At 39.3% G+C, this 244,010-nt stretch overlaps 9 protein-coding genes across 13 annotated transcripts; 5 read left to right on the top strand and 4 right to left on the bottom strand.

Moving 5' to 3' along the window:
- Nucleotides 1–5,385: 5,385 nt before the first annotated feature.
- Nucleotides 5,386–11,768, bottom strand: rnf152 (ring finger protein 152). The gene is made up of 3 exons (XM_056256665.1): nucleotides 11,653–11,768; nucleotides 7,045–7,152; nucleotides 5,386–6,710 (listed from the first exon to the last, which is right to left on the bottom strand). Exon 3 carries the CDS (start codon nucleotides 6,584–6,586, stop codon nucleotides 5,975–5,977), a length of 612 nt encoding a protein of 203 aa, XP_056112640.1. The 5' UTR covers nucleotides 6,587–6,710; nucleotides 7,045–7,152; nucleotides 11,653–11,768; the 3' UTR covers nucleotides 5,386–5,974.
- Nucleotides 11,769–12,864: 1,096 nt separating this feature from the next.
- buc (bucky ball) lies at nucleotides 12,865–16,385 on the bottom strand. Its single transcript, XM_056256662.1, has 7 exons — nucleotides 16,299–16,385; nucleotides 16,118–16,175; nucleotides 15,590–15,745; nucleotides 13,971–15,482; nucleotides 13,774–13,875; nucleotides 13,549–13,650; nucleotides 12,865–13,466 (listed from the first exon to the last, which is right to left on the bottom strand). Exons 2-7 carry the CDS (start codon nucleotides 16,122–16,124, stop codon nucleotides 13,435–13,437), a joined length of 1,911 nt encoding a protein of 636 aa, XP_056112637.1. The 5' UTR covers nucleotides 16,125–16,175; nucleotides 16,299–16,385; the 3' UTR covers nucleotides 12,865–13,434.
- A 384-nt stretch (nucleotides 16,386–16,769) lies between these two features.
- On the top strand, nucleotides 16,770–31,806 carry LOC130089381 (E3 ubiquitin-protein ligase RNF31). The gene is made up of 23 exons (XM_056256677.1): nucleotides 16,770–16,861; nucleotides 17,546–17,745; nucleotides 19,482–19,628; nucleotides 19,715–19,870; nucleotides 19,957–20,013; nucleotides 20,550–20,753; nucleotides 20,804–20,970; nucleotides 21,062–21,207; nucleotides 21,385–21,527; nucleotides 21,949–22,182; nucleotides 22,271–22,585; nucleotides 24,856–25,041; nucleotides 25,286–25,492; nucleotides 26,143–26,316; nucleotides 26,460–26,558; nucleotides 26,713–26,802; nucleotides 27,228–27,342; nucleotides 28,502–28,614; nucleotides 28,830–28,940; nucleotides 29,098–29,146; nucleotides 29,547–29,643; nucleotides 30,925–31,087; nucleotides 31,172–31,806. Exons 2-23 carry the CDS (start codon nucleotides 17,548–17,550, stop codon nucleotides 31,220–31,222), a joined length of 3,222 nt encoding a protein of 1,073 aa, XP_056112652.1. The 5' UTR covers nucleotides 16,770–16,861; nucleotides 17,546–17,547; the 3' UTR covers nucleotides 31,223–31,806.
- Nucleotides 31,807–47,449: 15,643 nt separating this feature from the next.
- On the top strand, nucleotides 47,450–109,457 carry xkr4 (XK related 4). The gene is made up of 3 exons (XM_056256661.1): nucleotides 47,450–48,592; nucleotides 96,152–96,351; nucleotides 108,079–109,457. The coding sequence occupies exons 1-3, from the start codon at nucleotides 47,913–47,915 to the stop codon at nucleotides 109,029–109,031; spliced, it is 1,833 nt and encodes a 610-aa protein (XP_056112636.1). The 5' UTR covers nucleotides 47,450–47,912; the 3' UTR covers nucleotides 109,032–109,457.
- Nucleotides 109,458–114,743: 5,286 nt separating this feature from the next.
- tmem68 (transmembrane protein 68) lies at nucleotides 114,744–140,130 on the bottom strand. 2 transcript variants are annotated; one of them, XM_056256654.1, is made up of 8 exons: nucleotides 140,030–140,130; nucleotides 139,663–139,717; nucleotides 137,963–138,360; nucleotides 117,150–117,317; nucleotides 116,587–116,780; nucleotides 116,456–116,516; nucleotides 116,195–116,334; nucleotides 114,744–115,277 (listed from the first exon to the last, which is right to left on the bottom strand). In XM_056256654.1, the coding sequence occupies exons 3-8, from the start codon at nucleotides 138,288–138,290 to the stop codon at nucleotides 115,173–115,175; spliced, it is 996 nt and encodes a 331-aa protein (XP_056112629.1). In that variant the 5' UTR covers nucleotides 138,291–138,360; nucleotides 139,663–139,717; nucleotides 140,030–140,130; the 3' UTR covers nucleotides 114,744–115,172. The 2 variants fall into 2 exon arrangements, with proteins under 2 accessions (XP_056112629.1, XP_056112630.1); XM_056256655.1 differs by lacking the exon at nucleotides 139,663–139,717 and having other exon boundaries at nucleotides 140,030–140,122.
- Nucleotides 140,131–140,237: 107 nt separating this feature from the next.
- Nucleotides 140,238–166,255, top strand: tgs1 (trimethylguanosine synthase 1). 3 transcript variants are annotated; one of them, XM_056256646.1, is made up of 13 exons: nucleotides 140,238–140,591; nucleotides 141,287–141,345; nucleotides 141,986–142,155; nucleotides 143,472–144,090; nucleotides 146,065–146,200; nucleotides 146,651–146,737; nucleotides 146,829–147,006; nucleotides 151,013–151,361; nucleotides 151,503–151,667; nucleotides 158,348–158,491; nucleotides 164,381–164,599; nucleotides 164,792–164,868; nucleotides 165,916–166,255. In XM_056256646.1, the coding sequence occupies exons 1-13, from the start codon at nucleotides 140,482–140,484 to the stop codon at nucleotides 166,027–166,029; spliced, it is 2,427 nt and encodes an 808-aa protein (XP_056112621.1). In that variant the 5' UTR covers nucleotides 140,238–140,481; the 3' UTR covers nucleotides 166,030–166,255. The 3 variants fall into 3 exon arrangements, with proteins under 3 accessions (XP_056112621.1, XP_056112620.1, XP_056112619.1); XM_056256645.1 differs by having other exon boundaries at nucleotides 141,983–142,155; nucleotides 151,506–151,667; XM_056256644.1 differs by having other exon boundaries at nucleotides 141,983–142,155.
- A 1,726-nt stretch (nucleotides 166,256–167,981) lies between these two features.
- Nucleotides 167,982–178,595, top strand: lyn (LYN proto-oncogene, Src family tyrosine kinase). 2 transcript variants are annotated; one of them, XM_056256651.1, is made up of 13 exons: nucleotides 167,982–168,112; nucleotides 171,256–171,332; nucleotides 171,550–171,601; nucleotides 171,693–171,789; nucleotides 171,872–171,970; nucleotides 172,053–172,156; nucleotides 172,240–172,389; nucleotides 172,866–173,018; nucleotides 174,255–174,437; nucleotides 174,524–174,600; nucleotides 175,631–175,784; nucleotides 175,997–176,128; nucleotides 178,139–178,595. In XM_056256651.1, the coding sequence occupies exons 2-13, from the start codon at nucleotides 171,261–171,263 to the stop codon at nucleotides 178,339–178,341; spliced, it is 1,476 nt and encodes a 491-aa protein (XP_056112626.1). In that variant the 5' UTR covers nucleotides 167,982–168,112; nucleotides 171,256–171,260; the 3' UTR covers nucleotides 178,342–178,595. The 2 variants fall into 2 exon arrangements, with proteins under 2 accessions (XP_056112626.1, XP_056112625.1); XM_056256650.1 differs by having other exon boundaries at nucleotides 171,256–171,389.
- A 1,311-nt stretch (nucleotides 178,596–179,906) lies between these two features.
- Nucleotides 179,907–186,882, top strand: urod (uroporphyrinogen decarboxylase). Its single transcript, XM_056256660.1, has 10 exons — nucleotides 179,907–179,947; nucleotides 180,820–180,932; nucleotides 181,031–181,110; nucleotides 181,198–181,260; nucleotides 181,352–181,549; nucleotides 181,651–181,812; nucleotides 181,925–182,062; nucleotides 184,874–184,974; nucleotides 186,045–186,111; nucleotides 186,525–186,882. The coding sequence occupies exons 1-10, from the start codon at nucleotides 179,925–179,927 to the stop codon at nucleotides 186,687–186,689; spliced, it is 1,110 nt and encodes a 369-aa protein (XP_056112635.1). The 5' UTR covers nucleotides 179,907–179,924; the 3' UTR covers nucleotides 186,690–186,882.
- Nucleotides 186,883–192,335: 5,453 nt separating this feature from the next.
- On the bottom strand, nucleotides 192,336–243,731 carry zswim5 (zinc finger, SWIM-type containing 5). The gene is made up of 14 exons (XM_056256643.1): nucleotides 243,174–243,731; nucleotides 207,905–208,261; nucleotides 204,414–204,562; nucleotides 203,801–203,951; nucleotides 202,490–202,666; nucleotides 202,225–202,401; nucleotides 201,446–201,592; nucleotides 201,011–201,148; nucleotides 199,395–199,652; nucleotides 198,630–198,765; nucleotides 197,389–197,546; nucleotides 197,116–197,279; nucleotides 196,187–196,268; nucleotides 192,336–195,919 (listed from the first exon to the last, which is right to left on the bottom strand). Exons 1-14 carry the CDS (start codon nucleotides 243,670–243,672, stop codon nucleotides 195,057–195,059), a joined length of 3,456 nt encoding a protein of 1,151 aa, XP_056112618.1. The 5' UTR covers nucleotides 243,673–243,731; the 3' UTR covers nucleotides 192,336–195,056.
- Between the last annotated feature and the right edge of the window lie 279 nt (nucleotides 243,732–244,010).

Here is a 244,010-nt window from a genome sequence, read left to right as displayed (position 1 = left end):
AGCCTTTTCACATTTCTGGGTTTGAAAAGTGGAAGTGAACTATAGCAGAAATCTTCAATAGACATACGCATGAAAGCCCATTTCCACGAGATTAATAAATCATAATCAGTTTTGGGGGTAACACATAACAAGTAACTTGAGTTGTGTAATCAGATTATGTTTGTAAAGTAACTAAGTAACTTGTAAAGTAACGCATTACTTTTAAATATACAACAAAATATCCAAGTTACTTATGTTAAGAGAAATCGTGATGCGAGTAAGTGCAGTGACATTGTGTGCACTGTGAACAAAAAAAACAGATTCAGAGTTCTTCAAAATCAATTTAAAAAAGGCAAATGCAATCTCAAAATATTAGGCAAATGTGCAATAATTAAATATATTAAATTACACAAATATACTTCATGTATTTAATCTCACTTTATTAACCAATGTCTTTGCTGCTGACCTTCGATGATCCACTTCAACCATACTAATAAGCAAAAATGACTTTAAATAAACATCACATTTGTGTTTCATTTTTAAACATTTTTATTGCTAAAGTAAGTGTGTTGAACTTTCTTCTCCTGTAATGGGTTTGCTTAGCGTAAGTGAATACACACCCATGCTCAAGTTGACTAAAAAGTGGAATAAAAAATCATCTTTTGGAAATTGATCTTAATGCCTTAATTAAAAAAATGAGGAAAAATAGTCCCACATCATCACATACCCTTTACCAGGGGCGTAGAATTTAGTAGGGACGCTAGGGACGTGTCCCTACCAATATCCAGTGACACTGATATATCCCTAGCAATATTTTCGATCAAAACTTTAAATATATTAAATATTGGTGTCCCCGTCCCCACCAATTTCAAAATCAAACCTACGCCACTGCCCTTTACCATACCTAGAGATTGGCATGGTTTTATTTCAGTTAGCCTAATAGCTGGCTTAATTTGCATTGAGAGATGATCTTATGGAAAGTACCCCATGCCAATCTCTAGGAATGGTGAAGGGTATGTGATGATGTGGGGCTATTTTAATTCCAAAAGCCAAGGGAACTTTATCAGGATGCATAGTATCCTGGATCCATGAAATAACTGGCCTTTAAAAATATAAATCTGCCTGCCTCTATGGGAATTTAACATAGGGATGTCCTGTTCACACCGGGACGAATTTCGCGCGCGTTATTCGCCAACGTTTAACGCCTCGTGACTAAAGGGCGCCTATGCGAGTGTGCACACCGACGCGTAAAACGCCACGCGTAAAAGCGTCATTTTTTAAAAAAAACGCCTCGAGTTCGTTTTTTTGGTTTGACGCGCCGCGTCAAAAACTATCCGACCAATGAGATTGGCGCTTTTGCTCACGTGTCTGGAGCTTCTGAAGTTACAGTAGTAAAACACAACTTGGCAGCGCTCAAACACAAAACGGTCTTGCCGAGCACACATACGTAATGGCGAAGAAGATATACAGCGTCTACACTCTGCCGGGAAGAAATAAGACGAGGAAGATGCAAGGCTAGATGAATGTAGAGCTGCTGGTCTTGTTGGTGTCTTTATAAAGAGACACCAACGACAATAAAGAACTATATGACAAACGCGACAAACTTGCTCTCTTCTTCTGAGTGACAAGCGAGTGTCAGAAGCGTAGTTGCGCAGCGCCACTTTGTGGACCGGGGTATTTCTGTTTTACATTAAGCGCCATCTAACGTCAGGGAATGAATTTGCGTGTTCAGTCGGCTCATCGTCAGCGAAAATCGCTTGGGTGTGAACACAAAAAACGTGTTGAAAAATGCTGACGAATAACGCGAGCCGATATTCGTCCCGGTGTGTACAGGCCTTTATACCCCATGTATTTTAAGGAAGAACAATTATTTTTTTACGATACATTATTCATTCACAAAGAAAATTGGTGTCCTTAAAGGTTGTATTTTTCCTCATTTTTTTTTAATTAAGGCATTAAGATCAATTTCCAAAAGGTGATTTTTTTTATTCCTTTTTTTAGTCAACTTTAGCATGGGTGTATTCACTTATGCTAAACACTGTATGCAAGAGATCACATAGCAACAAAAAAAATTTCATTCTAATTTGCTCCAACAGTGATCAAGAAAAATCCACACTTGCATTTGCATGATTTTCTCAAAAAAAGGAAGAAAAAAAAGGAAATAAATATATAGAGAAAGAGAAGGCCAGAAGAGAGAAAGATGTTAAATTTACCTTCACTCCCTCAGCTGAATTTGAAGCCCTGTTGCTGCAGGGTAATAACCATAGAGGTAATAACACTCAAAGTACAGTGTTTGTTATGTGTACATAAAAAAAAGAAGAATAATTTAAAGACACAAACAATGTTAATTGCGGTGGAATTGCAATACAGTCATGCTCATACAGAATATGTTGTTGTTCTAATGTAAATGTTTGTGTAAGGAGATTGCATGACTATGTGCTTGATTTTATGGACCTGTGAGTAAAGGGTGTAGCTGAATCAGCCAAACCTGTTAATTACAATGTTGAGTACTGACGTATGCTTGTCATTATTAAGATTTTTGGGATCACTCAAATGTGCTGATGTTTTTACAGTTTTTCTCAATTGCTTAAACACATTTCTAAAACTATGCCTCGTATTCTCAAAACAGTAAACACAAATCCATAACGTCTCACCCAATTCCCAAAACATCCTATTTTCAGGTCAAAATGAAGCTCTACACTCAAAACCATTCACTCTTGCTGAAAAACCAAACTTTGCCCTCAGACAGGACACACAAGCCCTAAAAAATACACACACTACAACATAGTCTTATACACACTGGTGCTATAAATTCAAAACAACATTTCCAAAACTGGTAATTCATGTTACTTGTGGTCCCCCAACCACCCTTTTTTTTTTTTCTCTCCTACTCTTATGTAAGATGTGTGTGAGCATCATATGACAGTAAAAGAGCACACACAAACCTTATTCAAATATGGAATTGTATTGGAATGGTAAAGAGTGTTGGTACATGCCTCCACTCAAGGATACAATATGATGAACAAGTCTAAGAATGTTCCAAATATGGTTGAAATACCATCATTGGCCTAGAAAGATAACATTCTGTGAGTCAAGACTATAAAGGAGAAAGGATGCCCTCCCTTCACTGTCACACTCTGCAGCCACTCTGTGTGACTGTACGAATGCTGGCCTTTTCTTGCAAGAACATAAACCTCATCAAAGACAATTGGAAATGTTTGTCTCTTATTCAGTGATAGAAATTTGTTTGCCACCACACCTCCCTGAAGGTTCTGATGATGGAGGCGACGGTGAAGCGACTCAAATTTGGCTGTACTCGTTGCCCAACCTCCCTCATAGTCATACCATGGACAAGGACATGGCCAACTAAAGTGGCTTGAATTTCATCCGAGACAGCTCGTCTTCTTGCCCTTGCCCTTCCTCCTCCTCCTCCTTCTTCTCCTCCTCCTCCTCCTCTTCCTCTTCCTGTTCCTCTTCCTCCTCCTCCTCCTCCTCTTCCTCTCCCTCCTCGACATATTGCTTAATTTCTCTGTGGATCCATTGTTCCAAAACTCAGTAAACTGATTTTTATCTTTTATAAAATATTGTATAACCTTTTATCTATCTATTGAAGGATCTGACTGATGTGTGTTCAATTTTGACTCTTAGTGTTTTCACCTGGGTAATTGTGTGCTAACTGAGCTGAAGCTGTGCTGACTTGAGTGAACAATATTGAATGCTAGTGCTTTCTAAATGACCACGTGGTGTAGGCAATGAGAAATGAAGGGATTTGTGTGTAGAGTTTTGCTTTGACAGTTCAACAAATCTGACTGTGTCAAAACAGGGGAATAGTGTTCATAGTTCAGTGAAATGGGTGTGCTTTTTGATAAATGGCATTATGGTTTTAAAATTTTAGTTCAAAAGCCTGGTTATAGGCCTAGTGTTTAAGCAATTGAGAAGAACTAATATCAAATGATTTTTTCCATGCCTATTTATAATCACACTTAGCCTATAAGATTACAATTTAAAAGCATTCAAGTGATGGTAAAGGAATGCAAAATGTATACTATGACCTTGATGAACAACTGATCACTAATAATAATTTGTCTTGTATTATAATCATTTGATTTGTGTGATTTGTCACATAAACTGCAAAAGCATTCATCCACACATTACATCACAATGTAGAATGTTGTGCATGAAACTGAAATGCATGCTATTCCAGGAACAATAGATGATCTCTCCACCAAAACAGCAAAGACGCTGTCATCAATCAAGTGTGATGGGTAGTTGACAGCTTCTGATGCAAATGGTGAGCCGCACTGGGCCAGAGCTCATTACACATTTGGATATCAATGTACAAACGTTATATTCAGTAACTGTGTGAGAAAATTAAAAATTTGTTGAACATATTAAATCAAACATTAAATGTTTGAAATTTGCTTTTTAGTGCCTACTACAGTACAACTTAAATCATTAAAATGTGCAGGAGTTGGTCTACAGCAGACAGCAGTAACATAAACCATTTCTAATGAGAGAAATATAATTTTGATCAAACATCCAACAAGTTGCTGCTGATAACATCATTAATAATATCTGGGGAACAGGGGTGTGATAACGTCTCATTAATGGGATAGTTCAGCCTAAAATGAAAATTGTGTCATTATTTACTCACCCCCATGTTGTTCCAAACCTCTGCAGAACACAAAAAGGAAGATATTTAGAAGAATGAGGCTTTTGACCAAACTATTGACTTCTATTGTATGTAAGACATTTCTCAAAATATATTTTACATTGTCGGAAGAAAACAATCTCATTCAGGTTTGGAACTACATGAGGGTGAGTAAATAATGACAGAATTTTCATTTTTGGCTTAGTGTCTTAACACTTACAGCATTTTTGACAAACGCTGCCGTTCATAAGTTTGGGGTCAGGAAGATTTTTTTTGTTTTTGAAACTGAAAGAAGTCTCTCATACTCACCAAGGGTACATTTCATGATCAACATGATCAAAAATAAAGTAAAACCATAATATTGTGAAATATTCAAATTTATATTAAATACTTTATATTTGTATGTGTAATTTATTCCTGTGATGGCAAAGCTGACTTGTCAGCAGCCATTACTCCAGTCTTCAGTCTCACATGATCCTTCAGAAAATGTTCAGGATTCTTTGATGTAGGGGGGGGGGGGGGGGGGGGGGGGGGGGGGGGCACTGTATTTGTTTGAAACAAAAAAAAAATGTTGTTACACGTACTGTAAAAGTCTTCACTGTCGATTTTAAATGATTAAAAAAAAACATTACTGACCCCAAACTTGAACATTGTATTTGTGCAGCTTTTTAAGCAGCATGTAGTGTTAAATGGTTATCATATTAATTGCTTTTAAATGACATAGACAGCACACAAGATCTGTTATGATTAATAACCAAATCGATCAGAGACTGATTTTTTTTCACTTATTTAATCAAAAGCAAATTCAAAACCCACAAGTAAAAAAAGTAATACAGTTTGTTACATTTGAAAACACTTGATGTGGTATTTTAAAGAAACTGCTTCAAATGAAACACACCTTTAAACAAGGACTCACTTTGATACATATACAGCAATGCACATTATTCAAAGGCAGTGCAGCTACATTATTAACATATTATGCACGTCATTTCATTTCTACAATTTAGTGTTGCACAACCTCTACAAAATGCACAACCCCTACAGACTGTCAATAACGTACAACAACTCTAGTTTAGTATTAGAGATAAAGCTAATTTCCCTCAGTTACATACAAGACATGCAAATACATGGAGTCAACACTGCTAGATTCTTTAATGACATTTCTGCACATTAATTGAACAAATTCCCCAAGAATGAATGAATGAGAGCTTTCATAAACATGTGAAATACCATAGATTGCATAGACTTTGCCCTTGACCATCTACTGTATATAGTTACTTACAATCGTATTTGAAATCACATAAGAGATTTCAAGCCACATTGGTACGCCCATTTCAATCTGTCTCATCCACAGGAAATAATAGTGAAGCGTTTGGACACGCAGGACATGTTATGCAACACGATACCCAGCAGAAAAATCAAAATAAACGCCACAAGTAGCACAGCGCAAACCCCAGTCCATGCTGTGGTTTTTACCTCCTCCTCCATCCCCTCCTCACCCGTGTCATCTCCCAACATGAGGCTCCGCCCATCAGAGACGTTTAGTCCCTCAACGCTTTTAGGGCCAAACCGGCATGCCGGTTGTCCAGGCAGCAGTGCCCCGTCTGCGTCCATCGGGACGGGCAGTAGGTAGCAACCGTTGTTGGGTAAGTGTATAAAGATAGGGGTGTGTTCAGAGGTGTGAGAAAGACTGATAATGGAGAGTACTTCCGGGTCATCGGGAAGATGCGAGACCGAAAGGCCGCTGGGGATCTGTGTCACGCAACGACACCAAGGACAGCGGATCTCCCTTTGGCTGAGCCTCATCTGGCTCAGACATACGGAGCAGCATGTATGTTGGCAGTGCAGGAGTTTGGGAAGGCGCCGTTGGCTGAAGTAGTTGAAACAGATTTGGCACTCAAGCCTGGAGCTCTGGGACAAGGTCTCCATTGACCCTAAAACGTGGATATTAAACATAAAACAAATCTCCTTGGTTGCTACAATGACAGTATCCTTGGCGATTTGTAATGCCGGTGCACTTCTCCGTCGAACACTCGGTGTTGATCAGGCCGTCAACACTTTAATCCATGTCTGGCTCTGCCTGTGGAAGCGAGACAAGGACGTTGCGTCAAAACAGACTGTCAAGAATTTAATCCAAAGGAACACTTTTGGCACATACACAAGCAGGCAGAGGGGTTAATTTATTATGCGCTAGCTGTGAGCTGGATCTAAACTCTTGTCAGGCTTGACTTAGATGTAGATGTCCTGGATAAGTAAACAAATCAGCAGGGATTAGGACTGTCCACAGTCACCCTGCGCCTAGACACGGATCGTGAAGAGGCTAAATTGTGTATGTGAACTAAAAACAAAACAACTTAATTGGTTAATTATCTGTGATTACTTCTCTGATTATGTGAAATGACTTGATTGCTTACCATGGGTTTAGTGCAGATCCAACCAGGGGTTTAAATCAGTCAATGAGCACAGCTGGAAATGAAGGCAGTCCAAAGGAATATCCTTCCCCATCTAATGATGAAATAAATCTGTAAAATAAAGGAAAATACAGTTAAAAGTACAAAAAGAATAGTTATAGTGGTGCAGGGATGATGTATTTTTGTAGGATGTTTTGGTTAGCATCACCCTGGTTCCCTCAACAAAAACCCAATAGAATTTTTCCAGTGGCTTTTGGACTATTAACAAAAGCTTATGATTCTTAAGAGCATGATTATAAACACAACGAGGCTGTGAGTGTGACTAGTGAGTAAATGAGTTTATCTGTTCGGCTGATGATGTTTAATGTCCCTGACAACCTCTGTAGTTCCATTTAGCCACTTGCTAGCAACCGCCTTATACAAAACACGTTAAAACTTTACAACACTACAGAATCCGACAGACTGTGATTAGCTGTAGGCTGAAACCATAGACTGAATAAAACAGTCTGCATTTCATAAATAGCGTCAAATTTACTAACACAGACTATATTGGAAGTATTTGTTTTAATTTTTGACATGTCCTCAAATATATGAGTAGGAAATAGGCCTGTATAAAACCAGGCACCTCAGCTCCACCCACATCCCGCTCTTTGCCCATTTCCGGCCAGCTCCGCCCACTTTGGCCTTCAAAAATGCTCTTCAGAAACCTACGGGTGACGTCACAGACACTACGCCCATTGTTTTATACAGTCTATGGTTTTGGCCTAAAAAAAACTAAAAAAAAAACCCACCTCGTCCTTGCAGCACTCTATTTAGGGGTCGTACAATTCATCCATTCTTGAAGTTCTTGAAAATGAGTTAACTTTTGAAGATGTCCTCTAGACCAGGAGAAATTAGAGGTACATTTTAAATGGGAAGAAAGCATCTATAACATAACCACAGAATGTTTTCACAAAAAAGTTAATATATTTACATATATTTGTTTGGTTTTAGTTACTTATGTTTCCTGTTTAGTATTTTTGGCCATACATTTTCCATCTAAATACATTTATATTTCATATTATATATTTTTTTAAATTGCATTTCCATTTACCATTTTGTAATATATTTTGGCATTGGAAGGTTTAAATTAAATATATTTATTTATAAATTTTACTTTTATTTATTTTACTTTGAAAAATATATTTTCTGTAATATGCATGCACTGTTTACAACAGATTTAGTATATTTATTATTTGAAATACATATTGCTAGAAATGGATATACTGAATGGATATGGATGGATATTATTGCTGTATGATTTTTTTTAATACGTTTGGCATAAATTTCATTTTATCTGTCACTTTTCACATGTGCATCTCTCAATCAAAGGCAGCTGTGTAATATGAGTAATTTCTAAATGCATAATTAAAAACCCAGTAAGGGGGTTTCAGACCTCACCCACAGACTGACACATCTAGTACTCCTCCCTTGACTGCTAATCTGTGTCTTTTGTTATGCTTTTTTCCTATGCTTTATATCCCTCTTACACTGGTATATTCTTTTATTTAATGTTTTATATTTATGATAACATCATGGAATTTAAAATGTCTTTATGTTTGGAAGGACCCTGTATAAATAAAATGCAGTATTATTATGTGTTCTGTTATCAATATAACCCTGTAATCAGGGTTGTTTCATTGCCATACAATGTTGTTCAACCCAATGGGCAGCATAATCCACTTAGAGCAAGTGTGTATGTGCACACATAATGGGAGTCCAAATTTTCACTGGATGAAAAAATTCCCCTTACAAGCAACAGCAAAATGTGACCTAGTTTTGTTGAGCCCGCAGGCAAAATTTCTGAAACCTGCATGACACATGACTATTAGCATGCATGAAGCTGACCAGTGAATGAGAGTTCAAAACCCCTCCGGCACTCATGCTTCCTTCTGACCTTAAACAATTCAGAGCTTAAAAATATTTCCTAACCTCATCTAAAATTGATTTGAGGGCATTTGTTTCCTTCAGGTACTGTACAGCTAATATGCATTTTAATTGCTTGGCTCAATGCTTGTCACTAAGGGAGGATTATTCAAGGGAATATTCAAGTGTGCCGGTGCTACAAATGTCAATCACCTGAGAAATGAATGAACACTTATCAAGTGACTAAGTTAAAGTTAAATGAATTGTGTCCACATTCTCAGCACTTCACTCCAGACTTTCTTTTGTAACACTTACAGCAATAACATAATGATGTGACCATGGCATACAAAACAAATCAGTTATCGCAGTGTGCTCTTCTCTTTCAAGTTCAAAGGTTTACACCATGCAAGTAATTGCTCATATAAGTATAATTTCACTCCATCCCTTGAGGGGGAAAATAATTAATAATGCAATTAAGCCTGCTATTGTGGTATGAATGGACGGACGGCCCTGAGGGCTTATCCATTATTAGGTGCACATTATCTTGTGATGGAGAAGTGGAAATATTTCCTTTCTCTTTGGGATTTCCAGTCAAAAACACATTACAGCAATCTCATAGACGGCTTTAGGGACTTACACATACAAATACTTTTAATTTACCGGTACTAATAAATCTAAGGGGGTTAAAACTGTTTTTGCTAAATGAGACCAGTTTAACGTTTGAAGTCATGATTATTTCATACTCATCAAACTAGTATCATTACAAAAAATCAGAAAAAATGTGCATTGCAAATAAAACAAATGTGGACGCTACAAATCCATCTTGCTGTGATGGAGAATTCAAGTGCTCCATAGTAATTTAGTTACCATGAAAACCACTCCAGCTCAATTTCACATTGCATAATTTCCTTCAGCCTTTCTGGTGTGGCACGCAGGGGAGAAAATGTGCCAATCTATTAAACGTCCTGTGGGCAAATTTACCAAATCAAATGAAATACTTGTGAAGGTGTAACCTTGAGAACATTTCCTCAGAGTTCTCACTTTTGTACTCGCATTAATCTCTGATTGTATGCTGAGCAAGCTTGCTTTCACCTGACATATTTTCCTACCTAGACTGGAAATATTAGTGTTTTTATTTTTTACTTTTACTTTAAAACAATAGGAGGATCAAGTGCATTACGAAATACAATGGAATGTATACACTAGATGCACCTCAAGTGATATTATCAAATGTGAAACTGCTTTTCTGATTTCAGCTTTAAGAAACGTGAACCCCATGGTGGAAGCTTCGCTGAGTGTCTCTCGAAAACTAAGACAATGAAACAAGCAAATAACAAACTGTCAGCTGCATGCTACAAGCGAAGCATCAACCTGATGGATGCAGCTGAATCAGGGGATTTGTCAGAAAGGGGGCAAAGCAAAAAATGAAAAACGTCACTTAAAAACTGAGACCGTGTGGCATTCTCAAGGACAATGCGCTGACTTGAGCAGGCGGGGAGGGGAGCCATTCATGCATGCTCTTGGCCTTTACTTTTTGATGCCTTTTTTTGAGGCAACATAGGACATCTGTGGGATATTGGTGTTACAACTTTGCACCTCCAACATTAACCTGTGTAAACAATGCAGAAATGTGAAACATCCCAAGGCGATCTGTAATTTATGCAGCAAAGTCACACAGATTTTCATCTGTGTTTATTTTTGTACTGGACTTCAACTCATCAGGGTGTGTTATACAAGAATGAGATAAGCATTTAACTTTGCACTGAAATGCTGTCTGAATGGGTGTCAAATTAACAGAACGCTTACAGTGATTAAAGTACAACGCCGGTCATCTACACAAACACGTGTTAATAAGAAACCAAACGTATAGACAAAAGGCCATTCGAATAGCCTACTGAGTGGATCAAGCAGTGTCTGATAGCAATCCACAGAGATGAGATAATGTAAGATAATATCAGTGGAATTTACTAATCCAGTCCCAAGGACACAGTAAAGTCAACCAGCATCTGATATCAACATTTCTGTTAAAGTTAAATGACATAAAAACAGATTATATGAGCCAAAGGTTGGGTTTTTATAGGGATAGCCTAAATATTTTAACATGTTCAGGCATTATCAGGGCATGTCTGTTTTCAAAGACAGACATATTTAGACTAGTTGTCAATGGCTGTCTCTCAAAACCTATTAAGGTGCATACATAACATTTCTGGGCAGCATATATGCTTTTAATGTTCAACGCGCCAATGCTACCCAGAAAGGGTGCCTTGGTAGGAAGCTCACTTTGTTTTGACACGCAGCCATTGTTGCGTGCCTCTAAACAATCAAAACAAGACTTAAACCGGAACAGAGACAGAAAGCTGCCCGAGATAATTATGCTGCAATGTAAAAGAGAAAGTGGCTTACCTACCGTACTACACTACATAATACAACACAAATATAAATCTTGCACGTTGTACAGAAGATGAACTTGCAGACTTAAACGTGTGCTCTAAGTAACCTTGAGCGAAGTTTATAATACCGCAGATAAAAAAAAACGTAATGCAGCAAATATGCAACAATGCAAGTGAACAAAGACTGATGAAACATGTTTTGTAAACTCTGTTTAAGAGTTTAAAGAAATCTCAGCACTAAATTTGATGCGAATGCACACATCGGAAAGCCAAGTCGTTTTACGTGTATCTTTGAAAGGAGGGATGAAAAACTCACCTTCTATTTGGAGATCTTCTTTCATCTATTCTATGCAAACGGTGAACATCGCATGCAGAGCAGACAGTCTCATCTGTCATACTTCTCTCTTCCTTCTTCAAAGAGGCTGTACTGTAAACGCTCACTGCTACTCCCACAGCGCAGCCAATAGCGAGCGACATCTGCGAAGAGAACAGCCAATAAGGAAGCCCGCTAGTAAAATTGCCAGCGTTTGTCGGGTCTGAACATGTTAGTCGTTAAGGCGGATTATATTTGTTACAAAACAGATACGTAGCCTACTTGCCTTGCACGATAAGTAAAACAAATCTAAATCATATAATCCTCAATTTAAGTAAACACTAAAAAGAAATATTAACGATATAAAACATAGTTTCCGTGTTTTTTATGTCTTTATGAGCCTTTATGGATTTATTGGGATGTAGCCTATTATAACACTGATATAAATCTTGAAAGGAGTAAACTATTGTGAACCAGTGAAGATACTCAATGCTGTTAATGAAGTAAAAACATTTTGTGCATTGTTGGTTAGTAGGCTTATTGCATGACAAGTTGTTTATCCATTTCTATATCACTCCTCTGGGCAAAATAAGATTAAATTTAGAGGAAGCCATCAAAACAGACTATTCAAATGTCAAAGCTGTCATTCAAAGTGACATAACATATCACTTGCAACACTGAAATATAAAATCAAATGGAGAATGAGGAGTTTGTGACATTGGGCTAATGGGAGGCCCACTTCTGTTTTTTTGTAAATATAATAATTGGCGATGTCAAATACTTTTGTAAATAGAAATATGGTCAGTTATATTTAAGGCAGCCATCATATAGGCACACCTTTTTTGGGATATGATTTGACTAATTTTACCAGCCTTTTTAAGGTCCATTTTACTAATCAGTGTTCGATATCAATAAGGAAATTTGAAAAGTGAGGACATTCTGGATCTCACACAAGCCAACATGCACAAGCACAGACCAATATATATATAGTATTGGGGGGGGGGGGGGGGGGAGGCAGACCATGGCTAAACCTAGCACTATACTAGAGAGTTCTCATTTCAAAGTTCACCTGCAACTGAGATGCTGGAATCATGACAAGTTCACACTAAAGATCGGGCCCTCACAAATGAAAAACATGGACAACAGCGGCAAAAAAAATCTAGTGAAGGTTTTTTTTTATAAGGGGGGAAAAGATGAGAACCACTTACGAGACAGTTCAAGTGCAATGCCAAGACTTTAATGACACAATAACACTGTACAGACAAATGGAGTTTTCTGCATGTCAACATTACACTGATGTATAAAAATGTCACAGTAATAAAAACAATAAGACACATCTGGACTAAGAGTGGCTAAACTGCCAAATTGTCCACTTTATTTAATCTTTTTTCCCCTTGCATCACCCCTTAAACCAGCTGCATCTCCAGTGTCAACATTTTTTGAAAAGGTCCCAGTGGGCCAGTCCTTGACCATGCAAAAATTCAGAGCCCTTACAAACCAAACACAATCTACACCTCCCAGACTGAGGCACATGTGAAAGAGGCCTTGTAGGCATGGGTCAAGGCCTGGTCCAGTGAGAGCAGTCTCAACATAATATTAAGATGAATGCATTGCATCCAAAATAGAAAGTTAACTTGAGCAATGGAAATGCAGCAAGGTGTACATCACTGTCATACTTTTTAGTTACATACAGTCAAGAACAGTGTCCATGTGTACATTCATAGTGAAGTGCATTTTACACAAGTTTCAGGTAATACATTAAGTATTACAGCAGTGCATAATGGTTTAGTATCGTGTGCCTCTTTTCTTCATAGCACCTGATGGGACAAAGATGTTGCACAAATAAAATAAAAAGATTCAGAAGCAATTTTTTTAACTTGATTAAAACCCTAAACTCACCTCTGCCCCTCTGGCAGTAGGTAAATTCAGTCTCATCATATTCACTTCTTGGCCTTTGCTGATGGATTGTTTTACAAGTCGGCCTTCTCAATGGAGTTCTCCCTTTAGAAGTAAAAAAGAACAGTTTAAAAGACAAAGCATATTTGACACTTGCAGTGAATAACTTCAGAAGACTTTAGACATCTAGGTATGCATTGTGTCAACATTTAAAATAAAACATTATACCTTGATCTTGAGGTCCACTAACTTGCCTCCGAGACCTTGGTTTGGCACCACAACTTGCCCAATTCTCTTGGTCAGACACAACACCCTCTCTCCACTGTCGTTCTAAATTGTTTTTGCATGGGTTAACCACCTTGTGATAGCATTAGAATTAAAAAAAAAAAAAAAAAAAAAAAAAAAAAAAAAAAACTAACACTTACCAATACAAGGCCTGCACAAGGAACCCTTTTGAATTCTCTTATCGGCTTTAGACAGAGCACCATACTCCTCACAGCATTCTCCTTTGGGATGCACCCGAGCCTGCTCAAATAGATCACAGCTCTCTTGGCCTTCGCACAGCAGCTTCCGGTGTCTGTGTTTGGCACTGTGATGTCCACAAGAAGGTAACGCATGCCTAATGCAACACTTCCTCTTGGAAACTCTCGGAGACTCGCAGTTACTCCGCACCTCTCCTTCGATGTCACACTCGCAATCTTGATCAGACACCTCATTCCTCTCAGGATGGCTGTGTTCAGCCATCTTATACATTCCTACCTCATCCTGCAAGCTAGACCCGCAGCACGCACATGTTTTCTGGCAGACCAAGCAAGTTTTTTCCATACTCAAGAGCTCTTTTCGGGAACGAACGGGCACATCACTTTCAGCCAGCCTGCCACCACCCACATACACGTGCCCTGGAACAAGATCAAGATCCTCCACGTCAGTGGAGAACATTTCATCTCTGGAGGAGAGCTCATCTATGGATGGACTCAAGACACTCTGGCGCTCTTGGGTCACCTGAGGGTAGTAGCTGTAGGAATATGCGCTGCCAATTGAGGAGAGATAGTTTTGTGGAGGCAACAGAGCAGATGGAGAATCAAAATAAACAAGTGGGTCAACCTCTCGTTCAAGACTGAGGCCAGTTGTCATCTTATTGCAGGGCAGGCGAAGGATTTGATACGGCAGGTCAAAGTCTTCTGAGAACTTTATAAGAGGTTCCATTGCAGCAGCATCAGCAGCATCAGTTGACACTATATTCTGCAACTGCTCATCACCTGGTTCCTCGAAATCGTGGCTCTCTGTTGGATCTGCAGTGCTTTTGACACCACTACAAAACATATTGCCAGTGGCACTGGTCACAGACTTCCCATTTTGGCAGCATATTTCATCAGAAACACTATGCTGGTCATCTTCCTCATTGGCATCCTCTTCCTCATGGAGAGAGGAACTGTCAAGGGGCAACACATCTGATAACACACATTCATCCAGTACACCCTGGCTAGACTCTGCGTCATACGCAGAGTCGCTGTAGGTTGTGGGCCTTGTGACCTGACTGACCTGCTCTTCCTTGTCTTCCTGAGAGGCAAGCTCTAATTTAGAGTCCTCGTTTAAACAGGCCAGCTTCTCTCCCTGCACTACATCAGGGGTAGAGGAAACCACTGTGTTAAGCCCCTTGTCACCACCTTGTTCACAGGCCTTAAGACTCTCAATTTTGTCTATCAGTTTGTTGACTGAATCACTAGGATCTGTTTGGACCTCAGAACAGGCAGTCTCCCTATGCATCCCAGCGTGTTGAACGTGGTGGCGGACGCGCAAGTCATAGGATGCAACGGAGGGATAATGGGGGTTGATTCTTCTGTAATCAATTGGCTGCATGGGTGCATGTGGAACCACATACCCAGGATACTGCATAAACTGATAAGGGGCCATGTAGGGACGACCATAGTGCAAAGCTAGAACAAAAGAGAAGAGTGAGAGAGAAAAAAAACTAGAGGAAATCTACAACAAAAAGCAAAGCCTCAACCAGAAAAGACAAAAAAAAAAAAAAAAAACACCTTACCTGGTCCTGGAAAGCCATAGTGTCCATACGGATTCATGGGCCACTGATACATGAAATATGGCTGAGATGGTGGCTGAACATAGAAAAAAGGTCTGGTGTGGTTTACTGGATGGTGAGGTTGCCCAACTCCCATGGATTGTGAAGTGTTGCTTATGCCTAAAAAAGAAAGAAAGAAAACTCCACCAAAAATAACTTTCCAGATACATGTACATTACAGTGTTCCTATAGCTCACAGTAGAGTACAGAATCGAGTTAGCAATGCTCCAAGGTCATGACTCAAAGGTTGGAGTTCCAGGAATTGCATGAACTGATTCAACATACAATAATAATGATGACATAATCATCTGGTTTATAGGAGTTTAAAAAAAATCTGGTTCATCTGGTTTATAATCATCTCCCATCCTGACCAGCTTAAACGTGCACACAAAAGTCCCCAAAGGGTTTACCAGGACACCACACACACAGCTAAAAAAAGCAATACAAAAACTTAGTTATTTCTTTGGTAAGAGAGAAGTTTGAGAATGTTACCTTCCATTTCTTGTGTCGAGACGAAGAAAGACAGCACAGGATACAAAACACCGCAATACTGTAAAAGACGTGCAAGACTCAGAACCATCAGAAAAGAGCAAGGTTATCTTAAAATAGACAGGCATGTAGGCCTAATGTTCAAACGTAATGCTTTCATATTAGGACAACAAAAACGACTAACCTTAGATGTGACTGTGACAAAGTGGACTTAAATGTGTATACAGCGAGAGCGACTAACTCTGTCGTAAAAGCTTTGCACTTCAGATTTTATAGATTTGCCTGTTTTCAGAGATCCACATTAACGCAATCAAATGGCAGCCAGCAGGTGTACCCAATTTGTCATATTCAGCAAAGCACTCACGTCAGTTTTCATTATCATAAACAGATTAAGCTATCCCTCTACATATACCATATAAAGTAACTATGATATTATTATTACAATGTTGCTCAATTTATCACACGTGTCATTTGTTTGTTACAATTAAATTTCACTCTACTTTATATTCTGTTGACACTTCTTTTTACATTTCGGTACCTCTTCCTGTCAGTCATTCATCCCTCTTTTGTTATCTACTCATTTATCCATTTATAAGAATTGTTTTGTTGATGAAATGCAGTTTGTACGTGCTAACAGTCACAGCGTGGCCTGGATGCCACAGCGCCTCTATGCGGGTAAAGTTATGTGTGTTGTCTTTCAATTTTACAGATGAGTGAATGAGAGCGCTGCTGCTCTGTCAATACGCGGTGAGTATGTTAATATTTATCAACAGCTCATAAAATACTTCAGATGGTTGACTTGACTGCACAGTATTAACAGAAACACATCTAGACGTTTCTCTGTAATGTCGCTGTCTCCCTGACGAGTTTTTGGCGATATTTCCTAAGCGTTAGCCTGCTAGCGTACGACTATTCAGTGGTAGCAGACGCGTTAAACCAATGTATTTGTTTTGAGTAGCTATATAAACACGTCTGTCATTAAAGGTTATAAAAATAACAACTAAGACCGTAAAACATCAGTTTATCCAGAAATTTATATCTGATTTTGTAGAATGGTGTAGCAAACTAGCTTTGAGGGAGTTGTTATGGTTTCACTTTCCATTCACGAGACAGCTATAGCGTATTAGCTAACATGAAAGAGGTGTAAACATCTATACAGGTTATTTAAATTATGTGACAGTCATCCATATCTATGAATTATTAGCATTAACTGTAAATAAACGAGAACATTACTCCGTATGTTTTACAAGTGAATCGCCAGACGTGTTGTTGACTAACGTTATTGTTAAACCTTGTTTGATGCCACTATAATGCCACTAAACCCAACTATAATATAGTTACTTTGTTTCCTAATGCTTTGGCATGAAAAACGATGGCCACAAGTTATTCGGGCCTTGTGTGTTTTAAAGCTCTGTTGACTTTCACTTTCAGCTATGGCGTCTCTCAGTGATCAGCTGGAGGAGGTGAGGGTGAATGCGGAAGGCAGCTTATCCTCTCCAGGCTCTGCTCAGGAGATGAGGGCAGGGGTGGCAGCCATGGCCAATATCCCTCTTCCACCCTCCAGCAAATATCGCTACATAGCTGCTGAAAGCATGCTGACGGAGAACAATAGTGGAAATAACAGGAATGAGGTGAGAGCTGGTGTAATAATTAATTTTCCTCAGCAATCCAATAAGCGTATGATTACAGCAGGAAGCAAACGTTTGACTTTTTATGAACCGACCTCTTGCATGTAGTTAGTGATTGTAAACATGGCTGTAACCATGTCTTGATGGGGGGTGGGGTACTTTATTTATGCTTCATGTCTCATCACATTCATTTATGAATTACATGAATCACTTAAATTATGAAATTTGACCAAAAATTTGGTTGTGGATATTACCATTTCTATCATAAAACAGGCATCAAATATCAAGATATAGGTAAATATCTGAGTGTCGGTTGCATAAACCGCTAAGACTAGTCTTACAATTTAGACATAGGCCTACAATTTTTTTCTTTACTTTTCATTTCTGTTACCGTACTTAACGTAGATTAGCCTAATTTGATTTTTTTTTTTAAATAATGCAAGGCACACAAATAATTGGGGGGGTGGGTGGGGTGTTTATATTCATCTTCCTGTAAACCAATTTGCAGGCCTGTTTAATCTCCATAAAATTTAATTATGGAAAATATCCACAAAGAAAATCACTTTTACATACAGAGAAGTAAGGTTTTGTCTTCATTAGGGATGTGCAAGACTAGTCGATTAAACAATACTGCTGCTGCTGCTAGTCGACTTGAAAATACTATTTTTATTTACTTATTTTTTTGCGCATTTAATATTTTGCTTTATATTTTTACAAAGGTAGTGTTTAAATTACCGCTGTGCTAATGTTACATTTTAAAATGAATATATTATTTTGAAAAGTGTTTATCTGGAGCAGAAAACAATTTCATTTTACCTCAGATTCCGCATGCGTTCGTTTTCTCTGTGGCATTCACGGCGTGTTCAGAGAAATGTCCACTCATAAGAAGAGCAATGTGAGGGAGTTTTTTGACAGTCTATACAAAACTTTTCAGTTTTCTTCCATGTCTTGTCAATAACTATAATTGACTATTAAGCTTGCTTTTAGGCTTTTTATACTACCGGTTATAAGAAACAGCACAGTATGTAATGTGTTTGACTAGTCGGTTGCAAAATTTTTGTTTAGCCTAAACGTTAATAAAATTAATTGTTGCACATGCAACAGGTCATACGCTTCATACACTTACATTAAAGGATAAAGAATTTACCCAGAATCAACATTACATTAATGAAAAATTCAGCTTTTTTGTCATCCAACAACATTCTGAATGCAACATACTTTGTAGAAATACAGTAGTAGGCAGTGACTGAACCTTTGTTTCTCAAGTGTCATGTTTGGGTTCTGTGAACAGTGAAGCCTGCCTTCTTTTATTTGATTGGCCATCTCAGTTATTTTGACATTGATGAGCTATGTTAGACTGAGACATACCTACCTAAACATAGATCTTTTTAAACCTTTTGTCATTGCAGCAGATCTTTTTTTTGTTTTGTTTTTTGTAGGGACAATTTGGCCGTAAATGTCTATGGTGGTTACGGCCCTGACCGTATTTAGTAGGAATGTTTGGGGTTATTTTGGCAGTGTGAATGACTGACATAAAGCGCATAATAATAGCGCATAGCGCTGGGTAATCTGTCACCGTTTCCTCAGGTGTTTCAAAAGAATTGGTCCAGTTTCCACTCATTTGTATGCACATAACATTTCTTCCTAGTTCATTTTTACCCACTGTTGTTGTTTCTAGGTTGTAATGTATTCTTGTTCATACCTTTCTGTTGTACATTAATATCTCCTGATCCTTTTAGTCCCTCAGCCTCCTGCAGAAACTTTCCACCGCTCTTAACATCTTGGAGAAGTATGGCTCCAATCTTACCAACCCCAACAGGCCGAAGTACTGGCGTACAGTCAAGTACAACAACCCTGTCTTCAGGACGACAGTAGACTCTATTCAGGTGTGTGTGGTGGATGAGATTATAAGGCTTTTTGTGTGAACCATACAAAATATCTGCAGTTACTATTCTTTATCTTCCTCTTTTAGGGTGGCAGAGCAGTACTTAACCTGTACGGCTACACCAATCAGCAGCATGATGGCTTGAGCTTTCCTGATGATGTTGTCCAGCCAGATGTTGAGAAGGTGGCGTCAGTGACTCTTGAGATCATGTGTCTTCGTATGGAACTGGACATGCTAATCAAGGTCTAAGGCTGTGAAGTAAAAGCATATTATGAATTCATCACAAATGAATGTTAAGCTCACATATAGAGTTTGTTCCTTTTCTGTAGGGTACCCATTCTCATCCAGAGTTTTTTGAAAGACTTATTCCCTCCCTCACTGTGCAGGTAAAGGTTTTTTTTTCTTTAAGAAATGACAGTGACAGTAAAGACATTTTATAATGTTACAAAAAATATATTCAAAATCAAATAAATGTCGTTCTTTTGAACTTTCTATTCATAAAAGAATTGTGAAAAAAAGCATCACTGAATCCACAGAAATATTAAGTAGCACAACTCGTTTAAACATTGATTATAATAATAATAAATGTTTCTTGAGCACCAAATCAGCATATTATATTGATTTCTGAAGGATCATGTGACACTGAAGACTGGAGTAATGATGCTGAAATTCAGTTTTGCCATCGCAGAAATAAATTACATTTTAAAATACATTCAAATAGAAAACGGTCATTTTAAATTGTAAACTTTTTTACAATATTAATGTTTTACTGTATTTTTATCCGATAAATGCAGCCTTGGTGAGCTTAAGAGAACATCTTTCAAAAACATCTTACCACGCATTTAGAGAAAAGTGTTTCTTTTAGATTTCTTAGCTTTTTTGCAGGTCACTTAAATACAGTGTCCATATAATGTCTGTACAGGATGATGAGGGAATCAGCACAGATGCAGTTGCAATCTCTCCTAGTGAGAGACCATGGGAAAAACAAACTCCCTCATCTGTGTCTCCTTCCCAGCCTACATCTCTATTCAGTCCAGCTCTAGCTCTCTCTTCTCTAGTGCCATCTACAGGTAAAGACATCATGTTTACCAACCCTGGCTTTCCTTTTAATGAATATCTTTTATTGTGAGTGTCCACTTTTATCGTTTCCATTCTACTTCATTGATTTTCAATTGCTTTGCAGAAAACTGCACCATATGTGGCATCTTTCCAGTGTCTGCTCACTGCCCCACCTGCACTCAGCGGCTATGCACAGAATGTGACCGGCTGTATCACTCCCATTCAGGACGGTCCACACACATCAGGATGCCTGTGACTTCCTCAAAAGCCACAAAACGGCACAGGTTAGCACTGAGCAATTTAAGGTGTTGAGAGAACATGTTTGTGTAGAGGATTTTGTTAAACAAATCTGTATGTCTTTATTTCTTTCCTTAGCTCATCACTGTCAACATGGCAATGTAAATACTGCACTACAGTAAATGCGTTGCAGCAGGTTTTGTGTGAAACCTGTGATCGACCCCGTCTGTCCTCTTCTGCTCCATCTCTACAGGAGGAGCCATCACAGCCTTCTACAATATCTGGTTAGTCTGTACAGTCCAGTGTTTTTTTTTTTTTTTTTTTTTTCACATCTAAATGGCCATCAGTCCTGCTTGACCTTTTGAAATATCAAGGTGGTCATTCAAACTGACAAATAAACATCTGAATTTGAATATCATTGTGTTAATTCTGGTGTTTTGTGCATTACTTTTGTCAATTAGAGTGGCAGTGTAAAAGCTGCACAGTGGTTAATGCTGGCAGCAGCATTCTTTGCGAGGTGTGTGATCGCCCCCGTTTGGCCACCCGACCTCCTGTCGCGCCCTCACGTCCGACCACCTCTGCCACAGGACTAATGGACAGCCAGGTGCCACTATTCAGTACATTCCAAATTTGTTCATCATTTGCTCACCCTCAAGTTGTTCCAAACCTGTTTGAATTTCTTTCTTCTCCTGAACTCAAAAGAAGATGTTTTGAAGAATGTCGGTAACCAAACAGTTGATGGGCCTCAATGACTTTGTATTTTTGTTCCATACTATGCTTCCAACTGTTTGGTTACCAATATTCTTCAAAATATCTTCTTTTGTGTTCAGGAGAAGAAAGAAATTCGTACAGGTTTTGAACAAATTGAGGGTGAGTAAATGATGATAGAATTTTCATTTTTGGGTGAACTATCCCTTTAACCTATGTATATTCTGATTTGTCATTGCTAAAGAAATTAGCATAATGCTGAGTTTTATCCTGAATACGGGTTCCTGTTTTGACTCCTTTTTTTCTATCCCATTTAGTGGATTTGCCAGTTTTGTACATACGTCAACCACACACCATCAACTGTATGCGAAATGTGTTGCCTTTCAAAATCAGAACCTGCCCTATCACCCTCTAAGCCCCTCCCTCTCTCACCGGTCAAGGACGTAACGCCGCTTTCAGTCGCACCTAAAGTCATGCCCACTGAGGACCCTGATTTGAAAAGGCAAAGACTGATGAAGGAGGAAGGGCTTAAACTTATTCAGCTTATTCGTGTAAGTCTGATATTTTTAAATGTCGTTGTAGCCTGGGCATCATCCTCAGAATCTTACAAGCATTCTTATTGTCTCTGTCTTTTCTCAGGAGGGAGAGAAGAAAGGAGTGAGTCCAGAGGAGGTGTATACCAGCATGTATGTGTCGGGAAACAGTAACGTAATGCCAAATGACTGGCTGAAGGCAGAGCTACCGCATGTGCTTGATGAGATCTGTGTGATGGCTGCGTCCTGTCAGCAAGAACCCAATGCACAATCAAACTCTTCGGGGGGGAATGATGGCCAGGATGGAGAAAAGAGCAATGCTGTCCCCTTGTCCAGGGCAGAAGCCAAACAGGCCTGGCTGGCAGCAGGGGGCGATAATGAGAAAGCCGTCAGACAGGCTCTCAGAGACCGCAGAGTTAAAGTGAGTTCTTGACAATCCATCCTTTATATTGTAACGAATTACAGTTTTAAAATATATGTTTATATATATATATAATTAATTTGAAAGAATTATAATTAATTATAAATATTTAAATGTTTTAGAATTGACTGTAGCAGAATCAATAGTACAATTATTTAATCAGTTCATCCAATGAACAGGAAGCATAATCAATTATTAATTCTAGGAAATATAGTATCTTCTTGGCCAAGAAAGAATGACCTTTTCCAGCTAAAGTAAATCAAGTACTTGCAGGCTAATAGCATAGGTAGCTAGATCAAGATGTTAAAGTGACTTCGATATTTTTGTGAGTGGCAAACACTGAGACAATAACGTGTGAATATAATGGTTTAATAAACAAAACTACGGTAGGCTACACACACAACTAAACTAAGCAAAGATTGTTTACAGAATCAAGAAAGTAAAGTGAAGAGAGAGAAGAAAAGAGAATGGCAAGATTACAACCAGTTAGCCACAACCTACGAGAAACATCAGAGAATCAGGGTCACCTTAAAGGGGCACAATAACTTAGAAACGCATCTAAAAGCTGCAAACGGGTACTTGCATTGGTTTTGGTTGCTCAACAAGTTCAAATGCAGTAGATTCTTGATGATTTTTCCGGGAGTGCGCTGAAGTGTTCGTTTGGGTTCTTGGGGTGGTCCCCGTTGAATCCAAAAAAGTTAACTTGCAGATGAAATTGCTGGAAGAAGACAGGAAAATGTTGTCTCAAAGAGATTGAGCAAAGGATCTGACCTAATCGGATACTTTTAAGGGTCCTATCAGTTCACACCCATTTGGTGGGGTGACCAATCTAAGATGACCTGGAGAAAGTCTTTGTTCATCTTATCTCCATTTGCATGTTCATGGTGGCATGGAGAATTCGTGCAGTCTTTACACAAAGTATGGTAAAAAATATCCTGATGCAATTTATCATAACATATTGTACACCATTGATTATAAAATCAAAAGAGGATTGTTTTGATACCAAGAAAGAGGGGATTTGAAGACATTAAAGCAGTGATACATCATCTTTGGATATCAATATTAGAAGTTACTCTAACATAACTAAAGAATCATAACTAGTCATAACTAATAAAACATAGGGACATGCATAAAACAGGAGAAATACTATAAACATTTGAGAAAGTGTGTGGGTATGAATGAAGTAAGTGTCCTTGTGTATAGGATGTTTATCTCTATAGTCTTTGACCTAATGGCTAGTGCCATCTGGTCTCCTGTGCTGTCTTTGAGGGTTGCAGACACAGTCTCTTGGTGAGATCGTTCAGTGGAGCCGAGGTGATAACGGCCTTTGAAGAGAACTGGTTTTAGGGCCGATGACAACGGGAGAGGGGGAATGTTTTCTGAGGACTAGGGCATTTGATTAAGGCCATTCGTTACATATAATAACTTTTAACATTTACAACAGTATTAGAATATATAATGCTTATTAGTGAATGTACATTGAAATTGTTAGATTTATATATTTGTACTTATCTGACTGAAATCAGCTACAGGCCTGTTAAGCATTATATATTTATTTATGTAATATATTTGTTTTCTTATATTATTAGACACACACACACACACACACACACACACATATATATATACATACAGTTGTAATCAAAATTATTCAACCCCCATTGCAAATCAGGTTTATTGGCAAAATTTACAGACTTTCAGCTGTTTGCAATGTACAATTCAAACAAAAGTAATTGAAATGGCTCAACACAACGAATGTTTCAAGTGGTTTCCCCAAATTCAACTGAAAATGCAACTTTTAATTACTTCTGCAGTCAATTATTGAACCCCTTCTCGACAAGCATCTTTAGTACTTAGTAGAATACCCAGTTGCTGTTATGAGTTGCTGCAAACAAACGAGATGTATAACCAGACACCAGTTTCTGGCAGCGTTTCTGAGGAATCTTCCTCATGAACAATGGCTGGGTTTTGCTGCAACTGCCTTCAAATCCCACCAGAGATTTTCTATGGGATTCAAGCCTAGTTTATAGTGGGTTTTATTTTTTATTTTTTATTTAGACAAAGTAATGTAGAAATTTAATATAATTTAAACTTTCACATAATTAAATTATGTAATTATTTCTGAAATATTTTCATGTTATGGCCAATAACCTGGCAACATTATCAGCTTATCCTTATCGGCCAGAATCGCATAGTGTATTTCTAGTAAATATATCTAGTAGCAAATGTTGTATGCTAAATATGAAATTTTGTCTGTTTTTGTTTGTTAGGTAAAAGAGCTTGGCTCTCTGGGCTTTAATGATGTGACCCGCTGTGAAGAAGCCCTAAGGCAGAGCGGAGGGGATGTGAGGGGGGCTCTCGTCCTGCTGCAGCGCCCTTTACTGGAGCCATTCCATCAGCGCATGTGGAGCGACGAACCAGAGCCCCCCATTGACATCAACCATCCGGATAAACAGGTGACTGGCCTTTTACAATAATGCAGCTTCACTGAGAGACTGCATTGCTTTCTCACCACTAGATGTGCCAAACAGTTTTTGCAGCTTAGTCTGCATCATCTTTTGTGTGATAAATATATATATCTGTTTATCTTTAATTAATTGCATAGTGCTGGCTGCCGAATATATTCAAGGTGGTCATTAGTAAATTGAATGTTATGTTATCAAACATTACTAAAGTTACTTATCCTCTGTCTGTGTTAAGCATGTTTGCCGTAGGCTGCTAGCGGTGTTTGAGCTGCCCAGCTGGGGGCGATGTGAGCTGGTTTTGTCTTTGCTGCGGGACCCTACAGCTACATACACACTGGAGGACGTGGTTCAGGCCGTGCGTGAATCACCTGACCGGGACTTCATTCGCAGGGTGCTGAACAAGGAATGCCCTATCTGCCTGTCGGTTTTTCCCCACAGCAAGGTACTTTGCATCACCTCCTATGATAGGCTCAGAATCTTGTATTTTTTACACCAGAGTGTCCTTGTCTTATTTGTACTCATACTGTTAAAGGGATAGTCCCCCCCAAAAGAATGTTATATAAGAAAAAATATTTACATAATATAAAAAAAGATATTTTGAAGAACGTTGGTAACCAAATAGTTTTGGTTCCTATCGACTTCCATTGTCATTTTTGTCCATACTACTGAAGTCAGTGGGATCCGCAACAGTTTGGTTACCAACATTCTGCAAAAAATATTTTATGTTCCGCAGAAAAAAGAAAGTCCCACAGGTTTGGAACTACATGAAGGTTAGTAAATGATGATGATAATTTTCATTTTTGGGTGGGCTATTCCTTTAAAGGGATAGATCACCCAAAAATCATCAAGTGATCATTTACTCGCCATTGTGTTGTTCCAAACTTTTATTTCTTTAGTAGAATGCAAAAGAAAACATTTTGAAAAATGACTTCCTTCGGACAGTTTATATTGCATGCAGCCCAGTCTTAGTCTCAGTCTGGGTCCTTTTCATAAATGAGCTCTAAATTGAAATGCTGTTACATTTTTGGCAAATGTATGTATGAAAGCACCTTACGTTGAGTCAGGAGTCTATTTTTTTGGTGTACTTTTCAGATGCAGTCGCTGACATCCTGCCAGTGCTCTGTGTGCTGTGGATGTTTCAAGCAGCATTTCACCATAGCGGTGAGGGACAAGCACATCAGAGACATGGTGTGTCCTGTCTGCACAGAGCCTGACATCAATGACCCTGAGCACCTTAACAGCTACTTCTCCACTCTGGATATACAGGTACTGCAAAAGAGCAAAAAATAAAGATGGTCAGTTCAGTACTGGGACTTGAGTTGGAACACAGCAGCATATAACTGGGCTTCAAGCTACTCACTGTAATACCTGAAACGATCTTGTGTGTGTGTGTGTGCGTGACTGCCCAGCTCAGGGATTGCCTTGAACCAGACGTGTACGATCTCTTCCACAAGAAGCTGACTGAGCAGGCTCTCATCAAGGACCCGAAGTTCCTGTGGTGCAGCCATGTGAGTGACACTGCACTTCCTAACTGTCTCTGAGCACTTTCATACTCAAACAGCTGTAGTCTCATTCAAGAGACTACATTTTACAGTGATCTGAAAAGAGGTGCATGATGTTAGGATCTAGTGCATCTCTTTTACTCTTATCTCGTTCCCACAGTGCTCATATGGCTTCATCTATGACGGCGATCAACTCAAGGTCACCTGTATGCAGTGCAGGAAAAGCTTCTGCGCTCAATGCAAAAAACCGGTAAGTGTTCAGAAAGCAAGAAACAGATCTGCGGTGACCTTGCATGAATATAGGAAATGAGCGTCAGTGTTAGGGAGTAATTCAAAGTAGCGACACTATCAACTCACCTATGATTTTGTGTAATGACGTAAAGTCTGATCCAGTCTAGTGAATCACGAGAAAGTTTGTTTCAGATGAATATGTATGTGTAACAAAAGAAAGTTTTGTTGAACAGAACAAATCCATAAAAAAAGATTCTCTGACTTATGTCCCTATGCAGCATTTTAGTTATTTTTTGTGGTGGAATATTTAGTGTAATACTGCTGTTATTACAGTGTTTTTTTTAATATACATTAAGGTGTATTTTGTGTCACCTTAATTGATATTACTCATTAATTAAAAATGGTGATGGTAGTGAGTGTCTTATTCTCTATCGCTCTCTGCAGTGGGAGCCGCAGCACGTCGGGCTCTCGTGTGAGCAGTTCCAGCTGTGGAAGCGAGAGAATGACCCTGAGTACCAGAGGCAGGGTTTGGCCGGATACCTGCGTGACAATGGGATCAGTGAGTCACCTTTAGATCTTCTCTAGAAGCCTAATCCACACCTACCCACAGCTAATAATTCTGCCCCTGCCCCACTCTTGCGCTTTTCCATTACCAGTACCAGCTCGACTCGCCTTGGCTCGCCTCGACTCGCTTTTCGCTCCGTTTTCCATTGCAGAAAGTACCGCCACAAATAGTACCCGGTCGTCATAGCGACGCATTTCGTTCCTTGTTGCCCCATCAAGCTCTCGCTGGATCCTCTCTTCGGCAACCAAACAAAGGAATGTCTGCACCTCCTCGTTTGACCACGGCGTATTCTTCCGAGTTGCCATAATAATAGTAGTAAGTTTAGTAACTATCTCTGGCCAAACTATTTAAAAATGGCGGGGTTATTCTGGATACTCCATCTGGCGCGTGCAATGATGACGCAGATTCTCTGTGACCAATCAGCAGTCGGCATTGTTTTCACGTCACATTTTAGTATCGGCTTAGCTCGCCTCAGCTCGCTTAGAACCTCGCCGGAGGTGGTACGAAAAAAAGTACCCGAAAGCAGGTACAGGTACAACTTTTACACAGTGGAAAACCGAACAAAGGCGAGTCGAGTCGAGCCGAGCCGAGCCGAGGCGAGCTGGTACTGTGTAGTGGAAAAGCGCCATCTGACTACAAGAATTACCCTTAGAAAACCTGTTGTCTGCTCATACAGTCTGTTTGTTTTGTTGTGTTTGGTCAATTGGTGAAAGCCAGCGCCACACACACACAGCCAGCCACACACACACACACACACACACACACACACACACACACACACACACACACACACACACACACACACACACACACACACACATAAATAAATAAATACAAATCAGTGGTTTAATATAAGCATTATTATATTAAACCATATGTAACTATATACTGTGTATGTATGTATATATAATGTATGTATATATAATATATATATTATATACTTGTATATAATTGTTAATTTTCATCAAATTGACTACTGTAAAATATGAACAATCACGTCAATAGACAAACATAGACTGCTTGACTATGTAAATTATGTTTTTATCGAATGCAAAATGTTAACATCCACAGTATAGGGTGGAAAAACTGTCACACAGCCCATTCTTTCTTTTATACAATGGTTTTATCTACTGTTCTTATGTCTGTCTTGTAGCTTGTCCTAACTGTAGGTTCCAGTATGCTCTGGCCAGGGGCGGCTGTATGCACTTCAGTTGTTCCCAGTGCAGGTATCAGTTCTGCAGTGGATGTAACAACCCTTTCCACACAGTGAGTTCCTGTCTGGTCTTGTTGTCCTAGAATTATTTGTGCCTATTTGTATCTCTATGTGCATGTTATGCGGCTCTGTACGTGACTGTGATATTCAGTTTGAAGCCAGCTACAGTTGGGCTAAAAGTAGCAGCCTTCTCTGGAGCACGATTTCTTCTCTCCTTTTTATTCATCCTCTTTTTCTCTCACACTCTTGCTCACTCCTTCTCTGGCAGAAGTGTGCAGTGAACCAGTGTACTGTGACAGGTCTGCATGCCCATCACCCCAGAGACTGCCTCTTCTACCTCCGAGACTGGGAGCCTGCCAGGCTTCAGGCCTTACTGCAGGTACACACACACACTCACGCTTTAACACAGGCACGCACATTTCCTCCTACACATCCACACGCACAGCACTTGTGTGCCAGGGTTGGTTGAGAAATATCACTTCACATCTCTATCGTTTTGTTTTGAATACTTGTTTGAACGTCATTTTTTTTCTCAGAAAAAGGCGGTGAACTACAATACTGAAACTGCAACAGGAGCACAGACTGGTATGTCTTTTAGTATCAATGCTTTTTTACCTCCCCAGTACTTATGTAATCTGTTTATCTGTGTCTGTCTCTTCATCTAATTTGTCCGTCTCAGTCTTAAAGTCTAGTTTGCTTCCAATTTCAGTCTTTATCTCAACTGCCCAGTGGAACAAAATCGCTTTTACTGTAATGAAAGCATAAAAGCTGAACATCCTAAAGCAAAGTTTCCTACTAAAATTACCGCTTCTCAGACCAAGGCTATATTTGTACCATGAAATCGTTGTCAAACACACACATACACCTACTCCTTACAGCTTTATTTCACACTCTGTTCCACTTCTCTTTACTGAAAATATCTCCCTCGAAAACTGCCTTTCCCCCCAAATGCATCCCTGCTTTTTTTTTTTTTTTTTTGCGTCAGGTGTGTGTGGAGTGATCGAGCAGAAAGATGAAGGGCCTCGTCCGACTGATTCGCCGTGCGGGGCTCAGACTCAGCCGGGACAGGCAGGACTCTGCGAGTGAGTAACATCGTTGTTACCAAGTTGACTGCTCCCTGCACTCTCAAATCTCTCAAACTCCTCTCTTTTTTTGTCATTTGCGTTGTAGGGATTGTAGAGATTAGAAAAAGTACCCGAGTACTCAAATTACAACCCATTGATTTAACTCGATTGCTTGATTTAACTCTACTCAATTTAATCAGAATTTCAGTCCACATTCAAGAGTACTCATTTTGTTCTTTCTTTGGATTAACTGACAATTATTTTTATATATATATATATATATATATATATATATATATATATATATATATATATATATATATATATATATATATATATATATATATATATATAAATAATCTCTGTGAGCAAATTTAAAAAAATTTTTTTTACATGTTTTATTCATCAAGACCTTCACAAATAAAAACAACTTTTTGAAACAAATGCAATCGCCAGAAGTAAAAAGCTAAAGGTAGGCTATAAACGAACTACACTACAGTTTCATGACTATTATGTCACCAACACTAAGCATCTGACAACTCTTTTGATCTTTAAGCTCTACAAGTTTGAGTTAGAGTAGTTTGCAAGACTGCGAGTACAACAAGGCTGTAAAAGCAGACTAGTGAATAGATGAGTTGATGAGATGAGATCTGTTCAGCGTGATGATCATAATGTCTCCAACATTCTCTGTAGTGCCATTTAGCCACTTATACCAACTGCCTTTTTCAAAACACGTTAAACCTTATATATATAAGTAAATTATGAGTGGGGTATTGCTGGTGTATTTTATATTGTAGAATAACATTTGAAAATGTATTTAGCTTGATAACCACAGACTTTATTTCAGGCATTTAACCAGAAACCTGTTCAATATACCCATTGTCTTTGTGACAATAGAACCAGAAGGGCAAAAATGCAAATTCATTTCTTGGCTTTGGACTTATTCCTGCAGCACACTTTAAGAGACAAGCACCATCACATTTTTAAATACTTGGAAAGTGCAAAGGCAAATATGCATTACAGCAAAGATCAAAAGTACAAAATTAGGAAGATCAAATGTGAGCTGAATTTGTAATCATGTTTGAATTTTGACCACAATATGCTAATATCTCTAGTCTTAAGTGGGATGGTGAGACACTGGGGGAAAAAACAGATGCGATGCAATGGCCAAAGACATCTAATGCTGTAAATAGGGGAAAAAAAATGGTGAAGACAGAAGATGGTGTACTTGATGAGACAATATAACACACATGCCTCTCCCTACTTTTTAGAGGTACATAAAATTGTGTTGTGTTTCAGGAAGCATTATCGAGAGTACCTGGTCAGCCTCATTAATGGACATTCTATTGACCCCGCCCTCCTTTACGCTCTTGATGAGCTGATCGTGGCCTGCAGGAGATACCATGTGGACATCACACAGGGGGAAGGAGAAGATGAGAGAGCATACTTTGCCAGACTTAAGGTGGGCTGATGCTGTCCTTTCTTCAGTCTATAAACATGACCTCTTTTTGGTAGTTCTCAAACTTTCTTTACCTCACATCTGCAGAAACTCATGGATGACGTGCCTCTGGGTGACAAGGTCCTTCGCAAGAAGTGAAGATGTTTTTACTTTGTTCATTTAACCTGTGCTGACTATTTTACCCACTTGCGCCTGTAGCTCCGCTTTATGATCTGAGCTGAGAGGCTGACAGAATTTTAAACACAGTGCTTCCCTGTTCTCAATGTGATGTAGTTGCACACATTTGCACAATGCACACACTGGTTTTTTTCTTTTTCTTAAGGTTTTGTGATGGGAAATTCTTCATTTTAATCATGTTTTGATTTTAATCACCCTCTAATAGCATTATAGCTGTAGCCTGATGATAAAAAAAAACAGACTAAGACAAAACACTTTGACAGCTATTGTGAACCATTTATTGTTTCTGTGAATGCATATAAACAAGTTTTATATTTCATTAAGTACATTTTAAAGTTAAACAGACAAAAATCGTAAAACAACAGCATTTTAAATGATTTTATGAGTGAACTTTCTGTTGATTGTACCTCAGGCTGTTCATTATCAGTTTATTCAACCAAATTAAAACAAAAACAAAATCTCCACATTGATGGGTGTCAAAAGACGTACAATCATGGGTTTATATGTACATATATATGATTAAACATAATTTATAAAATGTTGAATCTAGTGAGTCTTTGTGTTTCAAAGAGAGCAAAATGATCAATAATCATTAATAGCAAAGCAGTAAAACCACCAGTCATGTTGATGTCATTCGATCAACATCTAAAAGACATGTTCTTCATTCCTATTCCATACAACCTTGTCACGGTTGTCTCTGAGATCAGAGCCCTTAAAACACATATTTGCTCATCAAGTCTTAAAGCCATTTACAGTGGGGTTGTAGTCAGGGAAACCACTGATCAAATTCTATTTTTATTCTGAGGACATTTTTGCAGCCAGATATTCCTGAATTTTTTAATATAAATTTTGAAATGCATGATCATGGAAAAGCACTGGCCATTTTAAGCAGAAATTAAAGGCTCACACAATGAGAAAGTCGATGATATTTTTAAGAGGTCATTATTCTTGGCAATGAAAATTACATGCACTGTAAAGTTTTATGATGCTGATTGGTCACGCATGCAGTGATTTTAATTCCCCCCCTAACTTTACAGTATTTTCTGCCTTAAATCTGCCATCACTTTAAAAATAACTTTACCTATATTATATATAATAGTCTGTTTTACTGAGGTTCACCAATGGCAGGTTCTTCACAAGCACACTTAACCTCTCAGCTGTAAAATATTGTATTTCCTATCAGGATATACAGTATCATACCAGCCACTTATCTCACCCGAATGAGGGTGAAGCACAAACCGCTTGCAGTTTGCTGCATGACAAGGTAAGATATAATTGATGGACACACACCTCTGTCTGACAACTATTCTTTTGAGTGTTCTTCTATAACCAAAACCTTGATAGCCATAATCTAAAATGAATCGTAGTCAGTGTGTTTTAGGCTTGTTTTGTCCTATTGCTTTGATTGGCTATGCAGAAAGCATTGACATAGGAAATGCATGATGGGATATGGTGACAGATGAAAATCCCATGAAGAGCTGAGGAAAGACTGACACATGGTTTGAGGTAATTGTCTGTGAGAGCACAGCAGTGAAAGAGGTGAATATTGATAGCAAAGCTTTTAGTATTTTCATTCAGAGACATTTTGGTAACACTTTAGAATAAGTTACGTTAGTTCATGTTTTTTTTAAATGTATTTACTATGGGTAGTTCATGTTAGCTCAGGTATTTAAAATATTAAAAGATAAAACATTGTTAGGTCATGTTAACCAATGGAACTTTATTTTTTATTTTTAAATGTGCAACATTTCTCATGTTTTGATCCTTTTAGCTTGGGTACAGAATCAGCCAAAGCAAATAAATGCAGAGGTTAAATGTTAAAATGCAAAGATAAATATAATCGGTTACAATGCATTACCATTACATCCATAGAGGCCATAGTTTAGCGTTTTATCCTGAATAAGAACACTCGTAGTGGCTTTTTCCTCCACTATTACGACAGTTGTGGCAAGCTGTGATGTGACGTCTAACTTGTTTTGACAGATGGCCTCTCTGGTGCGGGGACCTGTGTCTCTGGGGCTTTTGGGATAGATGAGGTTCTGGTCTTTAGCAGAGGAGGGAAAAGAAAGAAAGACAGAAATCTACCCCAGCCCAGCTGGGTCTGTAATTCTGCTGAAGTGTTTCCACATCTCTGACACCCAGAGCCGCCGCTCCTAGTGAAATGGAGCTAGTGTGTGCAGTCACAAGATATCTTTATAATGAGCTCTATTGCTTATTTTCATGTTGCCATTTCATTCTCATTGATTTGCATATTTCAATATTTATTCCTTATTGCTTGATTCATTGGTGCGTGTTGTTTCAAATATACTTTTGAGTCTGCTTTTCATGGTCCAGTGGATAAAATCAAGCCCTGCCCTATGCTGAATATCCTGTTTTTTCACTTGAAAATATGTCCAATAATGGAAGTAAACTGGATTGTGATTGCCTTCATGTTGACTAAGGATTCCTGCAAGCTTTTAGTGTAGCGGTGTAGATACTGTATGTGTACTGTATGTCCTCAGTAGACATATGGGACCAGGAAAGGGGCCCTAGGAAATGGGTTATATACATCACTAGAATCATTCTGATGTCTTAAGGCTGCCTTTCTTTTTTAGTTTTCAAATCTGGATTGAACCATTAAGAGTACATAATGTACACCAGTGGTGTGTGGTGATGTTTTATAATTTATAAGTCCTCTCATTATTTATACTGTGTATATATATATATATACCTCAAATGTAAAGTCCCTGATACACTTAATTATTAAATAAACATTACATTAAAAGAGAGATATAGTATATACTACGTCGTTGGAACGTTCTGTGTTTGATGGGAATGAGAAATATATATTTTTAAAGTCACGTCGAGTACTTGTGCACATCCCTAATAAAAACTTGTTTGTTTTTAACTCTCGCGGCGTAAGTCGCGGAGTAGCGCCTGGTAGGCCCGCCCACGCCGAAAACATGGACGAGGAAAGATTGTGGAAATTTAGAATTGGATATACTACAAAAGATCCCTCAAGTTCACACGGTATGTATATATATAAAAAGGCCAGCTGGTGAGGCATCATGAAGCAAGGTATGTTATTTCAACTCCGTTGCGAAACGGAGAGCGCGCGCAAACAGAGATAACTGTTGTGTTTGGCTGTTTGTGTTTGATGTTTTGGACAAATTGTGTCTTTTCGCTTGGTTCGGAACGATGTAAGCCCAGCCCTAGGTCACTAAAATAGGCTGTGTTCTTTGTAGTGTCTGTGCAGACTTCTGTCAACAAACAGAGTTTGTGAGTGGGGTCAGAACAGCAGGAGCTCTTTAACATGCACCGCACCTCTCATTTGACCTTCATTATCTTGCAAAACCAGATAGCAGCGCAAAGCAAATGTAGTGGTGGAATGCTGATCAACCAACTGTATCAAAATAAATTGGCACCAGCAGTCAAATTAAAATGACAACATTCAATGCTTCACAAAACTTAAGCACCATATTATGTGAACTACAAACAAAACACACCTGTGATGAAGCGTTTAAAATATTATAAAAATGTTTTTTTAATGAATGATTAAAGATCTGAGTAACATTCTGACTTGATTACATTTTATTACTGGAAAAAAATCCCTTCCATTTCAAGCATATCCTAAAGGGGGATATATATATTTTATCTGAATCCATTATATTGAAATGAGCAACTGGGGCTTCATGCTTGCTGACTTTTTGACTGGCATTATTTACACCGCTTTGACTTTCTAGGCTGCAACTATTATTAAGACACTCACGTCTGTTTTGGAGCTGTGCAGTATTCAAAAGTTGCTGATATCCCACAGGACAATCAAATGCTAGAGAGAGGCAGAGCAAGGAGAGGGAAAGGCAAGGGGTGAAAGGATACTGGGCATTTGGAAAGCTTTGATGAAAAACAGCTTGTCCCACTCAACTTGATTGTGGAAGCAAATTTATCACTCCCTAAAGTCAACATGAATTAAAATTTCTCCCTATCTGTTTTCTAAAAGCATTTTATAGATCCTATTGTGAACAATTCATCCGTGCGTGTTTCAGCTTTAATTCAGTTCATAATTCTTAATCAAAATGTTAGAACTCGATATTCTGGTGAAATGACATACTTCTCTTTAGTGACATATGCCGGATGTCTCAAATTAGTCCACTTAAACCCTGCCTCTTTCTTTCAATGGACTGCAAGCTTGCTCTAGATTTTTGTCTTTTTCGATAATGTTTCACTCGGATGTATGTCACAATACAGACTTTTTTTTTGTCGTTATTCGATTTCATCGCAACTTTAAGATCACTTGAAATCAAAGTTTATTCTGTTTTCTTTCGTAAGCCTGGTCTTAATGTGAATGATAATTGATGGATTTAGTCAACAGTTTGCTCATCTTTTGAAATTTTCTTTTGAAATGTACCGATAACCAAGTAGATAATAAGTAGCTATAATATGAGTTAACTTGCATTTGGTCTGGCTCCATTTAAAAAAAAATATTTTCACCTTCCAATCAAGCTGTGATGTATAAAATCTAGTCCCATGCACCCTATTTTTTCCACTGTAAATATGCATCCGATAGCAGAAGTAAAATAGGTTGAAAACAGCTATTCACATCTGAAGTGGAAGAAAAACACAAGCTCCTTTGAGCATGTACAGTGGTACCAAAAAATATTTGACTACTTAAACCACAATTAAAAATATTTTTTTATATGTATTTGGATTAAAATATCAAAACAAGTGCTATTTATTAAGAAATATGGTGCAAGCACAGTTTTCAATCAAAATATTTAAACAAAATGAAGTTTGCTACATTTCAAAATATGAAACAAATATATTGCTTAAAATTAAGTAAAAAAATCAACACTTTCTGGTTTGCAAACTTTTTTGAAGAATGTTTATTGTTAATACTAGGACTGAACTAACTTCACACTCCTGAAAAATGACACTAATTGGTTAAGACTAATTTAAAAGGTGGCTCAGAAGTTAATTCTGAGAAAAGCTACCATTATTTCTTTGCAGATGCCACTTGGTTTGATTTTTTTGTACACTACCATCAAAAGTTTGGCGTTAGTAAGATATATATATATATATATATTTGGAAGAAATAAGACTTTTATTCAGGTAAGGAATGCATTTCTATTTCAAATAAATTGTTCTTTTGAACTTTCTATTCATTAAAGAATACTGAAAAAAAAAAGATCATATATACGGTGGCCGAGAGAGCTCAACGCGCTGTAACTGAAGAAAACACATGCAAATAGAAAAAAACACATGCAAATAAAATAAAACGCATGCAAATAGAAAAAAACGCGTGCAAATAAAAAAAAAACACCCGCAAATTAAGAAAACATCTTCATCAGTTTCACAACACACGTGTGCTCCAAATACTCACAACACCACCAAATACAAACGCGCTGCAAATAACACAGATCACAACGGAAATGTTTCCAGAGGAACCAAATAAGTGACGAACCCGGCTGGGACGTGCTGGCATAGATATCCATAAATCTATGCGTGCTGGTGCTTACAGCTTAAAATTATACTTTATTTATTTATTTGTGCAAAACATACAGAGATTACATTTTTTTATGACGTACAACTTGTATACAATGTACAAAATGTATTAACAATATGTTCAATGTCATCAGAATACAAATGAGAAAAGAACAATGAGCTGGAAACTAAAATAAATAAATAAAAAAGATAAATAAGAAAAACATGAAGGAAATATATTTATCTAAACATCAGTTACACTGTACAAATTGTTTCATGTTATTACATTTTCATAAAGAAAAGTTTCGTAAGAAATGTTAGGTAATGTAGGGTCCAAAATTGTAAAGTTGAGACACACAGATATATAACGCATATTTTAAAAGCTTTTTTGTAAACTAAAAATAAAAATGTATTTGCATCCGTTATGTAAACACTAAACACAACAGCATTATATTTCTGTAGTAAGAACAGCTCTTCAGCTGATGGACGCAGTGCTGCGTTGTCATGGGAACATCCCAGGTGAAAATAATGAGGAAATTAATTTCAATTTCAATTTTATTAATGGATAGCCCCTTGAGATGCAACATCTCATTTTCAAGAGGGTCCATACATAGACATAAAACTATATGTATGGACGCATAGATTTATGGAAATCTATGCCAGCACGTCCCAGCCGGGTTCGTCACTTATTTGGTTCCCCTGGAAACATTTCCGTTGTGGTCTGTTATTTGCAGCGCGTTTCTGTATTTGTGTTGTGAGCTTTTGCAGCGCGTTTGTATTTGGTGGTGTTGTGAGTATTTGGAGCACACGTGTGTTGTGAAACTGATGAAGATGTTTTCTTAATTTGCGGGTGTTTTTTTTTATTTGCACGCGTTTTTTTCTATTTGCATGTGTTTTCGTCAGTTGCAGCCCGTTGAGCTCTCTCGGCCACCGTACATATATAATTATTAATCTTTAAACATTGCGATGCACTGGTATCCAATGAAACCTCGGTTGAAATCACATTCCAGGGGCAGTCAGAGTACCGGCAACTTGTGAGAAGTGATTCATATATAGAAGTGCCTGTACTGCGTGCGTACTACCGGCCCACTTTGAGCACAGCGTAGCAGGAGTGCATCAAGGATCTTGGTCAAAGAAACGGTTAAGTTTCAACTGATGCATGATTCTCTCCAGGCTTCCTGTTGCCCCACATGAACCCTGCACAAGCTCCCTGGGGCTCTGACCATACCAGGCATATCTGTCCATTTCCCTCACTCTCTCTATCTCTGTCGCTGCAGGGGACCTTGGCACGCAAAACCATTTCTCCAAAATGCATGTGCTCAAACCACTCCATTAATAATTGGGGCTGTGGGTGCCCATTTTAACGACTGGACGTCTCAGGGTTACCCAGCCTGGTTTCTCTCATGTGAGCGATGCGGCCGCTAGGGTCCTGTAACAATCTCAGAGTCACTGACTCTATAGAGTGCACTGTGGGGCTTCAGCTCTTTCTGTGCCTTCCAAACACAGATGTGCGGAATATGGACCTGACGATGTGACAATTTCTGTGATTATCTCAGACGCCTGATGTTATGCAGCATAATGACAAATCATTTTCCATCAAATTAAGCCGCTGAGTTTGAGTCAAATTCTCATTCTCATTACGGTGGCTGTTCACCCATGACAAGGTTTTAAATATAGTGTCTTAAATGGCCCCCTAACAAATGTCATTTGCACACATGCTGTACAAGACAATTCTGTTTCAATCATGTGGCTTCTTCTCCTCGCTTTCTGTATTTAGCTACAGATGACGATGTTTCATTTTGAAATGCCATGGCAATTAAGGCTGAGCTAATGAATTGTGCGGTCCCCTTTGCCCAGTTGTGGCTTGACATATTTCCTCCGGTGCACTGACCATGGGTCGCAGCACCATACATCAGCTTGACAGGCTCTCAACATGCACATGTATTTGTTAATATACAGCGGCCTCACAAAGTATTTGGACAACTAACTCATGCTTACAAATGCGTGTAATTGCAATTGAAACAATATATCAGTTGCATCTGCAAGCAAATGATATTGGACTTTTACTTTTAATTTATTTTTACATTTACTTTGAAGGTGATATTTAGTGGATATCAAGTAATTTTCTATCAAGTTCACATTATGTGCCCTAGAAACATTAAAATGTTTCTTAATTTTTATATACATTTTAAAATTAAAGTTTTAAATGAAAATTATATTGTGTGTACATATTATATGTAATATAATCTCATTTTTAATAAAATTAATTATTAATTTTTTATGTTTTGTAGGCTATATCATGTGAAACTTTTTACAAAAGTATTTTTTTTATTTTAAATTGATTTTGTGCAAATTTTTTTAAATGACATTTGGCTTGATATTTTGTTATGCAATACAAATACATTTATTTGTTTTTTGTCTTACATTTTGGGGCTACTGTACTAATATAAATATCTATCTACACTGAAGATATATAATCTTTATTTATTTATTTATTTTTTACATTTTAAAAAACTTTCTGCAATTGTTTAGCTGATTTTCAGCATCATTACTCCAGTCTTCAGTGTCACATGATCCATCAGAAATTATTCTAATATGCTGATTTGGTACTTAATTGTAAAAAGCATTTATTAAAACAGAACATTATAAATATAGTTATTGTCAATTTTGATGAATTTAATGCATCCTTGCTGAATAAAATTAATTTCTTTAAAAAAAAGTGACCCCCCCCCCCACGCACACACACACACTTTTGAACGGTATTGTGTATATTTAGTTTAGACAGACAAAACATGTGACAAATGACAGACAAATGATAATTCAAAAAGTAGCATTTGCATGTGGAAAGCGATCCTTATAGTTCTTTAGTTTTTTCCAAAGACATTTATGTCTTAGTGCTTTTATTTATGTGCACTTTTGTTATAATCCTTTGCTATTAACAACAAAGTGTACCAATGCAGTCGCAAACATTACAGTGACAAAGTGGTTGATACAAATTGCATAATGAGATGAGTCAAATATTTAAGTTGGACCACAAAGTCCCATTAAGAATGGTCACAGGCTATAGGGTTTGATAATGGCTTGTGGACAGTAGAGATCCAGGGTGTTGGCTGCATTATAAGATGGAAATAGTGTCTCTTGAATGTATTATGGCTGCTGTGGGATCCCAGTGCAGTGAGCTGAGCAGAGGCATAATGTGCAAGAATATGAATACGGCAGAAGGGTTTTTTTTTTTGGGACAGATGGAGAATGGGGTTAAGATTTAGAAAGTTCTTGAATGGACTGTTTGACAATGAGCTAAAGATGTATTAATAAAGCTATTTCATGTCTATCAGAATATATTGATAAAAGTATAGTCATATGAACCACTTTTATGATACTTTGATAGTGCTTTTTTGTGGTCATTTTGGCCCCAGACCTCATTCACATTCATTTTATGTAGTGGCTAGGATATTCTTCAAAATTGTGGGTGGAAATTAGAAAAGAAGAAAGGTAAATTTACCTCATTATTTTTTACTAGTATATAAATCCTACCTTTTAGTAATTTATGCTTTCGCAGCAACATACATAATGTTATTTCCACTGTAATGGTCATCTGACATTTATACTCCATCATTACTGCCCCTTTCTATATCTATGTTCCCTTGCCTTCTACACTAATACCATTTGCACTTACACCCTTTTTAAAAATAATTTATGCTTCTAGTTAAAAATAGCTAACATCATTTCACTATTTGTATTTGTACGCTGCATAATGATAAAGTTTAAAGGGGTCATATAATGCCATTTTTGTACAAGCTAGTATGATTCTTTAGGGTCTAAATTAAAAGTTTGTAATATACTTTAATTAAAAATTCTCATAAGTATTGTAAGAAAACACTTATTTTACTTGGTCAAAAACAGCTCTGTTTTCAGCACGCCATTTCAGTGCATATGACTTTAAATGATAATGAGCTTTGCTCACCCCGCCCCTCTGTTCTGTGTTTGTGTACACCGTTTGTAACCCAATAACACAATAACCATAACGCGTTGTTCAGTATAAACGTGGGATTATGAATTATATTGAGAACATCATACGAAAACATGCCGTAATGTACCCTGAGTGTAAACCTTAGACTCATTCATTGTGAAGCGTGCAGCTAGCGATTTGCAAAGATTAATATAAATATTAATATAAAGTTTAATAAAACGTTACACCCACTTCAGTTGTTCTAGAGGTTCAGCAGGAACACGAATAGCTGGTACCGATCCTTTTTTCATGAGCAGCTTCTTAGCAAAACCAGCTCATACTGACCCTCGTTTATAAAGCAGTCTGGTGAGAAATGATTCGCGCAAACATGAAAGCATTGACGTTGCTCGTGGGGAATATTCCCTTCGAAAACAAACTCAGCCACTGCGTCTTCAGCGGTTCGGATTTAGGAAAATTAAAATGACTGCTGTGTTCGTTATTACACCCAAGAACAGAACACCACAATCGCTTAGACGCCATTCTGCTCATAGACAGTGCTCCAGCACATCAACAATGACCGCGCCGGTCCGCGCAGACTATGATTGACAGCTCGCTCAGGGCGGGTCTGTGTTGAAACGATGCTGTCAATCAACAGTCGTGGGAGGGGCTTCCGAGCGTGTGACGTCACAAAATCGAGCGGCTCAATTTGAGGCAGGGGAAAACAAAGGAGATTAAAACAAAAACACTGGGTGGATTTTTATCATTTTATGATGGTTGTGTACAGGCACTGCCAACACACATTTCAGTACAATCAACTTGTAAAAGTGCATGTACCATTATATGACCCCTTTAATCTAATTTAATTTAAAAGGCAAATGTCCAAGGGTCATCTGTGGATTTAGTTTTCCATATTTTCTGTGCTGCATTTAGTTCAGTTAACATTGTGGAGGGACTTTCACAGCCATGGGCTGATATCTGGACAGAAGGATCATGGCAGAGAGAGCATCAGATATTTCTAGGGGGTGGATGCGCACAGTGGTGTTGCCTGACATGCAACATAAATGATAGTTCCTTCTCTGTGGTTCAAACAATAGATTTATGCATTCAACAGAGAATAATGACAGTATAATCAAAACACTAGTTCACCTTCATTTTTATAATGTATACACCAAAATGTTCGGGGAAAGTACTTTTTAAAAAGAAATTGTTACTTTTATTCAGCAAGGATGCATTAAATTGATTTTTTTTTTTAAAGTGACAGTAAAAAACATTTTATAATGTTACTAAAGATTTCTATTTTAAATAAATACTGTTCTTTTGAAATGTCAATTCATCAAAGAATCCTGAAACAAAATCACGGTTTCCACAAAAAAAAGCCGTAATGCTGTTTTCAATATTAAAAATTTTAAGAAATGTTTCTCGAGTACAAAATCAGCATATTAGAATGATTTCTGAAGGAAATGTGACTGAAGTGAAGACTGAAGTAATGATGCTGAAAAATCAGCTTTACCATGACCGTTTATTACAATTTTACTGCATTTTTAAAAAAAAATCTAATATATAAGCAGATTTGGTCAGAAATTAGTTGAATGACTTACCAAAAGTCTTACAACCCCAAACTTTCAAACAGTAGCGTATATAAATACATATTGGCAGAATATTTAGGTGAACTATCCCTTTAAATCCTTTTCATATTATGGGACTCATTAAACGTATGATACTGGTACAGCTCAATAGATTGGCCATGTGATTTGTATTTAGATGTGGTTCTTTTTCTAGTGACAGTGGGGCTGTTTAACTCAGTTGTGTAAATATTCTCATGGCAGGGCATATTTGGTTGGCTGAACAAGCCCTAATGTGTCATCCTGTGCTTTACAGTGACTGGGGGTATTTTAACTCGCCTGTCTATGAAGCATGTAGAGGCCAGTGGCCCAGTTTCTGCTTGACAACTCACTGTATAAGAATCTCTTCCACGGGTCTGTCACAATGGGTTGCTTGCTTCTCTTACTAGAAGCTCATGCACAAAACCTGAGAAATTATGGTGTGTTGCTGAGCAACTACAGCCTGTCATTCATGTCACAGTTGAAGCGTCTACAGAACGTTGCCATATTTGATTGAAATGCAGAATTTCAGTCTGTGTGAAACGCTAATGTGAATCTATAGGCTGCCAGCACGAAGGTTGCAGGTTAACCCACAATAGTCACTGAAACCGCAACTGTGCTTTCATGTTTGCCTACAGCAAATTATTCAATGCCTTTAACCCATTTAACCTTTAAATTTTTGCTGAACGGTGAATAACAATGAGATCCAAGTGATGTTATTTTCAGAAGAGAATCACATGCCTCAGAGGACCGCATGCAACAGCCTTTTATGTTTCCACATGGCTTGTTGCAATGATCTATCTTCTTTTTGTTATACATGTCATGATCGGAAAGATCATGAACCAGAGGTTTATATGTGCCGTGATGGTTTTGTATGTCTGTCAGAGTTCTGAAGGGGAGAGCGAGTGTGGATGGATGAAGTCTGTCTGATAATGCTGATGTATGGAGCCAAGTGCCACAATACATTCATAATAATTAATTATAATTAATAATAATTCATTACATTTATATAGCGCTTTTCTAGGCACTCAAAGCGCTTCACATGGAAGGGGGAATCTCCTCAACCACCACCAATATGCAGCATCCACTTGGATGATGCGACGGCAGCCATATTGCGCCAGAACGCTCACCACACACCAGCTTACTGGTGGAGAGGAGACAGAGTGATGAAGCCAATCAGTGTATATATATATGGGGATGATTAGGAGGCCATGATGGACAGAGGCCACTGGGCAAATTTGGCCAGGATGCCGGGGTTACACCCCTACTCTTTCGAAAGACATCCTGGGATTTTTAATGACCACAGAGAGTCAGGACCTCGGTTTAACGTCTCATCCGAAGGACGGTGCTCTTTGACAGTATAGTGTCCCCGTCACTATACTGGGGCGTTAGGACCCACACAGACCACAGGGTGAGCGCCCCCTGCTGGCCTCACTAACACCTCTTCCAGCAGCAACCTGGTTTTCTCAGAAGGTCTCCCATCCAGGTACTAACCAGGCTCAGCCCTGCTTAGCTTCAGTGGGCAACCAGTCTTGGGCGACAGGGTGATATGGCTGCTGGCTAAGGCTGAGCTTCTCTGGCATGATTTTCTAGTGCTGTGTAATAATGACAACCTGTGTAAGCATTGCTCGAAATGTCACACAGCTAACTTTCAATGCATACCTCATTAATAAAATAGTCCTCTATTGAGACCTCCATATATACACTGAACAAAATTATAAACGCAACACTTTTGTTTTTGCCCCCATTTTTCATGAGCTGAACTCAAAGATCTAAGACCTTTTCTATGTACACAAAAGGCCTATTTATCTCAAATATTGTTCTCAAATCTGTCTAAATCTGTGTTAGTGAGCACTTCTCCTTTGCCGAGATAATCCATCCACCTCACAGGTGTGGCATATCAAGATGCTGATTAGACAGCATGATTATTGCACAGGTGTGCCTTAGGCTGGCCACAATAAAAGGCCACTAAAATGTGCCGTTTTCCTGTATTGGGGGGAGGGTCCGGTGCTGCGTTCCAGTCCAAAATTGTCATGCCCTTCACTCGCTAACTTCCCTCAGTCTCGTTCACTCGGATGTACGTCATTGCTTACGTTGCATGAGTGCCCACTACTGGCGGAAACTGCAATGGGCTGAATTGGAACGTCCTAAGCCCTTGATCACTTGGAATCAGCTATGGAGTTGATTTTTTTTTTTTTTTCCAGGGGGGAATCTAAATGCACACACATTTAATTTATGGGCTGAAACAATATTTGAAAATGCTCGGGATTGTGTGATGGCTGTCTGATTTTCTGATTGCTGATGTCCTTAAGATTGAATCTTTAAACGGCTGGTTTGAGTATGAAGGGCTGTGGAGCTTGGTACAGTGTACAGTCTTCTCACAAAGAGACTGTTCAGATCAATAAGAGAAGACCGCTGGAATTGTATTGAGGTAGCAGGGAGGCCGGTCTCCACTGAGCAGAAAACGCTTCTTAATAGCTAACACAGACAGCCTCTGATATGCAGGACCAGCCTAAGCTTGAACCAGCTCAAACCCACAACTGACAGTGCTGGGTATAGATTACTTACAAATTGTAGTCGGTTACCGATTCCTCATTACATGACAAAATTTGTAGTTAGTAATGTAGATCACTCACTTTAGGTAATGAATTCTGACTACTTTTTGATTACTTTTGACCTAACTCGGTAATCACATTTACTTGAATAGGATAATCGTGTACCATATTGATATACATTTTCAAAGAGAAAGAAAATATTCAATTATTTGTTTTCAACAACATGAAGTGCATTAAATATTACATTATGTCAGGGTTTCCCAGACTGGGGTTCATGAAGGAACTGCAGGGATTTGTGAATTTAATGAAAAGCTATTAAGTCATACAAATTTAAAATAATAACAATCAAAATTATTTACAAAAAAAGATTAAAAATATATATTTTTAACTGCATGTCATATGACCATTAACCGACATCAGAGAACCTTGAACCATGCTATTTATTATTATTATTATTATTGTTATTTAATTTTATTTATGACCCAACTTATTAACTTCAAATCTCTAGGGTTACTTCAAGTAAATATATTAGAGCTGAGGTTTAGCTGACAAACAAGTTGGGGAATCCCTGCATTGCGTGTAAATATCAAATTATGTGAATTTGTACATTTTAATGTGTTTGAAAGAAAAAAAAACCTTCCAAAGACAGTAATACATGGTTAAATGATTCATTGCGTCCAAATAATAATTATTGTTCATCATGAGCTGATTAGATATGCAATGTTGAGAAAACGCTTAGTGAATGATTTCTGTAAATCCAGTGATCATGCTTTGTGGGTCTCAGTTTTCAGTGGCGGGTCTGTGTGTGCAATTTTACAAACCTGGAAGACCTTCTGAACATATAAGCAGTAGACTTTTTTTAGAAAGGAAATTTTAAAAGTTAACAAAGAAATAGAATCAATGAATTGGGAACAATATATTGCCATTGTGAGAAAAACATTTAATCATGTAATCAATAGAAAAGTAACTGTAGTCTGATTAATAGTATTTTAAAATGTAATAATCTAATTACAAGTACTTTATTTTTGGAATTTTACTAATTCAGATTACATCTCAATCATTACCCAGCACTGACAACATGTGATGGCAGTCTGTGTGTCAGTGGAGCCTGAAATGGACCTGCTAAAACACTGCCCACACAAGTCACCACAGGCTGCTTACCCCTGCCTGTCTGATGATGAGGGCATCATTTCTGAAGCTGAGGTACCACACAGGCAGAGTGGCTAAGCCATTGAAGGGCCTGACAGTATTTATGCTGAACTAAAAGCTGGTAAAAATTCGTAATATTCAAATGTATGTTTCCCTCGGTTTCAAAAGTTTCAGCAGTATTTAAATAATCCAGTAACCACAGAGCTTGTAAATTTGTCAAAATGTTCTATCTTGGCCTGAAGTACTAGCCCTAGTCTAAATACACAATATAATTATATATATATATATATATATATAATCTCTGTTGCATCTCTGATGCCAGTCTATTATTGAAGTCAATTCACGACAGTCCGCGTATGTTGACGGTTTGATGCCATCTGTTCCAGTGCCCAATCCCTATTAAAACCTGAGGCGTAGTAAGATCGTGGCAATCAGTGTTAGAACTGCTTACGTCAGAGCCTGGCTGATTTATCTTTTCTAACGTATTTTTGTGGGCGATGTGCCTCATTAATTCATGTGATCCTTACCTGGCAGCATATGCTGGCGTAATATGCTAATTTTCTCCCCGTTAAACTTGAATCAATACAATATCTTAGCATCATTCAGTGTGTGTGCCACTCATAGTGGCTGTTTTTCAAAGCAGTCACTCGCTTAAGTGTAACCGGCGAGCAGAGGGCGTGTCGACAATACAGCGCCGTACTCAAGGGTGCCAATAAATTCAGTAATGACGCCAGTTAGCCCACCCAGTACAATACGCCCAATGGCACTGGAGCGTCCTTAGTGATATATGGAGCTCAGACGCGACTCGTTGTTTATGGCGGACCTTCTGCATGGCCCACAATGAGACATAATAATGAACTGAGACTGGGAGCTTTCCGTGGTGCTGAACCGTTATTGTATGAGACGAGAAAGCGTTTGGAAGATCTTTTTTTTTTTTTACAGGTGTATTTTCTCTTAGCTGGTGGCAAAAATGCCCATTGTTATTGTTTAGATTTAAATGTGACAATACGACTTATATTTATTTACCGAAAACGCAACGGATTGAGTCTTTCTACTGTGAACGTTGAAGCTGCACGTCATAATAGAACGTTACTAAAACACGGATAAATCAGTTGTAGCCAGGTCTAATATAAGCTCGATGACTTTAGCTACTGTCTTCCAACTTTAAAGTAAATCCATTGCATTTGAATTCAAAATGTAATTATTATAAAAAAATAAATAATAATAATTATTGTTATTATTAATAATAATTATGTTAGCATTGATACAACTCAATACGACACAGGCCTACTTTCTGAAACAAATTGAAACGTCCCCATCTGGGTTTGAAAGGTCAAAAGTAATTTAAAAATGTAACGAATACAATTCACAGAATTTGTAACTAAAATAATTTTCTTTCAGACGGTTTAGGAATAATAGTGTCTGCAGATGTGCAGTGCGTGAAAAATAGAAAACCGCCACAACGGACGCTTCCTAGTATTTATTATAGGAGCGTTTTACTTTTTAACGCGCCGCTTGCCTCCGCTCTAGACAGGGTGTTCAATTTTGGGTGGAATTCGAATCGAAACTGCACGTTTACAAATGCCATAGCAACCATGCAGTCACATCTTTAATGTACCGCTGCCGTAGGGATTATTTTTTATGCACGAATGTGGAGTTAGCAAAAGGCTGTGCTGTGCTGTGCTGCAATAGCTGGATAGTGAACACCATGATGTGCGCCTGAAGAAGAGTTGCAAAGCAATGATGTCATAGTTTTAAGTAGGAGCCATGGGAGAGCATATGGTTCGTACCCGCTACCGAAAGGAAGTGTTGCTTTGTTATGAGCAGGCGGCGCTGTAGCTGGCGGAAGAGGAGGTCGCCCAGCCCAGTGTCTCTTCGCCTGGAATAGAGAAGCCTAGGAGAAGACGTGAAAACGGTGGGAAGACAAAGCTGCTATAATGGCCGCGAAATCCGACGGGGTGCTAAAGATGAAAAAGAGCGATGTAGCATTTACGCCTTTGCAGAATTCGGATCACTCGGGTTCGGTTCAAGGGCTCGCTCCGGGATCGCAGCCCGATTCTGGAACCGGAGAGGCGGACTTCGTTAACGGCGAGTCGCGGTGCTGTGGCTCAAATTCGACATGTCTCCGCCTCGGCAGGGAGCAGCAGAAATACACGGTCTGGGACTGCCTGTGGATCCTCGCCGCAGTGACGGTGTATTTCGCGGATGTGGGCACTGATGTTTGGCTTTCTGTCGACTATTACCTCCGCCGCGACTACTGGTGGTTCGGGCTTACGCTGTTTTTTGTGGTGCTCGGCTCGTTCTCAGTGCAGGTCTTCAGTTTCCGATGGTTCGTGCATGATTTCAGCACCGAGGAGAGCTCCGGCGGCGGCGCGGCAAGCTGCTCCCATATGGACGGGAAGCTGCTCAGCTGCTCCGCTTCGCACGGAGACGTTGGAGCCCACCCGTCTACGCCTCAAAGACAGGCGTCCACGGCGAGCAAGAGCAACACCACAAGCAACAGCATCAACAGCGCTACTGCAGCCCGGAATAGTAAGACACGCTCAGCATCCTGTTCCCTCTGTATCTGGCTGTTGCAGTCCGTCATTCACATCTTACAGCTCGGACAAATCTGGAGGTAAGCTATTATTTTCAATGGCACTTGTGATTTGAAGAGCTGAGGTCGCGTATTTATTGCTTGTCCTCTTTAAAATGCATCACGTATTTTGTTTAGAGCAGCGTGGCACAATGACACACTCCAAGCATGTTCTTGAGTTTGGACTGGTTGACACGTTAAGGCCACACACACATTGTGTAGGCTGGAGAGCTAATTTATCATCCTGTTTTCACTGTAAAACTCATGCTCATATTCATGGTGGATCTGGCATAAAATGCTCGGTATCTATCTTGCAACAGAACAAGGAAAGTAAGCACTTGTAGTGTTTTATTTTTAGGTGACCTGACTTGCACAATGAAAAAAAAAAAGATTTCTTCGAGCTCATATGACTGAAGAGTTCATGAGAAATAGTGTAGACGTTCATTGACTCGTTCCGTTCAAATCCATTATTAATGTAATTGAGAATAAACCTCATGGAGAACTAAATGCTATTAGTGGGTGATTGATCGCCTTGTATGAAAAGTAGTTGCAAATATTTCCCTGGTGGCATCTTACGGTGCATGAGGTTTTTGGCTCACCCATGAAGTTGCATTCTCTTTGCAGGTCAATACATTAATTTGCCCATAGTTGTACTCAATGCTTACATCAGTGACAGAGCTAATGAACGGGATCACATAAACCTGTTCAGTTCCACAGCGTCAGCTCATGAGGGTCTTCGGAAGGCTGAAGGAGTTCTGATCAGCATGTTTATAGAGTGATATTCCATTAACTCAAGTCTTTGACCCTGAGGGTTGTATGTGGATGCTGTCCAAACAGCAAAGGATGTGGAATTGCTAAATTGGAATGAGGCCATCAAAGCTATGGTCTAATATATGATATAATGATTGCAAAGACGAGGTACGTTGTGATCAGCCTAAAGACACCATTATGAAATCACGCGGTGCTGATTGTTACTTGCAGATGTGGCATTTTCAAAGTAGAATGGATACAATCTGCTGTCTTACAGCTGGTTTGGTGTGGGCTCCCATATATGTGTCCAGTCAGCTCTGAGTTTAAAGAATGTTGTTCAGCGGGAGTGGCTATTTGCTAATTGATTAAAAGCTAGTAGTGGGAAAGCTGAATGGAATGACTTAATAGCCCACTTCACAAAACTAGGCTACAACCACACCAATACAGACTAAATCCTGGTTATTTTCGTAAACCATAAGTATTGTTTTGTTTTCTGATTAGGCAGCTGATTTGGCGGAATATTTTTCTTTTTCTTTTTTGGTGTCATCCTGTTGGTGTCACATTGTTTAGGGTGATGGGAATGTGTTCTCTCAGAGGGGGAGGATTGTTGAGACATGCGCTGCACGTGGCACTGTGCAAAGGTTCACCAGTCTGGGGACATCTCACAAAGAAAAGCAATTTAAAAATAGCATGCTTCACTAATAAAGTTCTTGATATTCAACAAAGGAAATGTGTCAGGCTAAGTGATAGAATTGGAGATTGATTGTGCAAGGTGAAGGTCTACATTTAGTTGTCATATATTGATGTATATAATATATAATAATGTATTCCCATAGTGTGCAGGAAAAACCCTGTAGGAATGAGAAACCTCTAAACCTCTAACTGTTGTGTTGTGTTGTATAAAAGTAGTTTTTTTACAAGCACTTATGACTTTTAATTCAAAGGAATACACATGCATAAAGAGATTTTAGGTTGATTATAATAGATTTTTCAACCATTGTTGCTGAATCATGCCGCCCTGTAATCTGGGCTGTTTGACACAGTTAGGTTTTTTTTATTTTTTTTATTGTGGTGCTGCAAAATTAACATTTGAATGTATATTGTGAATTTTTGAGTCTCCACATAACTAAAGTATGGTTATCTGACCGTGCTGTGAAATCTCTACCTAATCATGCTCAAAATAATTCGGCACCAATGGTGGAAAAGCACTTTTAAAACAAAGTCGGACTATTTATTATGCAAAAAGTTATATGTTGTTGTTTTTTTTATGCTGAAAAGTACAAAACTAACGTAAAGTTTTTATTAACAATAGCTTTAATGTCAATTAAAATACTCTACATGTGAAATATTTTCATTTTTGAACAGCAGTTAGCAATTCTGTTACTTGGCCAGTATTAAAGACTCTGTGTGGTTAATGCACTTTTCTTTGAAAGTAGTTTTCATTTTTATTGTTTTGGGACTTTAATTTTGTAATTTGCATTTTTTTTTAAACCTAACCTGAAGGTTTTCATACATTCTAGACTCTAGAATTTCTTGTTAAGCTGCTAGACTTGTTTTTCCATGGACTAAAATCATGTCTTGAATCCTTGTCTTCCATACAGCGCTTAATTAAAGACTAAAATGATCTAAAGGAAGATGCTCAGGCATGAAGCATGGCAACGTGATACAGTATCTCTTTATAGGGTTATATATGTATCTCCATTAAAAATCCAGGGAACCAAAATTTAAAAGATCCAAAAAGGTCATAAAGGTGCCGTAAAATTAATCCATTTGAATTAAGCGGAATAAATCCTTAGTCTTATGAAGAGATATGTTAGCTTAATATGATGAACAGATTTAATTTAGGCTTTTATTCATATATAAACACACAAAGCGCATCACATATGGTAAACATGGAAGCTTGTGCATGTCTCATGAAAACATCATTGGTTGTCATGTGTGCACAATGCATTTGGAAGTTTCTGTGTTTACCATATGTATGTATGTGTGTTGATCATTATGTAAATAAAAAAATGTTGTTTCACTTGTAGTTAGATCCTATTGGTCCGGACAAAAGAAAAATAATTATCTTAATTAACATTATCCTGGTTCTCTTAGGTTTTCTTACTTAACATTATCCTGGTTGTCTCTTTCACACAAACAAAACAAGAACCGCTTTAATGATGTGTATTTTGCTACGGAACTTACCAAACATCAAAAACAATTCTGTGTGCTGGGCTAAATGCGCTTGTTGTGTACATATGATGGTATGAAGAGCTTGAAATGTGTAAAGAAGTCAAAGCATCACCAGGAATTCCTCTGTTACACACAAACGAAGATCTGCTGCAAGGAGAAAGTGTTTTTTGATGCCTGCCCTGTACCGAACTGTGATGGGCAACGTATCTCAAATGACGAGAAAAAACAAGTATGCTTGAGAATTCTTTCCTTTTTGGAGTCATATCTTGTGACATCACATTCTATTTTTGTTTCGTTTAGATGTCTTTGGTCCGTGTTGCGTTCATATTTCAGTCGAAACCGCACTAGAGTTTGTTTGGAAGCAGACCGAGACCCACCTTTTCAGGGCTCTCGGCCCACTTGGTGCACACCAGGGTTCAGATGGCAGCGTTCACACTCATTCAAATGAACCGCACTAACAGAGCAATCGCACCAGAGTTCAATTTAATCAAACCAAACCTGAGCACACCCTAAATCTGTTCATATAAAGCGATCGTATCTGTTCACCAGACTTGGATTAAACTGCTCGAATTCTCATCCGTGGAATGCACCACTTCGGGTATTTTGCCAGTGTTGTGCCGAATTCTGACCCCCTTCAAATTATTACCCACCTAGTATTGGTAGGTTTAGGATTAGTTGTGGGGGAGGGGTGGGGTTAGGATTAGGCAATCAGGTACTGACTTCAACGAGGGGGGGAATAATTTGGCAGGGAATCGAAATTCAGCACAACACCGGTATTGACGCGGCTAAATTGCAATCAAGGATTTTTTTAAATCCAGCACTCGAATTTAATCGAGAAATTGTGACATCCAGATCTTAATTCATATGGATATGTTTTATGGCACCTTTTATACAAATTTTTTTTTTTTTTTTTTTACTTTTATGTTTTGGTTACCTGCACTTTCAATGGAGGGACAGAAACCTCTCAGGTTTCATTAAAGATATCTTAATTTGTGTTTTGAAGATTAACAAAAGTCTTATGAGTTTGGAATGACATGAGGTTGAGTAAATGATGGTAACATTTTCATTTTTGGGTGAACTAACCCTTACGGTGCTTTCACACTTGGTTCGATTGCCTGGTACTCGAAACCCGAGTTCAATTGCTAACCCTGCCCCCACTGGACTGTGTGAAGTCATTATTATTTGAGTCCAAACCGCGGTGTGTTTGCGTCATTGAAGCAGCAGCTGTTTACCCCGTTGCTTGGTAACGACAGCGCAGGAGAAGGTGGAAAAATGCGTAGCGTTGCTCGCCTCCCTTTTTATATTTTTGTTTTTGAACCATTGGTTTTGTTTCCAAAGCTTCAGTACATAACTGCACTTGCGTCTATCTGCTGCGAATGTACGGCAAGTGCTCTGAAGAATACTGAAGGCCGACAGATGCCGACCAGCTGTGTAAATTGAAGTAGACATAAGATGCATTTCATATCTCCTGACTTTAGTTTAAGACCACTGCATATTTATGAAATTCATATCTACATATAAACCACTCTCTTATTCCTTTATATGTCTTACAAGCTGATTATTTTTAATTGCAGGTAATTAATTAAGCCCCTTATAATTTTGAAAGCCATTCTGTATGTTTCTGCATGTGAAGTCTTGCTGATTGTGGTCTACATGATTGCACTGCAAATGAGCATGCATCAAACCACTGTGTGCTTGCCACTTGTTGTTGACTACATGCTGTGTATATGTATGTATATGGGTCTGAATAAAGTATGAAGCATTTATAGTCACACACAGTAGGAGTCTACTTGGCACTGGGGTTATTATCCACGCCTGTATTTAACGCCCCATGCTTTTCCCCTCCATGATGACCATTTACTCATCTGGTAAAGAACATTGGTGCAGGCAGGTCACATAGACACTGCACTTCATTGCAGTCACTCAGCTAATATTTTATTGATGGTAGTATTGATGTAATACAGAAAGTAACCAAAGATGGATAATACCCAGCTAACAGGGAACATGCTCAGCTAACATTCTGGCAAGGTTCTCTTAAAGTTGGGAACAAACATTCTTCCAGTAACATTCAGAACATTTGTTAAATTTCTGGTCTTTAATAATTTTTTCAAAACAATATTTATGGAGTGTTTTTTTTTTTTCTGAGATGTTTTTGCTGGACGTTCATCTAACATTTCTTTTAAATGTTACTACTTGTTTCAGAAAGCATTCAGAAGTAACATTCCCATAATGTTTGGGGAATGATAAAACGGAATCAATGTTTCCTTCATTTTTGCATAACCAAGAAATAAAACACTTAAAACGTTTAAAATGCCCAGTTTTTAAAATGCTTTAGAGAACATTCAGAAATAATGTGATCATAACATAACAACATTAGCAAAACGTTCTTAGTTAGCTGGGTAACTGCTTGTGTTATGAAGCCCAGGTGTAAAATGGGGTCCTTATCTCACCTGTAAAGAGGCTCCTTTCGAAGCAACAGCTCTCCAGTGAACTCAGCCTAAATTACCATATTAAGTTAAGCATGGAGATTTATGCCAATGAGTGTGATTTTATGTATAGCAATGCAAACAATGGTACAGCTGAACCAGGCCATTGCTATTTACCTCTATCCATGTCACCCATCCTCCCACCCACACTGACTGCCACATCTCGGTGAGAGTAAAGGCAACATGTAGCCTATAATTTAGAAGCAAGGTGGCAGGCATCGGCATGGTGGAACGTGCATTCAAACAGTCCAGAATTTACACTTTAGGGTCGAATTAATGAGCCATCATGCTTATGCATGCAGAACACTGTGCCTAATTTCATAAGTTCTCATTTAATTCTCCTCTTATTTTAAGCCAAGATCCTCTGTGAAGTGCTTTCTCTGACAGATGTCAACACCAGTTAGGCGAGTATTAATAATTAGATGTTTTTAATCACATTGCACTTGTCATGAATTGCACTCAAAGAAACAGTGAATCAAAATGGAGGGGATATACACTCATGTCAAACTCAAAACAAAATGCAACAAAAGCAAACATGAAAGCACAACAGTCTAGTTTGTAGTAGTGGGAACCTACTACAAGGCAAAAATATACTTATCTTTATTGATTGAACCAAGCTTGAGATAAAAGCTTATCACTTGTAGTATCACAAAATAAAAATAAAATGGCAGTATCAAAGCTAAACCCTCTTTAAGAACAAAGATTACTCCAGGCTGTCTTGAAGCAGCCGAGCTTACTCATGAGAGGTAAGTGAGATCAGATCTGTGTAAGGTGCTTGCAGCTGGGCTATGAACCTCTAGTGAGAATCTAATTTTCATTGAACCGTAATACACGTCTAACAATACAAACATTTAACAAAGCTCCATTTTGGTGCCATTAACAGGAATTCCACTGAGAAATGGGATAATTGAGTATGTGAGGGGGTCATTTCATTCCATCAGCATCAGAGACACCAAACAGCTTGGTGGTCATATTTTAAGGTTTTAGAGGAGTATGTATAGACATTATCCAGCAGATAGGCTTTTTGCAGAAGCCTTCTTGTTGTGGGACAAGAAGATGAGACTAAACCAAATGTGGATAAATAAAGCACTTTTAATTTAATTGAATAGTTTAAGCACATTAGTATTTTATACATTAGTATCCCCCCCCCCCAAAAAAAAAACAAGGCCGTAGTGTGTCAGTAGGAAATAAGGAAATTCTCAAACATTCTTTTTTCCATTAATTGTAATAATCAATAATCAATATTTTAAAACGCTGTGCTGCCCAATATGAAAACCATGCTTTTTTTTTTCTTGCTTTTTTTTAATAGAATTTTTTGTTGATTAGAAAGTTTAAAAGAACAGCATTTATTTCAAATTTACGAGTATATCTTTGTAAAAATAAAATCCCTATAGTTTGAATTGGCTTGATGCTTCTGTGCAAGCCTGTTGGTTATGTCTCCCCATGTCACTATTGATAAATATTGATGAAATGCTACAGTTGTTGGTTGAGACATTTTAAAGTACTTTTTAGGCTCCTTTTGATATTTTTTCCCACTTTGTAGAGCTTTAAAGAGAGAATCTGTGTCATCTCTCAAGATACATTCTTGCTTTTAATAATCTGAGAAGTGATGAACATTGGAGGGCCCAAATGCTCAGGCTGATGCAAGTAGGGGACAGCATGTCTCAGGGTAGAATAAAATAACTGGTTTCTAATTTTTTGATAGTAAATCGTCCAAATGCATCTGCTCGGAGCGCTGGGCATAACAGCTCCCACGGGCAGCCATTGTTGGAGTGTGCTGGTGCTGATGACCTGTTTTCTCTGAGCTGGGTGTTTAGAGATGACATCAGGAGGCATCTCTCCAGATGCAGCCCTGCAGCCCAACCTCGACTGGCATGTCCTCTCTCACACCCACACCCCAACCGCATATTTATAATTAATGTTGAAAAATACAATTATAATTGTGAGCATGGCTCATTTAACTAACAAACAAGTTCAAAACGATTCCATCTGTAATGCTATATTTGCAGGACCTGAGTGGAAGCGTTTGTGGACTGATGTTCTCGCTTTCCTCACCTTTCTCTTATCTGAGAAATGGTGACTTGTTGCTGAGGGTGTTAGGCTATAATGATTTGTATTTTTATACATGTCATCCAACTCTATGAATAAGCTCAGACTTAATCGGGTTTTTTTTTTTCATCATCAGGAAGTCAGTTTATTGGCAGTTTTATTGTGGTAAGGTTGTGTCATTTGGATATGAAGTCTGATATTGCATATCTATCCCCCTTTTGTTTCCCATATGTTGTATAATCCAGATTAGATGATAATTGGTCCTGATTATGTGCCTGCAATTTAAACCATCTCTACATGCTTAGGCTTGTATGCCCTCCGTTGTGTTTTAATGCTTATTGACTTGTTTAATTTAGTATTGAATACACTGTTCGCCCCTGATTATGTATGTGGGTGGTAAAAAATTAGGCTATTGCTGATTGCTAGAGTTTAAAATAAAAAAAATGTTTTAATAAGCTGTGAAATTGCTACACATTCAGACAGAAATGGCAGAGAATGGCACTCTTGAACTGTACTTTTATGAAGTATGTACAAAAGATGACCTCTGTTGAACCCTAGAATGAAAAAAGCTGTTTGAGGCTCAACACCAGGATGTTAACAGCCTTTGCTTCACTCTAAGCTGAAAATAAGTGACAAGGTGGAAGCCCCATTCAGCAGCCAAAGTCAATAAAGAACAGCTCTGTGCCTTGCCATATCCAGATCCTCTGGGATTCGACTTCAGTATGGGTTTCTCTGAAAAATGAGCTTGTGGACGGTGATCAGATGAAGATCAAGATGCTGATATATATGCTGATATCTGATAGAAAGTTAAATATTACTCAGTTAACGAACTTGCTTCTTATCGCCTCATTTTTGTCAGGTTACCTGTTGACTCAGCAAAAAAGAAGAGAGGAACAGTAAACAGTGTGTGGGGTGCCGTGTTATGACCAAGACAGCACACTACACACTAAGGTTGCGTTTACACTGCAAGTCTTAATGTACAGATCCGATCTTTTGACCATATCAGATTTTTTGGGCCGCCTGTTTACATTCACTTTAGACAGGCATCTGTGTTTACTTTAAGTCCCACCCAAAATAATTGTCAGTGATCGCTTTACCATGCACGTGGTGTGGTAGACCCTCTGGTTTTGAATGGCCGGGCTATTAGAATTATTTATACTAGTGCAGTGCCCGTGCAAAATCTCTTTTTGTGTGTGTTTTTAGTAATTGTTGGTTTGGTGTGTTCATTGTTACAATTACACAGCAAAAGTTCAGTGACATTTTTATTTGTGCATGGTAGAAAGCAAATACTGATACTGACATAATGACATACAATAAATTGAACTACATGGTTGCATAACAATTTATAATGGGGTGACATGATGTATTTGGGTATCTGTGTACAGGTAGCAGAAGTTTAGATTACATAGCAATTTATTAACATAGCATATTCAACATCACATGCAGTAGTTACAGGCTAACTTCAGCGCACATGACACAGTAATAACTTAAGTTAGCATTGAGACCAGGCTATGCTTGAGCAAACAGTTTGTGAATTGGCTACTACAAATGATGGCCGTGAACTCATTGAATAGGATATGTTTAGTTGGTGAATAGCATAGGCTACTATTAAACAGCGATAACGTTAAGCGCACCAGAATGAAATATAATATTCAGAAGTAAACAGCGTATATAGCTGACTTACAGATTCAGTTAACATCCACGATTGACGATTCAAGGAGCAGGCTACACAGTGAACTCCGAAAAACGCTACACTTGAGCAAACAGTTTGTGAATGGGTTACTACAAATGATTAACCTGGCCCTAGCCAGATGAATTTCGCTCCGCCTAGCTTCACTCACATCCATCTGGAACCTCTTCCATTGAGAGTGATTTCTCCAACCAACTTTATGGTTTAGCCAATCAGGACGCAGGGCGGGAGTTTCATAGATGTGACGTAGTGGAGAAGCGACTGTGAGACTGTTCTGATTCAGACAACAATGGCGGCTCGCATCGAGGAAACAAGCGTTAACATTGATGCTGTTAACATTGATTTCATCCGTGTTGTCCAATCTACCTAATATTGTTTCATTAAAAGAACATCAGAGAACGGCTCTTAAGGCTTTTGTTGGTGGAAACGATGTTATATAGATCAGTGCCTTCTCCCGACCGGATTCTTCAGCGTCACAGGTTGGCTTCGGTGTGAGTGGTTGAAATAGCACGTCGATAAAGATGACAGACAAGTGGCTTATCCAATCATATGCAAGGATTTTTGATAAGGCCCAGCCTTCTGAAACGCCATTTCAATGGATCGGTTCCAGATGGATGTGAGTGAAGCTAGGCGGAGCGAAATTCATCTGGCAAGGGCCAGGTTAACAAATGATGGCCGTGAATAAAATATAATATTCAGAAGTAAACAGTGTAGCTAACTTAATTTTAGCTGACAAGAGTGTTTGTCAGAATGTTTATGTTTAAACCACAACCTTCTAAACATCATCTAAACATCTTCAATGTGTGCTTCTTTTACCGATATATTTAACAATATCTTTTGCATTTCTAATCCAAACAACGTCAAACTTGGCACTGCACTTACTCGTGCCCGTAGCAAGACACCTGTCAAGTTTGAAATCCACCGGACTAACGGTTCGAGAGATATGCGAATAACAGACAGACAGGTATTCCTGTAATTTATAGATAGATGATTCATGTCGAGTGGCCATAATTATTTCCAGCATGGACAAGATAACAGCTGTCATGGATGTTTTGCAGTGCAAAATCTGACCGAACGGATATATACAGGAAAATAACGCTATTTTTTTTTATCGACAGGTAGAATTCTGAAGTGAAATAAAGTAGTGCTGTAAGATTACATTTTTAATGAATTTGAATAAATTAATGAGAGAGAGAGAGAAAGAGAGCGAGTGAGTAGCCTAATAGTGAAGCTTGTTGGTTTAATTACAGCAACGTTATCACCTCATTGCTGAGAAAAATAATGTAGCTTTAAGTAGTTAAACTGTTTTATTTATAAAACTCATGGGTTAGAGGTTAAAAACCAGCTCCTGAATGTTTCTCTATGCACGCAATATCTTTCCTTTTAAAGTTCCCACCTCAATAAAAAAGCTGCAAGCGCATACAAGCACATCTGCTTCATAATATGGCAATAAAAAGCTATCTTTGTGGGCAAACGTGTCGCCCTCGCCTTGTGCTGGCTTGGAATTCAAGGGGGAATTGTATACGTCTTTAGACGTAGGTCGGATGTTCAAATATCGGATATGTATCTGATTAAAAAACACATTTGGAAGTGGCTCAGATCGGATGCGGAAAAATCGTATCTCGTGCGGATGTTTGTGCTCACACATGTGCAACAAATTCCAATCTGTCTCAGATACGAGTACAAAATGTTTTGTGCCAGTGTAAACGCAGCCTAACAGATTCCATTCACAAACAACCAGAGTCCCGACTGTGAACATGGGAAATGGCAAAATATCTCATGGTCAAGCGTGACTTTAGAGTAAACAAACGTGGCGGACAACGGCCAAGAATAAATTATGATAATAGTGTTTGGACTTTCTTTTTTCCCTGCAAATTTTCTGTAAAGCAATGTTTTGGATGAAGTCGTGTTATGCTTCCGTCTTCCATCAGCTCGCTTTCTGATTGGGTATTCTTTCATTCCATGTTGTGACAATCTACAGAGTGTTTGCACGTTTGTCCTCGGGGTTTCCCCCCACACAACAGGATTTCTGATCGTAAATTTTTAGCATGTTGGATATTTACGATTAAAGATCGGTGTGTCCCGACGTTCCTCCGAGTAGATTCATCCACTCTTAACACACCTCACACCACAGGGAAATCTGATAAGATGATCTGTAGAACCATTAAGATAATCGGGACTTTACCTAGGAATGTCGGAAGGGGAGAACTGGGTCCAAAGTCGGCCCAATTATCTTGTATTGTGGGTGCTTTTAGATGCTCTCTAGGTGCATGTTTGCATTATAACGCTTTGTTTTGTTTGCCTGAGAGCTGGTGACAAGGGAGCGATACTTCTAATGCCACAACTACGAGCAAGGCCCGGCGTGGGTTGCCCACCTTTTATGAATATTTAACATTGCGTGCTGTGAGAGACCTGACTGCCACCTCTTGCATTATTTACCACATTCCGGCTTGTCAGGCGGTGCGTGCTGTTCACCCTCACTGCTTACAGTGACCGAAAAACACTGACAATGAATTCAGCTTACTGTTTAACACCTATTCAACGCCAGTATGAGTAGATATCAGAGCAGCTGCTTTGCAAGTATGACCGGAGATTCACTTGTAGGAAAGGAAATTTATAAATGACCATCTGTGTCTTTAGGTTTTCAGATGTTTTTCCTGAGAAAAAGGCCCCGTAATCTTGCATGTTTCCTTGGAGTTTCAGAAGAGATTGCAACAGTGTGTCTCAGATTTGCCAAGATTCCAAAGTCTGCAATCAAAAGTCAGAAATTTCAATATAAACTCACAATTCTCTCATCAAATATATTTAAAGGCTAATTATCTGAGCAATGCTATATGCACATTAATCATTTTGTCACTATTATTGAACTGTATGCCAACAGTTGGCTAGTTTGTATCAATTGTTTTTTTTTCCAATATAAACAGATATGTTTGTTTATAGACAAATATAGACACGTCTGGGTTTTCTGTTTGAAATGAAATTTATTTCTGTGATGGCAAAGCCGATATTCCAATCTGCAATGTCACATGATTCCTCAGAAGTATTTCTGATATGCTGATTTCTTATCATAAATGTTGAAAACAGTTGTGCTTCTTAATATTTTTGTGGAAACCATGATACATTTCCCAGAATTCTTTGATTAATTGAAAGTTCGAAAGAACAACAATTTATTTGAAATATAAATTTAACTTTATTAATGTCTTTACTGTCACTTTTGATCAATTGAATGTGTCCTTGCTGAATAAAAGTATTAATTTCTTTGAAAAAAATTGTTCTGACCCCAAACTTTTGAACAGTAGAATAATCTACCATAGTTGTGTATTGGGTACATTAGCACGAAATATTATAAAATGATAAAGGGATACTCCACCCGAAAATGAAAATTCTGTCATCATTTACTCACCCTCAAGTTGTTGCAAACCTGTATGAGTTTCTTTCTTCTGCTGAACACAAAGGAAGATATTTTGAAGAACGATTGGAACCAAACAGTTGTTTGGCACCATTGACTTCCATACTATGGAAGTCAATGGTGCCCCACCACTGTTTGGTTCCAATCATTCTTCAAAATATCTTCCTTTGTGTTCAGCAGAAGAAAGAAACTCAGGTTTGCAACAACTTGAGGGTGAGTGAATTATGACAGAATTTTCATTTTTGGGTGGAGTATCCCTTTAAGAACTCCATTAAATCAAAATTAGTTTTGTGACTTTTAGTCCATGCCTGCTATTTGAGGTCATTTTCATGCCATTATATTGATAAAAAATTAACCTAAATTACACATTTATTTACATTAATTTAGAAAACCATGCTCGTCAAGCGATTTTAAATGAGTCTTTAAGTGAGCTGCTGATCTCAGGTGTGTCTGAGGAGACAGAAGTGGCAATAGTTTGTGTGATTCAGTCCATTGAGCATCTGCCCAGCTCTCCATGGCCCATCACTCCTTATGTGTTCTTTTGCTTGAAATCAAGTGAAAAATATCAGGACACTCACTCCATTAAGCGCTCTTCGCATCAAAGGTGTGAGGGTGTGTATGAGAGAGAGAGAGAAAGAGAGATATAGAGATATAAAGAGAGGGCAAAAGGAAGCAGAACTCTCAAGAGCAGGTACAGCTTTTTCACAGGACTGTCACAAGATATTAGCCTGGGAAAACCCAGACAACTTCCGGCAAATTTAGATTTGCTCTGAAAGTTAGTCTGGCAAAAAGCTCATTCAAGCCCATTTCCAATCCGTCGAAATCGCGGCACCAATCAGAAACGTTGGGGCGGGCTTTACACGATGACGACAGCGCTGGGATTTTGAAGCAGATTTTGTAGCCTACATTACAAAGATGGATGCCGCCGTCGAACATCACTCGTTCGAATCAGCTAGCGCGTCTGTTTTAAGCGATTTGAACGTTTCCTTTTAGTTAAAAACCGAGCAAAGAACAACACTCGGAGATGGTTTTCCGCCCTTCTGCATACGTCATCTCCTTCATCGCTCTTATTGGTTTTAGGTCTATCAGCGACGTCTGTTGGTGACGCACCTCTGGAAATGATTTGTCTATGACGCTTTGCCAGACCATAACTCAGTTACAACTGAGAATGGTCTGGTTTTAACCAGGCTAACAAGATATAATAGCAAGGATGCATCAACTTGATCAAAAGTGAAGTGACAGTAGACATTATGTTATAAAATATTTCTATTTCAAATAAATGCTGTTCTTTTTAACCTTTCCATTCCTCAAAGAATCCTGGAAAAAAAAGTATCAGAGTTTACAAAACTTAACCAGAAACTCTGATGATAATAATCAGAAATGTTACTTAAGCACAGAATCACCATATTAGAATGGTTTCTGAAGGATCATGTGACACTGAAGACTGGAGTAATGATGCTCACAATTCAGCTTTGCCATCACAGGAGTGAGTTACATTTTAAAATGTATTAAAATAGAAAATGGCTATTTTAAACTGTAATAATACTTAAAAGATTTTGATGTATTTGATGTCACCAAGGCTGCATATCTGATAAAACAAACAAACAATGTAAAATTTAAAATGTAAAGCATTTGACTGTGCACCAATAATGTATATTATACAGTGAGTACAGTAAACATCATGACAAAATATGCAAATGCATTAATATGCTACTATATGCATGTGTTTATAAGGCAGGCTTAACATGCATAGTTCAATTTTATACAATAAGTAACAGGAGGTCCCTGCCTCATCTCTCTCTCTACCAAGGGATTCTTCGCCTGAAAATAGTTCAGTACCCCGGGTCTAAAATGCTTTAACATGTTTTAGACTGCAGTACCAGCAAAATGTTTCTCAGAGTATGATATTTAAGCATTAAAGCACAGTTTGTGTATCACACAACAGATGTAAAGCAGCAGAAAATAAAGAATAAATGAAGGAATAATCTGAAGATGCAGAAAAAGAGACTTGGTGGACCTCAGACAATTACTCTGTTTCCATGGCAATAGACATTGACTTGATGACATGGCGCTTGTTCTCCATTACCTGCGTTAATCTGTTTTGCCAAAACAGGCTGTCTTGTTTATTGGCTTTGTCGAGAATATATGTATGTGTCTGTATAGTGCAGAATCAGTTCTGGGAGACTGGATTTTGATGGTGCAGCTTCTAGTGATATCATCAGCGTGATGTCGCAATCACATACTGACTAGTAGGTACTACATTCGGTTTGAAATTTACTTTGCAACCGTTAAATAAAGTATGTTATAAATAGTATGAATATGGGTAGGATGAATGAAATTCGGATGTATATATCCACCATGCCATCACTGTCATGTAGCTACTACGTAGTATGTCATCCGGGTACTTTTAACCTACTGTATGGCGGAAAATCAATGCCAATAATAACCGAGCGCACAACTGATGCTGGCGCGCACGGTAAATGACTCCCGCGAGAGGATAACAGATCTACACGAGAGGAAACAGGAACTCGCGAGCTCATTCAAAAACCGTATGATCATTCCCCACGCTCTCGCGCTCGATCTGCTCTCGCCTGCTGCTTTTGCTCACTCGCTCAAACTGTTTTATTTTTGGCAGTCGAGGGGCGGGACTTACTGTTTTAATAACTTCGAATGTCATTGGTTACTTCCCCTTTCCCGGAAGTCAGTTGTGATTGGACCAATGACCCGTAATTCACTTGACTTGAGACATGAGACATCACTTAATTTGTTTTATTTATTGTGGTTTATTAATGTGTAATGTGATTTAATGCATTGTTAATATAGAATAGATTCTTCCCAGATACTTTATTAACAGGAAGTCTTACTCGTGATTGCATTGTGTTGTTAAGAGATATTTACAGAATGTAATGACGCATATCCATAGTTATTAGCATTGCAAATGTACCCACATTTTTATATTTTTTACGCGGCACGACAGCATCAGTTGTGCGCTCGGTTATTATTGGCATTGATTTGTCGCCATACTACTGTTTCCAAAATACTATATGAATTTGGACATACTGCTTGGCTCACATACTGTTTTTCGCCTACTATTCGGACACAGTAAAACAGGATGCAGAAATGTTTAACTTTTCAAATGACTCAATCCAGAAATTAAGGAAAGAAGCAGTTTTGCATCTCTCAAATCACCCGTCCTTTAATGTGCAAGGAGAACATTTCATTTGAGTCTGTTGCTCTGAAATGGAGAGCTCTTAAATATATTTCCCACACCTCTTGAATCTGCTCCACTTAAAGGATGCCTGTTGTAGACTAGTTGCCACATAGTTTGACTGAGCGGAGTTTCTCCCTCAAGCAGTGAAAGCACGCAGGAGTTCATCACGGCACTGATTTAGCGGGTCAAAGCTCTGATTATTATGATTCCCAATTCACAGAAAATCACTTTGACCCTTCTGCATATCCTTAATTGCTCTCTAGGTTTTGATTATGCTTTTACCGTCTGATATGGGTCATTTGAGATGTTGTGTCATTGGGCTGCAGGATTCAAAGAGAGGCAGAAATGCGAGTTTGCTTGTGAAATGTGATTCGTTTGCAGTGTGCAATGTTCTGCGTGGGTGAACTGAAATGAGTTCAAGAAAGCGTCCAGGCCACTTTTATTCATTGAGTGTTCTGTCCCATGCATCTTTTCATACTCACTCATGAGAGGACAGACATTTCATGTAAATATTAGAAAATGTTCATTAGTGTGAGAGGAAATGTGTGGCAATAGGAAATAAAACTTTCATGCCGAAATAATGATTCATAAATAACTTAAATAAATAACTCATTTAAAACCAGCAAAATCCCTCCTGGTGGCCGTAAACATTAAATGTGTTAAACTAAACTGTTTATTATCATCATCATTATCATCATTTACAATAATAAGAATTCCAATCCAATCCACAGAAAATCCATAATTGTAATTCTAATCTAATAGTAGGATTAGTATTATACACCGAATATCTGTGACCATACTTATTTATATCAACAGAAATTATGTGTATTGTGCATATAATGGGCTTTTAATAAAACTAGATTATTATAAGGCTGTATATTCAGTAGAAACACACACAAAAATTAATTCAGTGATACATGACTTGAAAAAACAGCGAAAAAGTGCTTTGGAGTTTCTTTTTGCCAAAAACTTCAACACCCATAATGCATTTTTGATCTTTTGGCACCGCTCCTCTGTTGATCCGCAAAATGCAGAAGTTTGATCTGTAGTTTTAACAAAAGCCCTGAAGCTGTCACAAGTTCGCCAGATGACGCAAAATACAATGCCGCGTTACAGTATGTGCACGTACACACTACTACACACCTGTTACGATTTTGACAGAGCAGCTTTTTTTTCTAAAAAAAAGTATGCATCTTGCACAAATGATTAGTGAATGAGACCCAATATTTGTGTGGTCACAGAGGTGGACTACATGTGAATGCTGCTCTGCTTCCTGCTGTGGTTCAGTTATCTGTGAGAATTGTGCTCATGGGTCGAAACCGTCGTCAGTAAACAATGCAAAGCCTCAATCGAGGCTTTTCCCTCAGAGCTTTCCAAGGCTTAGAGAGGATGCAGCGTTTATTGGTGGCTGAGAAGGCAGGCCGCTACAAACTTGAGGGAGATGAATGCACACAGAGACGAGGATTAAGAAGTGTCTGGGAGGAATGACAAATCCCAGATTTCTCTTTTAATGCAGAAAGAAGCCGTTAACGCCACTCTTGATGAGGTGTAAATTGCAGAACGCATTCAGCGGCGCAAATCTAAGCGAGCCAGACCACATTGCAAGTTTGAGTGGCAATGCAAAGTATCTCGGTATGTATGAGATATTTTTATGTTTTTGTCGAAGTATGAAGATATAGGCTATTCCTGGTTATTCTTGAATTTTCTCATCTCTGGTATCAGTAATGCAGTGCTTCGCTCTCATTGATGTGACATGTCCACACGTTCTCATACTACCCTGTAAAAATAGGAATTAGGTTGTTTATGTGAATTCTTGCAGAAAATGTTTATTTATGACTGTTGGCATGGAATAGTCTAAGAGAAGGCTTTCACTTTGTCTTTCCTGAACATGCTGTATTTAAACCAGGGTTGTGTGTTTGAATTAAAAATACCTTTTAAATTCCAATTCATTTGAAATTCAGTATAAAACAGGATGCATAATTGCAATTCTGAATTTGAATGTAAGGAAGTAAAATTTAAAAAAGTAATGTTTGTTATAAATGTTGAATGTTTACTTGAAAGTTTGCTTTGATGGATGGATGAATGCATGGATGATGTTGAGATAAATGGATACTGTATCTAGAGATAGGCTAGATAGGTGGATATGTTGATGGATAGAATATAATATAGATAGATATTGATGCATAAGGATATACTGTAGATGTGGATAGATATGGGTAGATATAGATAGATGTGGATAGACATAGATAGATATAAATAGAGATGGATGCATATGGATAAATATGGATACATGGATGAAATGTTGCTTGTTCATTGTAAAGCGTCCTTGAGCCCTGGAAAGGCGCTATATAAATAAAACTTATTATTATTATTATTATTAAATGCCACCTATTGAACTTTGTGTTTAGTTTTTATATTCATATTTCTTACAGGCCTATTTGTATATTTATATTCATCATATTTAATTAACTTTTGTGGACCAGGATGGAAGAACATTTCATTTCCTAGAATACATCACCTGTTGAATTTCTTTGAATCACAATTCAATAAATGTGTCTTCCTCTCATTCCAATTAAAATTCCACTTGAACTTGGGATGTGTGCTGCATTGCAGTGCATTCACCTTTGAGAATGTGTGTGTGTGCAGTGAGCTAATTACGTCATTCTTGTCCAGCACAAATCACAACCTGGGCCGGTGCACGTGTGCAGCTGGAGCACAGCTGGGAAATACTGGCAGCACACTGTGTGTGTGTGTGTGTGTGTGTGTGTGTGTGTGTGTGTGTGTGTGTGTGTTTGTAGAGCTGTGAGCATGCCAAGCAGCCCAGGGCCGCCATCACATGATAGCGCGTTTTATGAATGCCCAAGTCAAGGGTGCTAAATGCTACACTTTGCAGAGTAAACTCACAAAAGTAAAGAAAAGTGTTTTACTGGAAGGATATGTGCATGAAAAAGATTGCTTCGTCCATCTAAAGGCCATCATGGTGATGTTCTCTTGCGATTTAATTTTCAAATACTCCATTGACAATGGAACTTAATTTCATGCCTCATTAGGTTTATTTGTAATGAAAAAGAAAGGGAAGTACTGATGATAACTGGGACGTGAACCTCAAGTCCCCTTTGAAGTGGATCTCTGAGTCACATTCATTTCGGTGTGGAGACTGACCAGCAGAGAAACCCACCTCGCACTAGGACAGACCAGCTGTGAAACCACTCCTGTTCTGAGCTACTACCCCTATTACAATGTACAGTATGTGACACTTGCCATGGACAGAATGCAGGATAGGGCCAGAAATTATTTTAAAAGTAAAATATTTTATTTGTAAGTAAATGGTGAAATGGAAAGTAAAAGAAGCTCATTTATTGACTATTTCGGGACAAACTAATTCTTACATTTTTTAATTTGAAGTTTAACATTTGTTTTTATCTTTTTATCAAAAATGTCTGAATGCAGTTTGAAACACTTATTTGTGATTTTTTGTTTTGCAAGAAAATAATCAAATAATCAAAAGAATTATATAGTATATTAATTAACAATTATATTAATAATGAATCAAATATTACATACCGTATTAAAAATATTAAATAAAAATATAAAAAAATTAAATGTTGGATATAGTCAAAGGGTCAGTACAAATGTGGGACAAAATATTATAGGGAATTTAATGTTTAAACCAACTTTTCATGGAATTTTAATTTTACATAAACACTTCTCACTACATAAAATCATGGGATTTGTGCTTCTAGTGCTTTAAAGAAAAGTGCCAAATTAATAGAAAGTGCAATTTCAAAATGGATATGATGATATGTCATTTCATTCAGTAAGTGTTGGTTCTCTATAAAGTTATCTTTTTGACTGTTATCTTCGAAATGATTCTGTTTGGACCCATCATCAGATGTGTTGATCTGAGCTGTCAGTCAGTGGTTGTTGAGTGGATCAGCGGAGCACTGGGAGACTATGGGAGCTCTGGTGGACAGGACAACATCATCAGTCCTGATCAATATCCCAGACAGCTCTTGGACAGTGTGGGGGATGGGGAGCTTTTAGTTAAAGTAGACGAAATAATTTTTCAGAATTAAAGGGTGTCTGCAGTTTTCAGAGGCAAGGATGGATGTTTGCATATTTATGTCAGAGATCTTTAAAAAGAAATGCTCCTCAACGGGGTAGTTTAGATGTAAGGGCAATTTGGAATTCAAAATGAGGGAAGTTTAAACGCCATGCTTCTGATTTCAGATTGTGTTTGTGTATAGCTATATCATTAAAAATTTAATATACATTTCAAAATAAATTAAATCGAAAACCGTTAATTGAAATTGTTATGCTATTTCAAAATATTTTACTGCATTTTTGATAAAATAAATGCAGCCTGCATGGTTGAGCATAAGTGTAATTTTTTGGGAATGTTTGGTTCAGGAAATGTGCTACCAGGATGGTGTGTCCATTAAAACACTGGGGTCCAGTACTCAGTCCATAATCATTATTGTAACAGATGAATCAGGCCATAGAGTAGAATGGGAATCAGATATAGAGTTGTATGGTTTCTATAAACAACAAACAGAATCTTAAATATAAACACCATAAAACTTCAACTAACAAATCATTAATCAGATAATCCAATCCTAAACAATTCAACATCATAATAGTAAGAAACATAATAATCATAATCACATAGAAAATTGATTTCAGAATTAGACAAACAGAATCTCAAGAATTAACAACATGAAACAAATCAAAAGGGCACAAACTTACATTGTCAGGAACACATCAACTCTACAAAAAGCTCTCATTAGGAGAGAACGAAAGGACAGTCTGTTTCCATTGCAACTGGCACACACCAACACACCAAACAATAGTAACTTATCACTCATTAAGTGCACCTGAGGAGACTTAGCTCCTCCCATGACTGGCTATGTCATGTGATCAATAAGAATTCTCAACAATAAGAGGCTTTTCAATAACATTACGAAATCTTACCAACCCCAAACGTGTGAATGGTAGTAAAATAGGTCTAAAACTGCTCTAGCAATTTACAGTTGTGACCAATTGTGCTACTGTTCACAACCTGAAGCGAACTTTAGAATTGCTCTAATTTGTGTTCAGCGCACCGCTAAGAAGGGTTCAGACAGTGGCGTGCACACTGCACAGACCTCCTCAGGGGCAGGGGCAGAAGGACCAGAAAGGGCACATAAAAAAGAAGAGTTCCTTGTTTTTTTTTGTTTTTTTATCCTTTCTTTCCTTGACATTCTATGAAAAGACGTTGATACAATTAGAATGCATAACACATCAAACGAAAAACGAAAATTATGATATTATTTACTTTACCAAACAAAACAGTGAGAAGAATCACAAAGGTAATTATGAGGATTTCTGTTTAGTTTTTATGTTGTACATTTTATGTGTATTATATGCATGAAAGTGTTAGCTATCATGAAATCAGCAACACTTACACTTTATAATAAGGTTTCATTAGTTAAATTTGTTAACATGAAATAATGAACTGCACTTCTACAGCATTTGTTAATCTTAGTTATTTCAACATAATACTACCACTTTATTAAAATCAAAAGTTGTATTTGTTAACATTTGCACTGACTGTGACATAACATGAACAAACAATTAACAGTTGTATTGTTATTAACTAAGATTAACAAATACAGTTAGCAATTGTAAATGTGTTGCTCATGGTTAGTTCATGTTAGTTAATAGATGAATAAACAAATGAACCTATTGTAAAGTGTTACTATGAAATCAAAGATCTAAATTCCTTACAATTTAGAGTTGGACGTGGACTTAAGATTTCATTTCACTATAGGCCTATGTATGTCCCCAAGCTAATAACACTTGCTATGGCCTTGGATAAAAACAGAATGTCAGACTCAGAAAAAATCGGCTAAAATCGAGTTATACTTTTATTATAGTTAAGCATAACTCGCATGTTGCAGCAACTTTTACAGTAGCATGGTAGGATAAATGTAACTTTTCTGTTTTAGCTTAACGTTACCTGCTGCTCGTGTAGTTTGAAGACTCACGGTGAACTGCTGCATACGTAGCGCTGCAAAGGAAACTCCGGCCTACCACTTCACCTCCGCCAAATGCTTCCGCCAAAAAACATTTTTATATAATATTTTTTTTGTATTAGCCTATTATTGTTAGTGGCAATGGTCTATCCGTTTATTGTTATTTATAATATTTATAATACTAATTATTAGGCTATTATTTAATTACAATTATCAGAGAGGGGCACAAAACATTTTGAGACAAAAGGGGCAGGGGCTTGCACATCCGCCCCCCGCCAACCCACCCACCCCTGTGTTCAAATATGGGTTGAATGATGAACGGCGGTATGAATAGGTATGGAATAGATGAATTCTGATTAGTGTTTTACTGTGACATTTTTTTTCCATGTACAGCATTCTTTGTCAGCAGAAATACAGATATGAGGAATAAATAGAGGCAAAAGGTTGATTTGTTATTCAGAGGCCTTGTTGCTCAGAGACGATCCAAACAGCGTGATTCATTCGTTCTCGTAAGTGGAGTATTCCTGCGAGTCCTCCTTGGTTTACTTAGAAGAACTTAGATTGGTTGTGCTGCTATTAAATGAAGGTTAATGAATGTACATTTCTATTTCATGGCTCATCTTTGCATTTTTACAGAGGGCTGTTACTGTTAATCTGCAAATTCGGCTCAGAACACCGTAGGTCTAACCCAAGTCAAACGGGCTGTGTAACGTCACTGGGCTTGAAAATATAGAGCAGATATCATGCTCTATTGCATAATGATACATAAGACAAGGGAAGCACAATACATAATCACACGATGGCAAGGGAAACACATGACAAACGGGAAACATGACTATGAGAATTTCAAAATAATATATGAAACATGAACATGAAACAAAACCCCAAACTAAATGTGACAATATTATTACAAATTAAAATAACTGTTTTCTGTGCCGGTGTCCATGTCTGTGCCATTGTCCATTCCGATCTCCGTGCCGGTGTCCGTGTCCTTGCCGGTGTCCGTGTCCTTGCCGGTGTCGGACTCTGTTCCGGTCTCCATGCAAGTGTCCGTTCCGGTGTCCGTGCTCGTTCCGGTGTCCGTTCCAGTTTTCGTGCCCGTGTCCGTGTCCGTGCAGGTGTCCTTTCCGGTGTCCGTTCCGGTCTCCGTGTCCTTGCCAGTGTCCGTGCAGGTGTCCTTTCCGGTGTCCGTCTCCTTGCTAGTGTCCGTGTCGGTGTCCGTGCAGGTGTCCTTTCCGGTGTCTGTGTCCGTGCCGGTATCCGTTCTGGTCTCCGTGTCCTTGCTAGTGTCCGTGTCGGTGTCCGTGCAGGTGTCCTTTCCGGTGTCTGTGTCCGTGCCGGTATCCGTTCCGGTCTCCGTGTCCTTGCCAATGTCCGTTTCCGTTCCGGTGTCCTTTCCGGTGTCTGTGCCAGTGCCAGTGTCCGTGCAGGTGTCCGTTTCGGTCTTGGTGTCCTTGCCGATGTCAGTGTCCGTTCCGGTGCCGGTGTCTGTGTCCGTTCCGGTCTCCGTGTCCTTGCCAGTGTCCGTGCAGGTGTCCTTTCCGGTGTCCGTCTCCTTGCTAGTGTCCGTGTCGGTGTCCGTGCAGGTGTCCTTTCCGGTGTCTGTGTCCGTGCCGGTATCCGTTCCGGTCTCCGTGTCCTTGCCAATGTCCGTTTCCGTTCCGGTGTCCTTTCCGGTGTCCTTTCCGGTGTCTGTGCCAGTGCCAGTGTCCGTGCAGGTGTCCGTTTCGGTCTTGGTGTCCTTGCCGATGTCAGTGTCCGTTCCGGTGTCTGTGTCCGTTCCGGTCTCCGTGTCCTTGCCGATGTCCGTTAAGATGTCCGTGCAAGTGTCCGTTCCGGTGTCCATGCTCGTTCCGGTGTCCGTTCCAGTGCTGGTCTCCGTTCCGATGTCCGTTCCAGTGTCGGTGTCTGTGTCCTTTCCGGTGTCCGTGCTCGTTCCGGTGACCGTTCCTGTGTCCGTTCCAGTGTCCGTGCCAGTGCCGGTGTCCGTTCCGGTCTTCGTGTCCTTGCCGTTGTCAGTGTCCGTGCAAGTGTCCGTTCCGGTGTCCGTTCTAGTGCCGGTGTCTGTTCCGATGTCCGTTTCAGTGTCGGTGCCGGTGTCTGTGTCCTTTCCGGTGTCCGTGCTCGTTCCGGTGTCCGTTCCTGTGTCCGTGCCAGTGTCCGTTCCGGTCTTCGTGTCCTTGCCGTTGTCAGTGTCCGTGCAAGTGTCCGTTCCGGTGTCCGTTCTAGTGCCGGTGTCTGTTCCGATGTCCGTTTCAGTGTCGGTGCCGGTGTCTGTGTCCTTTCCGGTGTCCGTGCTCGTTCCCGTGTCCGTTCCTGTGTCCGTGCCAGTGTCCGTTCCGGTCTTCGTGTCCTTGCCGTTGTCGGTGTCTGTGCAAGTGTCCGTTCCGGTGTCGGTGCCAGTGTCTGTGTACGTGCCGGTCTCCGTTCCGGTCTCTGTGTCCTTGCCGATGTCCGTGTCTGTTCCGGTGTCCGTGCAAGTGTTTGTTCCGGTGTCTGTTCCGGTGTCCTTTCCAGTGCCGGTGTCCGTTCCGGCCTCCGTGTCAGTGTCCGTGCCAGTGTCCGTTCCGTTCCGTTCGGAACGGAGACCGTGAATACGTGAATTTGACTTGGTTACATGAGACTTACCAATAGCGGTTACACAAACAAAACTAGACAAGATACAAACACTAATGACTAACAAGAAACAGCTGTGAAAAATCAAGATGATCAACCAATAAGAATATGCATGTATCCTGTATATTTCAGCTGGCATCGACACATCAATATTAATCATTTAGTTAATCGCCTGCTGTTGTTAAGGGCTGTTGAATCCGTTATTCATGGGGCTGTGGCCCAGTATCCTGTGTTTCCTGTGGGGCTGTTAGCTGAGAGTGTGGTGAAGGTGAATCAGGCAGGATGAGTGAGTCGAGGAGTGCTGTGAGGCCACTGGAACGTGCCTGGATGTTACCACAGGCTAAATGTAATTTTCTAAATCAATCATGTGTACATACACACACACTCACTGTCTTTGCATTCTCCCAGTGTTTCCCTCACACAGCCATTTCTCTTAATCAGAACAGGGAATATACACTGTTTGAGAGAAATCCATGATTGAGTGTGATGATGAAAAATATTTGAATTACTTAAAAAGGTAACAGCTGACTTGAAGTTGTTCTCTATGCCATGATAGAAAGTCTATCTGTTTACAGGTCTTAAAAAAAGACAGCACTGTATTGTTGTGTCTCAAATATGGGAATTATGGGCAAATTAATTCTTTGTTCTAAACCCGTTATCATATAGTATTCAGTCCAACATGAGTAAATCATGACAGAATTTATTTTTCATAAATCCCCAATTGATTTATATTAGCCATGTTGTTCACACATAAATCTCATTGCGGTGAAATTTACCTTTTTTTTACATCTACTATTCACACATGAAATTACTTTTATCCAGATGACCACTATACACACTTCAGCGTTTCACCTGCATTTTATTGCTGATGGCATTTGCTGGAAATGAACTTTGAAAAGATAGACAGTATGATAGTAACAAAATCGAACTGTTCAATTAATCCGTCAAGTAATTTTTTTATTGACACAGATGGGGAGTTGTCTGATTTGATGACATTTCTTTCCAAAAAGTAGATAATCAAGTTTTTCAACTCCCATGTCATGGTTACAACTAAACGCAGTGGAGCTTGTAAGCTCCTTTCAAACTTTGCAGTTGGCTGGAATTTATTGATATAGCCAACAGTGATGATGCCATTGTAGTATTTGAAAAGGATTGGTTGTATGTTGTATATGTTATGATGTTGAAAAATGATTGGTCTTGTATCGCAAGCATATATTTAACTATTTTTAGCCCTTTTTACTGCACAGTGACTGTGTGCTGATTCTTATGTTTAGCCGATTGAAGATAAGACACATGACGAGTGTCGTGACATTGTCAAGGCTGCTCTGATGCAGCATTTAAATTACATAGAACTTGTCTGAAAAACCTAAGCTTACCTAAAACATCAACATTATTCTTTTACTGCCTTCCATACACTGGTATTTCCTCCAGGAAATGTAAAAGTTTATTGTTTACAGGACAACATTTGTGTGCATCTATCAGTGAGTTTTATGTACAATCAGAGAGAGAAAGACCTCTATTTTGATAGTCTAAACATTTGAACATGTTAAGGAAGTCCTTTTTGAGAATTTGCAATAAACCTGTCCCTCACCAGTTTCTAAGTGTTGTTTAGCCTGAAGGCACTGGCTCTCTGTGCATTTGATGAGGGCTACATTTGCCAGGGAGGGAGCCTACCCAGCAGCCTCTGCACTGGGCTGTGTTTGGTCACCGCGTGCCAGTCATCTTTCTCTCCTTTGTTCTTGCTATCTCTCCTTCATTTGAGAACTGTGGTAACAACGCGCTGTAACACTTTTTCTAATGCCACAGCTGAGTCTTCCTTTGGCATGAGCGAATGACATGCTTCTGTGAATCCATGACTTGCTGACTGATCTAATTTAGACCAACTACGTATCAGACAACCAGAAACTCAGTTCACTCAGTTCATTCTCCACCCGCCCAATTAGCTTTTTTGTGAGATTTAAGCTTCTATTACACAGCATGAATAACTGTTATGTGCTATCATTATTAATCTCATAATTAAAGGGTATTATACAGTCATTTTTAAATGTGAGCTCTTGAAAACCAAATCGCATTTGATTGAATTATTTCTGGGGTGTGGGTGTGCTAATAAATTCAAAGAAACTGAATGTTTATTATGAATCTATTATGAGTTTAATAATTAAATTCCCGAATTACCACATTTGGCCTGTTGTGAATTCAACCGTACAATTGTTGCTGTTTTTTTTTTTTTTTTAGCTGGCCATGTTGCTGTCAGTCATGTACATTTTTCCACCACAATTTTTTTTTTTGCCGCTGCAGTTTCCCCTCACAAGCTTTTAACTTATGTCCCTGCAGTGACTGGTAAATGCAGGAAAGATGGGCCGTGTCAAGAATTTATTACACAGCAATATTCAGCGTCGGTGAGTATTTATGATGCGTCGTGTGCCAGTGACCTTCTTTTCGTCATAATGCAGCAAAAAGCCAGGCGTAATTGTTGAATAACAAGGTTCAATTGATTTGGAATGAGTCAGTCCCTCTTGGCAACTAGATAGCAGACATTTATCATTGGATGCGCTTTGGGCAGCTGTGCAAGTATATTGAATTCTGGCCTCCTGTCTGCAACGAGCCTCATGGGCCATGTGGATGTTTAGATTTGCAGTCCAAATTTATATCTGCTGCCATGCTGGAGTTTTACCTATGCCCTGAGACATTCTATTATACCTGTTTACAGTCAGTGCCAGAGAATTAGCTGAGGATCATGTGTTTTGGATTCTGGTCTCCAGGGTTTATGTTCAAGGTTTGTAAGTCCATCAGGTTCATCAACTAGCTTGCTAGTGAACAACATATTTTACTGGTCCAACAAGAACTAAAGTAGGACTAACCACCATAAGCTAGCCTTTTGGAGTAGTAAATTAAATATCATGTATATTTTCATTTAAATATCAAAAATGACAGTAAAAATACATTTATAATGTTAAATTTCAAATACATTTTCAACAGTTGAATAATAAGAAATGTTTTTGAGCACCAACATAGCCTAATTTCTGATGGATCATGTGACTGAAGACTGGAGTAAATGACATACATTAACATACATAAATTAAAATATAATAAAGTAAGTTCCCCTGTAGTCAATAATTTTATCCCTTAAAACTCATCTTTGATCACCAAAATTACATATTTAAAAGTTTTTTCCTTGAAAAAAAAAAAAACTTACTTAAAAATAGCCTGAATGTAACTCTACAGCCTTGCCTCATTTAGTATACACGGTTCTAATTAGCCCCACCTCCACTCCACTCACACCAGCTCAGAGATCCACTCGCTGACAATCACACGTGAACGTAATTGGTTACAAGGTAGTTTGTGACACCAGTGATTTCAAACTGTGCTTTTGAGACTGTCTTTAGATCACTGCAGTTTTAAAGAGAAAACACTCAGCAATGGCGTTGACTTATGAATTTGCACATGGTTTGTCTTAAAGCATATTAAAAACACCACGACATATAAACAACATTAAATGCTTGATTTTAATTTGTAATAATATTTCAGAATACTACTGTTTTTACTGTATTTTTGATCAAATAAATGCAGTCTTGGTGAGCATGATTGTGTGTTTAAAGAAATAGCCTTTTTAACTCTGTAGTATAGCTTGGCATGGTATGATGAATAAAATAGATTTTCAAACCGGTGTTTTCAGCAGGAAGGTCCTGTGAGTGCTGGGATTACTCATCTCATATTACATGGACAGAAAAGCAGCAAGGTCAAGATACAAAAAAATAAATAAAATACAACTTTGTTTTGTAGTACAAGACCATTGAAGGTCAGAGTTGCGTTGACTCGTGTGACTTTTGAATGAAGCCATGCAGTTTGAGAAGCACACAGTACATCACCACATGGCCTCATCCCATTCTGCTGATATGCGACCATTTCTTGTATGCCACCAGAACGTGGCATTAGTCCATCTGCCATTGTGTGACAGCATGCTGCCTTGATACTGATATTACTTTAGAGTGAGTCGGAGTAGAGCAGGCATCCTTCCAAGCATCGCCAGCATATTGCTGTGAGTGTAATCTTTCACTTCTGTGAGTGATGATGGCTGTTAAATCTTGGATTTATTTTTATTTTTTTAGTTCCAGCAGGTTGCTTTTAAAATACTAGTATACAGCATTGCCTGGCAATAAATCAATAAGCTAAGGTGTTTTGTCCCCCTGAAAGTAGCACTTTCTTTCCAGAGTTTTAGTGTGCATAAGTTGTGTGAATTGGGACTGGCATGGTGAAGGCATTCACAGCATTGTTTTTCATTCTACACTTAGGGGTAAAAAGAAGTTCGAAATACCATTGCAGCGATATAATGTTAGCAAACATCCTGACGCTGCCCACTCTGCTTGGAGCGGTGTTTAGATGAAAATGTGACTATGTGCTGAACACTTTCCTCTCCATAACAAAATTAACAAAAATGTGTTATATAAATACAATATAGGTAAGTCAAAATCCGGTTGATAACTTCAAATATCAATGTTATATATATCATTATATCATTTGGCCCTAAAACTTGTATACTTTTTGTCAGTGTTTATTTAAAAACATCAAATTTTGCTGAATATACAATGGTAAATATTTAATTGATGAGTTGTCAATACAATATATAACAATACAATATAGGGTGATTTTACACCAAAATTCAGCATATTGACACAAAATGATAACTGCAAATCCACCTTTCGCTGCCTGGAGTCCTTGTTTCTATGAATTGCAGCGATCCATTTGCTTATCTTTTCTGTAGCTTTCTGTAGTCTGTTAAAATACCTCAGATTTCTTGTGAAATCTATTTTTACAGTCAACCTCAAAGCTCTTTCCCGTTTTAGATGTGTTTTGTGTATGTTTTTCGATACATTCATTCTGAAAACCAATGCTGCCGCTCAGGCTTTTTGCCACTCCAGCCGACGGTGACGTCACGCGCGTACCCTCTATAGAGTGGTGCAGATATGACGTCACTTTAACATCACACTGGTTCCCTCGACAAAAACCCAATAGGATGTCGCTGAGATCTCTTCTAAAACGTTAAAGGAGGCTGTTGTAAGAGTGTTTTTGTCTCAGGAGACAAGTGTGGAAAGCAGGAGACTCAAGCAAAAGTCTCCATTAAAGTCTCAAGCAAAAGTCTCAATGTACCTTAACCTTATTTATGCCTTTCTAGTGGAAAATATGCTGCATATACAATGCTGGGCATTGAAGATAAATTTTAATCCTGTGCTCTTCATTTGGGTGCACCTTTTGTTATCTTCCCGGTCAAAAGTGACCGGACACCTAAAAATGAAACTTCCTCCATCCCAGTAAAACCAATGCAATTTATTTTTGTTCTATAATATTTTTTCTTTTTAATTTTGTATTTTTGAGAGAATTTGATGTTACTTATTAATATTTATGCAATATTTATGGTCCATTTTTGCCTTTTTTTTTTTTGCCTAATTATTTTCTAATTTCTTCAATTATTGCAGTATTTATATAGAGATTATTACAGTATTGCATAGGGGTGTAACAATATATCGTGCCACAATATATCGTAATACAAAAATGCAACAATACGTATTGTGGATAGTGACAATATGTATCGTGGATAGTTCCCCCAAAATAAAAATTACTGTGTGAGAAAAAAGTTTTCAGAGTTTTAGTCAGTACTACATTAAACTACTATGTTCAATATAATGTATAATAATGCAACAGGGGAATATTTGTGGGTATATTCGTTTAAAATAATTCTGTATTTTCAGCTTCAGAATCATGAATATTTTTATTCTGGTGTCACTATTGTCCTTGGGTTACAAGCACCAAGTCCAAACCTATTCATTTAAACCCACAATGTAATATCAAAGTTAGCATTTTATTCAACAGTACATTTTTTGTTAACCTTTTATCATATGTCTTGGAGTATCGCAATAATACCGTATCGTGAGTTCAGTATCGTGATATGTATCGAATCGTGACATGAGGGTATCGTCAGAGACAATTTATATAGAGACATGCCACTTCCTCAATCCTCAATACAACTATATAGGGAAAACCCGTAACGCCAAAGATGTCGGTTGTATGCACATGCCCCGCCCCTCCCGCTGGAAAGCCAATCGTCTGCTTTTAACAGTCAAGCCGGGAAACATGTAAGCCTATCGTCTGGTTCCACTGACGCATGCGCACAGTTTAGGTTTGCGGCAGCGGAGACGAGAACCCTTGCTCATGCGTAGTAAACGTATAACCTGTGGGGAAAAAGACATTTTAAAACCTTATTTTGGGGCAAAGTCATCAAACTTTTTCAGCGATTTTTATCATATTTTTACTTATTTTACTGCTGTTTCTATACAAGCAGTTTTTATGTCCCGGTGACCAGTGAAAGTGCAGTTCTGACACTCTGCCAATTCATTTAGATAGCAGCCTGGTCTTGTTAGTCCGAAATAGCTGCCCGGAGGCGTTGCCAAGATGGCGGCCGAGTGAAAAAAATGACAAAGAATAAACATTAATGCTTTATCAAAGCTTATTATTATTTATATTATTATTATTTTTAAACATTATATTAATTATTATTTTAATAATTTTAATAATAATTTAATATATATATATATTAATTATAATTATGAATTATGTTATGTTTTTCACTCTTGATGTTTTAGAGTTTCACCCCTTCATTGCTGAGCACTTTTTTTTCTGCAACGTGGCCGATTTGTAGAGATTTTTTGTGTTTTTGTCAATTTCCCATTCATTTGGTCATTTTTGACCGAAGAGCAAACGTGTGACAAATTTTTGTACGACCACTTAGCCTGCTCGAATAAATTTTAATACAAATATTTTTTTTTGTGTGTATTCATTCACATAATTTTTCGGTCAGAAATGACCGAAGAGCACCTGAGGGTACTAGTAACCCTTAATATTCTGAAATGTATAATAAATGCTAGTTTCCGTATTTACAATATAAGGAATATAATTTTTTTAAAATGTATCATGTTTCTCCTAAAATAAAATTGAAGACATCTGAAGACAAAGCTGATACCTAAATGAGACATAAGAGAATCACCACTTAGTATCCTGAGCTTAGAGAAATCTCCATCAGAGCCATAGCCTTGTGGGCAGCACATCAACACCGAGACACAACTGCACCTCAGACAGCACTAGTTGGAGTCCCAGCTAAATTCCTGCTCCTGTCCTGTTCTCCCATTGTTTCCTGTCTCTCCTCCTACTTTTCTGTGAAAAACCCCAATGTCATAAAAAAGAGCAACCTCTGCAAGACAATAAAGAGATGTTTCTCATAGCCCATTCTCAAGCACATTCTCATTTTGGACTCCTTTCTCTCAGAACTTTCTCATGTCTCAGTTGTGCCTACTTTTATTTCTCCAAAGGCATTTTTGGAGAAACATCTGAGACAGTTGTGATTCTTAAATATCTCTCATTTATTTAAGTATCAACAGTGAGTCTCCTGAGCTTAAAAAGAGCATGTCTGAGCAATACAATTCCCATAATGGAGTCTTGAAAGAGATTGCAGCAAGACAAGAGATGTTCTATGTTTCTTCTACCACATTCTCAGTTTTGACTCTTTGTCTCTCAAATATTTCTCATGTCTCATTTGTTTCTACTTTTATTTCTCCTAAGGATTTCTCAAGACATGTAACAGCTTAAAAAAATCACAAGTGGGGTTATACTGATGTATGTTATGTCAGAGAATAAAATGTGCAAATAATTTTGAGCTTGTGTTCACCACAAACCTTATTTCAGCCATTTAACCAAAAACTCATTAAAAAAAAAACATTGACTTCGGAACAAAGGCTAAAATGCTAACTCTTTTCTGCGGTTTGGCTTACAAAGTGATGTAATACCTGCACCTCTTTAATTACGTAATAGCCTTGGACTAATGGCAGCCTTGGACTAATACTTCAATATCACTTGAAGTATATAGGTGTCTTAATCCTCAATTTGGAGTTGGTGGACCCCTGGCGCTCAGCAACGAGATGAAGAGCAGGCGCGTTCCTTCGCATGGCCTAGACTGTCTGCAGCTGTCACTCATGCAGTCCCGCTCACCTTCCACTGTAAAAGCAAAGTCCTGTTCCTCACTCACTGCTCCTTCTGTTGCCATTAACAGGTCAAGTTCTTTCAGGCGTGAAAAGTCTGCCTGGAAATGCATGTCACTCAATAACCTCAGCGTATAAACCCAAATCCCCCGAAGTTATAGTACATATAACTTCAATGGATAGAAGAGCATGATTTCATACCATGACGGACCAGTGCATACTTGTTGATTGAATTTCTCTCCTCTGAATCTCAATGAGTGACGACCTTTGAGTGAGGTATATAGTGAGGCGAGAGCTGCGTTTGAAGAGGAAGAATGATTTGATCGTAACAGATACACTGTATAAACTAGACAGCGTACATAACACTTCACAGGTGTTTCCATCGGAGCATCCTGAACCTAATTTTTTGAGCGAGCATGACTTGCATTTCTGGCTCACTTGGTGGCCTAGATGTGCTAAAACATAACCAAAAAAATGAAATAACACTCTTTTCAACAACTTTGAGAGGTTTATCCTGCCCAAACAAGTGATTCTTTATATAATAATAATAATAATATAATAATATATAGTGCCACTGCCTAGAAACATCCTGTCTGTGTATAAACTTCTTTAATGTGCAGAGAGAGAATCTGGAACCTCAATGGAATTATGAATAAACAATGACCCAATACCCATTCATAATGTAAGTGTACTATAGAGGGTTCATTCCCTGGTCAGGAGGATGTGCGCTTGACCAGAAATACCCATCCGCTGCCTACAGATCCTGCCATTGCTTTTTTTTTTTTATGTGGTGCCTGTTTCTAGAATAGAGTGGCAGTCCCCTGATTCAGGATCCTGAAGTCTTGTAAACACATAGTGCTGCATAGTAATACCCACATGGTCTGTTCATTCCTATAGCAATTACATGCATATTTGATATATATATATATATATATATATATATATATATATATATATATATATATATTCAGGATTCTTTGATGAATAGAAAGTGGAAAAGCACAGCGTGTGTGTGTGTGTGTGTGTGTGTATTAGAGCTGCACGATTCTAGATACATTTTGAATCACATTTTGTTTTGTTTAAAATGGAAATCACGATTCTCCCATGATTCTAAATAGACAACTAAGCAAAATAACATGTCATTTACAAAGGATTCTGACAAAATGTTCATTTCTGCAGTCTATTTAAAAAATATTTAATTAATTTGAATGCATTTGAATGAATTACTTTTTAAAACAAATCGGTTTTAAAGGGACACTATGCAGCTTTTTTAGCTTAACTGAACAGCTTCAGAGTTATTGAAATGGTTATATAACTTCTTTCGGGTTGAATGGTGGGCGTCTCGACCGCCCCTGGTGCCTGTGAGCGAAAAAAATCTCACTTGCAACTTCGGTGCGGCGGGCCGCGTCAGGAAGTATCGCGTGATATCAGCTCTCGCGATGTAACATATTCCTTTACGGCAACTGCACACATACACACAGGAACAAGGTATAGATGGATGGAGTTTGTCACACTATCATCATGGCTGAGCCGGCATATGAGATGCAGAAAGCTAGGAAAGCATTGTCGGAGGAACAGAGAAAGAGGAAACGGCAGACTGACCGAGCGAGGAGTCGGACACGAGCATAGGCATAATTTGCGGGTGTGTTATGTCCCCATTGAAACTTCTCGCGGCACGGCTGTAACGTTACCATTACAAACAAATAAAACATCTCCAGGTAACTCTAGTAGAGCATTCATTTCGTTCGTTTGTTAAATAAGAGGCGATCTGAAATGTGTTATTTTTGAAATCAAGTGACCAAAGTGCTCGTTGCCTCTGCGATCAGTGGTGCAGATAAGTTACAGTGTTCTGTTGTGACGCGCGCCTGAATCCGTTGCGGGGACTGAGAGACTCTCTATATTTTGTTATGGTGAAATCACAAAATCTAATGCACAAAAAACATGTCCCTGCTTGAAATGCAACCACTAATAAACAATCGGTTTTGATGAGGAAAATAAACTATACTACTAGTACCGATTAGAACCCAGAACCTCTGACACACTTGGCAAAAGTTCTGCCTCTGGACCATCAAAATTGTCGGATCTAAGTATTTAATCACGTGAAAATTCTCACCACTAACAACATATATTATATCTCATTAAACGACAAATTAAACATAATGTACTATTGTATACTATGTAACAGGCCATGTCACGCTCTGAGTGAGTGGTATTTACGACAGTAACGTTAAATTCAAGTACTCCACAGTAACTCTAGGGGTCGCTGTTTGACAAAAACGGGATTTCTGCATAATGCCCCTTTAATGAATGATTCAATGACTCGTTAATTATGACTTCACTTGTTTCATATTGGATGATTCAGATGGAGTGTAAAAACATTTTTTATTTGTCATTGAATCATTTATTCAATTATTCAATTTAGCCGCCACCTATTGGTGTAATGTTGTAATCAATACAATCTTTATTAGAAGTGTCGTTACTTTCTAAAGTTGATTAGATTTATATTTTGATCGCTAGATTCGCTACCATAGACATCAGTGTTTATGTCCAAACTAAACTTTTATCCCAGTACTTCTTTGATAATATGAATTAGTGTAACAGACGGTTTGTGAAGCTGCTTCATTCCTATACAGTACATGACATCTGCTCTCTCTGGATCATCGGCAGTGCCAACTCAGATTTGAATGTTCTGCTGAGATTGTATTTGTCAAAAGTTTAGTAGACAACCAAATCGTTGTCATTTAGGAATCAGATTTGAATTGAGATTTGCGATCTTTTAATGATTTAATCGTGCAGCTATTTACAGGAATATTCCATTAAACAACAGTTGAATGGGTTGTCTAAGCTGTTTTTAATCGATAATGTGCCTTAAATTGTTGATTGTTAAATATTGAAGGTGAAGATCAAGAATGGAGCAAAAGCTGTTTCTAAGGTTGTGTTACGTGATTGGTGGAGTTTAAAAAACGTGTTGTTTTCTACTACCTGATTGGCAGGTTATAGGGAAACGCTGAGCTCCACGCTGTGCCAAGGGATGATGCGCTTGTGAGAGTTTGTGTATGTGATGGCCAGTAGTGGCAATGGTTGGGGAGTTTAAATGAGACAGTGATGAAGAGGAACCCTCTAGCCTGAAGTGAAAAAAGAGAAATGTCAGGATGAAGAGGAAGCATCTTGCACAGCTTCAGGCCTCAGATCAGCCTGACCAAACCAACAGCTTTAATGTTCAGCTAGAGACACACAGGCATGTGGTTTGTGTGATGTCATTCTCACTGGATTCCTCTAGGCAGGTGTGTGCGTTGTGTTAGTGTGTTTTTAGCTTTCCAATTATAGATCTTATAGAAGTCCCCTGACCTCCTTTTACACTTTACAATTTCATATAGACCTTTATAATTCAAAATATATGTTTAGAAGATTATCATTACTTAAAAATGTTCTGACTGTTCTGAATTAATTAATTTTGGGTTTTTTTGTTCAGTTTTTACATGTATTTTTGTGATTTATTTTTATTTATCGTTATTTATTTTTAAATAAATATTGTTGAGCTAGCAAACCAATCAACAATCTATTGACTCAGAAAAGTTGACTTTTTTTTTTACTTTAAGTACATTTAAATTGTGTAACTTTTAAAGGTGCGATATGTAACTTCTTCTAAAATTAATCCTTTTTTTATTGCCTGTGTGTGAAGGGGTTGTAATCACACATTACAATGATCCACTTGTCGGGTTTTGCTATTACCTCTGAAGGCCAGTATTCCTATTTCTATGAGAAGTCTCCTGGTTGGATTTTCTGCGAAATCCATCGGATGTGACGTGCATGCGCGCTCCAGAGCCTCTCTCCTTTTTATATAGTCTATCTATGCGACGGCACTGCAGCTAACAACATGGAGTCTGATAACACCCAAAAACGACCTGCCTCCAGCACAACACAGACTCCAACACAACTGTTACACTGAAATTGTTCAGACTAGTTCACTAACCGTTTTTGTTATCATATTATACATTCATCTATGTTGATATTGCTGCCTGATTGTGAAAGATACACGAATAGTTAGTGAAATGCCTTATGCTAGATAACACCACATGCCGGCTAAATGCAGTCAATGTAACGTTATCATGGTACGAGCATGGAGCATTAGTTCAACGTCAAGCTGATAAAAGTAGCCTATTATTGTAACGTTGCAGTGGGAGTTTACATGAGTTTCCAACATGTTGTGTGATGCTTTCTCCGGTGTGTTGAAAGTCTCAGTGTGGCCGGTACCATGAGTGCGCGCTCTTGTGTTCGAGCACGAGCAAGACCACGAGCGTTCTTGTAAAAATTGGTTGCAATCTGAAACATCACCGATAGAGGCCGCTAAAAAATACTAGGGCTGTAGTCAACCAAAGAAATCCTTAGTCGACCAAAGTCTTGTCCTGCGCAACGATTAGTCGACTAAAAAAAAAAGGAAAAAAAGACGCGATGCTTTGATTGAACATTTTTTTTAACAATTGTCATAGAGCATTTATAAAACAACAACGAAAAAACATCAAAAATACATAAAACTATAATAATAATAATACAATTCTTTGAAAATTAAATGATTTTTTTTAACTGCAAAAAGTGAGGAGCACTGTCCTAGGTCTATAGTAACAGTCATAATCGCGCACCTGACCACACCACACGCTACAAAAAATATAACTGCTATCTGCCACATAATGAAACATCCTAACAAAAGCTCTCGTTTATACAGGCTGTATATTCTTCTTTACTTTCAAAGCTATGGGTTAACTTTTGTCCAGCCGATCTAGGCGTTTTAAAACAAACACACAAAAAACCTAGAGAGCCTAAAAAACAATCCTAATAATAATAGGCTGTATTGTAGGACCGCATATAGGTTTATTTTCGTTTTGTTACATTATTTAGGCTATTTTCAAATACTTCAAGTGTACAAATAAAAACAAAAACACATCAAGAAAACACAATCTATTGAGTCAGCATGATAAAGCCGTTAAAGGGACTGCTCACGTCTTTTGCGCGCTCAAGTTCGATTTCAAATGTAGGCGCACGGTGTGCGCGCTCATGATGGAAGCAACGCGGTCGCGGTGCGACGCGCTCTTTTTTTTCCGAGTGCGTCCACGCCGCATCGAGATAAAAACATATAGTGTATAAAACCCGAAACAAGTAGCGTTCTAACTGAATGAATACAGCTAAACTACCTATATCCCTTAGTGAGCACGAAGCAGCAGCGCAGCCAGCCACCGAGTGTTCTATGTGTGTGTGCTAAACTGTGGCGCTGTTACAAAATAGCCTAAATTAAAGCATTTAAAGTTGGGGATAAACCATAGGCTAATTATATTTAGAATACAGTAATATATAACTGCTTATAAAGGAATACAAATCAATGAGTAAATCATTGAAAATTTCTTTCTATTGGTAAAAAAAAAAAAAAAAAAAAATCAAAACCGGTCGACCAATAAGAATGTCAGTCGACCAAAGACGGCATCGACCGATTAGTCGACTAAACGACTAAAGTTGACAGCCCTAAAAAATACATATAGCACCTTTACGTTTTTTTAGGCTAGATAGATACATTGATATTTTTTTTATAAACTATCTATACTTTACTTTTACATTCACCCAGTCCTTTTTTTATAGGCCTAATCCCCATAAATCAGAAGCAGTGTCTGAAAATACGCTGTTCCAGATTTCACAGATGTCACAGTAGGGGGAATCCCTGTCCATTACGGATGACGATCTGCCCGATTAGCATAGATCCCACCCTTAGTGAGACGCACATAGTCCGCCATGTTTATATCCTTGCTTTAGCACCTATATTGATATAATGTGTTTGCCACATAAACATTACAAATTTTCTGTTTTTGGATGTACCAATGAACATAAGAGTCTCCATAGACTCCCAGAATCTGAGACACAGATGAATTTCATTTATGAAGAAAATTTTCCAAAGAAATTAGGCAGTCCTATATGTTTGTGCAAATCATTTTATGCCAGACTGCTTTGCAAACGAAGGTCAGTTAAATGCTGGATTTGCCCAAAAGTTGATTCTGAATTGATACCAACTGTTCGTGCTCAAACTTCATATCCAGAACAAGTATCGGCCTTCATGTTTTGTGAATGTTTCCATATAGCGTTTCTGAATGTGCTTCTTAGCATGCTGTTTGGCCAATGTGGCCAAAGATGATTAATAAATTATAAACGTAATTAAACAAAATGATACCGGTCCTATCTCCATGCAGCGTATATTCTGTTATCTCTAGCTCTGTAGGCATCCTACTACAGTTACCACATGAGCACCTGTACAACAGTTTATAGATTATCATAACGGAACATGCTAATCGATAAGTTGAATAAAGTTAACTCCACAACAACTAAATAAATTCATCAACTAACCATTTAGAAACATCCTGTTGAATTCTTAAAGTTATTTCTTGAGTCTCTCCATCAGTGTCCGACTCCGGTTCGAACATATAAGGCTGAACATCGCTACTGACAATTTCTGACATTTTGGCTGCGTGAGATTCTGCAGTTTTCAGAGCATCCGAAACACGAGCTGTAAAGGCTCCGCCCTCTTTTGAAAAGGGGGCGGGACACACGGAAACAGCTTGTTTTTGCTCACACCCAAATAGGGGCAAATTGGACATTCTATAATAAATTATCTGTGGGGCATTTTGAGCTGAAACTTCACAGACACTTTCTGGGGACACCTGAGACTTACATTACATCTTGTGAAAAGGGGCATAATAGGTCCCCTTTGACCTAACTACTTTTTCTGTGCTTTTTAAACCTCTACACATGGCAATCTTTCACTGATGTGTGATCTGAATGTATGTATGAATCATGATTTCCTGAAGCAATTGCGCTATTTATGTTACCCGCCCCCACCCCGCTGATTGGCATAGTGCTGAGATGCAGGAATAATCCAATCAAGGCAAGAGGATGCACATCAACATCTGTCTAATCCCATTCTGAATGGGGATTAGGTAGATAGCACACTTTGAGCAGCATGCAGTAATATGATGCAGTGGACCTCTTGGACCTATGGTTTCAGGTAGACCGTATAAGAATGGGATACATATTGCAGTGATGGAAACAGAGACGATCAGTGGCTTATCTGAAATCCAAACAGCGGCCATATGAGAGGCCTCTCTTAGTTTGGCCTTTAGGGTGAGTGGTGGAAATGCCAGGAGTCTGCGTGTCTGTAAGCGCATTCCTCGTCTGCAGCCCACTTATCTGATAAAGAAGCTGGACAGACGCCCACTCTTAAGGTCAGCCGGAAGATCATACTGCGACCCTGCTGCTCTGCACTACTTTTGTCATGGTGGTTTTTCTTTGAATCGGTCACTACTGATATGGTTCCCATGATGACAGAGTCCGACAATATCATCTATAGACTTGATTTGCCATTATTACTTCATTTATATTTGAATAGTTTCTTTGGGTGAAATGTCCTTTATTTGAGAGCTTCATAAACACTTGTTTATGTTTATAGCTGAACACTGCATGCTATCTGTTGGGTTGCCTACGCAATGTAAAGGCAATGCAGTATCAAGAAAAGGGCCGCGGTTTAGATTTCCGTGAACATCCAACATGACAGATTTAGAACAGTGTTTTCTAACTGTCAATATACAGCCCCACAGCCACATCAGTAAGACACAGTATGCATTCATTGCAGCCAAACCATAAATGTGCTCCATACACTGATTAGTGAATACCATCCTGAATGATCATTAAAGTTATTACGATGGCCCTTATTACAATAATTCACTAGACACAAATCACTAAAATCAATACTGTGGGTGAATAACAGACAGCAGTTTGGAAAATAGTGTTGGGACATGGTATAATTTATTTATTCATTTATTTACATTTAGTATTACTTATTGTAAATTCTTTAAAATATAAATATATATGTTTTAACAGCCCTACATTATTATTTTTTTAAATAACTTCTGTTTTATAGATGTATATCTATTTCAGTCATGATCACATCATTGCTGATTGGCCTCTGTTGATCCTGCTACCAGTGAGATTGCTTGCTCCGCATTCAAATAGTCTGATTCAGTGTTTGCTTTTGGCTAGTCCAGTTGCGCAATATCATATTTACTCTGAAATCCTCCACCTCCCCCAGCTCCACCTGCATATATCTGATACGGTAGTATGTATGTCTATTCACGCAGCAGCAGCATGTCTGTGTATCTATTGGCAGCAGCAGTAGCGGCAATAATCAACAGCAGCATCTCCGTAGAAGATCTAGTCCGCCAAGACCAAATACATTAAAGGGGTCATATATTCGCTATATGAATGGTTGCTTCCTGGTTTGCAATAAGCAAGCTTGGGTATTTCTGGTGAACTGCCAGCTGTCAATATGTCAATCTTTACTCGCTGCCTCGAAGCGGCAGTGCGGAGTGCAGGTAAACTGATAATCTCTTCCTCTTTTCTACTAGTTATAGCAGGAAATAAACATGAAGATATGTTGAAAGATATAGACCAACTTACTGAAATGTATCATGTCTCGTTATTGCTCAATCATGTTAAAAAGGTTGAAATTTACTTCTGCGTCTGATGTTCAGCTGTAAGCTGCCTGTCAAGTTGGGCAAAAGAAAGCAATAAAGAAAGAACAGATAGGCATCGCATTTTATAAGTGAACCAACATCAAATAACAATACAGACGTATAAGACCAACATATCTTGTGTAGAAAGGGATTGATCCATTTTATTCATGATCCATTTTTTTTGTTGTTGGTCATCAGTGGGGAAAGTGTTTGCTGATGGTCGGATTGAATTTTGCTGAGGAGGAACACTGAAGGACGCAACAGTACTGCTCTCACAATGCTGAAATTTAAACGTGTTTTTCATATTTTTTTTACATTTAAACAGCTAAATTGATGCTAGGCCTGAATATTTAACTGACCATATTCTGATTATAAACTAAGTATTACACTATTGATGCTGTTAAAGCTACCTCAGAAAATTGAAGATACTGCCACCACTGCGCCACACCAACAAGTAACTTTTCCCCGGAAGTTTTCCAGTTGGCTTATATTATTGTGGAAGTTCATAAGGACATTCCATGCATATTGCTTGATTTTTTTGACATGCAAAAGGTCATTGTACTATTAAAACATCCTGTAAGTTTTAGAACTCAAAACTTCTTTGTTAGTCCAAAAACAGCTCTTATTGAAACCAAGCTCCGAAAATGACTAATTTCGGATTTTGTTACATTATGACGTAATAGTTAGTGCTACAAAAGTCTGCATCTGCAGAATCAGATCAACGACTACTTCTACATTATTGCATCTTTGGCCACGCCCACTGGCGTGTTATTGAGAAGAGTGACCCTGTATCTCTCTCAAAATAGTTGTCATGATTGAAATAGATTAATATTGTTTTTTTTGGTTTGTTTTTTTTTAAATTACTATTCATTATAAATTTTTGTTCTCATTTGACAGCCATAATATTTTTAAAGTCATAAATTCTGTTATAGAATTATCAAAGCAAAATCAAAAAACATTCCAAATACCTCCTTGGACCTGTTATGAATCCAGAGTAAGCATGCAGAAATAGACCAGAAGATGTTGATACAGTTCCTTTATATTCAAGGATGTGTTCCACAAACACGAATACCTAAAGGCAGTATTGCTGTATTATTCTGATACGAGGGAAGTGCTTCACGTTTACCTTAGTGAACAATGTTTTTGTGTCCATAAGTCAACTTATCCTTTATCTTTTACTTGTAAACTCATTGCCTCTAAATTGATTGAAGTTGGCAAGTAGTGTACTATAAAATCATGCTTTGCATACAAACGATCAAAGTGAACTGTAGCAGAGAGAATCTGGCAGACAGAGTGGGTGGCAGCCACTCTCAAAGAAATCAATGACAAAACATTGCAAACAATACTATATCTCCATAAGCATTTGTTCACATTGTGTTTTGTGTGTGTGTGTGTGTGTGTGTGTTTTGTGTGTGAATGTCTTCATATTCAATAAAAATTCTGTTGATTGCCAGTGGTTTTGTAGATTTGGGAAAACCCTCTTGGTAAGAAACAGCCAAGATGATGTAATGTTCTTAACATCCTGTCAATGGATCTCTGGGAAGAGAATAGGTGTGGGTGAATGGAAGTGTGTGTCTGTTCTTGGCTGTATGCCTATCAGGGTGGGAGGGTAAACTACAAGGCCTTTAGCACCACACTTAACCCACAGTAACTCACCATTCACCAACAATCCATTATTATTAGCAGGTGACAGCGTTTTTAAAAGACCTTTGTGTTGCTTGTACTGTTCTGTAACCAAGTACTCAGAGAGCTGGCATCAATACTGGAACAAAAGCGAACCACCACAAACAATCTCCCACAAACATCGGCAAGACAGGTCAACTTCACAAATTTCGTACCAGCTGTCCAATATCAAGAGCATAGTATAACACCTAAGGATGCAAGCATCCTGCAGTCAGCGCGGGATTGGAAATTGGAAGTGGATCTTGATAAGAAGCTTGTGTTTCCCCCAGAAATAGTGGCTACAACACTCCGGCCAGACATGGTCCTGTGGTCTCCATCAACAAAGCTGGTATATGTTGTGGAATTAACAGTACCATGGGAAGATGGGGTTGAAGAGGCTTATGAGAGAAAACAAAACAAATATTCCGACCTGGCAGCTGAAGCATCCCAGAACGGCTGGAAGACCAGTATCTTCCCAGTAGAGGTGGGATGCAGGGGATTTGTTGCCACATCTACCACCAGGTTGCTGAGAAAAATAGGGGTGAAGGGTCGCTCTCTCCAACAGGCCATCAAGTCCATGTCAGGTGCTGCCGAAAAAAGCAGTAACTGGCTTTGGATCAAGCGCAAGGACCCCAACTGGGCAGCAAGGTAGAGGCAGATGGTATGCGGTCAGGGTTAAGCCCAACTCAGGGAGAAGGACGCCCCTGCCATGCAGAGCCCATCAGGAATATGGAGGGTATGGCATGGAGGGGGGTGTACCTGGGACGCTGGGTACACCGTTGAGCCTTCTGGAGACGTTGTGGGCTTCAATCAACGAAACGTCGATGAAGCAGGGTGCCCACCTGATGACCCCAATGACATACCTTACCCTCCTTTTCACCACTCCACACCGACTGCTACTGTCAAGAGTTTCCTACTTAAGGGATTGAAACATCTAGTTCTATTAGCTTTACTGAGTGTGTTTGCTTGCGACAGACTGTCATGTTAAGGCTTTGCTTTCCCTGGAACTTTCTGGTGATTTGTTGCAAAGAGGCCTGTGTTGCCATAGCAATTCCTACAGATTTTCCACCTTTTTGCTTGCCAGACTTTTTGAAAGTGAATTTTTTAAAAATGTGTTACCTATTATCTTAAGTTTATAGGTACACGTGAACTCATGCAACAAATATAGCTGTAGCATTTAGGATACTACAGGTCCTTCTCAAAAAATTAGCATATTGTGATAAAGTTCATTATTTTCCATAATGTAATGATAAAAATTAAACTTTCATATATTTTAGATTCATTGCACACCAACTGAAATATTTCAGGTCTTTTATTGTTTTAATACTGATTATTTTGGCATACAGCTCATGAAAACCCAAAATTCCTGTCTCAAAAAATTAGCATATCATGAAAAGGGTCTCTAAACGAGCTATTAACCTAATCATCTGAATCAACTAATTAACTCTAAACACCTGCAAAAGATTCCTGAGGCTTTTAAAAACTCCCAGCCTGTTTCATTACTCAAAACCGCAATCATGGGTAAGACTGCCGACCTGACTGCTGTCCAGAAGGCCATCATTGACACTCTCAAGCAAGAGGGTAAGACAGAAAGAAATTTCTGAACAAATAGGCTGTTCCCAGAGTGCTGTATCAAGGCACCTCAGTGGGAAGTCTGTGGGAAGGAAAAAGTGTGGCAAAAAACGCTGCACAACGAGAAGAGGTGACCGGACCCTGAGGACGATTGTGGAGAAGGACCGATTCCAGACCTTGGGGGACCTGCGGAAGCAGTGGACTGAGTCTGGAGTAGAAACATCCAGAGCCACCGTGCACAGGCGTGTGCAGGAAATGGGCTACAGGTGCCGCATTCCCCAGGTCAAGCCACTTTTGAACCAGCAACAGCGGCAGAAGCGCCCTGACCTGGGCTACAGAGAAGCAGCACTGGACTGTTGCTCAGTTTTGCATGTCATTCGGAAATGAAGGTGCCAGAGTCTGAAGGAAGACTGGGGAGAAGGACTTGCCAAAATGCCTGAAGTCCAGTGTCAAGTACCCACAGTCAGTGATGGTCTGGGGTGCCATGTCAGCTGCTGGTGTTGGTCCACTGTGTTTTATCAAGGGCAGGGTCAATGCAGCTAGTTATCAGGAGATTTTGGAGCACTTCATGCTTCCATCGGCTGAAAAGCATTATTTATAGCTTCATTTTTCAGCACGACCTGGCACCTGCTCACAGTGCCAAAACCACTGGTAAATGGTTTACTGACCATGGTATTACTGTGCTCAATTGGCCTGCCAGCTCTCCTGACCTGAACCCCATAGAGAATCTGTGGGATATTGTGAAGAAAAAGTTGAGAGACGCAAGACCTAACACTCTGGATGAGCTTAAGGCCGCTATCGAAGCATCCTGGGCCTCCATAACACCTCACCAGTGCCACAGGCTGATTGCCTCCATGCCACGCCACATTGAAGCAGTCTTTTCTGCAAAAGGATTCCCGACCAAGTATTGACTATTGAGTGCATAACTGAACATAATTATTTGAAGGTTGACTCTTTTTTTTTGTATTAAAAACACTTCTTTTATTGGTCGGATGAAATATGCTAATTTTTTGAGACAGGAATTTTGGGTTTTCATGAGCTGTATGCCAAAATCATCAGTATTAAAACAATAAAAGACCTGAAATATTTCAGTTGGTGTGCAATGAATCTAAAATATAAGAAAGTTTAATTTTTATCATTACATTATGGAAAATAATGAACTTTATCACAATATGCATATTTTTTGAGAAGGACCTGTATATAATAGTGTTTAGTTTCTTTGTTAAATGGTAAATATCTACAGTATATATACACACTCACCTAAAGGATTATTAGGAACACCCGACCATACTAATACTGTGTTTGACCCCCTTTCGCCTTCAGAACTGCCTTAATTCTACGTGGCATTGATTCAACAAGGTACTAAAAGCATTCTTTAAAAATGTTGGCCCATAGTGATAGGATACTAGTATCTTGCAGTTGATGGAGATTTGTGGGATGCACATCCAGGGCACGAAGCTCCCGTTTCACCACATCCCAAAGATGCTCTATTGGGTTGAGATCTGGTGACTGTGGGGGCCATTTTAGTACAGTGAACTCATTGTCATGTTCAAGAAACCAATTTGAAATGATTCGAGCTTTGTGACATGGTGCATTATCCTGCTGGAAGTAGCCATCAGAGGGTGGGTACATGGTGGCCATAAAGGGATGGACATGGTCAGAAACAATCCTCAGGTAGGCCGTGGCATTTAAACGATGCCCAATTGGCACTAAGGGGCCTAAAGTGTGCCAAGAAAACTTCCCCCAAACCATTACACCACCACCAGCAGCCTGCACAGTGGTAACAAGGCATGATGGATCCATGTTCTCATTCTGTTTACGCCAAATTCTGACTCTACCATCTGAATGTCTCAACAGAAATCGAGACTCCTCAGACCAGGCAACATTTTTCCAGTCTTCAACTGTCCAATTTTGGTGAGCTCTTGCAAATTGTAGCCTCTTTTTCCTATTTGTAGTGGAGATGAGTGGTACCCGGTGGGGTCTTCTGCTGTTGTAGCCCATCCGCCTCAAGGTTGTGCGTGTTGTGGCTTCACAAATGCTTTGCTGCATACCTCGGTTGTAACGAGTGGTTATTTTAGTCAAAGTTGTTCTTCTATCAGCTTGAATCAGTCGGCCCATTCTCCTCTGACCTCTAGCATCAACAAGGCATTTTCGCCCACAGGACTGCCGCATACTGGATGTTTTTCCCTTTTCACACCATTCTTTGTAAACCCTAGAAATGGTTGTGCGTGAAAATCCCAGTAACTGAGCAGATTGTGAAATACTCAGACCGGCCCGTCTGGCACCAACAACCATGCCACGCTCAAAATTGCTTAAATCACCTTTCTTTCCCATTCTGACATTCAGTTTGGAGTTCAGGAGATTGTCTTGACCAGGACCAAACCTCCAAAATGCATTGAAGCAACTGCCATGTGATTGGTAGATTAGATAATTGCATTAATGAGAAATTGAACAGGTGTTCCTAATAATCCTTTAGGTGAGTGTATATACTATTTGAGGATATAAAGTAGAACTGTAAACCTCATCTGTATTCCTTGCCTTATCTCAAAGGTGCATATTAAAATGTTTAATTTACATTAGGAGGAAGATTAGAAAGGTAAATATAGATATGATAATTAATTTGAAATACCTCAGTTTTTGGACAGGAACATTTTTACTTTAATGCAAGCAAGCAAGCAAATGAAGAGCTGCCCTTACAAAAAAGAAGTATACTTCAAGTTAATTTTAAATAAAGTTCAAGTATATTTTAAGACGACGTTCACTTGCAGAGCGCAAGTTTCTGGATGCCACGTAAGTCTGAAGTAATGAGTTTAGGTAGGAGGGAGCAAAAGCCAGTGGTTGTTCTGTAGGCAAAAGTCAGTGACTTGAATTTGATACGAGCGGCAACTGGCAACCACAGGGCAAGCTGGAAGACCAGCCAGGAGAGCATTACAATAGTTACGAAGTATACACTAATACCACAGTTAAATAAACTTCTTTTTTGAAAGGGTGTGCATGCAAAAAGGTGGCAGTATGGCAGTATTTAACTCTAACAATCACATAACTTTACAATGACTGAGTGTTCTATTTTTTGGTTAAATCATAGAGATGTTGTGTTGAGTCATTAGCTTTGACATTAATGTATTTCGTCAGCAGTTCAAAATGGGTCCATCCGCTGCATATCTTGTTTACAAAACAAAGCAGGGACCAACATAGCTGGGAACAGTCTGTCTGGTTGTAAGGTCACGGAAAGAAAAGCAGACAAAACATTGAGATATTCTAGCCGAGTCGAGTGTCTGCAGCGGAAGCATATTCTGCTCTCTTATTGAGAGTTCAGTGAGAGTTCAAAGAGAAAGAGAGATTTTAAATGGGTTTTCTTTCTCTTTCTTTCTTTCTTTCTTTCTTTCTTGCACAGGTACTTCCACGCCATCTACCTGGGCATCAGGAGCAGACAGAGCGGAGAGAATGACCGTTGGAGGTTTTACTGGAGGATGGTGTACGAGTATGCAGACGTCAGCATGCTCCACCTACTGGCCACGTTCTTGGAGAGCGCCCCTCAGCTGGTGCTCCAGCTCTGTATCATCATACAGACTCACAAGCTCCAGGCTGTGCAAGGTAGCACAACACACACACACACACACACTTTTGTTTGTTTCACTATATATTAGTGAGGACTTCTTATAGACTTCCATTGTTTTTCTATCAGACCCACCCCCAACCTCTAAACATAACCCTCACAGAAACCCGAGCAAAACACTAGATTTAAATATAAACATGATTTGACTGATTTATAAACTCATTTAACTAGCGAGTTCCGGCTGTGTGTTCAACAGGTTTCATTATATTAGTGAGGACATTATTGAATAGTGAGAACATTTTGGACCCAAACTTTCCTTGCCTTTTAAAAACTCATCCTTTTTGGCTAGGCTGGGACACCATCTAACCACCTTTACCTGGTTTAAGCTCTCTTTTTCAACAGGGATCCCAGTATTTTATTATTCTTTTATTATTCGGATATATGTCTTTGTAAGGATGAGGGTAGGACAGTACTGAGGAGAGAGAACATCAGGTTTACTGTCATCCTTCACTTTACACATCTCGTCCTGTCTGTATAACAGTGATGGAGAGGAGTGGAGTCAACTGCCACTGAACCTTAAAGACTGCTGCAGAGGAGAGAAGTGGAGTGCTTTTTCAAGAGCATTGCCAAAGTGGGTTTTTATTAGGGAGAAAGCAAGCTTTCAAAGCAATGCTTTTTTGTTGGGCCCCTTTTTTGGGGAAAGCACCATTTTGGGGTATTGTGAAAATGAATTAACTATGGAATTCTGAGAGAATATTTATAACGTTGTTTAGCATTCAACAAAGCACCTTTTGTTCATTGATGTTATATATCCTGTAGTGTCAGCCACAGTCCATTTACTGACTGGCTGATCCAAGCAGGTCTATAATACCTGGAAAAATTCATCTATTAAATTTCGCATTCATTTCAATAACAGTTACTCCACTGACATATGACCCTCTGGAAGAATGTGATTTGAAATCTGCCATCTTGCTCATGGGCATGTGAGTTCCAGATAGTTTTTTTCCCCCATTATCACCAGGGTCTGATTTAAAAAAAAAAAAACCTTAAGGTAAGAAACCCTTTGAATTAAACATCACTAAGATTTTTTTTTACCCAAAGGGTTAGTTCACCCAAAAATGAAAATTAAGTCATTAATTACTCACCCTCATGTTGTTCCAACCCCGTAAGACCTTCGTTCATCTTCAGAACACAAATGAAGATATTTTTGATTAGATTTGAGAGCTGGATCTCTCCTCCATAGGCTTCCTAAGGGAGTGAAACTTGACGGCCCAGAAAGTCATTGAAGAAAATTTTTAAATAGTCCAAGTGACTACAGTGGCTCAACTATAAGTTTATCAAGCGACGAGAATACTTTTTGAGCGGAAAAAGAAAACAAAAATAATGACTTGATTCGACTATTCCTTTTCTTCCTTGTGGGCTTGATAAACTTATAGTTGAGCCACTGTAGTCACATGGAATATTTAAACATTTTCTTCAATGACATTCTGGGCCGTCAAGTTTCACTCCCTTAGGAAGCCTATGGAGGAGAGATCCAGCTCTCAAATTTAATCAAAAATATCTTCATTTGTGTTCCGAAGATGAACGAAGGTCTTACGGGGTTGGAACAACATGAGGGTGAGTAATTAATGACTTAAAGAAGTAGTTCACTTTTGAAAAAACTTTTGCTGATAATTTACTCACCCCCATGTCATCCAAGATGGCTATGTCTTTCTTTCCTCAGTCGAAAAGAAATTACGGTTTTTGATGAAAACATTCCAGGATTTTTCTCCATATAATGGACTTAAATGGGAACCATACGGTCCAAGGTCCAAAATACAGTTAATAACAGTTTCAGATGCAGCTTAAAATGTCTTTAAACGACACCAGACGATGAATAAGGGTCTTATCATGCGAAACGATCGCTCATTTAAAAAATAAATAACAACGTTTAAGTTTTATAAGCTCACATGCTCGCCTTTCTCTGTTCTGTGTAACTCTCCTGTTCGAACTCGTTCATCAAAATGAACTAATCTTTTTTCGAGTCATTTGATTCATTTAACGACCGAAATGAACGAATTGACTCGGAAAAAGATTTGTTCATTTTGATGAACGAGTTCAAACAGGAGAGTTACACAGAACAGAGAAAGGCGAGCATGTGAGCTTATAAAACTTAAACGTTGTTATTTATTTTTTAAATGAGCGATCGTTTCGCATGATAAGACCCTTATTCATCGTCTGGTGTCGTTTAAAGACATTTTAAGCTGCATCTGAAACTGTTATTAACTGTATTTTGGACCTTGGACCGTATGGTTCCCATTTAAGTCCATTATATGGAGAAAAATCCTGGAATGTTTTCATCAAAAACCGTAATTTCTTTTCGACTGAGGAAAGAAAGACATAGCCATCTTGGATGACATGGGGGTGAGTAAATTATCAGCAAAAGTTTTTTCAAAAGTGAACTACTCCTTTAATTTTCATTTTTGGGTGAACTATCCCTTTAAGGTTTTTTTTTTAACAACCACTGAGCTGTAAATGCCATGTGACCGCTCACTCTGGAGACGTAGGAAAGTGACGTCCTGACAAGACTAATTGGCTATAAACTGACCCTGCCAGCTATAGGTCAATCGCGCTTCAAAATTTTGATAGAAAAGTAATTACTAAAACGTTGGCTACTCGGCCAGCATTTGCGCTATATCATTTACCCTGACCAGACCATATTTATCCCGTATAAGATGTCTTGGAGTGGGGGGCAGGGAAGCTCTTATTAGTCTGTATGCGGACAATGTAATATTGTATTTGCGGAAGATCAGTTCCCATTCTCTTAGATTTAATTGTTTTTGGAGGCTATCTATTAATCTAGGTATACTATTAATCTATCGAAGAGTAAATGTATGCCTCTCTTTGATACTTGTAGTCCTGTTTTTTGGAGAATATTCCATTTAAGATATTTAGGGATCATAAACGTATCTCTGATTGACAATCCCAAAGATCCAAAATTAATATGTAAGTTGAATTTTGTGGAGTTTCTTTCAAAACTCAAACTATAGAAAATTGGAAAATTCTACCTTTGTCTATATTTGGATGTATAAATTAAATTAAATTAACTTAAATTAAATTGGTTTCTTTATGGCACTGGATTCTATAATCCTGTCTTATGTTTGAAACTTTTGAAAGACACACCGGATTCTGAAGATTCACCTCCAAAAAGTCTGTAGGGGGTTTAGGTATGCCAGTACTATTGGGCTGCCAATAATAGGGCTTTAATGTTCTGGCTGAAGGGGGCACCAGGTAATCTGACCCCTTGTGAGTACAAATAGTCTAACTTTGCTGTTGGCACCTCTTTAACGGCAATGCTGTTCTCTAAGTTGGATAAGCCCAAAGCATTGAGTAAACTATGCTTTGTGTTGAAAAATTCAGTCAAAGTCTTAAATCAGGTGAGAAGTTTTGTCCCTGCCTCTGTCCATACGGCAATCTGTTACGATCATTCTTTTTACCCATGTGGTCTGATAGAACTTACCACGTCTGGAGGGAGAAGGATTTAGGTTCCATTCAAGATCTTTATGTTGAGGGGCGGTTTGCATCCTTTAGTCAGTTAAAGGGATAGTTCACCCAAAATGTCTGTACTCTCCATTGACCGCTACACAACTACCACTTTGATGCTTCAAAAAGTTCATAAAGAGATCGTAAAACTAAACCATATGAATTTAGAGGTTTGGTCCAAATTTTCTGAAGAGACTTGATCGCTTTACCTGATGAACAGATTTAATTTAGGCTTTTATTATCATTTAAACATTGATCAGCGAACATAAACAGAAGCTCAACCGAACCTGCATGACGCTCGAGAACAAATCTCTTTTGTTCGTGCAGAAGCTCAAACGTAAGACACGAGAATGAACCTCATTGGTTCTCATTGGCTCCGTTTACCACAACTGATGTGTGAGTTGATGAATGTTTATATGTGAATATAAAAGCCTATATGAAATCTGTTCATCATATCGAGTCTCTTCAGAAAATTTGGACTAATCCACTCAATTCATATGGATTAGTTTTAAGATATCTTTATGAACTTCTTGAAGCGTCAAAAGTGGTAGTTGCGTAGCTGTCAACGGAGAGTATAGAAAGCTCTCAGAAATCATCAAAAAGATCTTCATTTGAAGATGAACGAGTCTTACGGGTTTGGAACGACATGAGGGTGATTGACTAAATTTGATTTGCCTCATGTAAAAAAAAATCTTTTTTTACAAATTAGACTTTATGTGAATTCTAAAATTTGTCATTTTGAACTGTTCCCGGAGAAGCATGTGTTTTTGACATCTTTTTGAATCCTCCTGACTCTAGGCACCTTCTTTGTAAATTTATTTGTTTGTTTATTTGAAGTCTTCATCGCAGCCCCCACTGTGAGATTTAAAGTGGCCTGGGAGGAAGACCTGTGAGCTGAGCTCTCTGAAGATAAGTGCTTGACCATGATGCAGGCCTGCTCAGTCAACAGCACCTGATCCAATTCAAAGTTGTTCACCGCTTACATTACACTAAAGCCAGGTTGCATAAACTTTTCCCCTCTGTTTCACCAATGTGTGACAGCTGTAAGGTGGTGGAGGATACGGCTTCCCATGCTTTCTGGTTTTGCCCTATTATTGTCAGGATTTTGGTTTAGCATATTTGACTGGTACTCCAAGGCTAACAATAGGCCTCTTCCACCGGATGCTGAACTTGCTATCTTTGGCCTTTTGCAGCACACCGGCTGTCGGCTGATTTCTTCAGTGTTTACTGTACAATCGTTAACAGGGACTTTGGCATTGTTTGAATTATTTGTAGTGTTTTATACCCGTTTATTATTGTGGTATCATTGATTACCTAAATGGCATTTTAAAACAAACTAAATTGGTCGCTTTACATATTGGTCTGTTCCTGTATAAGTGGGAGGTGCTTGGATAAGAATATGTGGTTTTGCAGAGCCTGACTTTTAGAAGTGAAGATTATCTGTTATCATGTTTCTCATTGCTACTTGTGTCACTAGAACACTAGGGTCGATTTATGGGACACTTTAAAACCTTCAGATTGACATTGTGGTGACCTTTCAGTCAGCCCACAATAACCAACAATAACCATAAAAAATGGTCATGTTACCGGAGTTGTTCATGGCTATTCTGTTGATTTGTGCTTCTGAGCTTTGTGGATTGCAGAACCCTGCCTAGCAGTTACATCTTCAGTGCCTTTATGTGCTGTCTTCTGTTCTTCATAATCTTCCTTAAACAAAAGTGCCCTGGGACTGGCAGAATTTTCACCCATCAAGGCTAAGAAATGATTTATGAAAGCAGAGGTCCTGAGCTCCTAATGCAACAGAGCTGTAAATATCCTTTTGTTTTGAGCGTGAGGATCTGAGCGTCTGCTCCGTGTGACAGTGGGAGCGGGTCTGGAGGCAGTTTTGCTCGTGGTGTTTGGTAGAGCAGAGCGGAGAGCCTTCTGATGCTCTGAACTCTTTCATCAGAGACTTTCCTTTGAGATTTGTCGCTCTTGCGCTTACAAGTCAAAAACAACATTGAGCAGTGTAAAAATTTAACCCAACAGAACCGTCATAATTCAAAAGCTCAATGTCTTCTAAATAGACTAAACAGCTTGGCTACCATTTGATGGCAGTCTGCAGAGGCGCAGTGGTGAAATGTAGGACGCATTTGATTTGTGTTTCTCTTACTCAGGCTGTCCCTTGTTCACTCTACAAATGCATCTTCCCTAACTTTACCAGTATCTGTCGCAGTAAAACACGCTGTCAGTCAGTAAGGCTGTATCTTTTCTCACTATTTTCCTTTACGTAGCTTGTCTTTGAACCCCTGCCAGAAATAAAATCTCTCTACCTGCTCACATAAATGGGCCACTCAGCCTAACCATTTCCTGCAACAGTTCAGCATAGGAAAAAGTCTTGCTCATAACATTTACCCAGTGGACTGTTTTGCTCAAAACTACAGGAAGCATCTCTTTCTTTTGAATTATTCTTCATATTTAATTTTTTCTTGTCTGAATGTCATAAACACAAATGTGTCCCCTGTCACACCATTACATTTATTTCCTGTACTAATTATGCATTGATTTTTTTTTTTAGTTAGCCTACTTAAGTTATCATTGAAGCATCATGAGAATCAACTGTACATTTTAAACAGGGGTTTTCAACAAGGGGTCCTTTACCTGCCTGCATAATGTAAAAATATTTATGACATCATTAATGATTATTTTAATGGCACCAAAGTGTACAAATCCCAATAAGTATGTAAATACATTGATATGGTACTGTATGCATGTTATTGTAGACCAGGCTCAAAATGCAAGTTTATACAATATGTAACAACTCCATCACCATCATATTTACACATACATACTGTTAATCTCAAAAGTATTCAGGTCTCATATTTAATGAACTTTGCCAGTGATTCTCTTTCTAATAAATATTTTTCACTGTAGATGAAATCATATTAGTGTACCATACAGTTTCCTCTAGTAGGCTATTCCATCACAGTTCGGAGCAAAAACACATTTTACAGGCAAGTTGTGGCCCAACCATTTGTTTTGATTATACGTCTATTTTAGGAAAGTCAGGTGCAATTGCAACATTTTTATCAAATCTACCTTCCATATGTTGCTATAATAAACATGTATATGTGCCAACAGAAAGTGTAATATGAATAGATTAGCAATAAGAAAGCCTAAATAATAATATTGAATTTAATATGAGTTGGAGTGTATACATTTTTGAAGAACCTTCACCTAGCTCTTTTCTATACAAACACATGCGTTTACGCTCCTAAAAGAGCACAACACCATAAAAGCAATGTGCGCTACATTTCAGGATACAACAACATCCAATAGCTTTGTGTGAGGAAGATTCCTTTAAAAAATTCTCCTTTTCCTGTGTACACAGATAAAATAACAACATGGAGAGTTTGGAGCGACATGAGGGTGAGCAAATGTTGAAAAATGTTGACAGAATTTTCATTTTTGTGGTTAAATATTCCTTGAATGTGAATGGATTAGAAAGGCCTGTAGAAGTAGATAAAGAAGATACTGCAGTGATGCTGTGGTTTGCATAACCCTGGTGCTACCACGCACCCTACAAACACACAACACACACTGTCTATGCCCTCCTCCCCTCTTCAAATTACTGCAGCCCTCATGAGCAGGAGCAGCAAGGAGCATTACGTCACCCCTGCCGCTCTCGCAGCCTCGCACGCTGGACTGTGGCAGGTTCCCGTGGCGACCGTCTCCTCAGGATGCGCTGCACGTGCGCAGGATACGAGGGAGGGAGGGAGGGAGGGATGGAGGGAAGGAAGAATACATGCACCCTCGCTGTCGTTAGAGAGCACCGGAGCCAAGCCGCAGGCCAGATAGCCCACGGAATAAGAATTATAGCCTGGCCTCTGTCAGTTAATTACCCCACTTTGCAAAGTAGTCATTACACCCCCTCAGCTCTCTCCAGCTACTAATGGGCCAGATTTAATCTAAGTGGGTTAAACATGTAAATAAGCTATTGAAAAACTCACACAGTATAAACAAACACTAGATGATAGATGTATAAACAAACACTAGATGATAGATGGAACGATAGATAGAACAATAGATAGATAGATAGATAGATAGATAGATAGATAGATAGATAGATAGATAGATAGATAGATAGATAGACAGACAGACAGACAGACAGACAGACAGACAGACAGACAGACAGACAGACAGACAGATGATTGCTATTCACAGATTATAGAAATATATTTATATTGCAGGGGTGATCTTACTCCCCTTCCAGGCTATGAGATGATGTGGTCTGTTGAATTGTTTCTTGCTTTTAGTGTAGGTTATGGGTTAAAATCTTGCTTGACTAACAATTTTTAAAAACTGTACACTAATGTTCAAAAGTTTGCGGTCTGTAAGATTTGTTATTGTTTTTGAAAGAAGTCTCTTATGCTCACCTGCATTTGTTTAATCAAAAATACAGCAAAAACATTACAATTGTGAAATATTAGCTGTTTTCTATTTGAATATATTTTTAAATGTAATTTATTTATGTGATGGCAAAGCTGAATTTTCAGCATCATTACTCCAGTCTTCAGTGTCACATGATCCTTCAGACATCATTCTAATATGCTGATTTTGTGCACAGGAAACATTTCGTCTAATTCATATAATTATTATTATTATTAGAGATGGAGCATGTGCCTGATCTAATCTGGATGTTTACAGCTGAGTTATAGTAAAAAATAAAGAATAGGAAATCTTTCCCTGAGATCCAGTAGAATCTTTAGGCCTGTAATCCAAAGAATATTGTAATGTTGATCACTGTAAATGAAATGGTAACTGAATAGTTTATCTTGTCTTGGTATGCTGTGTCAGATTCAGCTGTGTAAACATGGCTAATCTGTTCCATTCATAGGAATAATATAGTGATTTTAATTATCTTTAATTATGAGAAATTATTCACAATCTGGATGGATCCAAATCTTGGGTCCAGATCTGGACTACAGTCTGCTAATTGGTGACTTGTAAGGCGCTCCATAGAGGACGTGACCACCACTAGGCACTCGCTCTGGGAGTGTCGACATCACACATTTCTGTGCTTTCATTCGCTGTTTAGACTAGTGAAATAAATGCCCATGGGTGCACATTCTCTGTTATGAATGTGTGATCTTACGCTATCAAAAAATATCTTTACCATTGATCATCCACTTTGTTTGGTGAATTGGTGTAGAGTGCCCATAATGTACAGCTCATCTGACTACAGATGGCAGAGAACAGTGAACCTGCAGCCTCGGTGAAATGAAAATAAAACTCACCTTTATTTGGACACAAATTAACACATCTTTGCACATTCATCATTTCACATGAGGACTTATTCAATAATTCATGGCTGTGGACCGCGATGGTGTAATCTTAGCAACGTGGTATTCTGCATTTTTACTGATGCCGTTTGAAAGGGACTGATTGGCACTTTATCTCAACCTCTCCTCTGCTTGCACTGCAACATTAGGATGACTGAAGGATGATAAAAAGGACATTATTCTGAAGCCTGTGTCTTGTCTTGATATGATTTGGGGTGAATATCAACCTGAGAGGTAAAGACAAGAGAATATTTACACTTGGGTTTCATTTAGACTTAAGGGAACTAATAAATTCAAAGTCTGTCTTGGTATCTCAGGAACAGTTTAATTCAGTGAGAATGTCAGATTTATTTGTTTGTTTGTTTTTCTGACAAGAGAAATAAATGTTTCAGTATTAATATGTGGGAGCCATATGCTGCTATTATACGCAACTCAATATTTTAACTGCTAAACATTTGAATTAATCATAGAGAAACATTAAACAAAAATGATCAACTGCATAAAAGTATTTTTCTAAATGTATATTTGGTTTCCTTTAAAACAACGATTTTCTATATTAATATACTTTAAAATGTAAAACCGTTCTGCTGCGTAATAATTTTGTGGAAACGGTGATACATTTTTCCAGGGTTCCTTGGAGAATGGAAAGTTCAAAAGAACAGCGTTTCTTTGAAATATAATACATTATAAATGTCTTTACTGTCACCTTTGATCAATTCAGTACATCCTTGCTGATTAAAATGGACCTTTCTTAAAAAAAAAAAAAAAAATCTTACTGACCTCAAACTTCTGACCGTTAGTGTATTTATTTATTTTATCATTAAAATGTTGTTAAGGCAAAGTGCTTTGACCCCCAAAAGCATTTGAATATTTAAGCCGTATGGAATATATATGAATATCTTTGCATTATATAACAAAATTTGAAATTTATATAATTGCCATTTATTAAAATGTATTATATTTTTCAAGTAAAATATTTCACAAAAACAATTATGTTACAGAGACAGTCCACTTAAAAATGAAAATTGTCATAATTTACTCCTTATGGCTCCCTCATGACATACTCTCTCATGTGGAACAAAAGACAAGATTTTGAACGGCAATGGGGTCCAAAAATGTAATTGTGTGGACTGAAAAACTCCACAGAAGAAAGTCATACACGTTTAGACCGATATGGGGGTGAAGCAAATAATGACAGAAACTTTCATTTTGGGTAAACTGTCCCCTTGTGAATTGAGTTGTGAATTGAGTGACCAAACACACTTTTTGGGGCTGCTGAACTAGTCTAGATAGTGTTTCAATATTAAGCTTTTACGTCAGTATCAATTTTAAACTTGAATGTAACAGCTTTTACTATGCAATGAATGATTCATTCAGTGAGGAGAGACTGGACAGTGTGTGTAATCTTTGTATTCTGTCTCACTCACTCATACAAAAAAGTGATCACTCCATCAGCTCAAGCGCACAATAACCATGGCAGCCGACTCGACAGCGGTAAAGACGGGCGTCACACACCTCTACTCACTGCTGGCTGCTTTACTGTACTCCATCTGATGCAGATGTCTTGTAAAGCCTCCTCCATTAAGCACAACCGAGTATTTTGGACAACATGATGGATAACATCTCACTCACTGGGCCAGTGAGTCATAACTATGGAAAGATGCTGTTCAGCAGAATTCCAAAGAGGCTGTTTTCCCTGAAGAGGAAATAAAACACAAGTCTCATCAAAATGAACCATGTCTCTTGAGTCACCGTTTATCAGCTTTGATCAGGGCCGGAGCTTGTAAACCTTGGTGTGGTGCGACTCACCAGAGGGTCGAGATTTGTAATCGCAAACAGATTCATTACAGGAGGGCTGCATGTGACACGCACTGGAGCGCGAGCCATTGACGGACACTTCCATGTGCAAGCTACTCCATTAGCCCACTTCCGACTGTGGATATTATGTAGTAATGAGATAAATGCATTTACATGCCTTGGTGAACACTTCTTATTCTGCATTTGAAACCAGTGTCCTATTGTATCTGGTTAAGAAGTGCCTCACTCACATGTCAAGATACATTTATAGCTGGTTAGCACACTGTAAGGACTGTTTCTTCTGGACACTTTTTAAAGTAATGAACTCCCAGACAACACACTTTTCAAATTCACTAGTTTATGTTATTTGTCTACTAACCATATCCAACAGTATGATGCATAATAGATGTGAACGTTTAGTCATTTCTGTCCTCTTTTTATTTACTTAATTTTAAAAGTCATAAACAGTTTACCTTAATTTTCACACCACAGTTTTACAGCTAGCATTTTGTCTCCTAAATGTATACACCTGAATGATATTTTTGTACTTTTGACATAATTTGACAATTACATATTGATTCGAAATATTCTGCTCACAAGTGATATTTACAATTATATTTCTTTGTTTTATTCGCACACTATGTTTCACTTTCATCTCAAGCTGTTCAGTGTTTCTCTCTCTTGGGTAAACAAGTACACTAACTTTTGATAAAACTTTATTAGTGTAAAATGTGTTGGTTTGGGTGGAAATGACTTATTTTACACAAATATTGAAATGATTACTTCACTCCATTCTTAAGATGTTTATAGTATGTAATATTGTATTTTATAATGGATTTTCATAGGTTAAGACTGAAAATGTGGGCCAGGTAAAACAATAAAATCTATACAGAAAAATTGAAAAGAGAAAAGACATAACAAAAAATAATTCTGTTATCTGTTACTTTCAATAAAAATGAACACCTGGCATGTGTCTGTAAGAAAACTGAACAATGTCATATTTACTTACATACTCCACATACATTCTGTGTAGTTCTATATGTGCTCCTGTTTCCTGGGTGGATTGACATGAATACTTAGATTGTGACGTTCAGCCATAACCGATGCTTCTCTCCTTTATTTCAGGGATGACAGCGGCTGCTTCTCTGGTGTCACTAGCCTGGGCTCTGGCCTCCTACCAGAAGGCCTTGCGTGATTCCCGAGATGACAAGAAGCCCGTCAGCTACCTTGCCGTCATCATTCAATTCTGCTGGCACTTCTTTACCATCGCCGCTCGCGTGGTGACCTTCGCTCTCTTCGCCTCTGTGTTTCAGCTCTACTTCGGCATCTTCATTGTGCTGCACTGGTGCATTATGACCTTCTGGATCGTACACTGCGAGACCGAATTCTGCATCACCAAGTGGGAGGAGATTGTCTTTGACATGGTGGTGGGCATCATCTACATCTTCAGCTGGTTTAATGTGAAAGAGGGACGCACCCGCTTCCGCCTCTTCATCTACTACTTCATGATCCTGTGTGAGAACACGGCCCTGAGCGCGCTGTGGTACCTGTATCGCTCACCACCCAGCACGGACGCCTTCGCTGTGCCCGCCCTGTGCGTCATCTTCTCCAGCTTCTTCACCGGCATCGTCTTCATGCTCATGTACTACACTTTCTTTCATCCCAACGGGCCGCGTTTCGGCCGCTCGGCCAGCCTGGTCCAGCTCGAGGACCCCACTGCTACCTTTATGCTGCCCCCCGAGGGTGCCACTAACTCCCTGCGCTCCAACCGCGGAGGCACGCTGGCCAGGGACGCTGACCGCGAGGCCAAGTACAGCGAGCGGGACGGCTGCGTGCCAGTCTTTCAGGTGCGGCCCACCGCGCCCTCCACACCTTCCTCCCGAGCCCCGCGCCTTGAGGAGACGGTCATCAAAATAGACTTGTGCAGGAACCGCTATCCTGCCTGGGAGAGGCATGTGCTGGACAGGAGTATACGTAAAGCCATCCTGGCCATCGACTCGTCTCCGACCCCGCCGCGCCTCCAGTATAAAGACGACACGTTGGTTCAAGAGCGTCTGGAGTACGAGACCACCTTGTAGCCTGCGCTGTGGAAACACACGAACATGAACACATTACCGTCCACTTGAATAAACAGCAGGACTGTGGCAATAACGTTTCTAGCGTACATAGCATCTAGCCATGATGTTGATTGTCATGGACAAACCAATATAGGCACAACATATTTGTGGACGGATGGAATAATCGATCTTTTTTAAGCCGTTCTCTCATTGCATTTTATTTTTTATTACTTCTGTCTTGTCAGGGAATATCTGGGTTTCTAAAATTCATTGCACTGGCTGATATAGACCACTAACCCCTCTCTCCATTCCAAGAGTTGATCGTCCTCGGGCCAACGTCTATAAACTGCGAGAGGACATCCAGAACACTTGACAGGTTGTCTCTTACTGTAACTGCAAAACAAAGGCCTTTCCCTTTGAAACCAAGCATCCAGTGCAATGAAACGGCCTCAAAACCGGCCGCACTGAAGAAACAGTGGTCCAAATATCAAATTAATGGTACACGCATAAAAAAAAATGCTGATTAGACTCGAGACGTCCTTGTTTAGGGTGCTGTAACCTATAAGTAGTGTTTCATCAGCGGCTCTGTACAGTACCAGTGCCAAACGCTCCGCTCACACTGACTTCACGCTGAACTGTGGCTTGACCACAAACTGTATATATAAACAGGGCAGCATTTCAACCATCTACTTGAATCCTATACAAAGAAAAACGCTGAGAAAAGAAAGTTTGTGACCATCACAAGAGTCCAAGCCACTTGGGATGACAAAACAGGTAGAACACATGCTCGTTTTCTTCTTTGGGAGACGACAATAGGCCAAGAGAACACTTCCTGGCAGCTCCCTTTGGCGATCTGGCCTCATTCGCCTCACCGCTGTGGGCTGACAAGGATCCGTTTGGCTCACAGCAAAGTGGAGGGCACAGACCACCAAATTCACAGTGTCCGCCAACTGTATTCGACAGAACCAGGGTGCACTTCATCTTCTAGGTTAAAGATACAGTGTTCTTCTAGGCTGGGTCAGGTTTTGGTGCGTCTATGTTTTGTGTGCCGTGTCAATACAGAAAAGCGAGTTAAAGGTGCACGTATACACAATAAACGGGGTCAGTTTTCAGTACCTCAATTCATCCGGAAAGCCGCCGAAGTGTACTATTCCAAACTCTGCAAGGCAATCAAGACTTTCTCCATGGGGCTCTTCAATTGCCAACTCACGGTCTACAAATCGAAGTGTCAGGGAAAAGTAGTCTGTGACAGAGCACAGACTAGCTAATGTGCTCAGAATGACACTCCGGGCCCTACCGTTCAACACATCACATCTGCCTAAAAGAGCACTGTATCTTTAAATCTGCCAAAAGCATCCTTTATATATGAAAGTGTTGGAGTTTTCAACTTTCCGTTCAGTTGCAAGTGCTTCTCTGTGTCTTTATGTCGAATATCCAAAGGCATTTATGGAGACGTGGAGGTGAGGGCAGAAAAAGAAAACAAGCACAAAACTTGTCACAGGAAGGAGTCTCAGCACAATGAAGGATTTATTCGGTTGTTGTTACACTTACGTTGAGAGACAACTTGAAATTTTACTGCGACAGAAGCTAGATGTGCCTGTTGTGGATAGGTTGAGATTTTGAAAATGTGTGGGGAAAAAATGTTGTTTTATGTGTAACATTTTATATACTCCATTTTCTTTTGGTTTTCTTTTGTTTTTTGATGGATTTTAAAGGTGTCTAGCAAAATATTTGATTTTCAAGGTGCACATTATTTTGCTTAATGCCATTTAAGTGGGTGGAGATGACTGATATAGGACATTTAGATTAGTTTTGCTTCAGTTGGTCAAATCTGAACTGTAATTTGGGTTTTATTGTAACTTTGAAAAACACTCCTGAAGTGTTGTAACGTCCCACCATCGGTGGCAAATGAACTGAAAGCATAGTTGTTGTAGCCCGCAGCGATCTGCACGCTTGCAGATGAAGATCCTAATTGTGTTGCAAATAAAAAAAAGAAAATAGAACAGAAAAAAAAATTATTTAGATGAGATCGTATAAATCTATAGCCAGTACCACAGTGAAACGTAGACCTGTATATTTTAGCTATTTTGCAATTTTCCTAACACGTCCTTTTTTCTTTTCTTTTCTTTTCTTTTTTTCAAACGTGTCTTATACTTTTATTTCTCTGTGTGATGGATGATGATGATGATGCTTTGTCTCTTGGCATAAAAATTCAAAATAGCCCTGTCCCCTGTAGTCAGAGCACACAAAAAACTTGTTAGCACACTTATTTAGCAATTTTCACATTTAAATTGCTCCACCACCTACACAAGAAGGAAACAGAGTGTTACATTGCACACATCTGTGCTATTACGTATCAATGATTTTTCAAAATCATTCCACTTTTTTTTAGTTTTCCCATAATACCATGATATTTTTGTTTCAGTGATACCCCAAGCATGCTGCATACTGTGTTTTGGTTCATTTGATTAAGAGGAGCTTACTAACGGCAACACTGGCTGTTGTTGGTGGGTTTTGGTGACATTCATCTTTATCCAGCCATTTTACAGGTGTGAGGCCTCGATCATTTTTTAATGTTGAAACATTACATGAATTTAAAACAGTCAATGCAATGCAATACGTTCAGCATAAGCGGAATGAATCAAGGTCTTTACCTAAAAGGCTGTGTGTGGGACTGATGTTTGGAGATGCTGAATTTACCACACATGCTAGATTATTAGCAATGATAATGGAACGGAAGTAGCTGCTGATTTTTCTTCCGTATTGTGACTCAAATGTAATGGATTAGTAAAAACGAAAAAATGTAGGACAGGACTTGGTCCTATACATTGGTTGTTGACTGGATTTTGCACTCAAAATGGAAGCAAGATGAACATAAGCGTGCACAGACTGGATTAAGCAATGAGTGGAGAAGTCTAGCATACGTCACCAGAGAGAAGTCTGTTGTTTCAACTGGAAGATCCAGTAATGACATTTTGATGAAAACTTTTAGTCAAAATAAAAGTAATAAAAAAGAAACCTATAAATGGATGAATTGTTTACAATAATATCTATAACATGGATTTTTGAAAATTTCATTCCTACTTTAATAATAATCTGGCAGGGAGTGTGAATTTGGCCCAACATCAAGAAGCTATTCACGCAGTTTGCATTTTAAAGGGGTTCACTTCATACGTCCTAGTTTAACATGGACTACATGTTGTACATGACAACATTTAAGCTAATCATAATGTTACAGAAACTATGTATTTTTGTTTTGCACTTCCAGCTTTATGTGTTATCAGTAAATCTGATATCATAGCCCACCATTTCTTCGCTCTGGAAAGACTTTAATTCATACCTGTAACCTACCTCAAAGCGGTATTTTAAACAGACCACTCTCCAGCTCTGGTTGTTGATGTGGCTGATATGAAGGAATTTATTGCAATGGAGTCCCAGTGGATGAGCGGAGGAGTTGAAGGCTGTTCTGTTTATTGCCAGTACATCAGTAGAGCTCAGCTCAAATCTACAGGACTTATTTTACAATTATTCACAGCAGGAGAACATTGAATTCATGCAAGCTAGTTCAGTTTTATTTGCCTTAACCGACGCTCGCCTTTTTGTGGATCTTTTATTCATGACATTTTCTGTTTGTTTCTTTTGGTTTAGTTTTAGTCATGCATATGATGCTCCGGTTACTGTCGTGCTAGTATAATGACGTCGCATTATCGATTAGTGTACTTACTGTGCTTATACTGCAAGGAGACACAAAAAGAAAGCAGACTGCGACGAAATAGCATATGCAGACAAACAATCAAAACGTCGACCCAAATTGTCACGGGTCACAGGCCGTACTGTTACACGATTGTGAGCATTTTTAATTGTAATATCAGTTAGCGAAAACTGAATGACTCGAAGAGCTGAAATGAAGTGGCACTTGCATTTTTTGATTCATTGGAGAAGCTTTCTTTTGTTGAATAAACAAATTGATGATCCTCCCTCACCTGTAGACATAGATGCTTAGATAAACTAGAATACCATAGACGGAGGAAAAAAGACATTTACATTTAGATAAATGATAATCGGTGGTTATTTATAAAGCACGATATTAGTACAAGCACAGTAATTGAATGAACTCGGTGGTGTTCGGTTCAGCGTTCATGTATGATGTACAGACTTTACTGGTATCTCAGTTACAATGGAAGTTCCATAGTGACTTGCAAAAGGCTATTTAACTGTAAATAAATGTATGCAAATATACATGTGTAAAAGAACATTCCTTTCTGAGTCCTGATCGTGAAGGGTGTCTATTGACTAGAGATCGGCAGTTATATGACGTAATACAGATAAAATAGTGTGGTGTATGTGATGTATTAAATGACATAAAAAAGAGCAAAAAACAAACAAAAAAACTGCTTATTATTGGTCTCTTAAGTTGTATCATGTGATGAAAGTCTGAAGTGCGTAAAATGCATCAAATCTGTTATCTGATTTTCTTGTAAATTGAAGAGTAAAAAAAAACAAAAAGAACGTTACATTTTTTGTACATATTGGATTTTTGTAAATTTTTATTTGATTCTAATGCAACACAAAGTACCAAATTCATTTAATAAAGTACACTGTGGTCATTTTATTAGACTTCCTTGCAAACTTCTTTCGGATTTGCAGTTAATGTGTGAATAAGGTCCATTTGAATTTCCGCGACTATTTCAAGGTTGGAAGAAAAAGCAATGGTGATGACGAGCAATGCAGCTTTGTCTGTCACAACAAATGCTTGGTGATTAGTTTGTCTGAATATGTATTCTCACAACTCGTATGATTTAAGGTTTCACTCCTTAATTAGAAGAGACTCTTGGAGAGGCTGAAGGAAAATTAGGAGCATATATGATGCAATACAAAATTAAATCATGAAAAAGTAGTAAATTATTATTACTTTCCAAGAGTTTTTTGGGGGGGTTGGGGGGATTTACAATGGAAGCACAGATGCTGTAAGTCAATACCAAACCAGTTTTATAAATAGCAATGGGGCATTTGCATATCATGCACCAAACACCGGATGTGCAAAGAGATCATAAGACTGTGACGAAGACTGTGCTCATGCTGACATTTGATCTTTGTCACACACACACACACAATACATTTTCTCCCAGAGGAGCACAAAAGTGCATTAAAACGGTTTTACCAACACTGAATCCATAGGAATATGCAGTTTTATTGTGAATAATAAAATCTCTTATGAAATTATACATTTACAACCATTTATTTACACACTGATCAGATTTGATAACTGCTTGAAATAGCATTTATTGTAAGTCCATAAATTTCAGGAATGTTACAAAAAGCTTATTGAATTCTGAAAGCCCTCTATAAAATCATTAGCAGTTGCATACTTATTTTTATTATCAATGTTGTATTAAGCTCTGAGAGCAGGGCAAACCAGTATCAACTGATGCTTAAATAGACAGCAGTTCACCTCTGACAGTTAATACAGAGATATTAGACTAAAACGTGTTAAGTATTCAACAAATGTTCAAGCATGTATCTCTCATCACTATTAAGTGTGCTTGTAAAATTCCCCAAAAAATCACAGTATCCACAATTTTGAATTAATTCCTTCAGATAGGTAATTCACGAGTTAGCCTGCTCCTTCAGTCCTAAATGAATTTGGATTGCTGTCCTCGAACTCCCTATAACGTTTCTATGTGGGAGAATGAGAGAAATAGAGGAAACGCTCGTAATGATTATTGACAGGACTGAATGATCAGGCTCCTCCCGAACCTACATTTATTTATATTATCGATTTGGACAGAATGCGATTTTATTAAAAGGAGATAAAAATACTAACCAAAGGCTTTGTGGTCAAAGTTTTTGGCAGTGGTCCTTTGATTAAAACCAAAGTGTGCAAATTAAAAAATATATATATTAATAATAATAATAATATTCACACACACACAAAAAAAAAAACACACTTTAACATGCACAAGACTACATGTAACCAGATATTACAAAGACACGCACCATTATTTGATATGCAACATTGATATATATGCTGATCCGTCCACTATATCATCAGTAGTTACTAATCTCATGGTGTAACAATATCATATAATATCTCCAATATTCAGTTGAATTATGCTTGAACTTGAAGCATATTTATACGTTCAGTCTGAGAAGGCAAGTGTGCTAATCTTCTTTGTGTTCCCTTTGGAATCGCTCCAAAAGAGCTCGGAGGACGTTTCCAGGTATCTTCTGGTGCTTGTCGATTAGTGCTTGAACTGCCTGTTGCACCTGAACAGATGGGTTGGATTGAAGAGAATACACTGAATATGAGATCTTTACAAAGTCAATAGTTAAAACAAACCCCGACTCAACAGATGCATGAATTGAACATGTGACAATCTTCACTGTGAAACTAAAAGGTATTATAGGTTGACAAACGTTATAGGAAAATGACGGATTTAAAACTCAAAATAAAATCTCAGTGTGTCAGAGTTGAGTGTGTGCGTATCCATTCAAATATTTGGGGTCAGTATATTGTTGTTTTTTTACTTTCCATTCAACATGGATGAATTTAATTGATCAAAAGTGACACTAAAGACATTCACAAAGCAGACCGTGGCACAAAAGCCTCATCTGTATACATTTACATGCAAATTTAGTGACTACCGATCGAGTCCTAGAATGAGGTTATAGGAGCATCTCTAATAAAAAGGTATACAACTTTAAAACCCTACTTAGACATCTCCTACATCCATTCTGAAAACAAACATTTCATCAAGTTTTAGAGAAGGTTGTTATTACCTGATGATAGCATGTGATGAAATGAGGGGACAGACTCGGCTACTGTTCTTATGAAAGGATTTTTCTTAAACATTATACACCAAACTTTATTCACTCATAGATACCAATCTGAGGTATCCTTTATTATACAAGCATTCTCTCACTTTGCAGACTCAGTACACCTGCAAATGTGATGAATGGTGATCACCACTCTAGGGTGGAACGTGCCCTTAGGGGACGGTGTAAACGAATGGCACTAATGTATGTTGTGTACTCAACAATAGGTCAGGACTTGTCGGGACAGTCTAGAGGTTAGAACCTCTTGTAGATTTGCAAAACACCAGCTCAGCAAATACAACAAAAAGTCAGACCTTTACAGGACTAAAGAGTTACAAAAACAAACCTAGAGGTCTAAGGAGTCCTACCTTTTCAGCCAGCTCAGCTGCATTGAGTTTGGGGTCGTATGGAATGGGGTCACCCAAGTAGGTGCGAAATTTGACTGGAAATCCTCCATAGATCGGTGCTATCGGCAGACGAAACCTCTCATACACCCATCGGTAAAATCCTGAAGGAATTTGGAGATGAATTGAAGATTGACTCATTTAACTCTTTCATAATGGTATGTAATCTATTTAGAGTACTATTTATAACTGTGAGGAAAGTTCAATGTTTTCTGTAAGACTCACTTAATGTTCCAAGAGAGCGAAATCCCTCCCTCAAGTTTTGAGTAAACATTGGTATAACTGGCTGTAGGGACAAAACAGACTCTGTATAAAAGGAGTATAAAAGGAGAAGAATAAGAGGGACAGTCATTTACCACTTTAGAGTCAATGGCCACTTGTGCAAATCCTTTGCGTTTGCCCCAGATCAGAGGGTACGTCTCATCGCTGAACAGGGCCTCCCGTACTCCTCCAGGAGAGATGCCCAGAAGGTGGCCGTTCCGCAGAGCCTTCACACACTCCTCCTGCGGTCCGTGGATCACACTAAACACTTCCAAGAGGAGCTTAAACCCTGCCATGGCCATTACACAGATAATAGAAGCACAATTAATTCTAGTAAAATTGAAAATCTCACCAGAGTGTGTGTGACCTTGTTGACCATACTGAATGTAAAATATAGAAAGGACAGACTAACTTCTGTCAGGGCATTGTAGCAATATTTCTTGATACACATTTATATTTAGGTTTAAATGAAATTATTTGTGTTAAAGACAAAATGAAAATGTTGCTATTTTAAAAACTAATTGCAGATAAAGTTTTAGGACATGTTTTGTCCCAAAATTCAGTGAATCACAATGAAATTAGGTTCTGAGTAATGACTCTGTCATGAGCAAAATGAGGCTGACTGATCACTTCATTACAGTATGTAAGTTGTTTTTACCTGGGACCTTGAACAGAAAATGATCAGCCACCGAATGACAAGTTCTTCCCTTCTGAATGATAAGACTTGCCAAGAAATAATAGTAGTCTATAGGAATCGCCCCATGATAGTAGACTATGAGAGCAGGTCCTTCATCTGGAATCTTCTCTAAACCATGGATTTCATAACCTGTCACAAAATGTATACTTAATTCAACATTTGTTTGTGAAGTACAACACATTGCAACACTTGTGTGTCCAAAAGTGATTGTAAAGACATTTATAATGTATAAGATTTCTATTTCAATGATCATGGTTAAGCAGCTCAACGGTTTTCAACACTGTTGACAACGGAATGAAAATGTTTCTTGAGCACAAAATCAGCATATTAGAATGATTTCTGAAGGATCATGTGACACTGAAAACTGGAGTAATGATGCTGAAATTCAGCTTTGACATCACAGGTATACATTTGTAGCGTATCTGGGCCGCGTCAGGGTGAATCATCCATTCCAACACTGGGAACCATTCTAACCATTGACCGGTGTCTAATAATTCACCAGCTCAACGCCAGAGAGTAGAGTAGATTGCCTTTTTGACACTTTTCATGGGTCCTCATACCAATACCAGAACATCCCACACCTTCCCCCAAGCTCTGGGTCCCAAGTAGGGTTGAGTACCGAAACTCGGTGCCAATAGGGAACCGGTTCCGACGTAAACGGTAGTAACCAGACCGAATAAGAACGACAATTTCGGTGCCTGACTTAATTAGGCACACACACACACACACACACAAACACACGCACAGTCTCTTCTGTCTCGCAAGCGCGCTCTTGCTCGCAAGGTTTGGCTGCATTTCACGTGTAAAATTACGCGTCAGAACGCCCTCTGGGTGTGCCGATAGTCTGAATCCCATATAGAATCAAGCCAATTCATTGGCTAATGGGGCGGGCGCCACCTCGACGCACTTACGTCGTCATATTGTGTTGGCGCGCGCGCGCCATCTGCTCCTCAGATTTCTCTGCCGAAAAAGGAAGCTGGTCGCAGCGCGAGGAGCTTGGCAGCGTCTCGTTCCCTATTGAGAGAACATAGGTTACACCAGTAACCAGATATGTTATCTTTCATAGGTTCACTCAACGCTGCGTAGCTAAGAAGCAGTGGATTTGTAGGCTGCTGTATCACGTGCCGTTTGAACTGACGCGCTACAGCGATCTGTCACATTTCAAAGAGCCAAAAAGTTATTTATTGTGTGAATCTCGTAAAAATATTGACAGAATCTGACAGCTGTGGATTTGTTCCATATCAAAAGTAACCTTCTCTGTCTTGTCTGTCGGTGTCCTCTTTGTCTGCGATTTTTCTCTGCGTGAGAAAATGGATGTGTGGCGTGAGAGCGTGTGAAAAGGGTCAATTGCGTGAGTCTCACGGTCAATGCGTGAGAGTTGGCAGCTCTGCTAGTAATCTCTATTAATCTCCAGTATTATTACATTGTTTGATACAATATTGTTTTATTTGATATTATGTAAATGTGTAAAATGTAATGTAAATTTTTTTATTTTATATTGGTTTTATTATTACCATATGTTACTTGTATTTATATTGTTTAAAGGTTTAAGTTAATATTGTGTCCAGTTTGGCCCTGTAAATAAAAGGGTATTATTTTTTGATAAAGTGTGTTTTCTTAAGTACCGTTTCAAGAACCGTTTAAGCACTGGAATCGTTTAAAAAATACCGAGTAGGTAATGGTATCGATAAAACCAAACCGATACCCAACCCCAAGCTTCAAAGAGATCTTAATCGGCCCTCCTAGGAGGGTATGAGACCTCTGCATGTCACAGACACACACACACACACACACACACACACACGGACGGTCCTTAAACTTCATCCTATAAGACATTACTAAGGGCGTTTTCACACCTGAAAGTCCGCACCAAGGTCCGAACCAAAGTTCACGTTTTGATACATTTTATACTTTCAGAAAGTTTTGGTTTGGTTTCACACTGCAATTATGCGAGTGCACTAAAGAACTTTACGTGACATACTTACGTCCTGTCGTCATCATCTATGTGCTGCATCTTGACATTGATTGGTTTTGTAAATGGACGTGCGTCTGACGTCAGCGTGTTGTCAATTCAGCGGGTAACTTTGACAACATGAATGAACAGACACATATCGTTGCAACTATATTGTTATTTTTATGGCATAATTACCTGCAGCACCAACTATACACAAGGCTAGTTCAAATTCGCGAAATGAACGTCCTCGTCGTGCGAACATTTTATCGTCGCCGGCAGGAAAGGAGGAGAAGACTGCAAGTTGACTTCTTATTATGTCATCAGACCATACTTCAATTAAAAACCTCGTCTCCTCCTCTCCCCATGTGCTACCACGGCTCATTTTTCCTGCCACCTTCTGTTTTTTCAGCTATGCGGGAACCACCAGAACTTCCTGTAAAAGGTCTGAAAGTCCGAACCACACAGAAATGCTTTCACACTAGAAACGAACCAAACCTTTGTTCAGTTTGATCCGGACCGAGACTACCTCTTTTCGTCGGACCACATTTCATCTGTTTGGTCCGGACCGTGGTCCGGGGTAGGTTTCACACCTGTAATTTTGATTCGGACCAAACTGAAAAGTCCGAAAGTCCGTACCAAACAAGGTAGATGTGAAAGGGCCCTAAGATATATTCGATATGTTTTTAGGCTTGCCTGCGTGCCCAAGTCATAGTGGGGTATCTGTGATGTTATCGTAGTATTAAATGACTTATAAGTGCTTGTAATTATGCATTGAGATGTATCTTGGTATTCCTATTATTCGTATATGCCTTATTTGATACCATCTTGATTCTCTCTGCCTCACGGAGTTAGACACATACAGGAAATTACAGTAAAATGTATGATTCTATGTACAACAGCTTTCTGGTTAGAAATTGCATCTTTTAACAAGGCCATAAACTATGCAGATGAGCCGCTTTGACAGGACAAAGGAACATCTTCTCGCTCACAACTCTCGAAGGTGATTGGCCGTTCACCCCAAAGGAGGTGTGAACTCCATTGTCCTCAAAAGGATGGAACGCCAGTTCCTCCCTCTCTTCAACCTCTTCAACTCATCTCTTCGAGACCTTCTCTTCAGTCCATTAGTTTAGTTTTGTTTTCCCGTTTCGTATTCTACTTTGTTCATTTCCACAGACGAGTGAAATGAACTTAGCCTGAATTATTTTTCTTTCAGTAACTTCACCTTCAAGGGACCTTTAAATCTGCCGCGGCTCCGTACACTCCGGAAGGACCACGGAGAACACGTGACGCTCTGAAGGAACGACACCCACGCGCCTTCTTTATTCAGCCACACAAGAGAACCATACGTGCAAGTATTCGTTTTATCAAGCTTTTAATGCGTTTAAGATTTGTTTACCCAATTTAGGGTGATTTGATATCTTGTGGCTCGTTTCCACTGAGTGGTACGGTAGGCTACGGTACAGTTCGGTTCGGTACGCAATTATTTGCGTTTCCACTGTCAAAAGTTGTGAATGGTACCAAAAAGCCGAACCGTACCGTACCACTTTTTGGGTACCCTTCCGTTGGGGTACCTAGCACAGTGGTACGGTACTAAAGGGTGGAGCTAGACTCACTGCAGGACGGTGATTGGTTGACAGAGTATCGTCACTTGCGCGTGCTACAAGGGCATTAGAAGCATACAGTTGAAATATAATACTACTGTTATTGTGTCACGAAATGTAGTTTTAAGAGTTCCCTTTCGAACGGTCACTTCGTATTGCGTAGCTATACGCAGTGGGGAAACTCCTTTTCCTCGATTTACTGAAGCCTATATGTAAAACGCATTTGCAGCTGCATAGGCTCATAGGCTGTGCTGCAGCAACTGCACATCCAATGGCGCGGGCAAATCTGACGCACGACCAATAAGCTAGCCCAACGTCAGAGCCCGTCGAGGGGGCGTGGCCCAGCCTATATAGACCCCCGAATTCGCCATTATAGCAGATTTTACTCCTTCAGCGACAGTGCACATGTCCCTGAGCTTTTTACTGTAGTATTCGCCGTCGAACAAGCCTTTCAGCCTGAGCGAGCTTCTCTTCAGCAGACTTTGCCTGCACGTCGATTGTCTCCTGACGCCGTCTCACCTGTGGCTATCCGGCGACATCCTATATCCTTTGTACTATTATTTGTAAGATTTCTTTTCAGTATGCCTCGTTCATCCTGCGCCACGTGCGGAGGCCATCTGCACGAGGCAGACCAGCACACGAGCTGCATTTCCTGCCTGGATGTCGACCACGCAGAGAATGCTCTCTCTGCCGGCGGATGTGAGGCCTGCGACAGCATGCCTATCTCCGTGCTGCGCAATCGGCTAGTTCTCTCCCGGGACGGCGAGGCCGCTTCAACCACGCTTTCCATTCCGAGGAAGAAGAAGCGTCGCAGCCAACGGCAACCGGAGGGTATGGAGATTTGTGAACGCACGCCGGCCGCGTCCCCGCGTGTTTCACTTTCTCCGACTCAATCGCCATCACCGGTCCTGTTCGCAGGAGACCAGCCTATATAGTCAGTCAAACACTCAGTATGTGCACAAATCACATTATAAGGGTATCAGGTCCCCCTATGTTAGGCGGTCCCCCCCATTCAGTGTGTCACGCCCTAGCCACACGAGTGATGGCCTGGCAAGCCATCCCTGGTGTGTCGAGTTGGGTCATAAACACTATAAAGCGAGGCTACTCGCTCCAATTCGCTCGCAGACCCCCGAAATTCCAGGCGGTTATCGAGACATCGGTGAGAAGCGGCGTGAATCACGTGCTTCGCACCGAAGTTCAGGAATTATTAGCAAAAGGAGCGATAGAGTCAGTCCCCGCCGCGCTAATGTATTCGGGGTTTTACAGCCGCTATTTTCTAATTCCAAAGAAAGACGGCGGGCTCAGACCCATACTAGATCTGAGGCGTTTGAACAGGGCTCTCATGAGACGGCCTTTCAAAATGTTAACACTCAAACAAATTCTCGCGCAGGTTCGCCCGGGGGATTGGTTTGTTTCAATGGATCTGAAAGATGCATACTTTCATATTCAGATCGACCCTCGTCACAGGCCATTTTTGAGATTCGCCTTCAAGGGGAGGGCATATCAATACACCGTTCTGCCGTTCGGTCTGGCTCTGGCACCTCGTACATTCACGAAATGTATGGATGCAGCGCTCTCCCCGCTGAAAAGCCAGGGAGTGCGTGTGCTGAATTATCTCGACGACTGGCTGGTGCTAGCGCAGTCGAGAGACGAACTAATAGTTCACAGGGATTTGATTCTCAGCCATTTAAAATGCCTGGGTCTCACAATCAATGTTGCCAAAAGCGAACTGAATCCCAGCCAGACTGTGGTCTTTCTGGGCACGGTTTTAGACTCGGTGACAATGAAAGCGCGGCTCACTCAAGAGCGCGCGCTCTCTGTGCAGACACTGGTAGCCGCATTCAGGGCGCGCGAGCGCGCGCCTCTGAAGAGGTTTCAGAGACTGCTTAGTCTAATGGCAGCTGCATCATCAGTACTCCACATGGGATTACTGCACATGCGCCCGCTGCAGCACTGGCTGAAACGCCGTGTGCCAACCCATGCATGGCAGTCAGGCAGCCTGCGCATTATGGTGAATCAGGGGTGTTTGAGAACACTGATTCCCTGGCGGGCTCAGGACTGGTACCGCAAGGGGGTGACCATGGGGATAGTTTCCAGGAGGAAAGTGGTTTTTACAGATGCATCCAACATGGGTTGGGGAGCGCTGCACGAGGGCAAGCCTGCCTCTGGCCTCTGGTCGAGCACGGAGCAGAGCTTACATATCAACTGTCTGGAAATGAAAGCAGTTGGTTTGGCCCTGAAAGCTTTTCTGTCAAACCTCAGGGGTCACCACGTCTTGGTCCGTACAGACAACGTGTCTGTGGTGGCCTACATAAATCGCCAGGGTGGCATCAGGTCAGGCAACCTGTATGCTATGGCGAGGGACCTCCTCATGTGGGCACAAGCCAATCTGAGCTCTCTGAGAGCAGCGCATGTCCCGGGCGTCCAGAATGTGGGCGCGGATATGCTCTTGTAAGGCTGGTGCCGGTATGTCTGATCGACCCCTCAATGTGACAAAAGGCCCTCCTGGGAATTAACACTTGAACTATCCCTTGAATATGTAACTCCCTCTTGCATATGTAACAGGAACTTTGGAGACGCAGCACACAGTGCAGTTCACACTTCACCCACACTATCTCCCCCACATCCCCCTCCTCCTCACCTGAAATACACTGAAACCTTATGCAATGTTATGTGTGTACAAAAATGTAACTACTCATGTTTGGTGTCTTTTGATGTGTCACAATGCGCCTGGTGACATGGTCTCATTCTCCCAACTATGATGAAAAGATAAAAGAAGTTATGAAATGTGAGAAAAGTGATGTGTCCCATAATAGCCTCATTCAGACTACCTCCTGTATGTAAAATCAGGCAGACCTCACAGTGTGGGCCCCTGAATAAACAACCAAAATCTAATTATAATGACAGACATCACCATTTGGTAACAATTGAATTATCTGGGTATATAAGGGAAAAGAGCAGAAAAGTTCGGGGAGTCTGTAGGTTGACTGCCCGCACAATCGCTGTGTGTAACTCTATTGACAGGTAATATTTTCTACAAATTCTGTGATTTCGGAATCATTGTGATGAAATGTTTTAACTGACGATTTTATCCTTTTGAATTGGATTTTGAATTATTGCTTCATTACCTGATCAATAAATTGTAAACGTTTGATTTTATTCTGAGTGACTCTGAAAGACTGTTTATTCCCTATATTATTGGATTCGTATATTTCCACATCTTTCGCGTCAGTTTAGCGACGGCTAATATTCCGATACCATTTTACGTGTACTTGAACGAGGGGGCAAGCTATTTCCGACTAGAATCAGCAAACGCTGTTTTAATCAACCTAGGTTCGGGTGTGTCCATATCCACTGTTTTAAGTTAGTGATTACTTTGGATAAACGTGCGTGGTTTACAGACCACGGGCTTGACCTGAAGCCATCTTAAGAGAAGTTGAGTTGATGAACTGTTTCCTTTTATGGTGGTCAATCGTCCCTACTAAAGTAACACATTAATTTAATTTCTAGAGGAGGCGTTCAAGGGGACTTGTATATATATATCTTTGATTGTACGTGTGAATACGGCAGATCCTAGATATTTAGTCAAATTACCTCTGAATTGGTTATTGGAACTGACGGGAGTGTGTCGTGCGGCCTTTGGAGAAGGACTGCTGAGCGATATAGTTTCCTGATTGCGGATAAACTAAAATCAGTGTTGAAAAGAATAATCAAACATTCGCTAACGTTTAATGATGCACGGATATCATTAAAACCTATTCATTTTATGGAGTCAGATGAATTAACGAGTCAATACATTTGAGAAAATATATTGTATTTAATCTTGTTGTGTTGCGTGAAAGGAAAGGCAAGAAATACGCAGAGTAACCTTCTTCCGCTGATTGGATGCCGCATTTGGACCAATCGAGCCGGACTTTACACTCTCAAGGGGCAACACTCCCCTAGGCGAGTGGTCCCTGAACCCTCAGACGGTCAGACTAAAGCCTGTTTTATGCTTCTGCGTCGAATCGACGGCGTACCCCCGCAGACCTCTCTGCGTCGCCGCGAACCCCTCTCCGACCCCTCCGCCGTAGCTCGACGTGCACCTCCAAAAAATTGTAACTACGCGTCGAGGCGACGCAGACCACAAGGGCTGTGATTGGTCAGATACATCATTTCGGGAGTGAAGCTTTTCCAGTTTCCCCCTCCCGCTATACCGCCATTTTTAAAGTGACCACTGCACTGTTTGTTTTAACGATATCAAGTTGAGGAACATTTGATTCTTCTGCGATTTAACATTTGCAATAAAATCATTTGTTGTTCAACGTCGATTAGCTCCAGCTGCAACAACATTCTCTCTCTTTCGCTCGCCATTAGGCTCGTTTCCATTACAGATTTGCGCAAAACTTTTGCGATTTTTTTTCTTTATGTCGATAAAAAACTATTGCGAAATGACGGCGTTTCCATTAACCGATGTTATGCGACTTAAACGTCTTTTTTTCCTCTCGCCATGCCAAAAATCATGGTAACGGACGTTGGTAGGTTTAACGTTATAGCCTATATCAACTTTTATTCAAGACACAGAGGTCCAGAGACAACACAGTACAGATATAAATGTAAACAATTAAGAATGATGCGGATGAGGCATCATTTATAGAACATATAGCTACAGGCTTCGGGTCCAATGTTTCCAAAAGCAAGATGCTATACCTTGTGTCACTATAGCCACCGCAGACATTATTATTAATGGAAGGAGACGTGGTGTGTTATCCAAGCATTGATGGCAGGGAAAGGAGTTCTCCCTCATTTCTGCTCCGAGGTCTTGATTGTGGCCTTTCTTTGAGGTTTAGAGTCCAGTATGCTATTCCTGTAATTGTTTCTTTTATGAATTTAATAAAGAACTCTGTCTCGTATTAATTCCAAACGGTCAGTGTAGCAGCCTACTTTTGGGTCCATTCGTTTTCCCTTTTTTAACCCGTAATTGCAAAACGAAAAATGAACGGTTGTTGTATTTTTTTTTAAACGCAAAGTTAAACACAAACTTTTTAATTTGAACTGTACACCAAATGCTGCGCAAAAAAAAAAAAAAAAAAAAAAAAATAGACGAAATTTAAGATAGCCTATTTGTTTATGATTTTTTGCTCCTTTATTAAACATTTAAAATATTCACAAATTAATATGGAAAACATGTAGATTTTACTGGTTTTCTAAGGCCAAATTAGAACCTGGAAATTATATTTTTCCCGCAGTGCTGAATGAAAGACCATAACCACTACAGAAAGGTGATTTATAGGTTATAATAAATGTGTCTGAAAAAATAACGAGGCATTTTAATTGTTTATTAATAAACTATTGTTTTCTAAATCAATGTCGGCTAAAAACATCTCCATCTCCGGATGCACCTTTAGAGAGAAATGCACCTTTCATACGGATTACATAATCAGAAGCTTTCGATTCGAATTTGTTTGTTTTAAAGTGGACATTTCAAGCTTTAGCCTACATAGGCTATATTTTGTTTCAGTTCTCACGCTTCAGTTCACGGAGACCATGAAAGCGCGCCTGATTGTTTTGTTTTATTTTACAAAACCACAACGTTTTCTTGTTATTGTGAGTTTACGCAAATACAATTAGTTGCGAATAATGTAGGCTATTATTATTTTCTGTATGACCAGAAATGATAGAGTATTTTAAGTTGTTTCCACTGTTGATAGGGAAATGCAAGTGTTCGCACCAGCGCGCCTATCCCTGCCATCCAGTGCGCGCTCCGCTTAAACACTTGAATATGCGTCAAAATCTTGTGTTTATTTCTGATAATCTTAGCCCCGTATTATATTATTGTCCAACTCAACCTTTATTTTGAATGAGATGTGACGAATTGCTTTGTTCATTTTTTTGGATAAAAGCGTCTTCTACATAGGCTATGTAGCCTAATAAATGTTATAATAATGATGATAATTATTATTATTATTTGTGGACACGGACCCCAAACACACCGCGTCTTCTAAATCAGGTGACTGTAAATGCGCAAAACCTTCCATTGCAGTTTTGCTAAATATTCCTTTTTCGAATTGCCTGAAAAACCTCCTCATGCGAGCATAAAATCTTTTTTTGCGATAAACGGGAGTTTTTGCGAAATGGACGTGGTTCCATTGTGCGTATTTTCAATTCGCAATTTCAATTTACGCAATTTGAAGGGTAATGGAAACGAAAGCGGAACCGGCGCACGGAACCAAAACAAACTAGCAAAAAGATTCGCGAAGCACACACCCCCTAGCCTTCTGGCGGTGAAATACACCGCGATGCAACGCAACCTGACGCAGAACCATAAAACGGCCACGACGCCGTAGGAGTGACGGCGTAGCTACGCCGTGGAGTTGACGCAGAAGCATAATGAGGCCTTAATATGGGAGAGGTTCGGCGAGGCCGAAGTCGACCTTTTCGCCTCGAGAGCCAACACCCACTGGAGGGTGTTCTTCTCGAAAAACAGGGATGCGCTGGCTCATCTCTGGCCCAGCCGCCCCCTTTACGCGTTTCCCCCCGTCTCGATGATCCCACAGGTTATCGAGTGGGTCAGGGAGAGCGGATGCCCAGTCCTTCTGGTGGCTCCTCTCTGGAAATCCAGACCATGGTTTCCGGAACTGGTTCAGTTGTCAGACACGACCCCCTGGCCTGTTCCGATGAGGAAGGATCTCCTCACACAGGCCAACGGAACGATGTGGCATCCCCGACCCGATTTATGGGCCCTCCATGTGTGGCCCCTAAACGGGTATCCGGGGACCTTCCTGACAGGGTCTTAAGCACTATCTCTGAAGCAAGGGCCCCGTCTACTCGGCGCCTTTATGCTTTAAAGTGGTCGGGTTTTTCCAGCTGGTGCTCGAGAAATCGTATTGACCCAGAGTCATGTGAGGTTTCGGTGGTGCTCTCCTTCCTGCAGGAGCTACTGGACGCGGGCCGCGGGCCGCACCCCGTCCACGCTCAAAGTGTATGTGGCAGCCATCACAGCGCATCATGCTCTGGTGGCTGGCCAATCACTAGGAAGGAATGACCTGGTGGTAAAGTTTCTGAAGGGTGCTAGGAGGATTAACCCCTCCAGGCCCCCTTCGGTGCCGCCTTGGGACCTCTCCACGGTCCTTAGGGCCCTGAGGGGACCACCTTTTGAGCCGCTCCAGTCGGTTGATCTAAAACCACTTTCGCTAAAGACTGCTCTCCTGTTGGCATTGGCATCTATCAAGCGAGTGGGAGATCTGCAGGCCCTCTCTGTGAGTCCTGCATGTTTGGAGTTTGGATTGGATGACTCCAGAGTCATTCTCAAACCCAGGCATGGTTATGTGCCCAAGGTGCTCTCAACGCCGTTTAGAGCACAAGTTATTACGCTATTAGCCCTTCCCCCTTCTGCTGAGGATGGGGAGGTTAATCTTCTCTGCCCTGTCAGGGCGTTGAGAATCTATTTGGAGCGTTCTGCGTCTTTTAGACAATCAGAACAGCTGTTTGTCTGCTTTGGGGGCCGATCTAAGGGTGATCCAGTCACTAAGCAAAGACTGTCTAGATGGATAGTGGATGCCATCTCTTTGGCCTACACCGCAGTGGGTCAGGTTTGCCCCATAGGTGTCAAGGCCCATTCGACCAGAGGTATGGCCTCGTCGTGGGCTTGGTCATCTGGTTTTCCCATTCAAGATATTTGTGATGCGGCCGGCTGGTCCTCGCCTTTCACATTTATGAAGTTCTATAATATGGAGGTACCTTCCCTGCAGGCGAAGGTGCTTTCGGTATGATTGAGACCTGACAGTGGCTGATCTTATCTACAAAAATTACTGTGCATAATCACATACATATTTATATAAACCCGCTTCGGCCGGTAATAAGGTTATACCAATAATCCCGACGGTGTCTGGTTTTGTTAGTATATTCTGTTAGTTGTTACTGACTTATATATATATATTATTCAGACCTGACTGTGTCTGGTCTGTTATATATACATGTATATGCATATGTTATTGGGTTCTGGCTTGTTCTGTTAGCTCAGGGGTCCTGAGTGGCAGGGCAACCAGTTACTCATGGTGCGGAGTTTTGCATGGTGTCCCCACTGCGTATAGCTACGCAATACGAAGTGACCGTTCGAAAGGGAACTACTCGGTTACTATCGTAACCTCAGTTCCCTGAGATAGGGAACGAGTATTGCGTAGCCGGCCGCACTATGGTAACTAGTGAAGTTGTCGCTTCAGTCGTATAAACCTGCTATAATGGCGAATTCGGGGGTCTATATAGGCTGGGCCACGCCCCCTCGACGGGCTCTGACGTTGGGCAAGCTTATTGGTCGTGCGTCAGATTCGCCCGCGCCATTGGATGTGCAGTTGCTGCAGCACAGCCTATGAGCGGGTCTGACGCTCAGTGTGCTAGCTGTGCAGCTGCAAATGCGTTCTCTTTCAAGCATACGTTTCGGTGTCTCACTATGGGATACGCCCCTTCCGCGTATTCCTCAGAAGCCCTATTACATTACGCCCCAATTGGCTGGCAGACATGACGCTGTGTCTGGGAGTGGCTACCCCACCCCTCCGTATAAGAGGAGCAGCACAACGTCATTACGACATTCAAAAACCTCTTCTCGCTTCACACCAGAAGCCTAGAAGCCTTTGAAACTTTCTACGAACTTTTGGACGAATTACTGGCCACCACGCCGTTTTTCGTCTGACTCCTTCGATTTGCATTCCAGCCGATTGCAAGGACTGTTCGATACTATGATGGCTGCAGCAATGCAGACTATCCAGGCTAGTGAGGGAGATTCTGTGCGACTCTGTTCATGCGGGAACAAGATCTCATGCAAGGACTCACACCAGGTCTGCTCTGCATATCTCGGGCTGAAACATGCTCAACTGGCGATCGAGAATCCCGGCACGTGTGAACACTGCGCACGCTTCACCACGAAGAGCCTTCGTCGCAGGCTAGCACGCCAAGCTAGCCTGTCGGGCCAGGATCCCCTCATGACTCCTAGCCCTGCACCAGCTGCCACTCCGCAGGTATCCATTCCTGTAGAACTGCCCACCACGGCAGCTCTATCCTGGAGTGAACAGCTCGATGCGTGCATGCCTCTTTCCAGTCTGCTCAGCACGGATGAGGAAGAGGATGCGGTCGAATACGAGGAAGAGGGGCAATCGGACATTCTTCTCTCTGACGAAGAGGAAGACTTCGAAGATTCTCCATTCCTCCCTCGGCCTGCGCACCCGGCACAACTCCTCGTGGCGGCGGGATCCACGGAAGAGGCGGACAGGACACCATCCTCCCCGCTTCTCAGTGTTGACCTGCAGGACGTGTGCAAACACGCTGCGGGAAAACTTAATATTCCGTGGCCGACCGTGATAGCAGAGACTGCAAAGTCTCGCTATGAGGGTAAGAGACTGCCGAGTGCAAAACGGGCTGCACGACAGCTCCTTCCTGTTTTCCCGGAGCTCCTGGAGGAGGTAGCGGTTACGTGGAAGGACAAGCCGTTCACTAGCAAGATGCCCGTGCAGGGTGGCTCCGTTCTAGATGTAGAGGGGATGGAAAAGGAGGGCCTTCTCCGAATGCCCCCCATGGAGCCATTAGTTGCCGCGCACTTGCAACCGAAGCGCACGGCGGCTGCAAATCCGACGCTGCCATTTAAAGCTGACCGTTTCCAGTCAAGCATGACGGAACGCGCTTACAAAGCAGTCGCGCTCTCTGTAAGGGCTATGAACGCAATCTCTCTGCTGACCGCATACCAAGCGGAGCTGCAGGACGAAGTGACTACCATGCCAGGTCAGACACACTGGGAAGAGATCTGTGTTGTAACGGATCTCTCTCTGCGTCTTCAGAGATGCGCGGTTCAAGCCGCCGGGAAAGCCATGGCCACAATGGTTATCCAGGAGAGAGCTCGATGGCTTAATCTTGCTAATCTCTCTGACAGGGAAAAAGAAGCCATCCTAGACGCACCGGTAGTTGCAGATGGCATTTTCGGCTCAGCTTTGACACTGATGCAAAAGAGATGCGAAGAAAAAAAGAGGGATGATGAGGCCCTGCAGCTCTGTATGCCGAGAAAGACGCAGACTGCACCACCTCCGCCACCGCGACAGACCTTCGCACAGGCCACGGCCCGCCCACCCCCCAACTTTCACATTCCGAAACGGCAGAGACCTAACGTGAATGCAGCGGGTCAGAGCGGAGCACAGGAACAGAGAACTGCCTGGCCTAGGAAGAACTATCCGCCTGCAGCAGCTCAGACGGTCCAGTCAGCCCCTCAACCTCATCCTCATCCCCATCTTCAGGATGCGAGGAGGAAGAAGAAGACGGTTTGACAGGGTCTTCACCAGGGGAGGTAGTCAACAGCCCCCCAGTTCGCTAACTCCCGACCCTCACATGTTCAGCGTTCGTCAAATTCCGAGTTCCACTGTTCACAGATGTTCTGTGGGGAAAACAGCGCCCGGTTGGGCCAGGGGAAGCAGAGTGGTGAAAAAGAAAAGAAACGGTGCAGTGGTGCACACCAACCCACTAGTCACAAGCACTTTTCATGTACAAAATTCAATAAAGTTTTCACTGTACCCCCAGAGAATGTTGCAAAACACAATGCCCCAAAAAATGTTGCAAAACATGTTAACAGAACACATTATAACATCACCTCAGGGAGCTTTCGATCCCTCAGAGGTGATGAGCCACACAGACTCTGTCCAAGCGCTAAGTGCCCACGCATGCGCAGTACAGACCACGAACTCATTCATGACTCAGCCACACGATGGCACCAGAACGCTGCAAATAAACAACTGGCGAGAGTGCACACAGTCCCGCTGGGTATTAAAGACAATACAATTCGGGTACAGACTGCAGTTTGCCACTTCACCCCCGCACTTCAAAGGGATAATTCATTCTCATGTGCGGGAAGAATTAAAACATGTTCTTCAGGACGAAATTTATTCACTACTGAACAAAAGGGCGATAAGAGTGGTACCACCCGAGAAAAGCCACAGTGGGTTTTACTCGAGGTACTTTCTAGTCCCAAAGAAAGGGACTCGTGCCCTTCGTCCCATATTAGATCTACGTGCACTGAACAAATACTTAAGGAAGTACAAGTTCAGAATGCTCACTCATTCTACACTCCTGAAACTGGTGCGCCCAGGCGATTGGTTTACATCGATCGACCTGAAAGACGCATATTTTCACATAAAGATCTACCCACCCCACAGGAAATTCCTGAGGTTTGCTTTCCTCGGAGTGACATACGAATACCTGGTTCTCCCATTTGGCATGTCTCTGAGTCCAAGAGTATTTATAAAATGTACAGAAGCGGCCCTGACCCCGCTCAGGGAAAAAGGCATCCGTCTCGCTACTTACATAGACGACTGGCTGGTGACAGCTCAGTCAGAACAGGAAGTGAGATATCACACAACCATGCTTCTGGAACACATACAGAAACTCGGCTTAAAACTAAACACCGAAAAGAGTGTTCTGATTCCCGCACAGTCCATAACGTATCTGGGGCTGTCACTGGACTCGGTGACCTTCAGAGCGCGACTGTCACGGGACAGGGTGGTAAAATTCACCCGATGCCTGAACGAATTTCAGAGGGGGAAAAATGTCTCTTTCCGCACATGCCTCAGATTATTAGGACTGATGGCCTCAGCCCTAATAGTTATTCCCTTAGGCAGACTATTCATGAGAGAATTTCAGCGCTGGGTAGCGTCTCTGAGACTGGACCCATTAAAGCACTGCCGACGGAGAGTGAGAGTGACGTCAGAGGCAGTCTTTGCACTGCGTCAGTGGAGACACCCAACCTTTCTGGTTCAAGGGGTACCCATGGGCGTGGTTCAGGCCAGAAAAGTCATAACGACGGACGCGTCGCTGTACGGATGGGGGGGCATCTACGAGGGCAGGATAGTGAATGGAAGATGGGGTCATCATCTGATCAATCTTCACATAAACTATCTGGAAATGCTGGCCGTGTTTCTGACAGTGAAGCATTTTCTCCCTTTTCTGAAAGGGCATCATGTTCTCGTGAGAACGGACAACACTACAGTTGTGGCGTATATAAATCGACAGGGAGGCCTCAGATCACTTCCCTTACACATGCTGGCACGCAAACTGATTTTGTGGAGCAATGCCAATCTTTCATCCCTGAGAGCGACGCACGTACAGGGTGTCATGAACCGGGGTGCGGATCTGCTGTCCAGAGGCAATCCACTTTACGGGGAGTGGAAATTGAACAAGGAAGTGGTCGAACAAATCTGGGAAATATACGGTAGAGCGACAGTGGATCTGTTCGCGTCGCACGACAATGCTCAGTGTCCTCTGTTTTTCTCCCTGAAAGATCAGAGCGCGCCTCTGGGGATAGATGCACTGGCACACGATTGGCCTCGCACTCTCCTCTATGCGTTCCCACCGATAGCATTAATATCCCCAACACTCTACAGAGTGAGGGAGGAGGGACTAAAGCTCATATTAATAGCTCAGAGGTGGCCGGGGAAATACTGGCTGGCGGAGATCATACATATGCTGTACGAAGACCCCTGGTCTCTCCCGTTACGCAGAGATCTACTGTCACAAGCAGGGGGGGAGATCTTTCATCCCCACCCAGAACGATTGGCACTATGGGCCTGGCCAGTGAGTGGTTCAATTTGAATATGACCGGTCTATCTGACAATGTTATCAGAACCATACAGAATGCTAGAGCTTCATCGACTAGGTCACTCTACGAATGCAAATGGGGCGTGTTTGAGCGCTGGTGCGCGGCTAAGCACGAGATTCCCTTTCAGTGTTCAGTGGCAGTTGTTCTATCATTCTTACAGGATTTGATAGACCAAGGGAAAGCATTTAACCATAAAAGTGTATTTGGCCGCTATTTCTGCTTGTCACATAGGGTTTGATAATAAAACCGTTGGGCAGCATCCTTTAGTATGCATGTTCATGAAGGGCGCGCGTCGCGCTTTACCAGTTTCAAAACCGCTTTCCCCTTCATGGGATTTAGCACTGGTACTTGATGCTCTTTCAATGTCCCCATTTGAGCCAATGGACGAGATCGATTTGAAAATATTGTCGTTTAAGACGGCGCTGCTGTTAGCCTTGGCTTCGGCGAAGCGCGTAAGTGAGATTCACGCACTTTCGGTGCATTCAGCATGTACAGTTCATGCCCGGGGATGCAGGGGTGGTTTTGAAACCTAATCCTGCATTTATGCCCAAAATAGTTAATTCTATCACTCCTTTGGAGTTAAGAGCTTTCTATCCACCAGCTTTTGCTTCTTCAAAACAGCAAAAGCTAAATAAGTTGTGCCCAGTGCGTGCTTTACGCATTTACATCGAAAGAACCAAAGGGTTCCGGGAGTGTGATCAGCTGTTCGTATCTTGGGTGAAACCACGTATGGGGAAGCCAATTACTAAGCAGCGTTTGTCGCACTGGATAGTGGAGGCGATTTCACTGGCATATTCCAGTAAGGGTCATGAGCCCCCGGCTGGTTTACGCGCACACTCAACAAGGGGAATGTCAACTTCTTGGGCCCTTTTTAAAGGAGTCACGATACAGGATATTTGCGAAGCGGCGAGTTGGTCCTCGCCGCATACATTTGCTAGGTTTTATAAACTGGATGTTACAGCTCAGACTTTAGCACATGCGGTATTGAGCGTTGGAGTTGAGTCATGACTCAAGACTCGTCCAGCCTGGAGGTGGTGCTGTGGTTGGCAGAGGACTTCGAGGCAGGCTTTCTGGCAATACGGGAGTTAGGATATCCCATAGTGAGACACCGAAACATATGCTTGAAAGAGAACAATAGGTTACTTGCGTAACCCCGGTTCTCTGATAGCATTAAGTGAGGTGTCTCACCAGATCACCCTCCTTGCTGTGTGAAGCGAGGAAGAGGTGTGCTTGTTTTGAATGTCGTAATGACGTTGTGCTGCTCCTCTTATACGGAGGGGTGGGGTAGCCACTCCCAGACACAGCGTCATGTCTGCCAGCCAATTGGGGCTGGCGTAATGTAATAGGGCTTCTGAGGAATACGCGGAAGGGGCGTATCCCATAGTGAGACACCTCACTTAATGCTATCAGAGAACCGGGGTTACGCAAGTAACCTATTGTTTTACATATAGGCTTCAGAAAATCGAGGAAAAGGAGTTTCCCCACTGCGTATAGCTACGCAATACTCATTCCCTATCTCAGGGAACTGAGGTTACGATAGTAACCGAGTAGTTTTTCAGGCGAGAAAGTAGTTTTTTAAAGCTCAAATCTGTGGTTTATTTATAGATTTATGATAATTTGAAGATCCATTCCAAGCAATCACCGGACGCTCGGCGCTCGTGCACCCCCCTTGGAGCAGCCTTTCCCCGGCTAGTCATTCTGATGTTTGCCGCTGACTCTGACGTCTCTGTAGTGGTTAAACATGAGATATAATTCGTCTTGTACAGACCTAACAGGCGATCTTTGGTCTCGTGAACCTATAATTCGTTCCCCGGCCATTAAGGCTAAGTGAAGTTTCATATATTTGAGCGCTGAATTTGTATATTTGACTGAATTGTTTGCTTTGTTAAAAGCTTTACTGTAGGCTATATCTTTTTGTACCTTTTACTTTTATAATGGCTATTATTGATAAAACTGAAATTCAACAAAAATAGATAGTTTTGTCATTTTTTTATTTTATTACAAGATCATCTGTAATGTTGTTTATTGCAACATTTGTACCAATACAAAATGCAATACATTGCCTGGAATACGTTTAATATTTTTACATTTAAACGAAAAGAGGCAGGGTTGTGTTTTATATTTAGTTTTGTTATAAATATAACGTTACATACATGCAGTGAATATAATCAATAGGCTATGCGTTGCCTGAACCACATTTGTGTGCTTATAATGTTTAAAATGTATTTAAATTAAATCGAAAAGAAGCAGAGTGGTGTTTTATAACATATTTCGTTTTATTGTTGCCTAAAATGTACACAACCGGAGTAGCAGAGCGAGCTGAGTGGCGCTTTCAAGAACGCGCTGTTCCATTAGCAGAATTACTGGACTCGCGTCCTCGGGATCATTCTCCTGAGTCGGACTTTGCGTGGCTACTTGGTATTGAGAAACGCCTAATGCCGGCGCTTGTTTCTTGTGACAAACATGCCGAGAAGCAAGAACAAGATCTGCTGTCTGCCATCCATTGTTGTTTACTATGTCGCTTTCTTCGCGCGAATATGACGTCGATCGCTTCTTTCCAGCAAACACCACGCCTATCAAGTAAGGGTACTGTTGGCAGTGGAAACGCAAGCCGGATCATGCTGTACCGACCCGACCCGACCCGACCCGTACTGTACCGTACCGTACGCCTCAGTGGAAACGAGCCATTGGTGTCCCTCTCTCAAGGTTCCTTTGTCTGTGATTTTGCCATACTGTTGACCACTTTCTACCTCTTCTATCATTCTTCTTTCTCTCATTGTTTGTTGCTTCATTGTGTTGTATATACATTTTATTCCATGTAATTGTAGTAACCGGTATACGTAGTTTCCTTTATTAAATACATTATATTCATTTGATTGACTCTGTCTGTTGCTCATATTACGAAGTCCCTTAAATATTCGATCAAGCTACGAGCTTTACAAATTTGTCGATACTTAAAGGCACACTATGCAGGAATTCTGTTTTTGTCAAACAGCGACCCCTAGAGTCGCTGTGGAGTACTTGTATTTAACGTTACTGTCGTAAATACCACTCACGCAGAGTGTCTCTGCACTCACGGCCTGATACCCCTTCGAAGCTGTTATATTAAGGTACAAATCTTGCATAGTGTGCCTTTAAATAAGAGATGTGTTTTTGAACTCAAGCTGAGCGCTCGTGTCCGCTGCTATCAGTGTCATGGACTTCTGATAGCAGTCTTCACTCAGACGCGCTCTTCAATCTATTGCCGTTGCAGAGACTATTCATTCCGGTGAAATCACAAAATAAAATGCACACAAACTTAGAAAGATTTACTTACTAGTCCATCAACAAGATCGCCAGGTCAGCATCACTGTTACATCCAGTGGTGCTTTTTAGCTCGCGCCAACAAGTGAAAAGCCCGACCGAGTGGGACTCTTGTCTGGTTCCTCACGCGGTCAGATTCTCTTTTCCTTTTCCTAGTCTCTTCCGACCGCGTTTTCTTTGCCCTTTCCATCGTCGAGTATCACGTCTGAAATGCGCGCAAGTGTCTTCGTGCTTCATATGTTGTTGTTGATGTGTGTGACGTCGGTGCCGTAAAGAATGTCGTGATTCTCGCAAGATTTGTCGGGGGCGCTCCTCTCAAATTTGCATAGCTGTTTTTTCCAGCGGCGTCCCCCCCCCAAGCTTTACTACCAGGATGATTCGCCCTACTATGAGTTTGTTTACCACTGAAATGACTTTGAAGCTGTTATATTAAGGTACAATTCTTGCATAGTGTGCCTTTAAATAGTATTTTTATAGGACAGGACAGTTAATCCTCATGGCCAGAGGAATAGCTTCTCTCGAACTTCTATAATAACTTTCATGAGGTTTGATGAAGATCGGACGATCAGTTTTGCTGGACAAAGCAGATTATTCGATAATAAATTGACCCCATGAAAGGTTATCCTGACAATCGATCTAATTTTAGATCTATACATGCGATTACTGGACATATTCATGACCAGTTATTAAAATTATATTCCCTTTATTTGAGCTGAAAATCATTACACATTACATTTTCAAATATATTAAAATAGAAAAAGTTATTTTACATTGTAAAACTATTTCAAAAGACTTCATTCAAAAACATTTTTTTTTTTAAATTACCAAACATTTGAACATTTTTGTTCATTTGTAACCTTTATAAATATCATGCTCTTTGTGAAATGAAACAGAAGAGATTAAGTTAGTGAAATAAATCCGACAAAACCGTTATTTAGATGTTCCGCTTGATAAAGACTGAGCGGGTTACACAATTTCAAATTGCAATTTAATGCCAGGAACATCAGACCATCATTAATTGTGCTGTCAAAGGATAAAACTCTTTAAGGCTGAACCCCCCCCCCCCCCCCGCAATATCCTGAAAATTCACTTCTAGAATATGTCAGATCTTACATTACGTCTTCAGACATCACTTTTTAATTATGCTGTGACTATTCCCGTCTATCACTCAAAGATCAAATTAACAGCACAGTAGATGCAAAATATGACAACAATGAAAAATTCCAGACCACAGGGATTAATTTAATTTAAACAAGATAACAATCCACATCTCAATGAATGCAGATAACAAGCCAAATCCATTACATACCATGCCAAATAGCTCCATGTCCATCCCATAGGGTCGCCAGAGTTTTCCTCGCACCATCCCACAGGTTATTGGAATAAGCTTCCCTCAGCTGGTTCTTGCGTTTGTACACATGGAGGAAGAGTATGGATAGATAGAGGAAGATAACTATAAGAAAAGGCAGGATGAAGACCACTGCTAGAGGTGTGAAAACCCAGACCAAATACTCCAAGAAACTGAGGAAGTCCTCGAGCTTCCCGAGCCCTGCCCACTCCTCCCACACATGAACTAAGCAGGAGAGGAAGTTGATGGATCCATTCTCAAACAGGCAGGACTCATTCCCACTGGACATGCTGCTTCACTGTTAGCCTCTCCCAGTGGCAGATGGGCTGAGCAAGGCAACACTCTGCCAAAGGGCAGACCTGGACATGAAAGACACAAATTGTCTGACATTAAGATCATGGCATTAAAGCTGAAGTGTACATTTTTATGATATGAAAAAAATGTTTTTTTCAAATCCCAGTTTAATATGCAGTCCCTCTTAACATGTATAAGATCATATAAATATTATAACAAGTGTGTGAATTACAGGGGGTTGGGAGTCCCCTAAAGGGGGCTGTTGTGGCCTAATGATTAGAGACTTGTAACCTGAAGGCTGTGGGTTAGATTCTCAAAAACCGTCAGGAAACGACTCAGATGCTCTTGAGCAAGGCACCTAACCCCCATCGCCCACTACTCCTGGTGTGTGTGTCCACGATTTGATGTGTTCTCACTGCTCCTAATGTATGTGCACTAACTTGGATGGGTTAAATGCAGAGTACAAATTCCGAGTATGGGTTACCATACCTTCATGTCACTTCACTATTCACTAAAGGCAGCTTGATCCCCCTGAAGGGGGTCAAATAAAGTAGTCTACCAGTAATATGCAGCTCTAACTGTATGAAGATAGGCTACATTTCTAGCGCTGACTGGTTTCAAATCGTAATTTCGGCCAGCCCTGAAATGACCATTAACATTACCTGAACTGTTAAATTAAATAGCCAATACTCATTCAGGTGACGTGCATTTCTTGCATGGATGAAGAACATAATGGCCTGGTTTCACAGAAAGAGCTTAGAATAAGACAGGATTAGGCCTTAGTTTAATTAGGACATTTAAGTAGCTTTTATAAACGACTCGTTAAAAAACATTACTGGTGTTCATCTTAAAACAAAGCAAGGGCACTGACATATTTTAAGATATTTTAAAACAGCTCAAACATTGCTTTTGTTTTTCAAACATGCATTTTAGGCTGAGACTAGCTTAAGTCTTGTCTGTGAAACCGGGGGAATGCATTTAAAACCGTTCAGTTGAATAACATTGCTCTCTTTAATACTGTTAAACTGTATGTACGACGCAAACTGTTTGCTGAAAATATCCACAGCTTACAACACTGAAAATAGAGTTTATCTGTCAATCGCGCGAGAACGATGCCATCCTTATTTCCCAAGTCACGGGACTCGACCAATAGCATGAGCTTGGGGCGGGGTTATTTGTTTGTCCAACAAATGGCAAATGGGTGACTGACAACAATCATCATATTTTCAACAAAGTTTAGAGACAATAATAGCGTCTAGAATTTACACACTTCAGCTTTAACTCCCAAGTCAAATTATAGTCATTTGATAGATTTAAAAAAAAAAACCTGTATCGAAAGAAACTATATTTAAAAACAACTCACGAACCTTCTCCAGCAGAAATATGTTTCTTGCCCAAACATACCAACCTCACATCGGTGCCCTAAAATGAAATGACATTGATAGCCAAGTTATACCTGCTCATTCACACTCAGTCACAGGTGAGACTGCAGTACAAACGTCATTTAAAATGTAAATGAACACTGTCGAATGCATGAAAGATATCAAGGAAAGGCGTAACTCTATTTTACGTTACACTTGAACATTGGATAACGATCATAGATAAACAAACCTTACAACCCCAAATTTTGCGTTTTTAAAACTGTCGCCAATAAATGACACTTCTTCTAAATGCCACGAAAAGCGAATGTTTTAGAAAAACCTTTTAAAATAAGCATTTCTCAAATCTACTTACATGACGATACCTCGATTAAATAGATACTGTTGCCCTCAATAAATGTTTTCCTTCTCGACTGAACCGGCTCTCTTTACATGTGACACAAACAGGAAACCCATCTCGTCAACGTCCGTTACTGTCCATAAAACTTCATAATAAAAGTCTAAGCCCTCATAAAAGCCATTTTAATTGTAAATGTATTGAAAGTCTTTTAACTTGACGGGCAATTTCCAAAACACGAGGGGGGAAACTCGCACAGCGTGCGAGTCTTAAACGTTTGTATAAAATTAGATCGATTTTGTAATGATTTTAATCTTCCTCGTTTTAATCCATCAGTATATTTATATATAGCTTCTCGCTGTCGTTTTTATTTGTAATGTCTGTGTAAAAGAGTGATTATTATAAGGTTTGTAGCAAAGTCTCGGGTAGATTCTGTTGACAGGTGTCACTCATGGTTCTATCAGTCTATTATGATCAATTACGGCAAGCTGAATGTTGTTCCTCTAGCTGATATCATCTTCTATCAGGGTGAAGAAAGAGAGATGACAATACATTGCTTGTGCTCCAGAGCTTACGTCAAGTATGTAACTTATTTGTGTTGAACAAGATTGCGTTTTGATCAACTGATATGTGTATGTGTGTGCCTTAGTGCGAAAGTTAGAATTTAATGCATCGATGCGTACCTGCTGAAAATTACTTAGCTGGTCTTAACTGGTCTGAGCAGCAGAAAAGTGTCTAAAAATGAGACAACAGAACACAGGCTAGACTGGTAGACCAGTTAAAGGGATAGTTCACCCAAAAATGAAAATCCTGTCATCATTTACTCGCCATCAAGTTATCCCAAACCTGTATGAATTTCTTTCTTCTGATGAACTCAAAAGAAGATATTTTGAGATTTTAAGATTTGACTAAACAGTTGATGGGCCCCATTGAATTTTTTTTTTTTTTTTTTATGGAAGTCAATGGGGTCCATCAACTGTTTGGTTGAAGAAATTCATACAGGTTTGGAATAACTTGAGGGTGAGTAAATGACGATGGATGGAATTTTCATTTGTGGGTGAACTGTCCCTTTAAGATCACATACCATGTCAACCTAGTGGTCAGTGTGACACACCCTTGGGTTTTCAGTCACTATCTGTCTGTTTTACTTGGAGCAGATCCATTTTTTCAGTTGTTGTCCTAATATGCAGTCCTGCTAAAAAACAATCAAGCATAGGATGGTTTCTTGCCTGTTTACTGATATCAAAACACATTTTCTCTTATTTTCATCCACAGTGATCGAGAATTATATCGGTCAGATTTTAAAGCCATTCTGAGTCAGACTGACAATCAAGGTACAGTTGTCCTGTTAATTTCTGATTATGGAGAATTATGACCCTTTGCATATCAACTAGCTGACATTGAATTTTGCCCAATGGTTCTCAACAAAACTTAAGATATTTTAAAATTATTTCAAATGAGACAAAACAAGCATTCAAATAAGCTAAAACAATTTAAAAATCAAGATATTTCTTATTTTAATTCACCCGCTCAACAACTGTTCTTCTCTTTGAAATAGAGTGATAGATTATGAGATTCAAAAAGAATCTCATAATCTATCATTCCTATTCTTATATTGAGTCTCATCACCAGGTGGTTACCCTGTATCCTTGATAAATGTTAAATTAAATTTTGCAACCTACATATTTCTAGTTCTGCTAAGCTGAGCTCTAAAATATTTTATCAGGTAGGAATTGTGTGTTAAAAATATATATATTTAAACAAAAAATTATCCTCAATCCGTATCCATTAAATTACAAGCAACAGGAAAAGTCATGGTGCCTTTGAATATTGTTTTTGACAACGGGGGTCCTTGGAGTCAAAAAGGTTGAGAACCTTGACGGTTTTTCATGATTTTCATCTGCAACATGTTATGGTCAGTTTTTAGCTTATAATGCTCAAATATCTACACTTTGGGTTTTTTGTTTTCAGTAGATGTTGAAGCTAATGATGGGGAAGAGCTTTTGGAGAATCCTAATCGTTTTGTGGATGAGGAAGAGGAGGAGGAGGAGGAGGAAGAGGCCATTGTTGATGAAGAGACCATGCTTATGGCCAGTTTGGGGCTTCCTGTGGAGTTTGCCAGCTCATCAGAACAAAGGAGAACTGTATGTCTGTTGGATGCATGATGACCTTGATGTTATTGGGAACTATGGCTGTCCATTTATGTGGGAATATTTCCTATTATTATAATATTCATTTAAAAATCCTTGCCCCAAACCCCCCAGCTCCATGTTGTCCTCCATACATTGGGGTCATGATGGTGTACTGACTACTGGCTAGTAGACTACTGTGATGCCCACACTAGTGTCTGCATTGAGCGTGCCTGTCAGCCACATAGGGGGTGCTCTTGAGCACATTTTTGTACCATGATTGGGACATATACTGTCTTGTGGACTTTAGATATTTATATACACTACCAGTCAAATATTTGGAATAATTAAGATTTATCATAACAATAATATAAGTATTTTAATGTTCACCAAGACTGCATACAAAGACTGCATAAAAAATACAGTAAAAAGTAATATTATTAAATATTATTACAATTTAAAATAACTTATTTTTGAATATGTTTTAAAATGTAATTTATTCCTGTGATGGCAAAGCTGAATTTTGTCACATGATTCTTCAGAAATCATTCTAATATGCTGATTTGGTGCTCAACTATTATTGCTGCTCAATTATAAATAATGGTTCTTATTATTATCAATGTTGACCATTTTTTGCTACTTAATATTTTTGTGGATTTTTATTTTTTTTAGAATTCTTTGATGAATGGAAAGTTCAATGAACAGCATTTATTTTAAATATAAAACTTTTGTAACATTCTAAATGTCTTTACTGCTACTTTTGAATGTAACTTTTACCCCAACCTTTTGAATGATAGTGTCTCACGGTTTCCAGAAATGTTTCTGAAGAAGCATCAAATCAGCATATTAGAATGATTTCTGAAGGATCATGTGACACTGAAGACTGGCATAATGATGCTGAAAATTCAACTAATTATCTTTTATAATGTAACCATTATCTTTGTGAGGATTCTGATACACCTGGCATTAACGTGCATTTTGTATTCAAATACTGTGTAGACATTCTTGAACTGGATTGTGTTGGCAAATAATGAAAAAAAGCGTTAGCATTTACACATTCGTCACACGTAGGTCAGTGGTCTGATCATAATGTGTCTCGGATACAATGTGTCTCAGGTTTATTTACACCTGGCTTTTTATATATGCACGTGTAAATGCCCAGACGTGAACCTGTGAGATGATGAAATGCCCAGACTGTGAGTCTTTGGATTATCCTGTGCAATGAAGCTTTTTTTGTAAATTGTCATTAAAGAATGTTAAGTTTTACCCCGTTTACTTTAGGAAATGACTTGGCTGTGGCCCAAAACTAATGATTTTGTCTCATTTTTAAGGGCCTAGCGAGACTGAAGAACAAAAGAAGCATCAAGCACTTGGAAACCCCCCCAGATTATGCCGACACAGACGAGGACTCTGAGCAGAAACAGCAGTGTGCTGTGAGTGACATCGCTGAGACCCCCGCTGAACTGACGTGTCCCATGTCAGAGGTGGCCTGGCTGAGGTACTGGGAGCAGCACGGGGAGGGTCTGCTGTGGCAGAGCTGGCTGGAGAAACATCCCAAAAATTCCAGCAGTACAGCGCAGGAATGTTCCCGCTCGGAGGCAGACTGGGACGAGCACTGCCAACAAGCATACCAGTACTACTGGGAACAGTTTCACTACTGGGCCGCCCAAGGCTGGACGGTGGACGAGTCCTATAGCACAACCACTGCTTCTGAGGAAGATCAGGGCAGCCGAGGAGAAACAGAGGAACTCAAGAATCAGACGGAAGAAAGATTGAAGGCGAACGCAATCAGCGTTGCAGATCTCATAAGCAGCCTGAGCTTATTGACTGAGGAAGTTGACAGCGATGATGGCGACCAGCAGTCTTTGGTCTGTAACTGTGCTGATGAGCCCTGTGATGGTGGAAGCCGCAAAAGGTCATCTTCACGTAGAGGCTGCACTGACACTTCGGGTTGGTGCATGTATTTTCAAGACCTCTTTGTTTATTAGCTATGACTGTGGTGTTCCCGCAGTGATGCTAAACCCAAATATGTCAACGCCTTCCTGCTCCATGACCTACTTTCAGCGTATTGAATCTAGTGCAGATGTAATATAAGTTAAGATTTATTCTGTCAGTCACAGCATGGGCCCATTGTGTGCGTTATATTTTCTGCCTTTCAGAATTACATAATGACGTATTTTTAAACTCATTAGAAATAAACAACATAGAATAATTGAATGGTTATTAACCACCCCCTAGCATTGACATGCTTAAACTACCATCAAAATAAAGGGATAGTCCACCCAAAAATGAAGGTTCTGTCATTTACTCACCCTCATGACTTTATTTCTTCGGTGAAACAGAGAAGATATTTTGAACAATGTTGGTAAACAAACAGTTTTGGTGACCATTTACTTCTATTGAATGGACAAAAAACACTGAAACATTTCTTAAAATATCTTCTTTAATGTTCCACAGAAGAAAGAAAGTCATACAGGTTTGGAATTGCATGAACATAAATAAAATTACAGAATTAAAAAAAAACAGAATTGTCCCTTTAAGTAGGTGGGCTCCGATATGTACATTTTTGCTGATACCGATAACCGATAAATCTTTATATTTGAAAGCCGATAACTGATATATTGGCCGACAATTTTCAATCCAAATTTGTATATATTTTTTTAAAAGCCTGATTAAAAGATTGTCCCAAGCACACAATTATAATGTTCTCAATATAATTTTATGTAGCCTATGTGACAGAATTGCGCTGCACATATTGCACTTCACTGTATTTTCCTTTTTCAAGTGATTCCAATTATATTTCAAGCTATTCAAAACCATCATGGCAAACAGTGCGCATCTCAGCTGAAGGAAATAATCCATTATTTATCTGCTTTAATATATATTGGCCAAATTTTGTTATTAGGTTGATAACAATAACATTAAAAATAAACATATATGGGCCGATACCGAAATGGTGGCCGTTATATCGTACATCACTACCTTTAAGTATCTTTGTACCTTATGCATTTATTCACACATTTTTGCATATTTTAAAGAGCATATTTAGAGTATTGATTGTGTTGATGAGAGGAAGAAATAGCAAACCTGCATTTTGGTTTCTTGCTGTAATAATAAAATATAAAAATCCAAGTTGAAGAACACTTTTTATCAGCCCTGTAGAGGATCACAAAGTAAGAAAATTATCAGTTAGAGGTGGTTGTTTAGTTTTTTTGTTTTTTAAAGTCTTTTAACTTTTTGTAATCAGATGTATTTCAGATAAAACAAGAGGGCTGGTTGCATGGGTAAAAAAAAAAAAAAGTAACAGGGTTGCAAAAGTAAGAGGGAAAAAACAAGGCGTGTATTAGGCAAGTAAAAAAAGCAGACAATTAAGGTGTCATGTTGACTTTTTTGACTCCAACCTTTTTTTTTTTGGTGTTGGCCTGCTCAATATGCTCTGATGGAAACAGCTGTGATCATGATGTCATCATCGCACTGTTGGAATCATCAGGATATCAAGCCACAATTCTGTTCGCTCAATGACAAATGCTCAATGTGTAAAAGCAGATCGTTTTCCCCAGAGCTCTTTTTTTGCATCCTAAGCTTGGCTCTGCCTGAATGTTTAATGCATCACATCAAAAGATGTCAGATGTTGAATGAAAGGAGCATGTGACTTTGGCCTATGCATTTTTAATGTCTGTACATGTGAAGAGCGCAGGCTCCCGGGTGCACGAGTTGATCACAATCCACTCGCAATCGCTCTAAAAATGGCTCTTGTCATCCTGATTGGCGGGCCATGACTGATGCCATCTAAACAGCAGCCTTTTTTGTACCGCTGGAACGGCTCTTATGCCGTATACATCAGGCAGTTTAAGACTCAGACACGTTTTCTTATAATGATAACGTAGCTATTATTTATAGTAAACTGAAAGTGTGTGATTTCAGATGGCAACATGAAACAGACCTCTGCGCCGTTGAATAATCGGAGTGGACAACCCGTAAAGAACAGATCTAACAATGAGGATCAGAGCGATGATGATGATGAACCTCCAGGGAACAGACGAACTAAAGTGAAGAGAGCGTAAGCTGTCGATGTGTTATTCAGTACATTGTATTGTATCAGACTTGCATGCTTAATGTTTATGGTTTCATGGTATAGTTCTGCAAGAAAAAAACTTATTTTGTCATAATTGTTTCACTGATTTCATTCCAAATCTATTTGCTGTTATTTTTTTCCATGGAACAACAAAACTAAACATTTTAAAATAATAGTTTGTTACACAGCACTTGCCATACAATGACAGTTCATAGTGACCAGGGGCTGTCAAACTGTAAAAACTTTCCAAAAAACACAAAAATATTATGTAATAGTGGTCCATGCAACCCATTTGCTATATTCCAGGTCTTTTAAAGTCATGATTTAAATATACACTACAGCTCAAAAATTTGGGGGTCGGAAAAAAAAAAAATTCAGCATGGATGCATTAAATGATCGTAGTAACTTTAAAGACTTTTGCTGCTCTGTTCACAGTCATGAGCTGGATGCTGAGGAGCTTGCGGAGGTGCCGGTTGAGGAGGCGTGGGACGTTCTCGGCCTGAAACGTAGTGCCCAGCCTAAGTAAGAACCCAGACAGAGGCTAGACACTGTTTTACTGCTTTGAAAATAATCAGGGGCTCTGTTAACATCCAAATGCTTTTTGTCTTGGCAGGTTTGACAGCGTTGTGAAGCTGAAACCAGTCCAGGGTCCATACGCGGGCAGGAGGAGTGAGAACAGAAAGCCCCCTGAGGAAAGAAAAAAAGCAGCCTGCAAGATCAACAAGCACATCTTTTTTACTGATGATGGACCACAAACCACAAAGCCAAAGACCAGCAAAGCCCTTCAAAAAGTGAGTCGGTTAATTTTTAAAGACATAATTCACACAAATATTTAGTCAGGAGTTTTGAGGAATGTTCACACTGAGCAAAGGCATACAGGAACCTAGCAAGGACAAATCAAGCTCCAAATATGCCATCTGGTTGTTTTGTTTCACTGTTATCACAAAGTTCAAATGTGAAGGTAAAAAATTATAACAGAATTTTCATTTTTGGCTGAACTATTCCAATATGTTTTGTTTAATCATTCTTTAGTTTTGTCTTAATTTGCCCAAACAGCTGCATCAGGTCAGCCAAAGACAACTTTGGATTTTAGGGCTGCAGTGAAGTAGATTAGATTTAAAAGCTCTTGGGATGCAGTATTCTAATGAAAACTTTTTAATTATAAAAGTTGAAAAAAAAAAATGAAAACAATGGCATTTACCCATATACCCTATCAGTTATTTCTCACTGATAATGAACAAAGAAATAAATTAAGAGCAATGAATGCAAGGCCTATGCACAGAGCTGACATTAAAATAAAAAAAGTTCTTATAGTAAAGTACTTTTTTACATTAACAAAAGACAAATTGACTGTTTACCTCGCAGAAATGGTATTTTTATTCACATACACAGGCATATTACTTCAAGATACAATACTGTTCAAAAGTTTGGTGTCGTAAGGTTTTTGAAAAGTTTCTTATGCTCAACAAGGCTGCATTTATTTAATCAAAAGTAAAGTAAAAACTGTAATATTACATTTTAAAATAACTTAATAAATTCTGTCTCAGATGTCACATGATCCTTCAGAAATGGTTCTGCTGAATAATATTTTTGTGGAAACTGATACATTTTTCATGATTCTTTGGTAAATAGAAACATCAGAAGAACAGCGTTTATTTGAAAAGGAAATCTTTTCTAACATTATAAATGTCTTTATAGTCACTTATGATCAATTTAATGCATCCTTGCTAAATAAAAATAATATTTTTTTTGTTCAAAAAAATTCTGAACCCAAACCTTTTAACATATATTACCAGTACCAATGAATGGTATGTTTGTTTTTTGTTTTTTTAATACTGAAAATTTTGATATCTCTGTCAGATATGTTTTTAGAGACCTTCTGGTGGATAAAGTTGTCACTATTTTATTATGCAGTTTGTAGTCCTTCATGCTTAAGATCCTCTATACCTCTAGACAACCAAATGTATGGTCTAGATTTGATTGAATTACTTATAAAAAATAAAATAAATCGGAAATAAAAACCTCACAGATATCACAGGTGTTTATGTAGCCTAGCTAAATAACATACAGCTCAAAGAAAATAGGCCTAAATAATACAAAAAATAAACAAACATTAAACATACTTAACGAATGAATTAAATAATGAATCACTGGTTTATGAAGAGAATGTTACTGATCAACTGCGGTGAACTTCATTTATTGACTCTTTTCTTGCTGTATTTTCTGATCGCCCACTCCCACTCGCAGATAAGGTAAAACCGCCCTCTCCAGCGAGATTTGCGTCGGGTCCCGCGGTATCCCAATCCCAATGTAGTCCTCTAGTATGGTCCTCAACTGCAGTACTTCAACTGAACGATGAAATGCGTATGTTTGTGTTGTTCCCTGAGGTTTTATTGACACATGGATTTTGTGGGATTACATGTAAGATGTATCATTCTGGTCGCCTTACTATGGATCAGTGAAGCACAGTGTAAATTGTTCAGAGTTGTGTGTGTGTGTGTGTGTGTGTGTATGAGAATACAATGGGCAATGAGCCAGAAGCGGTGAGGCTGACACTTTATGCACTCTGCACAGAGCTGCTTCATCTACCCTCACCCCATCCCATCACAGCGCTGTCCTGCTTACTGCACGCTGTCAGCTCCCGTCAGACAGACAGACCGCTCTAACCTCCAGTCTCACCCCTGACACTAACACACACGTTCCCAGCTGTCAAACACACACAGGACAGGTTCAAACTTGGTTACTGGCATGTTGAATATTCAAGAAGAAAAGAAATGAATTGTTTTCTTCAACCAAGTGCATCTAGTCATCTTCTAAATGGACTTTTTCAAGGTGGATCCCCTTCACCCCACTGAATTTTAGCCAGTAAACAGACTAGACCAATTTACTGCAGTGCTCTAGAATCGATTTCTCTGTAGCACAAATTGATCTGGTGGAAGACGAAAACTTTACTGCAACAGACATTATCACCAGTATCTTTTCAGGCTGGATGCTTAAACAAGGCTTTGTTGGGGCTTCCTTTGAGCACATTGAGTCCTGCATTTCTACTGCCTGATCCCAGACTTTTTCATTCCAAGGATCCATCAGATTGAATTATGTAGTTTTTATTATAATGTAAGAATCGTATTTGTCTGCCTCTTTAAGCTACTTTGCTGGAAAAAGCCTTTGGTGGAGATAAATCAGTAAAATAAATATTTCAAGGACTTTGTGAGGGTTCCTGAAATGTACACTACCATACACTACCAAATGTTTTTTTAATACTAATACTTTATTAAAGATTTTTTTTTTTAGCAAGAACACATTAAACCAAATCAACATGGATGCATTAAATTGATTAAAAGTGACAGTAAATATTTTTACATTGTTAACTTTTACATTCTATTTCAAATAAATGTTGTTCTTTTGAACTATTGAATATCAAAGTTTCCTGGGGGGAAAAAACACTATCATGGGCCCCGAAAATATTAAGCAGCACAATAGTTTTTCAATATTGATAATCAGTGTTGGGGAAAGTTACTATGAAAAGTAGTGCATTCAAATATTGCGTTACTCCCTTAAAAAGTAACTAATATCGTTGCTTAGTTACTTTTTAAGAAAAGTAATACGTTACGTTATGTTGCTTTTGCGTTACTTTTTCTCACTTGGGCTGAGCTTGTTTTTTTTTATTACAAAAATCTATTTTTGGGGGGCAAATGTAAAAATGCCCTGTTACACCAAAATTGAACTAATAGGGCTGAAGGAAGTGCAAATTCACGAGTGTACAGTAGAGGGCGCAGCTCAAACAAATCTTTCATGTGTGCTGCCATTCTGGATAGCAAAGGCATAGGATGCAGGAGAAGAAAGTTCAACACTTACTTCAGTAATACTAAGTAATTTTTGCTTATGGTTTCACTGAATCATCGAAGGGCAGCACCAGCAAGTACATTGTTCAATAAAGTGAGATCAAATGCATACAAATATTTATTTTATTTTACGTGTTTAATTATTGGAGGTTTGCGGCGTAGTATTCTGATTTTGCATTTCACTGGTTTTATTCATTTTGAGGAATACTGAATCTTTTTTTTGTGCAACTGAGATTAGAAAAAGCATGCTCACATTTAGTCTAGAACTACAATCACACACAACGCCTCTGCACTTACTCACGATTTTTCTCAACATGGGGACAAGAGAGCTCTGTCAATAAATGGGAATTTTTTCATTGTTCTTATTTGAAAAAGTAACGCAGATATTTTGTTGTACATTTAAAAGTAATGCTTTACTTTGCTAGTTATTTCAAAAAAGTTATCTGATTACGTAACTCGAGTTACTTGTAATGCACCCCAACACTGTTGATAATAATAAGAAATGTTTCTTGAGCATCAAATCAGCATATACAAATGATTTCTGAAGGATCATGTGACACTGAAGACTGAAGTAATGATGCTGAAAGTTGAGGTTTGTCATCACAGCAATAAATTACATTTTAAAATATATCATAATAGATAAGTTATTTTAAATTGAAGTAATGTTTCACATAATTGTTCTTGATCTAATAAATGCAGCCTTAGTGAGCATAAGAGACTAATTTAAAAAAAGAAAACGAGTGTATATAAACTACTAAAAACAGTAGTGTATATTTTTCCCAATATTAAAATATAAGATAAACATTTCTGTCTGAATTAGCCCTTTTAATAATAAATATTGTTCAAAAGCCCATTACAGAAAATAGTGGCGTACAACTAGTGATTAGACTGTGGTGTGAAGTATTTGGGTTTGTTCCTTCCTATAAAAGCTGTACGTTCACTCATACCCTCACAGGTCCAGAGTTTCCTGCAGAAGGTTCAGACTGATGCTGTCTCTGAGGAGCTGACCCCGGCCTCTATGCCTGAAGCTCCGATCTGCCCATGTGAGAGAGCGGACGAGGGCAGTTTACCTACACGAAACGAGGAAGAAGCAAACAATAAGATAGATGAAAAAGAGCGTGAGAAGACTCCTGAGCTCAACAGAACATGTGAAAAAAGTGAGGAACATCAGCAGAACATTCAGTGTGTCTTCATGCCAGAGCCAGAAGAAATACAGGATGATGATTCCGATCCCAGAGGAGAGCTGCATTCCTTAGACGTCCCTGACTTCTTGCTCCCAGATGCTCCTGAGCACACCGAGGGAGGTCAGCCTCAATGTGCTCTGATACAAATGAGATAATCACTGGCTGTGCTCCTATAACATACAAGCCAATGATTAACACAGTTAGGCTTCTCATTTGGTGTTCACTGGCAATTTGATATGCTCACACTGTTTTCTTTCCCAGCAGAGAGTGTGCAGGCCTTTAAAAAGAACAAGAGAAAGAACAGGAAAAGGAGAAAAGATGTGGAGATGCCGCCTGAGATTGCAGCAGAACCTGAGCTGGCCAAGTACTGGGCCCAGCGCTACCGTCTGTTTTCCAGGTTCGATGAGGGCATCAAACTTGACCATGGTGAGTCAGCACAAAGCCACCATCTTTATTTTAGGAAAGTCATGAATTCATTTAATTTATTTACATTTACTTGTATTCGTTTAGCAGACTATTTTATCCAAAGCGACTCACAAATCATTGCTAACAGCATCAGGGACATTAAGTTATATATTGTGAAAATGTGTCTTTTGATGATGTTTTGTATGATGTTTTATTACCTTAGAAGTTAATATGAACTAAGAATGAACAATACTTCTATAGCACTTATTAAACTTAGTTAATGTTAATTTCAGCATTTACTAATACAATTATTAAAGTGTATTAGTAAGGATTTTTAAAGTGAGGGCAAGGATTTTTTTGGAATAACATGCACCAATGAATCCTTCACAGTAAGACCTGTGGATTTAAATAACAAATAGAGAGCACGCTGAGAACTGCGGGACGGAGCAGGATGAGATGTATTTGTGAGGTTGTACAGCTGTAGGTGTGGGCTGAGCTGGCTGTGTCTGCAGTGTGTGTGTGCTGACACGGAGCCCCTCGCCCATACCTTCTGCGTCAGACTACAGAAAAAGAGAGGGAGCAAGTGAGAGCAAGACGGCAGGCAGCTTTTAGGGCGCTCAGGAGAGCACTCTTTTTTTTCCCCATGCTACTCTTTGCTCAAATAGAGTGCTCAGCCTCAGAGGAGGACAACCTTTAGCTCTGGTGCTTTACCTGTGTTCTCTTCTCTACTGTTAAAGTGGGTCACTCCCTTAATAGATACAGTATATTAAACTAGGCATAAACCTGCTTGTTAAATGCTTTTCGCTTGTCTGAGTTTGTTTTATATAAAGAATTTATTTGTTCCTTTATACCAGTGTTTCCCAACCCTGTTCCTGGAGGCACACCAACACTACACATTTTCCAACTCTTCCTAATCGATCACACCTGAATCAACTCATCAGCTCGTTAGTAGAGACTCCAAGACCAGAAATATATGGGTCAGATAAGGGAGACATCCAAAATGTGCACTGTTGGTGTGCCTCCAGGAGCAGGGTTGGGAAACACTGCTTTATACTATAAAGAGATCTTATTTGCCATTTATTATTTGTATAGCTTGAGCATTTAATGTGGCAGGCAACAAAATTGCAGCGCATGCTTATAATATGTTATCGTGAGTTGGTGTGGACGCTAATATAGTTATTGTTAGTTCCTTTTTTATGTGAACGGGCCTTAATTCATTACACAGCGAAAAATGATATCTTATATGAAGTTATAAATATTCTTTGACAAAAATCCTTGAGAATTGATTTACTTGAGATTTACTTCTTATATGAAGTTATAAATATTCTTTGACAAAAATCCTTGAGAATTGATTTACTTGAGATTTACTTGAGAAGCAACACTACATAAGATATTAAGACTTGTTTTCATAGATTGTATCTTTAATATAAGTGTTATTTGTCTTACTGCACTGGCAAAAAAACTTTTGTTGTTGTTTTTACTTCAAATAAATATCTGCCAGTGCAGTAAGACAAAACATTCTTCTGAATTAATTAATTAATTAATCGTGTATTGTAATTGAAACATGTATTTTCTTAATGATGTATTATTTGAAGCTTTAATATCTTTGGCAGGGTTGCTTGATAATTTCATCTTGTTTTAAGGATTTTTTTATGAAATAATAATTGGAAATAAGATTTTTTTTGCATTTGCATTACAAATTTAGCATTTATAAATTAATTTTTTGTATTATTTAGCATTAGCAATGCCTTGGAACCACCTGCATCGTAGGATCATGGCGGCAACTTATGCTAAAGTACCACTAACATTTTGGTTAGAAAATGTAAAATGTACTTTTTAATGTTAAAAGATTTGCTCCCTGTCAAGTAAGTCAGTTTTGCTGTTAAATTTGATGGTGCAAAAACCATAGTTTTGGTGTAGGATTTAGTTTTTAATAGGGCTGATCTTGGGAAAGATGCCTTTTAACATCAGCACCAAAAGTCAAACGGTTTTCCTTCTTGTTCCATAAAAAGTCCCGTTATTTGGGATTTGAAAATCTTTCCTCACGGACGGCGGATTTCCCTTTTAATTCTTTTAATCCCTGACTAATGTGTTTTTATACGTCTCTCACTTTCGAATCATAACTCTTTCACTAAGCATCTGGAATTCTGTTTGAAAGTGAGATCAGAGCCTCGTATCTATTCCCTTATTCATGTCAACAGAGGCAGTAGCCCATAGACATAATGAGCCTCTTTTCCTTCAGCACTGCCTGATTAGAAAGAGGAGAGCGAGAACGAGAGGTAGATCAAGAGCGTGGGCTGAATTTTGTAACTCCTACACCTCCATCCAGGCATTGCAGATTCCAAGTCAACATGAACTGGCATACACAAACCATTTAACTTTCGCAATGTAAAAAATGTCCGTATGGAGCTATTCTGTGAGACTTAGGTGATGTCAGGCAAAAAGGAAAGTTGTTTCAGTGATGGAGAAAGGTACTACATTTTAATGAAATACTTTTTTAGTTCTGATGAATTGAGCACAATAGGACCAGGAATGTGTGTTCAATTCTGTTTTAATGTTAGGATTTTAAACATTCTATTCTCAGTTGTACTTTTGTCTGTTTAATATTTCATACTTTTAATTGTCCTTTTTTTCCCATTCAAATTAATGGCATGTCATTCTGTCACTTAGAAAAAAGTCAAACTGCAGTGGACACACTTGATATTGAAAACTATATTTTTTTTACAACACTTTAAATGTAGCTCATAACTTACAGTATATAATGTGCCATCACGGAAAAAAAATTATAATTGCAGTTATTTAACTTAAGTCCCTTAAAATATGACAATATTCAAAGATCAATGTAATCAAAAATAATATTTATTTAAAAAATCAATATAATAATTTACGTAGAAGCAATTCTCACATATTTAAATGTCATCGTGTTAACACAATGTAAAAAAAACAAAAAGCAAAACATTTTAAAGGGCTATTTTGAAATGTCAGTGGCCTATTTTTTTTATATTGATAATTGGTTTTGCATCTCTTCTGTCCTGATCACAAACTTAACCATAACATTTGTCAGTGATGTTACTGGATGAATAAAAAAAACATGTTTAATAAGGTTTTTTCTTATAACAAAAAGAACTGAGCATATAAAACAATACACAAAAAAAAAGTAATCAAATGCTTTAAACAGATTAAAGTGCTGAAGAATTATAAAGAACAATAGGTAACACTTTACAATAAGGTCTCATTAGTTAACATTAGTTAATGCATTAACTAACATTAACAATGAGCAATAGCTACATTTGTTACAGAAGTTATTATTCTTTGATAACATTGGTTAAAAAATATCATATGATCAACTGATCATTATTAGTTTAAGTTAGCTCAGGTTTTGATTTGAATAATATATTAAATGTTGAAACTAACATTAACTAAGATTAATAAATGCATTAGAAGTATTTTTATTGTTAGTTAATGTTAACTAATAAATGAATTAATGTTAACTAATGGAGTCTTATTGTATAGTGCTGTGACGAGCACCATTGCGAATATAAAAATATGATTGACTGTTTAAAACATATGAATACGCCATAGACAGTATAAGAAATGGACAGAGCCATCTCATTGGAACTCAGTTGAGACAGTTGAAGCCCATTTTTAGCGATTTCTGAGCACTTCCGTTCCTGACGCGCAGACTCAAACCGACTCAAACTAAGCTTGATGACGTGAGCAACCTGTCTGACAGACGTTAATCTTCTAGTAGCTGTGCGTGAAAATTTCCAACGTTAATCTTGCAGAGACGGGGAACTTGAGCAAAGAGTTCTTTGGCGTGAGTGAGCAGGAGTAAGTATTCCGTTGCTTTTATGGACTCATTATCTATGGGCTTCTCCCTTGACGGGACGTCCCCCGATTGCCTGCGAGCTTCTCCTCCTGTCTGTACGGTAATTTCTGTACAGCGCGACAGAGAGTCGAGTGGTTATGACGCAATCGTTAGCCTATTTTTACTAAATCTGTTTCTACGGGGCCATAATGTAACATAGAAGGTAATGGAGCCCTTTATACATTGTCGTGTTTCTTTAGAAATAAATAATGGACAAATGGAGTCTTTAAACGCCTCAGATGTAAAGTTATTCGCTGTCAAAGTGACGCCAAAATGAATGGGAGTCAATGGAAATGCTAACACAAGTGAAGTTCTGCTACAACATGGCGGCACCCGGCCGGCTTCAACTTCCGGTCGATGGATTACCCCCTTGGAATAGAGGGAATGCATTAACGTCACTTCCCCGCCGGAACACGCCCCCCTCAGCGGGACTGAGTGGCAGAAGAGCTGCTGCGTGACTGGAGTTAATAGGGGAAACTGCGTTAACGCGAGTAAAACGAACTATTATCAGTTTAAACTAAAAGTTGGACTCGATATAGTGTTCCTTACAACTTATCAAAGATCCAGTGATCCATGGATATTGACATGCAGCCAGGAATCGTGTTTCCTGACATTTATATGTGCCTGATTTCGACGCCGGGGAAATAAATGAAGACAATTTGCCTGAAAACGTTTTATATAAATACAATATAGATAGGTCTAAATCCGAGTGATCACTTACATTAATGTTATACTGTATATCATCATATCGTCCAGCCCTAAAACTTGTATAGTTTTTTGTCAGTTTATTTAAAAACATCCAATTATGCAGAATATAGTCTGTTCTGTAGCTTTTTGCAGTCTGTAAAAATATACAGTACCTCAGATTTCTGGTCAAATCTAGTTGTACAGTCAATCGCAAAGCTCTTTCCCGTTTTAGATGTGTTTTGTGTGATTTTCACGGCATTCACGCTGAAAACAAATGCTGCCGCTCAGTCTTTTTGCCACTTGTGGGCGTGACCGCATTCACTCCGGCCGACGGTGACGTCATGCGCATACCCTCTATACGCTGATTTCACGCAGCCGCCATTTTGAAATGGCTCCGGTGGGAAGATAACCGGAAGTGCCGCCTTTAATCACAAAAGAGTCGTGAATGCGATGGCGTATTGTTGTTTTAATGTAAAAATGAGTTATTCTAAAAATGTACATACATTTCTTTCATACTTTAGACTATATACAGTGAAAATCATTTATAATTTTTTTTTAATATATATATATAATTTAGAAATTAAAAAAAGAAGCAGGAACAAACTATATACATATCCTATATTTGATATTAACATCCAATAGTGTAAATCGCGGCAGCAGCTTCAGGTTGGTAGTCCAAGGCATTGTTGTTTATCTTTACTTCCGGGGTTCTTCCCACCAGAGCCTCTCTTTCGATTTCAAAATGGCGGCTGCGTAAAATCAGCGTATTGCACGTCAACACGGACAACGACCACAACGCAGAAGTATGAAAACCGACGCGTACAGCGGCGTAGGTCCGACACAGAAGTACGAATCAATCTGCCATTAGTGTTGTTTACATCAGAGCATGCCTCTTTGATGCAGCATTTAAGCATTATCGTACGTTTTATCCGGTTGATGGAAAAATATTCTTAAAATGCATTCTAAAAATCGGAATAATTTTAATAGATAATTATTCACGGTATTTTAAAGTACCCATGATAACAATGCAAGTTCATTGTCATGATATACTGTATTACCAATACCATATATCGGCACATGTCTAATTGTGACTTTACAGTATATCTATATATAATTGTATATCTACAGTATATATTTGAAAGAAGATACAATAATCAATATAGCATGGTATGTTTAATGTAGGATTGATCTTTTTCAGATGAAAATGTCACTGCTATTGTAAAATGGCACTAATGAAAGTATTAGTACTTTTTTATTTATTAGTAAAACACATAGTTTTGATTTTCTTCCTATTTGTAAGCTTGTAATAGAAAATTAAGGTCGCACTTGTGAGTTCTCTTTACTCGAGGGCACCTGTACAGCCGCCCGCTGTCCTCACACTGTAAACAGGAAGTGCTGAACGTGGTTTGCTCCAGACTAGTGATTGTTACTTTAGCAGGTGTTCTATTCTCAGTGGAGAGAAAAATACGAGAGGCGGAAAAACAGAGATGCGTTTGTAGAGGCTAAAAGCAGATGGTGTTGGTCTCCACAGAATCAGAAGAGGACATGCTCCGTTTAACTCCACTCTCTCTGAGCTCTCTGACTGCTTCTGCTTCAGCTCAAATGCAGCACCTTTAAATGATGAACATCCAGAGAACGAGATCCAGGAGTCTGATGCTAGTGTCACAGCTCTAGTTTGCAAGTATGATGAAATGTTTAGAGATACAGCAGGAGTCTTATCTTGAACATATTATATGGTTTTGTACTGCTTCTCTTAGAAATATATGGTTTTCTGGCATCCCATGATATAGGAGTGATTGCTGATATTTTAAATTTCATAGATATCAGCTAGATCATCCTTTTGTCAACAGAGGCTCCTCCTAAAATGGAAATAGCTATATATTTAGAGAGGGAGAGACAGTCTTTGACGTAAGCAGAGCCATGCTTCAGGTCTTCAACTAGAAAATGAAAGCTACAGACTCCCTCTGGTGGTAAACAATTCTACCACATTTGCAATAAAAAGGAGCATTTAGGTGCATTTAATTCTAATTGGAATAGTATTCTTAATAATCTTAATACAATGATGCAAAAAAGAATGCATGAACTGATAAAAGCCTTTTCATTTGAATTATGATGTGCATAACATGTGACTGTGTTCTGTCCACAGAGGGCTGGTTCTCAGTGACTCCTGAGAAGATAGCAGAGCACATTGCTTTGAGGGTGCAGGACAGCTTCAGCGCGGAGCTCATTATCGATGCCTTCTGTGGTGTGGGTGGCAATGCCATTCAGTTTGCCCTCACTGGGAAAAGAGGTACAGTTGCCTTTCATACTGCCACAGAACCATGTCAGCACAATCCTACCATGCTAACACCCATATGTTGGTTTCCATTGTCTTGAGAAACCATCTGAAAATCTTTTTTGAGATATGAGATTTATAACAGTTTTGACATCTAAAAATGTGTTTTAAAAACACATTTCCATAGTGCAGGGTCTATTAATTTATCCAAAAATACATTGAAAATGCAAAGCACACATGTGTATATATATATATATATATATATATATATATTACATTTCCAAATTAAAATTAATTTAGATAATTTAGGATCTTTCGTAATTCGTAATATTCAAAATTTATCAATATTCACAATATCTTAAAAAAACATGCTCACCAACATGCCATTTATTTGATCAAAAATACAATTAAAAACAGTAATAATGTGAAATATTATTATAATTGAAAAATAACCTCTATTTTAATATATTTTAAAATGTAATTTATTCCTGTGATGGCAAAGCTGAATTTTCAGCATCATTACTCCAGTCTTCAGTGTCACATGATCCTTCAGAAATCATTCTAAAATTCTGCTGATTTGGTGCTCTAGAACAGCCTTTCTCAAAGTGGGTGCCGCGGCACACTGGGGTGCCCCCTGACTTTGTCAGGGGTGCCGCCAAAAAATTACGTAGGCTAAAAATATATATATATATTTGAATTTACATAAATACATTCTTCTTCTTTTTAAACATATGAACGTATTAATAAAATTGTAAATTAATTTTAGATAAATATATATATATATAAAATTAACCATAAAAAACCAAAAAAACAAGACCGAAGCAAGACACACACACAACTTGACGCAAGTGACGCAACCCATAGCAACGCGTTATAGCAACAACACCGACCGCGCGTCACACAGCAACTGCAGGCTCTGACAAACACACATACAAACTATACTATACTTCTGCATAACGTGTCTCTTTTTACAACAAAAATGTGAATTCTGCCGGTATTCAGACAGTCCCATGCATACAGATACAGATCCGGCCTACAATCGCCTACGTAGGCGAAATTTGTTTGACATTTCTAATCGTAAACACAGCCATGTTGAAGCCTGCAGTAATGTTTTTCATTGATGTTATGGCAGTCCACTCTGCTTATTGTTTTTCGAGAATCTTGCACTCCTGTTTGTCATTGTGCACGAAACTTCATGCCAATAAATCATCAGAAATATTGCTGACTTGTGCGCGTCTCAAGCGCGTTCTTTACGCTCGTGCTAATGCCTGTTAGTTGTCCGTGGATTTGCCTATATTTGGCGCTGAAAATGGAAACGTCCTTAGACATGGAAAATCGATTTTACAATCGATTCAATGAACGTTTATGTCTCAAAAATCGATCAGGATTTTTTCACAAAAGTGATAGCCCTGTAAAGTTGTTATTATTATTGTTATTTACAGTTCGTATTATGCTCTGTTCATTACTGTTCTGTCTAAATAAACAGGACATTTGCATTTTCATTTGGGTTATTTTTTAATTTATATTTTACACTGGGGTGCCTTGAGATTTTATGCACTTTTGAAAGGTGCCCCGACTGAAAAAAGTTTGAGAAAGGCTGCTCTAGAAACATGTCTGATTATTATAAATGTTGAAAACATATTTCTTTCTTTTTTTGACGATTGTATACTCGCATGTATTCAAGGTGTTACTTTTTACTTGATGGTTACACCACATGACACTTTTAGAGTCATTAAATTGAACCCTTTTGCCTCCTTATGGACATTTTTGTCCTTTTCAGTTTTGTTTTTTTGATCACTTTGCCTATGTTAATGCTAACTGCATAAAATTTGGCACATGTGTGTATTTTTTTGGGGGGAATTTTACTATTTCACTGCCATTTTCTTTAAAAAATACATTTTGCACTAGGTACACAAAATACTCCCACACACGCCTTTTGGACAAAAATGTCCCCATTGAAACCCATTAAAAATGCACATTAAAAATGCACATTTAACTATATAATGATGCAATCTTTGTTAAGAGGCTTTCATTCTGTTGGCAAGGCTTCAAAATGTAAATTTTTACTATTTTTTACCAGATGGTGCCATTTTTCCAGGTTTGGCCTATAAAACAAATAATCGCTTTATTCCTGTTTTCTGCTTCGGCATAGCAATTGGAAAAATTGTGCAACAGTAATTGTATGGGTGTGTTTGTATGGATGTCAGAGTGTGGTTAGTATGTGTGTAATAAGAAAAAATGTGTGTGTTTGTGTGCTTGTAATTTTTGAGAGAGAAAAAACTCAACTGCAAATCTAAAATCCAATCACTGTGTGCCCCAGTGGAGTTTTCCTGGCACCCAATGGGGAAAATCTGTTACTGCGCCCAAACAAACTCTTACCGAAAGTTTTTTTGAGATATCATTCTCAAATTTTGAACACAACTTTAGATTTATGGCTTTGAATTTATATCAGTATTGGAGTTCAACATGTTTCATACAATATATATTTTATATAAAATAACGATCATAATGTTCATAAATAATTTTCATAAACTTAAACCTCTATGCAACATTTTGCAACTTAAGTCTTTGATCCCAAGCCTAAAATCTGTATGACAGTTTTTTGACATGGACATTTTGTCCATGTCCATTTTGTCCACTTTGGAGCTTTAAGGTTTTTTTTTGTGTGTTAATGCTAACTGCATGAATTTTGGCACAGGTGTGTATTTTTATTGTAATTTTACTATTTCACCGCCATTTCCTTTGAAAAATCTTTTTTGCACTAGGTACACAAAATACTCCCACTCAGCGCCTTTTGGACAAAAATGGCCCCATTGAAACCCATTAAAACTGCACTTTTTAATCCTAGGGCCATTTAACTATAAAAAGATGCAATCTTTGTTAAGAGGCTGTCATTCTGTTGGCAAGGCTTCAAAATTTTAATTTTTACTATTTTTTTACCAGATGGTGCCATTTTTTTTCAGGTTTAGCCTAAAGCAAATTGGCAATTGGATAAATTATGCAACGATATTTGTGTGGGTGTGTTGGTATGTGTGTTATAAAAAAAAATGTGTGTGCATGTGTGTGTTTGTAATATTGAGAGAGAAAAACGGAAAAACTCAACTGCAAATAACAAATCCAATCACTGTGTGCACCAGTGGAGTTTTGCTGGCACCCAATGGGGAAAATCTGTTACTGCGCCCAAACAAACTCTTACCAAAAGCTCATTTTTTGAGAGATCCTCAAATTTGGAACACAACATCTTTAGATTTATGGCTTTGATTTTCTAGCTGTTTTAGAGTTCAACTTGTTTCATAAAATATATATTTTATATAAAATAATGTTCATAAATCATTTTCATAAACTTAAACCTATATAACCTTTTTGGGGATTTACTTATTCATTTTTTTTATTTATGTTTTTTACTTCAGCAATAATCTGCCAAGGGTCTTCTTTAAAATGATATAAAACTTAAATCTGTGCTCCCAAGCTTCACATTTTTATGACAGTTTTTTGACACAGACATTTTTGTCCTCTATGTACCTATGTGTAACTTTTTTTAATTGAGGCACAAGGGTTAAACTTCTTGAAAATTGTATGTATTTTTTTCTCTATTGTGGTCACTTCTTGTTTCCTGAGAAATCGGTGCAAAATATCTGTGATAAAATAAAAGTTGCTGCAATTGGGGAAGCCACTGTGGCTCTTTTTTCCTCCATCATAAATGACTTACTTCTCTGAGCGCACAGACTAAATGCAATAAACGCAGTCATATTGCGTTCGGATTCCTGGTGTTTGGGAACCAATCGTGTGAGACACTTCTCGCAGGGCATTAAACCAAATCATTATGACTACAGACTTTGGCTCATGGATTTCAGAATGATCAAACCAACATTTGAGATTTTTTTTGTTGCGCATCAAGGAATTTTCCAGTAAATGTGTTTCCATCGTAGTTTGTGCATGTCTTCTGACACGTTAGTACATGTACATACTATAGTAAAAACAGTAAATTATGCATAATTACAATTATCTACCGTAACTCAATAGTGAGTACATTTATTTAATTAATATTACTCAGTACTTATTTGAGTAAGTACAATGTAACTTCACCACCTTAAAATAAAGTGTAACCAAAATGTATCTGCCTCAATTGAGTGCATACGTTTTTATGCACATTTTTAGAAGTTATGAGTTTCCATCCAGCGTTTTTTTTTTTTTATGCGATATCCCAAAATGCACATATATATATATATATATATATATATATATATATATATATATACAGGTCCTTCTCAAAAAATTAGCTATTGTGATAAAGTTCATTATTTTCCATAATGTAATGATAAAAATTTAACTTTCATATATTTTAGATTCATTGCACACCAACTGAAATATTTCAGGTCTTTTATTGTTTTAATACTGATGATTTTGGCATACAGCTCATGAAAACCCCAAATTCCTGTCTCAAAAAATTAGCATATCATGAAAAGGGTCTCTAAACGAGCTATTAACCTAATCATCTGAATCAACTAATTAATTCTAAACACCTGCAAAAGATTCCTGAGGCTTTTAAAAACTCCCAGCCTGATTCATTACTCAAAACCGCAATCATGGGTAAGACTGCCGACCTGACTGCTGTCCAGAAGGCCATCATTGACACCCTCAAGCAAGAGGGTAAGACAGAAAACAATTTCTGAACAAATAGGCTGTTCCCAGAATGCTGTATCAAGGCACCTCAGTGGGAAGTCTGTGGGAAGGAAAAAGTGTGGCAAAAAACGCTGCACAACGAGAAGAGGTGACCGGACCCTGAGGACGATTGTGGAGAAGGACCGATTCCAGACCTTGGGGGACCTGCGGAAGCAGTGGACTGAGTCTGGAGTAGAAACATCCAGAGCCACCGTGCACAGGCGTGTGCAGGAAATGGGCTACATGTGCCGCATTCCCCAGGTCAGAAGCGCCTGACCTGGGCTACAGAGAAGCAGCACTGGACTGTTGCTCAGTTTTGCATGTCATTCGGAAATCAAGGTGCCAGAGTCTGGAGGAAGACTGGGGAGAAGGACATGCCAAAATGCCTGAAGTCCAGTGTCAAGTACCCACAGTCAGTGATGGTCTGGGGTGCCATGTCAGCTGCTGGTGTTGGTCCACTGTGTTTTATCAAGGGCAGGGTCAATGCAGCTAGTTATCAGGAGATTTTGGAGCACTTCATGCTTCCATCTGCTGAAAAGCTTTATGGAAATGAAGATTTCATTTTTCAGCACGACCTGGCACCTGCTCACAGTGCCAAAACCACTGGTAAATGGTTTACTGACCATGGTATTACTGTGCTCAATTGGCCTGCCAGCTCTCCTGACCTGAACCCCATAGAGAATCTGTGGGATATTGTGAAGAGAAAGTTGAGAGATGCAAGACCTAACACTCTGGATGAGCTTAAGGCCGCTATCGAAGCATCCTGGGCCTCCATAACACCTCAGCAGTGCCACAGGCTGATTGCCTCCATGCCACGCCGCATTGAAGCAGTCATTTCTGCAAAAGGATTCCCGACCAAGTATTGACTATTGAGTGCATAACTGAACATAATTATTTGAAGGTTGACTTTTTTTTTGTATTAAAAACACTTCTTTTATTAGTCGGATGAAATATGCTAATTTTTTGAGATAGGAATTTGGGGTTTTCATGAGCTGTATGCCAAAATCATCAGTATTAAAACAATAAAAGACCTGAAATATTTCAGTTGGTGTGCAATGAATCTAAAATATATGAAAGTTTAATTTTCATCATTACATTATGGAAAATAATGAACTTTATCACAATATGCTAATTTTTTTAGAAGGACCTGTATAATAGGTGGATGGAAAACATAGAGCTACTGACTCTAATACTTTGGCATTTTTGTTAGTGAAATGTTGTTTTTCTCCCTCTGCCACCCAGTGATCGCCATTGACATCGACCCCATACGCCTGGCTCTGGCACAGAACAACGCAGAAGTGTATGGTGTGGCGCACCGGATAGAGTTCCTGCAGGGAGACTTCTTGCAGTTGGCTCCACGCCTGCGAGCAGACATGGTTTTCCTCAGTCCCCCGTGGGGAGGACCAGAGTACCTCAGTGCTGACGTCTTCAACATCAAGACCATGATGACTCCTGATGGATATCCTTTCAGTCTTACACTCTGTGCTTGTATTCTCTTTCCTTTCAAATGAGGTTTTCACTCAAAGTGGAAAGTTCAAGTTTGTCCTTTTTCCACAACACTCTGTGTGGTATTACGTACCGTAAATACTTTCTAACGGATGTAGTCAAGATGCTTCAAACCACCTGTTTCAACTTCCTTAACCATCTATACATTTGAAATTTTCAGGTTGTCAAAAATGATTTCAGACAATATTGTGTATTTTCTTCCTCGAAATGCGGACATGGAACAGGTAATGGTCATTTATTTACACAAATCAGTTTTAAAATGGTAACCTGAAAACCTCCCTTTGTATATTGATTCTAAAAGTTCTTTTGTTCACAGTAGCATGTGGATTAACTTAACTCTAATACACATCTTAAAATGGTCATCACATTGGCCACAGTGGTTAACAAATTGTTGCTGTTTTGTGGTTGTTCATCAGCATACCCACATTTGTGCTCTCACTGCTCTGTATCTGGTTTTATCTGTTTTGTGCTCCGCTTTTATACGTTTGTGACCAATACTCAGATTTCTTTTGTTCTTTTTTTAGCTTTATTAAACATAGAAGTTGCAAGCATGTTCTGTTAGCACAATACATCAGCCAGTGTTCTTAATTCCTATGTAGTCAAAATCATCTGTGGTTGGTCACTTGGTTCAACCCTTTTAGTATTTGTATCATTAGTACACATGGTTGCTGTGCTTATATTTAGTCTTTGACATATTTCTAGTTCCTGTTATCACTTTAGTGTCTCATATCTGTCCAGCAGTACAAAGTCAAAGTGCCAAAGTCCATCAATGACGACATATACTTATATAATAAGAAATTATTTAGAATTATTTTCACAGAATGTGTTTGTTGACTTTATACCTGGGTTAGTTTAGTGCATATGATGTCTGTCAATTGCAGCTGTATCATGGTTTTTGATTTCTCTGAAAGCTCTTGTTGTCTGATGCAGTGTGGTTGCACCTTTTGAAACCACACTGCTTTCCGGAATATTCTGTGTCAGACTGACTGACTGAAGCAAATTTCTACACTAATATCTAAATTAAATACATCATTACCATTTGCCCATCACTGCACCACTGCATTGTATGTATTAGTGTGACTTGTGATTAAATTCAAGAACAATTTTCCTTAAACCAAGATACTATGGTGGTATTATACTCATACTGATATGTTCATATTAGCAACTAGTGACCACGTTGCCTGTGATGGTAACTCACACCTGCTCTGCCTCATTTCTTCTTCCTCTTTCTCTTCATACCCCTCCCTCTTTCTGTCTTTCACTCTGTATAGATCGCGTCTCTCGCCGGCCCAGGTGGGAAAGTGGAAGTGGAGCAGAACTTTTTGAACAACAAACTGAAAACAATTACTGCATACTTTGGCAGCTTAATTAAGTCAAAAACCTAAAACATTTTATTTCCTTTTTTTACTTCTTTTAGTCATTTATGTTATCTGTACTTATTGCACTTGAATTGTACTCATACACATTATCTGCTGTTTACTGTTTTGTAAAGCCATTGACGATGAATTTTACATACTAATGTGTACTCATGATGCTGCTAGTTTAATGTTTATTTTAACAGTTTTGTTTTTCCAGCATTGATATTTACCTATTAAAATTAATTTGAAGGAACGATGCATGGAAGTCATAAAATTGCACAGCCTGAAACATCCCATGTTTAATTTTCTTTTAGAAAATATCTATCCATCTATCATCTATCTATCTGTCTGTCTGTCAAATAGAACTTACACAGTTCTTTGAGAGTATTAGATAATGTATTACCTTTATTGGTCACACTTTAAATTAGGTGTCTTTAACTACAATGTAGGCCTACTTACATAGAAATGTTAGGTACTTATTGTGTTCATGTTGTATTGAAAGACACGTTTGCTATTGAGGTGGGATTTGGGGAAGGTTATGGGCAGATTTGTTGTTACGGTTAGGTCTAACCCTTGTGCACTGTTCGAATTCTGTGTACACCCTTTATGGAGCGGGTCAAATTGACCCTAATTGGATTCAATACAATTCCTCAAAAATCACACTATGAAAAACAACAAAGATTTAGATACAAACTGTAAACTTTTAATATCAACATTTGTCAAACATTACAAAAACATTATATCTGAAAATATGATTTATAAAAAAAAATTTAAACCAATTTTTGACAAAATTGGAAAATAAACAGTATACCGACTTTTTTTTTTTTTTACATTTTATGCTTTGAACATCATAACTGAACAATAAAATTTTGTTGTATAATGAAATTTTTTTATTTTCCTAAGTTAACTTTCCCTAGTTTCCTAAGACCTAGTTTCCTAGTTTCATTATTCACTCACAGGGAAGTGAGAAACCAAACATAACAAAAACATACATCAAATAAATGTTTTTTTTTATTAATTTTTTGGCTCTGTGAAGCTGCCTTTGAAAATCCTACATAACAGTTTTGGTTAAAAGCAAGGTATTTTACATATCTTGAATATTGAAATGAGAGCTTATTTTACTATCTGTGTCTGACAAAGATTTTCATCTGTAATTTGCAAATAATTCTAAACACTGTGATTTTAGCTTTTTCAAGTGTGTTTGGTTAGGGTTAGATCACTTTTAGCTACACTTGCACGTTAGAACTGGAGTTGAAGTGCCCTTACATACAGAAAATAAATGTTTTTATTTTGTGTCTGTAGCCTACAGTTGCTTTTGAATGGCTGCCTATGAGGGTCAAATTGACCCGCGAACATCACGAACGTAATACTAATTTTGTTTGTATATGTCAAAACACATCAGCATGTTGAAACTTTGCATGCATGTTCATCATGATAAATGAGAAAAAGTGACAAAATATCAAGAAAAAAAACAAAGGTTAACCAGTATTTCCAACAACTAGAAAATCGAAACGGGTCAAATTGACCCGCAACATATGTACACAAGGGAGGGTGGGTTAACGGTACTTTTTATTATTACAGCTTTATAATTACATGTAGGTGTTTTTTAAATGTAAGTCGAATGTAAAAACGTATACCTTACAAGTGCATTGTAAAATGATTAATAAATCTGAGTAGGCTACGTAGCAGGTCTAGTTAAAGACAACTAAATCGTTCATACACATGCATTTATGATAATTCAACAGGGTTTAAAAAACGTCTATTCGAACTGTCACTACCAAATAATATAATGACCTGTAGGCTACATGTTCCTACCACATTCGCGAGTTTTGTTTCCAGCAGAATCTGCATTTGGCAAACGTAATGTCACTGCGGTTTTATGCAAACAAATAAAACAGAACACTGATCAACACGGTGAATACTGTAGCCTACACCAGGAAGTTGAAAGAGCAGTAAAAACAGCAGGCGTCCAGTCTCGGGTTCCTCATTCTGTGTTTGTGTGTGCGTGTGTCGCTTCAATGAGAGTCAGAGAGCGCGCACTCGACGGGCATTTCTCTCAGAAACTATTCCCGTTAAATGCGAGTTAACCTGCTTTTCTGACATTTGACAGGTAGGTGGACTCTTTTTTCTTATCTTCTCTACTCTTGTAAATAGTTTTTTTTTTTTACAATCTGTACTGCTGCTGTTACAGTGAATGTGTAATTTAACGGTTTAATCCATCATGTATCGGTGTTTGCCTTTCTTTCTACTGTAAAATATCAATTTAATCGGTCTTTCTTTTTGGGAGGTTTTTTTTAATGAGATCACAATTTAGTGATGTGTAAATGTGTTTGATGGAAATTCGGCTACAAAAATAGTAAAAAGCTGGTCAGCCTAATAATTTTCCTGGAGTAGGCTAATAAACTGGCTGTAAAATCTGGATAATTATTAACTCGTGGATTCATCTCTCAGAGAGAGTTTTAGAAAGATTATTTTGGCCAGTCATCACGCACAACATTATAAATCACTTTTACAAATCACATTTAATCCCATAGAAAAGAGAAATCACGAATTAATTCAAAGTCGTTTTGAGGTGTCATGCTTCTCATATAAAAACAAACATTCCAATCTCACGTTTCCTATACATTTTCAGACAAGATCTCAAAATGTGCTCAGATTTTTGGAGATATCAAGGCCTGCGGTCAAAAATTAGATTTGAAAATGAACTAAAACGTTTTACCATTAAATCCAAGTTATCTCTCATTTGAATCCATTTTTATTTCCCCTAAGGAATGTGAGGGAAAACATCAGAAAAATGTTGTCAGCATTAAAATTACAGTAGTAATAGGCTAACTCAAATATAATTACATGTTTTCCTCCAAATATTGATTTTATTTTCCATTTCACAGTTTGTGTTTTGCTTAAAAATAACATGTTATTCTGATGGCATGTTTCCTATGTTGGGCTATTTTTAGATAAAGTTTGTGAGTTTTTACACCATGACACTTGACCTGAGTTGTTGCAGCAGAGACACCCTTTTCAATATTTTTTTTTCTCAGAAATCAGGCCTACTGACTTACTGTCCTTCCCCCAGCCTCTCAAATGTCTGTGTCTGCAGGCTACAAAAACTAGAGTTCCTAAATAGCCTGTAAGTCAATCTCAAGGTGCGTATAGCGTTCAGACAGGCTGTAGACTGAAACTCAGAAGTAGTTGAGAGTTCTTTTGTGTGTCTCTGTCTTTCCTGTGTTACTGAACGCCCTATAGAAGCTGGTCAGATGAGGAAGTGTGCAGCCCCAGTGGCCTGCTTACTCACGCATTAATCTAGCATTATATCCTTGTTACTGGTTTCCTGCTGACATCTAAAAATACTGCCGCATCAGTGGAGTCCAGGACAGGCACAGTTTCATCCGAGTGTTGTGTAGCCGTTTAACCAAGTTTAACAACAAGTTTCACCTTCAGGACAATGGAGGGCACTTTGTCCCCGGTTTCTTCCTTATTACTTCTGACATCATCACATCGTTTGTAATATGTACAGAACAATGTCTGTTGCTTTGAGAGATATAGAAATATCTGTTTTGGACTTTGCTTTGCTACATTATAGGTGCTCAGACAGATTTGTTTGGCTACTTTGGGCACTGAATTGGTCAAAAGGAAACAGTGTTAAACATTTCCTGAAATACCAAAGGTTGGAAATAATTGCCAAAGAATCTTGTCAGAATTTCCCAGAGGGAGGGCAATGCTGCGGGATCTGATGAAATAAGGTTATTTTTTAAAATGACGCAGCCATTTGCCTCCTTTCCTAAGAGTTCAGTGTATATTTTTATTCGTTGTTTGAATTGTAGCCTGGTAAATAGAAAAGGAAATGAAGTTATTCAGCGTTTACTGCTTATTGACCTGAAGTGGATTGCCTAAGAGATTTACGGTAGATGCATTTCCTCTTGATAATCCTGTTGCCGTTGCTTTGGTGAAGCTGACACCCAATGTTTATGACATCCGCAACGACCCTGATTTTGATAGAGAATGTTTACCTCTCCCCCCAATATTCTAAGCTGTGAGAATAAGAAAAAGACATCTATTCTACGGGAAATACCTTGGTTTCTTCTCTATAATGTGTTCACCTGACCTTCTGTTGGGTTTTGTAAGCTGCAAGTGTTCTTTATAACATGTTGAAGAGGGCGTATCATTATTTAGAAGGCATGTTATTACTTGTTGTATGATACCTGGCAACCTTATACTGAGTGATTTGATACTTCTTATCATGACCTACGTGGATGAGCACACATCACTGTTTTAAATGCAAATAAAGGAGTTCTCCATGACTTCATTTTATTCATCATGCATACAGCATTTGAAACAAAATTCTAAAGTAAGTTTGGCTATATTCTACTTCCCACATGTATTATTCAGCCCCTTTAGTGAACACACCTAAATAACCATTCATTCTCAAGTAATAAATGTGTATCTTAACAATTAAACAAAGATAAAAACTAAGGTGCTGCGGTCATCTGGATTGGAAAACAACTACAATGTCATAAAGAACAACAACAATTATATTTAAATGTTGACATATTATAGATATGAAATTATATAATATTTAAAATACATTTAATAAATGTTCAAATATTAAATCAATATTATGTTTTCATTTAATAGTATAATGATTTCATTTTGTGTCAAATAGCATAAATAAATAAAAATAAAAAAATCCGTTCTACTTATCAATCATCTAATAATAATTAGATCATCTTCTGTATCATATCTGGCATTGAAAAATCAATATCATTGATACCTGTGTTGATTAATCGTGGTGTGGAATCTCCTCTCCGTCAGTTCTCAATATGAGGACCTATTCAAAGTCGATTCGAGTTTAATTATCTTTACTGAAACAATGACATCTATAGTAATACGAGTATTAAACGTGTTGATCTTCCCCCGGTTTCACGGACACGGCTTAAGCCTAGTCTCAGACTAAAATGAATGTTTGAGCTGTTTTAACTGAAAGTAACTTGCACTGAAATATCTTAAAATATGTTAGTGCCATTGTTTTGTCTCCAGATGCACACTAGTAATGTTTGTTTCTAAGGCACGTTTATAAAAGCTACTTGAATGCCCTAAATTGAACTAAGGCCTGTCTGTGAAACCGGGCCGTAATGTAATGCAGTCTTTTGATGTAAACTTGTCATAAAGCGTTTCATGAACTTCGTTTTGTTTTGATTTAATTCCAAATTCTGTTAATATTTTATGAAATGACAGTGGTTAATCTTTTCCTTGCAGGAAACATGGGTTGTAAAAAATCCAAGTTGGATGGTGACCAAAATGGAGGTGTGATTGAAGGGAACAAACACCAGCCAGTACGTACTGACCAAACTGTATATGTGAGAGATCCAACCTCCTATAAGCCTCATATAGTAAGTAGTGAGCTAGATGGGGGGAACACATTCAGGCTTGTCATGTTAAAATCAACTGTTTTGATGTTTTGACCTTCATAGATCCTGAAGAGAAGGGTTTCTGATACTTTGAAAACATTTCCATGATTATCTCATGAATGAGAAATGTTTTATTTCACAGAATAATCAGACTTCCGGCCTCCTGCCTGGTCAGGTGTTCGAAAAAATGGAAAGTAGGTCTGATGATCTTTGTTCCACATTCTGCATCCTCCTATAGCTTTGAACTGTTTTTGTAAAATTGCTTTTATTTAATTTTTTATACAGAAAAGGAAAAACTAGTCATCACTTTGTATCCATATGAAGCCATTCATGATGATGATTTGGGCTTTAAAAAAGGAGAAAAGTTAGAGATCCTTGAAGAGTGGGTGAATGCCATCATCATTCTTTCTCTACTATTGTTTTTCTTTGCCTGTTATCATGAAATGTGATTTTTTTTTTTTCAGGCACGGAGAGTGGTGGAAGGCAAAGTCTTTGACCACACGAAAGGAAGGATTCATTCCCTCAAACTATGTTGCTGAAGCAGACACAATGGAGACAGAAGAGTGAGTGCTACTTAATACAATGACTTACAAACAAAACAATGACCGTTTTTCTAACGAACATTTCTTTTGACGCACAATTTAGATGGTTCTTCAGAGAAATCACAAGGAAGGATGCAGAGAGACAGTTGTTGGCACCTGCTAACAAACCTGGATCTTACCTTATACGGGAGAGTGAAACCTCAAAAGGTGAGCACTGTTTAGTGTCTGCTCTGTTTTTTTTTTTGTGGAAATATAAAATTGTGGTGTAACATATTCATTGTTGTGAACAGGAAGTTATTCACTGTCAATCAGAGATGTGGATGTTCAAGGGCATGATGTTGTTAAGCATTATAAGATCAGATCTCTGGATAATGGCGGCTACTACATATCTCCAAAAATCACATTCAATGACATCACCAGCATGATAAAACATTACCACAGTAAGTTATACACAGAATCGGTTAAAGGTTTGGGGCCAGTACGATTTTTATTATTCAAATAAATGCTGTACTTTTGAACTAGTATCACAACATTAATACGAAATGTTTCTTGAGCAGCAAATCAGCATATTAGAATGATTTCTGATGGATCATGATACACTAAAGAAGACTGGAGTAATAATGCTGAAACATCAGCTTTGCCCTCACAGGATTACATTAGATAAATAAAATAGATAACAGTTTTTTTTTTTAAATTGTAATAATAATTCACAATATTGCTGTTTTTACTGTATTTTGATCAAATAAATGCAGCCTTGGTGAGCATGAGACTATTTAAAATCTTTTAAAAACAATTTAAAATAAATCTTACCATCCCCAGACTTTTGAACGGTGGTATAAATATATATATTAAATGAAGTACACTCGGTTTGGGTTGGTTTGCTGAAATAAGAAGAATGTACCTAATCTTGTCACAGAGCAATCAGACGGATTATGTCGAAAACTAGAGAGATCATGTGAGAAGCCCAAAGCACAGAAACCTTGGGACAAAGATGCCTGGGAAATCTCTAAAGAATCCATTAAGATGGTGAAGAAGCTCGGAGCCGGGCAGTTTGGAGAGGTGTGGATGGGTGAGTTAAGGAAAAGAATCCCTCCAGCTTGACAATGCTTTACGAAAATATCTGCAAGTCACAAACATACATTTAATCATGGAGTGTTGCTCTCTTTATGGTCTTGTTATTCAAATTCTCTCCGTTTCTAAGCTCCCCCAAGTGTGTGATAAAAAACCCACAGTTTAATGTGCTCTTCAGTGGGCTTAGAAGTGACATCCTTCTGTGTTTGTATCGATTAATCAACCTAAAAGATCTTCTTTGAACATGTGTAGGCTTATTGTTATTATCTAATTCTTTGAGGCATACAAGCTTTGACGACACGCATTCAAATGTCGAGTCTTCCTGCTGTGCCTTCTGGTGGGCATGAATGGCTCCCTTATAGCTCAGACTGATAGTACACAGAGACCCGGCACAGACGAGACTCTTATCAGTCAGATCTGAGGAGGAAACTGCTATGCAGTTGACGCAGGATTTGCATTTGGATTTCGTTATTATTCATGTGCCTCTTTCCCATCCCATGTAGCCGACATGATGAATTGCAGGAAGCGGTCTTAGCAAATATACAAATGGCTCTCGACTGCCAGTGGCCAAGATGTTTCCTTAGCCGCCCCGTGACCTTGTTGGCACAGTGTTGCCAGACCTTTGACACACTATAAGCCTGTATGATGACAGAAGCACTCAACGGAAAGACTTCCTACTGTTTGGTGTTCCCCTACTTTGTTATGTCTCAGCTAAATTTTAGGCAAACTATTGGATTTGAACTGCTCAAGTGCACATTAGTAGATATTAGTATGCAAACCACTTCAAAGTTGTCTGTATTGTTAAACGGGAAATGGCATTTAAGTGGAACAAGAATAACAATACAAGTTCACAGTTGTGCAACATATCTGAAGTCTTTTCACTTCTCTGTGGCCAGTAACCGTCCTTCACTCTGTGGCGCTGTGTCATCACTTCTGAGAAATGTAGTTTATGGATAGCTGTGTGGGTTACATAAGATTCTTGGTGAGAAAATGTGAGGATTTGGAGTCAGTTCCTAAAAAAGGGTTTTCAAGAATGACTAACAATTCCTACATCAACACTGATTAATTCTCTGCCGTGTGGTTGCATTTCTCATTAGGTTTCGTGTTAGAGTCAGCCTTTAGTTCACTGTTTTGTGGTTGGACTGCAACTGTGTCTGGCATTTGAACAGGAAGATCTTTATTAACCACAGAGGAATATCACGCATGTTTATTTGTGGTTTCATTTTGTTTGCAGCCTACTACAATAACAGCACAAAAGTGGCGGTGAAAACGCTGAAGCAGGGCACAATGTCAGCGGAGGCCTTCTTAGAGGAGGCCAACCTGATGAAAACCTTACAGCACGACAGACTCGTGCGCCTCTATGCTGTCGTCACCAAAATTGAGCCCATCTACATCATCACTGAGTTCATGGCGAACGGTACTGAAATACTCTTCTGATAATTAAAATGAGAGAATAGGCCTTTATATGAGAGTTATACCAAATGTTTGTTTCCTCTTCTTCAGGAAGTTTATTGGATTTCTTGAAAAGTCCAGCCGGCTGCAAAGTACAGTTACCAAAGCTAATCGATTTTTCTGCACAGGTAAACATATTTGTTCAAGACATAAATTAGCCTGCTCTTCTCTTAGCCCTCCATTTCCGTATTTCTGGAGAAACTTTTGGGGGTTTTGCGTCATGGGGCTGATAACACTTTTTCCATTAGTTGAAGAAAAAAGAGGAACTGATTCTCTTGTCTGTCAGTATTTAAAAACAAAGAATAATTATTCATTTTCTCAGATATGAAACATCTCATTAGATCCACAAATTCAAGTTTAAGTATACATTTCTTTTGTTATGAGGCAACAAGAATAATACTAAGGTAACTTTTAGCAATGAATTGGACGAATGAAAAAAAATATGACGGGTTAAAGCATCATAGAATTCATACAGTATTCACCATCATAACTACTGATTCAAAGAATGATCCATGTAATCTAAGAAGAAAATGTGTTTTCAGTACGAGTCTTTAGGACTTCAGGATTCATTTGAGTCTTACTTCTGGTAAAACAGCACCAAATGGCAAAAGTGCACATCCTGTTTCAGAGAGTGAAAGAGGATGCTGATGGAGAAGTGAGAACATCTTTTTCCCTGTGTTAAAGCAACTATTACTTAGTTAAATTAACTGAGAAATAACACTACATCCAATTCTAAAGCGGAAAACCCCAACAATTGCTCATTTACTGTTATACTCTAACATGCATACATGATTGTTCAAACGTTTGGGGTTGTAAAAGTCTAAATGTTTTTGAAAAAAGTTTCTTATGCTCACCATGCTGCATTTATTCATATCATAACAGTAATATTTTGAAATATAAATAACTGTGCTCTATGTTAATATATTTTAAAATGTTATTTATTCCTGTGATGGCAATGGTGAATTTTTAGTCTTCAGTGTCACGTGATACTTCAGAAATCATTCTAATATGTTGTCACTTTCGATCAAATTAATCCTTCACATCCTTGCTGAATAAAAGTATTCATTTCTCTTTTTTTTAAATCGGACTGACCATAAACTCCGGAAGATAGTATGTGTCTGTTTGTCAGTAATGCGCAGCTTGTGTGTGTCTCTGCAGATAGCTGAAGGTATGGCCTACATTGAGAAGAAGAATTATATCCACCGTGACCTGAGAGCAGCTAATGTGCTGGTTTCAGAAAGCCTTTTGTGCAAAATAGCTGATTTTGGCCTGGCCAGAGTAATTGAGGACGACCAATACACAGCCAGAGAAGGTGAGTGTGACACCTCTCAGAGGTTTAACAGCATACTGGATGGACTGGTCATTATCTACAGCATTACTATGTCAGACGCCGCTCCAGGCTGTGCTTGTTGAGGCTGTTTGGCATACTGATGTTGTGATGGTTTCCCTGCGCCAGTGGTGGAATCAGAGGAGCTGACTGATAAGTGTGATTTTGAGGATGTGTTCTGTCTCTCTTTAATTCAGGAGCAAAATTTCCTATCAAATGGACGGCACCTGAGGCCATCAACTACGGATCTTTTACCATCAAATCGGATATGTGGTCCTTTGGGGTTCTCCTGTATGAAATTATAACATATGGGAAAAATCCTTATCCAGGTAATATAATTTTGTTAATGGCACCCTGATTACATTTGAGCATAATTCCAGGAGAGAGCTGCAGTGGAGTAATGGTGACCAAACTAAATCTTTTGTTAGGACTTTGTCGCCATCTACTTGTCATATTGTGTTAGACACGTTTAAGTATTGCAGTTTTGGTCAATTTGATACATCTGAAAGGTGGATTGATTGCTTCTGTGCTGCTAATGTTACCAAATGTAACTGCAAAAATAATGACGGGTTTCCTAAACACTCATTGGTTAAACAAACTCACATCATTGTTGCTATGTTGGACTGGTCACGTATTAAACTTAATATTGTTTCGCTAAATTAAGGTAAGACACAACAGGCAAAACTGTTGTTGCTCATGCACTGGTCAATTTTAAGATTTTGAGCCATTCTGCTTCCATAATGTCTTCCTTCAGACTAGTGGAAAGAAAACCTCCAAAAATACACATTTAAGTGTTTATTTATTATACTTGATCTATTTGCATCTGTAGACTTGAATTACAATACATATCTTTAAAGGCACTTTTCTGAAAATGAGTGTTTTCTCATGCACTAAATTTCCCCTTTAGTGAAATTTTGACATGCAGTATTTTCTGATTTTATCCCCTATGTAAAAACCTTCAACTCTAATCTGTCATATTTAAACATAACAATTCAGAAAACTTGTAATACAAAACAATTGTCTTGTACTGTGATTAATCAACTAGGGAAGTAAAGTGTAACTGCCGATTTTCAACCCTTTGTATTGTTACAATGTTGCTATTATATGTAAATGAACAATGTTTACTCGTTCTCCACTCGTTGACTACAAACCGAACAGAACTCACTCCCGCTAGACATTTACTCTTTGAATTCCTGCACCTGGGAACGATACAAATCGACACCATAATGACTAACAGTTCGCTAAGAAGTATTTTCTACTATAGTAAGGTAGTACTTGACTCTGGTAAGAGTATCTTTAACAGACTGGTGGACAGAGTTGCCAGGTCTGCATAACAAAACCCGCCCCAAAAAATCTTGTTACGGTGTAGTGTCGAATTCTGTGACACTAGTAGGTGCTGTATTGCGCTAATTTGACCTACTCCTAATCCCAATCCTAATCCTAACCCTACTGTCAATACAGGGCCTACTGTCCAGATAGCATACATATCAGGGTGTAATGATTTCACTGCAGGCGAGCTTGATGAAACCCAAGTGCAGTATTTGAACAACTAGACTACACATGAAACTCACAGACAATGGTTACAGGGACAATACTAGACGAAGTAACAAGGCAGACATGAGGTCTTAAAAACACAAGGACTGATGACTAAACAAGACACACCTGTGAACAATCAAGACAGTGACCAACAACATAACACATGAGACTTGGGAAGCACATGACATGATCACATGATAACAAAGGGGAGCACAAAGTTTACATGGGCAACATCTGGGCCACACACAGCAAGCCATAACTCATCACACTAAAACCGGCTTGATGTGTGAGGCCCGGATATGCATGCTATTGCCAGTCACACTCAGGTTGTGTCATCGCCGCCATTCCATGCGATATGTGGGCCACAACTGAACCAGATGTAATTTGCTATCTGGGTAGGGTCACAGAATTCGGCACAACACCGGGGGGCTTCAACCCGCAGATTAGAAAAACAACCCGCAGCAACAGTGTACAAGTAATCAGTGGGAAAACTGCGGACTTGGCAACACTGCTGGTGGGAGTGGCCTTGGTGAGCAATATGACCAGTGCATTATGGGTGTTGAAGTTTTCTTATCTATTTGGCAAAAGGGAGGACAACAGCCTTTTTCTCTGTTTTTTCTTGTCAGGTACTGTAGCACAGATACAAAATAAAATAAAAAAAGATTCACCTTTCAACTGTATAGGCAGCCAAGTTTTATTGAAAGCCTGTTTTGCCAGCGGTGAAATCAGACTCTGTTTCAGTTTCTTTCTCTTCTTTATCTGTCCACTTACCCTTTCACTTCCTTCTTTTTTCTTTGCTTCAGGCATGAGTAACAGTGAAGTCATGAGCTCTGTCCAGAGAGGATACCGGATGCCCCGGTCTGAAAACTGTCCCGCTGAACTTTACGAGATCATGAACTCGTGCTGGAAGAGTAAACCAGATGACCGGCCCACGTTTGACTATATTCAGAGTGTACTAGATGACTTCTACACAGCCACTGAGGGCCAGTACCAACAGCAGCCATGAGGATGCAAAATCATCCATCGTATTTTTGTACTGTTTCAAGATGATCAAAAGATCTGTGATTTATCTATGAATCATTGTACTAATATGTAACTAATAATTGTATCTGCTTACTTATATGTAAGCAAGGTTAAGATTTTCTATCTCTGCTTCAAATTGAAGTTTTAACTGCCTATTTGCAACTTTTGCTCTTCACATTCACATTTCCATGGCTACATTTCAATTTATAAATAATTTTATATTTCAAAGTACCCTAAGTTTTATTGTTATTTTTACACACCATAACATCTCTTCTTTTAAAAACTAGGGGTTTGAAATCTGGAATCTGGGTCACTATGGGTTCTGCAAAAAAATTAAGAGAAAATAAAAGATTTTAACAGAAAATATATTTTTAGGAGCGTCCAAGACAGTTAGCCGTAAAGCTGTATTGGAAGGATATTTACTGTGAAAGGAGCTATACCAATACATTTTAATTGAATTAAAATTAACAGTACTGTAATGATATAAATGATCATAAAATTAAGTTGAAAAACACGTTTTTACATCTCACATGTGTTTGAAATTGGTATACATAATTTATGCATGAAATTATACAGCTACCTTTATGACTCTATTTTGGGAGCATTAATATTTGGAGGTCCTTACAATTATGATCAAATGAAATCCATGCACTGTAAACCACTGTAAAGGTAATAATGAACATTCTCTCTCTCTCTCTCTCTCTCTCTCTCTCTCTCTCTCTCTCTCTCTCTCTCTCTCTCTCTCTCTCTCTCTCTCTCTCTCTCTCTCTCTCTCTCTCTCTCTCTCTCTCTCTCTCTCTCTTTTTAACAGTTTTTAATAACAATATTGAAAATGTTACAATAATGAACAGTGGAAGAAGGCAATATTTTATCATAAATTTGTAATTAAACCTATACAATGCCCTGCCTTTGATTAGCTAAGAATTAAATGCTTTGTACATTTAAAATATTCACATTTGTACATTATCTAGAAACCTAATAAAGTGAATATTTCGTGATTAGTAATGCAGTTCTAGATCGTAAAGAATTCTGGGTCATAAAATACAATGCTGCTGAAACCTAAGGATATTACCTTGAAAAAAGTTTACTGTTACAGTATTACTGTTTAATACTGCTTCCCTTACAGTTTTTCTATTCTATTCTAATACTCTGATAGTCATCCTCTTTAAAGGGAAAGTTCGCCCAAAAATTTAAATTATATCATGATTTACTCACCCTTATGTTGTCCCAAAGCTGTATGAGTTTCTTTGTTCTGTTGAACACAAAATAAGATATTTTGAAGATTGTTGGTAACCAACATCCTTCCAAATTTTAGTTCAACAGAACAAAGAAACTCATACAGCTTTGAAACCGCATAGGGGTGAGTAAATCATGATTTTTGGGTAAACTATCCCTTTAAGTCGCATGCCCTCTAATAATTCCTGCCTACTTATGGTCACGTGACGATTTCAAGATGGCCGCGCCCTTCAGTTTGCAGGCGTGACGTTATTCATATTGTTACAACACTGTCAAACGGTAAACCAGCTTGTACAATTTCATTGAAGCTCTCCGTTGAAGCCGGTAATAATGGACAAGGACAGTCTGATTCTGTAAGTTAATGATGAATGAATGCTGATTATAGTTGTTGGATGATTACTAACTATGTATTGTTATAGGGCCAGAGCTCACTGACGTGATAAAATAACATTTAAGTTAAGAATTATTTACATCCGCCCTGTTACAAAAACTGAACTCTAATTTGTGTTTCGTTTTGAAAATATATGTTCTTGATATGTGATAAATTTGTACAGTTCAAAGTGTCATACATAAAGTAAAAATAACCAATAATAATGGCACTCCGAAATGTCGTTCTTTAATTAAATCACAATAGAGGGATAAGTCAATAATGTTCAAACAGCATTTTATGTCAACTTGAATATGAAATAATGAATAGTTATAGAGGGTATTATTATCAAATTATTAATATTTAATGAATTATTTGGAGCATTCACACTCTACTGTCATCTTTATGTAATTAGTTTATGAAGTTTTTATTATCATCACACTGTTACTTTCTATTGATCAAAGATAGAAAAACATTAAGCAGCAACTATGTAAAGGTATTTAATGTCACTTTTGACCAATTTAATGTGCCCTTGCTGAATTAAAGTATTAATTTCTTTAAAAAGATCTTACTGACCATTTTTTAAAGGTAGTCTATATCTGCATGACTCTGTAATGTGGATGACAGGGTGTGTTTTGTGACAAATGCTTATCAAGCTGTGATCATCTGTAAACCGTTAGGCCCCTGATCTCAGAAGCCCTTATCTACTCTGTTCACTTGCTGCTTAAAACATCTGTGAAACCTGATCATCAGGACCTGGGGGAGGGGAATCAAACGATACATGTATTCAGATTTGAAGAAAAGTAATGTTGCGAATTAAATATTGACATATTTTGTCTTTGCTGTTTTCCATCCCAGCCCCAAAGGCTTTCCAGAGCTGAAAAATGACACATTCCTAAGAGCTGCGCGAGGAGAGGAGATTGAGCACATTCCAGTGTGGTGTATGAGACAGGCCGGCCGCTATCTGCCAGGTATGTATCAGTCTTAGGTGCCGATGAGCACCTCCAGTGCTACATGCTGTCATTTCTCATGAAGTTATTCTTTTCATCCTTCATTATCTGTTTTACAGAGTTCAGGGAATTTAGGGGAGTGAAAGATTTCTTTGAGACATGCCGTTCCCCTGAAGCTTGCTGTGAGCTTACGTTACAGGTTAACACCGCTGAGCACCGTCTTACCTGCTTCCTCCTTATAAGTGTAGTATATTGAGTTTTAACACTCTCAATTATCTGTTTTCAGCCACTCCGACGATTCCCATTTGATGCTGCTATCATCTTCTCTGACATCTTGGTGGTCCCTCAGGTCATTGACACATAATTTGACCTCTAACTTACCGAATTAACATTGTACATCAGTGTGCATGTCTTTTCATATGTGAAATGTGTATGAGCAGGCCATGGGAATGGAGGTTCAGATGAGTCCAGGAAAAGGCCCCACATTCCCAGAACCACTGAAGGAGCCTGAAGATCTGCAGAGACTAAAGACTAAAGTGGACGTGTCGTCTGAACTCGACTACGTTTTTAAAGCCATCACGCTGACACGACACAAAATCGAGGGAAAAGTTCCTCTCATTGGCTTCACTGGAGCTCCGGTGAGAAAAGCAAGCAACGATCCTCACATAACTAGAGATACTGCTTTAAAAGGAACACAATGGCCTCAATCGTCATCTGTTCTGTCTTTTATGAATGCCAGTGGACTCTAATGTCCTACATGATTGAAGGAGGAGGCTCTGTGACACACTCGAAGGCTAAACGCTGGCTCTACAGGTACCCAGAGGCCAGCCACAAACTACTGAGCCAGATAACAGATGTCATCGTGGAGTATCTTCTTGGGCAGGTGAAAGCTGGAGCTCAGGTGAGAGAAAGAGTGAGATGATATGAAGGAGGGGAACCATTTCAAATTCAGTATTTTGTTTTTACAGACAGAACGTATTTTAAACAGTTGTCACTAAATGTCTTTCCTTTAGGCTCTGCAGGTTTTCGAGTCTCATGCTGGTTGTTTGGGCCCAGTGGAGTTTAAAGAGTTTTCTCTGCCATATCTGAGAGACATTGCTCACCGTGTTAAGGACAAGATCAAAGAATCTGGTTTAGACAATGTGCCTATGGTGAGTAGAGTTTATCTTTTGAGCTTGAGCACTGTATTTAGTTTTTTACTAAGATTTTATTTTTTATAACTTTTGTTAACTTTATTAACGTTAATTTTTATTAACTTCTTTCTCCACTCTTGCAAATATTTTTGTAGCACATTATAATAACTTTTAATTAGTAAGTAGCTGATGTCTTTCAAATATGGAATACAACAACATAATTCATCCCAAGAAGTTAGTACCACGAGAAGTGCTAATTGTTGCATATCATAACATTTTTGTTTTTGAAAGAAGTTTCCTAGGGTAGGTTCACACAGAATGTGTTTTTCCTGTTAAAAACGTGAGACGCAGTTCAGTGGAACAAAAAAAGGTCTTGAGATGCGTTTTTTTAAAAGTTGAACTTCTTTTAACTCGAGCGTCGCGTTTTTAGAATTCCGCATCATCATGCGTGATATGCTGCAAAAGACGCAAGACTCGAGCGCACGGCAAAGATTGAAAAAAAGAACGTAAATACTTGTGGGTCTCGACTGGACCATTAGTAGCACAGTCGAATGCGTTTTTTCCATTCCACTGTGGCATTTTCTCATTATTTTTAAATGTAAACATGCGCTAGACAGACTTCTTTTACCGTTGCGCTCGCGTCTTTTGCAGCATCTCGTGCATGACACTTAAAGGTGCATTGTGTAATATTTAGGAGGATCTATTGACAGAAATACAATATCATATATATAACTATGTTTTCAGTAGTGTATAAAGGCCTTACTTAATTAACTGTTATGTTTTTATTACCTAAGGGTATGTTTACACGACAACGATATACTTAAAACCGAGAAGTTTTTCCTTTGAGTTTTCCGCGTACAGACAACATCATTGTCAAAACGATCCCCATTCATACAGATCCGCGAAAACGACTAAAAAAACCTGTGTTCTGTTGCCAGGCCATTAGATGGCGATGAAACACTATAGACTGAACACGTTATACGCATGTGCATGATGTCATCGTCTTCAGAGATTCGCATTTTTGTGTTTACACGGAGACCATTTTCAAAAACTTGCACTATGAAACCTGTTTTTGAAAGTTTGTGTTTTCAGGCACCCAAAACGGCGTTGTCATGTAAACGAACAGCCAAAACGCATAAAAAGTTTGACCTTTTTAGTTGAAAGCGGTGTCGTGTAAACAGCCCCTTAAGAATGAGCCATTTCTATCTACATACACCGCGGGTCCCCTTACATTGAAATGCGCAGACATGTTTCTACAGTAGCGCTAAATGGACAAATGCGTTTCGTCACTATGTTGTTCTTTGTGCAAAGAAGCTAGCTAAAGTCAGCGAATAAAACACTGACACAATGATGAACAAGTAACAATAATATAACATATCGATTTACTGAATAATTAAGTAAACCTAATTTCTTAAAGCTCCAGTCCGTAACTTTTTTGGGTTAAAAATTATCCAAAATAATTTTTTGAGCAAGTACATAACCAGCCAGTGTTCAAAACTATCTGCTTGCCTTAGCTCGATTAAAAGCGGTAAGCTTGTAATAATGTTTTTAATTCCAGTGGCACTGGTGGATTTCCTTGGGAGATTTGAGCATGTCTTTGCGTCATTACGTCACATCTGTACACATAAAGGAGGAGTCTCGGCTAGTATAAGCTATATTACGTGTGAGGTGGAGATTTATAGCCTTTTCTCACAGCACTTGATATAATTAAACTTATTAATTTGATGGTGGATCCAGAAAGGTTCAAACGACAATCACCAGTGACAACAGATTCACCCGTTGTAAAATGCAAAAGACTTCGGAGTGAGAGTTTGGAAAAAGAGACTGCAACTGGGCCCATGTGAAAACAAGGATAAATATCTGAAGGGCTTTAAATGTAGTCACGCAATGCTGATGTTGTTAACATTAACAATTGGAGAACAAAGTATAAATTGCACGGTTTGACGTGATATGATAATCAATCGTTAGATTTAATCAGCACGATTTACTGCTATGCTTTTTATTTTCAGTTAGTTGGTCAGAAGAACAAAAGTGGATGTTACTTGTTCAGGTGACATTTCAGGGTAAATTCTTATGTTGGTCATATTTCCAAAAAGTATAATCTGTGATTCTGAATGACAGTATCCACACCGGCGCGGTGACAGACAGCTGCACATTCTCCTCAAAACATTGGATTCATCTGCGCTGTGCCATGTCGGGGGTGTCGAGGTACAACTCACGTGAAGTTGATAATTCCGCGAATGACTGCAATTGCAGATTTCGAACAGAGATGACGACAAAGAGGAAAAACTGCGGACTGCAGCTTTAATTTATCTTTGTGAAGAAGCGTCATTGCTTAACTGGCTACTCTCTGCTGTCTCAGACAACGACATCTTTTCCTGTCGGACACCGTAACTTCTCTTGGTTGCAATTCGCAATCTCACCACTAGATGCCGCTAAAAATTACACAGTGCACCTTTTAAGTAAAAATTGTGAAATATATTTACAATTTAAAATATATAAAATCATCTAATGTTTATATATTAGTATATTTTCATATATTCCTGTTTGAATGAATATTAAAGTGATGTGTTAAGTGTTATGTAATGTTTGTTTTTTACTTAAAGTTATTATATAGTGCTGACATTTTCTTTTTGAGCATGAGTTTGCAGAGACCAGCAATGTTCCACAACACACAGCACACTAATCGACACTTGTAATAACATAATTTGCCACTAGTTGTCAGTATCAGGTCAGGTTTTGTTGCAGGTCCCAAAGAGTCCCAAAGAGAGTTTCTTTCATGATCCATTGGGCCCTCTGTAACTTCTGTCTTTTCTGTTTCATTTGCAGATTGTTTTTGCTAAAGATGGTCATTATGGACTTGAGGACCTCTCTGAGTCTGGTTATGAAGTCGTGAGTCTCGACTGGACCATAGATCCGCGTTCAGCACGGTTAGTCACAGAGATGTGATGTTTTCTGATTTCTGATTTTGCCAGGAGTGTTCAGACTCTTAAGCAGTTCTCGCTTCAAGATCCTATACTGTCATTTTGTTCCTTGATGGTTTTATTTCAAAGCACTGAAACTCAAGTGTATATAGGTGTGAATGTTTTTTTTGGCCTCTTGTCAGACAGATTTGCTCCAGATTGATGGCAATTTATTTGGTGACAATCTTTCTTTTTTCCTTTTTTTTTTGTTCTAAAGAATAAAAAGGAAAATGTCTTATAATGGTCCATTATAAGACATTTTCCTTTTTGTTCTTTAGAACTTTAAAAAAAGATTGTCTTTCCCTATATGTATTCTCACCATCCATCCATTGTTTTAATAAGAATAAATAAGAATAAGATAAAGAGCTCTTTACTCTTTAATGTTTAGATTTTCTTGTCTTGTTTTATATATTAGTTGTTTAATGCTTCATATGTAGAGGTCAGTTGTAAGACAGTTGTGTCCTCATTACATTTTCATTAGTTTTTTTTATCTGTATAAACTGAAACGGAACAGTTCAGTTTCTAGACTTAGAAATAGAATCACAGCCAACCAGATGTCAATATAGGATTTATAAAATTAAAGGCTTTGGTAGAGTCTCTGAATACTTCTGCAAGACAAGCAACTTATTCTCTGTTATTGCTGTTTCAATACATTTTAAAATAATAGTAGAGTCGCTTACAAATGGAAGTATGGGAATTATGTAGACACTATCTTAAACAAATCAAAACTCAAAAGATTTCTGTTTCAAATAAATGCTGTTCTTTTGAATTTTCTATTGATCAAAGAATTCCCTTTCCACAAAAGTATTAAGCAGCACAACTGTTTTCAACTGATAATAAAATGAAATATTTCTTGAGCACCAAACCAGCATATTAGAATGATTTCTGAAAGATCATGTGACACTGAAGACTGGAGTAATGGCTACTAAAAATACATATTTGCCATCATAGTAATGAATTCTTTCAAAACCCCAAAAAGTATTTTCGACCCCAAACGTTTGAATGGTAGTGTATATAATCTTGTTTGTGTTTCTCAGTGTCAGGACTGGAGGAAAAGTTAGTTTGCAAGGCAACATGGATCCCTGCGCTCTATATTCCACAAAGGTGAGGACGGGAACATCGAAACAACACAAAACAAACCAATTCTCTGCATCACTTCAGTTTAGTCTAGGCTATATAGTAGTGTTTTGTGCTTGAAAAGCAATGCTTCAGTTCTGGTTAGAGAGGCCATTTTGTTTTTACAAATTTAGGCCCTGCTAGAAATATGAGCCTTAAGAACAGCTGTTTTCCACACAGAGCCGTCTCTGGCTTTCATTGCTCATTCATTACAAGCATGGCTTTCATAGCATTGTCTTGATGCCTCCCAATTATAAAAAAAAAATTCCCACCATCATTTCAGAAGTTATAGGGGTGTGACTGCCCAGCCTATTTGAAAAACATTAGCTCAAAGATTTTGACAGAGGATAAATTCTTATGTATGATATCCAACCTAAACACTTCTCTTTATGTGTGATCAGGAGCGCATATCAGAGATCGTGAGGAGGATGTTGGAGGGCTTTGGCACCAAGGGCTACATCGCTAATCTGGGTCATGGCCTGTACCCTGATATGGATCCAGAAAATGTGGGCGCGTTTGTGGAGGCCATACACACCCATTCTCGCCAGCTCCTCAACCGCAAATAAGACGTTACTCTCCTATCAGAACACCTCAAGCCAATGAGAAACAACAACTGTTGGAGTTAAGCGCTCGCTGTAGCATCAGATGTGTTCTAGGATGAATCTCACAAAACCTGTCAAAAAAATCCATTTGTATTTCACTCTAAAATCAAAAGAGAAAAAGAATACAGCAATACCATAGTGTGAATTTTTGTTATATATATATATATATATATATATATATATATATCTGTATTGCAGTAATACGAATCTTCAAGACAATATAAAATTTCAAGCATTACAGTTAAGAGAATTGAGGATAAAATATGCCTAGTTGTCATGAAAATGTCACAATGCAAAATATCTTAATTTTACTGAAATGTAGTCTTCGTTTTCTTTATGCAAAATCTTAATGCAATTTTTTTTGTAATGATTTTGTGGTGAAGTGTGACCCAGATATTTCTTGACAGGCTTTGAGAGATTGGCATAAAAGGCTGGGCCCGACTCATTTCAATTATTATGTAGGCCGTCTTTCTATTTTACCTACATTTTATAATAGCTCCACACCAATCCATCTCATCTTTAATATAATTTTTTAGCTAGATTAATGTGCTTTCATCAGAGCCGATGCACTACACTGGAGAACGTGGAATAGGTGGATGGAATCTGATTAAGTCTGAAGTGCTGTATAGGTTTGTTTTTAATGCAGTGCCATAGTAACATCTGGGCTGAGACGGTCTTCACTGGAATAGTGACTGACACTAATGAACCACTAAGAATGTGTGTACATTTCAATGGATGTTTTATAAGAAGCGAAATAAAGAGTAATCCTCCTTTTAAGACAAACATCCCTCAGGGGAATTTCTCTGAGTTGAATGTCACATACCTAAATCATATGATTTTCTATTCCCTTTGTTTTGCAGGAGTGTTTCGGTGAGGGGTTTACCCCCCTTGATCTATGATTACTGTCTCTCTTACTGCCTTTCGCATTTAGTAATAGAAATGTTAATCCCAGAGGATGTAATACCAAATGACGAATAAGCACAAATCCTTAAATCCAGTTGTTTTTGTTTTTGGGAAGGTGGGAGTGGGATTCCCCAGCAACACATCACATGACGTGACGTACGCAAGATGTTTTTGAAGAACCCTGAACTTCAAAACAAGGATTTATTGGAATTAAACATGTTTTCAATCATGTTAGTGCTCTCTGAACCCCATTTGTGTGTATGAAAATGCATCATTTTGATACAGGATTTCAAATCCGTTATTTGTTAGCATAGCATTCAATTTCAGTCAAAGTTGTTTACTGTCTGTTTTAAAAGCGACCACAGACTGTAAATTGAAACAACATGATGGATGTTGTCCCACACTCGCTTACGGTCATTTAGTTTGAAATGGTGGCAGCTGCACCGCTGGTGTGCGTTGTTGTCAATGCAGGATAAGTCTGGCCTTGATTGTGTGTTAGGTGCTGTAAGCCCTGCTGAAAGAAGAAACGTCCTGTAATCAATTTGCTGATTAGTGTGTTGTTGGATTTTTAAGCCCCTGCCGACTCGCCACTAGTTTGTTTCCGTGGAGCACAGCTGTGATTGGGGGGCTGGGCCCGTTTCCTAGTGAGGCACAAGAACATACACACACGTGCCCACACTTATTCTGTGATACCTCAAGGGGCTCCTGGCATTATTTTTAATTGCAACAATGAATCTATAAAAAAAAAAAAAGAGCTGAATTCCCCAAGGCCTCCTTTAAGATGCCACAAGGGGGATGAAAGTGGGGGTTTGGGCTCAATCTCTCAGCAAATCAGCCGGCCTGAAAATCCAATATGTTCCTGAAGACAGCAGGCTGTACATCATTTGTCAGGTCCTTGCTCTATCACTGCTTTATCAGATGAGAAGGTTTTGGGGGGTTTGGCTCAAGATTGATTTGAAATTTTGGGGAAGAGAGATAGAGGTCTTCAAGTTGGTGTCAGTTCGGTGGAGTCACATCTTGTAAAATTGATTGGTTATTTTCACCATTCAGCATGTATGGTCATTAATATTTAGTTTTATTCTTTTGGGTGAGATTTAGTGTTGCAGTGGGGTTGGTGGTGGGGCCGGGTTAGGCGATCGTCAGCTCCAGTCTCACTTGAGACTGCTGGCCTGGCACTGCTGTCAAATATGACTATAGAATAACATACTGAATTTGATACTTTTGATTGGACATTGCAGGATAATACTAGTACGCAAGTGTGAGCCCGCCCACACGCTTTTCTGATTGGTTGTGCTTTGTGATTGGTTTGGTCACGTTTTGTACTTTTTACAGTCTATGGTTTTGTAGCTAGAACACATCATGTCCAGGGGCCTGTACCACGATGGTAGTTGAACAAACTCAGGGTTACAGGATGAGTTTTGAGTTGACAAAACCAAACCAATCCAACCAGGCTTTGTTGGTACCATGATGCCTCGGGCTTTGATCCTGAGTTTGGGAATTTAGGTATGACATCAGTAGCGAACAGCCAATCACATGCAGAGAAAGAGTGAAACTGAGATTAATTTCTCACGGGAGAAGCAGCACGAGAATATCACGAATACAGAATATTACGAGATTGAAAAATATAAAGAATTAAAACAAATTTACACAGCAAGTAGAAAATAGCTGTCTATGAACGAGGACAACTAAAATACAAAGTCTTGCTATATCAGTGCAAGTAAAAGTTGTGAAGATAGCTTATACATTTGATAAAGGCTTTAACATTTAAGCTCACATGTAGGCTAGTCATTTTATAGCTTTATCTATTGATTCTAAAGCGTATTTATATTACCTCTATATATTTATTTAATTAAACTGGGCGAAATCATAATTGATAAACTAAAATTGTACATGTGTGATCGATTAAGGGTACAATAATTACATAAATAATATCTAAATCATACAAAAGTATTATTCTTAATGAGCATTACTAAAAGCCGGACGATTTTGTCTTTAAAAATCATTTGCGGTGTAGTGATCTTTAATTTGGAGTGGAAACAGGTGGAGTGACTATCGCATAAGACATGCGTCACTTTGCTCACAGCTGATTGGTCCAAGTTCGGTTTGCAACCTCTTATACCTGGAACATAACCTGCCCTGGACCAGGTTAGCCGTGGAGCGTAAGTTATGGTGATGAACACTGCTAAAAGACAAACCACTTCCATGGTGCCTAACCCAGGGTTGGCGCAAACTAAACTGAAACATATCGGTCTAGCCACCTAAACCGGCTTCATAGTATAGGCCCCAGTACGGACACAATATCCACAATAAGGTTGGGTTTGTAAACAGTTAATGCAATCGTAAGTAAAAGCACAAACTGATGCACTTCTCTGAGCCATGCATCGTAATGGCGCTTTGTTCCCCCGTGAATTGGTGATTTGAGCAAATTGCTTGAGTGAGTGAATGATCCAATGACTCGCTTAAAAAAAGATATGTTGCCCCCGACCGGCGTATCACAACCTATAAAATTGTAACTGAAAAATCCCACCACTATTAGCCTACACAGACTGACAGGCTGTATGTAATGTGCAAACAGAAAGAAGTGGAGTGATACAATCAGTGAAAAGTCAGACTATATAGCATTCAGCTAATCAAATTCGAGGAACGCACTATTGCATTTTGATCTTTAATTCTGTTCATCTCAAAATGTTCCTCCACAATCCACTCCAGCTTTCCATACCCGCTTAGCCCACACCACCTCCCACCTCAAAAAAGTCCCAAGCTGCCCCACCCCTCCCACCCAGTCTTCCGACACCCCAATTACAGAGGGATTCTGGGAAAATCAGAGCAGCAGAACAAAGCTCTGCAAATCAGCTCCCCGAAGAACACAATATGTGATTACGCTGACAGCAGAACCTGCCATGCAGGGTGCAAAGGACAAAGCTTCCTCTCACTGCACAAACCTGCCCAGAAGCACAACAGTTCTCAGAGTTGCCTGACAGGCTTGTGTGCTCCATGACTGCGTTTAGACGTCCTCTTTCTGATGACGGGTTGGGTTCTAATTAAAGAAAAGCCTCTGTAACATTGTTACACGTATAAACAATGCTTGTTTTCCCCCACCAATCCCAACACCTACTCCTCGCTCCAAATATGACAGCCTCAGCCTGCGCTGGAAGCTCAGAACAAGGTGGGAAAGCCAATTACTCGTCTCTTTTTCCTGGCGTGTCACTTCTGTTAAATCACTGAGCTAAGGAAATGCCTTCTTTTGCAGCGTGTCTAACAGAGCCAAACCCATCCATATTTCAGCCAGCAGCACAGCCATGCTTGACAAACACTTACTCAGTGGTCCTCACAGGAGCAGAGCGCTGCACTGGGTCCGAGACACAATGAAGAGCAGCAGCTGTGAGGGACCCTGATGGATGGTACAGTTTGTATAAGCAGGCCCAAAGAGCATTGTTCCTGTCGACTGCATCTCTAACACAGTCAATCACTCTGACACAAGGTTTTCCTAGAGTTTATTGTGGTTTTAGTCACAGAGTTTCTAAAGAGGAGACCGGAAGAGAGCTGGACATCATGTGTCGGGGCATCAAGAATTTGTTTACAACTGCAGTGATTTTTTTGTGTGCGTTTAAAGACCTCATGAGATGCGTGTATGTTAGCATACAGACTAACATACACACCTAACCTAAAAGGTTGACAGCATAAACAAAAGCTTTTGTAAGCATTTAGTCTTTCTCTACTGGATAAAAAAAAGAAAAGAAAAAAAAAAGTCCACTTCACACACTACCACTGAATGGTTTGAGGTCAGTAAGATTAAGAAATTATAAAGTCTCAAGCCTGCATTTAATTGATCAATAAAACAAATATTTATGAAATATTTAAAATGTTTTCTATTTTAATACAATTTAAAATTTAACTTATTCCCATGATGGCAAAGCTGAATTTTCAGCATCACATGATTCTTCAGAAATCATTCTAATATTCTTTTCAACTTCAAGATTCCTTGAAGTTGAAAAGAACAGTATTTATTTGAATTTTGCTGCAAGTTAAACGCCTTTACTGTAACTTTTAGTTTCTTCTCAAACCATCAGTTGAGCACAAATGCAGTGGCTTTGGTCATCTCTAGATAACAAATAGATCCTTTTCACATTTCCGGGTTTCTTAGAAGCAGAAACCGTCATAATTGGGTAAAATTCTATAATAGTGAACGGGAGACAACAGCAAACATAATTTTTGTATTCCCATTTGCTCCAATATCAAAATTAAAAATCCATGGTACCATTTCCCCAACTAACCAAAAGAGGGAATATAGAGTGATCACACAGATTTACTGCCAATGTAGAACACAAAACATAGCGTTATAATTAATTTTTTTTTTTTTTTTTAATGAAAATATGCAATGATTTGCGATGTTGATAACTGGAAATGCGTCACCACAGTCTATGAAAAAGGTCCATCACAATTTATTTTCAGCCCTGGTATCGGTAAATGCTACTATTGCAAGAGTTTCATAATAATAGATTAAGCATCTATACATGACATTGTGGCATTTCTGGACCGTGACAAACTAAAGGCTACTGACTTTTTTTACTCCACCAAAATAAAAATCTCTGCTATATTCCATATAACCGTTTAATATATATATATATATATATATATAAATAAAATTTGCACTTCATAAAGAGCCAAGTAGCTGTATATATCATGTTACATTGAAATAGGCAAAGACGTGTTTCACACTTTATTCATAGAAAAGCACTGAAATTCAACACAAATCATATAAAATGGTAGTAGCATTACATAAATAGTAATAAATTTTTGTTTATAGACATTAGCTCAAGAGGTTGCACAAACAAAAAGTGTTGATGAACTATACTTTTGTGGCAACAAATACTGGATACCTTTTTATAATTCAGTAGCACAAAGAGGCGACAAACACTTTCCCTTAAATTAAAACGAAACAAAATCAAACAGTAGATGAACTAGTGAACAATCTCTACCAGCGATAATTTTTTTCCTTCTAAACTCTAGGGACAGATCAAAACACTGGTACAGTTAACACATACAGGACACTTAAGAGTATGGAAGAGAGAAATCAAAAGCCAGAGGAGGTTATTCTCTTTTTGAGATGCCATTGGACCAACTAGTTAGCTACAGAAAATGCTCGTTTTTTTAACCTTTTTCTTTTCTTTCTTTTTTTTTTATATAGTTTTTCTTTTTTTAATCAAACAGGCAGCACTATTATCATTCTGCAAATGTGTTGAAAAAAAAAAAATCCTTATCTGTGAGCTTCCTCTCAGGTCCATCCACAGAGCTCCCTGACAGAGCAGAGGTTGAGGAGCAAAGGCTGCATAATGTGACTAACACCTTGTGGTTTGAGTATGCCACAGCTGAGGCAACTAGTATGAATTTTTAAACAAACTCTATGAACGAAAATAACCAAAAGTTGAAACCAGCAAACTACTTAAATGAAAGTGACCAACCTTAACCAACAACATTGAGAAATCTCCTCAAGATTTAGCCATTAATGGCGCATCTATCAAGGTCTCAATCAGGCAATAGTAAGACGCAACCTCAAACCAGGCCTTGTTGCCCTCAAAAAGCCCCCAATGCAAGATAATCACGACCCTAAAGTATGTTGAGCATGTCGAAGCGAAGGAGAGTAGAATGCCAGATGCCCTTCTTCCTTGTTTGGGACAGTTGAAGGTGTAGGTCCATTTTCTCTATGCTGTACTCCACTGACATTAGCAACACAGTGTCCTGAAACACGTGCAGTGCTTTCAGAAGACTATAAGGCTTCAAAGTAAAGAGTTGTATGTAGATCAAAGGCAAAATCCATCCAAACTTGAAGCTCGTGCAGATTACTTTACTTACAGATACAAACGGTTGAATTTCGGGAGAGCGCCCCCACCCCCGAGCCAAACGAGGAGAAAAGTCGGAGGAGGATCAGGGGGGGAAGAGGGCAAATCATCAAGTGGTTCTGCATAGTCTGTTCATAAATGTTTGTCCTCTCCTTTCCTCTTATTCTTTACATGCTTCTTCTTGCAAAAAGGTATTACAAAAACAAAATAGGATACAAATAAAACAGTAAATCAGAAATGTACACAGGAGCACCTGAGAAATGTTTCTGAAGTCTTTCCTCTTCCGGTCGTCACATTCCCAGCCCAACAAATTCAAGTATCCGAAAAGAAAAACATACAGTCATCATAAATAATTAGAACTTTACAATTTTTTGAATTGACACTTTCATATTTACAATATCTTAAATGCTTATGCTACTATTTTTTTCTGTTTTGTTTCTTTAAGTGATTCCCTGAGAACGGAGTTGAGCATATCTTTTCTTGTTTCCCCTCTTCTCGTTTTCCTTCAGATGGAAGCCGCAGAGTGCATTCTAAGTGTTCGGATCCACTGGGGCACTTGTGGAGGGCGGAGGTCATGGAATGTGGAAGATATTACAGTTTAAAGCCAGCTAATTTCTTATTCTGCCAATACAAGCATTTTTGTCAAATGCAGATCTATACAATTCACCTAATCTTTACACAGTAAGTAATTGCGTATCCGAATGCGTCGTGTAGGGGATGGAATTTAATGAAGTGCTAGTACATATATATTATTACTGTTACTCAATCTCACACAAGTCTTTTGTTTCTGCTTCTGTTTTCGTTTTTCCACTGAGGTACCAGAGAAACATATATGGCTGATATTGATGGGTAAATATCTTGGTTTTGTTCAAATTCAGTAAGACCAGGAAACAGCATGGAAGGATTGAGCACACAGATATTCTTTTAGGTCGTTGTCTTTCCTGCACTGAATTTTCGAACAGAGATTAAGATGAGCCGATAGTAACAAACACAGGAGAGAGGGGAGGGCTCATGTCTTGTGGCTCGCTTGAGTCGTGGTTGGGAGGTTCGACAGAGTTGCAGATTAAGTTTGAGGTGAGGTGATGTGATGTGCCTGTCTCACTCTTAAAATCAGGCCTTTTCCAGAGAGAGTTAAAGCTGATCCGTAAAATACGATCGAGGTATGCCGATAACACTGTATGCGAGTGTTTCAGGAATGACCGTTTTGATTTAAGTGTTCAAGCCCCTTTCCAAAACCAACCAAACGCCTCCCCACGCTCAATTTACCACATAATCATTTGGTTTCTCTTTATGTGCCACTTTTACATTTTTATCACAATATCTTGATTAAACAAAATCAAGAATGTGCCAAAACAAAAACATAAATGCTCATAATTACAGTTGTTCTTCTCCCCTCCACAGGTTCGACCTGGTAGAATAACTTGGTGAACAGGAATTGTTCACAAAAAAAAAAAAAAGACGAAACATATCAAAACAAATGGATAAAATTTAAAAATTGACCAAAGATGACCAAAAAAGGAAGAATAAAATAATGTCTTAAATAAATGAAGAATGAAAGAAGAAAAAGTTTCCCGCGGTCAGGCGAGGTTCAACCGAAACGTTCCCGTACCAACATCATGAGTTTCTTCTTGCCCTTATAGATTTGTTTGAGGTTGTCTATAAACTGGGCGAACTGAATGTGGCCATCTTGGGCCAATAGGAAGGTCTCGCGCGCCTTACTGAGAAACTCAATGAACTCTCCATAGTGGCGCGGGCTGATGTGCGTGAGGCGGGAGTGGGTGGTGTTGATGTAGGCGCTGATGGTGGCGTCCAGTAGCTGTCTCAAAGGGGCTTTGTCAGTGCTCATAAGCTTGCCCGAGTTACGTCTGCCAGGAATGCCGGCCAGGCCGGGGGCCGTCATGGTGCAGCGCCGCAGAATGTCCGAGAGCACCGTGGCGCAATGAACGCTTTTAACCACCAGGGGGATGATGGCGGCCAGCTCGTTCTTGCCCAGCGAGTGGCTGAGAGCACAAGCCCACAGCACGTCGTTGATGGCCGGATGCGTGTCTTGGTTGTAGGCCAGGTTCAAGTGGGTCATGGCGAGAGACGCCAGTTTGAAGGCTCGAAGGGGGTAGCCGCGGTGCTCCATGTAGCGGGCGATGGTGAAGAGCTGAGAGTAGGTCATGCCTGTGGAGGCAGCGTCGATGACTATCTGGTAAGCCGTCTCGAAAGCGATGTGGTCCTTCTCGCAAAGGGTGAGGGCGGACAGGGCACAGTTTTGGGGATCCTTCATGGCGCACTGCAGGGCCAGGGTGCGTGCACAACTGGCGAGTTCCTCCCGCTGCGGGTAGTCGAGGCTCAGGCGCAGGATGGTGTTGTGGGACATCACTGTGGCTGCCACAATGCTGGTTGCCTCAGTGGGGGTGAAGAGAGTGTACCAGCTTTGCAATATGCTGACCAATGCTCTTAACCCTGCAATGAGACAAAAGAACCAATCAGAACAGAGAAAACGTTTGCCTTGGTTCTACCTGCATTTAGAAACCACATAATAAACGTATCATCATTTTCAGTGAAACGATTAGCTGATTTTGCATAGTACTGCAGTTTAAATACATTGCAACAACCTAGGTCTGTTAGTTCGATTTAGCCAAAATGGGACGGATACGATTTCCGTCAGAATAAAGCATTTACATGACATTTTAAAAAGACAAAACTATTAAAGTGTTGCTTGATACAGACCAACTTCAGTAGCACATGTGACTAGCCAGCGAACCATCTCCCTCCGCCTCCAGTTGAGTGTGGAAAGGGTCATCCTCATGACCTTCAGAGAAATATCATATCGCATTAGACACACAAAAGATGCAGAACAGTGTACTGGAACAAATATACAATGAGTAAATTTACATGTACATCAAAACACAACTACCAGAAATAAAACCAGACTATAAAAGAAAACAGTCTTTACGCTACTGTTCAAAAGCTTCGGGTCAGTACTATAAAAAAAATAAAATAAAAAAAAATTATCACTTCAACAAGGTTACATTAAATTGATCAAAAGTGACAGTAAAGACATGTATATTACAAAAGATTTCTATTATTTCACATAAATGCTGTTCTTTTGACCTTTTTAACTTATCAAAGATTCCTGAATGTTTTTTTTTCTCATTTTCACACAAATAGCAGCACAGCTGTTTTCAACAGCAAATCATCATATTAGAATGGTTTCTGAAGGATCATATAACACTGAAACTAGGAATAAATTACATTTTAAAATATATAAAATAGAATTTATTATAGTTATTATTAATTGTAATACCATTTCACAATATTCTTTTTTAAACTATTCTTTTAACAAATAAATGCAGCTTTGGTGAGCATAAGAGAAATAACCAACCACCAATTTTTGGAATGACAGTGTACATAATATGCACATCTGTTTACACTGGACATCTCGTGTAAACATCAAAAAAGGGTCAAAAACGTTTTATATGCAGAGAGAAATTGAAGGTAATGGGGGAAAAAAACCCTATGTGGGCTCATTGGATGTCCAATAAAATAATGTTTTAGGATGACTTTACATGTTGGGATAGTTGGTCTAAGATCAAGAATGTAATCAGACTCATTGAACAGTCAAACCAGACATCACATAAGGATCCATTTAGATTTACCTGGAGGCCGAGCTCCAACGCTACATTGAGCAGCGTGATGTCAGGAGGGTTGTCTGCCGGAGTGGCGATCTTGAATGCATCCTGAGCCAATTTGAAGATGAGGGAAGAGGAGTGGATGTGCTTCTGAATGGCCTCCAAAACAGTCCGCAATCTCAACATGTCACCTAAGACACAAAACAGACTTCTCTTAGCTAAACATGGGCACAGCACATAAAAGTTTGTTTAAAGTGAACCTCACGTGACTCGTCGTGAGTGATCGTGTGTAGCACTCACCCTTAGCGGCAGTAAGCATGGTGGAGGCCAGTTCACACTGCTGAGACTCCAGGTGGCCCAACGTGAACCAGCGTGGGTATCTGCTGGGCACTATGGAGATGCCGTGGTGAGGGTGCCCTACGTCACCTGAGGGAGCCGTGGACTCCAGCACTGGAAGCCTGCAGTAAACATGTTTATACTGTAGTCACACATATAATACTCTAGTTATTCGCATAGCCTATAACAGGACCAATATATAAGCTCAACAACCTTTTTTCATCAATTTTCTGTTGCGATTCACTGATTTCTACAGCCTTTTACTCTGTATTCTGATAATCATGTCTGAGTAAACCGAGTGCTACTTCCACACATACCAGTACTCATGTTTCTGCTAGCTCTGTCTGAATTCAAGTAATTCGAAATAGCGCTCTATGCTCTGCTACTCCTACCTGAGTGAACACTACACTAAATCAGACTCACAGAAGGTGCGTAGAGGGAGCAGTGCTATTGATTGTGTATTAGGGAGGATTGTGATGAGCTAGACTCAGATAATGATGCCTCGGTGCAGATATACAGTAATAAGGTCCCATAAAGGCTTTATATGGCCGGAGCTAGAGTGTAAGTCACACACAATGTGGAGATTCAATCTAATTTAAGGTACTGTGCTCCATAATTAAAGGTGAAAACAATGCACACATTTAAAATGCACAGTAAAAACATGAGAAAAACATTATTTGGCAAGTTGCAGCATGATTGTGTCATTTACAAACACAAGTTTTCTTTTAGCTTTAATATATAGCACTGTTCAAATGTTAGGAGTCAGTAAGATTTTTTCTAAAAAAAAATTACTTTTATTCAGCAGGGATAAACACTACATTTCAAATGTGTAAAAAGTGAATTTTGTAAACATTTAGGATACTAGCATACATAGACCTTAAAGCTAATACACATGGACAGAGTGTTGTACAATATGGAATATGTGCATGGTATAGCTGTCTTTCTGTTCAACTCAAAGCTCACCTGGCTAGACTGAAATCTATTTGTTCTAAAATTGTTTTCAATGAAAAAAAGTTTTCATGAGTAGTACATGAAAAAAGTGGTGTTGTTTTTTTTATCAAGTGGTGTCTATTGTAGTGTCTTATTTGATGTGGATGTGTATTGATGTGAATTAATGTGAGACCGTAAACGCTGTGGGATGCGAGACAATTTTTGGAAGAAATTCCAACAGTAAAGTGAAACATTTAAGTGAACTGAATTCTTACCTCATTGCACGAAGGCCCAGTTTATACGCCAGGTCGGTGTCATGCGGCAAGAGAGCGGTGAATAGGTACTTGGCAAATGTGTGCATGGGTACGCTCTCCCTGTGGATGACCTCCCCCAGACCACTGAAGGGACCACCTGTACATACAGAGAAATAGAGGGAGAGAGAGAGAGAGAAGACCACATCAAAACTGAGCTCTCCATCTTATCAGATTGCAGGGTTGAGTCAGGGTTGATGGACAGGAGGCTGGTGAGTCAGTGAGGGCACGCACAGCAAGTGAGAGAGAAATCTGAGTCGAGCGTATCGCTGGGACGGCTGGGGAGGACGATGAGAAGGCAAACAGGCGGCAAGGCCTCATGGGCTTTGACAGAGTCTGTCCTCCCTAGTAGCAGCGCAGATGTCTGCTCTAAGGTTACACCGCATGTCAGTGGGAGGCTCAGATGCAGGGTGGCCTGTTTTGGGGAAGGGAGTTGGGGACACTGCAGAGGCCAGCCTGCAGATCTTTTTACAGGCATAGCACTCCCTCTCCTTCTCTCTCTCTCACACACACACACACACATATATATATTCAAGCTAGAGATGGGGAGGAGGAAGGAAAAGATAAAAGTAGACAGAGATCCACATGGGGGAAAAAGGTTGTGGGAAAAGCAAGAGAACAGTGAGGGGAGGAAACAGCTCCACACCGGGAGAATAGTGCCTATGGGGTGATGACAAGAGCAAAAGGTTGAAAAGTGGGCGTAATATTGAGAACAAAAAGAGTTTGTACCTTCTAAAAGGAGGATGGCTTGTTTGCGGAGTGTCTGCACCAATACGTCATCCAGCTCCATCTCCTGCAGCTTGGCCACAATCTGCTCCTCATTTCGGCACACCTTGTCCTGGGCGTACAGCCCCTCGGGCATCAGCCGCTGTTGCCCCATACCCATCAGCGCCACCTCTAGCGCCAGCGCCAGGTATGACTCTCCTCCATCAGGACATCCCCAGACTGGTACATGCTGGTACACTGGAGGCTTGGGCTCACCAGAATCTATTAGGAAACAAAGTAGTGTTTGTTAAATGTTTATATTTTAGCAAATATAAAAGATAAAAGATAAGGCAAGTATATATACACTACTATTCAAAAGTTTGGTGTCAATAAGACTTTTTAAATGTTTTTGAATGAAGTCTCTGCTCGCCAAGGCTGTATTTATTTGATCAATAATAGTGTAAACCATAATATTGTGATATATTATTACAAATGTAACAATATAAAAGTGTCACTTTTGAATCAATTTAATGCATCTTTGCTAAATAAAAGCATTTCTAAAAAAAAAAAAAAAAAGAATTCTTACTGACCACAAACTTATACATATAAAACACCACAAACTAAGGCATCTATATACATGTCCGATGACGTTTGCATGAAAGCTGAGAAAAAAAACACCATCTGTTTGGTAAGAATTTAGACCCTCAACACCAGCTCACTTAAATCCCCCTTGCAATTTATACTGTTGGTCAATCCTGTTTGTACAGTAGGCAGCGGACAGGGATCAATGGGTTCACCATCATCTGGCTACACTGTAAAAAAAACATCTCTATTGGCATTTCACAATCATAATAAAAAACCCATACAAAACAACTTAACCAAGCTATGGTGTCCTATCCTGATTTGGTTTTGGTTTACAGTAAATTGCCAAAGTAGTTAAGCAGCGAGATTAGAGAGAGCATTGTTTTGGCTTTCCACAATGCTGTGGCCGCCGCTGCAGCTGCTGTTGCTGGTCCTGCTAAGCTAAGATCCTGACCTTCGGACATTCTGATTGGTTAAAACCAAGAGTCCGCCCCCATCCCATCACATGCCAGATGTTTCCAACTGTGCAACAGAGTCAAACAAAGAGCTATGCTCTCTAACACATATACAAACATACAGTGTAATACACAACAGACGCAAACACACCCCAACACAACCGCTACAGTGCCATGGCCAAAAGGGGAGTGCTACAATGGGACAAGCGCACAGATATGAACAAACTCTTCCAAGTCACAGTACCATTTGCCAGTATTATTCAGGGACACAATGCCTCTCTGTGGGTTCCTCATTACAGGAATACAATGGTCGACACTTTCCATTGGCCTGAGCTGGGAGGGATGTATGGAATGCAAATGCTGATTGATTTTATACGTTTTACACCACTGAGTGGATAGAATGACCTTTCTGATACAATAGCACCCCTTAACACTACACAGAAAAGGAGGGCAATTGTAAAGAGCGAGGAGATGTGGCTCCAGCAGACTGAATGAAGCTCTCAAAGACAGAGGCCAGTTGCTGAGCGAGGAACTGAATAATGCCCAAGGCGTCTCAGAGAGTTGTAAAAGGACAGAAGCCCGATGACTAATATAATTGTGTACCTCCAGTATCCATGGTATTGTCATCCTCCACTCGACACGTCTCCGTGAGGGTGGCGAAAAGGCAGCCAATAGGGTCAAGGGGATGGCCCACCCAGCCCTCCAGATTGGTGGTGTTGGTCATTCCCCTCTGCAGCAGTTCTGAGGATGGAACCAGAAATATTTACTTGTATTGGGAACATGAATCAACATGTCAATGCTTAAATTACTATCAAAACAAGCACTTTTCAATTTTAACGGTGCACATGGCTGTTTCTATACTTACCCTGAGCAAAGTTCTGAAATAAACTGTACTAGTTTTCTTTTAAAGCATCTACAAATACGTTGAAATGGTTATTCTCGAAAAGATAAGGCTTGTGATTAAGCAGTAATAAATAAAAAATTGTGAGCACTTGGACTTAGGCCATACATTATGCAAACCAGAACAATGTGTGTTACCTTTCTTCTGATGCTTGTATATGTCTAATTGCCGTTGCTGTTGGAGCCGGAGGGTGTTGATTATTGCAACAGCCAGTCGCAAGGCTTCTCTGGGGTAACCATGGGAACGTAGAGCATCCACCCTGGCGCAGGCTGTAGGCACGTGATCTGGAACAAGTCACATGACATGGTATAAACATGGTGGGACTCCTCTCAGATGGGGCAGTTTCTCAGATTTCAAGTTACATGTTTCAGACCAAATCTGAATGGAAACTGCTTATTTTAGTTCCTGGATCATACAGAAGTGAAATCAGACAGAAAACAACACAAAGCATAAAGGGTCTTACTGAGAGCGAAGTTTCCTCTCAGACTATCCGTTTCTCACCAAGGACGAGAACTATAACACTGCCTATATTAGTGTCCAGACCAATGCACGATAACATTTGGTTTATAAGTACACGTTGAGATTTGAAGTCCGCTGCTTTAAATTCTCAAGCACGGGTGGATTCTGAACTGCTGTCAATGTTTTTATCATTCATCAGCTGGAAAAGTGATTCCAACGATATCGCTCTTCTGTGTAATTATCGTTATAGCTGTAATTCTCATAGAATTAGAGCAATTATTAAAATTTCATAGTTGTCCATAGTTGTCATTGGCCTTGGTGTGAACAGGCCTTTGTTCAAGTGTCTGATTTAGGAAAACCTCGCCAACTAAAAATCCCCGAACTGACTGGCTTCTCAGAATAGAATCAACACGGTCAAACATAGCTTGAAATGGCTGAGAACTATGTAAATACGTACCCAACCACAGTGGTAGGCCCTGGGGGTTGAAGAGCAGGCTCTCTCCCTCTCTCTGGTAGGCTGGGGACATGTAGAAATCACTACTGATGATTCTCTGCAAGTGACTATCCTGCCAGTGCAGGTCACAGGCCTCCATTGCTCTTGTGAACACCGTTCTTCTAGGCCGGGCCAGTGAGTCTACACAGAGTAAAATACAGTTATGTGAGCAACAGACATTGAGATAAGTGGACAATTTCAGGTTTGGATCAACTGAAGGGAAGCTTACCCTGAGCCAGGTTGCTCTGTGGCAGAGCGTTGGTGATGTTGGGCAGTTCGCTGCCGTAATTGCCATCCTCTAGAGGGCAGATGTCCATGTCTCCCCATTTTTTCAGCTGTCTCAGCCAGCCGTTCTTCTCTTCGCTCTTACAGTGCGGGTTCAGCACGATACACACCCACAGCGCACCTGCAAACCCACAGCGCACAGACATCTTTATAACTGAAGTGTGGCTTATAAAAGAGTGAGAAACTAAAAAGGTATTGAATTTTAGGTTGCCACTTTTTCCCATTTTTATGCACTATTTAAACCAGTTTAGTCTTTTGATTAGTTACTTAATGTGAAATGGAAAATCATTTAATGGAAAAGGTTCTAGTGCATCAATGTCAAATATTGGTACTGAGGAGTGTATGAAATTTGGCATGTGTAGGGTTGTCTGGTGCGCTCGTGTAACTGGTGGGGTTGTGCGATGCCTTTTTCTATCTAGGTAACTGATGGCTGGTCTGCATCTTTTTCCACTGCTGTCATGTTCACACAGCTCTTATTGGCCGAATTGCTGTGCTTCGGCCAATCAACACGGCTGTCAACTGAAGCACAGAACTGTCTTGGTCTTGGACATTAATTAGACGCTCATATTGTGCCTGCTCTTGAAAATCAGAATGCACAGTCATCTCGGCAGGTGCGTCTTGTTTACAGCTACAACCGTTTGGAGGAAGAGGAAGCCAGAGATGCAGCTCTCAAATGAGCCTCTTCAGGATGTGCTCTCATCAACCTCTTTAAATGGCCCAATCAATAGGAGGCAGCTTTAAAGCTCATTGATCCTGGCCCTTTCATGACATCCCGATAGAGGCGGGCGGCCAGTCCTGTGTATGCACCGCAGACTAAGTCAGTCATGCACTGATCCACTTGCCCTGACTGAACTTCTGCAGGTCAGACGGTGCACATGGACAAATGTGCTTAAGGCTAAGGATATTGAACCAAGGAGAAGAGGAGTAAGTAATAATGATTAAGATTCAATTCTGTAGAACTACAGAAGAGGGATGAGGATGTACGTTAGTGTTTAAATACAAAACTGGTCTTTTGTATACTGTGCCATGCTGCTCAGAAAAACGTGATTTAGCTTAGTAGGATACCTTCCTGAATACGTTGTTGATAAAGGAACCACATCCTTTTAAACGGCAATAAGCTAAACCTTGCAATTAACCCTAGCATTAAACATCCTAAAAATCAGTGGTAATTTTGACTGGTTGATAAGAATGTTCCCGGACAAGCAAGGATGATGATCGAGAAATGTGCCCAACGGGTTAAGCAGACAAAACTCACCCAGCTCGTCCCAGAGTTGTCGGCACTTGTCGGTCATTCCTGTGCCCTGTTGTCGCCATAGAGATAGACGCGGGTCAGCCATGAACTGCTCTGTGATGAGCGTGAGCATCCGTGCCCCGTTTGAGTCGCGCATCCTCAGCATTTCCCTCACCTGCACAACACAAAAGTCTTGGTTTACGTGCCTCATGCATCAAGTATAGGACTAATACGCACCTGTGTCTGACACAAATCAGCATCATATTTTGAAGAACAAAGCAAGTAATTTGTACATAAAGCATATTTTATATAAACAGCAAAAATGTTTTAGCTGAAAGGACTATGAGATCAGAACACTTATATTCAGAGCACTATATTCAGCATCAATATCAAAAGTTGAAGTGCAGTTCTTCAAATCTTCAGATAGCAGACAGGTAAAGCAATGAACTGCACTGGCTATTGAAAATAAGAGGCAGCTTGACATTTAATTAAAATACATTGATTTAAATGGGCCTCCTAGGATTTCATGGGCCCATAATTCACCATAATAGCACCTTTTGCACTGAGCATTTCTCTCTCTCTCTCTCACACACACACACACACATACACACACACACACACAGCAAGAGCGTCTCACCTTGGCAAACATGGAGTTGAGCTGCTTGCCTGAGCCATAGTATCCTCCCTGAGAGAGGAACTGCTTGACCTGTTCCCTCACTTGCTCCTCATCCAGGTGCCAGCAGTTCTCGTCATCAATACTGGCCCCTGCTGTAGGATCTGGGGCCCCTGGGAGAGAAATACATCCAGTAAATTTTGGATATTTTCAGCAATAACATCTTTTATTGGTAGAAAAGCAGAGTGGAGGCTTGGGTTACAAGCTTATGCAATTCAACAGTAGACAGAAAAATTTGCTTGTACAAAATACATTAACACATCGAAAAACAGCACTTCCTGAGCCTGTTTACTCTAAACCAAAACTGAAATCGATAATATCACTTTCTTTCGGCGGAATATCCATGTTTCTTTTTTTACCATTACAACATTACAAACTGATAATAACACTAAGGTGAGGTCAAATCATAGCTATCTAGGTTTGATTCTTAAAAGATTGCTTCCCATTGCCACTGTGAAAAAAGAAAAAGAAAAGAAAAATGCATTAGAGACAATCACTTTATCTGAGGAAGGTCTTACTGTATTTCCAATATGTCAATGCACTTTAGGTTTACAACACGCCACCCCCACCGTCCATTCCAGAACAAAACATTTCAGCACATTCAGCCCTATCGAATTCCACTTAAAGACACCATGAAGCTGCTTCATATACTGACTGCACAGAGAGTTGATCTGCCTATTGGCCCCCTTGGGGTGCCCCTGTATTAAACATATATAAATGCTATATATGGAAATGGAACGGTTGATTCTGCATCATTTGCACCTTTCCCTGTCCTTGGCATGCTTTACATGATAAGATCCATCTTGATTTAGAGATTAGCTCTTAAAAGGCTTGGGTGGACTTAGGGGAGCAATAACAACTTACAGTAGATTACCATCAGTGTGTGACATAAGCATTGGTGTTATATACTATGAGAGTATCTAAATGTACAGGATATCTATTGAGCCAGCTGTGCTGCATGTAAAGTGCTTTGAAATAAGAGAGCTTGTTTTAAAGCTTCAGATTGTGGTTGACTGTAACCATGTTCAGCAGCATATTAGTAAATTATTAGTGTACTTAATGACTTTATAACGGATGCAATGGGCTAGTGAGGTGCACTCTGATATAAACAGAAGGTCCTCTGTGTCCTTGTATAAGCAGGACTCCAGTGTAGGTGTCCTTTTGCACTTTTGATCCAACATCTTGGCAGGTTAACACATTCTGCACATTCCGGATTCAACGCGTAGCTGCTGATTAAACATTGATAAGGGGCTTCTGCCTGACCCCTTGATTCCTATTCAAAACAAGAGGGCAGGAGGATGGACTTCCTGGTTTCAGAGGTTCCTTGGACAAACAATCAGGAAGAGATGGAATTTATTTTTGCATAGTGTGTTGAGTAAAGATTTTAAAAGGGTATAAGAAGGGCTGGGCGATATGGCTAAATCAGTTGATATCGATCATTTTCACGATAAAATGTCAAATCTTTATTTCTTTCCAGTTTAAAGGCAGATTTTTTTCTCCCGAGTGAAAGTTGTTAAAACCAGGCAGTTAATTGTAGTTTTAAATTACTCTTTATTGTCATAACATGACAAAAACTTGCCAAACAGGTGAACATTTAAGTAAAATCTTTTTTTCAAAAGAAATATCTTAATAGAAAAATACATTTCTTTGATAACTCGTATCTTCTGCACATTTTGCAGTGCAGGCTGCAATATTAATAATATTGTGCATTTTTGTCTCATAGAAATGCACATTTGACAGTAGCAGTAGCTTTCATTGGGATGTTTGAGTCGCATACATATAGCACCTCACTACCATGGCAAACTTTAACTATATGGCTTCTATGGTAGCCTAAATCATTTTTTTTTATTATAATTACAAATGATATAGCTTAATAACAAAAGAATACTGCAAATATATTCCATCACTCCTCTAATACATGTCTACATTAAAGCTCCAGTCCGTAACTTTTTTGGGTTAAAAAATGATTCAAAATAAATTTGAGCAAGTACATAACCAGCCAGTGTTCAAAACTATCTGCTTGCCTTAGCTCGATTAAAAACGGTATAGCTTGTAATGTTTTTAATTCCAGTGGCACTGGTGGATTTCCGCGGGAAATTTGAGCATGTCTTTGCGTCATTACGTCACATCTGTACACATAAAGAAGGTGTCTCGGCTAGTATAAGCTATATTACGTGTGAGGTGGAGATTTATAGACTTTTCTCACAGCACTTGATATAATTAAACTTATTAATTTGATGGTGGATCCAGAAAGGTTCAAACGACAATCACCAGTGACAACAGATTCACCCGTTGTAAAATGCAAAAGACTTCGGAGTGAGAGTTTGGAAAAAGAGACTGCAACTGGGCCCATGTGAAAACAAGGATAAATATCTGAAGGGCTTTAAATGTAGTCACGCAATGCTGATGTTGTTAACATTAACAATTGGAGAACAACGTATAATTTGCACGGTTTTACATGATATGATAATCGATCGTTAGATTTAATCAGCGCGATTTACTGCTATGGTTTTTATTCCCCTTAGTTGGTCAGAAGAACAAAAGTGGATGTTACTTGTTCAGATGACATTTTATGGTGAAAATTATTATGTTGGTCATATTTCCAAAAAGTAGAATCTGTGATTCTTAATGACAGTATCCACACCACGCGGTGACAGACAGCTGCACATTCTCCTCAAAACATTGGATTCATCTGCGCTGTGCCATGTCGGGGGTGTCGAGGTACAACTCACGTAAAGTTGATAATTCCGCGAACAGAGATGGCGACAAAAAGGAAAAACTGCAGACTGCAGCTTTAATAATATAATAAAATGCAATATGAATACACAACATTTCTGACACAATACTGCAGTTTAGGGGTGGACTGGCCATCTAAAGCACCGGGATGTTTCCCGGTGGGCCGCTGACTGTACAATTTGGGTTGGCCAGTTAGTGTTACTACATTAAATCCATGGTAAATGATGGTGATTTGTAGATTGAAACGCTTTCAAACTGGATTGTTCATGGCACAATGTTTCTTATATTTGTCAGTGCTGTCGAGAATGTCAGCGTGGTTTCATCTGGTTAAAATGGAATCACATTCGTGTTCTTTGCTGAATTCAAGTGCTTCCCACTGGATCTCACAGCACTGTTTTGTGGTCACGCGATCAGCAAGTAAACGCCTCTGCTCTAGTAAGCTTGCGCTGCCGTTTGAGTCTAGTGGATAAATGGTCCGTGTGGTGCGGTTTAAAAGAGCAGAGCAGTTTCATTCCGATTTTTGCCCACAAACATAATATTAAACATTTATCGAACCATTTTTTAACTGTATCGAGGAAAATTATATCACAATAATTATTGTTATCGTTTTATCGCCCGGCCCATAAAATTATTTTTTCTTTAAATTCTATGGAACATTTGGCTGTGGAAAAGGAATTTTTGGCATGTGACCATAAAGACTCTTAATTTGTGCTGCTCACCATGTACTTGGTTGATCTCAGAGTTGGAGGACAGGATTTCATCTGCCAGTTTTTGGGCGGTGGGCAGCACTTCCGTGTGGTGGGCCGTGATAAGGTACTGCACCAGCTTTTGGAGCTGGTCTCTGTTCATCTGGAAGAGTGTCTCTGAGATGGGCAGCCGTAGTTTGACTTGCTCGGGTTTGCGGATGCGGTATAAAGACAGTGCCACCACGTGCGCACAATAGAAAATGTCACGGTTGCCGCAGCCGCATGTCACCGATGTGATCTTACAGCGGTCGAAGCTGATGGCCACCTTGTGTGTCGTCTCTGGCTCGGATTGCGTGGCTGGCTCTGTGACTGTGCCACTGAGGTGAAAACCTATATAGAAACAGGCAGAGAGAAAAACTTAAGTTAACAATGACATTTGACGCAATTCGAATAGCAGTGACTTTGTCTTTCATTAGTTCTAAACAAAATTCTCAAGCTAACTGTATGAACATAAATGGATCTGGAGGCTGTAAGTCAAGATTGGTAACCAGCGATGCCTAAGGCAAATTAGCCTGCTACCAAATACGCATCTGATTGTTTGACTGTACTAGAAACTAGTTTGGTAACTAGTGGTTACCAAACCACAAGATATGTGAGATGCTTTCCAATTGCGGAGCGCAACCTATCTCCAAATCCGAGAGGATCATGCTACAGTAACCCTAATAGGAAAATTGCTGCAAAAATGCCCAACATTAAATCCAAAACATTTTACTCAAAATCTCAAGAATACCTGAAGATACTGGTCGGTCGAAAACATGTTTGGAGACATCAGAAGATTACAGTAAATATCAAACATGGAAAGATGTTGCTTTATTTCTAGTTTCTGCAACATCCTAGAGAAACAACCCAACAAAGCTTCACTAAAGACCTAAAAACATAAATGTAGAAAGACTGTATTGCATGTCTTCGTGGCCAATAGGAGGGCTTGTTCTTCACTTTGACTGTTAAATTATTAATGATGAAAGCCAAGGGAAGGGGGTTGGGGGACTAGAATTACTGTATCATTCTAAACCTTTGCAATGGATCGGTTTATCATAATCCACAGGAACTACATGAATTCACAGAGATCCTTTGAATCTCAAATCATTATGTAAGCTTACAAGTGACAGAATCAGGATCCCATGTATCCTTGCAGAGACAACAGTTGAAATGATTCAAGGAACGGGCTGTCGAAAGAAACAGGCAGAGCTAGTCTTATTCGTTACCACCCCATATGCCCAGAAATGTGTCCAGCTGAAAAATAAAGCCTCCGTGACCAGAACAAACTGTACCAGAGCTAGAAGGTGTCTCTACATGTGCCCATATATATATATATATATATATATAGATATATATATATATATGTACAGGGAGACAGACAAACGCACACATCACAATTAATTCTAGGGTTCGGCTGGTGTGACAGGGGTGCCTAATAAGCATGAGCAAAGCCGGCTGTTCCCTTGCCAAATCCCACAAAAGGCTTTTTCAGATGAGTTCTTCTGAGAAGTTGGCCCCCTCCTCAGCCCCGAGATTTTGGAGAAAAGAAATCCGACGTCCAATTTACTGCCAAACCCTTTCAGGCACAGCCAACACAACAGAGCCATCTGATTAAGGGGAGTTTATGGTGATGTCTGTTTTCATTTTGATAAAAGACAGAAAAGGAGAGGGAGTGCCCCTATGTGTTGCAAATTACTTTTGGCACAATGCAAGTTCAAAGTAAATTTGGTTATAGAAACAAAGATCCACAGGAGTGTGTAATATAGGAGTGCATTTATAGGGTTCATTTTTCTTTTAAGAACTACTTTCAAGACTGATCAAACTGTGCATTTTTGCCACGCAGCAACTGACACTTCTTTATAGCGAGAGCGCAGCACTACGGCATCGACTGTGAGTGTACTATAAGATCTTGGTTACAAAAAGTATGAAGGGTTTATTTTTTTTTTTTTTTTGTTAAAAAAAAAAATCAAATGTGTTAGGCTCAATACACGTTTGCAAGGCAAACAATGGATCATCTTGCCTACCACAAAGTATGCAAAGACTGAATTGTTTTACATTTCAAAAATGCCCTGGGCAATCAGGGCACCTTCATGTGAACCTTTGCATTATCAGATCATGCGTTATCTTGGACTGTAAAAATCTACAGTTGAGACTAAACAGCATTAGTCACATGAAGGACACATCCCACCCACTATCAAAAACAGCAGTGTCCCTCCTTACAATGATGTTTAGGGGTAATGGTGGCTTATTAAGTACATTTCCTAACACATTGCAATGTAAAACTAAAGTTTAGGGGTTTGTTCAAGATTAATAATAATAATAATAATAATAATAATAAGAGATAGCCTTTGTAAACATGACTATTACAAACTGCTAATCACAGACAGTGGATTTCTGAGCGATGTACGTAAGGATTGGCTGTGATGGGCATCTATGGCATAGATCTATCTATGGCAACATCTATGGCAACATCAGTGGGGTTATGGAGGAGCAGATGAGCCTATAGGCTCATGTGACAGGGGTTGCATTGGAGAGAGCACGCATCTGCTACTGATGGACATGAAGAGCCCTCCTTGTCTTTTTATTCTCGCTCTCATATCGCTGGCTCTCCCCCCACCCTCTCCACCAGGCCTTTTGTTGCTCAGCACTGAATGCTGCTCAACCAACCCCTCCACAACTGCTCTTTTCTGGCTAACCTCCATCGTGGCGCGAGCATAGATCCCTCTCCCCCACCCCCATCTTTAGAGGCTTTTCGATCATTTGCTACCTGAGAGGAAGGGGATGGACAGAGAGCGAAAGATGAACTCTGCTGGGAAATGGAGAGGGTGGATGTCATAAGCAGATGGAGTGTTGGTATCAGTCAAAATGAGCCATGCAACGTCATCTAGAAGAAATAATGACACTGCTGTTGTTAATATCAGTCATTCAGACCACACAAAGAATCTTGAGTGTGTCCGTTGTGTCCGCACCAGTCACTACAGATGATTTCATCATTTTCAGAGGCCTGCTAAACTATAAGGTTTAAGGTCATTACATCAAGAACGACAACTATAACAATAACTACATTAGCGTCCACACCAACGCACAATAACTTTCTGGTTATTATACGTGTGTGCAGCAGTTATATCATCTGCTGCTTTAAATGCTCAAACTCTTTAAAGTCGAGTGGATTCTTTTTGGCTGTCCATGTTTTTAGCATTCATCAGCTGGGAAAAGTCATCCTGAAAATGATTTCAACGTTAACGCTCCGCTGTCGTTAAAGCTGTGGTGTGAACTTCACTAATCTGAAAAAACAAATCAAAAACCTTATAGTTACTGTTAATATATTTATTAGGGCTGTATCTAACCATTGTTTTGATGCGTTAATGCATTCCATGCACTTCTATGCATTTTCGTAATCAACTACGTCAATGCTTCGTTCCAGGCCTATTATTTATCCTTGGGGCCTATTATTTATCCTTGGGGTATTTACTTAACAGGACAAATTAGTGCGAGAGCACAATTCTAAAAAAGCGCCAATGGGAGTGTAAAGTTCTGCGCATGATCTACTGAACACAGAGGCAGCCGGATCATTTCCATAATGACCAACGCAATCTACCAAGAGCAGCCCAAGTGTCTGATTTAGGACTTGCATTTTTGTGCACCAGTAAATTAAACAATGCAAACCTTAGTAAATCACCTTGCATTCATTTAAATTCATTTAAATGCTCTACTCCCATTAATTTTGCATCTGAAAGGGAAACTCCAACAAATTCATATGCAACAAGGTCAGCCACAAAAATAACCCAGTCCACGCCTTTTCAGCTGTAATTTTTTCACTGCGTGTCTTTAGTAAATCCTGACAGTAGTTTTTTTAACGCAAAAAGAGGGTTTGCGCTGATGCAAGCTGTTAGTAAATCTGACCCTTGGGGTAAACAGAACTTTAGGCCAGGAAAGATAGAAAATGCATTCAGTCTGTGTTTAAACCATATCAGGACCAAAGGCCCTTTTAAATAGCAAAAACAGAATAGCATAAAACACAGAAAGAAACAATAACCAAACACTTACTAAATACTAAATGTGTACATTAAACTGGCAGCAAAGGAAACCAAGTGACATAAGCACGTGCCAAAGTAGAAGAAACTAGAACATCAAACCAAACTCCAACGGCAGCAAAGTGCTAAAAACAGATGTGCTTCTTTTCCTCACACATGAGATGCAAACAAAACTCAACAAAAGTAACTTCAAATGGATGTTACACATTGAGACACTAAAACATGGAGTTTGGGTGAATTACATGAGTATCATATCACTGGGGAAGGAATGGCTTTCGTGACACCGTCCAAATGATATGAGACTGTTTCTCTCAGGAAACGTACCCCTCTTGGGCCGACTCTAATCTTGCCACCAACAGAATCACCCGGCCACGTTACGATTCACTATGTAAGTGTAACAGTCATAATTAATCCGCTGGCGATGCCCGCTAATGCACGCTCATCCAGCCTGGGCTTTTGGAGTCATTTTAGCCACTGAGCTCTGAGCCACTGACCATCTGTTGGGGAGGGATGCATATAGGGGGAGCTCACGCCGCTGCGATGGTCACTGATCAGGGAACAGGAGAGGAGTCCCCCTCTTTCATTCATTTTACTCGCAGCCTCACTCTATCCGCACCATCTGCCACCCCCTCAGACACGCCCACTCGAGAACCTTTCAGCCAATCATGACAGCATCCCCACACACTCTTAAACCATTAACCTCTAATCAGCCATGGAGGCCAAACGGGGTCCTGTACGGCAGGCACTGGGCCAATGCCGCATGCAGAAGAGCCTCTACCCCTCATGGCCTTCCCCTCCCCTCCTTTCCATCTTCCATCTGTCCCAGCAGCAATATGGTTAACACCGCATCAGCATCCATCCCAGCTCCCCCCACTCATATATCTCGACACAACAGACATGCATATGCACAGGCACACACATTCAGATTGTGCACATGGCTTCCTATGTGCTCTGATAAAGGCTTGATTGATTCATTTGTGATGTCCCTCAAACAGCAGCCCCCCTGAGTCATTTGTCACGATCACACATAATTGATTTCTGATCCACCGAATTGTGAACCTTGAGAAAGAGCTGCACGGAGCTCAATCAGCATTCCTTTCAGTGGGCTAGCGGCAAGCAGCAGGTTTGACGCCCATGGAAATCGCAGATAAGACCCGGAGAGAACTATGCGGTCACCATTAGCCTGAGCCTTGCGTTGCGCATTGTGCGTGAAGTGAAGGGGGAAATTAAAGCCGGGCTAATCATACAGGGCCGGATAGTTCAAAACCAACAATTTAGCATCTGATGCAAACTAGCCCTGGCTGAAGAGCCTTTATTCTCAGATAATTCACCCAGTGAAGACTGAAAACAAGCCAGAGAGGAGGATGAATTTGAAGGCGTACAGGGCGAAAAGGAGGAGATGAATCGCACTTTTGGACAGGCCGTAAGTGCAACCAGATGTCCTGCTTGAGATAAAAGCAGATGCACTTGAAGTGAAACCGTGCGGTGTGGAAATAGAGGCGGGGATATCCTTTCATTGTTATTTCTGTTCAAGGTTTTCTTCTATTGCATCTAAAAAGCTAGCTGAATATGCATATGTTTCCATTCGCCTGCTCAATAGGGAAAGCATGCTTCTCCAAAGCAGTGTGGGGTGCACAGAACGTACTAGATTGTAATTCTTAAGCTGTTCTTGTCTTTGTACAGATGATAAAGCAAACATGCCTTTTAAACACGTGACACAAAAGAACAAATCTCAACACAACATGTTCCATTTTCATTTGCTAGAAGGATTGAAAAAAAAAATTATCAAACAATGCTCGTCTCATGCAAAATAAGCCATATTATATACAGTCAGTATCAAGTCATCCAGACACTGTGCCTGAATAGAAATCTGAGTTTTGGTATTGTTTTGTGAGCAGTCTACTCTGCATGCATAAGACAATCTGACAGCTAGGAAAGGTCACCGGCCTGCACATTCCCTGATCACTGATGGATTGTTTGTGAACAGTCAACCACCATCAGCCCTTGCGCATCAGCATATGCCCTCTAAGATTTTATTCTGCCACTTTCACCATTTCCCTAAATGCGACTTGGTTGTGTTTAATATGCGAATATGTACAAACCATCTGCTGGCCTGCAATTGACAAGCAGCAGTCTGCAGGACACAATGGCTCCTTTGAGCTCTGCTCACACTAGAAGCATAGCCTGCACTGATAGATAATGCTTTAAGAAGCTTATATTTCATGACTCATCCATTCACAAAAAAAAATTAAAAATCCCCAATCAATATGAGAAAAGGAAAGAGAACCGATTGACTGCTTTGCGCATAACTCGTGCGGGCCTCACAGCGGCAAGTTTCTTTTCTGTTCTCCCACAGCATTCCATCTTTAACCGTTTCCTACGAGGAGGTATGACTTCAGTTTGCCCCGCAGCTGTAAAACCAGTATCAGATAAAAGCTTCTGAGGACCAATAAGCTCACATCTGTTGTGTTCTTTGTGTTTTCATCTACAAGGTAAGAAAATGTAAATATGTACTCTGGGCTTGTCCCAGCAGTAATACATCGCCTACATTTCCTTCCTTCCCTGCTGCCTTCTAAACTAAACCATTCTTTCTGTCTCTCTGTTCACTTTTTTTCACTCACACAGTCTCTGAAATTTCAGTGCATCCCTGGTTAGACAAACTTTTAACATGCAATAACAGAAAAAAAATAAACAAAATATTGCAAACAATTGTTTGCTTTTCCTACTTGTGCAAGTCCCTCTAAACTAAAGCGATCACTCTCTCGGTTTAGCGTATTAATAAATAACATTTTCTCATCTTGCACAGACACTGTGGGGCCATGTAGTGCAACATTTCATTCTAATATATGAGATGATTGCCTCTCATTTGAGAAGACACTGTTACTAAATAACCTGTAAACTTTCCTGAAAAAATGGTGTATTAAGAAATACAGTGCTTGTATTAGATAAAAATCTAAATTTCCTTCTCCCTGAATGAAGAACAAGTGTAATCTCTTCAAACTTTCAATATAAAACTAACCTTTTTTTTAAATAATTAAACTAATTTTGTTAAAGTAAGCATTTATGGTTTCAGTTTTTGGCCCCAAATTTTGGTTTCAGCCGAGAATTTTATTTCAATTCATTGCTAATAAAGATGCCTTAATTGTGCTAAAAAGCTAAACCATATTATCTTTGTGTTTTCCATTAAATAGTGCTAAAACAAAACATCCAATCAACCCCTCCTTACGATTTCCTGCAGAAAATGCTCATCAAACCAAGCTAAGCATATGGACAAGGACAAAAAACAAGAGAGGGGGAGTGCAAACACAAAGGAATAGTCCCTAACAAGCCCTTCCAGCTTAGCTTTTGCATGCATTACGGTGATGAGACCCTGAAGGTGTGCACAGCTAAGGAATCAGCTGAGGCAGCAATGGCGGCATCTCTAATTACAAAAGCTCCTCCTCCAACTATCCCCCCACCTCAAACTCTCCATTGTCTGCGGCCTCCCTCCCTCCGTCTCTCTCAGGAGTGCCTTTTGAGCTGGCATGCACCCGTTAGGCCTGCGCTGTGTTCCCCTCAGCACTCTTAATCTGGCCCTGACCTGCTTTATTCCCTCTGCACCGGCTGCCCACTGGGCCTCAGATTCACAGGCCCCCTTTGTTATTGACGGGTCTGTCTAGGCCTTAGGCTGGGGCCTGGCCTGCCATTGTTGCCCATAAAAAGCAAGCAGCGGTTAGCAGGCGTCAGCTTGGAAGCAGGGTCCTGTGCGACCACTGCTGCTAGGAGATCAGCGGCCCAGACGGACAGGAAAGAACAGATAGGAGATAGAGGAATGTAGAGTAGGAACACAAGCACAAACTCAAGCACCCAAGAGGCCTGAAGTGCTTGGTCTTCTCTCAAAGCGAGACAATGTCCTATTGTAATTGCAGAATGGTTGCCCCTCGTGTATTGTGATGATAGTTTTCCCAGTTTGGGGACAAATGATCAACATTAGGTAAAAATAATGAAATCTCAGATGAGAAAAAAGTATTATCAATAATAATATTAATAAACTAAAACAACAACATAATACATTTAAATATTAAAGTTTAATACACTTATTTAAATAAAGTTTCATTTAAAAAAATAATAATAATAAAGCCCATTGAGCACAAAGCTGCTACTACAGCATTATGTTCAATATAGTGACTGATAAAATCACATTAAACTGATTTGTTCAGTTCAGGTGCGCAATTATACAAAAACATTAAAAATACAAAGACAGCAAGACAAGGACTGCTGATTGATGCTTGCACTGTTTAAATGGGCTGCCTCCTTAAATCCCTCTAATTTAGGAGAAAATATCAGCTCAAATAAGTAAAACAGCTTATTTCAAACTGGTCTGTTTAAAGGATTTCATTGACATTCACATGTGCTCGCATACAGAATAATAGGAAATGCTCTGTAAACAATACAACACAATGCACTTTAGCTGGGCTCTATGTTCAAATAAAAGGCCTATTGCCAGATACCCATTCATTAAAACAGACCTGAAGCTCTCAAAAGCGCAGCTCACCAATGACACCCTCTCTACAGCAAGCCAGGAGAGGCACAAATAGAATAAGGTTAAATACATGGTATATTATCAATGTAGACAAACAAATGTATAGATGGTAAATCTTAAGATCAGTTTTTCTTACAAGAAAGCACCTTTGTATTTTCTCTAAAGCTTTGACAATACAAAAAAGTGTGCTTCATTCAGGCTTTATGAGACTGGACACTGACAACGGATTTAAAAAATAGCCTTTGACTGCTTTTAGTCAGAACATTTGACTAGCTTTTCGACTGTTAGGATCCGTCCTACAATGGCAGCTTGATTACCAAGTATGGCTCCTTTTCTTGAGTGTGTCAAAAAAGGAAAAGGCCATCTGAAAGGCACTTAAACACAAATTATGTAGATTTAAGCACTGCTTTTAGTAACCATGGACAGCTGAATGAATATTCATAAATTGCCCTATGTCCTGTTGAAGAGGGCGACCAAACGTAAGGTCTCTGTGAGAAAGCTGGCAAATAAGGTGCTTGTGGTCTCTTAAGAAGTTTGCTTAACTCTGCAGACGTGCCCTGCTGTTCAAAAACACAGCGGCAAATGTCAGAAAGCATGGTCTAAAAAATTCAAAGCACGTATAGAGACATTCAGCATCGTTGAACGGGAATAAAACTATCATGCTGCAGTATCTACATAGACAGGCAACAATTACAGCTCGCACAATACAGTGCATCTCACCTTGCTCTTTTGGCAAGGTCGTCGCCATCGCATACTGACTCAGACCAGTGACAAAACATTGTGCGACTGGGCCTGAATGCAGAGTGCAGTAAAACAAAGGGCCTTGCTTTTGCCAGCTGGACCCTTCGAAACTTGGCACCACAGAGCTTGGCTTTGCCCCAACAGGCAAGCTGGAAAAAACCCACCTTACCAGGTAGAGGCAGAGCCTCTGAAAGCCCTGAACATCCATCAACTCCAGAGTAGAGAAACACAAGTGTGGTTTAGAGGACCAAAATAACCCTCTACCTCTCATTCAAACTGTGAATGTGAAGGATAAACAGGATAGAGACAGCAGGCACCTTTCTCTTGCGTGGTCCAGCAGTACTCTGGTGGAAAGTGAAGGGTGTTTCTTCACCGCCTGAGATTAGAGGACCCAGCAGGGCCTGGCAGGCCTTTAGATGAACCGCGGGCACTCTAGCAACAACAAACAAAACATACACTCCTAAACCAGAGCAATCTGGCCCCTTTCCTTGACCACTATGAGGGAGGATAAAATTATGTACACCCCACTCGAAATGCCAGTCTTTTGAGTTTCCTGTTACATTGCTCGTACTCTTGTGCTAGCAGAGAGTTTTGTATTCTTGTGTACGATTTAAAAAAGCTTTGTACATTAGTATAGATGTCAGCCCTGAGACGTTCTAGCATTTGTAATGGAAACCCAGTTTTGAAAGGCTCTTTTATCCCATGAGGTAAGATGAGGAGGTGCTGCCCTACCAGAATATCTGTTCAGACGGGTCTCTGATTGAAAGCTTTAAGAAATGGAAGCCCGGAAGCACATCCCACCGCCAGATTAAATGTCCATCTTTTCTCAAAATAACTGCTTTGCGGATGTATGTGCAAAGAAAATCAACAATATGAGAACATAAAAGAGAAGCAGGATGAGGAGGAGATAGTGACAAGCTGGAAAGGAAGCAGTCAATCCAACAATGTGGCTCATAGAAACAGGGGTCCCGAGTCAGCAGCAGGAATCTGCTAAGGCCCAGTGAAATCAGGCAGTGGGTGAGGGGTGGTAGGACACCCCATCTAGGGCCACGCGCCAAACATAATGCCTACACACACAACTGGCACAGCACTGGGTGGCAACAGGAGGGTTTCAGTGTGCATGTGAGGCAGAGGAGGGGTATCCAGTGGAATGTGTTACATGAATTCCACGGGCACGCTGCCTCCTTTACCGCAGCCACAAAGAGCGGAGTGTGTGGACTTCACAGAGACGAAGGGACAGCGAGAAGGGGGAGGGAGGAAGACATCAATGGAGAAAACTGGGCACAGAGCCAAACTCCAGTAATTACAAAAGAGGAGGGAGTAAAGAAAAGAAGAAGAAAAAAAAAAAAGAGCGAGAGTAGCGGGAGGAGATGTAGGAACCAAGCCTGAAGTCTATTCCAGGGGTGACGGCAATTCTATTATCAGACAGTGGATAGAGGTCCATTGAGACTATATAGGGAAAGAGCCACAGTGCCTGAATCAAATAATATCTACAGGAGCCTAAGAAACAGTAACGGAAGTATCGGCATAAATTTGCTTACGCATTGTGATGTACAACCCTGAAAAATTAATTATCAAAAAAATGTAGGGTGGGGACTTGGTTCCAACCATCGGTTGTTGATTGGATAGCTCTAGGCAGATCTGATTGCAAGCTTGAGGTTGAGGTAAGAAAGTAGGGATGCACCGATCCGATATTTGTATCGGGTATCGGGGTCGATACTGCCATTTTTGCCGGATCGGGTATCGTTCAGAAGAGGCCGATCCAAATCCGATATTGTGCGTATATATTCTGTGTTATTGTTAAGCCCAACAAAAGGCACAAAAACATTATAAAGCACCATAACGTTTTCGTGCACTATATTATAAGTGTTCTGAAGCCATTATATATTATAATGTGAGATAGACATGAATATTTAAGTCATTAAATTCAAGATCACGTGAACTTTTCCATCCGTCAATCTGTCAATCATTCTTCATTCAGCATTCAAACAGCGCGTCGCGTTCGGTTACTACAGTCAACACGAGAACAAGATGATTCAATGTTACTATTATTATACTTGATCTGTAGATAAAGGTCTATGGTTTCACATAAAACAATTTTATCTTGCTGGACTTTATTGCTGTTACTTAATCATGTTACTTTCTACCGGGTCAGGTGTCTCTTAGATCACAACAATGGAGTACAGTAGAGCACTATAATTGTTCTTCACGCGCACAGTAGGCTAACTGAAATTTAAAACTATTAAAAGAAAAGGCTCAATAAACGATTGCATAGATAGATACTGTATAATACACTACGCATCAATATGTATTTCCTTTGTGCTTTGAACTTTTTAATGTGGACTCGACGCGCGCTGTGACTCATGTTGCTTCAAGCGCATCATTCTGCGCTCGGGATGCGCATAAGCGCTGTGTGCCGCAATGTATTGGAGCCTTTCATATCATAATACAGTGACGCAATGAAAGATTATTAATAGCCTTTCTTGTTCTGTCCTATCTATCATATGTTCCTGCCTCATTAAACAGCTGTGCTATACATTTAAAACATGTCTCAATTTTAGGCTATATATAAAATAATTTATCTTTTTGATTTTTGTTATCTTGTTTTTCATGAATATATTTTACAACAATACAAAGAGCAATGTGTAACGTTTTACCAGATTTAGTGTTACACTTATTGTCTCTTATTTGTTCCCCACTAAATGTTTTTTTCACTAAATGTTCAGATTTTATACAAGTATACTGTGCACTCTTGATTTTTAGATTACATTTTACTGCTGAATTATCCACTAATCTAGTTTATAATAGCATTTTTGTCATAGATTATGATCATATATTTTGATTTGTTTTTCTTTATAATGAAGTTGTCTATATTAAGTAGATTGTGTTTAATACACAAAAGAGTGATTATCAGTTCAACACACAGAGTTATAAAAATTGTACTTGATTAAAAAAAAACTGCGCTGGTATCGGATCGGTATCGGGGATCGGTCGATACTCAGAATTTTTGGTATAGGATCAGATCGATTCTGAAAAAAAGTGGTATCGGTGCATCCCTAAGAAAGGGGCGGGTTTAAGTGAACTAAATATTCGGCATATGTCACTAGAGATTTCATTTGGCCATAATATTGAGTTATGACATTTTGATTACATTTAAAAAAAAATAATAATAATAAAAAAAAACTGTAAACATGCATGGATGAATTATGCATAATAATTTATCAGTTATTGGCCATAAGTTATAAACTGCATTTCGTATCTATAGGGCATCCCTAATACAACCATATAAGTTATAGTTCATTTCTGATAGGAGCATATTTTCTCTGATTAGGCAGTGAAGGAACATGTGAGGAGCTCTTCATCCACACACCTGGACTTCATATGGAAACATCAGCAGATATTTGACTATATCTGGAAAATTCAAGAACATGACACCAGTGTCAACAATCGATATTCCTCAACAAACCAGTACAACAAGCGAAGCTACAGCTTTCCCTCTCCCAAGTGCTGATCCAGATGTACAAAAATAAGCCCATCCAAGCACTTCCCATCGTAGCTGCAGAATAAGACAAAAATAGAGTATTACTGATGATCCTGCCAAGCTGGCTGCAGCAGACACTGGTGCATTCTGTCTCCCAAAACTGGGAGCAGGTGCCGGAGAGCAAGCACAAGGTTCCTCTCAGTACCCTCCTCATCAGGGTTTCACTGACCTTAGATGCAAGAACTAGACTACACGGCCTCACAACCTGATAAAACAAGGAAGCTCCCTAGATTTTCCAGGCTGCCGCAGTCCTGATAGAGACTACATCGGCGTGCTCAGGAAATCCAGGTGCGAGTGGTCTACAAAATTTGCATAGCTACAGCCTGAAACATTAATAACAATATAAAAAAGCAAAAAGCCTTGTATTGATGCAAACAAACTCCACCACAACATGCTCCACTCCATTGTGTTTAAGTTAGCAAAGTTCCATCTGTGCTGTAGCTAGGATGTTCAACACAGCTCATTACTCTTGATCTTGCTTGTATTATGCGGACAGCACACGAGTTATGACAAGGACACCAGTTGGACTTTGTACCTAAGGGTCACAGGCATGAATCTTCGTTGGTCTGCTTTTTCATGTCCTTGAGACTAGGCTACAATGTTTCAAACAGGAAGCCTACAGATTTTTATTGTAAGTACTTGCTTCAGTTAATCAGCTACATTTAAAAATGTAAGCAAGCACAGCTCCTCTTGACTATTTCTTAACTCAGATTCTTTCAGCAATGTTCCTCAAATTCTGTTAGGGCTAATCCTGTTATTCATGCCCTAACAATAAAGGGAATGCATGACAAGCCGGTTTTGTCCTTTGAGGAAACTTAAAGTAATAAGGAGACGGTATGGGGCGGGCCTAGCAGGGATACAGGCAATGAAACCATCACTGTAGCATGGTCTGTTGTGGTTTGTATTAGCAGAATGTGTGAGGGTCCTCTTTTGAGCATTTCTTTCTTTAAAGTTGCCCCGGGGAAAGAGGATGGTTTTAATCAGCGCATGAAGGCAGATCCATCAGATATGCTAATCAGAGATCTTACCTGAACAAATACCCTCAAGAGCAGTCTCATCCATCTTAATTGGGGAAGGGCTTGTTAATAATGCAAGGAAGGAGGCTTGGAAAAGAAATATTAATGGAAGGATGAGAGAAAGGGGAGCTTTTCTTTCTAATCAGCACAGACAGAGCAAAATCCAAATAACATTTCACAGTGAAGAGATGAGACAAATATTTTGAGCATCTGAGGTCTCATGGATACTGGTACTGGTACTAACTGTGCTTACACACAGGAACAGCAAGGTATGATGGAGCACTTGATGGATAGGAACACATGAGATAGGATTGCACTTAGTGTTACACAATATCAACATTTCAATAGGTACCAGTAAATTTCACAGTTCTAAATACCAATTTTTGGTATCTAGAGAAAAAAAAGTTGGAACTATTTAACTATTGTATTTAACTATTTGAAAGTAAAAAAAAATATATATATATATATATATATATATATATATATATATATATATATATATATATATATATATATATATATATATATATATATATATATATATATATATATATATATATATAAATTACACTGTGGATTATTAATGATAAGAACTGCCTTAAAATTGCCTTAAAATATTTATAAGTAAACCTTCCTTTAAAAAGGTCAACAAAAAAATAATTTAATTCAATACAGAAAGTGAACAAAGAGCACTTCCTCAATCACCTGAAGTCAAAGATAAGCAAAGCTATAAATAATAAATAGCCAATCTTAAAGTTTTATATTATTTTGTCAAAATAAAAAAACAAAAACTACATTTAATCATTTTAAATGCTACAAGTGAATTAAGGCATCAAAAAAATAATATAATGTACAATCTGAAAAATGGCTATCCATTTTAAGAAAATAAAAAAATAGAGAGAGAATGAGCATGCAAAATTAAATAAAAAAACTAATACTGGCCAATGTCCAATATGGTACTAATCTATTGTGCATTCCTAGAATGCAAAATAGCCTATATATTTTGAGGAAATAGAAAGAGCAGGGTTAGTTTGAATTCAATCGGAAATGCATATTCTCTGATTCAGCGCAACCGTGTGTAGGTGCCCTTGTGCTAAAGCTATAAGACTTGCTTGGAACAGCCTGAGAATTGCTCTTCAGTTGCTGCATTGAAATAAAGCATATCAGAGTTTTTCCTGGCTCAAAACGAGGCGGAGGTGGTCAAATCCTGATCATGTATATTTAATAAGATAATGAAATGAGTATTTTTCGTAGACCATCATATAGCCTAGCGTGTTTCCCACAGTATTTTTGTGGGTGTAGCTTAGTACCTCTAGAGGGGTCCGGGGGCATGCTCCCCCGGAAGAAATTTTTTTACATTTTAAAGATAAATTCATTAATCTGGTGCACTTTGAGTCACCCGAATCTGCTGTTAAAAATAAATAATCCACCCGCCAACCGCCCGATCCTATGATATTCTTTGATTTAGATATCTGCATCTGATCATCACATTACAATTATTTAAATTCTCAGTGTTAAGCATGATATGGTAAAATATCACACTGAAGTAGGCTGATTTAAAATGAACATTTATTTAAAATAAAAGTTATTTCGGCAAAATTACATTTCTTTAATAGCCTAAACAGAGGCTTTACTCCCTTCAAACTTAAATCGTCAATGTTTCATTACATCACTGTTGGAAAACACTCTTATCAGAATAATTCTTTTACCTTTATAAAGGGCATTCCCCCCCCCCCCCCTAATTTTATTTAATGTATGCTCCATCTTTCATTTCAAATTCTTAAATTTGATCAATACATTCAATTAGAATAATAAGACACTAGGCTGTTACCAATCAAATTAAATAATTTACATTGAAAAATTACAACTGTATTAAATGAGAAGATTATGAGATTGTTTTAAATATTTTTTGAATACACAAATAAGGAATGTTGAAAAGAATGATACTGAAACTAAACAGGCAGTAGGTGGCGGTAGGCAACCGTCTTAATGAGCGAGTCATTGAATCATTCATTCAAGCAATTCGTTCAAACGGCTGATTTATTTAGAATGAGGCAGTTTATGAATGGGTAATTGAATCTTTGACTCAACCGATTCGTTCAAAACGCTGAATCATTCAGTAATGAAACATGGCTGAGTGTCCCTGTGAGATGCACTGTGATTCTGCTGTGATCTTTGTTTGGAACTATTTTCGCTGCTGAAACAAAACAAAAACAGTCATTGCGTCTAAAATGTAAGTGACTTAATTTTAACTATTTGTTTATTGAACTGTTATGAAATCAGTTGTCTGATTGTCTGACTGAAATGAAGTCTCGGTTTGAATCGTGATGGTATTCAGGAAAACAGCACTCCCTGTGATGTTTCTTAACTATGTTATGTTGTTACCGTCAGTAGGCCTACATTAGGTAGGCCTATTATTATCAACTATAGGCTATCAATTGCCACTTATATTAAATGAAATAAAATTAGATTCATCCTCACGTTTTCGGTGATTCCCTAGTTATTTTTTATCTTATTTTTTTTATATTAAAAATTGTTTTAATCAGGGCATTTGTCCAGTTGGGCAAGGACAATTCTCTTTCATTTGTCCCTTAAAAAAAACACACGTATCCCGGGACAAGCGTTAATGTCGAGCCCAGGCATGTGTTTTCCTTGATTAGTTTTCCCTGAAGAGAATTACGTTGTTGAAAACGAAAGTAAAAGAGTGACGCACGTTCATTGCGTTTTACCATGATGAGAGTTTCCGTGTCTTTATTAAACTCAACACATAAGGATTTATCTGTCATCCACCCTCGATTAATTGGAATGTTATGGAAAAAGTGTATCTGAGCATGTGACTGTCTGTCTGAGTTTTGTCGAGAGCCGGAGACGGCACGAAATTTGACGGAGGCGGCCGCCTCGTAATTCTCTGCAGGAAAAACCCTGTATGCAGGTGCACACATGGGTCTGCATCACATTCATCTGAACAGCACATTGGAATTCATTATTCCATGACTGAAGCAAACTGCACGCTTTGAAGTTCAACCAAAAGACAGTATATTGCACAAAGGGGCTTCTAGGTTTACAACTGGGGGAATTGAGAGGCAGCCGTCCATTGTGGTGATCTATCGACATCAAAGCCAGGGTGTGTTTATGACACATGAACAGACTATTCGAATGGGCTGAATTCCGAGAGACTGTGGTACCCGAGGGAGAGGAGGGAAACCCCTTCAACTCCAGCCATGCTGAAAAACGGTGAAATAAAGCAGGAACTACACAAAAGGCATAAGGAATAGAATGAGGGATCACTATTTCGACTCAAGCTGGTTTTGATTTGACAGTATTCAAGGCCTGCAGCATCCTGGGTAAATGATGTAACCATACAGGTATTTTAGTACTTAAAGGGAGCTACAAGCTAAGATAAATCACCCTTTTATGCCAGCAATACAAGATCTGCATCGGTAGACTTTTTTTATTGATTAAAAGTGCCTAGAGGTGGAGGGTGGGATTGAACAATTGAAGGGTCCAGTTAACATGTTCCAATGGCTGTTCAACCTTAGGGAGTTCCCAGCACTGGGCTTTTTGTAATCAAGTGTAGCACTAACCTCCTCGGTTTACCAAGGACGGCAGAATTGGCTTTGCCATCTAAAAGGACAATACAAGCTAGTACCATTGCACCATTTGCAATGACAGGTTAGATGTTGCAAATGGTGACTACAAACATGCCAGGTGCGAAATGGGGTCTCTATACAGCGTTCACAGCAGAACATAATCATAACCCTTAAACTGGGTACATGGAACAAAAAGAGGCCAGATTGTATGAAACTATGTCACAGGTGAAGATGATGTGGTCTCAAGCCACAAAGATGCCACAAAGGAAATAGTTGTCGGTACATGAACAAGCATTATGAGCTTGACTTCCTGTGCAGGCAGCATATTGAAACCAGGTTCCTTAATGCAATAGAAGTAAACACCAAACCTTAAAATGCTATGACTCAATATTGTCTAGGCTAAAACACAAGGTTTTTGAATCTGTGTTTGTGCCTAAGATTTTCAGGATCTTGGATACTCTGACTCAACCAAAATGGTGTCAATAGCCTCTAATAACTGATGCTTTTCATCACAACAAGTTTCCAATCTGTGACAAAATAAACAAGTCTGAGGTGTTATAAGTGGACTCAATGTTGTGCACAGCAGAATAGTAATGCTAAACCATGTACTCCAGGCCTCCTGCTCATTTCAGCGCCCGCACTAGGGCATTGTCATCCTCAGAAAGAGAGGAGCATGGTGGAGTGGTGACTGAGGGGCGTCTCCCTGTTGAAACTGGAATGGTAATGAGAGACCGAGAGTCCAATCAAACTGAATTATCCCAGACAGGCCTCTTCAATCACTGGTTGATTTACCCCACTGACGTTTTCTCTCTTCCCCCACTTCTTTTCCTCCCTTCACCCACCCAAATAAAGATAGCTGTCATGAATATTCCTTTAAAATCCCTCTTTAAATGAAACCCCAGCCCCAAGAGGACACCTGTTTTCATCCATGAGAGTAGTGAGTGGTGATGAGACCGAGGCCACAGCCATTGCCTTTCATTAGCGGGTCTTTGTGCTTTCCCGTCACGGCTACAATGATCCACCATTTACTGCTGATGAAAACAAATTGTGCACCGGGTGCTTCAATACAGGTCCAGATTGGCTAGCTCAAAATACAGCAAGACAAATCCATTACTCTGTAATATCTTTAGAATGGTAATAGTTTTATAAAGAAGGTAATGCTGCACCACCGGCTCAATGTCAATATCTTAAGTCAACACGAGAGAAGGTGAGAGCAAACAAATGATTCGTAAATAAAGAGCCGCTAGTATTATTACCGTCATTATATAATTTAAAGTTTATGCTTCAGAATAGTGTTTATAATAAAAGTGGTGCACAATAATACACATTTGTTTACAAACCAGGGTGAATATGAATAGCAATTATAATAGTAGTTAGGGGTGTAATGTATCGTAATGGATCCGTGATCTGTACAGACCAGGCCCCACGGTTCGGAATGCATGTGATTCGCAGATTAATTGTAAGGTTTAACCATTATAGAGTGAAAGTTTGCATGTGTTTTTAAGTCCTGTCAATTTAATAATTTAAGCCAGTTTAAACCATTCAAGTGTAGGGCTGAACGATTAATCGAAATTAAATCGCGATTTGGCTTAGTGCGATTATGAAATCGCAAAGGCTGCGATTATTTAGATTTTTAATTGAATAAATATATGTACAGCGTGTTAGTGAAGAGCGGCTCAGTGACCAGTAGTAAATGCTACTCCATCTCTGGTCACTTATAACGTGCAATCGTACATTTGAAAAAGAAATGCTTCAGAAATCTTCCCAAACTTGTAATGCAAAGCGTAAACCTGTTGTCCGACAAAAGACATTTAATAACATGTTTTTACTCACTTCATATCGTCAGTTGAGTGTTTGAAATTTCCTTTTGTGAGATGATGTGGCTTCTCATAGAATGAGGCAGACAATATATAATTGTATAGTATTCTACAGAACGGTAATAAAGGCCATGTCGATTAGCATTACATTATAAATATACTTTATTATTATGAAAAACCAGAGAAAGCTTTAACTCAAATACACCATACATTGGAGGCAGTGCGTGTTTATTGACTTGTTTAATCATTAAAAGTGTTTCTATCTTCTTTTTATTCAGCTACATTCAGATGTATTAGCTGAATTGAGGATTTCCTGGAACATCATTATATTACTTCTCTGAGCCATATTTGGAGTTTCTGCGCGAGGGCGCCCTCTGGCTTTCAGTATGAATGAACAGACGTGCGTTTAGCACTCAGTAATGCTCACTACATCCTATTTTGGGAAAAAAATAGGAAAAAACACTTCTCTAAAGAAATTTATATGAGAATCAATATGTTTTTCTCCAATGTACAGTTTTTATTCCCCACAGTGGATGCATAAGAGCTCTCATATGCTCATATTTCATATTAAAGACATGGACAAAAAATAAGAAATGATTGGTCACAGATTTTTATAATAATAATATAATATTTTATAATAAATCTTTAGATCTTTCTAATGATTTAGTCATAGGCTGCCTGCATGTTAATAGGTAACCCTGCAGTTTTTGGTAAAAATACGTTTTATATTGTTATGTTTATTCTTACTGTTATCGCAATAGTAATATTTTTTATTTTGTTTAATATTGTTATTTAGCAATAATAATCATAATAAGTCCAAGTACAACAAACCAGGTGTTCATATGTCACATTTTAAATCGCAATTTTAACCAGAAAAATCATAATTAGATTGTTTTACCCCAAATCGTGCAGCCCTATTCAAGTGCAAGAAGACGTGAAAAAACTCAATTCGGGACTTGCACGCTGACTCAGTGCGCACAGAGAGGGCAGTGTTTCAGACAGCGTGCGAACACAGAATTGAGTTCTCTTTCGAGTCTTTTTGTGCTTGAATACACATACACGCAATATGTAAAAAAAATAACATTGGCGGGTATCCTCTTAAACACAGTCAGTTATGTCATAAGTAGGCTTGCTGCGACAGTCAGTGTTACAATTGTTACACAGTGTTCAGCCGCACACCAATTACATCACTTGCCCACCGTGGCACCGCCCCCCCACCGTCGTTTTGTTTATGTTATAGTAATAAAAATAATTTAGTAAGTAAGAGAACAGACACTACAATTAAAAACTGAATGTGTTTCAAGGAGAGTAGCAACCCAGATGAGCAGCAGGAGTCAGATTTAATTTATTACATGATGAGAGTGCGGCGAGCTAGGACTGACAAGACGATTGTGGAAGATTTTGGTTCCAAAGCAAAATGTTAAAGTGCCTATTTGGTAATATTTAGTACTGTTTTACTGTTGTTTTTCATTAAGAATAATAATGAGCCCACCATTCAAGCAATTGCCACCCACGAATTGCTGCTAATTCGAAAGTAAAATGCACACTGCTGCACAGGCATTCATAAGTGATTTAAAAGTTAGGTGGAAAAGAGGCAAAAACTCAAACTGCTTTATAAAAGTTGTTCAGGTAGTGAGAAATAAATACGTTTTATTTCATTCGTATCTTTGTTCTAATATATTTATTTATGTTAGTAATTTGTTTATTTATTCTTATTTTACTGACTGTTCACTTGTCTTTTGTTGTGGTATTGTACTCAGTGTTCTTTAAATAATAGAAAGCAAATTTATATTTGCCCTGCCCCCTGGCCCCATACACAATTTTTTTTTGCTGATCTGAAAAATGATCCAAAAACGTAATATGATCCGAACTGAGAGTTTTGTGATCCATTGCACGCCTAAAAGTAGTAAAATAATAGTTTTGGTTAATAAAAGTTGGCAGGTCACGTCAGTCAAGCTCGGATCAGCTGACTCTCAGCTGATCCACGTCTAGGACGTCATGTCGACATGTCATATACCTGTAGGAATACAATGCCTATTACAGTATCCCTATAGATTCATCAGTTTTATCAGCAGCATTATTGAGTTGCTCAGGAGCTAATTACCCTCCTCCATCCCCAGCTTCTCCTCTTGTCCATTTGGGACTTGGCCTTCTGATATTCCTCTTGCAGATAAATTTTTCTTGAACCATATTGTACATTAAATCATTGAAGATTAATAATATCTGCAATACATTCATGTTGGTTCTAGGGATGTAACGATTCACTCGCAACCGGTTGAAAATCGATAAAAATGTGTGACGATTCAAGTCGGTTGAAATGTTAAACGAATCGCGATACACGTTTACTGCATAGCCTACTGTGAAGTTGTGAACCTCGCTTTACAGGCACAATAGCAGCGAGCACACACTGGCGTGAAGCTATCGAGTGTTTTCACTTCATTCATGGAACTTGATTGTGTGAACCAAGCTCAACTTCCATAGGAATGAACTGAAAACGCTCGGTTTGCTCCGCTCGCGCCGCACCAGTGTGTGCACGCGCCGTCAAACAGTAGACATGGCGACGGCAAGCGTAGATGTTGACGTTGACTCATTCAAATCGGAGGTGTGGAGACATTTTGACTTTCCGTAGACTAATAATAATCACCACCGTGAGAAGCACCAGTCACCTCCGTTTTCATGAAAAAGCAATACGACAATTGCGAGAGAGCCACGGAGATCACAAGGTGCATCAGTGGTGTATTTATTTTACTATCTCTTTCTCTAAATGAGTTTTTTTTTACTCTTACAGTGTAATGATACAAATTATAACAAAATTAGAATCTTGCCTTTATTACAATGTAAAACCCCTGTCAATCTGGTACTAATTTTACACAGACTTTTACATAGTGTGCGAAGGTACCAGTGTCCAGCCTCTTGACCAAACAGACAGAAAGGCCTTGAAGGGAATTTTTTTTATGTAGTCTTATTATTTGACAAATATATTTTAAATTAAAAAGAAATGCGCAGCATTTTGTCTGAGAAATAATAAAAGGGACACTTTTGTCTTAAACCTCATTTGTTAAAAAAATCGCGAGAAAATCGTATCGTGAATCCAGTATCGTGAATCGTATCGCATCGTGAGATGAGTGAATCGTTACATCCCTCTGTACCCTTTACCCTAAGGGGGGCTAATGCTAGTCTCCCTGCTCTTATCCATGCTAGGCTGCATGGATGGGCAGAGAGTTTTTGCATAGAACAGAACCATACCGCCAATCCAAACTGTAGTCCTGACAGAACTTTACCACTGGCGGGTTAAACACCATCGTAGTTGCTATGCTGCAACTACGAAGTTTCTGTCCGGTTCTATCAGGTTTACTTCCCAATTATACTGACAGTTCAGTGTCTTTCAACCAAAGTGGAGGGCGTTCATTATACAGAAAGAAGTAGAAGGAAAAAAAAAAAGTCATTCGAACAGAATCAGATCAGATAGTGTTTAATTGCAGCTTTCATGAGTTGTGCTTTAATGCCATTGTTGCAGGCTGGTTTTATCCAGTAGATAAGGCCGTGCGCTTTCAACGCTGATTTACACTTTCTGACGCCGCCTGCCTTATTCTGCTACCACAGCACAAAAAGTGCTTAGTGTTCCTTCCTTGTGAGGAGAAATTATACTTGGAAAAAAATGAATTTAAAAATCAAAAGACGGCCGAGAAGTTGCTCTCGAGATGCGTAAGCAGTGACTGTGGTGTACTGACGGACGTGTTTATCTGAAGGGGTATCACAGATGTCCTTGTAAAGTGCATTACTCAAGGATGACAAACATGATAAAAATTAATGTTACAATCAAAATCTTTACTCCCTGCTCTTCTCTTAATCTCTGATAAGTTTTATTTGTCTTCCCCAGTGACCTTTGAGAATAGCAAGAGAAGTGTCCTCTGCGTTTGTCTCTGGTGTAGGGCTCGGAGGACATCACCCCCACAAGACAAGCTCAGCCCGGGTCGACGGCCCCCGCTGCCTTTCTCCTGCAGCATAACAATGGCTGCCCTCTGCGCTCTAGGGTGGAGGGCACGCTGATCCTGTTACACCATGACAAGTACCACAATCCCCCATTGAAGAGCACATATTCTCCCCCCTCTGCCTATACAAGAGCCAAGCCTATTCATCGCATTGTTTTCTTTCCAGCACATGACTTTTGCGTTGGGCCTCGGCAAAGTCAGGTGTTCGAATATGACCTGGAAACCGCAGGTTGCCCACACACTACGTGCATTACGGAGCTTGATTCACTCGGGCATTTACGTTCAATATGTAAGGAGCCCATCAATTGATTCTTGCACAGGAGTCGTAGCTTACTATTGGGGATTACAAGAGACCAAAACCAATTATCTGAACTGTTATTTCTGCTGAATGGTGCAGAAGTCAAAGTTCTGGGTCCCACAGCACTGGTTGTGGAGGACATAGCGAATTACATTTCCAGAACGCTTCTGCAAGTCTGGCAAGGAACTAGGATGTAGGCATCCCGGGGAGGATGTGGAGGGCTGGAACTCTCAAGAACGTGCGGTGTGGGAAGGAGCGGTCCAGACATAAAGCCCCACGGCTGTTGCGCACATTAATCATGTTTGGAGTACGAGAGGATGGGAGGGGATGGGGTAGCCCCCTCACTGCATGTTTGCATGTCTGCTGCTGCACTGACGTGTTCACTGTCAGTCCCAGAGTCAGGGAGAGCTGGAAGACTAATGAGATGCTTCTTTTTTCTCTCTCGCTCTTTCACGTGTCTCTCTTGCCCTCCAGAGGAGGGCGGCTGGGGAGGTGGGGAGCAGGGGATGACAGGTTGGTTATTTACTCTGCCTTTCATATTTGCCTTTTAGTTCTGCCGTTTCCCCCTCTCTCCTCCAACCATTTTCCTGCAGTCATCTGTTCACTCAGCTGCCTGCGAGAAACCGGTGCCTAATGGGCCATATCAGCACAGCCACTGCAGGGAAACAGAGGCCTGTCATTAGGCTATATTGAAAAAGAAGCCAGTAGGCAGGGAGAGGGGGAGAAAACCATTGATATTTATATTGTGCGCACCTACCAGGGCACTATGATCAGCATGTGACGCCTTCCTCCAAACCCTGCTTTGAAAAAGGAGCTATCAATATTTCATCAAGAATATCTTTTTAATGCTGAAAAAAGAGGTGGTCCTGTCTGCAAGATGGGCGTACAAATGTAAGGCTGGCTAATGACTAGTCCTTGTATTATTCAGTAGCCAAATCATTTTTATGCCTCTCATATGCGAGTAATGATTGACAGAGAATGGGGATGGAAATACTTGATGCTAATGAAGCATAAAAGAGAGTGCGGCCATCTGCAACTGCACGAACATGCCATTTCTTCCACCCCGATCACATGACGGAAAACATATTGTGCTAAACACCAGCGGTGATCTTGAGGTGGAAGATGATGTTCTTGTGAAACCCTGCACTCTCTCTGATGTGCTTCCTTGCATGTTTTGTTTTCTTTCTCACTGTTAACAAGCTTGTATCAGCCAGGCACTATTCACTTTGGTTACTTGAGGGGGAGGCAGGATGTTTCAGAGGTGATATGCTGGGGAAACGCAAGAACAAGAGTCATGTTTTCCACAAGATATGCAAAGTCATGGTACTTTGTAAGTCAAAGAGAGGTCAAAGCTTTGAGTCATGAAACAACTTTAAAGTCTAAAGAGATTAGGACCTCACCAAAGATACAATATCCCAGAGTTAGGGCTGCAAAATTAATCAAAATAAAACGAAAATTGCAATTTGGCTTAGTGCAATTATGAAATCGCAAAAGCTGCTATTTTTAATTAAATATATGCACAGAATGTTTCATGAAGCTCATCACTGTGATCAGAGCGACTCAATCGTTTTGCAGTAAAATGTTGCTCCATCACTGTGTTTGGGTCACGTAACGTGCATTTGAAAAACACGTGCCAAACTTCTTCTCAAACTTCTAATGAGAATAGAATAGAATTATAGGCTAAGCGTTTATAAATCTGTTGTCCAAGGGGACAAGGGGTATTCCCAAGGGGAATTTCAAATTAAAAAACTTTTAATAATAATGTTTTAGTCCAATAACTTCCTTTTGTGATCTGATGTTTCCTTATCATAGATTGAGCAGAAAATATATTTTATAGCATTCAATACTGTGATAAATACTACGCATTTTAAATATACACTCACCGGCCACTTTATTAGGTACACCTGTCCAACTGCTCGTTAACACTTAATTTCTAAGCAGCCAATCACATGGCGGCAACTCAGTGCATTTAGGCATGTAGACATGGTCAAGACAATCTCCTGCAGTTCAAACCGAGCATCAGTATGGGGAAGAAAGTTGATTTGAGTGACTTTGAACGTGGCATGATTGTTGGTGCCAGAAGGGCTGGTCTGAGTATTTCAGAAACTGCTAATCTACTGGGATTTTCACGCACAACCATCTCTAGGGTTTACAGAGAATGGTCCGAAAAAGAAAAAACATCCAGTGAGCGGCAGTTCTGTGGGCGGAAATGCCTTGTTGATGCCAGAGGTCAGAGGAGAATGGCCAGACTGGTTCGAGCTGATAGAAGGGCAACAGTGACTGAAATAACCACTCGTTACAACCGAGGTATGCAGCAAAGCATTTGTGAAGCCACAACACGCACAACCTTGAGGCGGATGGGCTACAACAGCAGAAGACTCCACCGGGTACCACTCATCTCCACTACAAATAGGAAAAAGAGGCTACAATTTGCAAGAGCTCACCAAAATTGAACAGTTGAAGACTGGAAAAATGTTGCCTGGTCTGATGAGTCTCGATTTCTGTTGAGACATTCAGATGTTAGAGTCAGAATTTGGCGTAAACAGAATGAGAACATGGAACCATCATGCCTTGTTACCACTGTGCAGGCTGGTGGTGGTGGTGTAATGGTGTGGGGGATGTTTTCCTGGCACACTTTAGGCCCCTTAGTGCCAATTGGGCATCGTTTAAATGCCACAGCCTACCTGAGCATTGTTTCTGACCATGTCCATCCCTTTATGGCCACCATGTACCCATCCTCTGATGGCTACTTCCACCATGTCACAAAGCTCTAATCATTTCAAATTGGTTTCTTGAACATGACAATGAGTTCACTGTACTAAAATGGCCTCCACAGTCACCAGATCTCAACCCAATAGAGCATCTTTGGGATGTGGTGGAACGGGAGATTCGCATCATGGATGTGCAGCCGACAAATCTGCGGCAACTGTGTGATGCCATCATGTCAATATGGACCAAACTCCCTGAGGAATGCTTCCAGCACCTTGTTGAATCTATGCCACGAAGAATTGAGGCAGTTCTGAAGGCAAAAGGGGGTCCAACCCGTTACTAGCATGGGGTACCTAATAAAGTGGCCGGTGAGTGTACTTTGTTCTTATAAAAATACCAGAGATGGCTTGAAGAACATATAAACCGGTAACACTTTACAATAAGGTTCCAATAGTTAACATGAACATTTCAACATTTAACACATTAAATGTATAAAAAAAAACATTTAAAGGAGCTGTATGTAAGAAATTTATTTCAATTAATCATGAAATGGCCCTGATATGTCACTAGACATTAAGAAATCATGTTCATTTCAAATACTTATATCACTGACAACAGTAGTCCGGCCAGGATATTGTCATTTAAAAAGTGAAGTTGCAGCCCTCAACTGATGTTGATGTTGTCATGTTGTGTTTTGGTCTGATGCTCCACCCTCCACCTATCTACCAATCACGAAGTCAGTAGTGTTGCGGGATCCGGGTTGCCAGCTCTGCTCTAGTTACCACAGCTGCAGCTCGTCACGTTCCTGCTGGATCCTGCAGCCTATCTGGCAACCTCGAGTCAGGGAGGAGGGGGAGGGGATACACCGCTCTACAGTAATTTGAAAGTGATTGTAGTACCAGTTTTGGCCACAGTCTTACATACAGCTCCTTTAATACAAAGTACTAGTCTATTTGTTAAAATTAGCTAGTTTATGCACTGTGAAGTTGTGAACTAACGTTAATAAAGATACAAACAAATACAGTAACAAATGCATTGCTCATGGTTAGTTCATGTTAGTTATTCATTCTAATGTTTAAAAAAATGATACCTAATTGCTAAGTGTTACCGATAAACCATATATCGTCGCAGTCGTGTGTTTATTGTCTTAATATTTCATTAGTCAAAGCGTTTCTATCTTTTGTTTTATTCAGCTACAGCAATAGCTGGATGCCTTTATCCATGTAAGGGATTTCCAGGAACAACATGTGTAATATTACTTCTTTGGACTAATATTAGCCATATTTGGACTTTTTGCACAAGGGCACCGTCCAACTTCCAGTATGAATGAATTATGCATTACATGAGCGTTTAGCACTCTAGCAAGCTAACACCACCCTATTTTGGTTAAAAATAAAAAATAATAATACTTTGTAAGATGCTCTCATATTTCATATTAATGACATTTTGCATACATCCTGACAAAAAAAAAAAAAGAAATTTACTGTCACAGATTTTGTATAATAATATGTTCTAATAAAACCTTAGATCTTTCTAATGACTTATAGCTATAGCCACCCTGCAGTTTTCCATAAAATAGTTTATGTATTATCTAATTATTAGTAGTAGCCTAGTATTAAATAGGCCTAACTTTTTATTTTATAATGAAATAGTGTTATTACAAGTGATACTACTTAATAAATTGTTTCATATTTTTATTTAGTAATAATAATAATTACTGGTCATATTTATACAAGCACAAAATTGTATTGCGCAGCACTACAAATAAGCACAACAAATCCTGGTGTTCTTTATAATTTGCAAATTTTACCCAGAAAATCGCAATTCGATTTTTTCCCCAAATCGTGCAGCCCTACCTAGAGTTCACTTTTGAGTCACGTATTGACCTTGCAGTCTGGTAATCACAAGAAATCTTTGATTTAAATAAAAGCTCAGAACAAACCAAAAGACTAAGTTAAAGAGTCTAAACAGCGGCAGTTGACTAATATGTTGACTTAAATGGTGTACTTTTTAGAGTTATGGCAATCTATCTTGCTGATGTGTATTTAAGCTTCGGAGGCAATTAATGTTTATTCAGGGGAGCCGAGACTGACAGCAACAAATTTGCATAACTTGGCTGTTTCACACAATGGAAAAAGTGAAAACTGTAAGTGCTCATCCTCTTTTGAAAGTACAGGGAGAAGGCAAGAACAAAAGGCACCTCAGTTAGTGGTGTGAAGACTTTTGAAGTACAGGACTGACATACTTCGGGCTTTACGCTCAAAGACCCATCAGCCCTTCAAAGACCCCTGCCAGGTCTTCTAAAGCCCACTTGAGACAAATAATTAAATGCAAAAATAATGGATGCAGGCTGTGCTAAATTGTTTAAATCTTTAGATTAAGCTCCACTCACTGCTTCGTTTAAAGAATCTCACTCTGAGTATTTAATGTTTTCAAGAATCTAAAACTGAAATTCAAAAAAACTAAATTTCTGGTATGAATTAATTTGAACCAGTCCACCCAACGAAAAAAATAAAATAAAAAAAAAATAAATTGGATCCTACTTGCAACCAGATAAATATCCACGGGCAGGTGGACTTCTACCATCTGCGTACAAATCTAATTATAAAGGCAGTGAAATGGCAGCAAGTAGGTTGCAATACTTGGGTCAATGACATAAAAGTGTTCACAATATAGCCTATACAAAAGCTTAAAACATGCGTTAAGTTCTAAGAAATATCTCTATTCATGTTGGTTTCATACGGTTCAATTTAAAAAAATTATGTGGTAGCATAAAGTAAAAGTATTAAAATAATTGTATGCTACGTATAATAACAAATACATTTCGAGTAAAAAAATCTGATATGAATGATTCATTTCAGAGATGTTTTGGGTGAGTCACACCATGACATTTTAAAACCTGAACTAACAAAAAATATATATATCAAAATTGTATTTAAAATCATATATTAAAAACACACCCATCACAGAAGTTGTATTCAAGGAATAGTATGTACAAATAGCACTGTTATTGTATTCTTTTTTTAAACTTAGGGGGCTTTTACACTGGGCTCGTTTGCTGCGGTCCGAGCCAGAGCGCGTTTGTTCCTGGCTAAAACGCATGCGCAGGTCACTTTACTTCCTGAACAAGTGCGCACCCGAGTCTGTGTTGCTTTCACATTCACGCGAACCGCTTCACGGTTCGGGAGCAACCAAACTCAGACCACCTCCTCCAGGTATAGTCTCGGGTTTGGTACCCCAGTGCGCACCCGGGTCCACATGACAGCGTTCACATTAGCGATTTTTCATCTGAACCGTGCCCCGTTCCGAACTAAACTGCCAGTGTGAAAGCCCCCTTAATCGATAGGGGGAAAAAATTACCCATTGACCTAGTGTTTCCCAACCCTGCTCCTGGAGGCACACCAACAGTGCACATTTTGGATGTCTCCCTTATCTGATTCTGACCCATATATTTCTGGTCTTGGAGTCTCTACTAACGAGCTGATGAGTTGATTCAGGTGTGATCAATTAGGAAGAGTTGGAAAATGTGTAGTGTTGGTGTGCCTCCAGGAACAGGGTTGGGAAACACTGCATTGACCTACATGAGAATAACTAAAATGTTTATCTGCTGTTTTTTTTCTATACTAGAAAGAGTAAACAAGATCACAAGGAATCAAACACGGCTGAGATTTGGGGAGAAACCAACAAAAAAACAAACAAAAAAAAGAGTAAAGGGTGCTAAAACTTACAGGTACAAATCAATAGCACAAGATGAATTCAATATGCAGAATTAAGTAACGGAAAAAAAATGGCTTTAGAATCAATACAATTGCACAGAGACCTTTTAAAGCACACAGTGCTAATGGTGGGGCCTTCAGCACACCCGTGTGATTGGTGGCTGGCAACAAGTCAAGCTAAAAACAGGAATTGCAATGGCTAGAATAAACACACATATGAAGTGATGGCTTTAAAAAGTCCACAGCCTCCAATGTGACATTTGCATAGAAGTTTGCACATTGCTAACTGCCACCGACTGGGGCCTCTTTCTTTCCACCCTCTGGCAGGATATTTGACCTCATCTCCAATACACATTATCCTTCCTCTCTCGTCCAGACTTAGAAAATTAAGTTTCCATGTGAACTGGCCACAAAAACTCCCGCACACAAAATCTCAGCTGGATGAAAGGGCTTCTATGGGGGAGGGTAGCTGCCTGAGTGCTGTTTGAGTTTCCTGCACTCCGCGTTTACTGTTACAGCCCCAGATGTAAGGATTTTCCTTCACGTCTTTACAAATTGAAGGGGGCCGTCCTTTACTTTCTGCCTGCCTAAACATAGCTCGTCTCAGAATATGCTTCCATTTCCTCTACGCAATCTCACCTCCAAACCAATTTTTTACCCCTTCCTCTGTTCTCGGTTGGTTGACTTGCCTTCTCCTTTCTCTCTTTTTGTTTCCTCTGGAATTCTCTTACATTTGTTAGGCAATTACAGCCAAATGAGGCCCTATTAGGCATGTCTGGAGGCCCCTTCTTTAAAGAGGAGCAACTCTCAGCAGCCTCTATCTCTGACAATGACACCCAAACAGAGAAGCAGGCAGGAGGGAGGAAAAAGACAGAGAAAGGGGGCATGTCCCTCCCAGTGATAAAGTAAAAAAGGGTTACAACACTTCCAAAAGCTTTGAAACATGTGTATCTTGTGTAAATCTGAGCTTTAAAGGCTCACCAGCCATATTCCGCTCCTCCCAGAACATAAAAGCATAAAAGTTCCATTAAAGCGACTACTTCATGACGAAACATCGACAAAATAATCAGCCGCCTGTGTACAGAGATCAAAGAGGTAAAGCTATCTTAAGGGACCTTTAACAGCCAGCACTTTTAAACTAGGATTGTTAAGGGGCAATAATGTATAATGGGTGAATGCGCATGTGCATACAACTCACTGAGTTCCAATAAAACGCAGATAAGCTGCAGCAGGGAGACGAGCTCGCACAAGTGCACGCTGCAAGCCCAGCTGCACATGGGTAGGGTATGGACGGGAACCTTGCCTCTGGCTCAAAATCAGAGCTCCATTTTGCAGGAGCAGAGATACTGAACTAAACCGATTGCCGCAAACACACAGCTGTGAAGCAGACAAGGCCTTGTCTGAGGAGTGCATCGCTGATAAACTAAAATCAGAGGGGTATGGGGCAAGCTGCAGCAAAATGCAAAGAGGGCAAGGTTGCAATTGATTTTTAGAGCATGGGCGGGTGCCAAATCCACTGAGGGAATAAAAACACTCGTCACACTGTGTGAAAAACACGTATAGCAAAGGCTTTTCTATGGGCATGCTTTTAAAAACCTAACCGTATGTGGGACTGCGTCACTTTTTTATCAAGTCTGAGCTCAGTGTTCAGAAACAAGGACCTGATCAAAGTCTCTGACAGGTCTTTTGTCCTGGAATGCGGCGAGTTGTTTTTCACCTTGCTCCAGTTGCTGCTGATTAGCTGACAAGTCGGCTAACCACCCTCTCCCCTATTTCCAAATTAATTTCCCTCCTTTGATAAAGACAAAGGGGGGTGGGGGGGTTTAATGGCCGTGTCCTTCAAAACTAAGAGTGCTAATAAGTGTGAAAAGGAGATTTGTTTAAGTGATTTTCTTTGAGACTTGCAGGCATGGAATTAATTACCTTGATTAAATATTGTCTGTACGGCTGATGAAAGATAGAGCAGAATTAGCGGTCCCTTGTTGAACTTGTATGGTGCTGAATGAGATGTGTCCCGATTACAAAGACCAAAATGATGGCAACACTCAAAGGAGACAAAGAGCTAAAAACAGGCTTAGTGACATCACAGCAACTGGCCTAGCCTAATGCTTAATGGCGGCCATCCTCAAAACTCAAACAAACTGGCTTCCAAATGTCTGCCAAAATAACTTTTAAAAAAAGTTAACCCATGACAGAAACATTATGGTTTTGTGTAATAAAACCAAAGGACTGACAAAGACCCACTTCCCAAAGGGAATATTGTGTCTAATGGCAAAAGGAGAGTTGAAATCTCCATCAACCTGAAGACTTCTGAGTCACTTGGCAGAAGAGTAACATAACTCAATTCAATGCTTGCCTAGGTTTTACAGAGGCTAAACAACCTCTCAGTGGCTCTTCTAGCCCCACCAAACTTTTGCTTCCTAACCACAGAAGAGGGTTTTCTAAAGGTTTCACATCACAGCTTTGTGCTCCGTTGCGAAAAGCTATACTCTTAACCACCCTCCCACCCCCCAAACACACACACCAACACCCCCCCCCCCCCCCCCCCCCCTCCTCCCTCTCTCTCTGTGAATGGGGGAGTTTTCTACAGCTGGGTAACAAAGCATGACCCAATAATCCTCAAGCCTAACTCAAAGCTAGAACCTCCTCTCCAAGGACTTCATAAGACAGAGGATGGGGTAGGGTGGTGAATTACACAAACGAGAATTAATTATTCTTATCAAATCGGTTTCCTGTAGCATTTTTTTATATTTGGGGCAGAACATTTGACCATTCAGAGGATAACAATTAATTTAACATCCCCATGCTTGAGTGTTTTTGCGCTATGGCTCCTGGAAAGAGTACAAATTCTGTTGTGAACTTTCTGGCAAACTTCGGAGTAAGCCTGGCTTACAGGGAGTAAGCCTTTGAGTATGAATCGTTGCTAACTTCATTTCAGCTAACATGCTGAATAAACGTTAAAAGTGGTTTATACTTTGTTGCACTGACTTTGAAAGTTTTAAACAGGTCTAAAAGAAAGTGTAGCAATTGAGGAGTCAAAAACAGTTTATTCAAGCATGCACAGGTGGATCTAGTAGTTGTACTGGTGTGAAAAAACACCCCCACAGACATTTTCTAGACTGCTCATGTTTTAGGGCACAATTATCTTGCCTATCAGATGCAAACATGTCCAGTTCTTCGTTTCTGTACCCATCAAAAGCAAAAGAAGACAATCTACACAGCAAAACACAATGCAATTAAACCTGCTTTATCTCAGTTTATCAAGTGAGATATGACATAGCCTACTTACTGTCAGATGCCTGATCTATCAAGTATTTATTCAGCCCATTGTTAATTTTACAATCCAAAAGATTGTACTTATTCACACTTAAATGGTTAATGTTTAAAAACTCAAGCATTATCCAAACAGCAATCCTAGAAATGCAGTGCAGTTTTTGCATCTGCTTATTATCGTCAGAATTAAAAATATAAACTAGAACTACTTCACGTAACACTTAAAATGTATTACATAAAATTGAGACAAAGGCACGGCACCTTTAAAATACTATAGTGACAAAAACAACCAAGTCTAGAAACTTTTGAGAATAGTTTTGTATATATGGTAACTTTAAAAACACAAAATAACTATAACAAGTTTAGTTGAATGTGAAAAAGGGGCTACACTTACTCATGAAGGGAGCTTTTCAAGGTTGCTAAATAAGTACCCATGTTATTTCATTACAGCTAGGTTATCACGTTTCCACTAACATTGGCCTTTTAAAGGAACACAGTGGATCTTTGTGAGAATAAATGAATCATGGCTTCTTTATTGAATTAGTTATATGTATACTTTCACTACTCTCATAACACCTACAATTATTGGAGATTTGGGGCTTCCTGTAACTGCTATTTCAAGAAAAGAAAGCTTACATTATAGGAGAAATGTGGCTGGTCCAGTACATGACTGATTTTATGCTTTTCCCTGTTCGTATGTGGTATACAAGCTAAATATTTAATATTGTGATTGGCTTTGTTGATCTTCACTAAGCCTCAAACATTATAAATGCCACATTGGACCTTACAAGTACAATTGTACTATTTCAAATAAGCACATAATTGGTCATGTTGTGCTTTGGAACCCTACAAAGGCCAGTACGTTTTTATTAAAAAAACACAAAAAAACACTTTAACGTTTCTTTCACGATAGTATTTTGAAAGTATGTTTACTGAAGTAAAGCGAGTGGGGGAGGAAAATGTATAGACATTTGGGCAGCCATTGAAACTGCCTTCGTGTTCTAAATACCAAAGCCTTTTCCGAGTTGCTTCACAATTTTTCGATTTAGTGCGTTTAAATGAAGCTTGGAATGCTGTGACGGGTTTCTATGGTTTGGAAAAACACCTCTACACACCAAAAAAATGCTATTCGTCTAATACAGAAGAACTAGCCCGATGTGAGGGGGGTTTTGAGCTATTGTGCTGTAACGTTAGCCTCTACTAGGACAACCCAACGACATATTTAGCCGAATAGTATTTTTTTTACTCATTTTAACGATTATATCAAAAAGGATATTCGAAATAAAACAACAGAGGGTTAGATAAAGTCTAGGCACGTGTTTTATCATTCGTTTAACTACGGCAAATACGCGTCCTTTGTCTTGACCAACCAGCAAATAAACAAAAGATATGGGATTTGGATTCAAGCGGATTACCCTGGACTTAATTATATCAAGAGACCCAACAACCGTCAAGCAACCAAAAATACACGAAGAAAAGCCATTAATTCTCCGAAACCAACTTTAGACGGAAATATTAGCAAAATAGTAGCTCGGTGTGCTACAACAGAGATGCATTGTGACCAGCATGATAGTCTTTTCTTCCTCGCGACCTGGGAAAGAATGTTCCGTTTCGACAGAGCTCGTTGTGATTGTTCAAATATACACTATTTAGTATAATCTTGTATCTTCTCTATAACTTATAATGCATATAAGCGTTTTATCAAGTGTTAAATGAACATTACAGCAACCGATTCCAATGAATTCCACATTAAAAGCCATTGCAACATGCCCAAAGGGAAGCCCTTTAATTTTTAAAACGTGCGCTCCGTTTCTTTCGCAATACGACAGGCATTGAAATGCTCCCTTACTGGCAGTGATAAATATCTATGTAGAAACGAAGCTGGGACGTTACAGTTTCCTAAACGAGCCCACTTCAATTTTTCTCAAGAAACTTCGTTTGCTAGAAAGTGAAACAAATATCTACGATGTACGTTAACTTTCAACGTGTCTTGGACGGTTAAAGCGGTACTTACCGACTTGTAAGACGTTGTCCACACAACCGGTTTCCAAAAGCCGGATTCCCCGGCGGAAAGGCAGTCCATCTCCGGTACCCCCTGTCCCTGTGCTGCCTGTTGTGTTCGTAACCCCTCCGGGGACTGTACCAGATCCAACAGACGAGCTCGAGCCCACTACTGGACCCTCTTCACCCGCCACTCGGCACTGAAACGACGAATACATACATATTTCCCTTTCGTTCCTCGGGAACGACCAATACACGATACGGCGCTGAACCGGTTCGGGAATCCGCTCGAAGCGCTCCTCCACCCTCTCGAAGGCCCATTTCTCCGCTACGGCCTTCGCAGCGCAGTCCAGTAGAGATTCCGGGCAACGGAAACGTGAGTTCGGAAATCCCGGGCCAGGCCCAGGACCCGGTCCTCGAGGAGCGGGACGCAAACACGGACGCTTGCTGGCCGGGGGTAAGGAGAGGTGAAGCGGTGGCTGAGGCAATAGCTCTCCACGTCCCTCCGCCATGACAACCAAATAAACACTGAAGTGAGGACCGTGGCTCTAGAAGCGCACAGACGGAGGCACCGCACGGGGGGGGGGTCGTCACTTCACATACGTCACTACCAATAACAAACGCGCTCGAGCCAATCGCGAGGACGGGCTGCACCGAGGCGATGCGCATGTGTGCGCTGAAATGACAGACACGGTGTTGATCGAACAGACTGTTTGTTACAAATTCCTCTTTATTTACAACTCGTGCACTTAAAATTGTCAATGATCTGCTGCAGTGTGTTTAAACACCTGTCGTTGTTTCAAAGATCAACAGTAGCGCTGAGAGCTGAGCATTGCCTTTTGAAAGACCT

The sequence above is a fragment of the Rhinichthys klamathensis genome, unplaced genomic scaffold (genome assembly GCF_029890125.1).
Source record: "Rhinichthys klamathensis goyatoka isolate OS25496 unplaced genomic scaffold, OSU_Roscu_1.1 h1tg000127l_1, whole genome shotgun sequence".
NCBI lineage: Eukaryota > Metazoa > Chordata > Actinopteri > Cypriniformes > Leuciscidae > Rhinichthys > Rhinichthys klamathensis.
This window is presented reverse-complemented; position numbering and strand designations above follow the sequence as displayed.

Excerpts from the sequence above, each read along its gene's own strand:
- xkr4 (XM_056256661.1), top strand. The coding sequence starts at position 47,913 with ATGGCCGCGAAATCCGACGGGGTGCTAAAGATGAAAAAGAGCGATGTA. Across the intron at positions 48,593-96,151 it reads CAGCTCGGACAAATCTGGAG|GTACTTCCACGCCATCTACC; the intron begins GTAAGCTATTAT and ends TTTCTTGCACAG. Across the intron at positions 96,352-108,078 it reads CAAGCTCCAGGCTGTGCAAG|GGATGACAGCGGCTGCTTCT; the intron begins GTAGCACAACAC and ends CCTTTATTTCAG.
- buc (XM_056256662.1), bottom strand. Across the intron at positions 13,876-13,970 it reads CTTGTGCAGGCCTTGTATTG|AACGACAGTGGAGAGAGGGT; the intron begins GTAAGTGTTAGT and ends AAAACAATTTAG. Across the intron at positions 13,467-13,548 it reads CTACTGCCAGAGGGGCAGAG|GTGCTATGAAGAAAAGAGGC; the intron begins GTGAGTTTAGGG and ends TTGTCCCATCAG.
- tmem68 (XM_056256654.1), bottom strand. The coding sequence starts at position 138,290 with ATGTCCAGTGGGAATGAGTCCTGCCTGTTTGAGAATGGATCCATCAAC. Across the intron at positions 117,318-137,962 it reads ACATGGAGCTATTTGGCATG|GTTATGAAATCCATGGTTTA; the intron begins GTATGTAATGGA and ends ATTTTGTGACAG. Across the intron at positions 116,517-116,586 it reads TGGCCATTGACTCTAAAGTG|CCAGTTATACCAATGTTTAC; the intron begins GTAAATGACTGT and ends TTGTCCCTACAG.
- zswim5 (XM_056256643.1), bottom strand. The coding sequence starts at position 243,672 with ATGGCGGAGGGACGTGGAGAGCTATTGCCTCAGCCACCGCTTCACCTC. Across the intron at positions 202,667-203,800 it reads ACAACTCTGGGACGAGCTGG|GTGCGCTGTGGGTGTGTATC; the intron begins GTGAGTTTTGTC and ends GTGGGTTTGCAG. Across the intron at positions 197,547-198,629 it reads CTGGGCCTTCGTGCAATGAG|GCTTCCAGTGCTGGAGTCCA; the intron begins GTAAGAATTCAG and ends TGTTTACTGCAG.
- tgs1 (XM_056256644.1), top strand. The coding sequence starts at position 140,482 with ATGATCAATTACGGCAAGCTGAATGTTGTTCCTCTAGCTGATATCATC. Across the intron at positions 141,346-141,982 it reads GAGTCAGACTGACAATCAAG|TAGATGTTGAAGCTAATGAT; the intron begins GTACAGTTGTCC and ends TTTTGTTTTCAG. Across the intron at positions 144,091-146,064 it reads AGGCTGCACTGACACTTCGG|ATGGCAACATGAAACAGACC; the intron begins GTTGGTGCATGT and ends GTGTGATTTCAG.
- urod (XM_056256660.1), top strand. The coding sequence starts at position 179,925 with ATGGACAAGGACAGTCTGATTCT. Across the intron at positions 181,813-181,924 it reads AGGTGAAAGCTGGAGCTCAG|GCTCTGCAGGTTTTCGAGTC; the intron begins GTGAGAGAAAGA and ends TCTTTCCTTTAG. Across the intron at positions 182,063-184,873 it reads GTTTAGACAATGTGCCTATG|ATTGTTTTTGCTAAAGATGG; the intron begins GTGAGTAGAGTT and ends TTTCATTTGCAG.
- rnf152 (XM_056256665.1), bottom strand. The coding sequence starts at position 6,586 with ATGTTTAATATCCACGTTTTAGGGTCAATGGAGACCTTGTCCCAGAGC.
- lyn (XM_056256650.1), top strand. The coding sequence starts at position 171,261 with ATGGGTTGTAAAAAATCCAAGTTGGATGGTGACCAAAATGGAGGTGTG. Across the intron at positions 171,602-171,692 it reads GGTGTTCGAAAAAATGGAAA|AAAAGGAAAAACTAGTCATC; the intron begins GTAGGTCTGATG and ends TTTTTTATACAG. Across the intron at positions 171,971-172,052 it reads GACACAATGGAGACAGAAGA|ATGGTTCTTCAGAGAAATCA; the intron begins GTGAGTGCTACT and ends CGCACAATTTAG.
- LOC130089381 (XM_056256677.1), top strand. The coding sequence starts at position 17,548 with ATGGCGTCTCTCAGTGATCAGCTGGAGGAGGTGAGGGTGAATGCGGAA. Across the intron at positions 20,014-20,549 it reads TTCCCTCCCTCACTGTGCAG|GATGATGAGGGAATCAGCAC; the intron begins GTAAAGGTTTTT and ends ATGTCTGTACAG. Across the intron at positions 26,803-27,227 it reads GCGCTCAATGCAAAAAACCG|TGGGAGCCGCAGCACGTCGG; the intron begins GTAAGTGTTCAG and ends CGCTCTCTGCAG.